This window comes from Labeo rohita, chromosome 3 (assembly GCF_022985175.1).
Source record: "Labeo rohita strain BAU-BD-2019 chromosome 3, IGBB_LRoh.1.0, whole genome shotgun sequence".
Taxonomy (NCBI): Eukaryota; Metazoa; Chordata; class Actinopteri; order Cypriniformes; family Cyprinidae; genus Labeo; species Labeo rohita.
Window position 1 is genome coordinate 21,571,444 of NC_066871.1, and position 254,785 is coordinate 21,826,228.

Consider the following 254,785-nt stretch of genomic DNA (forward strand, 5'->3'; position numbering starts at 1 on the left):
CGAATTAAAAAACGGGGACAATATGTTTGTTTAATTGTTGTGGATTCCATATTAATATCATAATTGATAATTACAGTGATGTTTGAAGATCTAACTTATACCATAGTTTTTTTTCATACAATACTACTAACTATTGCAAATAGCAAACATTTGAAAACAGTGGTATTATGGCTTTAGAAGAACACATTAAAAACAAAACAATAAATACAAAAAACATATGATAAATTAAACTATTTAAGAAATGCGTTATTTTCAAACGGTATTTAACATTTTCACAACTCTGAGTGCAATAATTACAGCTTTTCGAATTTTATGTTTATGCTTTTGTAAATGAATCTTTTCTATCCCTAATCAGGTTATTATTTTGATTTTAGACTAAGTTTGATCAGAACGTATGTGCTTGACATTTTTAGTGAAAACCTAGAACAACTGAGCATGTTTAGAAATATGTTTTCATAAAACATAAGTTTTAGTTAAATTGTCGTTAAAATTTGCACCTAATAATATGTTACCTTTGTAACACTGTTGACAGTCAATAAATCCACTCTTGACTCAGGTTTGCTAGTTGAACTAATATTAGGGGAAAGAGAGAGAAGATAACTTTTAGTGTTTCATCCTGCTTCTAGAGGAAATATCATCATACTGTGCAAATTATGTGAAAATGGGACAAACCATTCCTTTTTGAGAGGGGGTTTTCTAGTGTGTAACTTAGTTGACAATAGTTTTATATAATTGTTATATCAGAATAAACACTTATTTTTTGAATTGCACACCCAAATGTCTTGACATCCTAATCTAACTGAAGGCAAAACTATGAAATTAATTTATATTTGAGGTCATTTTCATACTAAAATGCAGAATAGAATGAGCAACTTTACAAAATCTGACAGCTGAATACCAGGGTTGTATGTAATATGAACATAATTTTTGAACAAAAGATATGAGTTTTTCAACATATAGTAGTGTGACTGGGAAAAATATAGCGTTGGGGCTTTATATTGATGAAAATATATTAAAAATATACTTCACGGACATGAGATGTACCCACAATTATAGAATGACCCACCTGTTCAAGACTGATAATGTCGCCCTAACTGAGAAATTCATTCAAAATACCTCCAAAACAGTAGCTTGACTACTTTAGTTTAACCACTTCAAATTATAATTAGCTTGCAACTTGGATTTTTCAAGGTAGCTTCTTCAACACTGATAACCAATAGCCAAGCAGAGTCTGTGCTTTCTAAGACCTTGGCATGAAAATAAGATCTTGCAACACTGAAGTGGAAAGGTTTTACCTTGTTCCTAGCAGAAAGCAGAAGTTAAGAATTCATGCCTCAGCAAATTCACTGAGAGCCCTGTATATATAATGCATTGTTCCCTATAATGCTAAAGCATATTTGTTTTTCCACAGAGCACTTGGTGCAGTCATTTAGCTAGAATGATTTGGACTGCAGGTTTTTTTTTTTAATCAGAGCTACATGCTCAATCCGTTCCTGCAAAATGAAATGAGGTTCTGGAAATGGAGCCTTGAGCTTACAGTCAGAATTCAACATGTTTTGCTTGATAAAAACAAGATTGTGTTTGTTAAGATAAACAGCAACATGCTCGACTAATGACGTCTTTGAAATGTATGAATTACATTGTACCTGTAAATAATCGAGTGCATGAAAAGACATGAAAATTAACCAAATGTGCCTGGAGGATACAGCCACTACTCGCTTAATTGATAGCAATGCAGCATAAATAATAAACAGACATAACATGCTGGAAATAAACACTGTTAGTTCTCTCACCGAGCTCATGCAAAACACTCAGCAGACATCTGTGAACTAACGAAAACCTTATAACTTATAAATAAATAAATACTCATGCTCTGAAATATATTGTTTACACTGCTCCGTTCAACCATTTTCTGTAAATATGCTTACATAAAGTGTAGCAACAAGCTACTCTTCCTTTCAAATCTTTTTCTAATCTTACAGTATCATTATATGGAAAAAAAAAACAGTTTTGAAGTTTATTCAAAATCATTTTTAGCAAAGATTCACATGGCAGCCATAAGAAAAATAACTAAAGTCTAGTGAAATCTTCAGTGCACTAGCCAGTTGAAGGATTTTTCATTTCAATTGTTGAAATGAACACTGAAACAATAAACTGCACATTTTAGTGGTCCCCTAATTTATATGCGTGCTATTGGGCCATAATTCAATCACAGGCAAGGTGAGTCCGGGCAAACTTAATAACGAAGATCTGACACTTCATAAGCCTGTCGTAGTGCTTGCACACAAGCCCAGACAGTAGCAGGCCTGCCTCACCCAAACAAGAAATTATGATGCCGTCATTGCAAATAAGAATCATCATCAGTCTCAGGCCCCCCGAAAACATCTCCCTTGTTTCCAAGTAGGGTTCTGGGGCAAGGATTTCAACCCAAACACCTGCTGTCTCGATTCAGGATGTGAAATTTATTTTACAATTCCTAAAGTTTCCACTGTTCTTTTTCTAACAGTTTGTTTTTTTAAAATCCAGATCAAAAGGGGATTCACAATCGTTGAGACAACAAATGAATTATCATTGCCATCAGCTGTCTATTAAACATACACAAACTTACACATAATAGGCAAAATCCACCAGCGAATTCAATGAACTGAAGCCGAACTCACATTAGCAAAGCTCTCAGAAACATGAATATTAATGGACATTACCACTCATTTTTTAACATAAATGTATGATTCAGGAAAGGAAAGGACATTCATGTTATATGCAAAATCCTGCATAGTAATATAACCTCTACAGGGAAACACAGCTTCAGCTTCAGCTTGAACACTTCCTTTGCCTGATGGGAATAAAGCAAAACAAAAAGCTCCAAATTCATCTATCACTAATTTAAACTGATCCAAAGCATGTCTGCAGATACACAACAGAATAAGAGCAGCAGACTGTCTTCTTTCAAATAACTTCTTAACACACAGATGTCCACAGCAGTCTAATATAAAGACTGCATTAAATCAAAATGTAATTTTGTGGCTTTTAGTCCATTTTTATTAGCTTTGTGGTCATTTGTATGCTAGTGCACTCAAAAACACTGACAATGTTTATGTTTTATAGATATACGCATCTAAAATGTGGTTTCTCATCTGGAAATATTGATGACTCATCCTGAACTCACTCATTTTGACCAATCAGATGTTCTCTAGAATGAGAATGGCCTGCCTCCTAATACCAACTCCAACCAACCAGCAAGTACCAAATCATATTCATGGCTGTGACGTAAACTACAGGTGACTGGCTATTTAAAAAAAATACTTGTCTCAGTGACTTTTTTTAAACAGGAAATAGAAACATTCTTCCTTTTAATGGGATTTAGAAGATGCAGTTATACTATAGCAGTGGTTCACAACTGGTTTTGTTTCAGGACTTTTAGGTTGGAAAAGTGAAGACCAAACACCAAAGTACTAGAATTGTTTATCGGACAAAAGTAAAATGTTGTCGAAAATCAAATACTGAAACTCATTAATATTAAAGTATTACCACGACTGGCATAAGTTCAATTATATGTTCCTTTTTAAAAGTTACACACTATTTATTTTTTTTTTTTTAAACTTTTAACTAGTAGGGGCGTGCCTAAATCTGAATACCATGTTTCGAAAGGAAATGACGTGTACAGTAATAAATACCAGATGGGAGGAAAAAGAAAATATATCAATGCATCTCTCGCATCATTCGCATACTCTATGTTATACTACGGAGCGACAGTACTTACCACACATTTTACAAGATTAGATGTTTGTCAGTGGTGCTCACGATCTGAAAAGCATTCGGCATCATCCTATTAGTCATCTCTCTTTACTCTGTTTATGTGGTAAGTGAAATTTAAGTACTTTGATGCAACAGGCTACTCGGTAGAACGTGTTATTCATTTTCCGTGCCTTTCTGAATACGGTTTCACGTTTCAGGCACTAGAATATATACAGTTGAGGTCAAAAGTTTACATACACCTAGCAGAAAAAATGTTAATTATTTTACCAAAATAAGAGGGATAATACAAAATGTATGTTATTTTTTATTTAGTACTGACCTGAATAAGATATTTCACATAAAAGATGCGATAGTAAAAAGACAGTAAACAGAAAATAATAGTTGAATTTATAAAAATGACCCCCATTCAAAAGTTTTCATACACTTGATTCTTAATACTGTGTTGTTACCTGAATGATTTTTTTTTTGTTTAGTGATAATTGTTCATGAGACAACTGAGGGACTCATATGCAACTATTACAGAAGGTTCAAACACTCACTGATGCTTCAGAAGGAAACACGATGCATAAAGAGCCGGGGGTGAAAACGTTTTAAATTTGGAGATCAGGGTAAATTTAACTTATTTTGTCTTCTGGGAAACATGTAAGTAGCTTCTGAAGGCCAAAAAAAAGATATTTATGCAAAATAAGAAAAAATGTACACATTCTGTTCAAAAGTTTTCACCCCCGGTCCTTAATCGTGTTTCCTTCTGAAGCACCAGTGATTCAGGTAACAACACAGTATTAAGAATCAAGGGGATGTAAACTTTTGAACAGGATCATTTTTATAAATTCAACTGTTATTTTCTCTTTTCTCCAATGTCTTCCGTCAAATATCTTATTCAGGTCAGTACTAAATAAAAAAATAACATGCATTTTGTACGATCCCTCTTATCTTGGAAAAATAATTAACATTTTGCAGATTCTGCCAGGTGTATGTAAACTTTTGACCTCAACTGTATATTGTATTGTATCATTTGCAGTTAGCTTATAGGGTCATAACTGCAGGCCACCAGTTGAGAAGCACTGCTGTAGAGTGCAGGTATCAGCATTGCTCCTAATGGGGCAGATTGACAGGCCCATCAGATAACTCTCAGCCTTTGTTCCTGCTGTCACAGGATGTTTATGGTGTTTTTGTCTTTTATCTCTTTTGCTCCTCATTTTTTTTTTCTTATCGGCACTAAATGAGGTGGAGCTTAAGTAAGCGAATCTGAGCAGAATGTCAGAAGCGATTTGCTTTGTGTCACCTTGATGAAACTGTTGTTTATGTGTATGTGTGAGTAGGCTACCATATTTCAGGTGTATGAAGTGCCTGTGCTCCGTGATGATGGAGAGCTACTGCCTTGATTTAGTGATTGCCAAACAAACCAAATGAGAGAGGGGAAAAGAGAGAGAGGGAGAGAATCAAACACACCTACTCAGAGCTACACTTGAGATTTCACAACAAGCTGCAATTTAGTCCAAAATTACAACACCTAGAAGTAACTTTAACCATTTCATTTTTCTTCCTTCTCATTTTAAAAACAGAAAGGTACAGATAATGACACATTCAAGGCCATGCAATGCGTTACAAGGGCATCCATCTCATTGTCCTCTTAGAGGTGCCCTGGTCATTACTGAAGATCATTTTTCGTCATTAAGTGGGAGGATCACCTTTATTTTACCCGTATGACTTCTGTAGCGATTAACGCTTGCTTTATTCCAGTCAGACGGAGAGAGTAATTACTCAACCTCTAGATAAAACACTGATGTCAGAGGTTCTCCATACATCTAACCGACACTCTCCAAAGCTGTAATGATTAGATAAGAGCGCATATGAGTCAAATATAAAGCATACGACCCCCACAACTTCCCAAGCACCGACATAAAAGACAAAATCTGCAGCTGCAGAAACACTACCCTTTCAGAGGGCAATTTAGCGCTCAGCCAAAGATCATCCCTTCATTTCACATGATAAAACGAAATATTTTGACTTGATTTGTACAGTGGTGTGACAGCCCACATCCCAAGATTCCCGAGGCTGGCGACACCACGGCCCTACAAGCGTGCGGTCAGGACTTGGAACAGCAGAGCAGCTGACATTTAAAGGACAGATAGCTGGAGGGGAGAGATGGTTTAGGTGTGGAGAAACAACACTTCTCCCATGAGTTTCCGCACTTCAGAGTCTACTTTTGACCGAGTTTATTGCTTCTTTTAGAGGGGCAAACCAATGAATTTTACTTTTGAATACAAATTAAGCATGCCTGAAAATCAGCACTAGCAGCGTGTCTACTGTCAGAACCTCTCTTGTCTTTTCCACCCATCTTCATTTTCTCAGGGGTCAGGCTACATGGAGTTTATTGCTTCTTTTAGAGGGGCAAACCAATGAATTTTACTTTTGAATATCCAAATTAAGCAATATCGCACTGAAAATCAGCACAAGAAAGGCATAGTTGACCAAAAAAATGAAAAATCTGTCATCATTCACAAAACAAGTTCATTTTAAAGTGAACTTAAAGTGAAAAATAAGATGGATAAGCCATGAACCAAACCAGTCAGCTATGAGGTAAATCACAGCATAACAAACTTTATTTTGAAGCATAAACGTATCGGAAAATCTGACAAAAAGGCGAAGGTTGAGGAAAAGATGAAGAATAGAACTACAATTCCATAAAGCACTGTAAATGACAAGATCTAATTAAAAACAACAGATAAATATAAAACTATTGGCTTAAACGTGTTAAGTGTATAGGGTACAACGGGGCTAAAGGCGGCCCAGAGTAAAAGGCGCGATTGATATTATTTTCCTCTAAACCACTAGATGGCAGATGAACTTGGTGTAGCACTTTCCAAAACATCGGCTTTTCAAAATGAACGTGCAAATTTGGCTAAACCTTAATGTGATCGCGGGCAGCAGAGCAAAGTTGATTCTGTGCTTACTTGATCTAATATTTGTTTTTTGTTTTTTTAAATGTTGTAGATTTAGGTAGCAAATGAGAATCGCTAAAATTGTTAAATATATTTTGAGACAAAGGTCTTCCTAATGATTTTCAGTTTTGTTTAAGATAATTAAAGCAACAGTTTTTAAATAACGAACGAATATGTAAAAGTATTGTTTTTTAATACTTCAATACTTTCAGGATCTTTACTTTTTAAAATGATTTTGTTTCTGTATTTTATAAAATATATTTTTTATATTAACATATTTTAATGACAGTACATTTACTGAACAAAAATGAATTATTTTATTTATCAAAATAAGCTGTAAATAGTACAAACTTTGCTAAAGTGATAGTTTTAGAAAAGTAGCAACTTAGACATAATAATTAAAAAAAAAAAACAGTGTGTGGGGTAAAAGACCCCCCCCTTGCCATAAGTAGCACAGGTATATTTGTAGTAATAGCCAACAATACATTGTACGGGTCAAAATTATCTATTTTTCTTTTATGCCAAAAGTCATTATGATATTAAGTAAAGATCATGTTCCATGAAGATATTTTGTAAATTTCCTACTGTAAATATATCAAAACTTAATTTTTGATTAGTAATATGCATTGCTAAGAACTTCATTTGGACAACTTTAAAAGCAATTTTCTAAATATTTAGATTTTTTGCACCCACAGATTACAGATTTTCAAATAGTTGTATCTGTATTTATTCAATCTCAATTCAACTTTGAAAAACTGACCCTTATGACCCTTACGGTTTTGTGGTCCAGGGTCATTTTCATCCCAAATTCATCCCAAAGTAACACTAATATACGGCTTCAACAAAAGCATATACCATCAATTAAACTCAAGTTCACAGTAGGCCTGTCTATTTTAAAGGTTTATAATTTAGCAATCAATTTCTCCTATGGAGATAATGAATGTGATTTTCATTTCTGGCGTTAGACTGTTGAACTCCGTAGAGTACAAAGATGAAACCCCATTGACTTTCACTCTATGGACAATGAAAGAGATACTTTTCAAAATATTCTTCGCATTTCAGAAAACAAAGCAAGTCATACAGATTTAAAATGAGAAGTAACTGACAACAGAATTTTCATTTTGAGTTAACTATCCCTTTAAAATCAAGGGTTTGGTTTTCAAAAATATGTTTTTTTATAAAGCACTTCCAAAAATGCCCAGTCATCAAGCAGTGTGTGTTGCCAGTCAACACACATACAACAGAAGAGAGGATGTAAGTAGAATGGAGTGATCACGCCAGATTTTTTAGCTCCACTCCAGTGTTTTTTTTTTCTAGCTCACACAAAACAATCTCACTTCCACTCCACAGCGCTCACATACTCTGGTCTGGAAAACCACAAACACAGACAATCTGACACATTCCAACAGTGAAAATGTAGGCCTAAATGTATCAGCACTTGTTGAACGCTACACAGCCAATCAGATCTGAAGGCCAGAGCTGTCCAATAAGGGATCTAAGCTAGCATAGACAACAGTTCAAACCCAAACTGTATGTGACCACAGCTGTCTCATGGGAAATGTAGTCTCATCAAAAACCAAAAAGAAAATGAGCTGACATTAATTGTACATTTCAGGAAGACCTTAGGGTGGGGTGGGGGGTGGAATAATAAAACCTAATGCATGTATCATTGTCATTGGTCATAGCACACATGCAATTCGATATATAAAAGGATATGTACATATGTTCAACCCAGTGACAAGACACATCAAGCTTTGTATAAAATCGCGCCTATCACTCTAGACCAGGGGTAGCGAACTCCGGTCCTGCAGAGTTCAGCTCCAACCCTAATAAAATCATTCCCTTCAAACCTTGATTAGCTTGTTCAGGTGTGTTTGATTAGGGTTAAAGCAAAACTTTAAGCAGGGCTGCGGCTCTCCAGGACCGACGTTCGCCACCCCTGCTCTAGACCATTTAACATCACACTCACATACACATTTCATAAATGCAATATATGCATCCATCCTTAAATGCATGGTCAGATTTCTTCTTTAAGCTACATACATTTTCAAAATATACAGTGATGGCAATGAATGAGCTTACCTGTTGCTTTAATAAAACTGGCCTCTACTCACGTTCTGCTGTAATGGCAATGCACTGACGCAAGCTTATTAGAGCATTAAATGCAAAGTCAAATCAAATGAACATTAACATTTAACATACAGTCCTTCTTTTTCCAACCATCTGTCTCCCTGAGGAAACAGAGCGTTCAGTAGTGGTTTTTTCCAAGGCCCTGAGTTCGAAATGACTTCATTTGTTCATCTGAACCACTGGCAGCCCATCTATTCGCAATGCTCGAATGGTTGCGTAATGTGATCAGCCCTCACGTCGTGCAAGTACTTAGTAAACAAGGGTAAATAAAATAAATAAAAAAGACGTTGACATCATTATGTATATTTGGGGCACACAAAGCTACTCTTTATTGCTGTAGTGTCAGACTAACCTTTGAAGTCTTGCGCACTATTAGCAAAAATTGTCTTGTGAGATCCAAGAACACCTTGGAAACCAAGTAAGCCCTTTGTTATTGTGTTTTGCTGATTAAACTTTAATACTTCAGTGTTCCTCATTTCCAAACGGTGGAATAGGCAAGAATAAAATGACAATCCCGCACTCGGGTCCTGACTAAAGCACAACACAACTGACGTAATGCACAGAGACCCCGACGCCATGGATGGACAGTCACTACCAATCAAATGACAATGAAGATCATCAACAGGTCTACATGTGGTTTTCACCTGAATAGTCAAAATGGGAAAAAAAAACAAAAAAAAAACCTTAGGGGTGCTAAACACTACGGCAGGCTAAACTAAGATATTTGGAAATATTTGGAGAGTCATACCTAAAGTTGCTCCATTTGCACATGAATACAGTGATCAAGTCTAAGCTAAATCAAATAAAGAGCAAACGAGTGCATTTCTTTTTCAAAGAGGAGGAATAATAAATCAGAGGTGTCCTACTGCAGTCCAGTAATCATGCTAAAGAAAATTCATGTGTAAATAATTGATTCAGTTGCAAATCCAATCAACCTAGTTTTGTCAAAATGAAAGCTAAATATCACCGTCTTGTGTTTTCCTCATCTGACATGCCATCCGAGGACCAAAACAAAGCAGAGGCTCCAGGGTTCTTGAAGAAGCGTTTAAATCCCATGGCCTGTTCATCATCCTGTGTGTCCGGCTGTATTCAACATCCAAGAGTTCATGTAATCCACAGTCTAAAATCCGTAGGAATTTTTTTTTTCTTTCCATCATTTTTCTTCCTTTTTTTTTGTTTTGTTTTTACCTTTTTACCCGAGCATACAAAAAGTCCCCTCCACCTAACCAAAATTATAAAAATGGAAGCCACTTGCAGGGAATAGAGTCACATAGAGAAACGTTTTTGGGTTGTGGGGAGGAGAAAAGTGACCACAACAATGTGCGTCACCGATTCCTTGATCCAGAGCATATCAATAAAAAAATATCTGAGTAAAAACCACACTGCTTTCTTCCAGCATTGACATCTTCAGTAGTTGTTACATTGAACTTCTTTGTAAAGAGACTCCATCATGCAGAGGACTGTTTTTTGTCCTTGTGTCCATATTTTCTTCAGCTCCTAATGCAAAAGGTAGGAGATGACATATTTCCACATTTGCCCTTTAATTAAATTTATAAACAAAAATTTAAATAAATGTGAATAAATAAATATATAAATAAATCTGAATAAATAAAAAATTAAAGAAACTGATAGATAGATCGGTAGATAGATAGATGTCTGACTACCTCGCATTAAGTTTGTTCACTCTCTAAAACGAATGCTTTGCTTGAGGTTAAATGAGGAACATTGTTCTCTCTCCTCAACACACAGAAACAAACAAACAAAATGACAAACGAACGAAAAACCTGAAAAAAGTATGTTAAATCCTAAAATCTTCCTTGTAATGTATCTGCATTAAAACACAACATGCCCTCTTTTGAGATGAAATCTCCTTTACGTTTTTTTTTTTTTTTTTTTTTTTTACTGTATCTCTTTATCTTTACAGTTCCTTTATATATACTTTTGGGTTTATCTTTTTTTTTTTCTTTTTAACTAACTTTTAAAAAACTCCCAGCATTCCAGCATATGGAAAGCTGTGCCTTTCGTCTCCTGACCTGATTGTTCAGGCAGCTGTTAGAAGTCCCCCTCTGACTAGTCATGCTCTAAGGGGCCAAACTGCTCTCAAGTCTCTCCGTCCAGTTTCTCTACAGTCCTGTTGGACGTTTACCACAAGCAATACAAAATGGTAACAGGTCACAAATGAAAACAGGGAGATAGAGAGAGAAAGACTTTGAGATGGAATGCCACATGTCAAACTGCTCCCTGAAAAAAACAGAGATCGAGTAGTGGGCCTTAGAAATAACTAACACTAGGTAAAGTTTCATCTATTTCTCCTGGAGCCTACAATTGTTATTTGGCTTGTACTTTCCTCGTTTTTTCCTTGTGCTGCCTCCGACTGACTCTCTCTTCTTCCTTCTTTCCAGGGGCTGGTGATTTTACCCTGTGGCTCTTTTGTGAGGGTTGTGAGAGTCCCCTGGTCTAAGCTGCCCATGCTGTTGCATTTTTTCACAGACGGGGGCGCTAGAGAGCTCGGCGGAAGCAGCGACGTGAGCGACAGGCTGCTCTGCGTCTCTGAGAGCTGCTGGCTGTCGCACGTCTGGTTAGAACCGCACCGTACCATCCCTACATCCTCGTCGGAGCCTTGCCGAGTTCTTCCTGCATTGATGTCCCTTTCACAACTGCTCTTGCTGCGCTGGTGCCCCCTCGTAGTTTGGAGGCTCTGGCCGGCCGGAGGGCTGGGTCTCAGGGTCTCCGTGGAGAGGCTGGCGCGATCGTCGAGGAGCGTGTCCAGCAGTGGCTGGGTGGTGGACACGATGAAACTGAGCCCTTCTTCCATGGTGGCTGGTAGGCTGCTCTCTGAGCTGCCCGTAGCCAGGGAGGAGTCACTGTGAGATGGATACTGAGGGCAGAGAGGTCGAGGTTTTAGGAATGAATTGATAACGACATGCAATGCGTAAGTTGTACATGTGTGTAAGATTAAACCTGTGTGGTGAGCAGCCTGGTGTTTGCTCCAGGAGAGCGTAGAGATGCCCATGAGGCTGGGGAAGTTAGCCGGAGCCCTCTTGGTTTGTGTCCCGGTCGGCCTCTCGGGGGTGCGGGGAGGGCTGCGGCAGCCGGGTGGAAGAATTCAGCAGGGAGACGGATGGGAGTGGTAGAGCGGCTCGAAGCTCCAGAAACCCCTGGGTACTCCTGATTGCCGCTGCTACAGGGAACTCCACCTGCACACAAATTCAGTTACTGAATTTGAACTGAATTTAAATGGAGGTAGGAGACAGGATGCAGATTTGAGTTGAGAAAAATAACACTCAAACATGTTGCTAACAAAAATCCTAAAAGTATACTTCGTTTTTGTATGCTTACGCTAGCGTACAGTTGAACACATAGCCTTTTAAGATATAGTCCATTTAACAGTGTATGCGAATGCAGGCGGTCGACACATGTACTCTATTTTTCTCTATAAGTTATGACCGATAGAATGTCTTTGTACTCTTTTAAACTAAAGTTGAGGCTCTCTTATAACCACCTTAAAAAAGTGCTTGTCGATCTGGGAATCTGTTATTGTTGCAGTCGCCACTATTTTGTTGTTGTTGTTCCTTTTCTTTTTCTACTGTAAATCCATGGTCCGGGCCAGTGTTGCCACCTTGTGGAACAACTGATTAGTGCAAAACCAATTCATGCATGTGTAGTCTCAAGTAGCCAAATGGCTAAGGCTCACCCAAGAGGCCATATGACTGACAGGTAAAGCAACCAATCACGTTTCACATTCCACGTCATGTTTAGGGACACTGAAATAACAGACCAGTGTGTAAAACTCTTTAATGTATTTTAAAGACGTTGTGCCATGAACTTTAAATATTTCACATACTTTTGAAAATCCAGCATTTAGTTGATCCTGATGGCAAACCGTCTTTTGGCATTAAAATTGTACTGTCAGGTTTTACTAAAGACGCGCAGTGATGAATTTATGGGAGAATTTATGGGACGCACAATTTATGGGAGGAGAGTATTAAAATGAATCACGTAATGCGATTTACTAACGTTTGTGCTTATCAAATTACTGCCATTATTTAACACCCAAAAAAGAACGTCTTAAACTATTTTGCATATGAAATGGCTGCAATTAGTGTTGCAAGGAGGAGGCATCACAGAGAACAGAGAGCGTGTGGTAGAAGGGGGAGGATTTTTTCCACATGTATTAATTTATTTGGAATGCCAGAAGAACACATTATCCGAACATATCGTTTGCCAAGCCATGTTATTATTTTTAATTTGCTTCTTGGAACCCTCAACTAAGAGTCACGCAATACCATGTTTATCAAACCTTCTAGCAAACCTTCATTTTTTTGGCTTCTGTTTTTTTTTCAACTTACTGTGGCTTCTTTATTATTTTTTTTCTTTATTTGCCACTACGCTAATTTGTGCTGCGCTTGGTATATTGCGTTGGTTGATATGTAAATGAGATGTTGCGTCTGTGTTACTTAGTAAATCACCTGCAGAAATTTTCCCTCCCATCGGCACTGTTTTGGAATTTGCCCAGTTTAGTAAAACTACCCTGTTGACAAAAACAACATATGCTGGTTAGGTAGGTTTTGATGCTGGGATGCTGGTTGTGCTGGTCCTTAGCTGGTTATGTACTGGTCCAGGACCAGCTTAAACCAGCTAGGGACCAGCAAAGAGCCAGCATAAACCAGCAAAGAACCAGCTAAAACCAGCATCCCAGCATCAAAACCTATAATTATAACATAAAACCTAACCTATAGCATATGCTGTTTTTTTCAACAGGGTAGCCCCTAATGTTTTCTTGCTTTGTATCATTCCTTTCCAGTATCATTCCTGCAGTACTGCAGAATTGCAGCATTACCTATGCTGTGCCGAGCAGGTGTGTTGTGATGTGAACCGGCTCCGTTCACTGCCGCCCCATCCTCTGCCCCAGAGCTGTGAACCCTAGAGGGTCGCCGTAACCTGCTGTGGCCTCTCCCTCCAGGATCTTCAGTATTTAGGTACTCATCACAGCCCCTTTCCTGAGGAGAAACATTAGCATGAGCTTCCAAGATCCTGGGGAGACTTTCAGGTCTCTTAAATGCTAACATCTTACTTTCATGGTAAACTAAACACTTTTAGGTTCCCTGACTTGAGGGTTTCCCTCTATAACCGTAAAAGAGATTAATGAACGATTAGGCTCTGCTGGATCATCTGAGCCATCTGCCTCACACATTGTCCTTTATCGTGTTTCTCTAACAAATAGCTAGAGATGTTTAAAGTCTGCTGAAGAATTACATCGGCTGAGCAGCAGAGCTACACGCCCCATGAGACTGCAGGATTTAGACTAACAGCTTATAGTTATTTGATTTCTTCAGTCTAATTAGTGCGAGTCTGTGGTCATTCCCACTGATTATATTTAATTAAAGGATCATCGTTTGGGATGTAAGGGATTATAGCAGTTTATATATCAGATAGAGGTAAATCATTTCCAGGGGGGCAGAGTTTTCATCTGTTACTGAGCATAAACCACTATTAAGTGCATGAAAATACATACGTTTCTCTTTGACAGCCAGCTTGGACAAAAATCATATAAATTGTGTTCTTTTGAACTTTCTATATATCAAAGCAAAAGAGTATTTTTTTCCAGAAAAATAATAAGCTGCAGTATTTTCAACCCTGATAATAATTTAACTTTGCCATCACAGTAATAAATTACATTTTAAAATATATTAAAATAGAAATCAGTTATTTTAAATATTAATATGTCACAATATTATTCTGTTTTGAATAAAATAAATTTAGCTTTGGTGAGTGACTTCTTTAAAAAACATTACAAAAAATCTTTCTGAGCCCAGATAATAAAATAGTAGCGTATAGTGTATACCTCGAAAAGACTGTTGTTGTTTATTTCTAATTTACTTACTTAAGACACTACTTAAGATAAAACAGCACAACATTTTAATATTAGCAATTAGTTATTGGCCACAGCATGAAAGTAATTATCAATAATCATCAATAATAAATACAGACATTAGCAAGAATCCTGATCAGTGCATGCTTTTGAATAGACTTGAACATTTCAAGATAATTGTGAGGGTGAAGCATTCAAAAAAAAATTTTCTGAGAGAAAGTTCACCTTGCCCTCTTTGGCAGCCATCTGGTACACGCTCTGCTCATCGAGGCTGAGGTCATCAGGCAGCGCTGGTGAGGATGACTTATCTGAGAGCTGCTCCGACCTCAGAGACGCCTGCTCCAGTTCAGCCATGTGGATCTGCTGTGGGCAAGAATTTATAGCACTGAGAATTGAGCAGGTTTTTAATCATTAGAATCCTTCCCCAGCATTTGAATTTCTGCAGACTTTTACTATATGCCACTCTGACAGCTTTGTGAAGTTTGCAGAGCGTTGAAGTGAGTTTGTGTGATAAAACTGTCAAAAGACACGTTGAATTGTTATGGACAGCATGGTTTATGTCTGACAACATGATGATGATTTTCCAAAGAAGAAATTTGGGTATTTCAAGAAGAGAGCTGTTTAGAGTCAAACAGAATGAGTGGGAGAGAAGAGCTTGCAAATCAGAGATGTATGGAGAGCAGAGACAGGGGAGTGGAAACAGACTGATGGACTGACATTGTTGGCAGCCTGGCAGAATGGCGAGATGACAGGTGTGGAGGTTACAGCTTGAATTACTTCTTTCCTGAACTACCCCTGTCCTGTCCGTCACTCTGATGGGACACAAGCATTGAGAGATTTTGTGTGTGTACATTAAATAATGTGCTGTAGTATCTATCTATCTATCTATCTATCTATCTATCTATCTATCTGTCTGTCTGTCTGTCTGTCTGTGTATTTGATAAAAATACAGTAAAAAACATTAACATTATGAAGTACTGTTATAATATAAATGAATTGTTTTCTATTGTAACATACGTTAAAATGTAATTTGTTCTTGTGATCAAAGCAGAGTTTTCAGCAGTTATTACTTTAGCCACAAGATCCTTCAGAAATCAGTCTAATATACTGACTTGGTGCTCAATTATGATTTTTCTTCTCAGGATTCTTTGATTTATCAAATGTAAACAACATCAACAACAACAAAAAACACTTAAAAAAATGTTTAATCATAAAATTCAGCAATAATCTATCTACCTATCCATCCGTAATTTATTCACCCTCATGTCATCCTAGATGATCATGTCTTTCTTTCTTTAGTTGAAAAGAAATAAAGGTTTTTGAGGAAAACATTCCAGGATTTTTATCCATAAAGTCGACTTGAATGAGGATCAATGGGTTGAAAGTCCAAATTGCAGTTTCAATGCAGTTTCAAAGGGTTCTACACAATCCCAGCTGAGGGTCTAAGGGTCTTATCTGGCGAAACAATTGGTCATTTTCTAAAAAAATTGAAATTTACATACTTTTTAACCACAAATGCTCATTGTGCACTAACTCTGCGATGCACGCTTTACATAAACACGTTGGAAAGGTCACACACAGTTAGTTCTTTGTCTGTGTACTCCAGTTCAAATCTCATTTTCTCCTCCAATTTCAAAATTGTCCGACATCATTTTTTGTAAAGGGCATTTGATTTTCTTTGTATGTTCGCTTTGTAAACACTGGGTTGGGACTTCCTTCTACATCATGTGTGACCTTTCCAAATGCATGAAGTTGAGCTAGTGCATGACGAACATTTGTTGTAAAAAGTATATAAATTTTAGTTCTTTTTAGGAAATTACGTTTCGCTAGATAAGACTCTTATTCCTTGGCTGGGATCGTGTAGAGCCTATTGAAGCTGCACTGAAACTGCAATTTGGATCTTCAACCCGTTGATCCCCATTTAAGTCCACTATATGGAGAAAAATCCTGGAATGTTTTCCTCAAAAACCTTAATTTCTGAACATTTTGGATGACATGCGGACGAGCAAATGATCAGAAATTTTTTTATTCTTAAAGTGAACTAATCGTTTAAAGGCATTCTCTATTCAATTGTGGAGATTTGGATGTAGGTTAGTTTTTAAGGTTAGAGTTGTTAAACTCGAGTGCATTTGCAAACACTGACGCAGCTTCAGTGTACCTCTTGCGGATGAGTCCTGCAGTCCTTGCAGACGGGTGGGGAGGAGTAATGATGGAAGACGGAGCCAGAGAGGTTGTCAATCATCAGCATCTCCCCTTCAAACGAATCTTTGATAAAGCAGAGATACACTGTCCAGCCACAAGTTCTCCTGGGATACAAACACATATCACCAGAGTTAATAAAACAGAGTTATTAACAATAACTCCCTAAAGTAAGTGCTATCGACTGGGATTCGGGGATCTGGGAACACTTTTCCAAAATCTATTATGAGGGAGGACACTAAGTCTGAGCAGTTCAGAACTATAATTCTAGGATAGTTCACCCAAAAATTAAAATTCTGTCAATAATTACTCACCCTCATGTCGTTCCAAACCCATAAGACCTTTGTTCATCTTCAGGACACAAGTTAAGATATTTTTGATGAAATCCGAGAGCTTTTTGAACCTGCATAGACAGCAACGTAATTGACACTTTCAAGGCCCAGAAAGGCAGTACACAGTGAAAAAACATTTGTTGAGTCAACTTAAAGGAGAAGTCCACTTCCAGAACAACAATTTACAAATAATTTACTCACCCCCTTGTAGTTTTTCACCATATCCTACCTTTTTGAGCGGAGTACACTGACAATGAACTTAGACGTGATTTCATAGTACGTAGCGTCGTGGATGCGCATCCCAGAGCAAGTGCTACATGAGCTTTTGTGCTTAAAAAGTATACAATTTTTTTTTTTTGAAGAAAAAAAAAATTACCAATCGTTCACTAGATAAGACCCTTCTTCCTTGGCTGGGATCGTTTAGAGCCCTTTGAAGCTGCATTTAAACTACAATTTGGAAGTTCAAATTCGGGGGCACAACTGAAGTCCATTATATGGAGAAAAATCCTGAAATGCTTTCCTCAAAAACCATCATTTCTTTATGATGAAGACAGAAACACATGATCTTGGATGACAAGGGGGTGAGTAGATTATTTGTAAATTGTTGTTCTGGAAGTGGACCTCTTTAAAATAATGTGTTACCCGGCTGCCGTAACATTTTAAGTTCAGTCAATAAAAAAAAGTTTAGTCAACCTGAAAATGTTAAGTTGTACTAAATTACAACTTAGATATTTAAGCTGATTCAACATGCCCAACTTTTAAGTTTAACAAACACATTTTTTTGTTTAGTCAACTCAAATATCACTTAGTACAACTTAACATTTCAAGTTGGTTAAACTCATCGAGTTGACTGAACTTAAAATTTTAAGGCAGCAGGGTAACAAAGGTTTTTTTTGTTTTTTTTTACAGTGTAAGGACATCATTAAAATAGTCCATGTGACATCAGTGGTTCAACCGTAATGTTATGAAGCTACGAGAATCCTTGTTGTGTGCAAAGTGAACAAAAACAACGACTTTATCCAACAATCTCTTTTCTTCCCTGTCCCATTTGAATGTGGTAATTGGGTTGCTGTCTATCCTTCAGGGACAAAAAGCTCTCGGATTTCATCAAAAATATCTTAACTTGTGTCCTGAAGATGAACAAAGGTCTTACGGGTTTGGAACGACATGAGGGTGAGTAATTAACAGAATTTTCATTTTTGGGCAAACCATCCTTTTAAACTATATCTAACAGGTATGCACAAAGTTTTGCACAATTATGGATGATACAACAAGTCGATAACATTATGGCTGATAAATAAGAAATGATAAAACTCAATTCACCATTTTAAATAAATACATTTATTGATGAGTAAATACTCTAATATAGTTCAATAACCGATATACTGTGCATGACAGAACATTTTGAGGTGGTCCTTGCACTAGAAAATAGATCATCCTACCCACCTGTGTGCTCACACACACACACACACACACACACATTAATGAGAGGGTAGGGTCAGAGAAAGGGTCTCCTTCACTGTCACAGGATTGGTCTTAATGACGGCGCCTTACAGCAACTGAGCTTCAAAGAGCAGCTGTGCAGAGGGGCAAACCTGCACACACACGTTTCACAGCCACACGCTCCACACACACTGTATCCGCTCAGCAAAATGCTTTGTGGAAAAAAATTCAAAGCGATACCAGTTGGAAAACATGTCTGAGGCACCTCAAAAAGTTTTTGAAATTTGGCTCAACTCGAGGGCTCTGAACACGTAAACAAAAACCTTTCGCCCGCATCAATCAACGTCTGTTTTAGCTTCCCTCATAAATGCCACATCACTCACTGCTAATATCAAGATAAATGTTGCGTAAGTATGAACAAAATACATTTCTGGGAGAAGAAACAAAGATCTGACCATTCAATATTCAATTTACCCAACAGAGCAATTTAGGAAGCAGTCAACTGAAGAATCAATCTAACACAATCATAATGTAATGTTATCTAATAACATTCATTTATTTCTCCAGGTAATTGAGCTCTTTGCGTCACCGCCAGCTTGTCGGAGCCAAGCGCTTTTGATTTCCTACACAAATAAACAATTAAGTTGAAATGACTAATTTGAGTTGAATGAAAATTGATCAGGCTGGCCTGCTTGCTAATTTGGAGTGCACTTGATTATTAGCAAGCAGCCTCTCATGTACAACAAACAGGACTAATAAAAGCGTTTATATTAAGAGCCTCAGCACTTCTAATGAGAGTTTGACTGCAAGACTTCACACTTAAGGCCTGACACCACCTCACAGGCTGTTATTATCCCCTGAAGATTAGCACCTAGCAGTGCCCAGTGTTACAGGATCACATACACCTCTCTAGTCCAGAGGTCTAAGTAACCAATTTATGATCCCAGCCATGACCCACAGCAATAATGGCCCGCTTGGATCTGGTTGCGTCCAATGCACAGGGCGATGCGGTCATGGCGAGAACAATCATTTTCAATAAGGCTCTGAGCACGAGTGCCACATTTATGGATGTTATAGTCTCACCTGCGCCGGCGTGGGTCATAATTCGTATCAGCCGGATGGAGCGGGGAAATGTTGTATAATTGGCAGGGATGTAGTTTTAATGACATTTCAACATATGGGAGTATCAGTGTCTCAGCATATGGCTACCTCAGCGCTCCTCAAATCGCAGGTCTCCATAAATCTAAGCGCAAGAGCGTGTACACCTCCAAACCATCTCATTTAATGAGCTTTCTGGCGGCTTCCCGGTGGCAAATCACTCAACACATGGCGCGAACAGGTGTGAATTGAAGGAAAAGCAGCATCTGCCAGTTTTGCACTTCTCTGAAGGTTGTGTTTTACAGGTAGATGAATCAACCAGAGACGCTCGTGAACTCGATACGAGGTGATACAAGGCATAGTCTGACTCTAGTCTGTTTGTCTCTTTCTCCTCTTGCTGACTACAACTGTGGTTTTGCACAATGCTGATCATGAGGAAAATGATGTGTTACTGGGGACCTAATCAGTACATGCTGTTTCCTCCCAGACCGACACATTATCGCACACTGAGTCTCATTCACTAGCTGCGTGTATGCACATATTTGTGCGTGAAAACTGTGTAGCACACACTTAAGTTCAAAAGAACAGCATTTATTATAAAGATATATTTTTGTAACAGTTGAACAACAAAAACAAAAGTCACTTTTTATTTATCTACCACCTATAATCCTTCAAGCTTACAGGGGGCATCGAATGCAAAATTTACCTTTACAAAGTGTTTGTATATGAATATATATGTACACATCCACCCTAAAATGATAAAAATCCATTCACTCCATCTCCAAGAAACCTAAATAGTTTCAGTTATCAAGCCGTTTGGATTTTTTGAGCAGTATGATGTCATATTGCTCATGCCCCGCCCACAAACGCTGACGGACTGTCCCGTATTAGCATATTCCCACTCTCAGCTAGCTGTACGCTGTCCGCCATTTTCTCTGCACTAAAGCAGCTGTAGCAACAACGTCTCATAAGCAATGCAGATGTTTTGTAGTTGGATATAAAAGTGAACATAAGAGTCTACATTTTCTTCTGACATCAGAGCCACTAGGGACACAATGGATTAGTTTTGTTTTTGATGGTAACGCGCCACCAAATACACAAAAAACAGAACAGAGGGGTGGAGTGAGCGGTAGCTCATTATCATTTAAAGAGACATGCACAGAAATGGGTTGCTGTAAACAGAGCTGTTTTTGACAAGGCAAAAAGGGTGTTGTTTTTATATGACAATTGAAGAATTTTAACCAAAGTATGTTGCAGACATTTTATGAAAAACAATCATACCAACGTATGGAAAATGGGCATCCAGTGGAGCTTTTAAAACATTTTTAAAGTCTTTGTCAAGTCAACAAGTGTGTCTTGACCAACCTGATCCTATGACGAAAACGTATCTGTGGGAATGTTTTTGCAAGATGCAAAGTACCGCCATGTAGCACAGCGCAACATATGGAACTGTAATCATAACTGTGTATGAAAACCATTACAAGTGCTTGCTGTTTTACCACCTCTAGAGTTCATTTCTGTTGGAAACCGCAGTGATGTGTACTTATTGGTAAGTATTTGTGTCTTGCGAAAATGTGTATGTTTTCGTCATGAGATCGGGTAGGTCTTGACAAACTTTGCTTTTTTCAGTTTGAGTTTCTTTGCATTTAATTAAATTTAATTTTATATATTTACATTTAAGTTCAAATTGCAGTTGACCATTCTGTTTGCTGCTTCAATTCAATTCTGAATCTGAATCAAACCACATACACAAAAATAACGAGGTGTAATGACATGAAAAAAGCCTACAGAAAGATGCACAAGCTCTGTTACCCATTTTTCATGTAAAAATTAAAAACGCATGCTCGACAGCACCATGTGACTCAGAAAATCACCTTACTTCTCTTGGCCATGGCATACAGTGTGAGGTGCTTTGAGGATGAGAAGAGCTGTTCAGCAGAAATGCTGCAGTCAGTGTGTCAGTGCGCAAGGCACAATTCAGAAGAGATGCCTAGAGTGGGAGGTGACTTCCCACTGCATTTAAAATATGTTCTGTTATAAATACACACTGAACTGCGCTTGAACTCGGGACGTAAACCTCTCTTACACAATCTGCTGCTCAGTTTTAGCAAGCTTTACCAGTGTAACAAATAACAGTGTGTTTAAACTGCCAAATCAGTTGCCATAGCCCCTTATATTTGGATAAATACAGCAAGAACAGTAAAAAATAAAGAACAATGCAAAATAAATACAAAAAATACAAATATTCAAAAACGCATACACAGCTTGATTCTTAATGTGTTGTTGCCTGAATGATCCACAGCTGTTTATTAATTCTTTTTTAAAAAGTTGTTCATGAGTCCCTTGTTTGTCCTGAACAGTTAAACTGCCTGCTGTTTTTCAGAAAAAATCCTTCAGGTCCCACAAATTCTTTGGTTTTTCAGCATTTTTGTGTATTTGAACCCTTCCCAACAATGACTGTATGATTTTAAGATCCATCTTTTCACATTGAGGACAACTGAGGGACTCATATGCAACTATTACAGAAGGTTCAAACACTCACTGATGCTCCAGAAGGAAACACGATGCATTAAGAGCCGGGAGGTGAAAACTTTTGGAATTTGAAGATCAGGGTAAATTTAACTTATTTTGTCTTCTGGGAAACATGTAAGTAAAAATATTATATTTATGCAAAATATGAAAAAATGCACACTTCATTCTGTTCAAACGTTTTCACCCCCCAGCTCTTAATGCATCGTTTAATGCATGCATTTTCCTATATAAAAACACAATTCATTTTGTGAAATCTCCTGCTGACCATCTGTAAATACAAAACTTAAGCAAAAATGAAGCTCATTAATGACACACTTGCTTTCCTCGTGTCTCTAACCTTCTTCCGTTCTGCTCTCTCTATCTTTCTCTCTGAGGAGATGAAATGCTTTCAGTCTGCTGACATGGCTTCTGCTTGAAGTCAAACTAGTTTTTCCAATTCCTGTTCTGCTGACTGTCATGCATACCTCTTTCCTGTCTCTGTGTCTCTCTTTGTCTCCCCCTCTCCATCTCGCAGCTCTGAGCCTGCAGGTAGTGATAAGGACTGAGCTCACTGCATAGAAAGCCGCTGCTGTCTAGTCTGTGGTGTTTGTGTGCGCCTTTGTGTTTGTGTGTGTGTTTGTCACTATCGAGTCGAGACCTAGAACAGGTACGGGACATCACTTCCTTCAGGCAGTGATCTGTCTCTTTGGACCTTAGTATTCAAATAAACTAACACTAGCAGAGGGGCTCAGCACATTTGCCTGCACTGCGACAGCTGAAGCGATGAGACATAAGGGTATCATAAAAGTCGTTTGAGAGTTTTGGAGACTTGTTTGGCTCCATTTGCGAGACTAAACTTATAAATATGGAAAAATTTGCTTGAAAGATTACCAACAGCTTCAAAGCAGCTGCTATCTTGGGTGATACAGCATTTTCCATGAATATGGTCACCCATATGGTGTCCAATACTGCTTTTCATCTAGAATCAAGCACCCAAACCCCCTTTTTTCTCTGAGCACAAGTAAACATGTTAGACATGACAAGCAGCTAATTTTTATCTAACCTCTCTTGCTATTCAAATAACTGTAATAAAAATGATCAAAATAACAAATTTTATATACCAAAAACATACATATTTAACCGTTTTCCACATTTTAAATATATGTTATGATATGATACCTACGGAAGTCCTTTTCTAACACTGAATAAAAATGTAAAAAAAGGAAATTGCGACTTTTTAATCTCACAATTGTTTTCTTAGAAGTGTGTGATGTAAACTCACAACTGTGAGCTATAAAGTCAAAACTGCAAACTCGCAATTCTGAGAAAATATCACTCATCTTTCCCCTCAGATTTCGACTTCATAACTCACAACTGTAAGTTGTGAGAGAAAACAAGTCAGAATTGCAAAATACAAAAACAATTTTGAGGAAAAAAAAATAGGAATTGTGTGAGAAAAAGTCACACTTACCTTTTATTGTTTTTTATTTAATGGTGGATACTGAATTCCATAGATATCCTCCCATAACAAAAAAGTTACATTTCTTAAAACTGTCTAGAAACAAAATGTCATAAAAAAAATAATGCAAAATGGTAGTAAGACAAGTAAATAATTTGATTCAATCCTCAGTTTTTACAAACTATGCTGTCAACAGCTCATCCTTCAAAAACAAAACAAACAAACAAACAAAAAAAAACAAGTGAAAGTAATAAACTTTTCTTGAATTAAATTAGAAGCACATTTTTCTTTAATAATATAATATTTAGCTAGCTAGTGTCTATATGAAAAAAATATATATTTTAATGTTTTCAGACAAAGTGATATTTGTCCCCTTCATTTTTATATTTTATTATAAGAAAACTACTTACATGTCAAACCTCATGAAAAATAATAGACAATATAACAGCTCATATAATATTTTAAGTAACACTTTACAATAAGGTGTCATTTGTTAAATGAATGTATTAACTAACATGAAAGTAACATTAAGATTAATAACTTCCTTTCACTGACCATTTGTTAAAAAAAGAAGAAAAAAACAATTCTTAAGTGTTTCAGACTCCAATTTGTATAAAATAAAAACACTGCAACAACAGTCTGAACTTTTTTCTTCAGAGTGTAAAATGAAATGTTATGATATGTAAAGGCAATATACACCTAAATGCATGAGCATGCACAAACGCTGACAATTAGGTACATAAACAAACCCAGGTTCACAACTGAATCTGTGTGCTTAACACTGCAATGAATTCAACCCTTCAATTAGCATTCCGTTTCTTTCTCTCTCTGTCCTCCTCCTCTCTTTTCCTCTTCTTTCGGCAGTTACATAATCTGCTGCAGAAGCTAAAAATGGACAGGTAAAGACAATTATAGCTCCACAATAGCTGCCTGACAGTGAGTCATCACGGCGTGCGTGCGTGTGTGTGTGTCTGTGCGAGTGCACCACAACATTTGTCAGTGTTCTGTTTTTAGCAGTTCAGTCATGCATGTGCAGAACTTTTTCTTTCCTGGTGGATTTGGCTCAACAGTTAATCATTTGATCCTTAACTTAATTACAAAAGGTGATTAATTGTAGTTTAGTGTGTTTGCGTATCTAAGAGAGCATTGCAGACCGACACAAAGTGTTGCCATGGCGACAGCACCCAAGCTGGGGCGAGTCCCGAGGCTCTATAATGAAAACGTCTCATTCTGTGGCTTCTCCTTCCTCCTTATTATGCCTCTTTTGCCCTTTTTAGCAGACCCAAATCATACTTCATGAGCAAAGGGCACTAACGTTTTTTTCCATGCATGAAGACAAATGATTGCTACAAAACACTACAGACACTATGCACACTTGTACAGAACATTTGAAAAATCATCCATTCATTCATCTATATAAGGCTAGGTATGATGGTACTGTTATACAACATGATGGTAGAAATGTGTCAGTTGCTAAAGATTCTGCTATAGGGGAGAATATGGTAGATGTGTCAGTGGTTAACCAGTGTCACCCCATTCATCTAAAGTAAATTTGGTCACTTGACCATATATATATTTGGGTAGTTGACAAATAGGCAGTAAAAATGTTTTTTGAGGAAATACAGTAAAAGATATTTTTGTTTTTTGATTTTTTAATGGAACTGTACCATAAATTTGTCCTATGGTGTGACAGCAAAAATTAAAAAAAAAAAAAAAAACTCTTAATAATATACAAATAGCATGAGAGAGATTTATCTTCATTGTAAGACACTTATTTTCATATAGTGTTATTTATTTAATACGAATTTATAATTAACAATAATTTCCTTATGACTTGTTGGACAATTTTAAGACGAACTTTGACAACAAGACAAAGCTGTCATCTGTTCAAAACTGCTGAAAATTAATTTTAAGAAGAGTGATATTTCTATCTCGCCTATTGGAATACTCAACTGTTATTTGTTGTTTTTTTTTTAAGAAATTTTGAGATAAAAACAAATCTGTGGTTCTTTTACGTGTGTCACACCATAGGACATTATGTCACACTAAAGGACAGAAATGGTAGTTATCAAAGTATTTCTATTTAATGTTGAACATGTCAAAGAAGAAAGAATATTTAATTTTGATGCAAACAATATCAACATGTTTTTTAAACAAAACTAAATCATTTTCATCAACAAAATTCAGTCTCTTAGTCAATCAGTATGTTACTGGAACTCTTCTAAATATGATATTCAAACTATATTCACTAAGGTGCGAATTTTTTTTAAAGTATATAGATACTCTTTTTAAGGCATAATTTTGATTCTGTATAATTTCTGCATCGCTCTCTTAGGATATCCTGTATCTGTTTGTATTTCCGTGTCCTTTCTCTTCCACTAATTTCTCTCCCTCAATTCTTTCTGTTTGAAAAACAAAGTATGAGATTTTATACTTATTTCCATGACACTTTATAACAAAACAAGTCTTCTGCAAAAACATCAGAAAATAGTTCAATTAATGTAATTACTGCATGTAATTAAACAAATCTTATTTAATTATTTAAAATGCTTTTTAAAGAGACTTTGTCCTCTGGTGTGACAGTGCAGGTGTCACACTGGAGGACATTATCTGTCACACCATAGGACGTTTCAGCTTTTTGCATCAATTAATCACCATGCTATTAAACTAACCTGTCATTAGTGGTTAGCAAGACACATTTGCATAATTTTCCATGATTTAGTATAACATACAGTTTTTAATTAAAAATATATATATAATTTACAGGTGTCACACTAAAGGACAACAAAATGTAAAACTTTTGTAGTGATTCCAAAAAAGTTAAATATTTGAACGTTTCTGAGATAAAAATTTACCAAGTGCACATGTCATGGGCTTCACAGGGGGCTTCAGTAACATGATCATGAATGGAGTCCTTCAACTAATTAAATTTTTTTGGAATTGGCCGATTTAAAATCAGGATATGGTGTCACACCAGAGGACATGGTTTTCAGAGACAAAATATATCTGGTTCCTACGCTTTCAGAAATGTATTGATGAAAAAATTATTGCCATTTACTAAAAAAGACACTTGTACAATTATGCCGGAGGTATTTATTAACATTTTTATGCTTTTCTTTTTAATTTTTAAAAGTTGTAATTTATTGAACGATGCTTGAGACAGTCACACCATAGGACAATTTTGACATTTGACTCAAAAATGTAATAAAAAAAAATAAAAATTCGAATAAAACTGCAGCTTTTATAACAACAGGTCCATGTAGGACAAAGAAATGTTTAATGATTTACTGCATTTTAAATAACGACAATATTAATTATATTAATTTTTATGGTTACACTTTATTTTAAGGTACAATTCTTGCCATTAACAAACCATTAATTATGACTTCTGCCTTAATAAACTCCTAATTTGCTGCTCATTAATAGTGATTAATAGTGTTTTATAAGTACTAATAAACGGCCGATACGCTAGTAATATGCATGTTAATAAGCAACTAGTTAATAGTGAGAACTGGTCCCTATACTAAAGTGTTACAGTTATTTTTAATATTTTTACCCAGGTGCTGGGTAGTTTTTCTTTAACTAAGGTTTTTCAAGTATGGAACGGGCCGAGATTGCAGTAGAGAGGTAACCAAAGCTTACAGGCAGCGTTTATTTGAGGTTATAAAGAATAAAAGATTCTGCACCAAATTTGACTTTTGATGGTTGAATAATTTTAAACATGAATGTTTAGAACCAATTAGATTTTTTTCCATTATTCATCAACTTTACATTCTCAGAATCACTCAAATGTGTATTAATAAACGTTCTCCAATAGTTTACTGATGCCTTTGTTGAATAGTTTTCAGAAAATGGTGTTCTCTGCAGCAAAATGTCTTGCAGGTCAAGGGAGTTGAATAATTTTGATTGCAACTGTATAATCATATAACAATCACAACCATATTGTGATACTGTATATACCATAAACACAATTTAAAATCACTCCTCACTACAGCCATTCATGCATGAATACATCCAACCAAATCACATATTCACCATTCCATTCCTCCATTACCAATCAGTTACTCTATCCCATTATGACCGCAATCATCAATTACATCAAGTATCCATCATTAATGTGTCCATCCATTCAGTCAAACCTTTTATTAATCACTAAATTCACCCGTCTTCAATCTAACCATGCATATCTACAATGCATCCATCATTCATGAGTCATCCATTTATCAACACAGTGACGATCTATCCTTCTTACTTTCAACCAAATGATTAATTCATCAATCCATTGCTCAATAACCCAACCTCTTATCTATTCATCCAACCATCGAACCGAATCATAATATTCATGAATGCATTCCTTCATCAATAATCTGTTTATCAGTCCATCCATCCATTCCCTGCCATCACTGTGCGTGTGGGTGTGTGTCGTACCTGGGCTGGTGAGTAGAGTTTCCTGGCGCTGTTGGGCTCATGGGCCCCTGGGTGTGTGTTTGGGGAGTGAGGTGGAACAGTAGAGCTGGGTCCAGCCCCCTGATGCCCCCCACTGCTCCTCTCCACTACAGACGCCCCTCCTCCGATGCAGCAGAGCGTTCCCTGGGCCAGCTCCAGCTCGATCTCCGCATCCATCTCTGCCTCCTCCTGGGCTTCTTTGTTGGAGTCGTCCAGGTGTTTCATCAGCACTGCCACCACCACATTGATGAGAACAAACTGGGCCGTGAGCACAAAGCTCACAAAGTACAGCGGGGAGATGAATTGTAGGCTGGGATTACAGGTGTATTCGGCCGGCGGGCATTCTCGAAGAGTGTCCTACAGGAGTGAAGAGAGTTACGATAAAGATTTTTAAACTTGTACAGCAGTTAGTTATGTTCAACTCATTTGACTGGACAAATCAGGTATTACGGCTGGGAAAATAAATTGGAGCATTGCAAATCGAGAAATGATTCTGCGATTTACGTGAATGCCTCGCGATTCTGTCTCTTATCGGTTCTGATCTTAATTTTTAACAGCAGGTGGCACTGCATGTTTTAGAAACAGCTGTACTCTGCTTGCTTCCAGTTCCTAACACACGCTTAAACCTAAAACAATCATTTATAAAGTTACAAGTGTATTCACAGTGGGCTGTTTACATTAATCTCATGGTAAAACAGCATTCTGAGCCGAGGTGCAAATACTTTTCTTTGTATGTGCGGTTAAAAAAAAACTAAGCTCAGAATCGATTCCAGAGAGAATCGGAAAATTGGAAAATCTCAGAAATGATCCACAAATCACAATGCATCTATTTATTGTTGTAGCCCTATCAAGTATACAGAATTTCAATACTTCTTTTAGAACTATTTTCACCGATGGAGCAAAATAGGTGGACTGCAGTGATCAACAATTTCTTAATAAGATTTTTTTTGTGTTATTTTCAAATAAAAAAAGTCTTAAAATACTGTTTTAACATGAATTTTATTGAAACAGTTTATTATATTTTATACTGGAAAACAAGACAAAAATACTGGTTAAATCATTCCTGCATTGTGTCTAAACAATAATTCAAAACTTTCATAACCAGCCTCTATGTCATGTTTTCCAGAGGTATAATTTTTTATATATATATATATATTTAAAAAGACACATTTATTTGGTGTTTAAACTTTAAATGTTTATGTTCAAATGGGGTAAGAAAAACTAATTTAGTTAAATTCACATATTCTTTATAAACAAATATAATATAAATATTACATATAATAAAATATATAATATACAATATAATACTATACTCTATTTAAGCTTGTTTCCATCATGGCATAAAAAAAAATAAAAAATAAATAAATAATGGTAATTGCTTGCAATTGCAAGTTTATATCTCTTTTTTATAGACACAAAAGTTGTAATTACCTTTTTTTTAATCCCAATTTCAAATATTTTCAAATAATATTTATTAAAAAATGCAGTAACACTTTACAAAAAAATATAATTTGTTAACATTAGTTAATACATTTATTACACTATATATTCATCTTTGTTAATTAATAAAAATATAGTGGTAACAGTTAACAATAAGGTTCATTGGTTACCATTAGTTACCATTACAATGCTTCAGCAGCATTTATTAATCTTTTACTAATGCATTATTAATATCACAAATTGTGTTTGTTAACATTAGTTAATGCACTGTGAACTAACATGAACAAACAATAAACGACTGTATTTTTATTAACTAACATTAACAAAGATTAATACATAGTGTAATAAATTAATTGTTCATTGTTGGTTCATGTTAGTTAATACATTAAAAAATGTTAACAAATGACACCTTATTATAAAGTGTTACCAATATAGTTGTTTACTGTTTGTTCATTTAAATTCACAGTGCATTAACTAATGTTAGCAAACACAACTTCCGATTTTAATAATGCATTAGTAAATGCTGAAATTAACATTAACTAAGATTAATAAATGCTGCTGACGCATTGTTAATTCTTAGTTCATGTTAACTAATGTAGTTAACTAATGTTATTGAAAGAACATTGGAAACACATTTACATTGTGTCTGAAATGTCAAACTTAATATGTACTTGTTTGAAAAACTGTTGTTTAACAGCACTTTCGCTGTGTGCTGAACACTTGACACCCATTTCTGAAAATAATACTAATTACATCAATCAAACAGTAGCCATTAGCTAATAAAACCATTTTCCATAGCCTTGACTTCCTAGAGGCAGGAGATAACCAGTACTTAGTGTGACTACTGTCTTCTCCTTCTTACTCTTATCATCTGCAGTTTGATTAGCATGAGCTATAGGAACAATAGGAACAAATCCCAGAATGCCAATTTCATTCTGATTTATTTTGATATAACATAAACTCTCTCTTTTTTTCTCCAAAGCTGCTGTGACTGAGAGGCAGATGGGTACACGTTCTGACAGTAATTTTGCTTGGCCACTCATGCGTGTGGTTGGGGTTTGGGGAGGCGGTGGCTTCTCTGCAGGTATGTAGGAACTTAGGTTGTAATTTACAGCTCTGATTATGGTGCTTTGGCTGCCAGGAAACCACTGCAAGCCTCCGTCAACCATAAAACTCATTGTGTGTGTGCTTAATGGGGGGAGCCTGTCTCCTTCCATCAAACACACCCTCTGGTGTGTGCGGGGCGGTACACATCGATATCGCGCCAATGTGTTCTCATTTATTCAGGTGCGCTTTACTACTGCGCCGAATATGCTGAGCTGGTAGTTCCTCCATCATGTACCTATCATATAAACGGCAGGTTGGAGGGAGAGAAGATGAAGCACGGCGGGTTGTCTTTACACAGGCTGATAAGAACTCATTCTTCAAAGACACATGTATTAGAGACAAGAACAACATAGGGAGGATGAGAGAAACAACAAAGCAAAAGGAGGGTTCAAGAAAAGTGCAAAAAATGGTGAGAACAGACTGTAACATTGTAGATTTATAAGCTGCTACCTCAAAGGACTCTTCACTGCAACCTATCCTGGTCTCTTTGGTCAAACATTAGAAATCATAAGCATCTAAGTATCGCAAGTGTCTAGTTGTCAGCTTTCTTTGTTGAATATTCTGTGCTTAAATGGAACTAATTATAGATGTCACTCACGATGGCTTTATAAAATGGCAATATTGTATCTAATACAAAACAACCAAGTCTTCACTTCATTTGGTTTTGTTTTGTGTGCTATAATGAATGCAGATCCAGCACTGGAATTTGTAATTTTTAATATTTTGCTGAGCAGTCGCTTCAGTTTTCTTCAGTCCCAGAAACTGACAACAGCAATGTTCTAGTCTTTTTTTTTATGGTGGAATAATAAAACAAAATGCACAGAAATGTATTCCTGTCACTGGTGCGCTGTAAGCCTAATGCAATTATGGCTCTGTTTATTGTGGTCTTGAATCCCTCATACTCAGATCTAAATCATATTTGGTTTTGAACTGCTGATCCATGCATTTATCCACTAATCTACAAAATCCCAGGAACAACAGTGGCAGATGTAGGGATAAAGATATCAAATTAAATATGTCAGCTCATTTGAGCTCTTGAAACAGGCAGCAAGAATGACTGTTCAGCCTATGATGGTTAAAATGAATAAAATTAACAAATGAACATGCGGAATTCATTAGCTAAGTATTCGCCATTTCTGGTCATCTGTGTACCTACACTAATGTTAAAAAGTTTGGAGTCAGTAAGATTTGTATTATTATTTATTTTAAATAAATGTATACTTTTATACTAAATGATTAGTCCACTTGTAGAATAAAAAATTCCTGATTATTTTCTCATCCCCATGTCATCCAAAATGTTCATGTCTTTCTGTCTTCAGTTGAAAAGAAGGAAAACATTTCTGGATTTTTCTTCATATAGTGGACTTCAATAGGATCAACGGGTTGAAGGTCCAAATTGCAGTTTCATTGCAGCTTTAAAGGGCTCTACATGATCCCATCTGAGGAATAAGGGTCTTATCTAGTGAAATGATCTGAACAAAAAAAAGAAGAAAAAAAAAAATGTATATACTTTTTAACCACAAATGCTCATCTTGCACTAGCTCTGCAATGTGCGCCCGCATCTTCACATCGAAAAGGTCACGCGTAGTTTTGTCTGTGTACAAAAAGGTAGGGTAGGGCGAAAGAAAAACTTATTTTCTCCTCCATATTCACAATTGCCCAACATTGTTGTTTTACCTTTTTTTTGTATTGGGGCGTTTGACTTTCTTTGTACACTTGCTTGTAAACACTAGGTTGGTACTTTCGCCTAGGTGTTCGTCTGGTGGTTTATTTTTTTAAGAAAACGACCAATCGTTTTGCTAGTCATGTAGAATCCTTTGAAGCTGCACTGAAACAGCAATTTATCCACCTTATTTTTTAATGCAGAAGTAAGCTGTTTTGTACAGCAAAAAATAGCTGGACGTGGATGAGACCAGAAGCCAGACACATTAAGGGCCAGTGCGAACCATCTTTTGCCATTAAAATTGTATTGTCAGGTTTTTCTAAAGATGTGCAATGATGAATTAGCGCTGAAAAGGCGTGGACAGAGCTGTTTTTGCACCAGACCTTGCTGAATATGCATTTGTAGGAGTTTCCCTTTCAGACGCAAAATTTATGAGAGGACAGTATCCAAATGAATCACGCAATGCATTTTACTAATGTCTGCACTTGTCAAATTACTGCCATTTGTGGCATTATTTAACGCCCCAAGAAAGCATCTCTTAAACTATTTTGCGCTTGAAATGGCTGCAATTATTGTTGCTGGAGGAGGCACCGCAGAGAACAGAGAGCGTATGGTAGAAGGGAGAGGATTTTTTTCCACATGTATTAATGTATTTGTAATGCCAGAAGAACACATTATCTGAACATATCGTATGCCGAGCCATGTTATTTTTAATTTGCTTCAGGAAATAAAAGACGACTTGGAACCCTCAACTAGGAGTCACGCAATAGCAAGTCTATCAAAACTTCTAGCAAACCTTAATTTTTTGGCCTCCAGTTCTTTTCAACATACTGTGGCTTCTTTATTTTTTTATTTTTGATTACACTACGCTAATCTGCACTGTGCTTGGTATACTGCGATGATATGTAAATGAGATGTTGTGTATGTGTTCCTTAATTTGTTCATTGTCAGTAAATCACCTGCAGATATTGCACTAATTTGCCCTGTTTCGTAAAACTGGCCCCAAATTTACAAATGGCCGTGCCTGCTCTTAGGGGTGATCCCCACTCGAGTCTATTATATGGTGAAAAATCCTGGAATGTTTTCCTCAAAAAACTTAATTTCTTTGCGACTGAAGAAAGACATGAACATCTTGGATGACATGGGGGTGAGTACATTATCAGGAAGTTTGTATTCTGAAAGTGAACTAATCTTTTAAGCAATGATACATTAAATTGATTAAAAGTGACAGTAAAGACATTCATAAAGCAGCATTTTTAAGCAGCACAACGCTGATATTAATAACCAATATTTCTAATAATCAGCATATTAGAATGATTTCTGAAGGATCATGTGACACTGAAGACTGGAGTAATGATGCTGAAAATTCAGCTTTGCCATCACAGGAATAAATTACATTTTAAAATATATAAAAAAAGAAAACATTTATTTTAAATTCTAATAATATTTTACAGAGTAACTGTTTTTTCTGTATTTTTTTAAACAAATGTAACTTTGGTAAACATAAGATTTCTTTTAAAACCTTTTTAAAATCTCCAAACTAAACAAATACAAGTTTACTAAATGCCCCCACCTGTTCATATAACAAAAGTGATGCTTCTATAGCTTTTTGTTCTGCTGTACCTTCATTATGCCGTTCCAGTTGTCACCAGTGGAGACCTGGAAGAGCGTGAGGAAAGCCATGCCGAAGTTCTCAAAGGTGGCGTGACGGCTCATGCCCTCACATGGGTAGTCCTCGTTGCACACTGTAGGGAACAGATAGAGCCATAGAGAGAGTTTGCATTATTGAATACTATATTTTGTGAATGTCTGTTATCACCTAAAAGTTTAGCCTCAATGCTACCTATGCAGTCATGCCAAATTCAGCTTTGTATTCAGAAGAATTGAACAGACAGAACACCAGTGAGGTAGAGAGAGAGAAAGGGCTTTGAAACGAAAATAAGCATCAAAAGGAGTAAAAAATGAGTAGTATGTGTTTACCCAGCTCTCCAAACAATTCCACCCCCAGTGCAGCATAAATGAAGAACAGCAGCATGAAGAGGAGGCCAAGGTTCCCCACCTGAAAGACACCAATTAAGACTGAAACCAGCGTACATGCACTCATCCTTGACACAAAATACAGGCACATGCTGTGATACATTTACACTGAATCACTTAGCAGACGCTTTTATCCAAAGCAAATGACAATTAAAAGCCAATCGGAGTACGACAATCTGCATTGAGCTAACGCTAGTGCACAAAATCGTGTAGTTTTGGACTAAATCTCTCCAACCTGAAATCTCTCTGCCCTGTATTCAGTGCAAAATTCATTTTATTTTCTTTTTTATAGGTCAAAGAAGACAGATCACAATTTTAAGTAAAACACATTTTCTCCCTCACATTAACCCTACAGTGCCTTAATAAAAAAAGCCATTTTCCCTCATGTTTAAACCTTATTAAATTGTTGTATTTATGCTTGAAACCAGAACAAAAAGCATAAATAAAAACCTAAATTCAAGATATATCTCACATTATTTTGTGCAATTTTGCTTCTCATGTACATACATCAAGTTATGAGAAAGATTATATACTTTTTTCTAAAAAAGAAAGGGTAAAAATGATTAAGAACACGATTTTTGCAGGGTTTCTAGGATAAAGCATTACCCCTAGTTTTAAAACAGATGGAAGAAGTGTCTGGAACAGACATAACAATAACAAAAAGCAATGTAATGTACATGTTAATGTCTCTGCCCCTGCAATTTGAGTCTCTCTGTAGACGCAGTCTGTACCTGCTCCCCTGCAGCAAAATGAAGCAGAACAAATTTGTGATTTAACAAAAGCTCATAAATGATGGATGGAACCAGTGGTCATGTCAGAGGTACAGCTCTGGGAACAGAATTAACCCTCTTAATGGAGGAAATGACCTGTCCTAATGTGGCCAGAGCACGTGGAGCATGCACGCTTGCAAGGCTCTCCACGTTAACGCTAACACACTAGCTTGTCAGGAACATCAGGGTGTGCCCACTACAGCACAGCCATCTCAAAACAAAACAAACAGATGAGATAAAAAACCGAAGGCGACAAAGAATATGGCACAGGCGCTAACAGCTAGTCTAAAGTGCTGGTAATTAGGAAAACAGTGTGAGAGAGCTATAAACGTGTAAAATAGTGAATAAAACAATCAGCTTAGATCGCATTAATGTAATGTGTATAGTTACATGATGCGGTTGGTTGTGACGTTTTATGTGGCGTGCCAGCGGGTATGATAAAACAACAGCTGAGCTTTATTACCATTTAATGCTAAGTAATGGCCTATCAAAGCTACAAACCAATGCTACAAAACGACAAAGACATTTTGGCTTCAAGATGTTAGGGGAAACATTATGACTTAACAGAACCACGATTTGTATATAAAAGCTTAAAAGTACTTCATTCTTTTTCATTTCGTTCCTAAAATGAGCATCTCTTGAGCATCTCTGGCAAATCTAGAATGAGCATATGATGTTCAAAAATGTAGTATTGGAAGTTTTTCACAAGCCTATGATGCACAAAATAATAGTTAGGCAGCTTGCAAAGTACTATGGTACAGTGATGGTCTCAGACGGTAAATTCACACCGTTTGATATGTATTGTGGTACTGATGATTACTATATTCATGTACCATATGTACTTTAAGGTCCTTGAAAGAATAGCATGGTACTATGTCCCAAAAAATTCTATAATTGTCAGTTAATACTAATACAGTTAAGGACACCACCAATTAATCACAAGTGAGTGTCAATTACTTTCAAATAACTATTATACTTTTGAGTTTTCTATTCAAAGAATCCTTAAAAACAGGATCAGAGATCCACTGTTTTCAATGCTGATAATAAATGGTTCTTAAGCAGCAAATCAGCATATCAGAATGATTTCTGAAGGATCATGTGACACTGAAGACTGGAGTACTGATGCTGAAAATTCAATTTTGCCATCACAGGAATAAATTACATTTTAAAAAATATACTAAATTACAGAAGTGTTAAATTATAATAATATTACACAATATTACTGTTTACTGTATTTTTTAATCAAATAAACACAGCCTTGGTAAGCATAAGAGACTTAAAAAAACTTTTGAAAATAGTGTGTATCTCTTGCGTAAGGTAATTGTACTGTGAAACCTAATCTATTATTTACTTATAATTTTTTAACATCATGTCAGCAGCAAGGCTGGCGAGAATAAAGTGATGTTATGATGAATTGCTTGTTGTATTCCTCATTTGTAAGTTGCTTTGGATGAAAGTGTCTGCTAAATAATGAATAAATGTAAATGGAATTATTAACAACATTAAAGATTAATACGATCACACTACAATAAGGTTCATTAGTTAACTTTAGTTAACTACATTAGTTAACATGAGCTAAGAATGAACAATACTTCTACAGCATTTATTAATCATATGTTAATTGAAGCATTTACCAGTGCATTAGTTAATGCACTGAACTAACATGAACAAGAAGTAACAATGAATGACTATTTTTATTTACTTACGTTAACAAAGATAAATACAAAACTCTAATAAATGTGTTGGCAACACGTTCTTACTCCCAACTCGTCACATTTTGACGCCTGGTCAGGACCCCTTGGCGTCACTTTTTGATGCTCAGGGTACCCTTTTAGCGTCACTTTTGGACGTGCAGGGTCCTCCATTGCTTTTAGTTGTTTGCATTACGTGTCACGTTTAATGGTTTGCATGCATTTGCAAAAATAGAAATCATTTTATATTCATTTATGCTTTCATAGATATTTTAGAGCACCTAACCCCACCCCTACCCTAAACTTACCCACTTCTGAACAATATCAAACACAATATGAAAGCAACAGGAAAATAAAAGTACAGTGACAGGTATAGATTGCAAAAACTGACCATAAGCAGGTTGTTTTTCATGTACGCGGGTTGAAGTGACTTTTTCCCAGGGGACCCCCCTCCAAATGCGATTGGGCTACTTTTGGGCTAGTTTTGAGTAGCAATTGGGTGCGTTTTGTTGTGAAAACCTGGCAACCCTGGCACACAGGATGAGCTGTACAACGGAGACGGCGATCATGACTACTCCTCTCAAAAATCAATTGTCTGCCTCGGAAGTTATTAAGTTATTAAAAAGGATATTAATACTTTTTAAATAAATTGTGACTAATTGTATCTGCCTGTTATATCCTGTGTTTTACATTAAAAAATGGTTAGGTTTAGAGGCAGGGGTTGGTTTACGTGCTCATAAATGTGTAAATAGCGAAATGTAAAAATAATTGTTTTGACTGTTTACACTGTTCACCAATAAATATGCAATAATGGCAAAATTATTACCCAATATGTAATTTAATCATGATGATAAAATTCCCAATGCCTTTCACATCAGCATATTGATGTTAAAGGTTTCTTATTTAAAGCAATGGAAGATCCAGCACGTCGAAAAATAAAACTAAAGTGGTACCCTGTGGTTTCTTAAGTGATCCTGACCAAGCGTCAATATGTGACGAGTTGGGAGTGAGAATGTTTTGGTATTGTTCATTGTTTGTTCATACATTAACTAATGTTAACAAATGACACCTTATTGTAAAGTGTTACCATTAATACAGTACATTCAGGTGATTCTTTTCCGAACACACCAGTTAAACATATCTCTGAGTAAAAACATAGTCTATTTACATTAAAAATCGTCCAGTAAAACATGCTTAGGCAAAGCTAAATCTATACGAGGATCACAAGAAGGTTAAATGATATAGGCTAAAGTATAAAAGCCAATCTGAAGCCTATGGGGAATGAGCAGTGTCTCTAAGAGAGTTGTAAAGGAAATGCACAGGAGTTTCTGGAAGGATGTACTAAATAAGAACTGTGTGTGTGGTGGGACTGAGTGCCTGAGTGGCTCTTTAATCAGCTACAGCGTTAATTACCTCACAGATGCCATGGGGATAAGACATTGGGCCCAGCAGTAATGAACAAGGGATCGATATCCACAGAGGAGTGACGCTTTACTCCACCCTGGAGATGTCTACCCAGCAGTTCTCTCCTCAAGCAGTCACCACTCCGTGACCATGAAAGAGTTGCGGATTGCTTTATGGAGAGTGTGTGTGAACTGCTTTCTTTTTCACGTTTTCACCTGTCATCTTTTTTTTTTTAAACTTGCGTCAGGGATAGTTCACCCAAAAATGAAAATTCTGTCATTAACTACTCACCCTCATGTCACTGCAAACCCTTAAGACCTTTGTTAACCTTCGAAAGCAAATTAAGATATTAATCTCAATAATGGCAGCAGATGGTCATTATTTTTGTTTTCATTGCACACAAAAAGCATTCTTGTAGCTTCATAAAATTACAGTTGAACCACCAATGTCTTTACTACCTTTCTGGATTTGGGAACATTTCAATTGCATTGTTGTTTATGCAGGGTCAGAAATCTTTCAGATTTCATCAAAAATATCTTAATTTGTGTTGTAAAGATGAACAAAGGTCTAACTGGTTTGGAACGACATCAGGGTGAGTAATTAATGACATAACTTTCATTTTTGGGTGAACTATCCCTTTAACTATTCCTCAAACTTACAAGGGGGATCAAAATGCTGGATCTTGCTACACTAGAGTTCCAAGGTTTTTTTTTTTTTATTATACTCATTCCTTTTTCATATGTCTTTTTTATTTGATTTTATGTTGTGCTTTAAAGGTGTGATATAAAAATAAAGTTTATTATTAATGTATCCCAGTTGAAAAAGCAATGAACAAGATGAATGTGCTTGTGCACGTCTGTGTATAAAAAAGCAGGTACTTTATTCTTGCTTTGGGGTTATTATCTGCCCTGAGCGAGTTTGCCGTTCTTATGAATCACCAAATTTCATGGGCCAATGAGCAGCCTGTTCTTGTTGTCGACACTGCTTGGATGACTTCCTCTTCTCAAGCCAAAATATGACTAAAAGTGGGTGGGGTGACAGCGCATTGCTTCATCAGAGGGGGTTGTAGTGGTATTATCACCTGTGGCAGGGCTTGAACTACCGTATCCAGCAGCGCTCTCATTCCCGTGGCCATCTTTAACAGCTTCAGCACTGTCAGAGAGAGCGAGAAAGAGAGAGAGAGAGTTGCAGAGAGTTCAACAAGACAGCTCAGTCTGTGTGCTTGTCTATGAGGCGTTGATCATTTCAGAAGAAGAAAAACAAAGAGGCCGATAACAGACAAGGATTTCGTCCCCCCTCCAACCTTGGTTTAATTCCAGACTAAACGGCTAATGAGGAGAGAAGGAAAAGGTCAGGGCTAAAATTAAACCCCTTGCACTGCCGCCCTCTCCCCGTACAGATGTAGAGTGATGGCACACTACCTCAGTGATGGCTGTGGACAACAGCAGGATTAAATACCAGATTAAACTCTAGACAAACAGATCAATCCTCAATAATACAGCACCACTGACCTGTGCAAAAGACCATTTTGGTATGATGGAGTCGATATTTCTAAGGCTCGTATTGGGTAATGAGGCGGACGTAAGACTCATTGGCTATTAGGGGCTTATCAACACACGGGCCACTGATCAGGTGTTAGAGGCAAATGGGGGGGAGAAAATTAGAGATTTGGGGAGACAAATAGAATTTGGCGCTGGAGATGAGTATTAAAACAACATTTCGTAACAATATTCTGTACATGAAGGCAGCTCATTTGTATTTCAGGCTGGCTGGTCGATTAAAAGATTAAACAGTGCACTGAGACGGGAAATAAAGCGGTCTGATTTGATCTGGAGTACAGTGCAGACAAAATAAATAGATTTTTGTCATTTATTAAGATAAAAGATAAGCATGCGGTGTGCTCATAGTGCGCATGTGGGGGATCAAGTTCAAATCTGGCTCGCAACATTTCGCAGGCTCATTCCTTTTCTCTTACTCCTCATCATTTCCTGTTCCTTTCGCACTTGCCACTCAATAAAAGTGATAAAGGGCTAAAAATAAATAAAAGAAAGATAAAAGTCAAGAGAGTAATGGCTGTGGTGTGTGACAATAACCGCTTGCGGAGATTACACCAGAATGGATGTGTGGCAGGAGCAATTCTAGGATTTCGGTCTTATCTGAACATGGGCTGATGTGAGTCAGAAAAATACTTCTTGCTTCAAGAGCAAGAGGTTCTGAGTTTAAACTTGCTACGCTGTAATTTGAATAAAGCAATCATACTGCATGTATTATATATACAGCTATATCAGTTTTCACCGACTACAGTGAAGGACTTCATATTCTTGTAAAATATAAAATACATATAATTTTATTATATATATGTTATATATATATATATATATATTTTAGAGTTTACAAGAATATGAAGAATATAACAGTCTAAATCTATATTAAAAATACTGAAAGATACATTATTTTTATTTTATATTTGAATTTTTGGTCCTGTGCATTAATTACTGTGCTATGGAAGCCTGTTTCTGCCACTCAATTAAATATAAAAAAGGTAATTGTAACTTTTTATCTCGTAATTTTAAGTTTACATCTCACAATTCTGACTTTTTTTCTCACAGTTGTGAATTTACATCTCGCTGCATGAACTGCATAATACAAACTTGCAATTCTGAGTATTTTCTTTTATTATTTTTGGTTTTTCAGCATAAAGTCAGAATTGTTTGATATAAACTCACAGTTGTGACATTTTTCCTCAGAATTGCATGATACATATTTATAGTTGCAAGTTAAAGTCAGTATTGCATGACATAAACTTGCAATTGCGAGTTTATATCTCACAATTCTGAGAAAAAAAAAAATCTAAATCGCAAGATAGACTCACATTTGCAAGAAAAAAGGCAGAATTGCGAGTTTATATCCCGCTATTCTGACTTTATAACTTGTAATTGTGAGTTTATATAATGCAATTCTGAGGGAAAAGTCATAACTGGGAGATAAAAACTCACAATTACCTTTTAATTCATTGGCAAAAACAGGTTTCCATAACATGCTATATATACCATGCCACACACACACACAGTTGAGGTCAAAAGTTTTCATACACCGTGCAAAACTTGTGAAATGTTTATTATTTTACCAAAATAAGAGGGATCATAAAAACACATTTTTTTAGTACTGACCTGAACGAGATATTTCACAAAAAAGACATTTATAGTCCACAAAAGAATATAAAAGTATGATTTTGAGATCCATCTTTTCACACTGAGGACAACTGAGGGACTCATGCAACTATTACAGAAGGTTCAAACACTCACTGATGCTCCAGAAGGAAAAACGATGCATTAAGAGCAGAGGGTGTAAACTTTTGAACAGAATGAAGATGTGTACATTTTTCTTATTTTGCCTACATCATATTTTTTTTTTTCATTTAGTACTGCCCTTTAGAAGCTACAAAAGATGCTTACATGTTCCCTAGAAGACAAAATAAGTTCAATTTACCCTGATTTTTAAATTTAAAAAGTTTTCACCCAGCTCTTAATGTATTGTTTTTTCTTGTGAAGCATCACTGAGCATTTGAACCTTCTGTAATAGTTGCATATGAGTCCCTCAGTTGTCCTCAGTGTAAAAAGACTGATCTCAAAATCATACGTTTTGTGTATGTAAGGTGTATATAAACTTTTGACCTCAACTGTATAAAACACAGGCTAGATAAAGGAAAAAATTACATAAACAGAATAAACCAGTTGGTCTAACTAATCGAAAAGACTTTGGTTGGTCAACCATCAAGACCCATTATTGCTGGTAAGGGTCTTGTTTTGTTTTGTTTTCAGCGAGCATCATATAATTACATACTATAAGGAGTCTGACAGTCATTTTGCATTTAGGGGTGCTGAAACTTCTAGCATCAGCTATGATGAGTGGTGCTAGCCAGTGGTCAGTGTCTGTGCTTCTATTACTAACCACGTGCGATGCGTAGGACCCTCATGATACGTATGATGGTGGGGTTGATGGGCAGAGCTGCGCTGATCTCGATCTCCTCCAATGTGATACCCATGACTGACAGCAGCACTATAGCCAAATCCAGCTGGTTCCACCTGCACACATACACAAGGGACAGATTTGCTCAGTTATGCAAAAATTCAACTTTCATGCACTTTGAATCCAACCTTTCCCTCTAGTTTCATTCCACTCTGGTCATTCATTCCTCCAGAGAGGTGGCTTGAAAGAAATTAACATTTGAAGCTCGGTCTGGTCAAACAGGTGGCTTGGGACCTGAATAGTTGCTGGGGACCACTTAATAACACCCAATTAGGGAGAATTAAGGACCCACTCCAGCATAGGTGACCTCATTCGCTAATGCAGGACGAGGGACGGCTCGTTTTTACACTACAGCACAAATCACAGTCGCCCACATCTGCGGTGTTGGAACCAGCCACGGCACACCTGTCTGCGCACACACCTCTGCCATCCGGCTCGTAATTGTGACCTAGTTAAGAGGCACGGAGAGCTCCGACAATAAATAATGGCTTGTTGAAAGCTTTCTGGTGTCAGACCTGAATATGCGTGAATAAAAAAGACAAAGTGCGCTGCGGTCTGAGCCTGGCTTTTTTTTTACTCTTTTAAATGGGTCAATACCATATATTCTAATAAAAGCTACAAAATGCCAGGATGTTTACACTCTGTGCTTGCTCAGTGTACCTTGATACATGTCAGTATTAGTTTATGACAAGCCAGAGGAACCGCTCTTGTAGTCAGCCTAATGATAAGTAGGAGTTCTATTAGGGAAACAAACACAGGAGAGAGATTTCATTAAACCCTTGAGACAAATAACCACGTTCGCTCTCGCTCTTCACTGTAGTCTGCTGCGCTTTGTTGTATTAACATCACGCAGTGCTAATTTCATTTCTATCTGCGCCATGAATGCAACAGCAGATGCAACATTTTTGCCAATAACACATCCTCCAGTGACTCTAGAGAACAAACTAAGGGGATTCGGTCAGGTGGAATCGACATCTAATGAATTCATCAAATCAATTAGCGATCGGAGAAGAGGAAACGTGAGGAGATGAAAGGTGAGAAGGGGAATGGAACTGAATACCTGTCTTTGAAGAAACGTCGGAAACCAAATGCGATGAGCTTCAGGACAGCCTCCAGCACAAAGGTGCTGGTGAAGAAATAATTACAGTACTTGAGTGCGATCTCCAGAGACTGGGGGGGAAGGAAACATACAGACGGAGAGGAAGCCAGAGAGACAGAGGAAGAGAACAAGAGAGGTGTGAATGTTTAAAAGACTTTCGCCTCGGGTTCATAGAGTCAGCCAAACCAGTCATTTTTACAGTAGCAATACAAAATATCAAGTATTCTGTGAATGTTCAGGTAATGCCTAATATATTGAGACAAGGTGCATGTGTTAACTCTAGTTTTAGCCTTCTCCAAGATGTCAAATCATCAGAGGGACTGGGAAATTGTTTAATTTTGAACAAAAAAGTGATATAAGGGCAAAATGATACAAAGATTCTGGATGTAAAAATAAAAATACAACATATTAGTAGGGATGTAACGATATCAAAATCTCACGATACGATAATATCACGATAAGAAGTCCACAATACGATATTATTGCGATATTTTTAAAAAAAGATGAATGAACACCAAAAAATTAACATTTTGTAAATCTTAAAGTTAAATTCTTCTAACAAATGCTCTTTGAGAGTTCAAAATTAAGAGCTCCAACCCACGTTCTTAACTAAGAAAACTTAGAACTCAGAAAACTCAGAAAAAAGTCTGTGAATTGACTTGTACCTAAACTTTAAAGAGGACTCAACCCTCTTTTTATTTGTGTTATACTGTCTCAGTCTGAATTACATTTACATTGGTGTTTTAGGAAACCAAACAAATTAGAATAAAATAATAACAACATTATTGTTATTTCTATGAGAGTAATAGCCATATATTGTATGAATTGTATTAATGAAAATTCATAGGTATATTATTTTTGCTTTACAGTACAGTAGGGAAATTACAATACTTCTTTCCAAATTTATACACTTGAAAGAGATATTTTGTTACCCATTTATTCACTGCACTTTTAAGCTTTTATTTTGACAGAAAATGCTGTAGAGCTTTTATTTTGACGGAAAAATCCAGCTTCAGTGAAATCAACCTTACAAAAATGCATCTCACTACAAATCTAGTGAAATGCTGTAATCATCTGCTGTGAAAATAAGGCCTAACTGGTGGCCATTGCATTCCCAAACACACACTAAACTCACAGTACATGCAATAAGCAACTATAAAAAACTGCTCTGACTGTGAACGGAGCCGTTTTGAGGCAAGGAAACACCGGATCATGAGCTGACTGCCTGAATGAAGCATGTTCTGCTTTCTGTTTTAGTTAATTTGACAGATACTGTACCAAAACATAATAGCCAAACACACTACTTTAAAGAGCATTTATGTTAGAATATTTTAAGAATCTACACTTCTTGCCTAGAAGACCTATATTGTTTCATACTGTCATGTGACCACGATAATATTGAGGCAGTTTTGCTATCACAATACCACGATATTGATAATATTGTTACATCCCTATATAATAACAAAAAATAAATAGATTATCTTACATGAGGCTGGCTGTAGTGCTCCAGTGACATAGTCACAACGTTTACACAGATGATGAAGGTGATGAAGATGTCCAGGTAGTGACTGGTGCACAGAGTGTGGATCATCAGTCGCACATGACTGTAACTGGCATAGTAGGGCAACTTCTGAGCCTCTGAGAGAAACGAACAGATCAGGTTAGAATGAGCACCTTTTGGCAGCAAATACATAAAGCTGAAGAGTGTAAATTCAGCAAATGGAATTCAAACAGGTTTCATTAAGACTACTTCATCGACATTTGGCCAATCAAATACATAGTCCCACCCCCAAACTCATTCCATTGGTTCAGCCAATTCTGTGATGCTCCAACAAAAAGAGAAATGCTTTGATAGAGCTACAGAGCCTCAGTGTTTACACATTTCTGAAAATCAACCTGCTGGTGGATTACTTGTGCAATTATCTCTGCACATTAGATTGGGAAAAGAGAATATTTTATCATTATCTAAAGTTTATGTATGTGATGAAAAGGCTACTCTCTGGTCCATAAACTAGATTTGTTTTCTGCAGAGGAAAGATGCATTACAGAACACACCTGTGCGGTCTCTCCATCTGGCTAATGTTATTATGAGATGTCTGGAGAATTAAACTGGTTGTTCAGCATATCATGTGCAAATCAAATCATCTCTTTTCATTTACAGTCACTGCGCTCCGTCGTTCCCCCTCCTTCCACCTTTCCCTTATGGACTTCATTCTCTTTTCCGGGGGTCAGTGATATTTTATTATTTATTTTTACAAAAGTCTTTTCCTATTTGTAATGTTTTAAATGTATTTTTTGCCCTGTTGATTCTGTCGTCCTGATTTATTGCAGGTAAAATAAGTATCTAAGTTAAAGGTATAGTTCATCCAAAGATGAAAATTACCCTATGATTTACTCACCCTCAAGCCATCCTAGGTGTATATGACTTTCTTCTTTCAGGCGAATACAACTGGAGTTGTATTAAAAAAATGATGTTTGATAACAAAGTTCGGGAGGAGCATGATCAGATAATCAACCGATTTGGCACAGGTGCAACTCGTCTAGCTAGCACAAGTCATATATAAGCACACAGCCGACTTACCTCCATCATTCGACTGTTTTTTCGGCATCCCCCCTCCACCCCAACTCCTCACTCTTAATCCATCCTCATCCTATACTTGGGACGGGGGGAGTTCTCTGGGTTCGGGCCATATTCCGGGCTCAGAGCCTTCCCCCAGGACAGCACGCCAAAATATACTTACTGTTTACTCAACCAGATTAGATGTGAGGGTGAACTCGTGAAATGCTATTTAAGTGAATGGTGGTAATAAAGTGCATCCGTAAATCATAAAAAGTACTCCACATCACTCTGAAGGGTTAATGAAGGTCTTCTGACATGAATTGTGCATTAGTACCCTGTTGAAAAACCAGCATATGCTGGTTAGGTATGTTCTGAAGCATGCTGGTTTGAGCTGGTTTAAGATGGTCGTGTGTTGGTCATGAGCTGGTTTAAACTGGTCATGTGCTTAAACCAGCACATGACCAGCTAAAAACCAGCTCAGGACTAGCTAAGGACCAGTTTAAATCAACTCAAACCAGCAGGCATGCTTCAAAACATACCTAACCATATCTTACACAAACTCATCGATTTGCTTCTGGGGGCCTTTATTAACCCCCAGAGCTGTGTGGAGCTCTTTTTATGATGGATGGATGCACTTTATTGGACTTCAAAAATCACCAGGCATTAACTGCCATTATAAAGCTTGGAAAAGCCTGGACATTTTTTTAATATAACTTTTATAATATTATTTTTGTCTGAAAGAAGAAAGTCATATACACCTAGGACGGCTTGAGCGTGAGTAAATCTTGGTGTAATTTTCATTTTTGGGTGAAGTACTGTATCCCTTTAATTCAGTTTAATAAGAGGGTTTTACCCAAACTAAAGACAGTATTAAATTGAACAAGAGGTGGTGTTATCCAACTTTATTACTCTTTTATTGGCCAGACCCATTTGAAACAGTTTCCACGGCACATGATTCCTGCCTCTCATCTCTTTTTCTCTTTCTTACTCCGTCTCTTTTTCTCCATGCGTCTCAGTCGCTTCTCCTCCCTCCTCTTGGCCTCCTCCACCTCCTGGTGCTGTCGGCACTTGTGGAAGTTCTCCACCACCACCCCAACAAACATGTTCAGCACAAAGAAACTGACGATCAGGAGAAAGGAGATGAAGTACAGCAGCATCCAGGGGTTGTTATTGGTTATGGGCTGATAAATGAAGAGACAGAACAGAATGGAAGAGTTAGGAACAAGATAAAAACTTGATTTAATGAAGAAAATGTGAATGGTGATTACTATAAGCATTTGCTATGGCGCTCTGGGTGTCCACAAGGGTGCTTCTTTGTGTTTTCTAAGGTGTCGTGGGTATTGATAGGAATGTTCATTGTCTGCCAAGTGAAAATCGATAGCCACTGTTTGTAAAGAAATGTAAGGACACCTCTCCTCAATAAGTTGCATTATTTCAGGTATCATTCATTTCCGTAGCACAAACCAGGCCGGATGGGTTATTCGTCAAGATCTGACTAGAACAATGAGGAACGATAATAACGGCACTTTTCTTCACAAGCGCTACTGAAAAACGACACACGAAAATGTTCAGAACAGGGAGCTGCCTAAAATTTATTTCAACAAGATAATCAACACAGCCTTGTGTAATGCAGACACTCATAAGCTTGAGGGAAATTGGTCAAATTATGGTAAAGTGAACTTAGGTGCAGCTTTTACTTGGTTGCTTAGCAGCAGCGTGGAGCGAAACAAAGACGCCAAAGTCTAAATTAGCTCATTGTAAAACACGGGATGAGAAAGCACACGGTACTCTGCACATTTCCATCTGCTTCCACACATAGTTTATATCCTGCAGTGGACTCTGGTGTGACAGAGATGATGCAGTGGGGAAATTACACATGCCATTTAATCCATGAGTTTTTTTTCCCGCCCTGTCTTTGACTCCCTAGAGATGCTGGGCTTCTCCAGCGTGAGAGGGTCTGGCTGCAGGCCTACACTTCATCATTATGTGCCGGTCCCTAACTGATGCAAGCTCACTGCTTTTTGAATCGAGGACTCTTGAAAGTCATTGTTTTTAGCTTCAGAGCCAAAAGCCTGTTAGTATTCATGAAGCTGATTGTGTGTATTCAGGATTAAATATTCACTGTTGAGTGCTTATTCCTTAAAGCTCTTTATTTTAGTTAAAAAAGAAAGTGACTTTTGTTTGGCTCTGACACATTTTAACACTTAATAAGTATGAAAATAACTAATTCAGAAAAGAAATTAAATTTTATACAAAGTTGTTAAAGCATACTTGGAGTATCTTAGATATAGGATGTAGTTTTTAATAAAAGTGGCTACTGTGAAATTTATTCATTTGTGACCCTGGACCACAAAACCAATCATAAGGGTCATTTTTTTTTTAATTTTGAGATTTATACATCATCTGAAAGCTGAATAAATAAGCTTACCATTAATGTATGGTTTGTTAGGATATGACAATATTTGGCCTATTTGAAAATCTTTGAGTTTTCGAATCTGAGGGTGCAAAAAATCTGAATATTGAGAAAATCACCTTTAAAGTTGTTCAAATGAAGTTCTTAGCAATGCATATTACTAATCAAAAATTAACTTTGATATATTTACGGTAGAAATTTTACAAAATATCTTCACAGAACAAGATCTTTACTTAATTTTCTAATGATTTTGTGCAATAAAAAGAAAAATCGATCATTTTGACCCATACAATGGGTTGGCTATTGCTACAAATATACCTGTGCTGGTTTTGTGGTCCAGGGTCAAATTTAGTAGATGCTTTTATCCAAAACAACTTGCAAATGTGGAATACAAGTGATTAATCAAACAGTTTTTCATATATTCAGTTTTCATTTAAATTTTAGTTTAAGCAATTTTATGTACTTTTATTTTTATTCGTTTTTTTTTTTTTTTGCTATTTGGCTTTAATTTTCATTACAGCTTATTTATTTCAGCTTTATTTCAAACCCTAGACTTCTGTATGTTATGAGTTGTGTGTTGCTATTTGTACATTTAAAAGTCTGTGTAAATGTGCCTGCTTTGGGTTAACATTGAGAGAACTATATGATAAACCAACTGATTGTTCACTGTGATACCAATATGCAAATCTAGCACAACATCCATATGACATTGAAAGCACACCATTTATATTCACCAGGTTAGTATTATCAGGATAAACACGTTAGATAAAGAGCATTACCTGCTGGTCCACTGCCACTGCGTCCAAACCATGATACATGATGTTGACCCAACCGTCCTTCGACGCCAGCACAAACAGGGACATCAGAGCCTGTAAAACATAAACACATGTTCATATGATCACATACAAGGACACGCAGAAGTATGGAGATGGGTGGAAAGACAAGTAGGACAAACAAAGATAGATGGAGGTTGAACAGACAAACAGGGTACAAGATCAGATAGACAACCATCTGTGATGTAAAGAACCATGAGGGGTAATTCTGATATAGATGCACACAAAAGCAAACAAAGCAACAAATTTGCTCAGTATGTGGTATTTTGTGAATCTGTCATGTAATTTGATAAGCCCAGTCAGAGAACAAACTAACCTGCCCCAAGTTGTCAAAGTTGTACTTGTGATGGACCCACTTATAATTGGCCAAGAGGCAGTCAGACTTGTTGGTGATGTTTTTGACATCCAGGCCCAAGCAGTAGTAGAACTTGCCTTTAAAAAGCTGTTGAGGCAAAAGAAATGGCACACACTTCATGTCACTCAACGCCACGCTACTCAAGCATCTCTTTATTAAAACTGTCAGAGCAGATGATATTTGAAAGAAAAAGGGTGTTATGAAAGAAGACCAGGACAGAATAAGAAAACATTCGCTATGAAGAACAGAGCAAGATGTGGCACTAAAGAGGAATAACAACTAATAATGAACACAAAATGAAGAAACAGAAAATGAAAAGAGAGAAGGGTATGATTGTGAGATTAAGCAGAAAAGCATAAAAAGACAAAAGCATCAGGATCCCCTGGGGCATCACTGATCTGTTTTTGTGAGGTGAAAGTGGCACAAAAAACAACTTTCAAAATACCCAAGGTAAGATAAAAGAAAGCTTTTTTTCTGCAGGTTATGGGTCCCTGGTTCAAAATCTAAATTATCTGAATTATATTTGCTTTTTAAATAATAGAAATTCTAAGATATAAACACTACAATTCAATTACTTATCATTTTTAACATTTTGCTCACCAGGGATGCATTTGTTTGACCTAAAATCAAAAATACAGTAAGAACCGTAATATTGTTAAATATTATTTCAATTAAAAAAAGGTTTCTATTTATATACACAATGCATTAACGATGCATTAAGATCTGGGGGTGCTTTTTTTATTCGAAGACAAGGGTAAATTTAACTTATTTTGTCTTCTGGGAAACATGTAAGTATCTTCTGTAGCTTCTAAAGGGCAGTACTAAATAAAAAAATTATATTTAGGCAAAATAAGAAAAATGTACACATATTCATTCTGTCCAAAAGTTTACACCCCCGCCTCTTAATGCATGGTTTTTCCTTCTGTAGCATCAGTGAGCGTTTGAACCTTCTGTAATAGTTGCATATGAGTCCCTCAGCTGTTATATGTTAAATATCTTATTCAGGTAAATCAAAAATAACATGCATTTTGTATAATCTCTTATTTTGGTTAAACAATTTACATTTTGCAGATTCTGCAAGGTGTATGTAAACCAACTCACCACAATTTTAAGAGATACAAAAATTTCTTTGTCAAAGACACTAATTTATTTTAAAAAGCTGCACTCAAACTCCAGTTCTGAAGCACCTGAGGCAGCACATGTTTCCTCAGTTTGAATGAACAAGATGTTTCAGAGAGCATCTTGTTCTTTACCTGGACTCCCAGGATGCCAAAGATGATGAAGAAGGCACAGCAGATGAGAACTATGTTTCCTATAGGCTTCAGAGAGGTGATCAAAGTCTCCACAACCAATTTGAGGCCAGGAGCTCGACTGATAACCCTGTCAAAAAGGGAAAAAAGCATTTACCATTTAGCACCTATAGAATTTTAAACCAAGCATATGTTGGCCGACATCAGATGATTTTTGGCTGTACCTGAGGGGGCGCAGTGTGCGCAGAAGCCTGAGAACCCTGAGCACCCCCAGGATCTTAGCCCCGCCCGCCATTGACACAACGATGTCAATCAAAGACACAAACACCAGGAAACCATCCAAAATGTTCCAGCTGCTGCGCAAATACGCCTGCTCTCCAAGATACAAACCCATAGACACCACCTAGAATAAACAAAGAAACAACATCTCAAATGGACAGCATAAAAAGTTCAAGCAGCTCTGTAATGTACATCTTTGTTATTCTGGCGTAACACCGTATGGACTTTGTTCTGGTTCTCTAATCCGATTCTAAATTTCATTTTGATCCCTACTTGTGTGATTTTTCTTATATCTTTGCTAGAATTGATTGAAACATGTATTGAAGTGGAGAAAAAGACAGAGTTTGTGATCTCCAGGCAAGCCAATCCAAGAGTTCTAATTGAAGCCCTAAAATAGTGCTTCCTGTAGAGCTGATTTTACAACTCAACTGAGCTAGGCACAATTTACATTTAAAATCCACCATTTTGTCAGCGGTGAGATGCAGATGTACTTAAGGGAACTGCTGATGGCTGTGAGATATGACTTGCAGATTTGACTGGAAAAACAGCAAAAAATATGAAACTAAAATGCAGAAAAAGTGACGAAAATACAAAATCAATTGAAGTGCCAAGGTGACCTGAGCCTTAGGCCTCCCAGGCAGGTTCTTGTGACACTAACAAGACGAGTGACAGGAAAGAAACACCGTACACGCGCACACGCGGCCTGACGTCAGCATTGGCTAAGGTCTAAAGAGTGAGAAGAGCAAAGAGAGCAAGAAAACAGAGACAGAGAGAATTATGTACTCTTACGAAATGAGATGCCGTACTGCGACACATATCTGCTCTTTCTTGGGATCAATTTGGCCTGTATTAGTCTGACAGTTTCTTTACAATACTGCCAAAGAAAGCCAATAATAAATCAGTGATGTATACCAGGCTAGTACAGTAATGTGACACTCACGCTAGCAATTTAAGGAGGTGCTTTTTGAGTGAGAGCAGATCTGCTTGCAGAACTCCTATTAGTAGAGTGTAGGTGGGTTGGGGACAGTAAAATCAGCCGCTGCCCCTCAGGCTATGTTATACCGGCAGGTATATTTTTGCTGTGGCTTGCAGAATCTGCCTCCCCAAGGATGAACTGTAATTGTTGACTTTCTGGTCCTCGAGAGAAAGGTGGAACCATTGTTTGACTTCTGTCTCTCACTGCACCAACGCTTTTAAAAATGTCCACCGTAAAGCATACGCTCCGCATCATCTTTTATTAACTGTGTATAGGTGGTTGACATGACATTTCAAACGACGACAAATGTATGAAATCTATCTAAAACATCTTATAAAATTAATAGAATTATTAATTTAAAAAAAAGAAAACTATCCATGACACTACATGGGAAAAGCAGTTTGAAAATGGGTGGATGTAAAATAAAATAAAATAAAATAAAAACTTGCAATTATACATAGGACAATCTGTTTGGAAAATGGATGGATGGAAAAATAAAATAAAATAAAATAAAATAAAATAAAATAAAATAAAATAAAATAACATAAAAACTTGCAATTATAGATAGGACAATCTGTTTGGAAAATGGATGGATGGAAAAATAAAATAAAATAAAAAATAAAATAAAGTACCAGTTTGTTCCACTTTCCAGTAATTGATTAAGTTACATAACTGATGACCTACAAGTGCCAAGTCTTTGCAGCTGAATAGACGGGCCAGTCTATACGACTGACTGCATGTGAAAGGGGATACTGGCTCTAATTAATATCATTACTTAATTGCTTGCCATGAGAGAGCCAGCAAATGTAATACCCCGCTCTCAAGAGATCCAGGGGAAAAAGTGTGTGAGAAAATGAGTGAGAAAGAAAGAAAGATGATGAAATGAGAGATGAATTAGAGATACACATACACACACTCTGTTTCATCTACTGGAAAATATTTAGCTAATTACCCATTCAGACGACCAGAGTCTTTAACAATGTCTCCAACAAATCTGTGTGCATGTAATTTTGTTCAATATCTATCAAAGTAATAATATAACGATGCATTATGCAATATTCTTTCAAACATAAAATTGAAAGTTTTGGGATATATAAAAAATAAAAAACATTTTCCACTCTTTGTAGGTCACTGAACAAATGAGCAAATTTGTGACAATGATCATGTGACTCATTGTACAGACGGTAAGTTGTTGTAGTTTTTGTTGAAGCACAAGAGGTACTTTGGAACATCTCAAATTATGCAGGATGAACATGATTGTCAGGTGTAAAAAATAAAATTTTTTTTATAGCTTTTGTTAAGGCAAATGTAAGACATGTACAGTACGTTCATTTTTTAATTCAACTGTGCACTCAGTTTTATGCTGACAATATCATTTGTAATGGAAAAATCGCAAAGATGCAAAATAGAAACATTTTCAGTGGTGGTTTTTTGAACTCCACTGTATGCTATATGTTTAACTAAATGGATTATACTGTACTCAATCCATTAAAGCATGCAAGAAGGAAAAGGTAGTATGTACAGTTAGTATCTACAAATGCTGTGAAAACAATTACTATACTGATCATTTTCTCTTGATTCGCCAACACAGATCAGAGGTATGGCAGAACACACAGGAAGAAAAAAATCTATACATGGGACACTTGAAATCAGCGTAATATATCATGCAGTGAATGTAAATATTTACCTTGAGTGTCATCTCCCCCACAAATATGGCTGTGAAAATGTAATTGGACACGGTGAGGAAAAGCCTCTCCTGCAGAACGAAAAGAAGGAGGTAGAGAGAAAAAGAGCTAAATTATAGAAAGTGTAAAAAGGGAAAAACTGAAATTTTTTCAGGGCTATGAAAATATCTGCTTGTGGTCAACACGGAAATCAGCGATAAATAAAACAATAGGTTAAACAACTGAATCAAAGGTTCATTGGCCTCAGTCTTACCAGGCTGCCCTGAAGGATCTTGGGTCTCTCCAGAGCCACAGTGATGCAGTTTGAGAAGATGAAGGCCAGCACCACATAGTCAAACAGCTTATGGGCTATAATGGACTGGCACAACAACCTGAACCTAAAGAGGAAGGTGGAGGTCAGGAATAGAGATATACAGAAACAAACTAAAAGAAAAAGCTCTGAAACCAAACCAAACCTTGCATAAAGAATAGACTCCTTTTAATAAAAAAATAAATAAAATAAATAAAATCTTACTACCCCTAAACTTTTGAACAGTAGTATACAATTCTCACTTCATCTGCCATCTTAAATGTATTTTTTCACAGAGCTTGTCTCAATGCATTCTGGCAGCTTGTTAGTTTTTGCAACTATTTGTCAAATATCTTAATTCTTCCACTGCGGTCCAAACTTTATCTGGATATTCAAAGACTAGACAGTTTGGAAAAAACAGACTGACAGGCAGAGGGTGGGAATAATCGGCTCCTATCTCGCTGACACAGATCAATATCCTAATCAAGCCACCCTCTAAAGAGCTGGCAGCCCATCAGTTCTATTGATCAGGCAGGGATAGCAGAATAACTGCTAGCCGAGTTACCGTCAGGAGAGAAGAAGAGATGCGCGGGCATCTTTCCCTCTGTGTTATTCAGAGATCAAATCAGTGGCACTATAGGAAACAACCTGTGACACAAGCTTGCCTTTATCTGCTTAATTTCAACCTGTTCTTGGGCGTGGAGCAACTACTCATCTGTTTTGTGCTATAATGAGGTCAGGCTCCATGAAAGACAACTTCCAGCTGCACTCTCAAATTTTGCTTAGACTGACAACATTTGACTCTTCCCTGACAAGCGCCATGAGTAATTTTCAAAGTGTAAAGGGACACGAAGGTGCATGATTGCCAGCAGGTTTTGCTTACGATGAGGTTGTGTGGGACGCAGCAGCACTAGTGCAAAAACATTACTGTAGACCAGATATTTCCAAATGTTTTGTCAGCCCTATGTTTGCATATGAATGTGTCTTAGAATTCACTCCTTTTTTTCAGAATGCATTGAGACTCCTTTTTCCCCCAAAAACCCAAACAGTCTCAATTATCAAGCTGTTTTGATTTTCTGAGCAGTGGTCCCGCCCATGACCGCTGACGGACTGTCCCGTATTCGCATATTTTCAGCCTCAGACGCAATGGATTAGTTTTGTTTTTGATGGTAACGCACCACCAAATACACAGAAAACGGAAGAGAGGGGTGGAGTGAGCAGTAGCTCATTATCATTTAAAGAGACATGCACTGAAATGCACTGCCGTGAACAGAGCTGTTTTTTACAAGGTTAAAAGGGTGCTGTTTTACAAGACCACTGAGGAATTTCAACCAAAGTATGTTGCAGACATTTCATGAAGACATGCTAATAGAGGTAGCTAAGATAGCTATCTTTTTATCTTCATGAAGACAGCTAATAAAAAACTAACAAAGCAAACCAAATAAAATGGCATTTACAAAATGCCATCTTTTTGTTATTACTGACCAGTTTTGCTGCAAAGTCTCTTTGACCACATAAAAGATAAATGCCATTTGATTGGCTGTGAACATAATCACCCAATAGGTCAACCACATATGGCAGCTAAGAAAACAAAACTATGTTTCAATTCGTCTGCTTTTTCTCAATAAAATGAACTAAGAACTTACAGTTAGCATATAACCTGTAAAACTGACTATACATTTTGTGTCAACAAGGTCAATAGATGAAACAGCTTCAAACAGCTCTTACTGTATACTGTACTATGTTCATGACTCTTATGTATTGACATAGAGGAGAAAGGGAAAAGACTTACTTGTTTTGGGGAGAGAAGAGGAAGACGGACCAGTCTTCCCTGGTCTCACACCAGTCTGGTCTGTACACCTCTATCATCTTCTGGATCCGGAAACATAGACTCTGCCAACAGAAAAGGACGTATTTTGTTAAAGATCTGTTGGAAAAATGAGGACCAAGATTAAAGGCCTGTTCACACCAAAGACGATAACTATAAAGATAACGATAAAGTTCTAAAAATCTTTCTTAATATTACAGAATACCAGGGTTCATGATAAAGTAACGATAAAGACAAGGAGAAACTACATTGTTGGAATCACTTTCACTTTTACTCTTTTCACTTCTACTTATGAACAATAAAAACACTGACACCCAATCTGAATCGATCCTGCTATAATGAACTCAAGAATTTAAAGCGGCAGAGTGTGCGCTTAGAATAAACAGATGATATCGCTGGTGTGGATGTTAATATAGTTATCATTCTTGGTCTGAATGGGCCTTAATTCTGCACTATTCAGGATGGAAGAACTTTCTTGGAAATGCGGTTGATAGTTAAAGCAGTTATGAAACGGAGCTTTCCAATGTTTCAGGTCCCTTTGGAGCTGCCACGTTACTCTTAATTGCTTACAAAACAAGAGAATCTGGCTGTAAAAAACAAGAGGCTGGCTGTAAATTAAAAACTGAAATCCTACTGCCATCTGTTAGCGTTCCTCCTCAATAGATAATAATTGGGCGATTTTCATTGTGTAGTTGATTGTATGTGCAATTGGCTCTGCTTCAAGAAGATTTACAATGTGTGCAGACACTGTTTTACAGGGGCCAATCTATCTTCTCACCAGAAAGATAATCCATAAAAATTACAATTTAAAAGCCAATTGTCATTTTGATCAAAACCAATTTGGTTCCAACACTTCCCATCCTTCCACTGAACACCAACGTCTAGAGCTACAAAAATGACAAAAGTCTTCTGAAGCCTTACAATACCATTTTGAAGTCTGAGGACTTTTTAAAGGGTTAGTTCAGCCAAAAATATAAATTCTGTCATCAATTTCTCACTCTCATGCCGTTCCAAACCTATAAGAGCTTTGTTCATCTTCAGACACAAATTAAGAAATTTTTATAAAATTCAAGCTTTTTGATTGCATAGACAGCAATGTAACTACCACGTTCAAGGCCCAGAAAGGAAGTAAGGACATTTTAGCTAAATGCCTACTTTTGTGTTCCACAGAAGAAAGTCAGCCATCTGAGTTTAAAACATAATCAAGATGGTAAAATGACCCTTTAAAAAATTTTTAGCGGACACTTACATAGTCCAGCTCATCATCCAGATCCTCCCTGTCCTTGCGTGTATTGACCTGAGGGTAGACTTCATTGATGATTTGTGGTTGGACTGATGGTGTCTTCCCATTACAGTCCTGGTGCTCTCCAACGCTTCCCAGACCCCCAGAGAAGCTCTTCTTGCGTTGCCGGGGATGCAGAGGAGGCAGGGCCGGTCCAGGCACCTGGAGCAGCTCAGGAAGCTCCAAAGAGAGAGCCCGCCGCTCTCTGCGGGGGATGAAGCGTCTAGAGAGCAGAGGTGGGTGCAGGGGAGGGGGCGGAGGAGACAGCAGGGACTCCTGCTCAGCGGGGCGAGAGTGAGGGCTACGGACCCTTAAACTGCCTCCGCCCCCCATCCCCAGGCATCTAGAGGATCGACCCAAGCTGTTCCAGCTCGACCTGCGACTCCATATTCCTGGTCGTGCGGGCCGTCCCCAGTTGTTGTACAGAGAGGCTCGTCCAGGACACTGAAACACATGCAAGCTAAAAGTCAATATATGAACATGAATTTAAACACACATCCATGTTTTATCCCAAACACACAATATAAGACTAAAATAACTAATTTGTTTTTGCTGCAACCATTGTATTTTTGCAAGCAACACTGTACCAGTTCTAATGCCACGGCAAAAGTTTGAGCAAAGCATGCTAACTTTTCAGAACACTATTTAGAGCAGTGGATTTATTTATTTATTTACAGTACGCTGCTGCCACACAGATCTAATAAACATGCGATTTCTAAAAGTATAAAATTAAATTTATTTGCATATCAAAACTTGGCATAACACATATTGTGCCTGTACTGTCCATAGGAAGCTGGTGTTTGGATTGCAGTGGTGGGATGATGCTGTACAGAAAAGTTTGCATTAATCTGCTGTGACTTCCATAACCTAAAACCCAAAACCATCCCATACAATGCACTGAAGTTTTGGTTGTTACATGATTTACATAACTCCTGGTGAATCTGACTAAAACAACAGACAGCGCTTACAAATAAACCATGCTTTCAACTCATTCTTAGCAAATTCCCCCCTCACCATCTCCAGCCCTCATAAAAAGCCAACCTCCTCACAAGGACTGTTATTATTTAAACCATTGTAAAAATAATTATGTAGTTTGTAAGTTGCTCTCAGCTCTTCGAGTGCCCTCTCAACGACCCTCTGTGTGTATGCTAATATAGTGCAAGCTAAACGAGTAGAGACGGCTCTCTAAGTGCTGAGTAAGTGTCTTATTAATGGTTCGCAAAATGCTAATACATGCAGAGCTGATGGATAATTATTGTGTTCTTTGTACTTTTTTGAGAGGGTTTGGATTGCTGGAGTGGTATGATATAGCTCTGGTGCCCTCTCGGTGAGTAAGACCCTGTAATGAATGGCAGGTTGACTGCAGCATGCACAATAGCTCACCAGCGTCGTCTGCTCCAGGCTAGCCCTGCCCAGTGAGCTAACGCTGCTCTTGCGGGAACCCAAGGCGAAGCTCAGCCTTTCAGACGGGTACAGGCCCCTGGCGTTGGGTGCAGGTGCCAAATCCAGATGCCCATTAGGGGTCAAAGTGGAGATCTTGGGATCTGCACAAACACACATGCCAAGACTGATTAGATCACAAACACATCCAAAAGACTCTAGCCATGAGAAATGCTGGCTGGCTTATCACAAGGCACAATAAGTCAAAAACAATTTGTTTGTGTCTCTGGTGCGGAATTAAGAAGTATATTCCACCAAGCCTATTAAAGTTTCAAGCTTGAGTGATTTCTGGTGTTTCTGAAGCGTCCTCTCATGCCAGGCGACACTGGTGGGAGAGTGTAAGTTAGTCTTCTGTCTGTGGAGAGCGTCAGTGTGTACATGCATTATTCATAACGTCATGTCTTCAGATCTCACAGCGCCATGAGTTTTTTCTGTTTTTGACCAGACGTTAATGAGGCATTTCAATGCATTGCACTTACTCAATTTTTTAAACTGTTTAGGATATTGCATTTTGGGTAGTGTGCTGTCAACAGTATATTCTGACAATGGGGCAGTAAGATTTTTAAAATGTTTTGTAAAGACGTCTCATGCTCACCAAGGTGTCATTTTTTAATTAAAGAGCAGATCATATGGGTTTCAGAAAAATATATTTTTTGCAGTTTGTAATGTAGCTATCCTTCAATGTAATCAGTCTCCAAAGTTGTTAATCAAAAAAAAGTACATGATAAATCTCTCAAAAGAAATTTTTATAGAATCTTTTTGCCCGCGAAACACAAACAGTCTGACATGCCCACAAACACTTCAGCTAGTGTGTTTACATCATGTCGAGAAGATGCTGTGTTCTGCGCTGTGAAAGCAAGTTTGTTTTGTTTACATTGCCGAAAGATGATGATGTGAAGAATCAGTGGTTAAAATTCATTTTTTCAATGATACCACAGCAATACAACTCGTACCACATACAAAGTTTAAACTTGCCACTGATCTAGTCGTGCTTGTGATGGAGTTTCCTGTTGAGCGACTGATACATTGATATGGTAATATCGATGCCATTTTGTAACCTTAAAGCATCTTTGTTTACAAGTAACCCTCTGGAGCAAAACATTAGTTATGGTAATGGGCGTTTCCTTTCTGGCACGCATTGTATACGGAAAGACCAATCACAACAGACTTGGCCAGCTGACCAATCAGAGCAGAGTAGCCTTATGGAAGGGAGAAGTTTGTAGACCTTGAGCTCCGAACTGCTTCAAACGAATCGTTTCGAAATCATTGAGAAATGACTCTATGTATAAATGTATATTCTGAAAAAAATTACTGTTTTCTGACCTTGGATACATTTAAACCTAGAGAGGATTCCAACACAGTATTAGGACACTTTAAAATACCATATGACTTGCTCTTAAAAAAATAAATAAAAAAAACAGAGTACTATTTTGAAAATGATTACAATTTTAAATGGCTGTTTTCTGTTGTAATACAGTATATTTTAAAATGTAATTTATTCCTGCAACGACAAAGCTGAATGTTCAGCATCATTATTCCAGTCTTCAGAGTCACATGAACCTTCAGAAATCTCTTTAATATGCTGATTTGGTGCTCAAGAAACATTTCTTATTATTAGCAATTTTAAAAACAGCTGTGCTTTTTATCCACCTTTTCTCGCCTGACTGAAGTGGTGCTTTATATTTCTGGTCTCTGGTGTTTCTAGTCCAATTAACATATTTTCCGAGCTGATAACATAACGTCAAACCTGTGCACATTTTTATACTTGGTTATATTGAAAAAGTTTCAATTCAGTTGTTTTTTACCCCATTTTAACATGGATTTCTATGGAGAGAGAAAAACGAAAGCACCCAAACAGAAGTTAAAATCCTTCATGACGGCGCTTATCGGTTACTCAGGAAAAAGGTGGATAATTTTGAGGAGATTATTGTGTGTTTTTTTTTTTTATGATTCTTTGATGAAAAAGAAGACCATTTATTTGTAATAAACTTATGCAACATTATAGAAGAAGAAGACAGATAGTTAAAAGCTAGTTAGAAGAATCTAGAGATTACGGTTTATAAAGTTTTGAATGTGGATATTTTTCACATTTTACACAAATGCATCGATTCGCTTTAGAAGGCCCTTTATAAACCCCCTCGAGCCATTAGGATAGATGGACACACTTTATGGACTTCAAAATCTCAACAGCCATACACTTCCGTTATAAAGCTTGGAAGAGCCAGGACATTTTTTAATATAACTCTGTATTCATCTGAAAGAAGAAAGTCATTTACACTTAGAGTAGGACGGGGCTCTACAGTGCGACCATTTCAGTCACATTTGCGAATCCTTTCATAAAGTGTGGAGAGAGTGTAAATAAGAGATTCATTGTGCAGTGTAGAGAGCTTCGTTGATTATAATGAAACTTTGTGAGACTGTGGCCGCCACCTACAGTTTTAGTTTAATTTTTAAAGTATCTTTTCAGTTATTTAAATCATTTAGTATTTATATATGCAAAATTTTATATTTAAAACATTAATCTCAATATGAATTTATGAATTTGATTGCACTCATGCCACCTCTGAGCCTCATTAAACATATGAAAATACACCTACAAATACACCTGAAAATACAAGCCACTTCTGTGTTCTGTGCCACCTCTTTAGTACAAATTAATTTTGTTACTACTGATTTCATTTGATTGGTAACTTATTCTTATTCTGTTATTTCAATTAGAACAATTAAAAAGTGTATAAAACATTTTTTTTTTTTACAATTTTGATTTAAAAGATGACATACTTTAAATAAAGTTATAAAAATGCCCTTACAAAGGTCAAAACAAAATTCTCATTTAATTCACTTTAAATATCAGATATCATTTTTGATCAGATTTTTTTGATTAGAAGGTGCTCCTAAAATTTTAAAGTTAGGAGCACAAGTGACAGATGACAGATGCCTAGCTTTAAATAATTAAAACTATTGACCCTTTTATTATTGACAAAACCTTTGTTTGTCATAACTTTCATTCAGATAATCTGAAAAGGAGCTCAGTTTCTGCTTAGAATAAAAAAAACTACAGTACTGCACAGAAGGTTAATGGAGAAACACAGCTGTGCTTTAAGAGCACTTCCTTAGTCCACAGATCAGTACCTGACAGCTGGAGTGAGTCCTTTTTCTCAGTTTCTTCTAAGTTACAAGAGGATCTGTCGTCATCAGAGTAGGAACGGTTAGCATCACCCTGAAGAAAACAAAAAAACAGTGACACAAGGTCAAAATGACACAAGACAGCTTGAGTTATGTTCGCAAGGCACTGAGATTCTCAAAGTCAGTTATAGACTGTATGCGGCTTTTACTTGTTTATAACCGAAATGTGTGAACACAGGATTGACAGTGTTATTGTAGCGCTGTGTGAGCCATAGACAAATAAAAGTTGAGGGACAGAATTTCTTTTGTAAAATAACTTAACAGCCCTGAGCATTTTTTAATTGATATGTCAATCTCACTGCCCACCCTTCGAAAGTTAATCGCATTTGCTCTAGTTCCCCACTCACCCGCACATAGTGCCTCAGATCTAGACCATAACCTGGAGGCCCACTTCTACATGCTCCCCGGAGAGATAACCTACTCCTGCAGTCTGCATACCTGCCCGTGAAGCCCTATTTATACAAGCATGCACATCGAAAATATATTCACCGGCAAGAACAACAAAAGCCTGTGGAAAAACGCCCCAGGACAGTGGCAAGTTATTAGAGCCACGTCATGTTCTTGCTGTCATTTTGTTGCTAAACACCAGCACAAATTTGACCCCGTTACCAAAAGCATCACAGCCATCACAGCCTGAATACGTTATTTTCACAATAACGTATTCAGATTAACTCAGTGAGCGTGAAATATTAATATTCAGCAGCTAAACCCGAAAGTTATCGGCCCTGTTATGTCAAAGATTGTTTTGTGCATCAACCAAAACACTCAATTACTTGAATACCCTAAGGTGTGTACCTTACCTCAGCCTGAAATCCTTCCACTAAGATAGCCACAAGCAGATTGAACAGAACATAGTTTCCAAAAGTCATGAGCGCAACGAAATACAGGGCCGCCAGGGGGGAGGTAGAGGCCATGCCGTTATACAAAACCATGTTCCAGTCCTCTTGAGTTAGGATCTGCACACAAAGACAAAAAATAAATATAACGTTAGATTAATTTTTCATGAAAGCAAATTAATTTGATAAATAAACTAACAAGCAAATGAATACATAAATAATAAAGCATTAAATGCTTTCTCTGATTTTATTTATTGTAATACCAATAACACCAATTAAAAAAAAAAAAAAAAAAATATATATATATATATATATATATTTTTTTTTTCTCCTTTTATTTTGTAGATATTATATGTATATTATTTGTATTTAATATTTTGGTTAATATAAGAAATTTATATATATATATATATATATATATATATATATAATATTTTATTAGATGTATTTTATTTTTAATTGTTATTTTGTTTAATATAAGAAAAATATAAATAATCATTTATATCTCATGCTTTCCCTGTTTTTAAGTATTATAATAAAAATGCCAATAAAATAAACAATTTTACTTTTTTTTTGTATTTTTTCACTTTTTATATTTTAGATATTATATGTTAATATTTTGGTTAATATAATAAAAATATAAATGAGCATTTGTGTCTTTACCTGTTTTTTTTTTATTGTAATAAAAAGGGCAATAAATGAATAATAGATGCTTTTTGTTTTTCTCTCTCTTTATACATATATATATACATTTTTTTGTAAAAAAGGGCCAATAAAATAGACAAAAAATCATAAATCATTAAACTGTTTTTTTTTAGCATTTCTCTCTCTCTATAGTTGATAGATAGATAGATACATAGATAGACAGATAGATGGTTATATATAAAGACATAACTATATTAGTAGCACTAATTTAGTAAAAACAAAAATACAATAAATACCAAAAAATTGGCCAATTTTTATATAATAATACCGTGTAGTAGTCTACACCTTTCAGCTCTACAGAGAATACCCAGGTGTGTGTGAGTGATTAAAATGTGTTTTCACCCAGTTCCCAGTTGCCCTGTGTTTGCCATCACCTGCAGCAGTGCTTTCATAAGTGAGATGAGTTTTGAGAGCGCTACACACCTGAAACACTGTGACAATGGCCCAAAGCAGGGAGTCAAAGTTTTTCCTGTCAGGTACGGTGTCCCCAGCCTCTGTCTTCAGGCTGAACTTGCAGCCAAATATGTGCATTCCCAGAATACTGCAGAAACAAACAGACAAACAAGCTCTGAACGTTACTCTCACGTTTAGATATTCAGATACCGTATGCTTCCGATCGACCTCAACAGGATGCGAGATGAATGAGTCTGTCAGAGATGAGGAGCCTATAAAAATGATATCAGTGCTGTGTGAGGAGACATATGTCCTGGTTGGACAGCAGCCAGAGATGAGACCAGTCACGCTAGAGAGATGGATCACAGAAAGCAGAATGTAGAATGCAACATACACAAACAGATTAAAATGAGACAGGGGTGATACTACAAAACATACAAACAGCGCTGGTGGCAACATGTTACTAATCACAGATTTTACGCAATCAGATAATAAAAATATGTAAGTTACAAATGAACAGCGCATACTTGTGGTGCAAAAGCTATGTAGGACTTGTTGTATGTTCTATTATAATGGGTACTATAGTTCTAGAGAGTGTGCATCATGCAAGGGTCCTATGAAATCCATTGTATTCTTTTTCCAAACTCCATTTTTTCGATTTTAATTCTTCTGGATTCTGTTTTAACGTTCAATTGAAAAAATATGATTCAAAAAGCATGTTCAATTAACTGAAATCATGAAGTATACACAATTTTACAGCAATTTATTAAAAGATAAACAAAAATTAATTTTTTTTAAGGTTTATTTTTTTCTTAATGGCACAATATGTCATTTTGTCATTCAAAACAAACAACGAAACAAATGTTTATACTTTTCTGAAAAATATATATATATTTAAAACAATGTTGTACCACATTACTTTTAGCAGTAACATCCCACAAAACTTAAAACAAACCACCCAGTGAAAGACAAACATTTTTCTTTCCTCATTCCTCATTCAGCAGTTCTCTATGCAGCAGAGCAATGATGAAGCCAATTAATAACTGGCACAAATATAGCTTCCAGTCTGTAATGCTGATTCATTCTCTCCATTCCCTTCCATCCATACGTCATCCCAGGCATCTGCTAACAGTTACGAAAGCCTGTTGACTGTACCCGCAGGCTGGGGACAACTCTATCCATTTAAGAGACATAAATCAGGGCATTGTTTTCAGATGAGGGGTTATAAATTGAGATGGTTGGTGAGGGGGGAAGGGGACACGCTGGAAGCTAAACGTGAGTGGGAAAGACGGATCGGCGGGATTGGTTTATGCACTCAATCCTGCAGCAGCCTCCATCTGTCTCGGTGCACTCTGCTGGAATTGCGGCGCTGCAGGGGGAAGGCGGGTGAGTCAGTGGGCACCAGGGGCCTGAGTGTTATTGTTCTGCCCTCCATCAATCTCACTCTGATCCTTATGGGCCTGTCACTTGCAGCTGAAGCTAAGGTGTACTCTGTGCAGCTGAGATGCTCAGCCATGCAGAGCCTGGTGTGATCCAGCTGCTGTCAGGTGTGGGGTTTTATAAACCATGGCTGCTTTGTGTGATAAAGTGTGTGGCTTTTATTACAAACAAGTGTGCGTTCGGGTACGGACAAAGACTATGAGTAAGGACACAGACGTGAAACACACATTGAGTTTCATTCAGTTACAATGAATGCAATAACGAAGACCAACCCACCTGAATATGAAGATAAAGAGCATTAGTAACATGCAGAAGGTGGCCACATTGTCCATGGTCTTCATAAGGACCACTAGCTGTCTGCGCAGAGCTGGCATGAACCGCACCAGCTTTATGACCCTCAATAGTCTGAATGTCCTCAGGACGGACAGACCCCCATCAGACTGGCCAATGATCTCACATACACTATACACAAACACACACAAAAAAAGTGATGATTAGAATGTAGCAAAAAATATACATCATATATGGGTGTTTCTTTTGTGTCCACAGGGTACACAATAGCCTATGTCAGAATAACCTTCACTTGAACATGGCATTACAACTCAAATTTTATCTTGCCTTCATCATTCATTTTTGCTACTCCAGTGCCTTTTACATATATTTTTAATGGCTTTAAAGGAGAAGTCCACTTCCAGAACAACAATTTACAAATAATTTACTCATCCCCTTGTCATCCAAGATGTTCATGTCTTTCTGTCTTCAGTCATAAAGAAATGATGGTTTTTGAGGAAAACATTTCAGGATTTTTCTTCATATAACGGACTTCAATTGTGCCCCCGATTTTGAGCTTCCAAAATGTAGTTTAAATGCAGCTTCAAAAGACTCTAAATGATCCCAGCCAAGGAAGAGGGGTCTTATCTAGCAAAACGATCATTTTTTTCAGAAAAAAAAAATTGTATACTTTTTAAGCACAAAAGCTCGCATAGCACAGGCTCTCGAATGTGCGTCCACAGGTCGTTTTTGAACGATTCGTTCATTTTGAATGAATCTTTAATGTGACTCGCAAAGAACGAGTCGTCTTGGGGAGTGATTCTTTCAGTCGCGCATGCGCAACATCCCATTAGGTTCTGTACTGGAATTAGTTCACCTGTTTCAAGTCTTCGGGTTTTTCGAGTCATTTGTTCATCTTATGGGGCTGTCAAGTGAAATGACTCGAAAAAAGATTTGTTCATTTGCTGAACGTGACTCAAAGGTCCAAGTCGGTAAAATGATCCGAACTTCCCATCACTACTACGAATCACGTCTAAGTTCATTGTCTGTGTGCTCCGGCTCAAAGAGGTAGAGTATGGCGAAAACTCCATCTTATTTTCTCGGAACTTCGGAATCGTCCGACACGTTGTACCTTTTTGTTCGTAAACAGCATTTGACTTGCACTTTCTTAGTCCTTGCACGTTCGCTTTGTAAACACTGGGTCTGTCGATCTGCCTACATTTGGCGTGACCTTTCGACCTGATTCAATAGTACGTAGTGTTGAGAACGTGCATACCAGAGCCTACGCTACACGAGTTTTTGTGCTTAAAAAGTATACACATTTTTATTTTCTGAAAAAAAATGACCTATCGTTTCACTAGATAAGACCCTTCTTCCTTGGCTGGGATCATTTAGAGACCTTTGAAGCCGCATTTAAACTACATTTTGGAAGTTCAAAATCGGGGGCACAATTGAAGTCCATTATATGACGAAAAATCCTGAAATGTTTTCCTCAAAAACCATAATTTCTTTACGACTGAAGACAGAAAGACATGAACATCTTGGATGACAAGGGGGTGAGTAAATTATTTGTGAATTGTTGTTCTGAAAGCGGACTTCTCCTTTAAGGCAGGGGTGCCTAACCCTGTTCCTGGAGATCTACCTGCAGAGTTTAGTTCCAACCCTGATCAAACACATCTGTCTCTAATTATCAAGTGCTCCTTCAGATTCTAATTAGTTGGTTCAGGTGTGTTTGATCAGGGTTGGAGCTGAAGCCTACAGGAAGGTAGATCTCCAGGAACAGGGTTGAGCACCCCTTATTTAAGGTATGGTCACATTAGTGATGTTTCATCACATTTTCACAGACAAAAACAGTACAGTTTAAAGGTCACCTTTACTCTTGTCCTAGACCTAGAACTTTAATCTTAAGCTACAAAATTATGATTATTATTATGCTTATAATGCTTAAACAAAAATAAATTATTTGAATATTTATTGTGTGAAAAGTATTGATACATTTTTTCCAAAAATTGACTTCCACCACTGTATAAAAAAAGCTAATTGCAAGTTTTATCTCACAATTCTGACATTTCTATACAACGCTGTGATACAAAATCACAATTGCGTCTTATAAAGTCAAAACTGTGAGATAAAAACTCTCAATTCTGAGAACAAACCTTTTTCCCCTCAGAATTTGACTTTATAACTTGCACTTGGGAGTTTATATCTCACAGTTTTGAGAAAATTGCTAGAAAAAAGTCAGAAGTGCAAGATACAACTTACATTTGCGAGAATTGAGAGAATTGCGAATCGAGAAAAAACTAGTTTTTCTCTCACTTTATTTTTTGACTTTATCTCTCGTAACTGTGAGTTTATATCATGCAATTCTGAGAAAAAAAGTTTAAAAAAATGTTTACATCTCACAATTCTGATTAAAAAAGTCAAAATGGAGAGTTTGTATCATGGAATTCTGATAAAAAGTAAGAATTGCAAGAAAAAAAGTCAGAATTGCATGTTTTTCCTCTTGCAATTCTGACTTCATAACGCACAATTGCAAGTTTGTATCTCTGAATTATGAGAAAAAAGTTAGAATTGCGAGTTTGTATTATGCAATTCTGAGAAATTAGTCAGAAATCAGCGAGAAAAAGTCAGAACTGAGACAAAAACTCACAATTGCCTTTTTTTTATTCAGTGGTGTCTCTTGTGGTGTCACTTGTTGTAGTTTCACTATACCAAAAAATCTTGCTCCTAAAAAATGTTTTTGCTAAAGTGTACTTGGTTTCCAAGGAGACAACTGTGTCAGTAAAAAGCATGCTTGAGGTGAAATGTAACGTGCAAAAAACAAGGTAAATATCAGTATATGCAAGAAGTGTGTATAACACCCATAATGATTTTTTCCCACACATTCTACAAACTATAAAAGCGAATACACGTACCTGATGATCACAATAATGCCATCAAAGATGTTGTAGGGATTTCTCAGATATTCAAAGAAGCCAAAAGCAGTAAGCTTGAGGATCATCTCCAGGGTGAACATACTGGTGAACACTATGTTACAAATCTCCAGGACATTAGTCAGTTCATCAGGCTGTAGACAGAGAAAGAGAGAGACAGTGAGGACAAGCGAGAGGTTGGAAAGGATGAAAGAAGAGGTAAATGTAGAGAGGTCATTTCAGATCACTGCATTGCTGTTCAAGAGAGTGTGTGCATTGTTGCATGGACAAGATCAGCTTTTGACAGCAGGCATGAGTTCCTCAGTGAGGCTGTGACCTCTCATATGATATAAAGGTCAGAGAAAACTGAGTTTAAACCTGAACAATTCCTTGTGGAACGTCACTTAGAAAAAGATCAGGGGTGATGCGAGTACACTGATACTGAATGTGAACTGTAAGTACTACATGTCTGCAGCATTCTCTGCTCAAGAACTGCCTACTTAGACAGAAATAAACTCATAACAGAATTGTATTTGAAATATTACTATTTTGCAACATTATATAAGATTAAGAGAGAAAATTCTAATTGACCTCAAACTTTTGTATGGTAGTGCAATATTTCTACTACAGTAAAATACAAGCTAACCTTGAATACAGTAGGTTCTCTTAACCCAACTTGGTACCACAGCTTTGTTCCCAGACTAATAATAACCTGTGCGCACATACATTGTGTAAAGCCAGCTATTCAGATTGTAGCTGGTGATTTAAGCCATTTTTGTGTGCACTAAGCATCAGACAGTCAGAGAACAGACTGTGGGTGGTCTATCGAAGGCTGAGACTAGTGTAAGATCTACTGCGCTTAGAAAGGGATCAACAGACCACCCTGATCTGCTTCAGTCCACGCTGTGTAATCTGACATCACATAAATCCATTACACCTTATCTCAGCTGATAACACTATGTATGTTCATGTGCACAAGCGAGAAGGTGGCCCGAATTCCAGGGGAGCGAAAGTGAAATCTGATTTGTGAACACTTCCTTCGTTCTCCCTTTTGTTCCTTCTCTCTCCATCCTTTTATTGATCGATATCTTTCCATTGACGAGTTAAAGCCGAGAAAACACAACTGAAGGACGAATGAAAACCAAACCACAGGCAGCTCCAGGGAGATGCCATTTAGAGAAATTGAATATTGACACAGCAATCAGGAGTAATAACGGCAAAACAATACGGTAAGAAAACACCAATAGCTTCTCCTCCCTCTTTCCTTTTTTATCACTCCTACTTTCTTTGTCCTCCTGCACAGGCTGTAGTGTGAACTGCTCTTAAATGAATCCATCAGCAGATCATCTCAATAACAAACCTATTTGTACAATACTTTAAAAAAGCTGTAAGTGATTTTTGGTAAACCATGAATAAACAACTGAATTACATCTTGAAAAATCACATCTAGACTGTATTTTCAGCCATCTGAGGACTTTTAGGCATTCACTGTCTGTCAGTCATTTTGAGTGTTTGTCGACATGGAGGGCACGATGTTGGAGACAGGGGGCTTATGTATTGTTTAAAGGTATGGTTCAAACAAAAATGAAAATTCTGTCATTACTCACCCTCATGTCGTTCCAAACCTTAGACCACTGATGTCACAGGAACTATTTTAACAATGTCCTTACTACCTTTCTGGGCCTTGAATGTGTCAGTTGTGTTGCTGCCAATACAGGGTCAGAAAGCTCTTGGATTTCATCAAGAATATCTTAATTTGTGTTTTAAAGACGAACAAAGATCTTAAGTGTTTGGAACAACATGAGGGTAAGTAACTAATGACAGAATTTTCATTTTTGGGTGAACTATCCCTTTAATGGTATCTCTGCATCCAAATTTGTCAACTTCTCTACTATATAGTGTGCAGAAGGCAGTAATTGAGTGTTGAGAATCCGAATACACAATATTCATGAAAAAGTAGGTGAGAAATACCCAGATGACCTGCTACTTCCAACAGGATATTACACCTATGCATATTTTATAGAACACACTTTATCAGCTTTTTTATCAGCTAAGATATTCAAGATGTTAAATGCAGTACATATTCGGACAGATTTCAGGAAGAGGCAACAAGTGCCAATTAACAAAAAATACCCACTGTGAAATTTCATTGGTTTAAAATACCACTCCTTCTGGAGCTGCACAATTAATTGTTAAAAGATCGCAATCTCGATTTAAACACCCACGTGATCTTCTTTCTAAATGACAACGATTCTTCTGTGTCTGTTAAACCTTTGACAAAGTCATATAAACAGTCTTTTCAACCACACCATATTATTTCTGTCTTAAAGTGAATCATATTATCACAGCGGTACTGAGATAAAAGTTATAGTTAGAATATATTAAACACGGATGTCTATGGTAGCGATTAAAATGGAGCAAATCACTTTCGAAAGTAATTTTTACTTCAAACTGATGCTTCAAATAACGTTTGTCAACGATTGTTGACAAGTGACTTGCATCACTGTCATTGAATTATTCATTCAAGAGATTCTTTCAAAAACGATTCACAGAAGAAAGAATTTGATACATGGTACACTAACTACATGGTAACAATTGTAATTTTTGGATGAATGATCACTGGGAAATCTCTACATTCAGGACCCTCATTATCAGCACTGGTGCTCTTCAGTGTTGCATTCTCTCTCCCTGTACACAATGACTGCACCTCTAAAAACTCCTTAGTCAAGCTCCTGAAGTTTGTAGACGACACGACAGTCATCTACAACCTCAACAACCTGGGGCTAGTTTGGTTCAGCTACCAAATCACATCATAAGACTACATCGGAAAGTCCAGGCTGCAGAAAAGATTACTGTTGCCCCCCTGTCCACCCACCAGGACCTGTACTCTGTACTCAGATAAAACCCTTACAGGCTTCACTCACCCTGGCCATAACCTCTTTGAACTTTTGCCATCTGGACATGGACTCAGAACAAAAGGCACTAGAAAATCTAGGCACAGGAACAGCTTCTTCCCACAGGCCATCTCCCTCTTGAACAGCTGATGCCCCTTAAGTCCTTGCTTAGTGCAATACTCCACTTTTAGTGGAATACTTCACAAATTCACTCTATTTGTTCATATTATCCACAGTCTTTATGAAGCACTAGAAGCTTAAAAATTCCTAGTACTGTATGTCCAAGCACTCTTGGCAATAAAGCACTTTCTGATTCTGATTAATTAATTTTTGTTATCCAATGCATTTGAAATAAAAATTACATACAATAATATGCAACATCTACAGACTAAGGGCCAACTTTACTTATAGCTTGCGCAAGCGCAAACCATCTTTTGGCGTTAAAGTTGTTCTACTAAAAGCGCACAGTGACGAATTACTGCTGAAGAGGCGTAGACACAGTTATTTTTGTGCCGGATCTTACTGAATATGCATTTGTAGAAGTTTCCCTTTCAGATCCAAAATTTACGGGAGGAGAGTATTCAAATGCATGTTTTACTAACATTGGTGCTCTTCATATTACTGGCATTTGCACTATTATTTAACGTTTAAAAAAAGTATGTCTTAAACTATTTTGTGCTTGAAATGGCTGGAAGTATTGTTGCTGGAGGAGGCACCGCATAGAACAGAGAGCGTGTGGTAAAAGGGAGAGGATTTTTTCCACATGTATTAATTTATTTGGAATGCCAGAACACCACATTATCTGAACATATCATTTGCCAAGCCATGTTATTTTTTATTTGCTTTAGGAGATAAAAGACGATTTGGAACCCTCAACTAGGAGTCACGCAATACCAGGTCAAACAAAACTTTTAGCAAACCTTCATTTTTTGGCCTCAAGTTCTTTTCTACATACCGTGGCTTCTTTATTTCTTTATTATTTATTTGCGACTACGCTAATTTGCACTGCGCTTGGTATATTGCGTTGGTTGATATGTAAATAATGGCTGTGTCCGAAAGCTCTAAAATACTGCCTTCGGAGCCAGCGTTCCAAGGCAGGAAGGCATCAAGGCACGTCCGATTTTCAAATTCTGCTTCACTTCCTGTCTCCAGAGGTACCTTCTTCTGATTTAATTTTGAAGGCAGCATAGATGTATCCTTCGCTGCCTTCAATTTCCCACAATCCTGTGCGTGTGCATCATATAGGCTAGCGTTTCTCAACGGGGGCGTTCGGACAGCATTGGGGGGCGCTGAAAGCAATATTTTTGAAAGGGCATTGAGCTGTTGCTGGGGGGGCGTTTGGTCAAGACGAGTTTACACCAAAGATGTATGAGCTGAAACTTGGAAAAGAAAACGGTCTGCCACATCCTTACGCTGTCTTTACTGGATACGTAAAAACGCACTTTCTATCTATTTTTCAACTTGTCGGTAGCGCAGGCGCGTGGAATCCCGCAGCAGAAATAGAATGCGGGATCCGCGGGAACTTTTTATTTGAATATATTTTAAAATGTGTTCTCTTCTCATGCTAAGCTACAGTATATTACTACAGCTTTCAGTGTCACATGATCTTTCAGAAATTATGCTGACTGTTGCTTAAGAAACATTTCTTATTATTATTATAGCTGGCACAACACACTGACAAAAAAGCAAGATTTGAAATTTAATTGACTATAACAAATCCAGTGTTTTCACTGGCCAACTTAGTTTTATTTTGTTAATATAAACAAATTTTGAGCCATGATCCAGCTTTGCTTGCGAAGACTGAGAAGCTCCATTTATAGCCAAACATGATTCCCTCACCTATTACCAATTTACCTGCTTGCTGTGTTTCAAAGCAGTTTATTTGGTTATTCTATAACCTTTTCACTTTTATTTTGCCTCTGTCCCAACTTTTTTGGAGTGGGATGCATACTTCAAATAAATAAATAAATAAATAAATAAACATTTTGTAAATAAATATGTTTACATTTACAAAATACATTTAAGTTGGTCAGTGAAAACTTTGAAATCTTTTCTTTGTACTCTTGTCAATTAAATAAAAGTTAAATAGAATTAGGGTTGTACTTAGTTTTTTTTAAAGTAAACTTTGAAATATTCTCACAAAATCTATGAAATATAGTAAAGTAGTAAATACAAAGTAAAGTAAAGTAAAGCGAGTAAATGTGGTATTTACTCACCAAAATAACAATGTCCACTGTGTCATTTTTATTTAGTCTTTTTACATTTGGGGCAACAAGATAGATCTACATCTCAACAACACTGAAGCTGTAGCAATGAAAACCACCAACATGCTTAAAAACTCTGTAAATGAATGTTATTACACTTATTTTAAAATAATTTACTAAAAAAAGTACTTCACTGTCTTTTTTGATCAATTCAATGCATTCTTGAAATAAAGTAATTTTCTAAAAATCATAATGACCCCATACATTTGAATTACTGTAAATATAATAATAGTCCTTATTATAAACACAAAATAATAATAATCAACTTTAATATTCAGTGAGGACAGTTAGACTGTGATTTATTTGATAGGGGGCGGTGAGGGACCTGGATAATGGGTAGGGGGGCGCTGGCCCAAAAAAGGTTGAGAACCACTGATATAGGCTATATAAATAAAGATATTCTGGTGAAATCAGACTTGTTATTTTATATAATAGATGAGATCTTGACCATGATAAACTTTATGAATCGTAATAGTGTAAAAAGCATAATAAATAATATTGTTTGTAATAACAGTATTTAATAAAAATGTTAAAAGGGTTCAAATGAGTAGTAAATAAGAATGATATTTACAATATACTACCAATAATAACGAAACAGTTACTAATAACAATGACCTGTTCTGCAATATTACTTGAATCAGTGCTTTTATTTTTCAGCTGCCATTCTCAGTCGTCTTCTCCGACGCACAGACCTTCGGTGGATTAATGACATCGAGGTCTTTATGTATTATTAAAGCATTTATACATAACTGTATAAGATCGTTTTTCTCCAAAATCTACAACTTAACCATTAGGTAACCTAGCAACAGCGTCACGTTCCGCTGCCTCTGAAGTCTGTCCGAAACTGTTCCCGGAGTTGCTTTCGCAGCCTTTGAAGTCATTGCCTGATAAGGCAGCGAGGCAGCAAATCAGCTGACTAGGCTTTCGGACGCAGCTGATATGTTGTGTCTGTGTTCTTTAATTCGCAAGTTTTTAGTAAATCACCTGCAGAAATTTCCACACCCATCAACGCTTTGAAATTGCGCTCTCGCGCTAATTTGCCCTGTTTAGTAAAACTGGCCCATAATCGGCGTTTTCAGCTTTCAGTTGCACAAGATGCACATTTTTCGCAACTTCCTCTTGCTGCTTCCTCAGACAACTCCACAATCCCTGCATCCTGCCACTCACCTCCCATATAGAATGTCTTTTCAGTTGATACACTTTCTGGGAATCAAACCCATGACCCTGCCATTGCTAGCGCCACGCTCAACTCTTAGAGCAACATGAATCTTTAAATGCATTTGTGCATGCAGGCCGAGCGCACTGACACTTGTTCGATCAACTGTTATTTGTGAGCACAAATACACACACGCTGCCCACACACACATGTAAATATTGTGATCTTTACCAGGCTGGTTGAGTCACAGCAGCTGATGTCATCACGCATGATCCGTTTAACCATATAAGCTTGACTGAAACGCAAACTCTCATGAGGAAAGTCCTGTTAAACAGATACCGTGTTTATATGTGCGCACGTGCACAGGGGCTCCTCTGTTTGCCTGCGTAGGCTGCATTTACATGATGTCTCACATGTTAAAAATGCTGCGTAATAGAAGCCAATGGTGACTCTCTTTTTCTCCCTCTCTATATCTGTCTCTCTCCGCTTGTTGATATTTTTAGAGCCCATAGAGATGAGAAAACAGGCCCCACTGCAGACAAGGCAGTAAAGACATGAGGGGGCGGAGGGGGAGAGACATACAGAGAGAGCAAGATAGAGAGAGTGTGCATGACTAGTAGTAGCTTTCTACATCTTCCAAAGATAATTAACTGCACTTTCATGGCAAGAAAAAATCCAACAAGACTCCAAAGGCCGTTCCACACGCTCTCATTACTTTGAATGGCAGGCCCTGTGAAGACTCTATCAGCACTGCAGAAAGAGCCGGCTATTACAGTAATATGTGACATGATGAGGTTGAACACTTCTTCAGAGTGGGTTCATTATGTGCACCGACTGCACTGCGGGTGAAATTACCTGGTTATGGTGCTCGATGCCCATGCTGATTGTATTGATGAGGATGGCGATCATAATCCCTCTGTTGAAGTACTTGCTTTCAACTATACCCCAAAGCTTCACTCTCATTTCATCCCAAATGTCTTTGCATTTCCCAAAACAGGTGCGTTTCCTCTTTGGCGTGTCCTCGGAGTCGTTGTCCCCCTTTTCGTCCAAGCGGTTCTCATCCCTGTCCGTCTCCTCCAGCGCACTCTCCTCTTCCTCCCCACTGGCCGAGTGCCCCGTCAGTTCCGCCCCCTCTTTGAGTGACAGAGCTGCAGCACACTGTGGACACTCCTCTGGGTTTGGGGTGACAGAGAGGGAGATGGCGTTCTCCAGAGGCTGGGAGCTGCTGTGGTCCAACTTGGTATCGTGGATACAGCAAGGTGCTGCGAGACAGACGAAAAATTCAACATTTTAGTTTGACATTTTCATATAATGCAATAAAATTTTTGGCTGCCAGTTTCTTGGACAACTGCCACGCTGCTGCTTGGGATTGAAATGTCATTGGACCATAAAAGCAAACACATGGATGGATTTGTTCTTGTTTTTACTGCAACTTGCTCTTTGCTTTTATAACTTGCTATTTGGTTTAGTGTCGGGGAAGCTACTTTCAAAATTTGACCAGGCTACAAGCTATTTTTTTATAACACAAAGGTTGCTAAATACACTGAAGCAACATAAAAGGTGTTCAAATTTAAGGACTTAAAAAAAATTCTGATGATATATTTCAGAATTTTAGAGCCATATTCTTTTGGAATTTGAATGCATTAACAGTGACATCACCAAACTTCAAATAAATTGATACTAAATCAAATAAAAAAATAGAATAAATCCTAATTTGCTGTATGTAATTTAAAAAAGCTGTGCAGTAATTTCTTTTTAACTGTTTATTTACATGAATTGTTACAAAAACCTTAACTTTCTAATATACATTTGAAGTCAAAAGTTTACATACACCTTGCAGAATCTTAATTATTTTATACAAAACGCATGTTATTTTTTATTTAGTACTGACCTGAATAAGATACTTCACATAAAAGATGTTTACATATAGTCCTCAAGAGAAAATAGTAGTTGAATTTATAAAAATGATCCTGTTCAAAAGTTTACATATGCTTGATTCTTAATACTGTGTTGTTACCTGAATGATCCTGTCAGGATTCTGGACTCTATGTTTTCCATCCAGCCTTAGTTCCTGTTTTCCAAATATGGTTTTGTTTTCTGGTCTTGTTTAGTTGATTTGTTAATTCACCACACACCCATTTCAGTTCTCCCCAATTACTTTGTTAGTATTTATAGTCCTGTGTTCTCCCTTTCTGGTTTGTCTGCTATTGTTAAGTGACATGTCCGTTTGTCTTCCTTTCGTGTACCTTGTGGATCTTATTAAAGCCATTATTGTGGATTACTGTGATCTTTGCCTTCCTTGGAATCCTGTGACAGATTCACAGCTTATTTTTTAGTGATAGTTGTTCATGAGTCCCTTGTTTGAGATTATGATGATTGAGATTCTCAGTGATGCTCCAGGAGGAAACACGATGCATTAAGAGCCTGGGTTGTAAACTTATGAATAGAATGAAGATGTGTACTTTTTTTTTGTTTGTCTTTTTTCATTTAGTACTGCCCTTTCAGAAGCTACAGAAGATACTCGCATGTTTCCCAGAAGACAAAATAGGTTAAATTTACCCTAATCTTCAAATTCCAAAAGTTTTTACCCCCCAGCTCTTAATGCATTGTGTTTCCTTCTGGAGCATCAGTGAGCGTTTGATCCTTCTGTAATAATCGCATATGAGTCCCTCAGTTGTCCTCAGTATAAAAAGATGGATCTCAAAATCATACAGTCATTGTTGGAAAGGGTTCAAATACACAAAAATGCTGCAGAAACAAAGAATTTGCAGGACCTGAAGGACTTTTTTGAAGAAAAGCGGGCAGTTTAACTGCTCAGGACAAACAAGGACAGGACAAACAGGACAAATGACCAACTATCACTTAACAAAAAAAAAAACAAAACACAGCTGTGGATCATTTAGGTAACAACACAGTAAGAATCAATCGTATGTAAACTTTTGAATGGGGTCATTTTTATATATTCAACTGTTATTTTCTTTTATAGACTATATGTAAACATCTTTTATGTTAATTATTTTATTCAGATCAGTAGTAAATAAAAAAAAATAACATGCATTTTGTATGATCCCTCTTATTTTGGTAAAATAATTAACGTTTTGCAGATTCTGCAAGGTGTATGTAAACTTTTGACCTCAACCGCATATATGTCAAGAAAGTGCAATTTAGTATTATTTGCTAATATTCTGAACACAGCTAAGCTAATGCCAGGCTAAAATAACCTCTCTTTTTTTGGTTAATTTTAAATATTTACTCCTCAACACTGTTCGACACAGCTTTTTTATGACCCAATGACCCATAGAATGGCCCTGTCATCTTTGCTAGCGAATATTTTCACTGAACAGCAACTTTTTGTCCTTTTTGTCAGACAAAATTATTGTATGACTTCCATTATTTTGCAATATAGTGCACAATAGCTGCATATTGACCACTTGCAATTGCAAACTTTTTGAAGCTTGAAGGCTCAATGTAACATTCAGTGTAAAATGACATTGATAAAATGACACATTGAGTAGCTTTCTATGACCCAATGTCATTCCTCTGTCACTAACTCTCTTGTTACTCACTCTGAGTAGAATGGCAGTGGTGTCTTTCGCTGCCATTCACATTAGCTCCTCCCCCTGTCGATCCTGCTCCTCCTCTGCCACGCCCCCTCCCTCCCCCAGGGGGAGGGGCTTTGCCACGGAGCATGTAGTAAAGGGCAGCTGAGCGGCGGCGGGCCTTGCGCAGGATGTGGCAGACCAGCTGGAAGAGCTCCTCGTAACAGTCTCCGGGCTCAGCGAGTGAAGCTAGCGTGCTGGAGGACAGGTAGCGAGCACGTTGCTCTTGCATCAGCTGGTGCTCTCGCTGTTTGGTCTCCGAAAACTGAGTGGCAATGACCACGAGGCACAGATTGATCATGAAGAAAGACCCAATCTGCAACACGAAGAAGCAGAAGAGAGAATTGAAAATCATCATTTACTCATCCTTACGTGGCTCTCAACCCCTATGACATTCCTTCTTTGCACCTTTTTATTTGAGCATTTTGTTGTCATTACTTTCTTATACACAATTCTTTTACCATAACTCTTGCACTACGTGTGAAGTCTCAGCTGCTTTAAATATCCAGATCTACATGACACCTAAAACCCATCTAAGCTCTCTAACGCAGCCTGTGCTGCAGTGTTTGGCATCAGCAGCGGCCATAGCTGTCTAGATGAGCTGCTATAAGCGGACCCTATGTTTGAAAAAGTCAGCAAACGCCCAAACAAGAGCCTGTTTTGTTGTGTGTGCGCCTGTATCGCTCTGGCTTTGATATGCTATAATTATCAGGCTCTTTCATAGGAGCAAAACCTCTAAATATCTCCCAGTCCTTGCAGAGAAGGGCTAGATCCCTCTGCCAACGTGAAACGGATTAGAATTGCGAGCCAATCATTTTAAAGAGCGAGAGTGAACCAGTTCCAGACTCAACAGAACAGAGAGCCTGCTCTTATTTTATTCGCCATTCATATCACTGGCATTTGTCAACACGCGAATGCACACAAAGCTCGCTCTTAGGTCTTATTAAAAGTACAGCCTGTTTCCTGCATATGTGAAGTAGGGATCAGAGAGGACGGATGAGTCGTGAGGAGGACAGAGGAGGTGGAGAAACGCACAGAAGTGTGTGTGGGGGGCAGCTGTGCAGGTGTGTCCTGCCTCCACATCTGCTGTCCTGATTTGGGAGTCTGATGTGTGACTGGACCGCTCCTAATCAACAGTCGGACCTCTGTTTTATGCAGATAGACAACTTCTTTCCTTGCAGTCACCTTTCCTCTCATCAATTCCTCTGCACTTAAAGAGATAGTTCACCCAAAAATGAAAATTCTGTCATAATTACTCACCCCATGTCGTTCCAAACTCGTAAGAACTTTGTTCATCTTAAGAACACAAATTAAGATATTTTTGATGAAGTCCGAGAGATTTCTGACTCTGCACAGACAGCGACGCAACTACCACGTTCAAGCAGTGTTGCCAGAATTGGGCTACTTAAACACTGCTTGCGGCAGGTTGTTTTTCATATCTGCGGGCTGAAGCGACCCCAATAACATAATATTCAACCCCTGGAATGCTAATTTTACCCAGGAACCCCACCAAAAATGTGTATTTTACCCTGCCCCCAAAACTCAATTATTACCGGGGGAACCCCCTCGAAACATGATTGGGCTATTTTTGAGTAGCAATTGTGCGGGTTTTGTTGATAAAACCTGGCAACCCTGCGTTTAAGGTCCACAAAGGTAGTAAGAACAGTTAAAATAGTCCATGTGACATCAGCGGTTCAACCGTAATGTAACGAAGCTATGAAAATACTTTTTGTGTGCGAAGAAAACAAAAATAATGACGAAACAATTTCTTCTTTCCATGTCAGTTTACGACACACGTTCACATCAGTACCACGTGGTATGAGGGTGAGTAATTAATGACAGTTTTCATTTTTGGGTGAACTAACCCTTCAAAGTTATAGTTCACCCAAAAATGACAATTTACTCACCCTCATACAGTTCGACTGACTTTCTTCTGTGGAACACGAATGTGAACTTTTGAAGAAAATTCACGGCATTCTTGAATATTATGAAAGAGGATCTCAAAATGACAAAATAAGCACCATAAAAGTGTGAAGAATAGATTAGAATTATTTCAGTATTCACTGAAAATCTAGAAATCGGCTCTAGTTCTCCTACAAAACAAAACAAAATAAATTAAAATAAAATAAACCACTGGCACTCTCTGAGAGATCATGATGTAAGTAACGATGTCTAATTTATGAATGGATCTTTGAAAAAAAAAAAAAAAAGATGGAAAAGCCGGTCTAAATGATTAATTCACATATCAATTTAATCTGGTTATTAACGTGGTTAATCAATTTCAATTACTCAATAATTGATACTTAACAGCCCACAAAACGAGAAGTTTAGCCATGAAGAACTTGAATTAATCTACTACTATAAATCCAAAATGGTGCCTTTACCACAGTAAGGACATGTCAGCACCATTATTATGCAGGTATATTACTTTAAAGAAGAAAAATGCTCATTAAAACATAAAAAAAGAAAGAAAGAAAGAAAGAAAGAAAGAACAGTTCAGACAACCAGATGGGACGAGGCAGAAGCAGAAAAGGAGAGGTCAAAGAGGTGCTGGTTAGTGAGTATACTTCAGTTCTGTTACAGTTGGATGAAAGATGACAGGTGATGATTTATACTCTCATTTAATACTGCTCTTACAATGGAAGGGTCTGGCTGCAGGCAGGGTGACCTTAAGACTGCCTGTCCAAAAAAAGAACAGTAGGCAGAACCGGTCAATTCATTATTGTGCCATCAGTGTGCAAATGCACGGAAAACTTTGCCAACAGATTTACATTTTAAATATTTACAAACAAAATAAAATAAAATAAAATTAAATTAAATAAAAAAGCATATCCATTGGTAAAACCCATAAACAGCTAGCCAAAAATATAACAAGATTTCTTCATTAATTTGTGCCGGTAAACAGACACAATGTTTTTAATCTAATTATTTGTGATCACTCTTCCCATTCGTACTGATCCATCAGAGAACAGTTGAAGAGGAAAAACTGGGCACAGAGAAGGCGAGCCTGAATTAATTGCTCCGATGTTCAATAGAAGTGAAAGGAAGTGAATAGAGGTGCATCGGCGGGGTGTGGGCTGTGTCGGCACACTATGGCCCTCTCTCTACAGGTAGCGATGGCTGGCTGTGTGGTTGCCAGGTTACAGACAGAGCAGGGCGTCAAAGAAGTAAATAAAAGTGCGGAGGGACACACTCGCATAAACCTGCACACATACATACAGTGAAAAGACACATCTTACTCCCCTTAAACACTGCAGATCACGTAGGGATTTGGCTGGTGTCTCCAGCTGTGAAGGGGGTGCCAGAGAGCATAAAGCACCAGCCATCAGCCAGTGTCTGTTGGGCTAGTTTGTTTGCCGTGTTCCACACGTCAGCTCTCATCGGGCTCACGTTGGCGGGAGTTTGTCCAATTCAGCCGTCGGAGAGAGTGAGAACTCTGATTGGATGCTCAGTTTAGCGAACGAGTCAGTGCCGGAGAATTAAAGCGAAAGTGACGAAAACGAGTAAGTAAATGAAGGCGGCACAAACAGAAGACTATTCTAATGTTACATGATCTCATGCAATCATTCCAACATGCAAATATTTTCACACAAAATGATGAGCGTTATCAACATAACTGATATTCAAAATGGTAAGCAAGAGCTCCTTTGTTTACGTTTGTATGTCTGCATATATCTTTGTTTCGGTTTATCCTTTTGAATGACGAAAATATACTATTGATAGCTGCTGATATAGACAGCTAATTCCTCTCACGCAGTCGGCTGTAGTGTGAAATCACATTTGATTGACTTAAGGAAAAATGACATAAGGGTGAGTAATTTTTGGGTGAACTACCCCTTTCATCCACACATGACAACCACAGATAAAAACTGGGGCTGCATGAAGAAAATGCTGCAAACCACCAGCATATTATGGCTTAATTCTGACCAAATTAGAGTTTTGTAATAAAGTGCTACAGGGACGACATATTTTTGTAGGCCAGCCCAGAAGCAAGCATCACCCTGGTTCCCTTGAGAAAAAGTTAATAGCTTTGTTTTGTTCATCAATGTGATCTTCACAAATTAGCACACTTTAATAAAAAATTCAATTAATTTTTATGAATTTAAGGCTGTGCACTGAAGTTTTTTCATGCACCTGTCAAGTTTGAGGAGTTTGGAAAGAAAATGCCAATTTCCAAAAGACACTGTTAAGTATTTCTTTATTAGCACTTCATCTATTTGTGTGAGTAGATTCTAATTACAATACATCTTTTTAAAGGCCGTTTTCTCAAAATAAGTTTTTTTTCTCCTACGCTGAGCTATAAATCTCCACTTCAGTATCACTTACACACACCAAACTTTACATTATTATTCCTGTTTATATCCTGAAGGTTTTTACAGAGGGATTTGTTCATATATAATTAGCTTGATTATATACAATATTTTATTGTATAAATGTATTGTTTTCTGTCTGTTCTAAGTATTTTCTGAATTATGGAGTGACAAAAATGACCCCAAATCGGTTCAAAAATGACCCAAATTTCCCTCTGTAAAAACTCTGTATTTGACTCTAATATGTCAAAAAAAATTCAAGAATTTTGAAACTGACTTCATCCAGTGTTCAGATTTTTGTACTAGAAATGTATGCAAATTAGCGCATATTTCATTAAATAATGCCTCATTTAACACCTAACATTTTAGAAAACTTGTAATCCAAAAAATGTTTGCAATTTACCTGGGTAAGGCAGGCGACAACTATTAGTTAACTTTTTACCCTTTTCACCTGCAGTGTCTCACCTCAAGACTAAATTCAACCATCCGAGGGAAAAAGCTAAAGGCACCAACTTTAACGTTGAAGTCACAATCATTGTTTTTTAAAAAACAAAAAACTAAAGACAACTCTCTCAATCCTCATTTAAAATCTACAAGAACAATTTGCATGAGTGAAAAGACTATATAAACACAACAAGGCTATGAAGCGGACTAGTGAGTAGACAAGTTTTCCTGGTTAGTGTGATGACATTGTCCCAGACAATGTATTGTATTCGGCAGCACTTTTGCAGCACTTTATTAATATTATAAAATGACCTTCTTAAATAGGGTTTGAATGGTATTTGCATGCATACCGAAGCATAAAAACTGTTTTTATGTTTATATGCCTTGTGCAGTTACCATACTCCAGGATTTTTACAACAACATCCACAGTTAAACTTTAAATACTGCGCAAGAACTGTATAAAATCATGAGGGCGATTACAAAGCAGAATCAACTGCGCTGCAACTATGAATTTGTGTCACTTCCTGTTTTTCTTAGGCAGCGCAATACTGATAATGACTAATGTGAATGATGTCTCAGTCCTGAGTCTCTTTAGACTTCGCTCAGTGTCGCTTTCCTCCAGTCGGCGTTCTGCTGGTGCATGCTGGGAAGGATCACATGACAGCTTCGCAGGGTGCATGTGTCGGGGTGGCAGGGTCTCTGTCAGGAAGTGTGAGACTGCAGAGATGGCGGCAGGGGTCCGCCAGTCTGATGGGCTCTAATTAACTGCTAATGCTTTCACTCCGCTGACCTACACAGGATTAGGCCCTGTCATTAGCTACCGACACACACACACATCCCTATACTTGCCATTTGTTGGGCGAAAATGGATTTCGGCGTCTCCAGCAGAGCCGTCGGTTGTCTAACACGTGTTTGAACGCAGGAAACGGGAAAGCAGGTAAAGAAAAGCGCAAACAGCTACAACAAATATCAGCAGGGCTTTCCACTATCTGACCTGCACATCTCATTCCTAAATCCATTCCCTTCCTCTTTTATTCCTTTAGTCTCCTGCTGTCTTTCACTCTCAGATCCTTTTCCTCCTTATCCTCAGGGCATTTCTTTCCGCTCTCTCTCTTCTTTAATCTTGGGAGGAGACATTATCCGAAGCACATCTCACTGCAGGGCTGTCTTGCTCGCTGCTGTTCCTACCATTCAACGAAGAGGGTCGGCACGGCGCGAGAACTGGCTCCATCACGGCGTCGTTAAACATGCAGCCGAAGCAAAGATAAATTCATTTTATAGTGTCCGGCTATTGATTCTTCACTATGTTGTTCATTGCCTAATTGATCTCTGCGGCTCTGTCGACTGCTAAATGTGCTGTTTAGCTAATATCTGCATCTTTGAAACCTTCAGGCCATCAACAGGAGTCCTGCAAAATCAGTTACGTTCAGTCTGTCAATAAAAGCTGGGTCCAGATGCATCTCTGAGGAATTAGAGTAGTGATTTTTTCAAGATTTTACACTTGCAATGCACCATATGGCAGGACTAATCAAACTGATAAATGTCAATTAGACATTACGTGGCCTTGCATTAAAACTACTGTATTAAGTTTGAGCTCACAGATGGCACTCTAAACACTAAATATGAGTCTCAATTTTTCACAAGACGACTGTTTTAGAAGAGAAAAGTGAACAATTAGTAGTAGCGATGCACAATATATTAATTCCACAGTGGTTATCAGCTGATATTAGTGATTTTTAGTGAACCTAAAAAATGAATATCATTCATCAGTCCATTCATAATTAGTAGGCCTTGTGCTACAAGTTTCATTGTTGTGATGTGTTAAGCTGTGTTTTTGTGTCCAGAGGAAAGACATGACCTTTTTGTTCTTACCAGCGAGACCAAACATCTAGTTTATCCTCTGGCCCTGTTAAAGGTCACCAAACTTCAGGTCCTCCCAGACTACATATGCCATATAAAACCACAAACTACAAGTTCTCAATAATTAGGACACATGCTTTATCTCTGAACACATGCACGGCAAGGTATAAAAACTTACGATGATGAGGAATATGAAGTAGATGAAGTTGTAGAAGGAATGAGCGTCCATGACGTAGTACATGATCTCCACCCAACCCTCCAGCGTGATCACCTGCACAGACCAGATCAGACCACATTAAATAAAGCTCTTTTTACACCTGGTAAACATCCATCTCAGATGATCCATCACAAGTTGTCAGTTGTGATCGGACTTTCAGGGGGAATCTCTGATTTTGTAACTACCCTTACGAAAAATAAGTTTATTCAAGTGTGCTATTAGTATACTTCTTTTAAACTTAAAAATAGGAAAGTATACTTTCAAAAAGTTGAAATATATTTGAGCAATATTATTATTGCATCTGAGAATCCCTGTTTTTATCGTTATATGGTAGGGGGCGCTATTACACATGTTCTGTACAGAATTTCCAAAACACAAGTGAAGAAGAAACCAAAACAACTGATGCTTCCACACATTTTTAACTCGTCATCAGAAATAAAACAGCACTAAAACTGTATTCAATTCAGTCTCTTTTCAGCTTTTTGTTCAAAATGTTGTTTATTTATTTATTTTTATTATTATTTATTAAACTTACCCATATTCAAGTATTGATAAAAAAAAAAAGAATGCATGAAGCTAGAATAAAATGTTTTTGTTTACAAGCAGGTACCAAGTTTCTTTTGATGTTTTGTATGTTCAGATATTCATTTAACAAAATATATACAAATTAGTACATAATAGTGACATAGTAGTGTACTTACAGTATGATGTAAAGTTTACTTAAAGAAAACTTATGGGTACACTTGCAGGATAAAACTACTAAACTAGTAGTTTACTGAGACTACACTTCAAAGTCTACTAAAAATGCTACAAGCATTTAATTAGTGAATTTAATTATACCTATAAGTTCACTTTTAGTATAGTTGCAATACAAACTTAATCATAAACTAGTTGTGTACTCAAAGTTTACTACTGTTATACTTAAAGCATACTTAAATGTATACTTTTATATACTAGAAATTTGGCCAATTTAGTCCCAAGGACTGTATTGCACTTACACTTACTACTAGTACACTGACATTTGTATATTTACTACATGAAGTATACTTAATCATATACTTGAAATTTACTCAAGGATACTTAATGAAATAAACTTGAAGTATAGTTCTTTTTGGTAAGGGTATATACAGTGCCCTCCACAGGTACTGGAACAGTAAAGACAAAATTGCATTTGTTTGCTGTGGAGTCAAGACATTTGCAAATATGATTAAAAGATGAATATGAGACAACACTACAGTATGTCACATTTTATTATTAGCTGTTTTAACACATACATGTTTTACCAAATAAAAAGGACAGCACTTTTTAGAGTTTATCCCACTATTTGATGTGAGCATGGCAGATATAAAAGACTAAAAGCTATTATTTTGTTGCAGATCCCTTGCGTGCAATCATAGCAGTGAGTCTGTGACACATGGACATCAGCAGACTCTTGGTCTCATCCTTTAAAATGCTTTTCCCAGCCTTTAATGCAGCACATTCCAACTGTTGCTTGTTTTGGGGAGTTTCTGCCTTTAGTCTTCTCTTCAGCCAGTGAAATTCATGTTTAATTCATGCATATTCTAAGACTTTACATTATTTTTGCCCTGATAAACTCCTTGACTGAACCGGCAGGGTGTTTCGGGTCACAGTCCTGATGTAATGTGAAGCACTTTCTGATGAGTCTGGTGGCATTTTCTTGAGTATTGGTAGCCATACATGGTTTTGTATAATTCCAAATTCACTCTGCTGCTGCCATCATACATTAAGTCATCATGAAAATTGAGAGCGCTTGTTCTAGAGACAGCCACGCATGCCATGAGACACCACCTCCACCATGCTTTACAGATGAGGTTATATGCTTAGGATCAACCTTTTAATATCTGAACAAATAATGCAACAGGACACAGTTGATCACTCAGAAAGACCTGTGAGGAAATACTTATGCTCCATTAGATAGTAGGATGAACTCTAAAAGTGCTGATCTTCTTAGCTGGTAAAACATTTACGTGTTGAAACACTCAATAATAAAATGTGACATTCTGTAGTTTTAAGGATATATACAGATGTCTTGACTCCACAGCAAACAGAGCAATTTTTTCTGTACTGTTCCAATACTTATGGAGGGCACTGTATGTGATGCCATCTAGAAAAACCCGTCGGATGTCACGCTGTGACATCTTCAGGAAATTCGAAAAATAGGTTGAGTGTCAATTTTTGAAGGTCAATTCGACGGTCAATTCGTAGTTTTTTATTAAATCATTATTTTATAACATCTTGTCTATCATCTCTGAAAATATCTTGGCAAAACTGTCTTTCTCTTATGTTAAGAACGTGCTTTTAAGAAGTGCTTTCTCTTATCACCACAAAAACAGTTAACCTATCAAAATAAACCATGTAACATATTTAATAAAGGTGTATCAAAGCACATTCCCCACCAGTCCACGCAAAGTTTTTAAAATTATTTTATTTTTTAATAACGTGAGATGGCGGAGCACAACAATGCAGTCTGAAGTACTGTAGCTGCTCACTTCAACGATCTCACTTGTCTCAATCTGCTCAATATTGGTGATGTCAGTGCCCGAAAAGATGTTATAATGGACTATTTTACATCCTTACATCCTTGACATGAAGGATTGGATGATGTTACTAAAAAGGAGGAGTTTGATGACAGTCTCTTATATGCACAGTACGTAAACAGTTGCGCTGCGCTCGCTTTTCTAAATGTAAACTGCAAGGTACACTATTTATGCTATCTAAACATACAAGGGATGATCAAAAGTTCAGAGAGTATGCCCATGATAAACTACAGAAAACAGACGTTAGTCTGTGTAATGATGCAGTACAGCGCTCCTGACTTGACAGACAGCTCTCGTTAAACGCGTTAAAGTGTCTCATTTTAAACCCATTTTTCTCAAAAATCCATTCCTGAAAATCATAGCTATCAGCCAACTTAAGGTAGCCATAACTTTGGTTATGTACAAGCTTTTGCTTGCGTTTAAGGACAAACTAAAAACAGTTTTGGGAAAGGCTTGAATCCAGCTTTCCATATAGTATCAAAACCTAAAAAAGGTAAAATTTTCACCATGTGTTGAGTTTTCCTAGATCGCATCACATATAAAATAAAATGTATATTTTTACAAGATTTAGAAACATTAAAGGGATAGTTCAGGTTCAGAAAGCTCTTGGATTTTATCAAAAATATCTTAATTTGTCTTCTGAAGATTAACAATAAATGAATAGTCTTATGGGTTTGGAACGACATGAGGGCGAGTAATTAATGAACAGTCTCTTTGAGAACAACATCACTCATTACAAATTTCACTTTTGTTAGATTCTTCAGCAATTATAATGAAATGTATACACACGTACAACAAACACAATTAAAGAAATATATCTAAAGTTCTCTATTCCTCTTCTTTTTTTTGGATTGTATTTCTTCTGTTGCTTGTGTATTAATCTAGCTCATGCTTTGGATAAACACTTTGCTCAATAAATTATGTATAATGGTTAATGCTTATTTGTAATGCTTAAATATGCAAATGTTTACAACTATTTGCCAATGGGTAAGAAAAAATCTAATTAATTCAAAGTGAACACAAGCTGATTTTTTTCTTACCTCATTTGCAAATAATTTCTTTAAACCTTTGTTTTACTACAGCGTATGATTGACAGGTGTGTAGGCGGCCCTTCACTGTTGTCCAAGATGCATCAGGATAGATTAGCATTTGCAACACACCACACATGCAATGTTGTCACATGCATTTTCAACTCCTTCTGAATATGCTTTGAGTGAACGGACCACAAAATGCTTCGGATCGCATTTACACCTGTAGTAAGGTGTAGAACTGTTTATGTATGATAGTATCACCTGAAACAGAATCGGATGCGTAATTATTATTATTATTATACATGTTATTTATAGGCGCCTTACAGGACACTCAAGGATACTGTACATCAGTAAAATAACCAATCATCAAATAATAGGGCAACACAGCCTACCTTCAAACTAACGTTACATAAAAGCCCACCTAAATAAATTATGTCTAGATTTAAAAACCACAAGACTTTGACTATTACAAATATCCACTGGTAGCAAATTCCACAGGTACGGACTCAGAGCAGCATAACCAAAATCTTGTGACCCCACTGAAGTTCTCCAAGTGCGTGGAAGTACAAGGGTGAGGGCAGAGGCAGATCGTAAGGAACGTGTAGGAGTATTTATACATACGAGATCAGATAAGTATGAGGGAGCCAAATTATAAAGTGCTTTGAAAGTTAAAAGCAAGATTTTAAAATGTACAACAAGAGAACAAAAGAAGACGGAGGAAAAGCAGTCGTAGGATTAGACGACAGATAAAGTTCGGTGTCATTCGCGTAACAGTGAAATTGAACCCCATATTTCGTAAATATAAAATCAAAATATAACAAATGCCACTTGACTCGATCTCATACCTGAAATATAACGATCCATGCGTAACCTATGTTGTCAAAATTGATTGCTCCTTTATGTGGGTTGGTGTGTCCTGTGTGACAGCGGGTGTAGTACTGGTTCCAGTTCACACAGAGTCCCATGCCGGAGGCACTGCCGTTGACCAGCGGCTCCGCGCTCAGGCCCAGGGCCTGACGGTGCAGCGCATCATCTTTATCTAGACAGCACTCCCGTCCGCCTTCTCTCCGAGCAGGCACGTCGCTGCAGGACATGATGCCGTTATCCTGAGCCAGCGAGCAGATGAAGGGCCGCTCGTCATCCTCCTCAGGCTGATAATATGGGGCGGGGAGGGTGATGCCAGATGTGCTGAGGACAAGACGAAAAGGACAAGTTGAAGTCAAGGTTTTTGAAAATTTAGTGTTAAAAGTGCACAAAATGAATGCGCATTAAAAGTAAATCCATCTATCATCTCTCTCTCTATCTGTCAATCTCTATCAATGATTTCTATGGGCTGCCAAATTTCTAGGGGGGAAATATATAAATAGAAATATAGGTAGACAGCGTTGCTGTCTATGCAGGGTCAGAAAGTTCTTGATTTAATCAAAAATATCTTAATTTGTGAAGATGAGCGAAGGTCTTACGGGTTTGGAACAACACAAGGGTAAGTAATTAATGACAGAATTTTCATTTTTGGGGGAAGAAAATATACACTACCATTCAAGTTTTTGAACAGTAAGTTTTTTTTTTAAGTCTCTTCTGCTCACCATGCCTGCATTTATTTGATCCTAAGTACAGCAAAACCAGTTTTTAAATTAAATTATTTTTACTATTTCCTGTGATCTGATTCCTGTGATCAAAGCTAAATTTTCAGCATCATTACTCCAGTCTTCAGTGTTGCACGATCCTTTAAAAATCATTCTAATATGCTGATTTGCTGTACAAGAAAAAATATATTATTATTATTATCAATATTTAAAATAGCTGAGTAGATTTTTTCAGGATTCCTTGATGAATAGAAAGATCCAAAAATCAACATTTATCTGAAATAAAAAGCTTTTGTAACAAACCTGAAAAATTCTATTCAGATGTTTTCAACATAATAATAATAATAATAATAATAATAATAATGATAAAAACATTTTGAGCAGAAAATCAGAATATTAGAATGATTTCTAAAGGACCATGTGACTGGAGTAATGATGCTAAAAATTACATTTGAAAATATATTAAAATAGAAAACAGTTATTTTAAATAGTAAAAATATTTCAAAATTTTACTGTTTTTGCTGTACTTTGGATCAAATAAATGCAGGCTTGGTGAGCAGAAGAGACTTTTTTAAAAAATATTACAAATCTTACTGAGATTTTTGAATGGTAGTGTATAAATCTAAGAAAAACAAAAAGTTAAATCTAATCTGTTTTTTTTTTTTTTTCAGTGGCAGAACTAGAATAATTTTCCATCTATGGATCTCAACTGGTGGATCGCCATTAAATATTAAAGTGTGTTCTTGCAGTATAGCTGAAACATCTCTAGGCAGACCTGAAGAGATTTGAGCTATAACCAGTGTGGATTTATTCTTTAACAGACCAGCTGAGCGTTTGTAGTGTGTGCGTACATGTGTGTAAAGCCCATTTCTCTGGGAGTGACCCATGGAGGGCACCCGGCCCCTTAATCACAGTGTTTTACTGCCCAGAAATAGCTGTTTCCATCAGCCACTCACCCTCTCATACACATAACAGGGTCACAATGACTATTTACACTCCCTTTACCCCCTCTCTCACTCCTTTTTTCTCTCTTTCCCCGTTTCCCTCACACATCCACATATGCGCAAATATGCACCAACATGCAATTCCATTTGTCCAGCTCTCACACACAAGCATAGCACATACAAGGCACAGTCACACTGACCAATCAATGCCTCTATTGCTTTGCGTCTAGACAGTTAATCTAAATACACACACACACACACACAGAGCTTCCATGACAGCCATGATGGAGGTATTGGGTGCCAAGAAAGGATTGGTTCATCATCCCCAGGGTGTAATTCTCCCCATTTGGACGAAGGACTCCTCCGCAGACTCGCAGCTCGATAAAGGCCAAGAATGTTTCTGCTGTCACGGAGGACGTTTTTCCTTTGCCCTTCAACAACACTCCAGCCAAAAGATCTGAACCATTCGATAGCAGTAATGAGCAATGGTATATCAGGCTACACCAGAAAAAGCAATTTGTCTAGGTAGACCACCGTGGTGACGCTCGTGCGAGGATATGCGCGTGCACATTTCCAACGCACAAAACTAATCAATGCCTGTGATATGGCAAATTGAGCCAATGCATCAAACCATCGTAGATTCCCCCGTGGGCTTTGTGCGGCACACACTGAGATCTCTCCTATAAAAGTTAGTCCGCATTTTCAACACGACAGTCAAGCCGGACGGCGTGGCACCGCTTTTCTTTAAGAGCTCAGCGGTACGGCGACAACTGGGGGGGTTGGGAGAGAAAGACAGAGAATCAGTAAGTCTGTCAGGGCTCTGCAAGGAGTGCTGGAGTGTGAATGATGTTTGTGCCAGTGCCAGGGCTCGGGCACAGCGTGGCAGCGCACTGAGAAGCACATCCCAGCGTGGCACACCGCTAACACCCCACTGTGGCACAAAATGCCATTCCACTGCCAATGAGACCGCTCTCGCACATGGAGATAATTGACCAATGACTGACAAGCTGTTTGTGGGTCGTCGCAGGTGGGTGGATGTTAAGGAATGCGGCATAAAACGGGCCCCGAGGAGAAGTGTGACTTTGAGGGTCGACTTTTTAAAGGGATTTCTTTTGCGCAAGTCAAATCTCAGCAGATGCCATGACAATGGCTCAATCTAAATTGTCTCTTTGGTTCCTATAGCGTAGTTAACATCAGCAGTCTTAAAGTGTGTCAAAAATTGATATGAAAATTCACCCTATTTTCTATTTTCTTAACATTAGTTAACTACGTTAGTTAACATGAACTAAGAATGAACAATACTTATACAGCATTTATTAAGTTAACGTTAATTTCAGGATTTATTAACGCATTATTAAAATCACAAGTTGTGTTTGTTAACATTAGTTAATGTACTGTGAACTAACATGAACAAACAATGAACGACTATACTATTAACTAACATTAACAAAGATTAATAAATACTGTAATAAACATAGTGTTCACTGTTAGTTCATCTTAGTTAATACATTAACTAATGTTAACAAATGGCACCTTATTGTAAAGTGTTACCCAGGTTATTGATCATATAAACAATTCATTCATGCATACCTTTTATTTTTTAATTATCATTATTTGATCTTAAACCATAAGATCTTCCGGTGAAAGCAACACCTTTTCTGATGATGTATGACGGATTTTTCCAATAATTTAGTTATATCTAATATTTTAGCTTATCTTGCATTCCCTTCAATAACCTGCAAGCTCTTTTTCATTTTTAAATGCAACGTCTCTGAATTAATTACCAATGAACAGAACCAAGTCTTGCTTAAATGTTCTCTTTTTAATTAAACATTGCACTCAGATATACCTCACAATACTGATCTGTAGATCTGTCTCTACTTTCATCACCACTTTAAAGGTACTGTCAGAATTTTTTACACTTTTCATTAGCTATGTTTTTATGAAAGCAAAATGAATTTGTGAAAAAGAAAAGAATGTAATGAATCCAAGCGAACAAAAGTATCACTTTTGAGGGAAAATTGGTGCAAACCAGAAACTGAAATGCAAAAAACTGCATCAATTATGATACAGAGCATGCAGACGAAATGCTCTTACAAGCTTTATGTTTCTGGATTCTTGGAACCGCCTTATCTATGGGAGCAACAGCACATCAGATAGTTCTCTGAAGTTATAGTATTTACCTAAAAAATAATGTAATCACATGACTTTTTAATGCATACAGTATGTATACCTCAGAATTTATTCTGTAAACATGTCTCTGTTGTAGTTATATGTGTCTTTTTACAGAATAAATAACATATCGACTTCAACTAGCGTATACATGTAGATGCACATTTTGATGTTTCAATCTATAATTTGTTTGTGCAATATTCAATAAGAAGCCAATCAGAATATGCTTGTGAATGATTTAGTGCGTTCAGGTTTGGTTAAAGTTATGGCTAAATGGCGAAACCCCAAACATTAAGACTTGTATGGCTTAATACAACGTTAATGATGTCTCTTACTGAAATATGTAGTAGAAAACCCATCAAAGATTTACGTTATGTAAAAAATTCACATTGTTTTATACATACTTTGGACTATGGGGGCGCCATTATTTTGATGACGCAAAATGGTTGCACTTGGTGAGATACTGGTGCTACCTTTTGCTAAGTTTAACACAACACAACTTATAAAATAAAACAATGATGCAATGGCAACAGCTCCTGAAAGAGCTTATAGGTGGCAATGGATGTAAGCATAGGCTTAAACCAAGTGCCATAGATTTTTCCCCACAAGGAACCTAAATGCCCCCGGATATCAAGTGATCAAGTGTATTGTCATGACAAGCATCAGCATGATTACATCCTGCCAGGATCGCATCTAGCATTTCTTGTCTCTGCCGTTTGTAGGCTCTTTCAATAGCTGTGGTCTACTAAAAGCCCCAAAGGCATCAGGACTAAAGTGGAAAGAACAGGACTTTAGGAAGTTTTATTCATCCATAGGCATCTTCCCATTCTTCTCGCCTCTTCTTATAGCTAGGAAGACTTATCTTCTCTCGTTGCCCTTTCACTGAAAAGTACAACCAAAAGCCGCACAATGTGGCACTCTATCAGTATTTTATTTTCCTAATAGTGTTGCGGTAAAAATAGCAACAGGTTATTCCAGCACACTGAGTGCAAACATTTAAAGTCATCAAAATAATGAGATATGATATATAATGATAGTCCAAAATATGTATAAAACGATGTAAAATTTCGTAAATAATGTAAATCTTTAAAGGGGTCATCGGATGCCCATTTTCCACAAGTTGATATGATTCTTTAGGGTCTTAATGAAAAGTCTATAATATACCTTGGTTAAAAATTCTCAATGGTTTTGTAAAAAAACACCCTTTTTACCTTGTCAAAACGAGCTCTGCAAAAATCATCCAACTCTGAGGGACTGTTCCTTTAAATGCTAATAACTGCAGAGGTTTATAAAAAAACCTTATACTCACTTCTGCTGTAGGTGAAGCTGGATCACGAATGATTTGTGCAAACATAGAGGCATTTATGTAGATCGGGAGGCGCATTCCCTTCACAAACAAACGTAATCCACTGCATCTTCAGTGGCTCAGATGTCGGGAGTAAATGACGACCACTATGTTCATTATTACATCCAGCAACACAACACCTCAATCGTTCAATCGGAGATATTCTTGTCTTACATTCCTTCTCCGGCATCGAAACAATGGAGGTCTGACTGTTACAGCTGATCTGAAGTAAGACGCTCATGTCAATCAACTATCGTGGGAGCGGCCTCTGTCTGCGTGACGCCACACCGACAGGCATCTGAGAACGGCTCGATTTGAAAAAGGGGATATGATTTTTACAGATTAATTAAAAACCACTGCATGGATTTTTATCTTTATAGGGTAGATGTGTACATACACTGCCAACACACATTAATGTTCAAACAACATGTAAAAGTGAACTTAGCATCCGCTGACCCCTTTAATGGGTTTTACTACTACTACAAATTTCAGTAAGAGGCATAATTTTTGTTATATTAAGCCATACAAGTCTTAATACCTGGGGTTCCCTTTAGATTGCTTATAGCAGGTTTAAAGATGTTTCTGTTTTGATATACTTCGAAGCAATGAATTCTGACAGTACTAAAGTTTCGATGTTCGTAGAGTGTTTGAGCAGCGAACTGTTGCTATGGTTACATTGTAATGGTTACGCAACGTTTGAAGCCAGCGAAAATACGTGTTCCGACTAACTTGTGATCTAACATTTGCAGATACTTAAATGTCTGCAAAAGCTAAAGAAATTTCTCATATAAAGAGTCCCCTTATATAATACGCTGAACTGAAACTGTGTAGTATATGTTCTTTCAAACCCCATAAAAAACATTTTGTTTTAAGTAATTCATCCCCCACCAAGGAAGGAGAGTGTACATTTTAAAACGACTGTAAGAGAATGTACGAAGCAGAAGAAAACCAGGCGTTCTCTCAAGAGACTTTATGATAGACTCTCCTTTCAAAACACTTCATCATCCTCCGACTACAGTGCCAGCCTGTAAATATACTCGCTGCAAGACAATAAACGACAATCAGACTTCGGCTGACGTTTAAACTGAGACATGCGCTTCTTTATCCCACACACACGCGTACAAACAAACGCACGGGGTGTCTCGCACACTGCCATGCACCGTGAGTCCTTTCAAATCCAATCACACAACAGAGAGAGGCAGGCAGACCACGGTTGGCACGGTAACCTCAGGCAGACACCCACTCATGAATATGGACGCCAATCTGAGTTTTAATCAACTGGAGCCATCGACTGGGTGGAACCACATTTGCATTTTTAGTGGCAGGTAGACAGTAAAAACAAGAAGATGAGAGGAGAAATTAAACAGAATGAAACACTACCAGTCAAAAGTTTCTGAACAGTAAGATTTTGAATGTTTTTTAGAAGTCAACAAGCCTACATTTATTTGATCCAAAATACAGCAAAAGCAGTAATATTGTGAAATATTTTTTATTATTTAAAATAACTGCTTTCTATTTGAAAAAATCCAAAAATGTAATTTATTCATGTGATCAAAGCATCATTACTCCAGTCTACAGTGTCATATGATCCTTCAGAAATCATTCTATTATGCTGATATTATTATCAATATTTAAAACAGTTGAGTACATTTTTAAAGATTATTTGATGAACAGAAAGATCCAAAGATCAGCATTTATTTGAAACAAAAATCTTTTGTAACATTATACATTATACCATTCAGAAGCTTGGAGTCAGTTAAGTTTTTTGTGGAAAAGAAATTGGGAAAAAAGTGATGATAAAGACATTTATAATGTTATAAAAGATTTCAATTTCAGATAAATGCTGTTCTTCTGAACTTTCTATTCATCAAAGAAACCTGAAGAAATACTTCTCAGCTGTTTTCAACATAATAATAATAATAAATGTTTTTTGAGCAGCAAATCGGAGTATCAGAATGATTTCTGAAAGATCATGTGACTGGAATAATGATGCTAAAAAATCAGCTTTGAAATTATAGGAATAAATTACATTTTTAAATATATTCAAATAGAAAAGAGTTATTTTAAATAGTAAAAATATTTCAAACTAAATGGATCAAATAAATGCAGGCTTGGTGAGCAGAAGAGACTTCTTTAAAAAACATTTAAAAACTTTTGACTGGTAGTGTACATGTGAGCAGATGAGTGACGGTAAGACCGGTCTGCATCTTAAAAATGTTAAATTGTGAGGACATACAGCAAGGACAGCAATGTATTGAATGAATAATTTGTATATTGGCCCCCAAAGTCCATCTGATCCCAAAATATCCATTGAGCACATCAAGTATCCCTTCTTCGAGAGAAAGGACATTTGAAATACAAGTCCAATCCAATGGTGGAGCATTTAGGCCCTCCGAAATGCATCTTCTAGAAGATCCGGCCTCCTAAATTCAATCTCTTTATCCTTGTAAACCTAAACCGTCATCCAAATATGCCCACAATTTGGATTCTGTGCTTTCTTCCTCAATTAAATCACAGTTGAAAACATTGAGTACATTCAGTACATCCAGTTTTTTCTCTCTCACTCCCTTAAGCCCAACGGCCCTCCTCTTTTGGTACTCACAGGGTGAAGTTCTCCTCTGGGTAACAGCGATTTCTTAATAGTCCAGCCCACAGCTGCACACCGATGATGCCAAAAATGAAGAAGACAAAGAAACACAGCAGGAGCACATTTCCCAGCATGGGCAGAGTGTCCAGCAGCAGGTTCACCAGGATACGCATACCTACAGAAACACAGAAAAATCATTATCGCACGAAAGAGTAATGTGCACTGAAATGTTCATTATTCCAGAAAAAAGTTTTACATATACTTTCATAAAATGTGCTAATTTCTTTCTACCTCTAAAACAGCTTAATACTTTCATTAAGTAAAACTTCCATTCATTTAAATCCCAGTGCATAAAATCAAAGTAATTTTCACTGGATTTCACAGTTTGACATTGCCATTCTATGGTTATTTTTAGGTCATCCAGTCACGTAGCCCTCATTTTATTTGCATTTGACAATTTGTGTCACTGTGACCGTCTACCCAGTGGCAACTCTTGAGAGCTTGTCTTCACAGAACTTCATTTGTGTGTTTACTTCCACACCAGTAGAATAGATGGTAAGTGAAAGTGTTAGTGTGTGTGTTAGTGAAGCACTGCTGGGATTGAATGAAGGGTGTGTGTCCATTCTGATTGGAGAACAGCAGTGTGTGATTACAGCAGTGTTTGCGGTTTGGGGAAACACAACGGGGAACTAACACAACGCTGATAGAACACATTAACACACCGAGTTGTCTGTGGTAACACACAAACATTATAAACGTCATGTGGACAGGTGAAGCAACTGGTGCTGTGAATATCTGGACCTCTGGAATCAAAGCAGAATTGTGTCCTGGGCCACTTACAGAGAAATGAAGCGAATCGCAGTTTAAAAAACAAAAACAAAACAAAAAGCAGGAGAGAAGAGTCTGATTTAAAGGAGACCTATTATGCAAAAATCATTTTTATAAGTTGTTTGAACACAGTGTGTGAAAACAACCAGCCTATAATGGTAAAAATCCACCCACTCAAAATCACAATAAATCATAAACAGTATCTCTGAACACACGATTCCAGATTTCTCCCTACACACACGTCATCGTAGGGTGAAATCACACACATTTGTGACGATCTCTGCTCAATTAGCATAAACACAGCTCTGAAGGAACCTCTGTAGGAAGCAGCAGTCCCACATTACTGGATATATACAATGTAAGCGCCAAAGAGGCAATACAAATGTCGTGTTTTGGGATGCACCAACCAACATAGGAGTCTCCATAGAATCCCTCCATCTGAGCCACTAAGGGCACTGTGGTTAAATTTAATTTTTAAAGGAAATGTCCCAGGAAGAAATCGGTTAAGTCCCCTATATGTTTAGGGATCAATACCAACACTTTGTGTGTGAACATCAGCTCCAGACAAAGTACATATCACGTGTTTGTTTTCCAAATTGCCTTTCTGAAAGAGCTGCTTGGCACTCCGTACGGCTAATGTTGCTAAAGCTACCATTGTTTTTGCCTTTTTTCGCTGATGCTCCCTTCATGTGCTACCATAATAATTGTAAAGGAATGTAGTGGTTAAAATTGCATATGAAAGCAAATTTTTTTTTTGTGCTCATAATCACAAATGGGATAGCAAGCGATGGCACTATAAGTCCAGCTATGTCGTTTTTTTTAATCGCGCCACGCTCCCCGTTTGTGTAAATTATAAACACGCATTTATTATGAACAGTACAATCAGATGACTGACTTTTAAATCAAGTATGTTTTCTGAGAGTTTCTGACATTTTTGGTGTGTGAGTGCATTTTGCTCTAGAAGCTCCGCCTTCTTCTGAAAAGGGGGCCAGGAGCCATGTGCATTTAAAGACAAACGCAAACAATATGTGTTTTGGCTTATACCCTAAAAGTGGCAGTTTTACATGCTACAAAAATTATCTGTTAGGTATTTTTTAGCTAAAACTTCACTTACACACTCTGGGGACATCAGAGACTTATTTTACATCTTGTAAAAAAGGGCATAATAGGTCACCTTTAAAATGTGTGATGCAAAGGTCGAATGAGAGCTTAGTTTGCAAGTGGGAGTTCCAAGTTTCTTTTTACTAGATATCACAGCACAATTTTCAATGCTTTTATGAAGACAAAAACCTCTCTTTCTTTCTCTATCTTTCTTTCTTATCTCTTATTCCATAGTTCATTGAAAGGTAAATTAGGTTGATTAGGTAAATTATAGCAGAATTTTCACATTCAGGGAACTTTGTAACAGACAAAGTTCCCCAGCTTTCTCCAAATGTGAAAATTCTGCCATAATATACCTAATTTATTAAAATTATAACTGATTTTTTTCTCTCATGGTCAGCCTTTTAATGAAATCATTCATCAAGGTACCTACATGTTTGGACCAATTCATTTCAATCTTTTTTTTGTGGCCATTCATTATTACATAATAAAGATTTTGAGGGTTCTTGACACTGAACTTACACAGAGCAATTCCTTTGCAATGAAGTTTTTCATATTATTTTAACAATATTTTCATAAATATGAAAAGGCACAATGCTGTTCAAAAGTTCATGTATTTTTTGTTAATGTGTTTAAGTATTTTTTTATTATATATATATATATATATTTAAATGTATTATTTATTTATTTATTTGTAAAGATTTATTTTTGCCTTTATTTTGATAGGACAGTGTAGAGGAGACAGGAAGCAACATGGGAGAGAGAGCGGGGGGGCGGGATCGCTCCTCAAGTTGGGAACCCGGGAAGCTCATAGCACAATGGTGCTTCACGCTTAGTCTTGCGTAGCCAGACCTTTAGACCGATGGCTAAAGGTCTGGGAACTTGTCCACTTTGAATGCCCAAGACTGCCCAAGAGGACATTTGATTGACAGGTAAAGCAACCAATCACGTTTCGTTTTGTGGCAGGTCATGTTTAGGGGTGTGGAAATGTCACCACAATAACAGACTGGTGTGTAAAACTCTTGGACATATTTTAAAGATTCTATGTTGCAAAATTGAAATATTTCACATACTGTACTAATACATACACATACTGATAAGCGCTAATTGTCACAGTTGTAAACACAACAGCTTTCTTCTTTGATGAGGGAGTTTGGCGTCATGGCATCTTTGTTTCCAGGTGAAACGTTAAAGAATGCGACACGTGTCTCCGCGATGACGACTTTGAAACTCCTGAAGTGTTTCCAGATAAGTGTGCCATATGCATCAGACGTTTAGCCAACGTTTTGTGGGCTGAGACTAGCGCGCTGCCCACAAGGCTATCGGTGCCAACATGGCCGTAAAAACAGTAATATCATGACATACTATTATACAATTTAAAATAACTTTTCATTTATTAAATATTATCTGTGCTGAAAACTTAATATTTCTTTGAAAACTGATACTTTTTTAAGGATTATCTGATGAATAAAAAGTTTTTTTTTTTAAAAAAACAGCATTAACTTAAAATAAGATCTAATCTGAAATAGAATTTCTGAATAGCAGTGTAATTTTCATGATTTTTTTGGCACTGGATTTTCACAATTCCCTGAAATTTCCAGGTTTTTGCATCAAAAAAAAAAGCATCCACATCTGCTCTTTTCCATCAAAAGCAGATGGTGATTTTACAGACATTTAGCTAAATATCCCATTCCCTTTTCCACAGAAGGAGAAAAAAAACTACAGGACATGAGAATGAGAAAATGATGACTGAATGTTTATTTTTAGTGAACTATCCCTTTAATAAAAGCTTGCATAAAACCTTGCCACAATTCGACATGCTACATGCACAGTTAAATGGATGCTAATTTGATTCTGTATGCCTACATGCATGAGGGAGAGCGTGTACCAGTGTGTATGCATTGGCATTGTGTGCGTCTTTGAAATCTGTTTTTTTCCCCTCACATGCGTATGAGTTCACACACAAAGACCTACATTCTACAAACACTTCCTGAAACCCTTCCCTTGAAAACTCACTATCTCTTCATCAAGACTTCGAGCAGCGGAATCAAATGCGAACTAATTCAGTTAGCATTCATATTTCATGCGCTACACCATTGCCATGGGCACTGAAATATTGATAGATCCTGGGCTTCTTATAGAAGCTTGAAGTAAGGCCACAACGTTTGGGAGGGGTCTGAACGTGAGACAGAGGAATATAAATTATGGCGTTTGTTCAAGGACAACTGTTTTCCTACCCAATTACAGGAGGGATTAATCTGGCTCTGCTAATGGTGGTGGCAGAAAAGTAATGGCTCTGAAATCCTCTTTGATTCATTCCAGCTTTGCTGTTCTGGAAGACCTGCACGCCAAATACAAAGCCACACAATGCACGCTACCGTGGGTTTGATAGGGCAGGGGTTGGAGCCGACACATGAGAGTGTGAGCTTTTGAGTCTGGGCATTAACACAAACAGAAACATCCGACACACAATGAGTAACACCTGAGGTTTGCAGATCACAGATTTTTGGGGGAAAGTGTGTGTGTGTGTGTGTGTGTGTTTACTCACTGGGTACTCGGTTGATGGCTTTGAGAGGTCTGAGTACACGCACTGTTCTGATGGCGGAGAAGTTGATGTTCTGGAGATCAAGGGAGTATTCAACCATCCTGAGAATAAGAAACAGAGAAAATGAGTGTCACAGTCACTGGGTACAGACAAACTCTGAGTGTTGCTTCTGTAGTTGAGAACAGCTCATTATAACAGAGTCAAGACCAGATTGAGTCCACATGTTCTTGAGTCCATAAGACCAAGACCATTAAAGAGCAGGTCATATGGGTTTTCAAAAAAAAGTCAAAATAGTGCATGATAAATAAAAATATTTTCTCTCAGAAGTAGAGTCGACTTAGAATCGCTTTAACGAGTCGTCGAATCTTTTGTCTGTTACTGATAAATGTCACTAGGCAGTACATTTGCATAATCTCCGCCTGCTCGCTAAACACAAACACTCTGACCTGCCCACAAACACTTTCACTAGTTAGTGTGTTCACATCATGTCAAGAAGACGCTGTGTTCTGCACTGTGAAAGCAAGTTTGTTTTGTTTTTATTGCAGAAAGATGATGATGTGAAGAATCAGTAGTTAAAATTATTTTTTTTCCCCATGATACCACAGCAATACAATTCAAACCTCTTGTTGTGTGTTCGTCATTTTACCGAGAACTGCTTCCTCGCAAAGTTCAACGCCATATTCGCTAAATACAACGTTTGTCCATGAAAGATAAGTCCAAACCTTCTTTTTATGGACCTGAAAGTGTCTCCAAACCACAACCTGTAAGTACGATTGATACGTTATGTATACATTTAGTGCTCAAAATCACAAGTTTTTTTGTGCTAATATGTAATGTATACATAGTGGAGCTTTAGGTTTCCAGGTAAACCACGATATTACTGTCTTACTGAAATGTTCTGAATGTGAACCCACTGTTTTCTAAGAATGTGTCGATTAATGTAGACTGTTCTTCTAATTCATTTAATAATAAAGAATGTAGACATATTTTGGTTTACAAACTGTATTGCTTTACCAGCAACCATAGTTTCTGCCACTCATTTCATTACTTACAATGGGTTGTAATCTGTAAATTTGTAGTACTTCATTTGTGTGTATTTTGGGTATTTCCTATTCAAAAAACTTTGTAACCATGACCATTTCTAACCTCTCTTTAGCTGCCCCGTTAAAAAAAAATTACTTAACCCAGTCAAAGGCGGTTCATTGGTCTCTTCCTTACCACCTAATGGAGACATGGTGTATCCTGATCAATATCGCATCGTTTTTGTGCATTTAGGTCACTGGTCCCCCGACTGACCCTGATTTCTGGCCTGAATTTGTTCTTAATTCATGCATTCTGCAACACTGACACAGTTATTTAAATAAACTGATCTATTACTGAACTGACTGGAGCTGAAAAATGACACTATTGTCTTGCTATAGCTGCTTTAAAACAGAATTTGGATTTGCCTAATTTTTAAAATTATCAAAAGTGACAGTTACATTTCTCACATTTTGAATGTTATTTGTATTTTGCTTTAAATTTGTATTTCAAATAAATGCTGTTCTCTAAACTTTCTATTTAAAAAATCTTGAAAAAATGTATCATAGTTTTCACAAAAATATTAATGGTTTACTCCACCACAAAATGAAAATTTTGTTATTAATCATTTACCTTCATGTTGTTCCAAACCCGTAAAAGCTTCGTTTGTCTTTGGCACACAATTTAAGATATTCTGGATGAAAACCAGGAAGCTTGTGACTGTCCAAATACCACTGTCAAGACCCAGAAAAGTATGAAAAACAGCGTATCCGGTGTACGCAGTTTGCATCCAGTGGATACGCTCCAAAATGACGCTACGCTGACACGGAGGAGACAAATTGTGGAATAAAAACTTTAGTTTTTTTCTTTGCGTACAAAGAGTATTCTCGTTGATCATAAAATTCAAACTGAACCACTGATGGCAGATGGGCTTTTTTGACGATGTCTTTCATACTTTACTGGGTCTTGACAGTGGTATTTACCTGGCAGTCAATGGGACAGTCACAAACCTCCCAGTTTTCATCCAAAATATCTTAAATTCTGTTCCGAAGACAAACAAATCTTTCACAGGTTTGGAAAGACATGGGAGTACTTGATGAATGATATAATTTTCATTTTGGGGTGGAGTAAGCATTTAAGTAGTACAACTATTTTTAACAATAATAATAAGAAGAAATGTTTCTTAAAAACAAATCAGCATATCAGAATGATTTCTGAAGGACCATGTGACACTAAAGACTGGAGTAATGATGCTGAAAATGCAACTTTGCATTACAGGAAAAAAATTGCAATTTAAAATGTACTCAAACAGAAAACTGTTATAAGAGTAAACATTATTACAGTGTATTGTAACAATGTCACAATTTTACAGTTTTTCCCATATTTTTGATCAAATAAATGCAACCTTGATGAAATATTTCAAAATCATTTTTTAAAGCCTGTAACGTATGCCACCACATTGTCAACTCATCCCATCTCCTTTGTTTTGTCCTGTGACTCATTAGTAATATAAAGGAGTTTGGTCTCACTTCCATCCTCAGCACCAGGTATGATCCATTGAAGGTGAGCAGCAGTTTAAAACAGCACCAAAAGAAACCTCCATTCATCACTCTGACACACACACACACAGGAAGAGAACATTCTAATGCAACCCAACCCAAGGCACAACGCTGTTCATCTTGATCCGACCATGTGTACTATGTCAGGAACTGAAGCCGTGGGGGTTCATCTCTCTCGTCTGTGTGAGAGCAGCTCTGTTTGGGATAGTTACCGACTGCTCTCCGCATCAAACGGCCCTGTGGGACAGTGTGTTTGAAAATAGAGGCCAGAGGGTTTCTTTTCCCAGACAGAACCAGACATTATCTGCTGTTGATCTCCCCTTTAATCTGCATGGTTCATCACAGCGAAACAAATCTAGATGTTGTTGTACTAACAAAAGGAGATACACTCTTAAAACGGACACACCTCCTGTGATGTCACCCGTCTCGTCAGCCTCCCTTTGACCTCCGTCTCCATGAGATGTTTTTCAATGGGAGGCATCTGTGCTGAGAGCTGAGTCACAGAACGGGACGAATGAGTCACAACGGCCACTGAGAATATAATGACAGCGCCTCATAGAAGCAGCAGCACGGGGAGTCACACATTCAACATGTCTACATAACTACACAGCGAGAAATACTCCACAGCTCTCCAGAGCCACTCCGCTGCCAAAACCCTGCCTACATACACGCAATTAAACCGTTTAGTAGCGTTTACGTTAACGAGAATGATCGGCGGGCCCATATGGAACCTGTAAACGCTGTTTCCGTGCTGATATTGCAATATAGATTTAAGCAGGTGGTTGTGTAATTGAACAGTTCAAACTGCAATGTTTTTGTTTGACTGGATAGGTGAAGTACTCATTTCATTAATTACAAAATTACTTATAAAAAGAGTATAATAAAGAGTTTTTATTGCATCAGCAATAATGGATATACCACTGTCAAAAAGAACAAAAATAACACTGCATGACATTAAAAATGAACTACCTATGTTTTTTGAGGAAAAAAATGTAGAAAATAATGATTGTTTTATTATTATGAATTATGTCAGGAATTTGAAAATTGACTTTGTTGAGAATTGTGAGTTGAAGCTGAACAGTGAATGAACACAGGTAAACTGAGCCCCATTATTAGTGGGTTAATTAACTCACCCAAATCGTCTCTAAAAGATTAACCAGATATATACAGAACATTAATCATAACAACTTGAATCTGCACAAAAACTTAAACTACAGCAAGTTCAATGCTGGCCAGAATGTGCACGTCACATGGTGAGTATGCTTTACAAGGAAAATAAATCACTAGTGCTGGGTTTTGACACAAATTTAATGATTCGATTAGATTCTGATTCAAAAGCTGAAGATTCGAAACAATCCGATTTCTGATTCGATTCTATGATAATTATTTTGGATATTTATCAGGTTTAGTACACGCCAAATTTTCTCAAGGAAAAAGAAATCTCTCAACTAAGAGTCAATTGGTTCTACATTAGTATGACATTGAAGGTTTAAGTGAACTGATTTGTATACAAACACTTGAATTATACTCAAAAAAGTTTTAATAATAAAAGTTACAACTGATACATAATTATATTTCTACTCCAATTTGTTTTTTTGAAATTTAAACAATTAAATGGTGGCTCTCGTAAAAACTTGACAGATTTATTCAAACATTAATTAATTTGAATGTAATGTTTTGCCACGATTTTATATATATTTCTTTAAATCAAGGAATCATGATTTTACACAGAAATATTACCAAATGTTAGAATTAGACACTTTGACAATATGCTAATGGTAACAGTAAAGAGAAAAGGACGATCCAAACACATGTCAGCACACGTGATTAACTGCTCACGTGTGACACACTCATTTCGCTATAGGCACCATTCACACAGAACGTGCTTTTGTGTTGACAAAGATGCGACGAGGGCAGTGGAATAGGAAAAAAAAAACATGCAAGAAGATGGGAGTGAACTTCTTTAAACTTGAGCACTGCATTTTTACAATGTCATTTTATGTAACAGTCAAAAGTGTCAATGTTTACATAGAAAAAACCGTAGAAAAGCAGCACAATCGAATAAAAACCTGTAAAGAACTACTACTGTATGTCTGATATTTAATGTTTGCATCATGGTGACAGGCTGAAAGCTGCTGTTCATTGTTTTTACAGAATTTTAATAATAGTCCACTGGTGTTATACCTTCAGTCATTTTGAATTTAAATTACCTTGACTTTTGAGATTTATTTTTTAAAGCATTTTTCTCGTATTATTTCTTAACATATAGTATGTATAAGACAAATTTGTACAAGATGCATCTTTTCTGCAAAGACATTTAACAAGTGATTTGTTTAACATTTACATCATGTTGCCAACATGTGTGGTTCACTTGGAATAGAATTTTCTTTAACTAGAGGGTTAATAAAGAATAAGTTACTTGAATAATGTTACAGTTACATTTTCAAGTTGACTAGTTAAAAATTGTAAAAAACTGAAAATCAGTCAAACGTTCTGAAAAAAATCAACATTTTAATTTTTTTGGTCTATTGCTAAGCCCTCGTTGAACCACTGATTAAGCGGTAACATGAGACAAAAACAGATTTCGGCAAGTTGTACTCTTTCTCTTTAACATACCTTCAAATGTACATTCTTGTTTATTTCATGTGTATTAAAGCGATCAGTTCACATGCGCTTCGCGCTGCTGCTTCTCTTGAACTGAGGTGCTACAGCGATCTGTCACTCCACATTAAACAGCGCCAAAACGGCATTTATGGTTTGAATACTTAAAAAAATGTGAAAAGAATTTAAAATCTGAGACTTTGTTTCATATCAAAAGTAACAAAGCACAAAGCTTATTGATCTTTATTGGATAGGAGATACGCTACAATGGTCCATTCATTAACTGAAAACAGGCTAAACTAATCAATTCTTGGGATTTGAGAATCAATATTGTTTCGTAAAATGAGAATTGAGAAATCAATATTTTTTACCCAGCCCTCTAAATTACTATATAAAGACTTACAGAATTACATTATTGTACTCAATATCATTTTTTAGAAGCTCAGGTTTATACAACAAGGGTTTTGAATATTTTTTTTTTTCCTGAAAGACTGAACATTGGGTTTCATTTAGCACTTTTTTACAATTAAAATAAAATTATTAGAAATCATTTAATTCCGAGTAAAGCTCCCTAAAATGAATCAACATGACATTACAAAATATTGACTCTATTTAAAGGACTAAAATAAAAAACAACTGTAAAAATGAACACTGAGGAGAAATTCTGACTTTTTTTTGTATCCTGTGTGCAACCCCCTGCGAGTAGAAGCAAAGAGCTAATTAAAATATTCAGTGGAGACTAAACATCTGGTTGCAAGTGCTGCATTTCGACAGGCAGGTGCAGACATGCTGTGCCTTGATTAGAAAAGTAACCAATCATTACGACTGTACCGATGAGACTGCATGTTAATAAAAGTTGAACAAAAGGCTTATGGGATATTCGTCAACCCCAGCGGCATGGATTTATCTAAATAAACTTGGCTTAAGGGAAAGAGTTAGTAATTCTGAGCTGGAAATGGGCCAGAAAGCAAGAGAGCGAGGACATGGACTGTGTTCCTTCGTGGTACTACCACAGAAGAATGATCGACTGCAGTGCTGTTGCAGAGCTTGACAATCCCATTATGTCAATTACTGTCTGACTGACAGCGGTGTCAGCACTCGAAAAGTAGTAGGACGCTGCCACACACGCACCACTGCGACTACTTGTGTGGCTCATGCATGTAAGTGGTTTAGTTAATGACAGACACACTCCCTAACAATAATACATTCCAGGCCATAATGTTTCATAATACTCATGCAAATCCCCATAAAAACAGGCAGAAGTTTTCTCTTAACAAATATAATGCATACACCATGTCATAGTCAAGAACGATGAGACAAGATTCCAGTGACAAGCAATATTTTTTGTCCACAGTAAAACTAAAAATGCAGCATGATACAAGAATATCACAACCAATCAGCATAAATCGGATTTTATGCGCATTGCCAATACAATGCATCTGTAGAATGCATACCTTGTATTTTCATGACTTCCAGGATGATTCACCAGATGGGATGCTTTTTTATCAATTGTCTTGTCAGACTAGAGGAGTTTATAATCCAATGTCTGATGTTTCAAAACTTCTACAATAATCTGATGTTTCGAAACGTACACAAAAAAAAGGTAATCCAAGACTTCAAAAGCCTTCACACTTCAAAGCCTTTATCCAACTGGCTATTTCATAAAGACAACATTTTTAAAAAATAGAGTACAAATAATAGGCTGCAAACCCACAATTAATCTCTCCTTGTACATATACATATATACATATATACATGAGGAGCAGCATTTTCATCCAATGAGAAATCGAAAACAAGTGAGTCACTTGTCACATAGGCTACGTTTACACTAGCGCGTTTTCATTTTAAAACGCCATTTTAATATGAAAACGATCCTCGTCTACACTGGCATTTAACTGCATTTCAGAAACAATCTCTGTCCACACTACACAAATGAAAACGCATGTCACATGACCATTAGTACAACCATAGATATGTGTAGGTAGATGCCCTATTATTTAGATGGCGGATGCGTCTATGTGTTTGAAGCGGTCGAATGGGGCATCTACCAATACATATCTATGGGTACCACAATGAGCATGATGTTATTGTTCACACGGTCGTCAACGATACGCTGAGCAATTTGTGGGCAGTCACACCATCATTTTCAAAAGTCTACGTTTTGGTCCGTTTACATTGAAACACAACCCCGGAGTTTTCAAACTAAAACAGGGTCAGCAGTGTTTTCAAAAGTCTCAGTTGTCAAGGGTCAAAAACGCCGGAGTAGTGTAAACGGCGTAACCGTAGCAAAAATTATGAGTTTTAAAACAAAAACGCACTAGTGTAAATGTAGCCTTAGTCTCTAGTTAGGTTACAGTTTAGAAGAAAAAGCAACAAAACATTTAAATTGGATCTAAAGGGTCAAACAAGCCCATAACATGTTCTGCGCGGACTGCAAGAAAATCTGTGGAATTTGTGGAATGGATTGAAATATGCAGGTATTAAAACACTTACTGGTAAGCGATTGCATTACTGTTACCTAAAATATTTAATATGCAAATATACGTGTGGAGGGGGATGTTAAAGAGTCAATTCACCCAAAAATTTAAATGATGTCATTAATTACTCATCTATATGTTGTTCCAAACCCGTAAGACCCCCAAGATCTTTGGAACACAAATTCAGTTATTTTTAATGAAATCTGAGAGTTTTCTGACCCTGCATAGACAGCAATGCAACTACCATGTTCAAAGGCCAGAAAAGTAGCAAGGGCATTGTTAAAATAGTCCATGTGACATCAGTGGTTCAACCGTAATTTAATGAAGCTACAAGAATACTTTTTGTGTTCAGCAATTTCTCCTCTTCTTTTCTGTGTCAGTCTTGAATATTCATTTTTGGGTGAACTATGCCTTGACCAGAAATGTCCTGCTGTTCGTATCTACTGCATGCAAACAGTGTACTACACTTAAGTTATTCTTAGCTTACACTTTTTAAATGTAATGATGATCTATAGTACAGTTACTATAGCATCAGTAAGTCTGGAAAAACCTGAGTTTAAGTGCCTTGCTCTGGGCTACCCTGCAGATCGCCCCATGAACTTGAGATTTTTGGGTCATCAGTCCTTAACTACTATACTACCCATCGCCTCCTTCAGAAACATGCTACAAGAAGAAACTCTCACAATAACAGTCTCAACAAGTGTGAACTGTTCAAAACTGAAAGCAGCTGCCCAGTCAGTCCATGACTAAACAGACAGAACTAGCATGAAGACCTTCTAAGACACCATAACATCACGTCTAATGATTTACTGAAAAACTAATTTGAGTGAGCTTTAGAGATAACTAAGTGAATATTTAAAAATTGCAATGGTAATTTATCCATAGAATCCATAAACTCATTTGCTGCTTTTTTTCTTTCTAAAAACCATTGGACAACATGCAAAAAATTGCGGGATATCATAGGCAGCAAAGAATAGATCTATCTCAGTAGATGTGGATGTTATGCCAACACTGGATTCAGAGAGGCCTTGATGCCTACCTCCATGAACCGCCTAAAATGCATTTTCAGACACAGCCTATGCCTATGTTAAGATACACACAGCTCACACTGCTTTTTTCTCTCTCACTAGATTTCTCTGCCTTCCTGCATGTCCATCATGAATTATTGAAAGGCTTCAGACCAGCATGGCTTCAAGAAAACTCCTAAGTTTGATGTGCGCTCGTCACTGACTCGTTCTCCCTCTCCCTCTTTCCTTTTCCTCAACCTCTTTCATTCTCTTTTTCCCTCTAGTATGTTCCTTTCTCTCTGAACACACAACCTATTTTCTCTCCATTACTGTTCAAACTTTTCTGGATACCTTCATAATGGCTTATAGTATGATACCAGTTAAACTGGTGCTTCTCAATTGCTGGGCCATTTTAGTGTTATTAAAGACCAAGCAAGTTTAAACCAATTACTTTTTTTTAATCAGCTGGATTTAGCTGGCTGTTTTGCTACTTCAACTGGTTTTAGCTGGTTTTCAGCCGTTTTTTTTTTTTTTTTTTTTTTTTTTAATAAATCATCTGGTTTTAGCTGTTTTTTTTTTTTGTTTTTTTTTTTTGCTAAATCAGCTCATCTAAAAATCAGCTAATCATTAAAAATCTAATCATGCTATAAATATGCTAGCAACATTCTAATCATGGTAAAAACATGCTAGCAACATGGTAAACACATGCTAAGCATGCTAGAAACATGATAATCATGCTAGCAATATGCTAAATCATGCTCGTAACATGTTAAATCCTGTTAGCAAAGTGCTAAATTATGCTAGTAATATGCTAAATCATCTTAACATCTATCTATCTATCTATCTATCTATCTATCTGATAGATGTTATTGCCTTCAAAACATTCAAACTTTAAAACTAGTTCAAGCTTTTAAAATGTTTTCAAACTTTTGGCCTGGCTTTTTTCAAGCCAACTTTAAAGTTTGTCATCAAACTTTACTCTATCTTTATATTTTTATAGTATTTATTTCATATTTTGTGTTTATTTTTAGATTTCCCATTTCAATTTTAGTTTAAGTATTAGTAATTTTGTGATGTCATGTTTTTTTTTCTATTAGTTAGTTTTACTTATTTATTTAATTATTTTACTCAGTTATTTAAGTTAGTGGTCAAGGAAATATTTCTAATTTACATTGAAGTTTAAGGTTTTCATCTAACATTTTTTATTTTAGATCATATTTTTTATTTTATTTTACTTCAGTTGCCAAAAATGACAGTTAATAGTTTTTGTCCCACAACAACAACAATGACCAAGACCAAAAATGTTCGGAAAAATGGTAAAATATAGAATAATAAATGCTACTAACTATATAATCATGTGTAGTTCAGTTATCAATTGATACCTATATATGCTTTGTTGATGTTAAAAGTCACATACCCAATCAAACTGCAATATTTTGGTGCAAATTAATCTGTGGTTTGGCAAAAACTTGCTAAATTAGGCTAGTTTCTACCATTTCAGTCTGTTTCTGACAGCTGAAATATAACATACAAGTTGAATGGACAACTTTTATGATGTGCTTACTGACTTTTGTGAGAAAGTGTAGCCAGGATTAACATTAAACAGAAAAAAAAGTCATTAAAAGTCACATGTTCGCTTCCCAGAGAACACATGTTGATAAAAAATGTATACTTTAAATGCACTGTAAGTTGCTTTGGATAAAAGCATCTACCAAATGCATAAATGTAAATATATAAGTAGTTCTTCTTCGAAAAATGAGTCTCTAGATCCCAGTGTTCTGTTCCACTCCATTGCGCTCCATCTAGCATCCTGTGCGAGCGGCCTTTTGCAATGAACTCAAATAATACATCGCAATGTCAAGCATGAGCTGCAAGCGCTGCTCCACAAACAAGTTCAGGTCGAGTACCTCAAGCTATGTGGCAATACCGTACATGATACACAAAATACAGTCATTAAACAAAATGGGTTCAATGACATTATTTGGAGCGATACTGCCAGAACAGCAATGCCCCTGACTGCATCAACTCATTCTGAACATCTCATTCAATTTCAATCTAATAGAAAAATATTTCTTTTCCTCTTTCATTTTGAATTTCCACAACATCTTTACTTATTCACGCCCGAGCTTGCTGAGGGAGGCAGAGCCTGCAGCGCTCCGTCCATCACTCAATAAACACCTGCTAATCACATACAGCAGCTGGCCTTCTCATTAGCATACATACATTATTCATTCATGCAAAGAGAGCTGATTAGAATACAGGATCAGAGAGGGGATTGGCCAGCTAAGTGAAGAACACTACACGTTGAGTTATTTTGTTTCAGAGTGAAGCCAATGAGACGGGTGTATAATCGGACAACATTGTAGCACTTTAAGTAGAGTTCTTCACAGCGTTCCTGATTACGAGCGAAATAAACGGCTCCATTTAGATGCATAAATGCAGGCTTCGGGTGAATACGCACACACATGCTCAGAGGCACAAGTACACACTTACACTCAAGGCAAATAGTCTGGCAGAAGTCAGACTGACCAGGTTGGATGATCCAAAAATATCAGCACAGCTTTTTTTCTTTTTTCTTTTTTTGTAGAATCAGTTGAAATGTCAGACTGGCGATTGAAATGTCATATAGAGTGAGAATACCTAAGAGAGCAGGATCTCTCCCCTCTACAAACACACTGACATTAACACAATTTACACAAACACACTTTAATGGCAAAAGGCTCCGACCCTCAAAGGCATGGATGCCTACAGGATGTCTTTAACAGAGGGACACGAGAAAGTGACTGCACAACTGAACTAGCCACATTTAGACAAATTAAAGCTTGTGTAAAGCAATATGTGTTCTGAGTTTGTCACACCACAGAAAAATGTGTTATTAACAACCCAGCCAAATTTGAATGATAAAAAAGGCCAAGTAAATAAAATAAGGTATCAAAATCTTGAAAAAATAAGCAGTATTCTTTTCTCTTAAACGCTGGGGGTGTGTCCGCTGTCAGCGCTGAAACCACACTCGTGGGAAAACTGTCGCCTCTCCCAACTGTCAAATACCTAGCTGTTTTGTAAATTATTGCGACCAGGTAATAAGTATTTACGTGACAAGGGCACAGCTAGCTAGCACACTGTAGGCTGTAGCAACTAATACTAATGACAGTAACTCGCAATTGAGCGGGTGAACCACTGATGCTAATGCACTCTTTTTATTATAGTGTTAGTGGAGGGCCCATGCTCAGTGGCTCCAGTGCGTCAGAGACATGATTTCAGGCCCACCAAAAAAAATCCTGAACACAAAAATGGTGAAAAACTGTTTAACGGTTGTGGTTAAACTCCACAATTCAGTGCTACATAGTTGGCAATCTTGGTAACGTGTTTTCAGCAATACATTTCTAACATTTATAATGTGTTTAGAAAAAACTTCTCTGAATGGTCTTTACACTGCCTTGTCCACACTACTACATTTTCATTTGAAAATGCATCTTTTTCTTTCCATTTTGACCTCCTGTCCACACCGAGATGGCAATTTTTGTTAATGAAAACAAAACTTTTTAAAAACGCTCTCCGAAGTGAATAACTTTGAAAACCCTGTTTTCACGTTGTAGTGTGGACTGTGGAAACAGAGGTATTTGAAAATGATGATGCATGTTTAGTCATATGATGCATATTGTACCAATAGATATCTATGTTTATACTGGTATTGTGCTTGTTTTGTGCCATTCACTTTAATATAGGGTTTTGCCGATAGACAATAGTATCATGTGTCGACGATAGTTGCCTGTTGCTGATGCCTTTGACAATAGCAAGATGATTATTATTATTAATATTATCACCTGTCAAAAAGAGGCTAGGTGCCAAACTTTAGCGATACAGCACAGACTTCTGGGATGCTAGTGTTGAGGGACAGTATCTAGATGTAATGTATCTAGATTAATGTAGACATAGCCATAGAAACATATGCAAATTCACACACACACATACATACAGTAAACCACACAGAAAGATTATCTTATCAATTTAATTTCCACCTGGAGGGATTAAACCTGCAGAGCGTCTCTCTGTATTAAACATTCTTATAGAACAACCCTCTACATTGCGAGTAAATCACTCGCATATGCGACTAAATCTTCGCTCTGGGCGACTAAATAATGTTTAATATTAGCCAATGGCTAATAAATTATCAGATTTTACTCGCCAATGTGCGAGTTGGACAATTTAGTATAAGTAGAAGTAGTATAAGTTTAGCACAGATGTATTTTCACTCGCTGAACACTGACTGAGCGCTTCAGAGTTTCACTTTCTGTCAAATGATCTGTGCTATCATTCAGTTCATCTGAATGGATGCGCAGCATACCGGTATTTGACATACTGTAAACTCTAGAGTGAAGGCGCACGACTTGCCGTCGCTTTGTCTTACACACACAAAGAGAGAGAGAGAGAGCAAGAGAGTCTTACATTCCATGTTGAATTGACGCACTACATGTAAACGATATTCTTTGTCGTATTTTCCTGTCAAGATAATGGAGTTCCTTTGGAATTCTTCAGCTTTTAAAGAAGAAGTCCACTTCCAGAACAAAGACTCACATATAATGTACTCACCCCCTTGTCATCCAAGATGTTCATGTCTTTCTTTCTTCAGTCGTAAAGAAATTATGTTTTTTGAGGAAAACAAGGATTTTCCTCCATATAATGGACTGGTATGGTGCCCCGAGTTTGAACATCCAAAATGCAGTTTAAATGCAGCTTCAAACAATCCCAAATGCGGTTGTAAATGATCCCAGCCGAGGAGGAAGGGTCTTATCTTGTGAAACAATCTGTTATTTTCATATAAAAAAAATACAATTTATTTAATCTCAAACGCTCATCTTGTCTTGCTCTGCCTGAACTCTGTGTATTCTGACTCAAGACAGTTAGGGTATGTCGAAAAACTCCAATTGTATTTTCTCTCTCAACTTCAAAAATCATTTCAAAATCATCCTACATCGCTGCAGAAGTACTGACACAGTATTTGCAAAGTGAACATGCAAAGGAGATCAAACACCCTTAATCAAAAAGATAAAACAGCCATATAGGATGATTTTGAAGTTGAGGGAGAACATGAGATGGGAGTTTTTCGACATACCCTAACTGTCATGAGCCAAAAAAAAAAAACAAAAAAACAATGTAGGCAGAGTAAGACAAGATGAGCATTTGACATTAAAAAATATATAAATTGTATTATTTTTGTGAAAATAACCAATCGTTTCACCAGATAAGACCCTTTTTCTTCGTCTGGGATCATTTACAATCACATTTGGAATCGTTGGAAGCTGCATTTAAACTGCAAACTTTTGTTCTGGAAGTGGACTTCTCCTTTAAGAACTGCCAGTTTCTCCAGTAGTAGGTGGGACTAATGAGCAAATGACAATCTCATTGGCTGGTGCTCACCTATTATCGTCCCTGTTCTGATTTCAGCAAATGAGTTTAAGCAAACGCATACAATCCGAATAATATTCGAGACACCAGCAGCTCCTTAGTGCATTTTATATTGTTCGTATTAGTAGAACCTGTATAATAATAATAATAATAATAATAATAATAATATTATATTATTAATAATAACAATTAATAATAATAATTATTATCTTATCAGTTTTATGGTTAGTTTTTCCCATTTTTACAGAAACACTGAATAATCAAAAAAGCACCACAACCAGTCCAAAGTTCAGTTAAAATGACTAACAATTTCCAAGGTGTCCATAGAGGGTTGTACAAGCAGTCTCTCCTGTACAGAGAGACACATAAACAAATACAAATTTACTAATCTTTTGTATAGATTTTAGATTTTGACAGATAAAATGATAGCTATAATGACAGAGTGATATAGAAATAGATAACCAAACGATAAAAAGAAACAAAGATAGATAGATAGATAGATAGATAGATAGATAGATAGATAGACGAACAGATGGCTTGATGGAAGTATACATACAGACAGATACATCTGCAGGCACGGACAGATGGATGAATAGACACGATGATAGATAAATACACAGGTAGATGTAGAGGGAATAGTCTTTACTTTTGTAATGAATATAGTCATTACTATATCTCAGGCCCCCCAGGTGAGTCTAGTATAACTTCAACAGAATAATTGAATTACAAATCAACCAAGCTCTGCCAAGCAGTGAGAGAACATGCCAATGTGATAGAGGGAGGGAAATAGAAAATAAAGCCAAAAATAAAAGAGAGAGAAAAAAGAAAATCACAGCATATGTGAGGTATTGTGGGGAGAGACATAAATAAACAGAAGCAAATCCTGAACAGAGGCTCAGATGGAAGACGAGAGAAAGCATGAGAGATAGAGAGAGAGAGAGAGAGAGAGAGAGAGAGAGAGAGATCTCGGCTGTTTCAGCGCACATCAATCAGAGTGTGTGTCTGTGAGAGTAATTAGCTACCTGCCGACGGGCAGCCTCTCTCTAATTGTTCACTGCTTTGCGGCAGCCTCTTTCTCCTGCTCTTCCTTCATCTCCCTCACTTTCATGTGCCGTCAGTCTTCAGAGTGTTAATGTGTGGGGTGTATATGTGTTTGTGTGTTTGTGTGTGCATCTTGTGAAATGAGACTGCAAAAATGATGACTCTTCTGTGGGTGTGGAAACGGAAGAGAGAAATGCACAGAGAGAGAGATAGTGACTAAAAAAGGCAGTAAGGCAATCTGAGCTTGTGAGAATAGAAACACAGAGACTGTGTGTGGAGGGGGGATAGGAAAATGGGGAGAAAGAGGCATGTAATCTGGGTGTGCATTTAGCGATAGCCTCACTGACTTCACCCACAACACAACAGAAGGATTAGCCAAGAGTCGGCTAGAAAATATTACACAAACACACAGACATCCCACCACACAGAAAACACACACACAGGGGAGGATTTGACGTAAAAAGGCTTCTAATCCAGTGTTTACCAACCAGGTGTGTGGGCACCCCAGGGGGTACTCAGAAACATTTTGATTTTACTTTGTTAAACATGTCTTTGTCGCCTGGAAGTCGCAGGTTCTCATTAAAACGGTGTCGTAGGCGCTCATGGGTGATATTTCATACTTGTTGGGCTCCGGCGGTTTTTAAATTCCACCATTCGAAGATTGCAAATGACTTTACGTTTGTTAAACGTCCCATATGGATTTCATTTGTAAATGAATTTGCCGTTAGGTCTTACTCCGCGAATATTTCTGTGTGATTGCCCCCAGAAGTGTCACAACTGTGAAAGACAAACAAGCGCAGGTGTCTTATTAAAGAGTGAGGAAGTAGCTTAGTCAGTCAGCTAGATCAGTCTTGACTGTTAAAAGTTTAAAAATAAAGTTAGTTTAAAAATGATTAGTCGACTAATTTAGTACTATGAGTGATAATTCTACATGACATCTAGTACAAGTTAAAAGCAATACAATTGTGGCTACATAACACCATTTTTTTTTTCTGAATAAGTTCCACAGCTGGAATATTGATGTAACAGCATATTCCCAATAAACTAATGCACAATATTGTTTTCCTGCTATTCTCTTGTGGAAATACTGAACTTGCTTTCCATTTATTTTTATCAATTTTTAATTCAGATTTATTCCAATCAATAACTCTCACTCATGTCCTTGATAACAGCAAACTAGAGTAATGAACTACAAAATACACACTACCGTTATAAATTTTGCAGTCAGTCTGATTTTTGTTTAAAAGATATTGCTGCTTTTATTCAGCAAGGATACATTAAATTGATCAAAAGTGGCAGTACAGACTTTCACTGCTACAAAATATTTCAAATAAAGGTTTTTTTTTTTAACTTTCATGAACTTCACGGTTTTCACAAACACATTAGGTATTGATATTAATTGATATTAATGTTTCTTAAGCACAAAATCAGCATATTAGACTGATTTTTGAATGGTTTCATGACAGAAATTTCAACTTTGCCTTTACAGAAACAAATTACATATTAAAATTTATTAAAATGGAAATAATATTATTTCACAATGTCACTATTTTGTTTTTGATACAATAAATGCAACCTTGATTACTATAATAGCATTTATTCTCATACTGAGAAACCAAAATATTGGTTTAACCAGGTTATGGTTTTATCAGGTTAAAGGGTTAGTTCACCCAAAAATGAGAATTCTGTCAGGAATTACTTACTAGGGCTGCCCTCGACTAAAGATTTTTCTGGTCGACTAGTAGTCGTTAATTTTAAGCATTAGTCGACTATTAGTCGCTCATTTATTAATAAACCATAAGTCATAATAATGAGCCTTTAATTGCCTACACCTGAGGTCCCCAACCACCGGGTCGCGACCCAATACCGGGCCGTGGAAGAATTTCTACTGGGTCGCGAGAACGTTCTGGGGAAAATTTGTATAGATATGATGCTCTGTTATTTATTGTGCGTAAGTGATTGTTCTAATTATTCTGTACTTTCGTTGTATGTGATTGATATGGAGTAACAATTTGATGATTTCATGTTAAATTAGTAAATAAAAGATCACTCTGATCTGTCATATAACCTATTAGGGCTTAAACGGACATGGTCAAGGGATATTCAACTTAAGTACAATGACCCTTCATGTCTCCCAGCTTTCCTCAGCAAAAATCAAGCATTTCTCTTACTGTTGCTGTCTCTAAGAGCTTTCAATCTGTCTGTGGTACATGAAGTGTCCAAGTGTGCTCCCCTATCAACAGTGAGTCCAATCTGAAGTTGACTCTCTCCTGACCTTCTTTCCATAGGCTTGAGCTCTGTATGCTGGAAACTGAACACAGCACAACATTGCAACACTAAAATGCCCCAAGATGTGTCTGAGCAGTTCAAGAGAACTGCTTACATCATCTGCAAGGTCTAAAGCACAGATATGATTTTATTTGTTTACATCCTAAGACATTAGACCAATTTTCATACACACCAGGTGGTCAAAACTGATCTGTGCTGGACTATGAGAAACAGATCAGCTCTGTGCCAACAGGTTGCATGGATTTTCATCCGCACTGCCGGAAATTGTTAGGTTTCCTCATAACTAAGTAAAAAAGTAGACATACAAGTTTGGAACAACATGAAGGGAAGTAAATGTAAACTATTTCTTTAGACGTTCCTCACAGTCATGCAGACTACCTTACTGTATTAGTTATAAGCTGTACGTCAACCCAAAGTGAGATAAAACAGCACTACTCAACTGAACCACACAGCGTGACGCAACACACTGGAGAGTGCAGAAAAAAGTTTTTTTTTAACCACGCAGTGAAAACCGATTCACTGGGTTGTGGCAATATCCACTTTACACTTTCCAGTCGGTCATAACTGACATTTTTCAGTTGCTGTTTGCTCTGAAGTCATGACAAATATGCTTAATAAAATTAGAACTGTGTGATAAATTAAACATGTCCATACTGTCTGCAGTTTTTAATGGTTCTCTTGCTCAGTAACATTCATTTGTGAATTGTAATAAATTCAATGTTTCTCTCAGTGCTTTCCTCCATCAATACCTTCCCTCGAGCGTTAGATGTACTTATTTATCTGAGTAAATACCAGCTAATTTAATCTACTTCGAAGCAATTTTGTAATTAGCTGTTTGTCTTGAGTTCAGAAGGTAAATAGTAGGAAGACACTGAGAAAATATTTGATAGCAGGTTTAAGCTGGTCATCCGGCTTTGCTAATGCTGGTGTTCAGCTGGTTTAACTGATCAGCCATCTGTTTTCCCAGAAAGCCCACAACACCCTTCTAAAAACATCAAAATACATTGGTATATAACTAGTTTGGCCAGGCTGGGAGCCCAGAAACACCTTAAGCTGCTTTAAATTGTATCAACAAACGCAAATTACCAAAAAAGTGGGAATTTATTGCAAATCACAAACCTACTCACAACAGTGTGTGTGCATGAAAAAGATGTTTTAGACCAGAAGGACAAGCATGGGAGAGACTAAAGCCTGTCATTACACCAAGCCACATTAACACCCATCATGCTATAATGAGTCTAATCTTTCACTCAGCAAATCCTGCCGGACCTGAAAAGAACCTGGGATGGAGCTGTTCACTTCTACAAACCCTGTACTACCCTCCAGTACTTGAACAGACATTTGGACGTCGAATTAAATTAGCATGCAAAAGTAGAGAGAAGAGATTAAAGTGTTCTATGAAGAGAGAGAGAAATTGTTGTGGGACGTGTTGCCCATGGCCAATTAAGGTAGTATATAATAAAAAATTAACAACCTGTATCACATTGCTGTGTTCCAATTTGTTCAGCCTCTTAACTAACGAGTGTTTGTTTCCTGTGAGCTAGTGAGGAAAGTCTGACAGAGACAGAGACTATGTGTGTTTATCTCGCTACAGCAGATCTGTCCTGTTGATCCAATGCTTCTTTCTGTTCTGAAGTCCTCCTCAAAAAACGTCCAGAGAGTTTGGTGAATTAATACTCTTACAGCAGTTCTAGCAGTTTTCACTTCACTTTTTAGAACTGGAAACTTGGAGATCTTGAAAGCAGCATTAAAACAACATTTGGGATGCCTGTATTTAACATAAGTGAGATCCAAAGGACTCTAGCTGAAGTCTTTTGTCTGGACATACAACAGAATATATTAAAAGCCCATCAAGGGCATTCTGGAGCTAAAAATGAAATGCACATCCTTCAGAGATCACAGTGTAAACATTTAGTCATATTCTACACAAGGCAATTTTCCAGAACAACGGAAATGAAATGTCCATTAATACAGGGCACAGAATGCAGACATCTCTACTGAGAAAAAAGATAAACTCACTCAGGGCCACTGCAGCCCCTGATTCACCTGCAGCTACAATGAATGGTGTGTCAGGAATGGTGTTGAAAGCAAACAGAAGTGCACTTACCCTGCCATGACGATGAAAAAGTCCAGTCTGTTCCAAGTATCGCCAAGATAACAGCGACGGCCAAAGATCCCCAGGGCCACCATCTTCACCACCATCTCCAGTGCAAAGAAAATATAGATAAATGCATCGAATGCCTAAAAGACAGAGAGGAGATATCATCAAAGACACATGTATAACACAGTGTATGTTTTAACAGGTGCTGTAAAATCAAAATCTATAGTTTTGTGGCTTTTAGTCCATATTTTGCTTTGATTGTTTTCAATATAATTTTCAATAAGTTGTAAAGCCAAGTTTAAAGGTGCATGCTAGTGGTTGAAATGGGTACAGTGGTCTAAATCCAAAATATTGTTTCTCCCGCCTTCTCCTCAGACTCAGCACTCACACAGGTTGCCAGATTGAGGACAAAAATGAACATGACTGTCAGTGGAAGGTGATGAAACTTACACTGTAAACTGATGAGTTGATTTATCTGCGTTTTAACCAGGGCTTACATACAGGTATACAGACACTTTAAAATGAAATTCCAGGACTTTGAAGGACTTTTCGAGCCCTACGTTTTTGATTTTAAAGGACTTCAATTAGAAGTCTCACTTATCGAACAATGTCTTCCATTTAAATAAATAAAAAGAAATTGATAAATAAAAATATACTAATAAAAAATAATGTGAAGCACATGCAAAGTATTACAAAGTATACTAGACTTTTACTACAGTAAAACCACTGTTAGTTATCTTAAGGGATTTGTATTTATACTTTCTTTTTCATAACTGTACTGCATTTATGGTTTGATGTTTTCTACTGTTTAAAAAAAAAAAAAAAAAGTCTAATTAGATTCATGAACCAACTCCGAGGTTCCGTTTTAAACCAAATGATTCGCAATCCACGCTCTGAAGTCCTGATCTGAATTTGATTTAGGGACTTCAAATCACGTATCGCATATCATTTGATTTGAATCATTCAATTCGCTAAATGATTCACAACCCTGTTCCGATCTAAATCAAATGATTCGCAATACGTGCTCCAAAGTCCCGACCTGAATCAAACGATTTGCGATATGCAAAGTTCCAATCTAAATCAAATGATTCACAACACACGATTTAGAAGTCCCGATCTGAAACGCGATATGTGATCCAATTTGGAGCACTTCGAAATAGTGAATCATTTTTCAACGCAATGGTTTAACTGATTCAGAGTTTCAAAAAGCTCCATTTCACCGTGAATGTTGCGTGAAAAGATATATGCTAATTGTATGCTAATTGACAAAAGTAAACACTTATTTCATAGATTTCAGTCTTTTCAGTAATTCAAGCACTTTTCAAGTACTTCTTCAGGAATATGGCTATTTTCAAGGGGTTTTCCAGGCCTTAAATTTCAAAAAGTCAAATTCAAGTACTTCAAGCACTTTAAGCACCTTGTATGAACCCTGTTTAATATGCCTGTGGTCATAAAAATTTTAGATGGATATTGAGGCATTTTAGGTCAGGCAGAATCTGTGATCTTTGACCCAGTTTGTTTACTTGCTTTAATGGCTTCAATATGCTGTGTTTACTGCAAACTGGCAACCCAGGCTGTTAAGTGGGTGGAATCACACAAACCAAAAAAAAAAAAAAAAAAAAAAAAACAACACACACACACACACACACACACACACACACATTACAACACACATTTTTAATAACTAACTGTAGCATTGCTGTGAACTTACTACTGCGAGTATGGGAACATGTTTTCCTGAATATCTGCAAACGCATTATGGTGTTTTTACACTTCAGTACAGTAAAAAAAAAAAAAAAAAAACCTTAATGACATACAGCACCTTAATGTTGTTCATGTTTAAATAAATTCTTGATAATAATAATAACAAATAACAACCAATAATTTTAATATATATATAGTGTCATTCAATAAAAAATTAACTAATTAATCGCACAATTTTCTGAAATTAATTGTGATTAATCCCACCTAACATTACAATTTTTAATTACACTTGCAATATTGCAATAATTTCCCATTCAATCTTCGAATTAATGTAGAAACAACATAAAGGAACTATATTTTTGATAACAACTGATGTCTATTCATTTTTCCTATTATTTAACCATTGACTATAGCCATTCAACATTACAGTATAATTGAGAGCTTTCAATTTAACATTCATTAGACTTGTAATTTAAGTGAATTTAAATCTTCACATAAACCCATTATAATAACTGTCATATAACTACCTGTGCCCTTCAGCAAGAAAATATAACCAAATTTAATAAAGTTATCAAACACTAAAATCTAAAATAAGATATTTAGATCTAATAAGATATTTAGAATTTAGAATCAGAATTTATTGATTTTATTTATCCTCTTTTTAAATTTTGTTCTTTGATTAACAGACAAGACAGCAGCTGGTTATAAGTATATTTTGTCTGCTGTTACTTTAAAAGCTGCCGGTGCTGAACTTGAAGTGCTTTAGTCGCCTTTTTGTAACTTCATGACTTAACTGCCGACATAACTACGACTAACTACATACTTGTAGTTTCATTTAAGTTTGAATATGATACAGCGCTTTAACATGCGCGCTACGAGCACAGCACAACGGCTGACAGGACAGGAAGATTTGTTTTTACTGACATATGACCAGACAACATCTCATCTGACCGCATTTTACTGATGTTCTACTGAATCTCAGTAGATTGTCACCGGTACTGTTTCTGCGCTCGTTTGACTCGCCCCTGGCACTGAGGTAACGTTGAAGCGTGCGTCTGAAAAGTCCCCTGCTTGATGTGCTCGCTATTACGTTCTGCGTCTAAATAAACACAATTCTTTAGTGGTTGTGGGTGGGGTGGCCAAATCTAGCCCCTGTGTTAATTGCTTTAATTTTTTTTTTTTTTTTTTGGAAAACATATCTATATAGATTAGGTTTTTCACTTGGATGATTGTGAAATGAACCTGAGTTATTGGAAATAAAATGGTAGTTTTGCATTGGGACATCATCATGACTTTTAAAACATGTTTTTCCTTCAGCTGCTTGTCAGACAACAAGCGGCAGACACATAATTCCTATGTAAATCTTGTGCTTTTCATGAAAAAGGATGGTCAAAAAAGTCACTGTTTCACAGATGAAATGACAGATGTGACAGAACAGACAGACAGACAGACAAACCTATTACCTAGATAATAGATAGATCATTATTTTAATTTGTAAGAAATTTCTAAGAATTTATGAGAAATTATTAGCAGTCTGTATGGAATCGGTTCTCTAGATCTGGTTCACAATCCATTAATTGCTCTGCCCAACTGTATGCTCTGCAAATATAACCTCTGAGCATTCAAATTTGCTCTGTGAAGGACATAGTAACTGAAATACTTAGCAATGTGTTGCACAGCGCCATTTTTTCTAATACACAGACTGCCAATGAGAGCTAATGAGATCCTGAGAGAAGTCAAAAGCTGAATGAGCCTGGAATGAAAGGGCTTTCAAGAACCCTAATATAAGTGAAGGACTGATTATGAAGTCCAGTCAGCACCCAAGCCTGTTCACCCTTACTTCACCTGACCCCGGACGACCCACGCAGATCTCATTTCCCAACCGACGCAGAGATGACTGACGACCAAAGCAGATGATCCATTTGACAGAAAGCGTTTCTTTCATAAACAATTGAGTCGCGCGAGTACACAGACTAAAAGAGGGCTGTTAATTAGCTCCTTACAAACACTCTCGATGCGTGATTGTCGCTGTCAAAGCCCTGCTGCGTTCTCATTACGACGGCACAGATAGTCAGGATTTCGAGCGACTGATTACACAGACCAGTCAAGCCGCGATCGCCCTCATCAATGGCTTTGTTTCTGCTCTCATGTTGGTCACTCGTTCAGTTTTTTAAGTTCAACCCCACAGGGATAATTATAACGATGTGAGAAGTGTAATTTTCTTGCACACGCATGCAGAAAATAGAGCGTCTGTTACGTTGTGCCCCTTAGTCTTAGTCACTTTGCATGTCCCCGGTTGCCAAGTAGAACTGATACAGGTTTTGCTTCACACTACAGCGTGTTTATGTGTGATACAGGGAGGAGGCAGCGATGCCAATTTGGACGAGCGCCCGCACAAGAAACGGAGAGTTTGAAACCGGCCCGTGTCGAGCAAAACAGCACTGGTTTAAGATCCCCTGTGGGACCAGAGGACGCAAACATCCTGGCGCCGAGAGGACGCTTCCTCTAAAGCTACCTTCTTCCACGTGCCATACCTGACATATGGCTCTCTATACGCGTCCGTACACACACAGCAAGCAGGAGAGAGACAGGCTTTCGTTCCTGCCCACACAGTTTTCATTTCAACCCCGTCTTTTTGTTTTGCAGTCAATCCAAAAAGCTAATGTGAAAAATATCGCATTGCAGTCCTTCTTAATTTGCATTTCTCTCTTCAAAACTCTTTTTACACAATGAAAGTACGGCTCTGAACAGCAAGAGCTCACTAAGGGAATACTGTCAGCCATCTTGACTGCTAAAACATTGAGTCATGGCTCTCGCTCCATTTCAGCTGCACCTATGAGAAGGTAAAGCTGACGTCTGATGCAGTAACGTAAGCCACTTTCACAGGTAAGCCTGAGATATGAGGTAAGCTCACAGTCAGCGTTATTTCCTAATTGGGCTATGCACTGTGGAAAGTGATTGGGAATTGCTATAAAACTCATTCAGTTTGGCAGAAAGCCTAGTCATTAGGAGAAGGTCTCAATAACTTATCATCTCTTGGACTAAAAGCCTATAAGATGACTTACGGTGCCTATATTGTTTCATCCTTAAAGGGATAGTTCACCCAAAAATGAAAATGACTCACCTTCATGTTGTTCCAAATCTGTTTGATTTACTTTCTTCTGATTTACTCCCACTGACTTTAAGTATATGTGCAAAAACAATCATTTTAACAGAAGAAAGTAAGGCATAAAGAGTTGGAAAGACATGAGAGTGTGAAAATGATGACAGAATTTTCATTTTTGGGTGAACTGTGCCTTTAAGCGGTAAGCTTTTCCATCAGATTAAAGTGGTCCGTGTCTTGATTATAGTAAACACAGGGCTTCTGAATCTAGATGCTGTTGCAGAATGTCTCAGGGTGGTGCACACACTGAGGACGATCACAAATGTAGACAGAAGTCAAACTCACCAACCTACAACCATCCCTTATGACACTGTTCAACACGAGGAGTGTATAAATTCATCTTATATTGATGCGTTGTGGGGGAATGAGCAGCTCACAAGAGCCCTGTTTTATTTATAAGATACAGAGAGAGTTTATATTGCATATGTCAATGAATATTCTGAAAGAAGTAGGGGGGAAATATTACTACTACTGTATTTCAACTGCTTTCTGAATGTGAAAGTCATAATTTTACTAGGGCTGGGCATTTTTACAAAACGATACTGATTCTTAAATCCCAAAAATTGATTAGTCTAGCCTGTGATCAGTTAATGAACAGAACATGGTAGCACACCTCCCATACAATAAATCGTAATAAGCTTTGTGCTTTGTTACTTTTGATATAAAACAAAATTTTAAATTCTGTTTCAGTACAGTATTCAAGCAATAAATGCCGTTTTGACGCTGTTTAATGTGGAGCGTCAGATCGCGGCAGTGCCTCAGTTCAAAAGAAACAGCAGCGCAAAGTGCACATGAACTGATCATCTTTCACATCAGTTTCAGCACAAAATAAACCTGAACGAACATCTGAGGGAATGTTAATAGAAAGAGTACAACTTACCGAAATCTGTATCCTGTCTCATGTAACCACTCAGTGTTTCAACCATGCAAATACATCAACATAACTCAGAAAAACATATTCGGTGACTATAAACTTGTTAGTCAGCTAGAAAAATTAACTCTAGAGATGAGCATTTGGCTAAATATATGCACCATATAAAATATTCCTTTTTTTTTACTGTTCCTCAATGTTTAATTTATGTTTGAACAAATCCATTCAAATCCATGTTTTTATGGATTTGCCACCATTTTAAATGTTTATATTTCAAAAAACAAACTGGAGTAGAAATATAATTATGTAATCGTAACCGGTGTTGGGTAAGTTACTTTAAAAAAGTAATTAATTACTAGTTACTAATTACATCTTCAACAGTATAATTATATTACTGTACTGTAATTAGATTACTAATTACTCTCTCCAAAATGTATTTAATTACTTAAATACTAATTACTACTTACTTTTTCAATCCTATATCGACCTTGACAAGTTAATGATACAAGGATAGACATGAAACTGCTCTTTTAATCCTTTCAAATAATAGATAACTACATTAATTATTCTGGTCACACTTTAGATTGGGGTCCAATTCTCACTATTAACTAATAACTATGACTTTTGCCTCAATATACTCCTAATTACTGCTTATTAATACTTAGTAAAGTAGTTAAGTTTAAGAATTGGGTAGGATAAAGGATTTAAAATAATGTCTTGCAGAATAAGACATTAATATGTGGTTTTTAAGTAATGATAAACAGCCAGTCTCCCAATAATATAATAAGTGAGAAGGGTACATAAAAACATGCATTTTAAGGTTAGACTTTATATTTTGTTGTTAAATCCACGTCACGTATCGTGTGAGGAAGGGGCGAACGAAGACAAAGGTCAAAGATAAAGTCTTTATTATATTCCACAAGTAAATCCAAAACAGGTAAATCCACAGCAGGAGGATAAAACCACGCATACATTGATGTGACCGGACGACAAACACTGAACTGAATGCAACTTAAAAAAACAGGTGATTACGATGAACATAATTAAGGCATAGGTGATACAAGGTTAACTAATGATGATTAAATGAGGGCAGGAAACAGGAACAGCCAAATATGGGCACAAGAGGGAGAAACCAACATAAACAGTCCACAGGGGTGTGACACCACAATTGTACTGTATATAAAAATTCTACAGTCTATACACAGTATTAAGTTCAATAACATAAGAAATAACCATAAATAAATTACAGAAAAAAGTAAGAGTAATTCCTTACTTTACTTTTTTAAGAGTAATTAAAGTAATTACAGTAACTAATTACTTAGTAACTAGTCACACCCAACACTGATTGTAACTTCATTATTAAAACACTTGAGTGTAATTTAAACATTTATATACAAATCAGTTCATTTTAACCTTCAATATTATAGTAATGTAGTACCAACTGACCGTCACGTATATTTTATAGCATTAGTTAAGAGATTTTTTTTTACTTGAGAAAATTTGGCATGTACTGTATCTCACATATATCCAAAATAATGGACACTGAGTCAAATCGCAAGCTTGTAAATAAGAATCGTGACATTTCTTTCGTAAAAATCGTCAAAACCCAGCCTCACCATTTACTGTTCATTTATTTAGTTTTATGTTGTTCCAAAACCAATATGAATGACTTTCTTCCATTGAAAACAAAAGAAAATATTTTGAAAAATTGTACTGGTTGCTCTTTTCCCTCCAATTACAATGAAGGGTTTTTAATAGGAGGAAAAAAAAAAAATAATAATAAAAGGTTCATACAACATGTGTTCCAAGTCCTTTGAAGCTAAATTTGAATGACACAGTAAGTCATTTAGTTAAATAAATAAATAAATAAAATTAACCAATTTATTGAAAACATCTGAATTGGTTCATGAATTTAGTAAAAGTAGACGTCAAGATTTTCAGTGAATAACGTACAGTAAAAGTAGATCTGTTCACTGCTTAAACTTATAAGACTTCAGCAGAAGACTAATAATGTAGTACACTGTCATATCAACCTACTTTTTATCATGTATGGTGTTTTGTGTCCTTATTAAAGCTTGAAAGGCTTAGACCCTGTTTACACTAATGCGTTTTACACTAGTGCGTTGAAAATAATCCTCGCCTACAGTGCCATTTTCACTGTGTTTCAGAAACAATCTCCATCCACACCACACAACCAAAAACACAAGTGAAATTACCATTCATAATCAGTATAATGTTATTGTTTACACGGTCATCAAGGATACGCAGAGTGAATGTGGTTAGCTATGCCATTCGTTTTGGTCTGTTTACACTAAAACGCTAGCCTAGTGGTTTCAAACTAAAATGGGGTCTGCAGCATTTTTAAAAGTCTCAATTTTCAATGGTCAAAAACACAAGAGTAGTGTAACTGTGGCAAAAGTTAAGCATTTAAGTGTAAACATAGCCTTAGCCTACCTTCATTGTAACTATCCAGCTGGTTTAAGCTGGAAGTAGCTGGTTTTAGCTGGTCTCCCAGCCTGACCACCTAAGGAAGTGGCCAAAACCCCTCTAAAACCAGCCTGCTGACCAGCTAAGACCAGGCTGGATAGCTGTTTTTTTGTTTTTTTTTTAAGCAGGGTACATGGAAAAGAACGACAATCACCAACTGCATCATTCAAAATATCTCCTATTGTGCTCCACAGAAGTAAGAAAGTCATACAGGTGGAACAACAGTGAGTGAGTAAATGAGGACATAGTTTTTAGGTGAGCTAATCCCTTAATGGACTGTGTTGATGTTTAAGCTGTGGCATGAAAGCCTAACTGGAGCAGTGCCATAGGCGATGATTTATCTAACACACAACGATCATGTACATTTTTATACGAGGTCTCTGAACAGACTCCCTGGACCCAGCCGTCACATCCAGGCAAGCTAATGAACACAGCAGGGCTCCTGGGACAGCGGATGCATGGAGAGTTTAGAGGACACATAAAAACGTCCCTAAAGCTCCCAAAAGATGACATAAGCAATTAAAGGCCATCCTCTGTCAACACAAACCCCCCGAGTTCTGTCTGCTTCGTCAACCTCTCAGAGTGAGAGAGAGCCTCATTAACCACAGAGCGTCGAAAGGGATGATGATAATAAATGAAGGGAAAGAAAGGAGGAAGTTGTGAGCTTGTGCTTGTCGTGAGACAAGATGGGACGGGAATCGGTATGATCCTTAAACTCTTTAACTCACATAAAAAATTGCATTTTGACAGGGCACATTAACAACATTCAGGGCTGGTCTGTTGCATCAGGATGATGTTTTATATATATATATATATATATATATATATATATATGTGTGTGTGTGTGTGTGTACTTGTTTTTGCTACATTGTGGGGACCAAATGTCCCCACAAGGATAGCAAAACCTGAAATTTTTGACATTGTGGGGACCGGCCTGCGGCCTGTGAGGGCTAGGTTTAGGGTTAGGGTTCGGTTAGGGGATAGACAATATCGTTTGGTCAGTATAAAATCTATAGAAGTCTATGGAAAGTCCCCACAATTCACAAAAACAAACGTGTGTGTGTGTGTGTGTGTGAAAAGAGAGAACTACAAATTTTCTGTTCCAAAACTTACTGAGGTTCCTATGAAGGCAGATTTTAGTTAGCTCCTGCAGGGATGGCTCTTTAAAAAGGTAACTTTGTAAATTTTAATTATGCTCAAAATATTTCAGTCTAATGTTTTGGGTGAAGAATGACAAAACATTTGCTCTATGACATTCACAGTGCTGCCTTAGTAAGTTGCTCACTATGTTTTGGAACAGTGCTAGTTTGTGTGTATGTGTGTCCACACTGACCTGTAGAATCTGACAGCGCTCTGAGGTGCAGTCGATGTTCTCGCAGGGCTGGTACATCCCCAGAGTGACGCAGTTCAGCAGGATCACCATGATACTGATGCGCTCGAACCACGTGAGGAAGCATATGTTAAGGATAATATTTATCAGCAGATAGGTAAATACAACAATACACAAAATTAGACTTTTAAATTTTTTTAATTAGGTTCTTGCCTGTGGGAAAACTGCTATCACGATGCTACAATATAACATCATAACATGCATACTGTGTGTTTGATGGTAGATTTATATCATCTAGAATGTCATCACAAATGATTTCTGAAGTATCATGTGACACTGACGACTAGAGTAATGGCTGCTGAAAATTCAGTTTGCCATTACAGAAATATAATATGACAAAATTAACGTGCAAGTGATACTTTTTCCAGTTTAACTGTGTTAAAAATATTCAATACAGTTATCACAGGGGAGGAGCTACCCCACTCACAACTGCTGCTTCTGTCTCTTTTTTCTTGACAAGAAATGTGTTTTAGACACAGAACGTCTTTATGACCACATCAGATGGTAGACTTTTTAGATGTGCACTCCAACTTAAGTTCAGCACAAGGCGCTAGTCAAACACACAGGTGATAAGACAGCTTCAGTAAAACATCAGTGAACTGTGGTCAGATGAGATGCTGTCAGGACATATGTCAGTAAATACAAATTTACCTGTCCTGTCAGCCATTATACTGTGCTTGCAGCATGCACGCTTCAACTGCAAGCACAAATGCGTTAGTTCGCAATTTATTCTGCATCATTTCATAATAAACTACAAGCATGCGTGTCAGATCCACGTCACGCTCAGCAGCGGCAGCTCTTAAAGTAATAGCAGCCAAATAAGCTAATAACCCAGGTGCTGTGATGTCTGTTAATCAAAAAACAAAAGAAAAAGAGGAATTCAATACCTTTTGAAGCTGAAGATTCATCTATATTTAATTTAGTATTCAGTGTTTGATAACTTTATTCAATTTCTGTATATTTCCTACTTGCTGAAGGGCACAGGTAAATAATAGGTTTATGTGAAGATTGTTTTAAGTTCACTTAAATTAGTTGTTATTTTTTTAAAGTCAAATAAACGTTCAGTTTAATAGCTCTACATTATACATTGTTTCTACATTATTTTAAAGACTGAATGTGAAATGATTGTAATATTAAAGTATATTTAATAAATTTACTGTTAGGTGGGATTAACTGTGATTAATCACAACTAATTTCTGAAAAAGTGTGATTAATTAGCAATTTTTTTAATTGATTGACAGCACTAATAATACTGTAAAATATATTAAAATAGAAAACATTTAATTTAAATTGTAAACTAATTTTACAAGATTAATGCCAAGTTCTGACATGAAACTCTCGATGGTGTGGGCTAATGGGTCGTTAACGCAAACTAAGGATATTTACAGCATTAACTTTGGCACAAGCTGACTGGTTCATGTTGCGTACACAGCCAAAGAGCTTGCTGCTTTACATTTAAATGGCTGGTTAGTATTCACTAGAGCAGTTTGCAATTCCTCTAAAACCCTCCACCTTGCCAGCGCCACCAGTATAGATCTGCTACGGGTTATTATATATGCTACTTGTGCAGCAGCAGTATGTCTTTAATACTCACAGCAGCGTACTGGCGTATGTATTAGCAGAGGCAAGATCCTGTACTGCACAAGCAGCAGCAGCAGCAGCAGCAGCAATAGTCTACAACAACAGCAATAACCAACAGCAGCAGCAATTCAGCAGCAAGGCAGATCTAATCCACCAAGACCAAATAAATCAACATTGTCACATCCATTACCATGCTAAAATCGTCCAAGAGTTGTCATGATAGATACTGTACAAATGCAGCCCTGGTGAACACAAGAGATTTTTTCCCCCAAAAAACTTTACAAAAATATCTTACTGACCCCAAAATTTTTAATAGTTGTCTAATTAAGCTACAGAACTGGTAGCAGAATAAGTTCCATGCTGTAGTTTAATACTTAGGGTTTTGGGTTTATTTATGTCACTGGTAAGTATTTATTGCTTCCTAAGCAAATTCAGAAACAAGATTAGCTTTTAAGATTTATTTTCCACTATTAGCCATGTTTGGGGTTGATTTATGACAACACTAATAATGATAAATCTTAAAAACAAATCTTGCTCCTGAATTTACTTTATAAGCATTAAATATTCACCAATCATCGCATAATGTAACACCTTGTTTATTGTGTGTATACAGTATATATTACTTTACATCGCAGGTGTAATTTATTATTTCACGCCAGTGTAATTGCAAATTAACAAACACTGCATTGTGTGAATTGGACCAATCAAAAGAAGACTCCACTCAATAAATACAATCTTCGCAGCGAAAGCACATCACAAAGAACCACAAAATACACTGAAAAGGCATTTGTCACCCCCTCCTCCCTCAGGCCTGTTAGCTGGAGTGAAATCTTCAGGCCTCTCCACTAAATCTCTACAAGCCTCATCTCTTCACCTTTATGGACCATTTCTTTTTCAATTTACTCTACTCCGTCTTTTCCTCCGGCTTGGTCAACCTTTTAGTGAGCTATTTTTTTCTGTTTGCACATAACGTCTGCCCCTCCTCGTTTAACTTCCTCATTCACTCCATCATGTTTCTCTCTTTCTCCCTCCCTCCTGTCTCTCATCTCCAACACTTGTCTTTTATTTCCTGTTTTCATGAAACATTTTCTAGTGTTTGAACTGCATTAGCCACAGGGCAAAAGTTGCTGCTGATTTCGCTTTGTGCTGGATCTAACAGCGCTATACATTCCTCAATTAATTAGGAACTACCAAAAACGCACTGTACCGGAAAGAGGCTTCTGGCACTGAGTAAAATGTGATTTATGGGCAATTCCTTCACTTTTTTTTTTCCTTCAACCTCATCCAAACTTTCAATGAGAAAAAAATCTACATTTCAATATGCATGTGCTATTAGACTAAGGGATTTGCTTCGGTGCTGGCCACATTCTGAACTTGCGTGTGTAATATTGTAAAAAGCCTCACAGGCTTGTGCTCCTGCTTTAATCATTAGAATGAAGGCCGCAACCCCCATAGGGCTAAAGCAAGCGCCCGCATCATGCTGCAAAGCGTTCACTATGGTTACTGCAGGAAATTGCTCCTTTCTTTTTTATATTATTGTTGATACCTCATCAGGTTCTAAGGCGAGCTTTCGGCAGAGGGAAAAAAGCACCCACAGAAACACTTAAATGACATTAAAGGGACAGGAGCACAGAATCAATCTCACAGTACACATCACAGAGAGAGAGAGACAGAAAAAGAAAGAGAGCGAGTCAAGGCCGATAGGTTGACAGAAACATGGCCCGTTTATTTAAAGACAGATGGAGGGAAGACTGAAGGGGTGTGAAATGAGACAATCACATGCACACAGGGAAAACATTTCACTCAAAGAAGTTATCGGGGGAAAACGTAGATGGTCACAGTAGGATCAGTGAGGAAGAGGATTTGCAGTCGATTTTCCTTCAGGACCTGATCTCACTTTGGATATCAAGTGGCAAGCAAACACAGCTCCAGCACTGTTTATCATATAAAAGAGAATAAAAATGTCCTTAAAAATCAAATCCTGGAATTTATTAAAGGGGTCATGAAATGCAGAATCAAAATGCTGTTGATATTTACACATATGAGAGGTTACTCTGCAATAAAAAAACATACTGTACGTCTCAGAACTCTGCAGTTTAAAATTTGAATTATTCTTTTCTACCCTTCTACCCAGATTTTAAAAATTGAGAAGTTAAAATTCTACTCAACATGCACCTTATACTAATCAATGAGTCTATCAATGATTAATTTCTGCATTTTTGGCCAAACTCCCATTATAATCAATAACACGATTTACACCGCTCAACAAGCCTCTTTTTTACGATGTTTTTCACTGCGTTAGTTATCATGAAAGAATTTGTGAGATTGCAGGAATCACATTACAATAAGGTGAACACAACATGACTATGTTCGGCTAGAGTGCAAGGCTGCAACTTGGATGCAACAGGAGTACACTTAAAAACAGTATAATTTTACTAGGGGTGTAACGATACACGTATTCGTATTGAACCACTCGGTACACATTTGTTGGACTAATAGTGTGTGAAATATAATATTCTCAGTACCACTATTTTGTTTCAAAACTAAATATTTCGCCAACATCTTGTCTTTCTCACCTCACTTGTCAGATTGACTCACTCTTCTCACGTGATAAATGAAATCTAACTCCTGCCACCGATCTGAGATGGAACTGTTGTTTGGCACATTGTATTATTACAAGTAAAAATCATACTTTATGATGTTAGATTTAATGAATAAAAAATGTGTAAAAAAAACAAGGAAATGTCTCTGGCATTTCTTTTTGCTGTATTGAAAACGTACTGAACCACAACACCACTGTGTCGTATTGAACCGAACTGTGAATTTTGTGAACCATTACACCCCTAAATGCTATAATGAACACTTTTTGAGATAATTAATCTTGGTGGCTGTTATTTTAAAACACAGTGAACGTTCCACAAGTAATGCTGATTTCATATGCAAAAATGTTAGCCAATCACTGCAGTGAGCATTTACACTGAACAAACACAGCAGACACATCCCTTCAAATCAGATGGCTGAATTCAGGGCTGAAAATGGCCATTTAAAACCAAATTATGTCTGTTTCGGCATAATTAATAATAATATTAATAAACAATGCTAAGAAAAAAAACATACTAAGATTATAAGTGAACCTTAGAAAATATTATGAAATAATAATAATTAAAAAAAATGCATTTAACATCCACTTTAAAATGACCATGAACTGTATTGGGCCAAAAATATGCAAAATGAGATTACTAAAATAAACTAAAGTTTAAAAAAAAGGAAAGAAAATAATCAACAGTACAAAAATGAAACAAATGAAAAAATAATACAAAAGTTATTTTCATTCTAAATTTTTAAACACGTTTTGTATTGTTAAATCGCAGTAGTATACGAAATGAACTGTGTGTGCTCTCTCCATGTTACCTGAACACACATAAATACTTTTATTTGTCTGCAAAAGTCACCCAAATCACATAAAACACATCATCTGGCTGTCAAATAAATGGGATATCTGTGTGCAGGTTTATTTCTGACAAATTAACAGGGATATCTAATGCAGGTAACATAGAAAGCATAAACGTTGCATGTTTACATATACTACCAACACTGACAATAAAAAAGCTAGTTATATGTCTGCAAAGTTGTCCTGTAAATTTATTTAAATATAAAAAAGAGAGTGAGTTTCAAAAATACAAAAGCTAGCTCATTTTTCAAATAGAATGTTATTTTACTGTTATCGAAACCCGTTCCTACCGCAATTCTAAGTTTTTTCCTCACAATTGCGAGTTTACATCTCACAATTCTTACTTTTTTTCTCAGAATTGCATAACACAAAACAATTCTGACTTATTTCCTCAGAATTGTGAGATGTAAACTCCCAATTCTGACTTTTTTTATTTCTCAGTTTATATCTCAGTTGTGACTTTTCTCAGTTCACAATTCTTACTTTATAACACAATTGTGAGTGTTCACAATTCTGAGAAAAAAGTGACAACTTCGAGATACAAAATCACAATTCTGACTTTTTTTTCTTAGAATTGCAAGTTTACATCTTGCAATTCTGACTTTATAACACACAATTGTGAGTTATTAAATTAGCATTGTGAGATACAAACTTGCAATTCTGAGAACACATCAGTCTTTTTTTCCTAGAATTGTGAAATATAAACTTGCAAATGTGAGTTATAAATTCCAATTCTGAGAAAAAATTCAGAATTTTGAGAAAAAGTCAGAATATATAGACTCGCAATTGTGAGTTTATATCCTGCTATTCAGAGAAAAAAAGTCATAGTGAGATAAAAAGTCACAATAACCTTTTTTTATGTTTTAATCAGTGGCAGCTTCTACACTATGTAGACAGATCACACAAAGCGACATAAATATTTGTTTTAAAAAAAATTAGGTTTGAAATAATTAGTTGGCTATATCAACATACATAAAATGTCAACAAATATTTCTGCTGTCAAATAATTTTTTGAATATGACCTCTTGTAAGACTCTGCAATACCACGATTTGACCAGTGTGGCGCTGCAGCGCAAGACCAATTACTCCAATAATCATTAGACTATTTTATTATCAAAATAATCATTTGATGCAGCCCTAATGGACAGTAAATATTCCCAATTCACTCAGCACTGGCCAGTATGACAATAGTTTCACATACCTTTGACAAGTATGCAAAGTGGCTCGATGATAAGATCTTGCATGATGTATGAGAAAGCTCTTATCAGGGGAAGAGGAGGTCAGAGTATCAACAGCCAATCACGCACACTTACAATCAGGCCTCCTGAGGCCCATCAGGAAAACGGCACAGCACCAATGCCAATACATATGCCATCAGAGCCACAGTGATTAAGCGTAGCACTGACAGAGAGAGAAAGATGAACGAGAGAGAGGAGGAGGAGCAGATGGATGATAAGCGTGATTAGTGACGAAACAAGTTCATTTTGAGAGCAGCTCCATCAGTTACAAGTGCTAGCTGATTAAGACAGCCACGGCTTGTGTTTAAGTCAACATAACACTGCAACAACTGAGGAGGAGGAGGATGAAGATGGGGCTGTAATTGGCACCCTGAAGTGAAAGAAACCAAGGCACATTGACATTGTTGGATGGACAGGGCACTTGGAGATAGAGGGGTGAGACACGATGAATCAGAATTAGAAGGGAGGAAGAGGTGTAGACTGATCATTTTGTGTTCATCATGGAAGTGTGACCTGTCCTCTTTAAGGGTTACTAGGGCTGCAGGGCACTACAATCACATTTAAGGAGAAACTGTCATCAAAGACGGAAGAAAAAATGGTAATGACAAGGACAGGATGAGACGGTAATGTGTAGCAGGGACGTTTTCTCACAGGAAGCAACTGGAAACAGCAAACATGCAAAATAAATAAATAAAACAAAGTGCAGTCACAAAAACATTGAAAATCAAAATAATAATAATAATAATAATAAATTAAAACAATGACAAAATTTTATGGAAACTAGTGCATTCACAAAATATATATCTATAAAAATATATATATATATATATATATATATATATATTATATATACAGTTGAGGTCGAAAGTTTACACACACCTTGCAGAATCTGCAAAATGTTAATTATTTTAGCAAAATAAGAGGAATCCTATAAAATGCATATTATTTTTTTATTAAATTTTTTATTTAGTACTGACCTGAATAAGATGTTTACATAAAATATGTTTACATATAGTCCACAAGAAAAAATAATAGTTCAGTTTATAAAAATGACCCCATTCATGTTTACCTACACTTGATTCTAAATACTGTGTTGTTAACTGAACAATCCACAGCTATTTTGTTTTGTTTTGTTTGTTTGTTTTTTGTTTAGTGATGGTTGGTCATGAGTCCCTGGTTTGTACTGAACAGTTAAGCTGCCCACTGTTCTTCAGAAAAATCCTTCATGTCCCACAAATTCTTTGGTTTTTCAGCATTTTTGTGTATTTGAACCCTTTCCAACAGTGTCTGTATGTTTTTGAGATCCATCTTTTCACACTGAGGACAACTGAGGGACTCATATGCAACTATTACAAAAGGTTCAAACACTCACTGATGCTCCAGAAGGAAACACGATGCATTAAGAGCCAGGGGGTGAATTTTTTTTTTTCTTATTTAAAGATCAGGGTAAATTTAACTTATTTTGTCTTCTGGGACACTTGGAAGTATCTTCTGTAGCTTCTGAAGGGCAGTACTACATGAAAAAAATATGATATTTGAGAAAAATAAGAACAACACATCTTCGTTCTGTTCAAAAGTTGTCCTCAGTGTGAAAAGAAGTGAATCTCAAAATCATACAGTCATTGTTGGAAAGGGTTCAAATACATAAAAAAAAAAACAATTAATTTGTGGGACCTGAAGGATTTCAATTTAACTGTTTGGGACAAACACAGTATTAAGAATCAAGTGTATGTAAACTTTTAAACGGGGGGGTCATTTTTATAAATTCAACTATTATTTACTTTTGTGGACTATATGTAAACATCTTTTATGAGAAATATCTTATTCAGGTCAGTACTAAATAAAAAAATAACATGTATTTTGTATGATCCCTCAGATTTTGGTAAAATAATTAACATTTTGCACATTCTGCAAGGTGTATGTAAACTTTTGACCTCAACTGTATATTTCCAAAATAACATGGTTTGCCAGTTCGCCATCAGAGAAGAGTCTCATTTCTTCTAATTTTGGAATTCCACCACATACCTGATGTGTCGTGATTTAATAATAAGTAAAAGGTAAAGGTAGGGATGGCCACTGTCAGTCTGAGGGTTGGAGATTTTGAGCGAAGTGAAAGAGACGCAGTTGATGAGGAGGAAGGGACCTATTTTGGGATATTCTTCTCCCCAAGAGACTTTAATAATGAGACCAGGACTCTAGGTCCCACCGAAGACACAATATTTGTCTCACACTGCAGAACAAACTCAGATTTGAATGCATCAGTAGTGCTGCGCAGAAGCATACTAAACCGATTTGACGGACAAGCTAGCGTGGTGTGAGTCGACAGTTAAAGCACATGCTGTAAACGTTTCCTCGCACACAGACAGGCTGCAGGTGTGACAAATGGCCTTGTGCGTAAGCTAATTCATCTACAAAAACAGCTCTGTCCATCTCATTTTCTCTCGAAAATTTCACCCTACAGAGGCAGAATTTTAAGGCATCCTGCAGCTGATGTGAAGACTGTTAAAAAACACAGGCAATTTAACTACAATGCCTCCTAAGACCTTTCATTTTAGACAAATTTAAAGACAGCATCACATGTAATCTTCATGAAAGAAGGCAATCCCAAAATGCATTGTGACCTGCCTAGCAGGAAAAAATGATCCATTATGGTTGTTTCAACCGTAATGTTACAAAGCTATGAGAATACTTTTTGTGTGCAAAGAAAACAAAAACACTGACTTTATTCGATAATTACTTCTCCTCCGTGTCCTGATGTCACATGGACTATTTTAACAATCTCCTCACTACCTTTCTGAGCCTTGAACATGTCAGTTGCGTTGCTGTCTATGCAGGGTGCAGGCAGTGCACACGGAGCTTCTTAAGAATATTTTCCACAACCTTGAGAAGAAAAGCATCATATTTCTTAAAAATGAATCACTGATTCATTGAATCACTTTGAATCAGTGAATCAAAGTCTCTTGAAAGGAAAAAAGGGGACTGCGTATTACAGATTCTCCCTCAAACTGTCATCATATGTCTTCTTTCTAACGTTCTCTCTCTGATGGAGACTTCTAAGGCGAGTTTGGCCGTCACCCAACGAACGCTCACGCTATGCAGAACCTCTATCGACTCGGACGACCTACAGCCACGCAGAGCTGTGCAAATAACCGAAGCCATTCCTCAGCTGACTGCCTCTGCGCTCGTTTAGCCGTTCCGCTTTAACCACGCAATTCTCAGTGGAAAAGGGAACAAATTCCAGAAGCACTCCCACCACCCTTCGTGCATTAGCATTAAGCGTGCGTATGTAAAGAGCTCGCAGGCAGTGTGCGTTTTGAAGGGAGAGTGTGCGACACTTGCTCTGGTTATTGGTGTTAAGAGATGTTATGAGGAGGATTAATAACGGCAGTTAACTAAAACCTTTCACCGTTATCTCACTATAAAAGCACGCACGTATGTCCCTTGAGTACACCACAGCTCTGAAACTGTGTGGATCTCCCTTGTGTACAATCGACAGAGCACCTCTGAACTCTGCCTGCATCACTGTCCTTAATTGTGTGGGTTCGTATGTGCACTTCTGGTATACTCTGTCTGTGTGCGATTGCGTGTTGCACTCTCGTTAGATGACCGTGTGGTGTGAAGTGTGAGTGTCCGTGTGAAACTCTGTCGACGAAGGCCATGGTGACTCATGGCTGCCTGTGGGAGCAGACTCATCTTCCAGTAAATTAAAAACTTGCTCCGTCTCTCAGATCCAAGATCAACTCTCCAAACCTAGCTGAATAATATTAACCATGATCGGCAAAACAGCAGAAACGGATATCCGACCAGTGTAGTGTGTATGACCGAAAAACAGATGTGTGGTAATGAGAAAAGCAGGTCACATGACTTGTCTTTCTGAGAAAATACAGTAATAGAATGGAATAAAACTATATGTGACCCTGGACCATAAAACCAGTCATAAGGGTCATTTTTTTTTAAATTGAGGTTTATACATCATCTGAAAGATTCATAAGATTTCCACTGATGTATAGTTTGTTAGGACAGGACAATATTTGACACAGATACAACTATTTGAAAATCTGGAATGAGGGTGCAAAAAAATCTAAATATTGAGAAAATCACCTTTAATATTGTCTAAATTAAGTTCTTAGTGATGCATATTAATCAAAATTAAGTTTTGATATATTTATGGTAGGAAATTTACAAAATATCTTCATGGAATATAATCTTTGCTTAATACTCTAGTGATTTTTGGCAGAAAAGAAAAAACAATTTTGACCCATACAATGTATTTTTGGCTATTGCTACAAATATACCCACGCTACTTATGACTGGTTTAGTGGTCCAGGGTCATATATAAGTATATTCCTCATTCTGTTTTATTCTCATTTTGAAACTGAACTATTATGATTAACTAGAAGTTAATCATCTCATTTTTTTTTCCATTACGACTAATCAATTTTTAAATAGCTTGCATAAAATCGTGAATTAGTCTAAGCTGAATACAGAAAATAAGTCTCATTACCCCTTGGCTTACTGCGAGTTGGTAAAAACTTGTTCTTAAGACGCTATTTTAAAGGAGAAGTTCACTTCCACAACAAAAATGTTCAGATAATTTACTCATCCCCTTGTCATCCAAGATGTTCGTGTCTTTCTTTCTTCAGTCGATAAGAAATTATGTTTCTTGAGAAAAAAAAAAAATCAGGAATTATCCCCATATAGTGGACTTCAATGGTGCCCATGAGTTTAAACTTCCAAAATGCAGTTTAAATGCAACTTCTAACAGCTCTAAACGATCCCAGCCGAGGATCCCAGCAAAACAATTGGTCATTTTCGAAACAAATTGACAATTTATATACTTTTTAACCTCGAACGCTCATCTTGTCTAGGTCTGCGTGAACCGGGTCAGTACGGTTAATACAGTTAGTGTATGTCGAAAAATCTCATTTTCTTTCCCAATTTCAAAATCACCTACATCGCTGCCAAAGTACCGACCCAGTGTTTACAAAGTGAACATGCAAAGAAGATCAAACACCTTTCACATAAAAAGGTAAAACATCAATGTAGGATGATTTTGACGTTGAAGAAGAAAATGAGATGGGAGTTTTTCGACATACTACAACTGTATTGACACGGATTACATAGAGTTTTCATGTGCGTCGCAGAGACAAGACAAGACGAGCATTTGAGGTTAAAAAGTATATAAATTGTGAATTTGTTTAAAAAAATGACCGATCGTTTCACTAGATAAGACCCTTCTTCCTCGGCTGGGATTGTTTAGAGCCATTTGAAGCTGCATTTAAACTGCATTTTGGAAGTTCAAACTAGTAGGCACCATTAAAGTCCACTATGTTTTCCCTTAAGAAACACAATTTCTTTATGACTGAAGAAAGAAAGACATGAACATCTTGGATGACAATGGGGGTGAGTACATTATCTGTAAATTTTTGTTCCGGAAGTGAACTTCTCCTTTAACATAGAGCCTAAGTTTATACAACTTGCCCCTGTTCCACTGAAGAATCTTCAAAGGCCCGAGGGTAAATACATTTTCAGTGAATTTTCATTAATGTGCTCTGGTTATACATTAACTTGAGTGTAAAAACAGCACTGAATCATGTAGTGAAGGCTCCAAAACTATTAGTCCAATCCAGTCTTCATTTTCACAGTCCACTTAATCATCTCTGTTCATTCCACCATTTTCCTCTCCATATTTTTCCTCATCTTTTTATCTGCTGGATTTTTTAGCTAACTGCAGCGCACACACTGCTCAAGAGCACAGTGTGTTGAGCCACCAGATAAAGCAGGCAGACGCTGGCTGGATGTCACTACTCAAAGTGAGACACATGTACATAGAGTAAACACTTCACTAAAAACCCTTGACCTCCTCAACAACCTCATCGAGTTAAGAAAGACTCTCTTGTCAAGAAACTCTTGTCATCATCCAGTGAATCTCAGCTGAATGCACACACTCTCTTGAACAGCTGAAGGCACATGAACCCTGGCGGAATGAGTAAAAATATTACACACCTTCACACAGCAACAACTGAATCACAAGGGGCTTTCGCACCACGTAGTTTTAAGAACTCAGTTCTAGAAAACTAGCCAGCATGGTGGTTCCTAGAGAACCAATTTCCCCCTCAGGCTGTTTCCTAGTTTCATTCGCACCAGCAGCAGGAACTCTGAAGCGGCCAACAACAACGTCTTTATTTGTGGCATTTACAAACGTCAACAACCGGTAAATGCAGGACGGCTTGAACGGAGCTGTTTTTGTTGGTTGTAGTGGGTTTCATTCACGATAACGGAGATGGAATGTAAACGCACAGTTTACACGATTGAAAGAGCATGGAAGTCTAACTAAATCTCCTGTGACAACTTGAATCAACTCAAAAGAAACAGTAAACCCTCATTCCTCTTGTAGAAAGCACATATTAAACAGACAGTTCATCGAAAGCTGAAAACTTACTTGTTCCAAACAGCTGATGGTAGCCATAATCTTCCATAGCATTTTTTCCATACTATGGAAGCAACCATTGGAAATACGTGACTCTATATACATTTCTGCAAAAATGAAAAAATGTACCTTTAATTATGAATCACCGCACTTTCCAGTTGAAATGAACACTAGAAGAACTTTTATTCCTTCCCTAGTGATAAATAAAAAAATTAAAGTGTATTTATTATTCGCTAAGTACACTACAAATACATTTATGTAATAAAAAACTTAATAAAAATGCAATTGTATTTTTAGTATACTAAACTGGTATATTTAAAGTCTGCTAAATTGGAACAATTTTGTACTTAATGCACTTTAATTGTGTGGAAGTAGTGCTGAAGTCCAACTAAAGACATACTTAAGTACATTTGATTGTGCTAAAGTGGATCTATTGCAAGTAGATTTTAGTACACTTGAAATATTTTGCATTAAAGACAGATTATTTAAAAATCATACAATCCTCATCAGTAGTGATATAAAAACATTTTAGGCTTAATATTAAAAAATGTGCATTGTACACAAGTATATATATATATATGTGTGTGTGTGTGTGTGGGTGTATACATCATCAGTAAGTCTAAAACGATATGTCAGTAAATATGTTAATAGACTTAAATTTTACTTAATATAAAATAGATGCATTTTAAATCAACTACTTTTTTACTAGGGTTTTTACACAAAGTATGATTTACACACAGAGTTTTGATTAATAAAGCTTAATTTTCACACAGTTACTTACAGAATATCAAAACAATTTTAACATCCTGCGTGATTTGGAAACTGATACTTTTGAAAGTTGTCGTCACATATACAGTTTCAAATGCGTGAGTTTTCTAATTCAGTAGGTTTGCTCGGTAGCTCACGCAATATGACGTTGCACTTGAGTGATGAAGAGCTCCGATACAAACCCCATGAATCTACACTTCGACAAAACAGCTCAAATCCACATAAGAAAGTTAAAATAGCATGGCTGCATCAACAAATGCATTTTTATACCACTTTTGCATATGCTAATACTATCGGCTAGGTTTAGGGTTGGGTTTGGTGTAAGGGATATTTCCAACATGAGAGAGCATTAACCTTTAGCGACACTCCTTGGATATTTGAATTCTGAAGTCGCAATATGTACCTCAAGCAGCGTAATAAAAACGCAGGAATACGTGGCTGTAAAAACACGCCACGGTCACTAATGAACTTGTGTTTTAGAGCCACTCTCTGGACATTTCACTTTGAAACTGACGTGAAACGTGAAGTAAGGTATGTAATTACAGTGTTGCAGAAATGTATGTAGATGCACGTATTTCCAATGAGCCATGGTTGTATGGCCGTCTATGGCTACCATCAACATTTGGGTTACCAACATACTTTTTTAATCACACTTTTTTGTGCTTAGCAGAAGAAAGAATCTCATACAGGTTTGAAGAAACTGGAGGATAAGTAAATGATGGCAGTTGTTTTAAATTTTCATGAACTTTCATAAAATTTTCATTTGTTTTAAATATTGAACTGAACAAAAACTCATAAAACACACCAGAGTGCTTTTAAATTTTACCACCCACTCACACCTCCAACAGGATTTCATTATGGTCATCTGATCACCTTAATCAGATATCAAGCAACATTAAGTATTAAACTGTGCAATGATTGCACACCTAATATTCCAAAATTACAAACATGAACACAACTGTATGAGGCTTTCCTTCATCATGATACCTTGATAACACACACACACACACACATACAAGCTACAAGCCTACAGCACTGTTCTGCAAAACCATGAGCATCACACTCAGGACCAAACATGTTTGGCTGGTTCTGTGGCAGTTGTTTTGTTCCATCTACATTTTAAATAGTACAAACTTCATTGTAATTTTATGAGGAGCCCAGAGCAATAATAAACAGCTGGTTCTCAGGCAAACAGAGCAAAGTGTGTTAAAGCTGTATTCATCTAACACTTTAATGCTTGAAAAGCTCAGCATTTTGTCACACCGGGACGTGAATACTGAACGTGACGCTTCCTATTAACCAAAAACAATCATCTTTAGACAGAGACAGGACAGGGCATGTAAGAATGTCTCAAAATCTATGTCTCAAAATCTACTTAGTTACCTAAGTAGACAACATTTGGGCAAGATGGGCTTCATTTACCAGGAACTTGAGTGCTCAGAAGTTACTATGAAAAATAACTGCAGGCTTTTGTGTTGTATTTTCAAAACAGTGCAAATTTAATATTATGATTGGTTACATTACAATTTAGCTCGTGACAACAGATATTTTTGTTGTTCTCCTAAAAGCTAAACATCCTTAAAACATGACAAATTTACTTAGGAAGCAAACTGCCTAAGATATTAAGACTTGTTTTTAGAAATAATATCTTAAGCTTATTTTCTAACCCCACTGGCAAGTTGTTGTTTTTTTTAACCTTACTAAATATTATTAGATTTATTTAAATCAACAAAAACATGAGCCAAAGGGGTAAGAAAAATGTTTAATCCAAGACATGTTCTCTGGAAAGACACACAAGATGCGTTCTTGCATTCAAAATCATCTAGACGACGCAACAATCATGAATGTCACAGCGGTGACGTAGTTACACAAATGCACACACACGCATACACTTGTCCTAAGGGGGGTACGGGTGGGCGAGAATAAAGTGAAAGAGAGGAAGGGAATGTGTCTGTCTCCCAGATGTTAAGCTGCACTGGACCCTGACAGTAGTCCGAGACAAGCCGGGCCCTGTTGCCACAGCAACAGGATCAGATGAGGTGCCTCCTCAGATACTGAGCTAAACACAGTGTCTCTCCTGTGAGGGGGAACAAAATGGGAGATGCAAAGAGCGCATGAGCGCTTTGATTATATGTGCGTGCCGCTCATGTGTCAGAAGAACTAAAGATCACGCCGCAGATCGGAGAGATGGACCGAGCTCGCATGAACCCCATTTCCATAGCAATGACATGACAATGAGGATCATAATAAGGTGATGTCATAAATACCAGGATGTAATGCATTAAAAAAAGGCATTCGGGATGCTCCCTTTCTGCTTTCATCACACTTTAGCACACACACACTCTCACCAGCTGGGTGCTAATTGATCCTCCAGTGTCCCAGAAGGCTTTGATCTATTGATCATGGTAGTGCTTTATCTGTGTGTATCAGAACGCTTAGCAGGGTTTGATCTTGGCCTGTTTTATGTTGGGAGAGTGTGCATTTGTGTGTGCGACCTCTCTGCTCAAGCTCTCCCGTGGCCTCAAACAGCTTCTCTTCTGTACTTAAGTGGGTTGTAGAGGCCGCCAAAAGTTTTCTAGCACCTCAAAAGACACGGTTTAGACTAGGGGTTTTGCAATATACCTGTATTGACAATAACCATGACATTTAAAAAATGAAATATGGTAGTAACAATAATTGTTATGATAAGAATGGTAATGTGTTCACTGAATGCAGATCAATCATGGTATTTTTTGCCTACGTTTTTTTTTCAATACTATAAAATAAGACATACTACACGTTTTGCATACTGTTTTTTGCATTCTATATAGTATGATATATAGATATGGTATAATATTAGGGCTGCAAAACAAATAATCGCAATTAAATGTATATATGTGTGTGTACTGTGTATATTATATATTTGATACAATGTTTTCTGAGATGTGAGCTCCAGGGCATCAGCGGCTTTTTTGTTGTAATAATATTTTATATAAAAAAGCAGCATTTAATAATAGTTTTTAGTATTACAAGTATAGAAACAGTATGTGTTCCTGATGGTGATTTAAGTTACATTATTCTGCCATTAGATGACAACAAGAGAAAAACTCAGCATTAAAGAATTTTTATATTGAAAGAGACTGAAAATGGGTTGTAAACAAGGAAGTTATTTTCACTTTCAACAACCCAGCCAACAAATGCACTGAGCAGCGACGTCATCGGAAATCACCCTTAACAGATGAAAGGATAGTATGAAAAAGATATCGCTTCCCTCAGCGCACATTCAAACTAATGTTTTACTTATCGAATGCTGTATCAGATGCAGATCACACTCGCGGACTGACCTCTCTCTCTCAATACTCAACTCTACATAATACAGTGAGCTTCATTACTTCTAAAGAGACGTTTTCAAATTAGTAATTAGAGGCTTGGGCTCAGCTGTTAAACTGTCAGCTTGAGATTTGAATCCGTGGTGGATGGAAGTAGTTCTGCACAAAAGAGGGTTTTTAAAGACACTCTGTTGTTGTTTCTTATGTATTTGCACACTTGTGTCATCAAACTGTTGTACAGATCTGGCCACTGAGAACTTGCTTTTTTCACATGGCAGCCTGCAATTCGCCATGCGTGATCACGGAGCTCCCTAAAGGCACTATTTTAGATTTTTTTAAAACACTGTTGTGCTTCACACAATATCCACCAGGTGGCGCAAGGAACAACATTCTGTAGTTAAACACCACGGCCATGGCTGTGTTAACCATTGGGATAGGCAGGGCTAAAGCCCTGGGGCCCGAGCAAGGAGGGGGCCCATGATTGGCTGTGGAGTAGATTGACAGGCCATGGTTTCACCAACTACTAAACATAATATTGTGAAAAGATTTAGGGTATCCAGAGAAATGTCAATCTGTGTAGGGCAAGGCAGGACACCTCAGGTGAATGTGACTGTGACCTTTGAGCCCTCAGATGGCACTGCATAAGAAACCGTCATGCTGCGGTGTTAAAAATAGCCACATGGGCTCAGGAGTACTTCGGAAAACTATCACTTAACAAATTCTGTAGCTGCATCAATAAATGCAACTTGAATTTCTGTTACTCTAGCAGAAAGCTATACATCAATTTTATGCAGTGATGCCATGTCTCAGATAGTCAAAAAGATGATGGAAATGTGTGCTGTGGTCAGACTAGTCCACGTTTCAGCTTGTTCCTTGAAAAATGGACGTTGAGATCTTAGTACCAAAGTCCAAAGGGACCATCCAGACTTTCTCCCTCGGCAAATGCAAACGCAAACGACTGTCATGGTATTGGGGTGCAGCAGAGCAAACGGCATTAGTAACTGGAAATTTGTGCAAAGGTACCGTTAAAATGGAGGCATGTATTGGGATTGTACAGACACATATACTGCCATCAAGATCATGTCTTTCATTGGAAGTTCATGATTGTCCAAGACAACGCAATGTCTCATTCAGGTCTCATGCTACAACAGCGTGATTTTGTAGACACAGACTGAATGTGTTAGATCTGTCTCCTATTGAAAATGTATGACTAGTCATGACAAGGAGAATCAGACAACGACGATCACAGACTGCTGAGCATCTGAAGTTTTTTTTCAAGCCAGATTGGACCACAATTTTGCTTACAAAACCCAAACAATTAAACATTAATTAAAAGGAAAGTTAATGTGGCACAGTGTTAAACATACCTCTGTCCCACCTTGTTTGGTGTGTGTTGCAGCCATGAAAATTAAATAGGTTAAGGTTAAAGAGAATGAACAGATTTCAATCAATTCAGAATCAATTCTTGATTGTATGGCATTTTACAAAACATCCCAACTTTTCTGGAATTGGGGTTGTATAAACGCAATATCACGCTCATAGCTTGTGCGATATGGCTGTTTATTCTTTCCCATTCATATGAGAGGACTGTCTATATACTGTCTCTTGTACATCTACACGTATTAATCTGGTAACACTTCAAATGCACGACACACAATGTAAAAATAAGTTGTTTGGCAGGAGATAGCCAGAAAGTGTCAGAGATGATAAGGAGTACAAGAGGGCGACTGATGAGGATGGAAGAGTGATTGAGAGCAAGTGACAGGTGGAAAGAGAGTAAAAACAACCAGAGAGAGAGAGTAAAAGTGACAAAGGAAACGGACGTCTGCATGGCGACACGCAAAACTTCACGACGACACCAGCCTCCCTCCGGCCATCTGTCGCTCTCTCCCTCCTTCTCAGTTTCTCCCTGTCTTCAAATATTTCCACATGTTTCCCTCATCGCTTCACTTTTGACCTTTCCTTTCACAATGTTTGCTCCTGGCACTGAAAGCGGAAGAGAACAAAGCGATGAAGGGAAGCCATGCAAACGCATAAAGCAAGCTTCCAGCTCACTCTATATTGGAATTAAGAGAGGAAACAAGTTTATCACACTTCCAAGGTGGAATGTGGCAAGAAATTGTTTTCAAACAGGACTCTTAAAGGTTTAATAGCACTAATCTGACTGACGTCACCGGTTGAGCCACCGGTGAACAAACCATTATTGAACAACAGCTAATTGACAAGCCTTATTATGGCTAATATGGTTACACAAGTTAATTATAAGTGCTCTAGACTAACTTTATCCTCTAACCCAAACAGAAAACTTTTTTGCAGTGTTAGAATTAAAACAAGCAGTGTAGCGTAATTTGGAAGTAATTCCTGTTTCTCCTACAATTTCTTTTTCGAAACTGCCTAATTTGAGAATGTGATATACTTTGGGATAATTATAGCTCACTTTTCTTTCTCTCGCTGCTTAGCATAATGAAATAACAGAGCTGGACAGCAGCTGAGACTGAATTTACAGTGGAAAAATGAGAAACGGTGTGGATGATAGTTTTCATGCGAGGTGGTGGAGGACATGGCAGTTAAGTGATTCAGAGAGCCCTGGAGCTCAAGACCTTCATTCATATTTCACACGGATCTAATGCAGAGACATGATCCATTTTACATAGAGAGTCCAAAGGAGCCGGATCAGATGACCTGAGTGAAGCAAAGCATAACAAGCCCGGGACCAAAGACTCTCGCTTTCTCCTGCTCTCACTTGGCATGTCAGAACATTATCCGTCACTTTGACGGACTGATAAGCTTTCCATCATGATCTATTTTTATCCATTGTTGTTCTCCTTTTCCAAAATATAATTATATATATACGCACAGAGTACATCATTCCATTCTGTTTTGTAGTTTTACTCTTGATATAACTAATGTTAATATACGCAAATTCATACTAACAATGCCCTGATGTTACAGGGGTAGTTCACTCAAACATGAAAATTCTGTTATTAATTTTTCACCCTCATGTCGTTCCAAACCCGCAAGACCTTCATTCATCTTTGGAACACAAATTAAGATTTTCTTGATAAAATCCGAGAGCTTTCTGACCCTGCATAGACAGCAATGTAACTGACATGTTCAGGGCCCAGAAAGGTAGTAAGGACATCATTAAAACAGTCCATGTGACAAAAACAAATGACGAAAAGTCATTACTTTTGTTTTCTTTGCACACAAAAAGTATTCTATGTTGCCATAAATCATGGAAACCAGTGTGTGTGTGTGTGCGTGTTTGATTTCGACATAAAAACATCACAAGTTCTGTTCTGGTCAATCATTTTTCAAACAATTCATCAAATGACATGATTTTCAGTTAACAGAACTGCTTTCACTCAGGATATGGAAAAGAAATCTTGGTGTGATCAAATAAAGATGACAGGGGACAGAAAAGTGGTGGAAAATAGAGACTGGACAACAAAGGGAAAGATTTATAAAATGCAAAGAAGAGGAAAAGGCAAGACGCTGTTCTCATCTTGACGTGGCTTGGCTCATTTGCTCATCATTATGTTTAATGAATGCCACTACAAGTGGGGTATAAATAACGCCTCTAACATGCGTCTCCGTCACCGATAATCAGACCCCGCGCCACTGCATTCATGAGCTGAAACTCAATCAAAACTCAATTCAAGCTCCAAATTTATTGACTATTCATCTGATTTTCAGCATCACCGAAAACACAGGCTATTTTCAACATCTAATGCCGGTACGTTCAGCGAGTTGCGAGTCAGTCCTGACGAAGTGCGAGAGCGACTAGTGCAGGTGTCACGGGAGAAGAAACAAACGCGGCGAAGGCCTCAAAGGCCACACAATAGAAGCTGGCGGGCAGGAGAAAGGGAGCTAATTGCATTATTAATAGGTAGAGTCTGGGGCATTTTGTGATGGTAATTTGCAGAGCGGAAGGCGGGGGTCTGTCACTCTTTGGGTGAATACCGGCGGTGGATGTGAAGAGCTGAATAGCTGCCGCTAATGAGCTGGCCACGCGGAAGGCGCAGCTCTGGCGTGACGGCCCATCAGCGGCTCCGTGATCTGTTGGTCTATATTTCATATGCCAGGATGAAAGAGACTGATTAACAGGCCACTGTCCCAATGATGCTATAATGAGAGTACAGTCTTAATGGCAATTTACATGCAATGCAATAGATGCATCTAGGATAAATACAGATCAGAGATGGTATTAGTATTGAGAGATACCAAGATCCACGGCTCTACTACTGAAGTAAACTTAGAGTTCACACAGAAATGAAAATTCTGTCATTAATTACTCACCCTCTAAACTTGTAAGACCTTTGTTCATCTTCAGAACACAAATTAAGATATTTCTGATGAAATCTGAGAGCTTTCTGACCCTGCATAGACAGCAACGCAACTGACACGTTAAAGACCCAGAAAGGTAGTAAGACATTGTTAAACAATATTGTTAAAATGTGTCCATTGTCCATGTGACATCAGTTACAAATGTTATAAAGCTACAAGAATACCTTTTGTGTGTAAAGAAAACAAAAATAACTTTTATTCAACAATTATTCAACAATTTCTTCTGTTCCATGTCAGTCTTTGACGCATATTCACGAGAGTACCACAACGCATTTCTGTTGAAATCAATAGAAACCGTTGAGGTCAAAAGTTTACACACACCTTGCAGAATCTGCAAAATGTTAATTATTTTACCAAAATAAGAGAGATCATACAAAATGCATTTTAGTTTTTTATTTAGTACTGACCTGAGTAAGATATTTCACATAAAAGACGTTTACATACATAGCCCACAAGAGAAAATAATAGTTGAATTTATAAAAATGACCCCATTCAAATGTTTACATACATTTGATTCTCAATACTGTTACCTGAATGATCCACAGCTGTTTTTTTTGTTTAGTGATGAACATGAGTCCCTTGTTTGTCCTGTACAGTTAAACTGCCTGCTGTTGTTCAGAAAAATCCTTCAGAACCCACAAATTCTTGTTTTTTTCCCAGCGTATTTGTGTATGTGTGTGTCAAATGTATGGAAACTTTTTTTCATTTTTTTATATATGTATAACATCTTTTATGTGAAATATCTTATTCAAATCAGTACTAAATAAAAAATAACATGCATTTTGTAGGATCCCTCTTATTTTGGTAAAATAATTACCATTCTGCAAAGTGTATGTAAACTTTTGACCTCAACTGTATCTAGATACCATAGATTTAAACGAGAAGTGCCGGAAACGGAATTTTACATGTCACAAAATTGTCTGTGACTTTGCCTGTGAAACAGCATTTTTTGTGGAAATTCTAAAAATAAATCAATCCAAAATGAATGTTTAACGGTATTAGTAGATGTGGAAGATTAGCCGATAGGGTGTTGATTCATTAAATGATAAGCTATTCTCCCACAAAGCAGTTTATTCAGCATAGTGAAGCTTCTTTTCCATTGACACCGCAGCGTGAACCGCAGCGTTGGCTTTTTTGCTAACCTTGGAGGCTTGCCTTAAAGCGGCTTTGATACAGATCTCACTGAAACTCAATAACGCATGCTGCAACATTTCATTAATGAAGATCTGTGTAGGTCAGTGCCTCCCAACCTTTTTGACTGAAAAGCCCCCCACCGTGCACAACAATATGTAAAGCCCTGACACTCCTATTTTCTGTAAATTAAATTGTAGGATTCCAGTTTCAAGAGCAAAATGTTCTGAATTAACTTTTCCAGTTGTTCATGATTTATTGGATAAAGATTAAGTATAATGTGTTTTTACTCACAATTTCTACCATAACTACACATAACTAAATGTATATTCCATAAAAATGCCCATGGAGAACTTAAGAATATAAATGTTTTCAATTAAATGTAAAATTTGGCTACCTCATATCTGCGCTTTTAAAAACTGTGGGGAAAAAAAAGAAAACTGAATTACCGAGGGATGAATTGATAAAAAAAGGTCTTTATTTTTAGTTGTTTTAGCTTAATTTAATGCTTGTTTTGTTTTTTGATTTAAATAAAGTCCTCTTGAGACCCTAGTGGGCCCTGGTCCCCTGGTTGAGAACCACTGGTCTACAGCAGGTGAAACACTTTGAACCCGTTATTGGATAAAGAAAGAGGTAAGGCAGATGCAGACGCCAAACACCTGGAACAGGAAGAGAGCAAGAGCAACTCTAGAATCTAGACTGGGTGGGGAGTTGATTTACGGTAGCTAAGGTATTCTGGGTGGATTTTTCCATACTGTTATGTGATTGTAACAATATTTTGCATGCTTGCTAGGTGGTTTCTTACAGGTTCAAGTCAAAAGAGCTCACAGCTATGTCTCTGTGATATTCTGGTCTCTAGATATAGCCTTCTAGAAGTCATTTTTTTCCAATGGATTTCGCTTGTTTTATGGCTTACCGGGTCCAGTCGCTTAAAAAAAGTAATAAAACACCTCTCCTCAAAAAGACACACATTTTGAGATGTCATTTCATGTCTGTAATATGTCCGTAACAAACGGGGCAGATTACACGCTGCAGATCAGTATTCTCGGCACTTTAAACCGAAAGTATTTTAGCACAGAAAAAATTACAAACTTCACCTTTAAATTTCCCTTGAGATTAATTAGATTCTCATTTGACATGTTCTACTAAGGATGTCGTACCCATGAGAGACAACGCTACCGTATCCTGTTCTCCATGAGATTGATGTGAGCATGGCTCATTTGAGAGCAGCCTCTATAAAACGAGATTAAAGGAATGAGATGGAGACAGCTTGTTGAGATGTAACATTTGACCCAATAATAAGTGTTTACTGAGGCAGCTGCATTATTTCAGCTTTATGCAGTAAGAGAGGTCAGAACGTCAGGACATCAAAGCTCAGGAAGGTACATAAAAACATTACTGTTCCGCAGCTGAGACGATGCTAATAGCTAATGCTAGCGTTTGGCTGCCTCTGTGGAAACAAAAGCCACTGGTAACCACGTACTTAAATATTAATATGTCCACTGCGCAAAAGACGGAAGGAGGGAGTAAAACCTAATTCGGATGGGATTAGTTTTGATAAGTTACATAATTCCATTTCTGGCCAAATCTGCCACTTCAGTGATTTTCCAGACTGCACAATCTTCCCTCAGTGTTCCAAGTCCAGCTTAACGTCTCTTTAACTACTATTGTTTCTCAAGTTTTAAAGTGGACATCAGGAAATCACAAGACATGCTGTACTTATTTACTCATCAACTTATTCAGAGAGACAACACTTGCTAATGGATTTTGCAACATTATTCTCTCGAAGAAAGAAAAAAAAAACAGCCTAAAGAGCAAGACAAAAAACTTTGCCAAGTATTCATGTCATCCATTCTGTGATTGCAATGCATAAATGTTTAAAATCACCTCATCAGTTCGATGTTATATATATATATATTTTTATTTACAGTTTTGTTTGTTTGCTGTGGTTCTTGCTTTGAATTTAATCTTTTAAATTTACTCAATATTTTGTGAAAAATAATAAAAACTTGTTTAACTGTAACAGACCAAACTTCATCTAATTTTTTCCCCCAAACATTTTGGGAGAACAGTTTTTATATTCTGACTATTTTAGACTTGTTCTGGTGGGAATAGTTGCAATATTTATTGCAATTAGGAGTGGGCGATATGGCAAAAATACTGTATCACAATTTTTTCCAGAAATATCACGACTCACAATTTTATCACGATTCTTTGTCATGTTGATCTTACTATTTTGCAAGTTGACTGAGAAGTACGGCCTAACTAGTTTCCCTTTTTTAATACCAAAGCATTTCAAGATAACAAAAAAGAATGGCAGATATTTAGGCCAAAGTGATGAAAATCTTTGTCATTATTTTATTTTTGTTATTAAAAAAAAAAAAAAAAAAAAAGATACACATTACAAACAACAAACTCTATTTTCAGGTACAGTAGGTGTATTTAGCAGTAGCATTCAAGAAATTGAATTAACTAATAAAAGTGAAACACTAGATACTTATATGTTATATACATACTTTTTACACTGATTCTTGTTAAAGCAACTGTATTTGAGTTTTTCAGTCAAGAGCAGCGAGTGATTTTTCTTTTTGTGTTTTGTTTTATTAACATTGAAAGAATAGTTCACACAAAAATGAAAATTCTGTCATCTGTCTGTCAATTCTGTCATAGTGTTTTGTTTTTATACTATTATTTACTCACTCTCAGGTTGTTTTAAACCTGAATGAGTTTCTTTTTTCTGTTGAACTATTGTTATCTATTTGATAATTTCTATTATTAAATTCAGTGGGGACTAGCTGCTGTTTGGTTACCCACATTCTTCAAAATATCTTTTTTGCGTTTAGCACAAGAAAGAAATTAATACAGGTTTGGGACAACATGTAAGTGAGTAAATAATAACAAAATGATAATTTTTGGGTGAACTATCACTTTAATGACAAGCGGCAGCATGCTGTCCCTTTAAAAGCTGCACGCATCTAACAGGCACACATCCGTTTTTCTCTTAATTATTTACGTTCACTTCAGACATAAGCAACTGTTTTTACTTGTAAACCCTGTGTTTTGACAGTATTAGCGCAATCAGATGCAATACATAACTTAGTTAGTAATTAGTTGCTATTTGACAGGATTTTAGTGTGCGCATGCTTCAAATGTACGCGCACTGGAACAGCACACATATGAAACGTTTAACCGGCAAGGCTTTTAAACAAATAATGCACGTTTGGGTGCAGTGTCTTGTGAGTGTAACTCTACTGCTGAGTTAACACTGATGTGAATGTATGTTGCGTTGTACAGAATATTGTGATGGAGATGCCAGAACGGCAGCTGATAGAATAGCACGATACTACGATATTTCTCCAAAAGCAGATTGTGGAGACATTTTTATCATCCACGATCAAAAATCGTCATATCGCAGATGTTTTATGTTAAAATAAGAAATTTTATTTTTAAAACTACGCTTTTTTCCTGGAAGACCTATCGCTTCGTATCATCATGTGACCATGAAATTGATAATACTGTTGCATCCCTAACGGTTACTAAGCATTTACGTCTTGAAAATGAATGAAGCCTCAATGAACCATTGGTTTTATCTGTATCCTATTTGGTCTATTTTGGAGTTCTGCTTCGCTGGCTCAAACACAAACTCAAAGTCAATCCATAAACGTACATCTCTCTTTCTCTTGACCTTTCTCATCTTTCCTACACCAATCCATTGTTTTCCTCTCTCTGAGAATGAATCCGTCTTTTCTATCCACTATCATCTCACGTATCCACCACATTACCCTCCTTACGATAAATATTTGTCACGTTCATGTTCCTCCTGGAATGAGTTACTTTAATCCCCCGTCTCCTATTTTGTCTCCATCTCTGTTGCTAATTTAGCGGCTGTAAGGAGAGCAGAGAGGCAGAGAGCTTACTTCACTAATGGCAGCATTCTACCAGTCACGTCAAGCCCAGCTGGAGATCCAATGTTCCTGTCTTTTTTAATTACCATCTAACTGACTTTCAACAGTGCGATCCCTCAGTCCTTCTCTCTCTCCCTCCCGTTCTTTTGTGTCGCACACACACAATGAACTCCTCCGCTATGCATTAAACCTCCTGTGAACTTCGCTGAGGACAATCTACATGGAGAATATGTCTGAAAAATGAGGAGGAACACTTATTATTAAACTTACTAGCTTGCTCATGAATATTAATTATGTTCTGTCTTGTTAATATTCAATAAGCCCTGTAGTCTTACCTGATTTTGCTTGTTGTAAATGGGCGCTAGGTCCTTAAAGCAATAAGCCTGGAGAGGCCATGTGTTACAGTGATTTTACCATGCTTAAGGGGGATTCTTAGGGACGACACGAAGCGGAGTGATGAATTGTGAGTTATATGTTGCACTGGTATGTGTAGCAATAGCCAACAACACATTGTAAGGGTCAAAATAATCAATTTTAATTTATGCCAAAAATCATTAGCATATTAAGAAAAGATCAAGTTCCATGAAAAAATTTTGTAAATAACATACCGTAAATCTCGAAATTTAATTCTTGATTAGTAATATGCATTGCTAAGAACTTAATTTGGACAGATTTAAAGGCAGTTTTCTCAATATTTTGATTTTTTTGCACCCTTAGATTCCAGATTTTCTAATAGTTAAAAAGTATATATATATATATATATATATATATATAAAAGTAAATAGCTTCTAAAGTAAAAGCATCACATGACTCCAGTCTCTTTCTTTTATTTGGTATTACAGAAGGGTATGGTATGAGATTATATGCATGAGGCAGTCTACCACTCTGCCATAAGAGGGTAAAATAATATTACGGTGGGAGCAGTAAATAACCATGTGCAGTAAAACACTGTGAGCAGTGATGGAGAACTCTGACTCTTAACTGGATTTGTATTCTCAGAATGTTGGTCTCACTCCTTTTAACATTACATGCCCATTCAGCTCTTAGCAATCACCCCTTTCATTACTGCCATTACAGCAGCCCAGCAGTTATAGTCTTAATTTAATGTGCTCGTTAATACCTCTAATGCATTTAATTCCTTCAGCAGCGTCACAGTAGCACAGTCAGAAAGAAGAAAATCATTTTTTTTTAAAAAAGTGAAAAAATGGCAGTGCTCTTCTAGGGGAAATGTTCTTCTTGAAACCACTTATGACTGACATTTTGTACATTTTTACAACACAATTTCAATAATTTCATAAATCTTTTTTTTTACATTCCAGGGACTGCAGATAGTCTTTGTCTAACTATGTACATTTACCTATAGTATTTATTTCTGTCTAATAAACTAATAAAAAATTCATTGTTTTATCAACGAGTTCTGTAAAGGAACTATCCAAATCAGATAACAAAATTTTGATATACTGACAAATTGAGGACAGCCTCTTGTCGAGGAGCATTCCAGTGGGACTTAAATAAGTGATGGAGGGATATACAAAAGATTTTAAAATAAATATGTTGCTTAAAAAGATTAATTTGGAAGCAAGGGTTTACAGATAACAATGCAAGTGGGAGAAGCTTTATGTCATCCAGAATCAACACTGTTCACGTACTGGAGTGTAAAATTAAGTTCATTTACAATTAACCAGTTTAATATGGAGAGGCGCTGAAAAGTAGACCTTCGTTTATGTTTTTTGATCTACGCTGTACATAACATGAGAACAGTTAGCTGTTTAGGACTCTGGTTTTAGCCCAACACACCTTGCTGAAGCACAAGATGATATTAATGTTCTGCTTGAGCAGATGAAAATTGTAACTTAATGAGTATGACAACCACAAAATGAACGCTGAGTAATAAAATACATTTCCAAATTCCATTGCCTGTCCTCTCAGGATACCAATTGTTACAAGTACCCCAGGCACATTGTTCTACAATTTTTTTTTAGAATAAACGCTATCAAACTGATGAGAGCATTGGATTTTGCAATGTTTCTCTATGGTGCTAAAACCTAAAGATGTCCAAGTTCCAATTCTCCTGCAACTGATACTCAATTGCCATTGGCTCAGCTGTGTTCAAGAGGAGGGGTTTACAGATAAGGTCAATTGTCCAGCCATGACTTTCTGTTCCTCAGGATTATAAATATGAGGAACACACAGGCCAAATTCCCTTAATCATCCATCACATGGAGTAAAACCAAAGAATATAGTTCTGATGTGCAGAACAAGAATGTTGAGCTTCACAATATAGAAAGTGGTTGTACGAAAATAGTAAGAAAATTTCCAATATCAGGGCAATAATTAAGAAGTTCCAATCAACTTAAGATGTTACAAATCTGCCTGGAAAAGGGATGCGTGTCTATATCCTCCTAATGCACACTGAGGAGGAGAGTCTGAGTGGCCAAAGACTCTTCAAGGATCACAGCTGGAGAACTGCAGAGATTCGTTGAGTCTTGGGGTTTGAAAAGCCTAAAAAAAATATCAAACAGCGCCTACATCAACATATGTTGTTCGAAAGGGTTTCAAGAAAAATCCTCCCTGCTCATCCAAAAACAAACTCCAGCATATTCTCTGGTTTCTATGGTCAGATGAAACTACAAAAAGAGCTTTTTGGCAGCGAACCCACCAGATGGGTTTGGTGCAAACAGGGATAAAAAAATACCCCATGCCCACGGTTAAATATACTGCTGGATCTTTAATGTTGTGGGTCTATTTTATTGCCAGAGGTCCTGGATGTCTTGTTCAGATACATGGCATCATGGATTCTATCAAACACCAACAGACAAAAAATCTAAACCTGACTGCCTCCGCTAGAAATCTTATAATGGGCCTTGGCTGGATCTTCCATGAGGACAATGATCCAAAACAAACATCAAAATCAACACAAAAATGTGTCACTGAGCACAAAATGAAGCTTCTGCCATAGATATCCCAGTTCCCTGTCATGAACCCTACAGAAAATGAGTGGGGTGAACTGAAGAGAACAGCTAAGAAAGGATCTGGAGAGATTGTGTATGAATGAATGGTCTGTGATCTCTTTTCAGGTGTTCTTCAAACTAATTAGGCATTGTAGGTGAAAACTCAGAGCTGTTATCTTGGGAAACGGATGTTGCAATAATTGGGTGCCAATAATTGTGGCCAACATGAAGAAATAAAAACATTTACTTCATAATGAGATTTCTCCCTTACTTTCCATTTTTTTTTACTTCAGTGATAGGATAGGTTAGAATTTGAAAAGATGAAAGATCAAAAGGATAAACAATGCAGATTTATTTTCACAGCCACCTTCGTTCATATTTACCAAGGGTGTCAATACTAATGGAAGCCAGGAATCAAGCAAATAAGAAAAAATGGGTTTTCATTTTTAAATCAATTGCCGATCACATCAAAATGCTTGCAATGTATGAGCATCTGCCAATGTAGAACATTCCAAATCACTCACTTATGAGCATCGAGGACAGTTAAGTTGATGTCTTAAAAGACAGCTGCCCATGTAGGCGTTGATGCAGCGCACTAGGTCTTGGAACTGAGCTACTGTATGATGTTGAAGCAGGTCTGTCATTATTGCTAATCACTAATTGTTGCTTAGACTACATGTTCATCTAGACAAAAGCTTTGAGTAAATGTTGACTTCATTACAATGAAGCCACCAAACGCTTGACAATAAGCTTGACAATAACAACTTCTTTACTCTGTTCCCTCCCTCCATCTGTTCTCGTGTACAATCTGAAATCTCGAACACGAGCCTCTCTCCGCTTCCCGCTGTTCCAGCCTCCCCTCTCTATTGGCTGAGCTTGTTTGCAGGGCCGCAATGTTGAGAGCAAATCCAGGTCCCGTGTCAGAATGGATGACAGCGGACAAGCTGAAGTCTGAGCCTGGGGGACAGCAGCAGTCTGGAGGCAAAGGTGTGACATTTTGACAAGACGCTTTTGTCACACTAAGTCAGTCGGTGACTCAGGGCCAAGGCCATCTCCGCAAGGAGCCATCTCTTCACACAACGCCGTCCGGGAAGAGTTCAGCCCCATCGTCCCATTAGAGCACCTGCTGTCTGATTCACCAGAGGTTTGATCTATCTAAAAGCGTTTGCTTTAGCATTCAATTTTTTGGTGTCACCCTGTTTTCTTTCGGGGATTTTTGTAGCCGTTTAAAACATCACTGTCACATGTGGTTACACAATCTGACAGCTCATCAGATAGTACAGCTCTGAAACAAGAAATCCTAAGCGAGAGAACAAACACACACGGTTGTTTGTCTGTCACAGTGGAGACTTTCAGTTGACTTCTATTGATTTCTATTGTGTTGGTTTTGATAATATTATTGCTTTTAATGTCAATATATTTCAACTTTTTATTAAAATATATTAAAACATTTTTTACATTTGTAACATTCATTCCTATCATGGCAATGTTGAATTATGTTGAAAACAGTTGTGCTGCCAATTATTTTTGTGGAAACTGTGATACATATTTTTTTAAGGATTCTTGATGAATAGAAGGTTCAACGAACAGCATTTATTTTAAACACGAACCTGTCTTCAACAATTAACAGCCTGTAAAAAGACTAGAGGGCATGCACAAACCCATCATGAAAAAAGTCATGGCCACACAGAGACAAAAATATTTATGCATGAAGTTGGCCTGGTCTGCATGTGAGTGGCCGTTTTAAGCGCTCACCTATGTTTCCCCTTCATCCTGGTTTGCACACATTAGCATGGCGCTGCTGAAGCTCGCTGGCGGCGCATTACTTCAGCTTTAGGCACCCAGCGGGCTGCCCACACTGACGCTGATGGGTATTGGCAGCCCCTGGCCACTGAGAGAGGTGCTGTAGTCCAACCGCCAGCAGGGGGTGGTGTGTAGAACGCGCAATCGCACTTCCGCAGAAAGTCACACACAAGCAGATGTACAAACACACCTGGGTCTGCCAGATGCTCAGCTTAACCCTCTGCCATTATTCAATTTGCTACAGACCTCTATTGGCTGAGCTCTGAGGGCCGTAATGCCAGAGGGGAGAGAGACATGCTGAAATTAGCCTCTCTGAAAACGTATAATCCATTCCCACTGAAAAAAGTAACACTTGGGTCAAGCCACAATAACAACAATGTGATAAACAACACTACAGTCTACAGCAGCCATTGTCTGGCTGGTCCTTATAGTCTCCTGTTTGTGACAGGTTTCTTGAATTAAAGGAGAAGTTCACTTCCAGAACAAAAATTCACAGATAATGTACTCACCCCCATGTCATCCAAGATGTTCATGTCTTTCTTTCTTTAGTCAATAAGAAATTGTGTTTTTTGAGGAAAACATTCAGGATTTCTCTCCATATAGTGTACTTTTATGGTCCCCGCGAGTTTGAACTTGCAAAATGCAGTTTAAATGAAGCTTTGAAGCTTTAAATGATTCCAGCCAAGGAAAAATGGTCTTATCTAGCAAAACGACCTGTCATTTTGTAAACAAATTGACAACTTATATATTTTTAACCTCGTCTCAACCTCGTTTAAATGCTCGTCTTGTCTAGCTCTGCCTGAAAAATTCCAATCTCATTTTTTCCTCCAACTTCAAAATCGTCCTACATCGCTGCAGAAGTACTGACCCAGCGTTTACAAAGTGAACATGCAAAGAAGATCAAACATCCTTTATAAAAAAAGGTAAAACAGTGATATAGGACGATTTTGAAGTTGGAGAAGACAATGAGACGGGAGTTTTTCGACCTACCCTTACTGTCTTGAACCAGAATACATAGAGCTCACGCAGAGCTAGAAAAGACGAGCATTTAAGGTTAAAAAAGTATAAAAATGTTAATTTTTTTTTTAGACATCTTGGATGACAAGGGGGTAAGTAAATTATCTGTGAATTTTTGTTCTGAAAGTGAACTTCTCCTTTAAGATATCTGGAACAATCTCTACATGCTATCACATCCTACGCATACTAAATTAAAATGAGCATGTCCCTAATCATAGTTCACTGAAAATGCACCAGAAAAAGTGCAATATTAGTGCACCCTGGGCATACTATTTTCAAAGTGAACATCCAAGGTAATCCAGCCATGGGTAACATAGCTCACAACCACTTACACAATGGAAGAGGGGAAGATTTTGATGCTTCTCTTTTGCCTGCTTGTGCTGTATTGAGGAATGCAAGTTGCCACTATTTACTTTTTCTTACTGTCAGCTGACTGTGACGGTCTGCTACAGAGCTCTCTGCTAGGCTTACAGGCATTTTTTTTTTACAACAGAAGTGCTATTTTTTCCTTTGGACAAGCGCTCATCTCCACAAAGTAGTTTGTATTACATATATTGTTTCAAAACTTAGTGCACCCGGTAGTATTCTAAAAGAGATGAAATCTTAAAAGTGACTCATTTCTAATACTCTACATACAAAATCCCATTCAGCACACAAACAAACCTCACAGGCGATTCACTTACAAACAATAGCTCGTAATAAAATGTAACAGTCGGGTTCCGGAAGTAAGATTTCCAAGAATTCTTGTTTACAGTAATAATAACTACGTAAAGAACTATAATATTTAAAAAGGTTGCGTAACGCCAATTAGGTGGCAATATGCACTATGAATATAATTTGCCGTTGAAAAAAATGAAGAAAAGGTCTACCTGACCTCATGATGAAAACACCTGTGGGAACTTTTTCGCAAGACGCAAAATACATAAAAATAAGTACATATTACTGCAGTTTCCAACAGAAATGAACACTAGAGGCAGCACAACAACGAGCATTTGCAATCATTTTTGTACACAGTTATGATTACTAGGGGTGGGAGAAAAAATCCATTCGCATTTGACTTGCGATTCAGTGATTTCAAAAATCATTTTTCTAGTTAATATAATAATAATAGCTTAGCCTAATAACATGATGTTGTCGGAACAAAACAGCAACAGCAATGGAGGAAGAAAAACAAATACACCCTGCCCCATTTTTAACCAGAGCAAATAATTATTGATCTTTTGTTTTTATAGGAAGTAGGGATGTGCCCCAATCTGTATTTGCAAAGACAGCGAACAACGCCTTCTACGCAGCCACTAAAGGGACATGGTTAGCTGCCTTCTAGCCGTAGCCTGTTACAGTACATTGCATAAAATTTCACTTACCACATAAACAGAGTAAGGAGAGATGACTGATAGGATGACGTCAAATGATTTACAGATCCTGTGCACCACTGACAAACATCTAATGTAGTAAAATATGTGGTAAGTACTGTTTCTTCAAGTATACACAGAGTATGTACTATCGCAAATCTCGAAAGTGAAAGTAAACAGCGAGCATATTAATAAAAGCATCAAAAAAGCATCAAAATATTCCTATATTTTCCTCCCATCTCATCTTATTCCCTTTACGGTATTGGGATTCGGGCACATTCCTAATGGAAAGTGTAAAATATTTTTTATTTATTAGGAAGATAATAGTTATTAGGAAACACTGATTTCTTGAGTTAGGGCTACCCATACACAATAGACTTGTGAGATTTGCATCAAAATGCTGGTGCATCTGATGTCCACTCTGCACAAAAATGTGATGAAAAACTGTGAATCATGATTAAAAATCGAAAAAAATGTGAATCGATTTTTAATATAATCGTGACCCCAAGAATCGTTATGAATCGAATTGTCAGGTACCTAAAGATTCCGACCCCTTTTCAGACGTCACAAGCTTGCTCGGTAGCTCAGGTGGCAAAGAATTTGACTTACGATGCAGAATCCTTGGATACGAATCCTGTGAAAAACATGACTTATGATAAAAGAGCTAAAAGATGAGAGATTGAAAAACAAGCTAAAATGGCATGCTTGCAATTGCATTTTTACATCACATTCACTTTTGTTTATACTATCGGGTTAGTTTATGTGTAGTGCAAATGGTATGTTATTTTAAAACATCACAGAGCATTAGAGTTATAGCACCACTCAATGGACATTTCAAATCAGAACTGCAGTTATGTGTACAAAACCAATATGATACATAAAATGTATCATGTATGTTCATCTGTTCCTGTTTTTCTTTTAGCCCCACAGTTGGAAACTGCAGCGACATGTACTTAATGATACATATTTCGCATCTAGCAAAAACGTTCCCACAGGCATGTTTTTGTCATGAGACCAGGTTGGAGAAAGTAGTATGGGGCACTGCTTGGTGATTTGTGGATTCAGATATTATGGCCACATTCACACTGATTTTTTTGGATTGACAACTGCATTTACTTACAGGTGTGAGTCTCGAAATGTTTCGTTCACACAGCAGCTTACAGTCGCTTTTCAAATACTCTGTATGAACGTGCAATGGGAGTCAAGCCCGTGTTCCAAGCCCGTGTGGCGACGTCCATAAAACTGTAAGTATTATCACTTTTTGACATGACAAGAGTCCAATTGTGCAGTGAGTTCATCCATCAAATCATCATTAACCGACAGCAGCTTTTAAATTTGGGTAGAGAGCGGAGCATTTGAGCACAAAACTGACAGGAGGGAGCGGCTCCAGTGGAGACTTTCAGATGACACGCAGCTCATTTTAAATTAAAGCATGCCGCACACGGTAAAGAATATGAAGAGTTTTTTATACATTTGATTACTTTATATAATGTATGTAGCATTTTTTATTATTTATTTGTTCTACTGTATTTTTTTTGTCTATTGCTTGTAATTAGTTTCTTATTCTTTTTTTTTAAGTTCTGACTGTTTACTTGTCTTCAGTGAGCTTGAGTTTTAGGTTTCAGGTTTTTTTTTTAATTTAGGCTAGGTTATTGTGATACTGACACTGGTGAAAAGAATTATGAAATTGTGAAAAATGTTGATATCATAAAGACCTTGTTTAGAGCAAAAATAAAATTACTGTGAAATAAAATTACTCGTATTGTGATATAAGATTTTGGTAATATCGCCCACCCCTAGTATTAAAAGAATTATAATTTACATTTTTCTACATTTACCTACTTTTCTGTGTCAGCCTTTACATCAGGAGCAACAAAAAACAACATTTCATTGTAACAAAATTGGCCAATAGTTACTTTACTTGTAACATATTACACCAACATTGACTGACACAGCAGTTTTTATAAACACATTAACTTAAAGTTAATAATACATTAAAAAATGCATGCATCTTTATCATAGTGCTTATAATGTTGGTTGAAACAATGAAATCCATCCGCAACCAAGAGCAAGGAAGGATCTGCCACTGAGCCTCTGGAGCTGCACATCTGCAGTCTATCACTTAGACATGACAGACTCATATAAGCCAGTCATGAGCGCACCACCCCCACATCTGTCCTCCACAGCCCCACAGATGGCTAAATTACAGCCTACAAAACAAACGTGGACCTAAAATGTGAAAAATCAATTATTTTGAAGTATATAGGCTTTTAGGAAATAAGAAACCACTAGGGTCCATCTATTTGTCTGATCTGTGAGACTATACGAGTTATTGGATAACTTCTAAGTAATAGCGTTCAATTTTCTCCATTATGTTACCTAATAATCAGAAGGGTGTTAACATCATTTTTCTCAATGCTTATGGCTACTGCCCGTTTAGGTAGCATCTTTAAGAGTGGGTTATTGAAATTGGCTGAAATAGATCAGTTCCACACTAGCCATTAACAGAGACAGACGTAGCCCACAGCAGCCCTGCCGAGAGTTTGACAGAGTTAGAAAGACTTAGACGCATTAACGGAACAAAAGGACATCATTTAGTCTGACCACTAGCCCAGCACGAGATAATTGTACACTGTGAAAGAGGTCCGGGAGGGTCTGTTCTCAGAGGCTACTGATACATGTTTTGTACAGTAAGCCAATACTGTGTTAAATTAGCCCAATCCTGCTACTTCCTCGCTTTTAATACCGCCCAGAGGACTCTTCTGCCAAGTTCAGTGCCAATACTGCTGAACTCAGCCACCACGAGAGCAGATACTCCAGAAAGAAACCGATACCACTGACACAAACGTGTCAAATGACGGATGAGTTAATAAGAAAGCGCTGAAACAAATCTACTGCAACTAACCACAGAAAAGAAAAAAATATCTCTCGCCTTTAAACTGTCTAGTACAATTTAACTGCTAGTAATTAAGATTAAAAAATAAAATGAAAAAGCATTAATAATAACAGCTAGGATGGGTGTATGTGTGTGTGTATTTATGGGCAGGGGCATGGGGCTGTGCTTCTGATGTCAGGTAAGCTGAGCGTGAGGACAGCCAGCAATGAGTCACACTCACAGCAGGGTCAAAAACAGACAAGTACGTGCATATGCATGAATGTGTGTGTGTGGAAGAGAAAGAGGGAATTTTAAATGCACCTGACTCTGAATATTGAGAACTTCAATTCTGCCACAGGTTTGTCAGAAAACAAATATAAACAAAGCACTTCTGACATTACTGACACTGTGCTGCACAAAGAATAAACTAAAAAATAAACAAAATCACAAAAATCAGAATTTAGACACATAGAATAACTTGTTGAACGGAATATCAAATCCAATTATTATTATTCAAGTGATATTTCACTTAAAAATGAAAATTTGAAAAATTATTTACTTACCTCAAGCCATCCCAGGTGTATATTACTTCTTTCAGGCGAATAGAATCAGAGTTATAGTAAAAAACGTCCTTGCTCTTCTAAGTTTTACAATGGCAGTGGATGGGTGTCGAGATTTTGAAGCCCAAAATAGCACCTCCATCCATCATGAAAAGTGCTCCATGCAGCTATAGAAAAGGTTAATAAAGGCCTTCTGAAGCAAATCAAAGCATTTGTGTAAGAATAATATCCAGATTTAAAACACTTACAAACCATAATTTCTAGCTTCTTCTATAACTGTCGCACGTGCGTTTACGAGAGAGTGGAGCTCCAGTGGATGATGTAGGACATAGGTGTGGTGCAAGCTCCGGTGAGAATATGCTAGTCTTATGAGAACCAAATTTTGTTTCAAGCAAAGGAACAATATTTGTGCCTTGTAATTGAAATCATCCAACATTTCTCTTTACAAATCCTTGTTTTGTAATTCATGAGTAGGGTTGGGTATCGTTTGAATTTCATCGCTTCAGATTCCAAATCTGCTTATCGATTCCGATTCTTATAGATTCCTAGTTTTGATTTCAATAAGATCCAATTAAAAAATGTAAGTCAAACATTTAGATGTCTAACATATTTATTCAAGTGTTCTGTTGCAGCAAAGAGCAGCAGCCTACAGAACACTTAGGCCTACAAAAGGAACTTTTGCCTATGGTTTTAACAAAAACGACCACAGCACAAACAACTAGACTCATATAGATTTTGTACAATTAATTGGTAAAGGCAAGTAAATGATCAGTAATAAAATAGGAACAAAAAAATCAATTAGCAATAGTATAAATCAATACAACTGAACAAATTTCTGGTTCAGAAAGTTACAAAACACTAGATTCTCTTCATAAATAAAATATATTAATCCTTGTTAAAGTCAGATATTCATTCAAGATTAGTGAATGCTTTTCTTTTGCTCTTTGATTAACAGGCAGAATGTTTATTATGCTGCTGTCTCTTTAACATCTGACGCACATGGATCTAAAAATACTGTTACACAGGTGTTTTTTTTTAATTAGTTCCGGCCCGGAACAAGCTTTTTTTGCAGTGGAAATGCACAGAGCGATTCGAAAACAAAGTTCCTGCACTTAAACCGTTTAAACATTACAATGCGAACACAGGAGTTGTTAAGTGAAATCAAAATGCATGTGTCTTATCGAATACCCGGTTCTTGGAAATTTTAAACCGGTCCTAAATGGAATACCCAACCCTATTCGTGACCGGTGTTTTGTTTTGCTCTTTTCTCTGTGCGTCCGTCACTTCTCACCAAAGCTTACGTTATGACTACATCCTATGTCATCAGCTTGAACACCACTCTCTCGTGAACGCATGCACAACAGTTAGCGGAAGCTAGAGATTACAGTTTATGAAGTTTTAAATATAGACATTTTTCTTACACTAACACATAAATTCACTTCAGAAGGCCTTTTTTAACCCCTGGAGTCATGTGGAGTATTTTTTATGATGGATGGATGCACTTTATTGGACTTCAAAAAAATAACATCCATTCACTGCCATTATAAAGCTTGGAAGAGCCAGGACATTTTTTTTATAAAACTCTGACTGTACTCATATGAAAGAAAAAAGTCATATACTGTACAGTACTGGATCATTTTGCGTGAACTATACCTTTAATATTACTTCTAGTATTATTATTATCATCATTATTATAAATACCTTCAAATAAATACTAATTTTATCTTTTTAACAGTTTTATTTTTTATTGATGTGATTTGGATTTATAAATAAATAGTGTTAATGTAAACTCTAATATAAATATTACAGTGCTGGCTGTTTGTTGATAGTGTATGATAGCTGGTCTTTCATATCTAACACATCACTTTTAGAGAGAGGAGTTTGACTCCTCATTTCACAAGTCCACCACACGCCACTGATCTATGTACCAGGGCAAATCGAATGAACGTCTGGTGTTTGTTTAAAAAAGGTGAAATGGATTGAGGTCTGTGAGAGGCTGTTGTTGTGGTCCGTGATAACATCGTCTAAACTGTGCTCGGATCTCTGTGGACTTCTGTCTGCTTCCTTAATTTGTCTGGGAAATTGGCCAAAAGGAATCATCCTGATGAACTGGAGCTCTGTGGCACTTCATGCTTTAAAAGTAAATTGAAGCGAATTGCGCCGTCAATTCGCATTTGGAGAAAAAGCAAGAACAGTATATAGTCAACAACAGGTTTATATGAGAGTACGGTCAATGCTTAGAGGAATCTTACAATTATGTGAGTCACGTACAGTATGCTTATTCCTATAGTCAAAGTAATGGCAAGGGAATAACAACAGATGCCTGAGCATATCTCTATGACATCTCAGCCATGTGTTCGAGCGTGTAAGTGTGAAATGCCTGGATGGTGTGCATGTATGTACAACCAACAACCACTGATGCATTTTCCATTCAGAGGATTCAATCACGTCACCTGATCATCTTCTATAACCCTTTATACAAGACAAACATCACATCTGAAAGACTGACCACTGTCAAACCTAAGGATCACCAGAAAATCTGAAAGTCTGTCTTGAAGAAATAGTTCACCCAAAAATGAATGTGTCACAATTTACTTAACAAGCAGTATTTCTTTTATGGAAAGAATTTACAATAAATGGCTTCAACCTTCAAAAATGGTGTAAAAGCATCATAAAAGTCTTGTGCACTTTATTCCTGAAAAGTTCAAGAGTTAACATTAGGAAGAAAATCATAAAGGCTGAGTAAAATACGACAATGTTCATTATTGTTCAAACTATTTGTTCACAGCTACAACTACCCAAAAAGCTGAATCCAAAGATCAAATATAAATCACCTCACCTGAGCTAATTCACTCAGCAAAATATGCCCACTGTAATTTACATCATTATAACGAACACCATTATATTGTAATGAACTGACAGCTTGAATGAACCCTTATGAAACTGTTTGGACAAGGGCGGCATAATTGCAATTACAAATCTTCATTTACTTGTCATTCAACAGACGCTTGTTATTTAAAGTACACTGCAGGACACTGATTGCAGGTACAGTCCCTTTGGAGCAACCTGGGGTTAAATACCTTGCTCGAGAGCTACAGCACATGGGGAGAGAGCAGGAGTCAACAACCACTGTCCAAAAAACTGTACTGTATCTTGATTCAAACAGCTTCCCAGGTAGAAACAAGTGAGATTATACAGAATCAAGACAAAGGTCATGACCTGGATTAGCATCTTTATGTGCTGTGCGCAGAATACCAAAACATATTTCTCGCTCTCCGCTCCACACTGACAGCTCTGAGACATTAATCTGGATACTGTAGAAATGTCTGCGGATTTTCTCCTTCTGATTATTCCTCTGACATTAAGAGAACTGGATGTCACTGGAAACAGTAGGTCGACTGATGAATATCTTGACTACTGTTCTCCACAGGTCTAAGACGACAGACGCAACTAAAAGCTGTGGATTAGAAGCCCATTATGTTTTTTTTCTGTTTGCTGCGTTCCAAGAAGCCAGGGCCCTTGATGTCCATCTAACAAGCCCTGTTTAACCTGCCTGCAATTTCCTGCAAACACTCACTGACACTTTATTATATGCCTCACTGCACATATGTGCATCTCACGAAAACTGTGAAAAACACATTTTATACAGTACCTCCAAAACTAACTAACCAGCTGACAGAAAAGGAAATTTCTATTTCAAATAAAAGATTGATCTAAAGAATCCCAAAAAAGGACCTAAATATTTACACAAATGTTAAAGCACAACTGTTTTTAACATTGATAAAAAAAAAGAACTGTTCCTTAAACAAATAACCATATTAGAATGATTTCTGAAAGATGTCACTGAAAGATGAAACTATAATAACGACCGCTGAAAATAAAATTTTCCACCTCTAATTTCCAAAAAAAAAGAAATCTAAATAAAAAGTATAATAATAATAATAATAATAATAACACCAACAGCAATAATATATAACAGTAATTACTGTTATAGAAATTATAATTTAATTTTAACCCAACAAACCTTATATTTAAATATTATTATTTAATTTTTTTTTTTTTATATATATACAGTGCCATTCAAAAGTTTGGGAACAGTAAAAGTTTTCATGTTTTTTAAATAAGTTTCTTATGCTCATCACGGCTACATTTATTTGATCAAAAATACAGAAAGAAAAAAGGAATCTTGTACAATAGTATTTCAATGTAAAACTATTTTATTTGACATATGGTGCAAGAGCATCTCGGGTGTCCCGAGATCGAAAACTGCCTCGTGGACCTTTTCCAATCCCACCCCTCTCCTCTCTCTTTCTCCCAATTACTTCCTGTCGTATCTCCACTGTCCTGTTGTTGAAAAATCTAAAAAATAAATAAATAAATAATAATAAAACAATTTTCTATGTGATTATATTTTAAAATGTAATTTATTCCTGTGATGTAAAGCTGAATTTTCAGCATCATTACTCCAGTCTTCAGTGTCACACGATCCTTCAGAAATCATTTTAATATGCTGATTTTTTGTTATTATCATCAGTGTTGAAAACAGTTGTGCTGCCTAAAATTTTTGGAACCTGCATTTTTTAGGATTCTTTGATGAATAAAACATTTAAAAAGAACATCATGTATTTAAAATGGAAATATTTTGTAATAATATAATCTACAGTTCAAAAATTTGGGGTCAGTATGTTTTTCTTTATTTCTTTGAAAGAAATGAATACTTTTTCTTCAGCAAGGATGTGTTAAATGAATAAAAAGTGATAGTAAAGACTTATATTGTTAGAAAAGATTCTATTTTGAATTTTAAATTGCAGTAATATTTCACAATATTGCAGTTTTGACCAAATAAATGCAGCCTTGATAATCTTACTGATCCCAAACTTTTGAACAGCAGTGTACATTATTTTATTATACACTGTACATGTCAATTCCCATTGATAACAATGGAAATTAAAAGTAAAAAAAGATGCATTCAAGTTACAAAAATCTGGAGGGAAAATGAATTTTGGACCATTAAAAAGGCAGAATATGTGTGAAGGAGAGTATGTGCATGCAGTTATTTATTCATGCACATATATCACATGCATTTTTATGAATAAATGCATAACTCAGTGTGTATCTGCGCGTACTGTACATGCGCCCTGTGTGCCGTCAGCACCATTACTGTAGCGCAGGAGGAGGTCTGGTCCAGTCGCTTTGACAGTGACAAAGCACTGCCATTTCAGCCAGCTCCCATGGTTCACTGATTGTTCTCTTACTCCTCCTATCTCTCTCTATCTGTGTGTGATGAGCAGATCGGTGGCTTGGCTCCACTAGAGGTGAAAGGTCACTGAGTAGGGCAAACACAGACATTGTTCATCTCTCTTCATTCTTTTCCTCTGGGAGTAAATACTGTATTTTAAACTGTTCTCTTCACACAGCCTCTTCCCTTCCATTTGCCTTTGTCTGTTGTTCATTCTCCTTCCTCTATCTGTCACAGCTTCATGCTGTTCCGGGCACAGCCTATAACAGCCCCTGCCAACAGCACAGTTAGAGACTCAGCGGTCCTCCTACCTGTTTATTGACAGACAGCAGTCATGACCTCCTTCAGATACACATACACACAGCAAAGCAGACTGTACTGTCTCTTTTCCACACATATACTATCTGATTCAGAGGCAGGCCACAGTAAGTTTAATGGAAATGTTATTTGTTTGTGAGAGAAAACGCGAATGAGGCCGAGCTAAATGCCAGTTGACCTGATACACTCCAATGTGAAACTAGAAAACAGCATTAGCCGCAAGCAACCCTTCTTTTCAGAATAACAACAGCATAATTCCTCTTAAAGCGTTACATTGTGTCCTAACCAGACCCGACGTGATGCCATGACATTAGAGAAAAGTTATCTTTCCAATGTTAATTAGAGTTTTGATACACAAGCAGCAACAGGGGATTCAATTTTAGATACGGTTTCCATTTCTGCAATGTCACGGCTGGAAAAAGAACATACAAACTATGACAAGATAATCTTAGGTTCTGATTATGTGGTTTATTTAATGTTAAAAGACTTTCATGTGAGTTTAAATATTATTTTGTGAGTCCTTGATAGCCGTACTGAAAGCGACAATGAATATTTTACCTCAGATCTTGCAAATTAAAGTGAATAAAAACATTCAGTCTATGTGAACAAACCAGTGTGTTTCAAGGTAAAGACTGCATTAGTCACTCAGCATTTAATGTTAAAAAGGCTTATTGTCAAGTAAAACTGTCAAGTATAATATAATCAAGTATTCAAAATCATAATTGTTGACACTCATTACTATAATGCCAAACAAATCCAAAACAATTTTCCTTCAAAATACTCTTGATACCAAAAAGACAAAATCCACTACTAATACTAACCACTAGTGCCATCTTATATTACATTTTTTACTTGCTCAGGTTTAAATATTCAAATCACATATTTGCTTACACTCACAAATTCTCTGCCAAGATAAAATGTGGACAATCGGTTTCTGGGGAAAACAAAAAAACAATTTCATAAAGGCAAGCTGGAGTACCCTGTTTAAAAAATAGCTTAGACCTGCAGGAATTTCTGCGCTAGTTCAGGTTGGTTCTATCGCTTTTATGCAGAGACTAAGACAGATTAGTTAGTGCTGGTTGACTGAGGAAGTTTAGCTGGCAGCTGTTACCTGGTGAAGACACCAGCAAACCAGCACCCCATGTTGGTTGAATATCTAAAACATAACAAATGCTGGCCATGCTACAACTAAACTTTATTTCTCATGATGCCCTAATGTCAAAACATTTTGTTTTGAAGAGAAACAAGCCCTTATAGCCAACAGTCTTTTTAAAAGACTTGCAACGCATGATACATTGGTTTCATTATCAGTTATTAGCCAAAATGAGAGATTTTTTTAAAAATCTCTTTTAAGATTACCTTTTTAAACATACAATGCACATTTAAAGTTAATCTTTAAAAATAGTATTAAAGTTTAACAGATCTCCAAATTAATATCTATTTTTTATGCTTTACATACAGTTGAGGTCAAAAGTCTACATACACTTTGCAGAATCTGCAAAATGTTAATTATTTGACCAAAATAAATGAGATTATACAAAATGCATGTTATTTTTTATTTAGCACTGACCTGGGTAAGGTATTTCACATAAAAGATGTTTCCATATAGTCCACAACAGAAAATAATAGTAAAATGTATAAAAATGACTCCATTGTTTGTCCTGAACGGTTAAACTGCAGAAAAATCCTTCAGGTCCCACAAATTCTCTGGTTTTTCAGCATTTTTGTGTATTTAAACCCTTTCCAACAATGACTATAATTTTGAGGTCCATCTTTTCACATTGAGGGCAACTGAGGGAGTCATATGCAACTATTACAGAAGGTTCAAACACTCACTGATGTTTCAGAAGGAAGCACATGCATTAAGAGCTGAGGGGTGAAAACGTTTTAAATTTGAAGATCAGGGTAAATTTAACTCATTTTGTCTTCTGGGAAACATGTAAGTATCTTCTGTAGCTTCTGAAGGGCAGTACTAAATAAAAAAAAAAAAAAAGATATTTAGGCAAAATAAGAAAAATATACACATCTTCATTCTGTTCAAAAGTTTTCACCCCCAGCTCTTAATGCATCATTTTTTCTTGTGGAGCATCAGTGAGTGTTTGAACCTTCTGTAATAGTTGCATATGAGTCCCTCAGTTGCCCTCAGTGTGAAAAGATGGATCTCAAAATCATGCAGTCATTGTTGGAAAGTGTTCAAAAACACGAAAATGCTGAAAAGCCAAAGAATTTGTGGGACCTGAAGGATTTTTCTGAAGAACAAAAGACTGTTCAATTGTTCAGGACAAACAAAGGACTCATGAACAACTATTATTATAACTGTTATTTTCTCTTGTGGACTATGTGTAAATGTCTTTTATGTGAAATACCTTATTCACGTCAGTACTAAATTAAGAATATGCATTTTGTATGATCCCTCTTATTTTGATAAAATAATTAACATTTTTGCAGATTCTGCAAGGTGTACGTAAACTTTTGACTTCAACAGTAACTGTCGTGTGCAATGGTGTTCTGAAATGTGGAGACAACGTTACTTAAAAAAACAATACATAATATATATAAGATTGGTGAACCTATGTTCAGCTATTTTACGTAACAGTTAACTTTCAGTCACCAAATCTTGGTAAATATTGGTCACAGACACAGAAATTTACTTTAAATTTTTCCAAGCTGATTACTCACTAAAAACTCCCACTGATCATGTTTCCAGGCCATTTCAGGTTTTATTTTGATGCAACAAAGTGGTTATATCTAAATGTGGGAAAAACATTTTTAAATGTTTTTTAAATTAGTCTTCCCATTACACCATTATATTTTTCATTCAGACTGATTTGCGACTGACATGCATAAACCATGAACCAATCACAGCCGAACATAACCAGTCATATCCAATCATATCGTGATGGAGGCATTGCCTCCTCTCACGTGACTTTCCCCCATTCATCCTCAGTTATCCCCCACCAAAATCACTGCATGCTTTAGGGGGTCTGTTAAAACTCAATGGGCTCAGGGGAGGCGAGAGAGGTGCAGACTCCTGCTGTAACTTTACCGCCTGGTGCTGCTGTTGGACAATATTTCTTTAGAAAAAAAGTGTTTTGTACACTTTTTAATGTTATATTTTGCATTCACTCTCTCTAAGACAGGCTGTAGAAATACCCACATCTGAACACAGATGGAGAGAGAACCATTTAAACCTGATGGGATCACAGATACCCACCCAGCATGACGAATAAACACATCTCAGGCTGGGAATTCAAGAATATCAGTCTTGCTACGAACTGAGACAATGACACGCAACCGTATCATGGCAATACGGTCAAGAAAGAGGCGTTGTGAAACATCTGATGCCAATAATCCACAAGAGCCACGAAGATACACCTACATGACAGAAGTGCAAGCATGTCCGAGAAAGTGTGTGCAGGCATTTAGAGGTGCTGTTTGAGGGAAAACAATCTGTTCAAACAACTGTTCAACACAGTGCCCTGAGACCACAGTCTTGAAAGCTTTTAGAGCAGTCACAGATGGACCAGGAAACTAATCTACTGCTATTGTGTGTGCGTCTATTTGTGTTGAAGACAAATCCGGTTTCAGAAAGTACGAACCTTGGGTCAATGTCAGTAGCATAAAAGACATTTGTTAGCGCAGAACACCATTTAAAATCTCCAATTTGAGCTCAGAGAAGGCAGAGGGCAAATCGCACATCCCATCACGAACAGAAACAAGCGCATAAAACACTCTCTAGCTACGCCAGCAAAAAAACGAACACCTGAAAAACTGAATTTCACATCAAGCGGTCCGAGAAATGTCTGTGAAATTAAAAACATGCACCTAGATCTTGAGCATTTGTTGCTGTTTCTCATGTACATCACCCACACGGCTGTTACTCCAACACACCTCAGTTGTCTGACACCTTTACTGTATCAAATAAAATTTTACAACACCATCTGTTTTGCAGACAGGAGACGAATACGAGCAACAGCATTTTAGTGACATCGATGAAGATAAAGCACTCATTTTTTGAACTCTAATCCAAAACCTGATATGAGATTTAGCATATTTGCCTGGAAGCGGCATCATATATATATATATATATATATATATATATATATATATAGATAGATAGATAGATAGATAGATAGATAGATAGATAGATATAAAGCTCACTTTAAAAGGTCAAAGCTCCTCTATGAAAAAAATTAAGATTCTGTCATCATGTACTCACCTTCGAATGACTGTCTGAGTCTGAGGCATAATAAAATTTGATTACTGTGGTGTGGTTTGACTCTAAAAGTTCTGTCTACTTCTCACACAATACTATCATAACACTCTGCTGTATGCACCACTTTTATGGTCCTTTTTGAAGGTTGAAAGCTTTTCCCATTCTTTGCAACAATGCAAAAATATATATCTTTTGTGTTCCACAGAAAAAATGAAGTCATACAAGTTTGAAACAACATTTGTTTTTGGTTGAACTATTTCTCTGAGATAAAAGGTTCAGGGTTCTGTTGGATTTCTGCACTCGGGTCAGATGTCTGAACATAGCTGTACCGCCCAAAGTCCATCTGATTTGAAATCAGAGTGCTGTACAATCACTCAACATATACTGACTCTAACGCTCCATTATCCAGAACTCTGGATCTGCAGTTGGACTGGATTTACTGCACAGTGTCAGATTCAAACACGCAAATGGCGTTGAAGTGGAGGGTGGGGAGGAGAGCGATAGACAGCGAGAGATGGTAGTCCTCAGTAATTACTTTAACATGCTGTGACATAAATCACACACCAGAGAGTTCTTATTGAGTGCCTGGTGAGGAAAGAGACAGAGGTGATGGAGGAAAAAGATCGAAAGAAAGGCCTAGACAGAAAGAGATCTGACTGGTCTTAAAGGGACAGCTCACCCAAAAATTACCATTCAGAAAATTATATATTTATTAGTGCCAATAGTCTTGTGGGCAGCGTGCTGACATAAATCGCTGTTGTGTTTTGAGTTTGAATCCTGGCTCGGGACCTTTCACAACCTAAAATCAGCCCTGTTCAAAGCAAGCTGTTCTATTGCATGTTCCTTTAAATGCTAATGAGCTCTGCTCACCCGCCCCTCTCTTCTGTGGGGTAACGAGCTGGTCTGTTTACTTTAACCGCATTTAGCTGTGTTTAGCCGCCGAACTTGCTGAACAGCACAATATTAAGAAAGAGGCATAAAAACCCTTATACTCACTTCTGCTGTAGGTAAAGCTGAATCAGGAATGATTCGCGCAAACACAGACGCATTTATGTAGATCGCCGGGTGCATTTCCTACCAAAACGAAAGTAACGTTAATCCTCTGCGTCTTCAGCAGCTCAGATGTCAGGAGTAAAATTAAGACTGCTATGATCATTATTACATCCAACAACAGAAAACCTCAATTGGAGACATTCTTGTCTTCCCCTGCACAGGACTAGACACAATGGCGGCCAGAGTCGGACTGTTCACAACTCAGTCAGGGCGGGTCTAAGGTAAGACGGTCATGTCAATCCACTATCATGGGAGCGGCCTTTGTCGGTGTGACGTCACACCAACAAAAAGTTGAGAATGGCTTGATTTAAAAAAGGGGATATTTCTTATTAACATGACAAAAATTCCATTGGGTGGATTTTTATCATAATAGGGTGGTTGTGTACACACACTGCCAACACACATTTATGTTCAAACAACATGTTGACCCCTTTAAAAGTTTGAAGTCAGTAAAATCTCACATTTTTGAAAGAAATTAATAATTTATTTTATCCATTAAATTAGTCAAAAGTGACAGTAGAGATTTTGCATTATTTTTCAGTCTTTACATGTTTTTTTCATTAAACTTGATATTTATCCTGAAATAAAATATCACAGTTTCCACAAAAATGCTAAGCGGCACAACTGTTTTCTACACTGATAATACGAAATGTTTCTTGAGCAGCAAATCAGCATATTATGAGATTTCAGAAGGATCATGTAACACTGAAGACTCGAGTAATGGCTGCTGAAAATTCATTTTTGGCGTCACAGGAAAAAATTACATTTTAAAATATATTAAAACAGAAAGCAGTTATTTTTTGTTAAATTATAATAGTTCACAATATTATGCATTTTACTATACTTTTGTATCAAATAAATGCATGGTTTGTGAGCATAAGAGACTTATTTTAAAAGCTTTTTACCAACCTCAAAACTTTTTAACAGTAGCGTATAAGTGAAAAATGAAAAGGAGAAGTTCATTTCCAAAATGAAAATTTCCTGATAATTTATTCACCCTTATGTCATCCAAGATGTTTATGTCTTTCTTTTTTCAGTCACAAAGAAATGAAAGTTTTTGAGGAACATTCCAGGATTTTTCTCCATATAGTGGACTTCAGTGGGGATGAGTGAGTTAAAGATTCAAATGGCAGTTTCAGTGCAGCTTCAAGGGGCTCTACACGATCCCAGCTGAGGAATAAGGGTCTTATCTAGTGAAACAATTGGTCATTTTCTTCAAAAATAAAAAATGTATATACTTTTTAACCACAAATGTTCGTCTTGCACTAGCTCTGCAATGCACATGCGTATCTTCACGCATTGCATAATCACGTTGGAAAGATCACACGCGGTTAGTTCTTCTTCTGTGTACCTTTAGTTCAAAAAGGTCGGTCGAAAAACCACATCTTCTCCTCCAACTTCAAAATCATCCAACAATGATGTTTCACTGTTATTTGTAAAAAGGATTTGACTTTCTTTGCACGTTCACTTTGTAAACACTGGGACGGTACTTACACCTACGTCACACGTGTGTGATTACGTAATGGATGAAGTCAAGCTAGTGCAAGATGAGCATTTGTGGTTAAAAAGTATAAATTTGTATTTGTCTTATAGAATGACTGATCGTTTTGCTAGATAAGACCTTTCTTCCTCAGCTGGGATCATGCTCTTTGAAGCTGCACTGAAACTGCAATTGGAATCTTCAACCCGTTGTTCCCCATTGAAGTCCACTATATGGACTTAAAAAAATTTTAAATACAGTGCACAAGTGGCATGGGTCTTATTTTCGGGCACATAGCCTTTGCTCATGCTGAACAACTATTGCATAGCAAAGATTTCTATTTCTAAACACGTTCTGAACATCAAAAGGCTCAATAAAGACTGAATTGTCATTATTGGCATGTACTATCCCTTTAAGATCTATCAACCTCTGAAAAAAGCCTATGGGGAGAGACGAAGAGTTAAAAGAGGATTCAGAAACATGAGAGATGCAGACAGAGGCAAGTTGAGAAGGTGAGCGAGCATCATTCTTGCCTGTGTGATGAGCTGTCATAGCAACACAGACCGGTCAGGACTGAAGATTAGTATTAACCTCGTGTTCCCAAACCCTCTTCAGGACACACGGGGGCTGAATTAGACAGTCTGGCACAGACAAAGTGATGTGTGAGGAGGGATCGAGGTCTATTAGCTACACCTTTATTACAGAGAGAGAGAAATCAAGGTTCTTGGTAATCTAGAGAGCGACATCCTGAAGCAATCAAGCCACTGTTCAAATACTACATATTAAAACGAAGAATGGTAATTATTTCATCATCCTATCATACCATACAGCCAAGACCTTTTGTATAAAGAACAAAGTGAAAAACAGAGAGGCATCTGAGTCCAGAGATTTTATTGACAAAGGCCTCCAAAAGAGGAAGACTAAAAGAAGCAACGAGGATATAGATTGAAAACCGATACTAAATGGTTTCGGAAGTGTTGACAGATTTTAATTTTCCCTCTCGTATTGGGAGTCAAAGGTTTGGAATATCATTATTCCATTAGGGCACTGCGATGACGGGCATTGTCATGCTTGGTGTGGTGCGGGAGGGGATCGATGTCTAGGGGGCATTGCAATGAGCCAATTGAAAGGGCTGAATGTTTTCTTCTAGATTCATGGGTCGACAGAAAGCTTGGTCTAAGACTGGCAAATGTTATTTTGTAAATGCATACACAGAAACACTGGTGAACATTTGCAAAATGGGCAGTTTAAAGCTGAGGGACGATCAATCATTTTTATCTTATTTTGCTTTTCCATTAAAATTCTACTGAAATAGTTCACCCACAAAAAATATAACTACATTTTAACCCTAACACTAATGTCACAATTTATTGGCTTTAATTCATTTCCTCTCAAACACAAAAGGAGACATTTGTCCATGCAAGTATAATTTAGCAACCACAGTTTTCAAGCTGCAAAAACGACTAAAAATCAACTATAAAAGCTCTGCAAAACCTGATCTCATGATATGTTATATTTATTGTTATACAAGCCATACAGTTGCTCTGCATGAAGAACAGACTAAAATTTAAACCAAATGATTCACTAGCTGCATTTCCATTACCCTTCAAATTGCACCGCAACTGACACTGAGAATTGAAAATGCGCCCAATGGAAACACGTCAATTTTACAAAAACTCCCAATTTATCACAAAAAATGGTTTTATGTCCACATGCATAAGGTGGATTTTAGGCAAGTAAAAAAGAAATATTTCACAAAACTGCAATGGAAAAAGCTTTTTTCGCATTTACAAAACAAGAGAAAACAACAAACGGTGCTAATTATACACTCACAATGTGATATAATATTACCAAAAAATTATAATCCTACCCATCAACTTAATAATGAAATCCCAGATAGCCACACAATTGAAATATAAATATAAATAAATAAATACATAAATTACTGTAGAGTACACCGTAAATTCGAAAACATTTAGCCTAAATGTTTAATATCAATAAACAGTGCTCATAAATGGCTGCTGAGATAGTATTCTCAATTGAAATGAGTTGGGGCTTGGACCCGGAAACAGCATTCGTTGGTGCGCATTACGTCATCACTTAACAAGCCCATGAAGGGCTTTTCTTGCCATTAATGCTTGGATAACCACTCTAGTCAACAGTAGCTCTGTTTTCATTACAGATTTGCACAAAACTTTTGTGATGTTTTATGAAAGTCAATAAAAAGCTTTTGCGAAATGATGCTGTTTCCATTAACCGATGTTATGCAACTAAAGCGTAATTTATCTCGCAATAAGTCATGGCAACGAATGTTGGTAAGTTAACGTATATCGCATCCATCACGCTAGCGATTATTTTTAATGGAAGGAGACATAGGCATGTGTCTTTAGCAAACCAGCACAGAGAGACGCTTCTGAAACATGCCGCAATGCTGCTGGTATAAATACAAGCATTCACTAGAATGGCCACGAAAAAAAAAAAAAACTTTTTTGCAATGTATGGGAGTTTTTGCAAAATAAGCCAAGTTTCCATTACAGATTTACTCAAAACTTTTTCAATATTTTATAAAAATCGATTAAAAAGCTATTGCAAATTGACGGCATTTCCGTTAACCGATGTTATGCGCCTAAGGGCGTAATTTTTTTCCTCTTGCGATAAGTCATGGCAGCAATGTTGGTAGGTTTACATACAGTATATTGCATCCATTATTTTTAATCAAAGGAGACCTATGCATGTATCTTTAGTAAAGCAGTGCGGAAAGCTGCTTCTGAAACGTACCGCGGTGCAGCTGGTATAAACACAAGCATTGATCACTTTTGAAATTTACATATGTTAAAAAAACTAACTAATTAACTAACTAACAAAAACATTAAAATGTTGCAAATCTGATTTTCTTACTTTCTTGTAACTTCATTTATATTTATACAATACCATGGGGTCAGTCATATTTTCTTTTTTTTTTTTTTTAATAATTAATACTGCTTTTCAGAAAGGATGCAAATTAAACTGTAAATTGCTATATAATGTTACTACTTTTACTCATCTATCCTGATGAGCATAAGAGACTTCTTTTAAAAAACATTTAATAATCTAACCAACCCCAAACTTTTGAACAGAAGTGAACCTTCCTTATAAATTCTCATTTTGTGTTCCACCGAAACAAAACAGATTTAAAGGGTTACTCCGCCCCACAATGAAAATTTTGTCATTAATCACTTACCCCCATGTCCTTCCAAACCCGTAAAAGTGTTGTTCCCATAGACAGCTCCCATAGACAGCAATGTAATTAACACGATCAACGTCCAGAAGCATAGCAAGGAGATTGGTAAAAAAACCCATGTGACATCAGGGGTTCTACCGTAATTTTACGAAGCTACGAGGGTACTTTTTATATGGAAAGAAAACAAAAATTATGACTTTACTCAACAATTCGTCTCCTTCGCGTCACCCTAGTACCATTCCCTGAACACAAATGGTGTACGCTGTTTTGTGTCAGCTGCGCCACGCAGATACGTTTTCTACATTACATTTATTTGCTCTTTGATTTGAACGAAAACAACGTATTCATGTGTTGCGGCTGACACAGAACAGCATATGCTGTTTGCTTTCAGGGGATACTCTCCAGAATGGCACTATGATAATGCAGAGGAGATGAATTGTTGAATAAAGTCGTTATTTTTGTTTTCTTTTTTGAAAAGTATTCTCGTAGCTTTGTAAAATTACAGTTGAACCCCCTGATGTCACATGGATTATTTTACCTATCTCCTTGCTAAACGTTTCTGGACGTTGATCGTGTTAATTACATTGCTGTCTATGGGAGCTGTCAGAATGCATCAAGAATATCTTAATTTGTTTTCCCGAAGACAAAAAAGCTTTTACAGGTTTGGAACGACATGGGGGTGAGTGATTAATGATAAAACTTTCATTTTGGGGTGGAGTGAACTTTAAAGTGACATCAGGGTAAGTGAAAGAAAGAAAGAACAAAAGGTAATAAAAAAGGTTTCATTTTACAAGTGAACTTTTAAAACCAAACTTGCATATTGCTAGTTCATATAAAGTGCTAGCGAATCAAAATAGATCAAAAGTTCTATTGTTAAAAGAGTTCAATTCTTCTGTATATTTCACTAGTCGCACCGAATGTAAATCAGTACATAATTGACTGTAAGAAGCCCCGCAGTTACACTGTACCTCAAATGCAAACAAAGTGACAGCAAACACTCTGTGACTTCATATCTAAAACACTAAATCACCAATTAAAGTGTTTTGACAAGGGCAACAATGTGCAAAAACTATTAAAAAGATAATGATTCATTTTGCCAACATATTAAATATGCAGGGAAAGGAGGGGGGGAGATAATTTCCTCTCTTTCCTCCCTTATCTAATCTCTCTTATTACTAAATAATTAGCAAATTGCCCCTTGGGCTTGATAAAGAGTACTCCACTTTAATTTCAATATTTCTGAAATGTAAACCATATGATATCAATAAAGCCATTGGTTTCCCAGAAGCGTGAAGTGCGTTTGTGGCTCTCCAGCACTGCGTATTCACGGCCCAAATGTGCTCTGTTCTTTAAAGCATGTCAAATTAATCTCAGGACACTTTTGACCATTAATAAAGTCATCAAAGAATCACTTCATCCATCTCTCTCACTACCTACATGTAATAAAATCATAACAAGTTACTGAGACATCCCATTAAGGCACTGAAATAAATTTAGCATGCCATGTAGAGATGTGCAAGCGCTAATGTCTTCTCAGAAAGTGCCTCTGTTTGCAGATTTCACTAGCTGGCTAGCAGCTGGAGTCAACAGTGTTCGAATGTGCTCGTCTTGTGAGCGGTGCTGATTAGCGCCCTGTGGCTGTTCAAGCAATGGGAGATTTGGGCCTCTGTCGGGAGAAGAAGACCTGTGCCCATCGTGTATAAAAGGCTTTCTCTGAGCCCAGCCAAATGAGAGTGTCAGCCAAACCAACGCAGAGACGTGAAATTCGATTTAAGACACTTTCCAAAAGAGTCTGGGTCCCCAAGGCAGCCACGGCTAGCTGGCAGAAATGCACAAAAAGGAAAGAAAAATCAACTTTCAAACTTCAAACGACAGAGAAAACTCAGCCCTGCTTCTCGAACTGCACCAAGAATACATTATCGATGCACTTTAAACTCCTACCTATGTAAGTTGTTCATTAATATTTGAACATGCTAATTCATTATTTAACTGCACAAATTCTTGACTTTCCAGTTGCATTTTCACATGTTGACATTGCAATTCAATGTCACTGTCACTGTCACTGGCGACAACTCGTGAAAGTCTCGTCGTTGTCAACGACATGCACAACGCCAATCCGCTTACGTCAAGCTGTCACTCGCAGTGTGTTTGGATCAGCTTGTCACTGCGATCTCACAGCACTTAATCACTGCCTTGCTGACTAAACAGCAGTAGGAAGCTGGATTAAGTCAACTGGCCATTGTGTCAATTAGATACCTTTCCTCCAAGTCAACTCATGTGCGATAGCCATTGTTAGAAGTCACACTCTACTCACGACCCCGGCTAAGAAAGGATATGGGCTCGACACCATCCGAATGCACCAGCTGCGTGGGCAGGTGGTCTGCTTGAGGCAGAAGAAAACCACTGGCGCCAACTCGGGAAACGGTACGACCAAAGTGCTGAGGTCGCTGCCCGCATCATCGCACGGCCCCACCTCTTCGATGATGTCATCCCCCTGAGAGGGGCCGAAGTCCTCGCACAGCCCCGCCCCCACCTGGCTCACACCAAGCGGTACGGGACACTCCTCGGTCGTCATGGCGACGGAGCGGCAGCCTGAGGGAAGGAGACGAAAAAGAGACATTAGTATACAGTTTTTGTTCCCCCCCTCTATACAGATATTAAAAAAGACCCATTATAGTAAATAATACCTTTTTTCACTAAACAAGAGTTATAAAAAAAAAACTAATAACAGAAGCTGATGCTCTGATATGAATCACAGCAACAGGTATATTGGGAAAAAAATAATGTATACATTGAACAGCACTGCTGAAGTCATAAAGGACGTTTACTGCATACTGGTAGCATTATTAGTAATGCCTTAGTGACATTTAATATGTACATATATTTTCTTCATATTTTATTTCTGAAGAAAAGATAGTAATTTGCAACGCAAGTGTTTTGAACTTTTTCAGCGTATTTAGTTGTGGGTCAGGCTGGGTGACAAAATGATTTTTAATCAAAAACCAACAAAAAAAACCCCACAATATTGATAATTAATAGTACACGGTTTTTCATTATTCACAGTGTCGTTGCAAGTTCAGAGGTCACAAATTGGAAATGGTTTAGATTTAAAAAACTGTTATAGACCAGAATAATGTTTATTGTAGAATGTGTAGGTGATGTGCAAATGAAGACGGGAAACAAAGCAAACCTTTTCTAGCACTTGAGAAGATATCATCCTATTATGAATATACAAATCCAAAGCCCAAGACTGCTAGATCTAGCATCCAAACTCATAAACAAGGCTCTTCTAGTAATCTTACAATGAATCCCATTCAGCAATTGCTCATATCTGACTTTTCAATGCCTTAAAAAGAGCACAATTTCAGTACCGAATAATACGTTTTTTTTTTTCTGTCTCTCATTTTTATATCTTCTATTGTCGTCTTCTGCCTCTACTAGTGTTGCTAAATGAAAAGCCTTTTGGACCAGTCCTATTAAGTGACTATTAGGTGACACATACATTTTTCAGCCTGGTGCTCATAAGAGCACCTGGAGATTGGGTGTCGTCCTCACACTGCACATTGTAACCTACTAAATATATACTATTAAAAAAAAAATTAATAATAGTTATAAAATAATATTACTGCACTTTAGTTATTTTTTTAAATAAAATAATAAAGTGTAGAAAATAAAAATGGAGTAGTAAATAAAAATAAAAATAAAAATAAATAGTAAACAAAAAATGCTAATATTTGCACTGCTCCTTGTAAGTCACATTTTCTCATTTATATTGTTAAGCAAAATATTTTTTATTATTATTACACATTTTAATTATGTAGCACATAAAAATTACTACAACAGTATGGCATTATCAGTATGCAATATATGAAAGCCCATTTCCGCCACTGAATAAAAAAGGTAATTGCGACTTTTTATCTCACAATTCTGACTTTTTCTTTCTCACAATTTCGAGTTTACATCTCGCAAGTCTGACTTTTTTTTCTCAGAATTCAGATTTAAACTTGCAATTCTGACATTTTTCTTGCAATTGCGAGTTTGCATCTCACAATTCTGACTTTTTTCTCAGAATAATGAGATACAAACTCGCAATTGCAAGTTATAAAGTCCAAAAAAAGACTGATGTGTTCACAGAATTGCGAGTTTATATCTCACAATTCGGACTTTATTTCTCAGAATTGCGACTTTACATCTAGGAATTCTGACTTTGTAACTCAAAATTGTGAGTTTATATCATGCAATTGTGACTGTATTTCTCAGAATTGTGAGTTTATACCACACAATTATGACGTTATTTCTCAGAATTCCAACTTTATAACTCGTAATTGTGAGTTTATATCTCACAATTCTGAGAAAAAAAGTCAGAATTGCAAGTTTGTATCATGCAATTCTAAGAAAAAAGTCAGAAATGTGAGGTAACAATTCGCAATAACCATTTTTTTTTTTAATTCAGTGGCGGAAACAGGCTTTCATAGCAATATCTATAGTATGTATGTTTATATTTTCTGTTTGCCTTACAGGGATAGTTTACCCAAAAATGAAAATTACCCTATGATTTACACACCCTCAAGCCATCCTAGGTGTATGTGACTTTCTTCTTTCAGACAAATACGATCAGAGTTATATTTAAAAAAAAAATGTCCTGGCTCTTCCAAGCTTTATAATGGCAGTGAATGGCTGTTGAGATTTTAAAGCAAAATAAAATGCATCCATCCATCATAAAAAGTGCTTTACACAGCTCTATGCCATTAATAAAGGCCTTCAGAAGCAAATCAATGCATTTGTGTAAGAAAAATATCCATATTTAAAACTTTATAGACCATAATCTCTAGCTTCTGCTAACTGTTGTACCAGCGCACATGAAAGAGTGGTGTTACAGCACATGACATAAAACGAGGATTTGTATTTAAAAAAAAAAAAGATTTTCATGATGGATGGAAGCACTTTATTGGACTTCAAAATCTCAACAGCCATTCACTGCCATTATAAAGCTTGGATAAGCCAGGACATTTTTAATATAACTTTGACTGTATTCGTCTAAAAGAAGAAAGCCATATACCCCTAGGATGGCTTGAGGGTGAATAAATCACGGGGTAATGTTCATTTTTGGGTGAACTTTCCATTTAAGGTGTAAATTTTGTGGTCATTTAGGCTGTAGAGAGATTAGATTGAATAAAAACAAAAACAAAACCTTTCAGAACCAGATCAAACCTGTTGCAATTTATATAGTATTAAAAACAGTGTCATGCATCATGCAAAAAATAGTAACAATAAAACTGCACTTCATATTAAACTACCCTGTTGAGTTTACGTGTAAACAAATTATGTTTATTAATTCCTTAGGTCTGACTAATTTTTCCCTCCACATTAATAGAATAAATGAAAAAAACAGAACAAAATGAAAAAAAAAGATCAATTCCAAAGTTAAGTTCCAAAAGTTGCTATTAAACACATTTTATTCTAAATGAAGGTAAAAATGTGCTTGGCTTGACAGCTGCAGAAGCAAACTGTTGCTCAAATCTCAAAGCATATTAAATGTCTGGCTTGAAAGGTTCATACATTATTAATAAATAAAAGTCTCTCCATGGAGAAAATTGAGAATTTTTACTCCGGCAACCCTACTGATGTGCTCTATAAGCTTAGATATACTGAAATACCAGCAACACGGAAACAGCTAACTTTCGATTTGCTCATTGTGCTGGTGCCATGTTCATGTGCCAGCGCTGAGCTGCTCTGTCATCTGCTCTGCTTTCATGAGGACTGAAATAAAAACAACTCCAAATCCGTAATGAATGCAGCAGCATATTGCGCTACGTCGCCGTTCATTCACTCACTGCACACGGTGACTCATAAAGCAGGAGATATAAGCATGGATGAGTTTCCGCAGCGTTGGTCGCATCCCTCACCTGACCGTGATTCTCAGTGAAGTCCTGCAGTACTCCATGAGCTTCCATTAGCCCCGCTCACTTCAATTAAATCTAACAAGCCACTTTCCTTTTGTCCTGGAACACAAAATCTACCTACTGTCAGTGTTGCTGTGGTGATGAGCTGAATCTAATTTGCAGTTTCTCCCTTTTTTCCCCTCTCCCCGAGTAGATGCCGAGGTGCCAACATCTAAAAAGCCTCCATTTGCAGCCATTATGACTGTAAATACAGCTAAACAGAAGAAATTCAACTGCAGCCAATGAGAGAAAGGAGAAAGGATGAGCGGATAACATGACTGCAGTGTACTATTTTTCAAAACTGTTAGTCTATCTCGCATTAATTCTTCCTGTCAAATCCCACTTCACTAATTTGCTTCATTTTGAGTTTCTCATCATCTCCTCAAAAGTTTCATAGTGTCTTAATCTCTTTCCTCTCCTGCTCCTGCCTCCCTCTCGTCTCACTCTTGCAGGGAGAGCGCTGTGGTAAGCCTCTCTCTTGTGTGTTAACGCTAAAACACATTAGCACTCCTAATGGGAGAATAGACACACTTTCACATTCAACACTAAGAACTGCAGGAAGCCCTTGAGAGCTCGTGCTGACGCTTCAGTTTAAATCAGCTGCACGCTAAAACACCTTTCACTTAAGCACACATTTACCTTACAGTTAAACATTTACAAATGATCACGAGGGAATAAAATATTACTCTGCAATATTGCTAGCAAGACAGAAATAGGACTATTAGTCTGATTTACGAAATCAAAAATGTAATGAAACATGCAGAATATGCTGTATAAAATGAATATTCCTATTTATTTTCTGATATTTATATTTATTCTTCAGGTTTTGTTGAGTCACATTGGACTTCGCATATCTCTGGGACTGAACATTACAGGGCCTTAAAAATGAAGACTATAAATGAAAAGTTTATTAAGAACTAGAATCTTTAATACTTTTTCAGCTACATGCACACAAACTTTGGAAAAAGAATATTTATGGCACTCAGACAGGTATATAAAAAAAAAGAAAAAAAGTTATCAGCTAAAAAGCAAAGTGAATCACATTAGGTTTTTGACCACTGAAAATGTGTACAATTTAACAATTTACTCCTAGAGTCATATTGAAACTGAGGTATCTCTGGAACTGAAACATACAGGGCCTTAAATGTGAAGATGTTAACAGGAAAGTTTATTAACACCCAAAATCTAAAAGGACATTAAGATATCTTTAACACTTCTTAAGTTACCGGCATGCAAACTTTGGAGAAAAAAACTGAAAAGTACTTTTTTTTTATTGTTGCATATACAGCAACAAATATTGCTGAAGTCAATAGATTTTACTAACAGACAAATCAATCTCCATGTAAAAATAACATAATGATGCCGCAATCTTTCTAAAATAATTTTACTCTGTAATTTGGCTCCAAATCTCAAGTAAAAGTTTCCATTCTACAAAATAGTAGATTACTTAGTAAATATACATTTGTGACATTTAATATTTTGGCTTTTATCACTATAAATGTTTATCTTTCTTAGAAAAAAACATTGACAATTAAAAATTGAGCCGGGCACCTCTGGTGGAGTTGACACGGAATGACCTGTAGTTAGTTAATTTAATATTAATTTATAAATATTGTATACATTTATGTTTAATTATAAATTCAAGGTATGTGTATAATAAAATAGAAATTATACCATCTATACAGTTTACAATCTTAAATATTTTTATATAATCAAAAATGATTTTTTTTTTAATTGACAGGAACTGATATGGTCTTCTGATATATCCTGCATCTCTGTTGAATCGTGAACTATGTCTGAAACTCATGTGCAATACATAGATGCTTTTGTATGCTGTACCCATACACATCATAACATTTTTGACCAAAGTCAGTGCCATCACTAACACCCCGAGTTAAGCAGGAATGGGTAAGAAGAAAAGATTGCAAAATAGAAAATGGGGTGAGAGAGGGTGTGAGCAAGAGAGAAAGTAAAAGCTGTAGCTTGAGCGAAATGGCCAAAGAGTCTTTTGATAGTTTCACCAGATGAACACGCATATACTAAAAGCTCTTTAAATCCCCTCAGACCAGGGTGCATGTGCCTTTTTATCACTGTTCTCCCTGGATAGCACTTACATAGCAAAAGCTACAACAAGGCCGCAGCGTCTTACTGGCTTTCTCCATCTCTTTATTTGCCTCTCATGTCTGAATTTCTCTTCTCTATAACAGCGATTCATTCTATCAACAAATTAACTGTCCTTGAGTTTCAAGAGCTGATTTTGTAAAGTTATTAAACAACATTTTATCCTTTCAGATATTCAACATATGCACAACAAGTGAAACTGTAAAAGGCATAAAAAAAAATCTGAAACACAGCTGAGAGGAGATATAAAAAATGAGCATATGGATACACAACAGGTGTGTGAGATTCACAGATACTAGTGCGAAAGTGAGAGATTAAAGGGATAGTTCACCCAAAAGTGAAAATTTTAATGGTAGCAAAGACATTGTTAACAGCAGTAAGGACATTGCTAAAATTGTCCATGTGACAGTGGTTTAAACTTAATTTTATTAAGCTAGGAGAATACTCTTTGTCCATGTCAGTCTTCGATGCACGTTCAGTCTTCAACATGCATTTGTGGAAGAGAAGAAAAGAGAAGAAAAGAGAAAAAAAATTATTTTTGCTTTCTTGTAGCTTCATAAAATTACAGTTGAACCACTGATGTGAAATGATTGAAATGACATGAGGATGAGCAATTAATGACAATTTTCATTTTTGGTTGAACTATTCCTTTAAGAGTCTATACGTCAACAGTGCAGGCAGCAGTGTCTCTAATACTGAAACTGAAAGTTTATTTGCTTTAAGAACAGCAAAACTACCACCTCCATACTGAGCAATACAATTTAGCTGTTTAGTTGCAAAGTCAATCACTGAGCAGAGATGGCAAAAAAAAAATTCCGCACGAAAATGGTTTTACACACATACAGTGCTGCTTGAAAGTTTGTGAACCCTTTAGAATTTTCTGTATTTCTACATAAATATGACCAAAAAGTCAATCAGATTTTCACACAAATTTTGAAAATTGCCAAAGACAACCCAATTAAACAAATTAGATGAAAATATATACTTTGTCATTTATTTATTATAAAAAATTATCCAGCGTTAAATATTTATGAGTTGCAAAATTATGTAAATCTCTAGGATTAGCAGTTAATTCGAAGGTGACATTAGAGTCAGTGTAGAGTCTTCTATTCAGAAATGTTTTCACTCAATATGATGACAATTAGGTGTAAGTTTATGCCCTGTTTTATTTGAAGAACAGGGATCTATTAAAGTCTGATCATGTTTGTGAAAGTGAATCATGGCACAAACAAAGGAGATCTCTGAGGACCACAGAAAAATAGTTGTTGTCGCTTATCAGGCTGGAAAAGGTTACAAAACCATCTCTAAAAAATTTGAACTTAGTGTAAAAATTTGGACAGATTGTGTAAAAATGGAGGAAATTCTAGACCACAGTTACCCTCCCCAGAAGTGGTCAACCAACAAAGATCACTGCAAAGCAAGACGTATAATAGTGTCTGAGGTTGCAAAGAACCCCAGGATAACTTCTAAGCAACTAAAGGCCTTTCTTACATTGGTTAATGTTGAAGTTCATGAGTCCATCATCAGAAGAACAATGAACAACCATGGTGTGCATGGCAGGGCTGCAAGGAGAAAGCTATAACTCTCCAAAAAACACTGCTGTCTGTCTGCAGTTTGATAAAGATCATGTGGACAAGTCAGAAGGCTATTGGAGAATGCTGTGTGGATAGATGAGACCAAAATATACTTTTGGTTTAAATAAAAAGTGTTATGTTTGGAGAAAGAAAAACATTGCCTTCCAGCATAAGAAGATCCTTATCCCATCTGTGAAACATGGTGGGGGTAGGTAGTATCATGGTTTGGGGCTGTTTTACTGCATCTGGGCCAGGACGACTTGCCATCATTGATGGAACAATAAATTCTGAATTGTACCAGCAAATTTTGAAAGGAAAATGTCAGGACATCTGTCCATGAATTAAAAATCTAAAGAGAAAGTGGGTCATGCAGCAAGACAACGACTGCAAGTGCACAAGTCGTACTACCAAAAAATGGTACAAAGGTAATGTTTTGGAACTGCCAAGTCAAAATCCAGACCTTCATTTAATTAAAATGTTGTGGAAAGACCTGAAGCAAGCAGTTCTTAAGAGGAAACCCACCAACATCACAAGTGTTCAAGTGTTTCTGTTTAAAGAACGGGCTAAAATTCCTACAAGTCGTTGTGCAGGACTGATCAGCAGTTACAAAAAACGTTACCTGCAGTTATTGCTTCAAAAAGGGGTCACAACAGATACTGAAAGCACTTCGTAAATATTTAAGCAGCACTGTATGTGTGTGCATGGAAATGAGACACAATTTTAGCAATCATTATAACTGATTATAACTGTATGACTATTACATGGATGTCACACACAGGCTTGCTTTGTATTTTCTTGTCATCCTGTCCTTAATAAATGAACAATGCAAGCAGGTTTCCAGACCCATAAACACACATCTTCACGGACTGTATTAAACTCTGCACAATTAATTACAATAGCAAAGTGCATAAAACAGCAAAATAATGTGTACTCTCTAAAACGTAACTGCTGCTTTATTGTGATTAAGAGGTTAGTCAGTACCTGACTGTGCTGACAGCTACATTTGGCCAGTCTTGGGTTTTCGCATGCTCAAAACTGCCATTGTGAGGTTGTTGGCTGCCTTACAATTCAATTTGGAGCTTCAAAAGTTGCTTCGCAATAAGACTTACTCTGTCATTTTGTCTCCGGCCGTGTGCTAAGCAGATTAAATTGGCCAGCGTCATATGTTAACTGTCATTTTAAGCTTTTTTAAGAATAACAGTTACTTTTATATACTTTCACCACAATTCTTGAGAGACTGAGAGAAAGAAATAAGAACAACAATGCATACATTGGCTCACATAGTTAATGTTTCATTAGCTCTTGCACCCAAATAATTCAAAATGATGAATAAGTAATACAGGTGAAATGCAAGTGAATGCAGTATTGACTGCTGGAGCATGAGCAAGTTTTGTGCTCTGGTCGTCCTGTCAGTTTGCTTAGGATTAAAGCCACACTCTCTGCTTAGTGTGTTTGCAGAAGTAACCAGCATCTTCTATAATTGAGCACTAAACATTGCATGCTTTTGATTATCAGTGCATGAATGCAGCAGAGAAATGCGAGTGCCTTCACAGGGTGCCAGAAAAGTCTGTCAGAAATTCTTGGTAGAATTACAGTGTGACATCAATTTATGTTTATATACTCCGTCTACAGTTAGAGCCCAGTAGGGAGCCGAGCCCTGAGCACAAACACAGGCACGCTAAGCTTTCTTCAACCCTGATAATTACAACGTCAGTCATATTTCAACCAAACCCAAATGCATGCGACAGCAGTCACAGGCCAACACCATCAGCAAATGCTGGCTTATTAGGCCATATTTCACGAAACAAATATGCCTGAGGCATCTTCACAAATATCAAAGATGCCTGTGGTTCTCAAGAATCTCGAGTCTGATCTCGAGCGTGATTGTTCCGCACATCTAATCCTGTCCTTTCTCACACCGTGCCCGGATCGCACTAGACCCCTCTCAAGCAGTCTCTCAACGTTCCTGTCCTCTCCCTCCCCATTTCCTCAGAGATGGCCCCTGTAATGAGCTAAGTCACATCGGGGCTGCGGAGAATGGATGCCAGTGGATTAGCGATTTGTTACCCCAATCTGTTGGGGTAACTCAGTTGCATTGCTATGCCAGGCTTGCACAACGTTGTTTAGGGGCATTAGCATCAGAGAGCTCACCATTCAAAGATTCTGAGTTGAAACTAAGTCCAGGAGTGTTAATGTGAATTTATTAGATAATACCGAAAGAGACAGGCTCATTTAAATGGGGCCCAGCGGAGGTATGGCTTATTCAATTCAGTGGGCTGCCATGAAATGACTGCAGCTTAAATAACAGGCCTCATTTAAACACACACGTCAGAAAGAAACAAAGCATCTTAGTAATGTTTTCAGCCTGATTTAAACCTTTTCTTAAAGCAGCTCTGCTGGCAGCCAGTTCACAAGCTTTAAGATATTCACTAATACAAAAATATATATATTTTAAATTCTAAAATGCATTAAATAACTAATGCGATAAAATAAAAACACGTATGCAGTGTTTTATTGCTACGTATACTAATATGACGTACTGTATATAATGTGATTTATATATTAATATACAGCTGAGGTCAGACGTTTACATCCCCTTGATTCTTAATACTGTGTTGTTACCTGAATGATCCACAGCTGTGTTTTTTTGTTTAGTAATAGTTGTTCATGAGTCCCTTGTTTGTCCTGAACAGTAAAACTGCCTGCTGTTCTTTAGAAAAATCCTTCACATTCCACAAATTCTTTGGTTTTTCAGAAGTTTTGTGTATTTGAACCCTTTCCAACAACGGTATGATTTTGAGATCCATATTTTCACACTGAGGTCAGCTGAGGGACTCACTGATGCTCCAGAAGGAAACATGATGCATTAAGAATCGGGGGGGTGAAATCTTTATGAATCTGAAGATGAGGGTAAATTTAACTTATTTTGTCTTCTGGGAAACATCTTCTTCGTAAGTATCTTGTGTAGCCTCTGAGGGGCAGTACTAAATGAAAAAATATGATATTTAGGCAAAATAAGAAAAATGTACACATTTCCATTTTGTTCAAAAGTTTTCGCCCCCCGGCTCATAATGCATTGTTTTTTTCTATCTGAAGCATCAGTGAGCGTTTGAACCTTGTGTAATAGTTGCATATGTAGCATCTGGACCAATCAGACACACAGTTATTTGTTTCATTTAACAAATAATCTTTAAAACCAACAAACCACATGTTGGAGTTCTGGAGACAACCCCCAAAAGCAACTAACACCCCAAAAGGGCTCAGTTGCCAGGGTGACCATCTGATGACCATCCTGGAGGTGTAGCCTTCAGAGACCTTAAAGGCATCACACGAGTGATCTCTCTTCTCTGCTAAATCTTCAGATTGATGCCCGTGTGAGGGACTCCTGAGGGAATCCTGAGCCGGCGCGGGGCGTGCCTGGTGAACCCGGCAGCACCAACATATAGAGCTGTGGCTCTCGACCACAAAGAGTCAGACTAATAACACTGGCATTCATCTTCACTCAACCCTGGAATTCATCCTCATGGAAATGTCGGTCAGTCTGCGGTTCTTTTATAACCTAAGAGGATGAGGAGGATGAGCTAGAACTCTTCAGGACTTCCCTAAGCTTGCGCCAGGCCTTGCTGCCTTGTCTTTCCATTCCCCAAAGATCACAGAATTTCAGGTGGGTCTCTCTCTCAGCTTTTGGTTCTTCCTCACTTTCCGCATGGGAAGAAACTCCCAGTCACCATCGAGTCAGAACATCTTTGGAGTTCATCACTCTTTAGAGCTGGAAGAACGTGATCGCGATTCCTAAACCACCACTGCTCCAAACCATCAAGACTTTCACCCGAGACTGCATTTGGATGCTTGTTCAACGACCAAGGCAATGCAAGTATTGTACATTTAACTAAACTAAACAGAAGTTTAGTATAAGCTGTAGACAGCACTGATGGTTTCACTCAGGTGGTTAACTGACTCTTTTCATCGCTTTATTTTCTTGTCTCTCTAATGGCTTCTCACTGACCCTTCCCCCATGTATGAGTGATTGTATGTTGTTTGTTTAGATTAGTTATGTGTTAGTCCTTAGCTAATAAAACTCTTGTGCACAAATTACTTGAGTTTTGATTCTGATTCTGCCTTGTAAATTAATGTCCCTTTACGATACCGATTTAAGCTACACGCACTAATGCGATAGTACTTTAAGAAAGTTATTTCCTGTGGCCAAGGAAATATCATTTCTTAGAGCTGATATGAAATTATACTGAATGTTCGCTGGACGAACAGATTAGTTGATGGAAAATTAATTCTGCTACAGTTACTACTGGCAACTGATATAAATAATTGTAATTAATCATAATTAACTGTAATTATTTATATACATTTCTCTTTTGAGCTAATTCGCAACACATATGAGTCCCTCAGTTGTCTTCAGTGTGACTCAAAATCATGGAGTCATTGTTGGAAAGGGTTCAAATACACAAAAATGCTGAAAAACCAAAGATTATGTGGGACCTGAAGGATTTTTTTGAAGAACAGCAGGCAGTTTAACTGTTCAGGACAAACAAGGGACTCATGAACAACTATCACTAAACAAAAAAACACAGCTGTGGATCATTCAGGTAACACAGTAGTTAGAATCAAGGGGATGTAAATCTGTCTTATTTTGGTAAAATAATTAACATTTTGCAGATTTTGAAAGGGGGGTGTAACTTTTGCACTCAACTCTATTATCTGGAATAACTAATTCTGATCGTATTTGTATTATGACCTTTAGGTAGCATTTTTGACTGTTGTAGCTATGTTCTTGACATAAGAAAATATATTTAAACTCAAATCAATTATTAATTATTTTACCCTAGCAACCACCTATAACACCCTAGAAACCACACAGCAACCACCTAGCAACTGCATGTCTGGATCACACTGTCAGGTTTATGTTAAGGTCATGATCAGGTTATATTTTACTAAATCCATAATCCATGTGTATAGTGAGAGGCTTAATGTTGACAAAAACAGAAGAACAGTTAGTTTTTTTTAGAGGTTGTTTAATTACCACTATGATGTTTTTCTTTGTAAGTGATCTTAGAGTAGTTTTTTTGTTTTAAAAGGGACGTTTGATGTAAAATTCACTTTCACATGGTGTTTACATATAAAAGCAGTTTAGCAATGTGTGTACGCATACACCCTACAATGATAGAAATCCATTCACTCCTTTTTTTAATCCACAAAAAACAATTATCAATCCGTTTTGATTTTTTGAGCAGTATGATGTAATACTGCGTAGGCCCCGCCCACCTGTCCCGCATTAGCATGTATATACCCTCAGCCAGTTGTATGCTCCATTATCTTTTCTAATAGCTGTAGTGACAACAATGTCTCGTAAGCAATGCAGGTGTTTTGTAGTTCGATGTTGAAGTGAATGTAAGAGTCTTCATTTTCTCCCAACATCAGAGCCACTGAGGACGCAGTGGATTAGTTTAGTTTTTGATGGTAACGTGCCACCAAATACACAAAAAAACAGAGGGGAGGGGTGGAGTGAGCAGTAGCTCATTATCATTTAAAGAGACATGCAACAAAACAGGTCGCTGTGAACAGAGCTGTTTTTGACAAGGTAAAAAGGGTGTTAAAGAATTTTAAAAAAGCATGTTGCAGACATTTCATGAAGACCCTAAAGAATCATACCAACTTGTGGAAAATGGACATCCTATGTCCTCTTTAAACATCTTACTTTAACTCAAAGGCCAAAGTACATTTTTCATACACTGCTCTAGATTGAAAACTAATGTATCAAAATTGAGTAATGCAGACATTATTCCTCCAGACCAGTCACATATTGAGTGCAGCTCGGAATCCTCTTTAAACGTCCTAATATGACTCATTCATTGACACTGGATTTATTCAATAGAAGCTATTTTAAATTTCCACCCTGGTTTGTTGCTTGCAGGCCCTGCAGTGATATAATAGAGAGTGGTATGTGTGAGTGTATTCAAATGCCTATAATGCTGATTCTGGTACTATGATGGTTACAATTGACACACCTGGCTGTCAGGATAACGGCTTTTTTATACCTGTCAGTATATGTACACTAATCCTGCCCCCAAGAGGCCTGTCGGCATGGCGCTCGCTGTGATTGACAAGTGGCTGGCACTGAGGCTGGCTCAGGCAGTATTAGCCAGCAGAGCGGTTTCAGAAAAAGAATCTATCCACCTCCGTAAAGTACAGCAGATGATACTAAAAAGATACTGAAGAGAGACAACATGGCAATCGTCACAATGTTATGAAAACCATAATGTTATGAAGCTACGAGAATACTTTTTGTGCTCCTGAGTCATGAACGCATGTCAAAAACTGACACGGAGGAAAACAAATTGTTAAATAAAGTGGTTCTTTTTGTTTTCTTTGCACACAAAAAGTATTCTTGTAGCTTCGTAACATCACGGTTGAACCACTGATGTCACATGGACTAATTTAACGATGTCCTTACTATCTTTCTGGGCCTTGAATGTGTCAGTTTTATTACTGTTTATACAGGGTCAGAAAGCACTTGGATTTCATCAAAAAAATATCTTAATTTGTGTTCTGAAGATGAGCGGAGGTCTTACGGGTTTGGATCGACGTGAGGGTGAATAATTAATGACATTATGATGAATAACATGATTATAGTAAACGTGCAAAACTTATAAGCAGACCACGTGTCCGGCATTCATCACCAGAGAAGTCAGTAATAAAATTAGTACAGTTTTTAATGAAACATGCATGGATGAATCATTCGTAAGATCAATAACATGCACTTAGAAAATAAATATGATGAACTTCCATTTTATACAGACTTTAAAGATTAGCAGTGCTTGTTTTTGCACTTTTGCCAGACAGCTGGATAAGCGCCACACAAAGCTTGAACTATAAAGAGTAACACCAATATACAAACAGAATACAAACAGCTACTCATACACAGAAAAAAGAAATGCGACAATATATGGCAGTTTCGCTTGTATTTGAAAGCAGGTGTAAGAAAGAATTTACCAAAGAAACTTTAAGCTGCTGTTTTGCAAAACTCAATGTGACATTCAAGACATCAAGAACAATGTGACATTAAAATCGTGATGAGAGTGTTGAATAGGAGTCTGGGATCTGTCACGACAAAGACTGCTTGTGTGTCAGCAATCTGCTATGAAGAAAACCTGATGCAAAATGCACAGACAATGCATGCTTAGCGTGTTACATGTGCAGACAGCCAAAGAGAGTATGCTTTTATGCCTCCGCGCTAGCATATGCGCGTCAGTTCTTACGCGTGAAAAAGAAGGCGAGAGAAGACGACAGTGCAAATGAGAGGGAAAGAATCAGAGGATGGAAAATGAGCTTTCAATTGACTCATTTCAATAGACCGTCTAGGCTTCTGAGAGAGAAAGAACGAGGAGAACAGGAAAGGAAGATAAAAGTGAGAGGGCCAACGACAATATAAAGGAGTTTTTAAAGCTCTTTTAGTTGCGGAGAACACAATGTGCCAGAGTTCTCCCTCAGTACAAAAACCTGAACAGTCCACATCACAAAGCAGCTTAATGTCAGAGTCGGGAACCGCCAAAGGAACCGAATGACAGACTCGCACAAACTGAAATGGACTGGAATGAAGTGTGTACATTAGTGTTTAATTTGTGCTTTCTGAACAAATGACTTACATACAAATTTAACACCTTTAGATTACCATGAATGCAAAACAAATCCCCCATCGCCACCTACTGGCTTTAAAAAGTAACCTATTGAACGAATCTGTGTTTGAATCTGAATGAAGCTTTTAGCTGAATAGATTCAAAAGATTCAGGTGACTGAATGAATCAAAACCTGATGTATAGCAGGTTAGCACAGCTCAAACTTTCCACAACAGCTAAGAAAAAAATGAAGGCATTATTTCCGTCCCTCATCTTCCATCTGCCCCTACCCAAGAAGAACACGCTGCATCTTCCTAATGACCTGATTTACATAAACATGCATATAATCGGGCAGCGAGAGAAGAGGATGCGTGTGTACTTAACAGAAAGGGGGGGTGACTGCGGCAGATACGCTCGCACGTGCTGTTCGGTTGCAGGAGAGCAGCTTCTGACTGCTTGTGTGATTCAGTTGTGGCGCTTCACATTTTCCCTCCCGTCTTCCCACCTCTAACTGCTCTTTTCCTTTCACCTTCCCTTTCCTCTCATTCTCAATTAACCATCCTGCCACATTTAGAGCAAAATCAATCCATTCTGGCTTCCCTGTCTGCTCTCCTCCCAACCTGTTCAGCATCTTTCTACCACAGTAAGCGCTGCGGAGAGGGAAGCTGCATTATTTTGCCTGGAGCGAAGTCTGTGTTTTCTCTTGCTTTAATCGCTCCGATGTGCTCTATCACAAGCACAACACCTGCTAAATGCGCATAATGCAACTGAACGACAAAAAGAAAGCCGAACACATTGTTAAGCAGAGACACAATAAAGATGAATAGTGTAACAAATGTATTGCTCAACATTTAGTTAGGGACAGTTCACCCAAAAATTAAAATTATGTTTTTAATTATTCTCCCTCTTGTCATTTCAAACCCAGAGCTCTACAGTGCGACCATCTACTGTGTGCGACTATGAAAAAATATTTAGGAGCTCCAGTGCGACTGACCCCATCAGCATATTTGTGTTTGTGTTTGACATATCCTTTCATAAACAAAGTGCAGAGAGTGTAAATAAGAGATTGATTGTGGAGTGTAGAGAGCTTCATTGATCATGATGAACTAAGATGAGTGACAGCTTTTAATGATTTTTAAGGGAGTTTGTAAATGTGATATTGATTTAATACAACAGTTAAACAAGAAGTTAATATTAAGTGTCTTACATCGTCTGACTATAACATTATTTAAAAATAACTTTATTCAGTGATGTCCTTACTGTCTTTCTGGGCCCTAAATGTGGTAGTTGTGTTGCTGTCTGTGCAGGGTCAGAAAGCGCTCAGATTTGATAAAAAATATCTTAATTTGTCTTCTGAAGATGAACGAACATCTAACAGGTTTTGAACAACATAAAAATGAATAATTAATGACAGAATTTTCATTTTTGAGTGAACTATCCCTTTAAGAAACAGAATCCTCTCATGTTGTTCCTAATCTGTTTGACTGTTTTTTGTCCAAATAGTGAAATTCAGCAGGTTCCAAAAAACATTTTTTGTTTCACAGGAAGTTTAGAACAACATGAAGGATTTCGTAACCAAATTGATGTAAAAATGTAAATTTGGCATGAAGAAGATGAGTAGGGTTTTTCACCTGTGTACATGGAGCAAGTGAGAAGCAGGAAATGGAAACCCCGGATGAGATCTGGAGCGGGGTGATTGCTGATTTCTTTGTGCGAGGAGGGGAAATTGCTGTCGCTCCACTCGCACACTCTGCTTCCCACTTCTAATCTCTTATATTAATATTTACATCCACGTCATTATCTTCGCCTCTTCAACCTGACTCTGCACGCTCTCCCTACCCATACTTTCCTCTCCTTCCTTCTTCACTTCCTGATGTCCCTGCATCGCTGTGCTGCGTCAGCGGTTTGCTCTTCTCCTCCAGTGCTGTGAAATTGGCTTTGAATAAGGATTTGGAAACGAAGCATTCTCTCGTGAAAAGGACAGGACTGAAAGATGAAGGATGGTGCCATGCAGAAGAGACAAGCACACATGCAGAGGGGGAGATGAAAAGAAGGTCCAGAGAAGGAAAACAAGATTTCCTCTCTTCCATCTCTATTCAGTAAATGAAACGCTGTTGACTGGCTGTGTTTATAGGTCGTTCGTCAACTGCTGGAACTTTCATGTTCCAGAGGTTTTAATAAAAGGCTATTTACAATTAGATGTTTCCAAGAAACAGATTTTTAATCTTATATGAAGAAAAAATAATAGTAATAGTAGATATTATATTATTATAGTAATAGTAATATTAGTAGATAAAAATAGTAATATTGTGAAATATTATTGGAATTTTAAATTTAATTTAAAAAATGGTTTTCTATTTAATATACTTTAAAATATAATTTATTTCTGTGATATAAAGCTGAATTTTCAGCATCATTACTCCAGTCCTCAGTGTCACATGATGCTTCAGAAATCATTCTAATATGCTGATTTATTATAAATGTTGGTAACTTTTTTATTTTTTGGAATCTGTGATACTTTTTTCAGGATTATTTCAGCACACAAAAAGCACAGCATTTACTTAAAACAGAAATATTTTGTATACTGTAAACTACTGTTCAAAAAAAAAATTCTTAATACTTTTATTCAGCAAGGATGTGTTAAATCAATATTAAGTGACAGTAAAAATTGTTAGAAAAAGAATTTTATTCTGAATAAATGCTGTTCTTTTTAACTTTTTATTCATAAAAAAATAACTGAAAAAGCATCACAAGTTCCAAAAAAATATAAAGCATCACAACTGTTTCCAACATTGCTAATAAATCAGCATATTAGAATGATTTCTGAAGGATCATGTGACACTGAAGACTAGAGTAATGATGCAAAAATGCAAAAAAAAAATCAGCTGAAAATAAATGATATTTAAGTACATTAAAATACAAAACAGTATTTGAAATCGCAATAATATTTCAAAATTTTCAAAATTTTTGAACAAATAATGCAGCCTTGATCAGCGCAAAAGACTTCTATAAAAAACCTATGTATAAACCTATATATATAATGTAAAAACTATAACTTTCTTCCATTTGTAACACCATTTTGCAACAACAACCAACATTTCTGAAATTTATAAAGTTACACCAAACATTAGTACACTTGGTTACCAAGGATACAACAGCCTGACATGAAATGAGACGTGACTTGAAGAAACTAAGAAAAAAAGTTACACATGAGAACAGAATAAAACGACTGTGAGTCATTTTCAATCAAGCAATTGTTAATGTCAAATTCTGAAAAAAGTGTGAAAACTCCACTGAACTGTGTTTTAAGACTACATAAAATGCTAGCCATGAACTTTATCAAGACAAAGAGAAAGCCTTTTTACTCCAAGAAAGGTTATGGAGATGCCAGATTTATTCACCACAGTTCAGAGAAGAAAAAAAACTTTGATAAAACACTATTTTACAGCACACAAATGAAACAAACTAGCGAGAAACGTGTGCATTAAGAGAATTTCTAAAACCCAAGCCCAAAAGTGCCCTTAGTTGAAGAAACACTTATAAAGAAAAGAAAATGTCAAGTTTTGGTCATCCGCTTCTAAAATAAACATCTTGAGTGGATACGTACACTGAGTTCTGCTTAAACAGGCATATGCGCTGACAGGCTCTCAGGTGAAAAGTTAAATGAAATAATAAAAGGGTGAACAAGCTCAGCGCCTGTGACTCCTGACACCGCCGCTCGAGAGCACAATGGCCTCTGCGGAGGAAAAAGAGAGGCTGCTAAAGACAGAAAGGGAAGGAAGGAGGAGGTGAAGGCGAGAGGGTGGGAAAGGGACACAAAGACCTTCTTTGTTCCCTGCTCATGCTCTCTTTTGTGGAGGCAAAGAATGGCTGCAATCCACTGGGTGCTGTCAGTCCCTTAAGCTCTCCGGATAAAGAGAGAGAGGAAGCCATTCCTTCACATATCACCCAATAAACACACATCCGATATGAACACACACACCGTTGCACTGATTAGTAAATCACTGCTGACTTTAGGAAAGCCGATTCCTCAAAGGTAATAAAAAAGACAGAAGTACCGCAACAGAAATCACACGGTGTCCAGTCCAGTCGGCCAATTAGGAGGGTGTTGCCGTGGCAACCAGGTGTTGGTGCGGCCCGTGGGAAGAAACCAGCAGGTGATTGGAGTGGACAAGATCGTAAGACCAGCAAACTCACAGCGGGAAATAGCGCAGTTATGTATTGTTAGGTTTACAGTTACAGCGGTTGGTTTAATATGAACTGGGACTATTTAGGGGACAGTCAATATCAGTAGGACACGATTTAATGAAACGGCTTACAGGGACATTGTTGGTGTGGTCTGAAATTTTGATGGGATTTATTTTGGTCTGGTGGGTATATCTGTGTAGCAGACCCATTCAGAACGGGTAGCCATTTCAAGAGGAGAGTGGAAGATTTGGCTAAGACGATTTTGCAGGGAATCATACGAGGGGTAAAGGAGAAAAAATTGCATTTTGTTTTGATGAATACTGAAATGTTTTTCGCATAGACATAAAGATGCATTGCATTAGAAGTCAAAATCATAGTGGTAGCTCTAAGTAGCTCAGATGTAGGAATGAAGGAAAAGGGACAATAAACAGATCCGCTGACAGGTACATTCCTGGATGGAGCGGTGAGTGAATAGACCACAGGCGGCACTTTCCGGTCAAGCAATTGTATAACAAAATCGCTCATAATGCGAGCGTTTCCTGCCTTGCACGCAGTAAATCAGACTTTCACACACATTTTATATAGTGAAAGCATATGTGGCAAGAACAGACATAATGTGTTCAGGAACCCAGTTTCCTATAACCTTGATTTTTGTTCCTCCACGGATGACTGATTCAGTAGGTCAGGCAGATCAAATTTATAAGCTCATTTTATTACAAAGTCATCCTGAAACCACTTCATATTAATTACCTTTGAATTAGTACGACAGCGCTACACATTCATACGCCTTCCTCGTTCCTTAAAGGTGAAGTGTGTAATTTTGAAACCATTAGCGGCACCGAATGAAATTGCAAAAATAATGACTGTTTTCGAACTGCTTTCCCAAACACTTTTTCTGTCTGCCTTTGTGCAGTCAAAACATGCAGTCCTGCTCCAAATTTATGTATAGGATTCAAAATGAAATTTGTGCCTAGCGTTGTGACAATATTAGTACACTTATTGCTCATTGCTGGTGCCTGGTGAGTGCTCATTTTGGGCTTTGCTTACGCTACTAGTTCAGCCAGATGCTGAGACTTCTGATCGCTCAAGCAACCTCAAACATGATTTAATTGCTGGAGGTTCCTGGGTCTCTACTATTGGTAAGAATGCACAACATATAGACCTTATGTAGCTCTGCATCTTTTCAGCACTGGTGAAGAGTTAATTCATCCAAAAATGTAAATTCTGTCATTAATTACTCACCCTCATGTCGTTCCAAAACCATAAGACTTCGTTCGTTCATCTTCAGAACACAAATCAAGATATTTTTGATGAAATCCGAGAGTTTTCTGACCCTGCATAGAATAGACAGCGATGCCATTACTATGTTCAAGGCCCAGAAAGGTAGTAAAGACATTGTTAAAATAGTCCATGAGACATTGGGGTTCAACTTCAATTTTATGAAGCTACGAGAATACTTTTTGTGCGCAAAGAAAACAATTACGAATTTATTCAACAATTTCTTCTCTTCCATGTCAGTCTTTGATGGCATTCACGAGAGTACTGCGTCGCATGCGTGTGTTGCTGCTGACACAGTAGCCAGCGTTCTGACAGTAGCTGAAGCACTGATATCACATGGACTATTTTAACAATGTCCAACTTTTCTGGGCCTTGAATGTGTCAGTTGTTCTGCTGTCTACACAGGATCAAAAAGCACTAGAATTTCATCAAAAAAGAAGAACTAACCTATTCAAATCTTCCTGGTCTACTGACATTTGTTATCACATACGCTTCAAACATTACAATGCTCATGATAACTTTCATTAACTCTACAATAAGTAACTCTGCATTAGAGGCTGACATTTTTTCGGGAATCCCGCGGGTCACGGGATTCCCACGGGAATCCCGCGGGATGGGAAACAAAATCACTAATAATCACGGGATTGGGACGGGACAGGAAAAAATGTCAGCGGGAATGGGCGGGACCGGGAATCGTAACGCTACGAAACCCAACTTTACAGACAAATATACCTTTTATATAAATAAACTATAAACGATATATTGTAATTTTGAACTTAATTCTAGTTGACCTGTCTCTTTATTCTCTCCTTCTGTATGCTTTGGTGTGGCTGGTTAAGCAAGTGAGTTCATGACGGACAAATCGTTAACGACTTGTAATACAGCAGGACATCCAAATGCTCACCTATCATTCATCGACCATATGGCTTTTCATCTGGAAGATGTATGTAGTAGCAAGTTTACATGGCCGCTCAATCTAATGTTAACCTAGAAAAATGTGCGCTATTGAAGTGTCAGTGCGAGTGTGGAAGCCGAATAGTAGCGCGGTACTGCATGACAGAGGTGCCGGTGTGGTCACTTGCTTTTAAAATACCGTCATTTTTGGTCATACAGATAAGAGTGATAGGCATCTTTCGAATTTGTAAAGACTCAACGTTTATTTGTGTGCACTCAGAAAAACAAAGAAACGTTGCGCTTTTGTAAACTAATTAAAGCAAAAAGGACGCGCTTTCTACCGCCTGTCTCTGTGAACTTGAGCGCGTCACTTCGAAACTCTGTGTATACTTGCTTTAGAGACAAGAAAAATATATCTGTAGAGTGAAATGTCTACTTTCAAATTGACCAATTCAAATAGGAAACGTGTGTCTGCATGAATGATTTACGTGAAATTTAATGTGTGTGCAATGCACACTGTGCATTTGTTTAAGATGGCTTTCAGTTCAATAATAATAATAATAATAATAATAAACAAAATTTTGCATTTTTATTCAACTAATGTAAAAAAAAAAAAAAAGTTACGGGCATACTGTGATCTGTACTGTATTCTTTACTGTAACTGGCAGATTCTAGCCAAATAATAATAATAATAATAATAATAATAATAATACGGGAGTGGGAGGGAATGGGAGTCATTCTTCCGGGATTGGGACGGGACGGGATTTTTTCCCAGTTTTTTCGTGGGATTGGGATGGGATGGGATTTTTTTTTGTGGGAGTGGGACGGGAGAGATTTGAAAATCCACTCCCGTGTCACCCTCTACTCTGCATCACCAGCTACTTTCTCTTCAACAGTGATGCTGTAGAGCAGGCATGGGCAAACTCTGTCCTGCAGAATTTTGCTCCAACCCTGATACAACTCACCTGCCTGTAGCCTTCTAGTAATCCTGAAGACACTGATTAGTGTGCTCAGGTGTGTTTGATCAGGGTTGGAGCTGAACTCTGCAGGGACACCAGCCCTCCAGAACCGAGTTTGCCCGTGCCTGCTATCCACCTTATTTTTCAATGTGGAAGTAAGCAGTTTTCTGGTAATGTGTTAGACGTCTGGTTCATAATCCGCCATAGGGAAATAACGAGAAGAATATCGAAGTGCAGTAAACAGTAAAACAGTTTGCACTACAAAACAGTGTGTTCATAATTAAGATAATACATTAAAATAATATGGTAAGACACACCAGTTTGCAATATCATGCAGCAAAACAAGCTTTTTGTGCAGCTAAAAATAGCTGGAAGTGGATGAGACCGGAAGCCAGACACAAAAAAATTTACAAATGGCTGCACCCACTCTTATAAGAAAAATGGATAGAGTTCCCGCAAAAATGGAAATTCAAAGACAGAATTTTAAAGACAGCTGTACAATTGTTTCTCAGACGCATAAGGTCTGTATTTGTACCTATAAGATATCAACTGATTTTGGATAATTAATTGTAATATCTTCTCCATTATTTTTACATTTAAGGTGGGAATTAACTACATGACTTTTACCCAGATTAGCAGTCTGGACAATCTGAGAGAGCTAGTTTGCAGATTTAGGGGTTAAAGGGGTCGTACATGGGACGCGAAGCATGGTGTTGTGTCGCATTGTACCTAGGAGAATTCAACAGGTTTTCCAATCTGTACAGTTTAAGACAACAGTCAAAAATAGTTAATCTAACTGAGTTTACCAGTACAGTATTTGACAAAACAGAGCAAACAGAAAGAGAAAGCATGATCTATAACTCTCTATATAAAGCATACAGACTTTATTCAAGCCACAAAAAGACAAACGTTTTGCTGAAATATCTGCAATACACAATCTTCCACCCTAGGATGAAGTCATTAAGGACTTTAAGCAACAACTGCAAATGGAAAAGCAACGAGGTTAAACAAGACGGGCGCAACGTGGCATTCAGTCATTTATTGAAGCACAAATGAGGAGGATTGCTCAACTGCAGACATATCTTTATACAAACGATAAAATCATTAAAATTTTAAAGTTTAACATATCACATAAATAAAATAAAGACTATGGGCCAGTTTTACTAAACAGGCCAGATTTACAAAACAATGCAGATGGGAGAGGAAATTTCTGTGGGTGATTTACTAACAATGCGCAAATTAAAAACCACAGACGCAACATTTAACATTTACTCATCAACCAACGGAATATACCAAGCGCAGTGCAAATTAGCGCAGTCGCAAATAAAGAATAAAGAAGCCACAGTACATTTGAAAAAAAAAAACAGAGGCCAAAAAATGATGGTTTGCTAGAAGTTTTTATTGACCTGGTATTGCGTGACTCCTAGTTGAGGGTTTCAAGTCGTCTTTTATTTCCCGAAGCAAATTAAAAATAACATGTATTAATAAATTAATACATGTGGAAAAAAATCCTCTCCCTTCTACCACACGCTCTAATGGAGTTAAATAATGGCGCAAATGCCAGTAATTTGACAAGTGCAAACGTTAGTAAAACATGTTGTGTGACTCATTTGAATACTCTCCTCCCACATATTCTGCGTCTGAAAGGGAAACTCCTACAAACACATATTCAATCAGTGGCTGTTACCAAAGTCCCTATTATGTACATTAAAAATAATTTGGGACAAATATAATGTGATTTAATGGAAAACTATGTGAGTGGCACACAGTGGTGTGGCAGGTTTTTGAACAGCGTCCTGTGTCGCCATGGACAGCCACCAAGTGGTGTCACCAGTGTGCACTCATAGAAAACAATGTGTTCGAACTGAAAAGGGGGTCATGAACTAAGAAACAAAAATTCCCTTGGTCTTTTGACATATAAGAGGTCATTGTACTATAAAAAACAACCTGTAAGTATCAGAACTCAAAACTTTTTTGTTAGGCTTAAACCAAAACAACAGCTTTTGGAATGTTCTACTTTATGATGTAATAGGTACAAAATCGCCGGCTCTGTAGAAGAATATGGACATCACTGTCTGTTTAGCCCCGCCCACTGATTCATGCATAGTGTTTACCAGAGAGGTGAACGTGCAGGTCACACAAACCAAACGATAAAGATGGCTCTGAAAACAACAGGACACTCTGCAGTGCCAATTTGTGTCTTTGCTTTCCATTTTTGTTCTGATCCCAAGGTCAGGAAAGAATGGATGAACTTTATTTTTAATGACGTTCGAGAGCGCTGTTAACCAATCATAGCAGTGAGCATTTACTTTTAAGTCTACAATCCACCACACATATTCAAAGAGCATTCTGTTGACGGGTGATAATAGCCTATTACTTCTAAATTATGTTTTTTGATGTAAAAATCTTAATAGCACTATAAGTGGACTTCAGAGTACAAAATAAAAAAAAGGCAGTTCATGACCCCTTTAAGGATGTGGCATGGTGTGGTACTGCGCCTCAGGCTATGAATCTGTCCAGTCGGAAAAACAAATATTTTGATATTTTAAGCCAATTTTAATACAGATATTGCTTGCATTTATCATAAATCTAGCAACAAGGCACATATTTCTGCATGAGTTTGTTGTGTTAGGAACTTAAAAGGCTGTTAAGCTGTCGTTTAGTGTATGATAGCCAGTGTTTTAAAATGTATTTGGATTTTAAAAGTCTTGTAGTATCTTCCATTCCAGACTACCTTTGCTGTCATCTAACATTCACTGAAAGTAAATCTTAAGTAAAATTTAGCAAATCTCAAAATAAATATCTATTTTTCACACTTGATATTTTAATGTTGTGATGCCTAACTCAATTGTACCACTGAAAATTGATATTAGGTTTTAGTGTTTTATTTTTAATTTAGACAAAGACAAAGCACTATACAGAATGTAATGTTAGACAAAGCACTATATACAATATCAGTACTGCCTATTTATCTGTTGTGGCCATAACATTAAGGGAGAAGTCCACTTCCAGAACAAAAATTGACAGATAATGTACTCACCCCTTTGTCATCCAAGATGTTCATGTCTTTCTTTCTTCAGTCGTAAAGAAATCATGTTTTTTGAAGAAAACATTTCAGCATTTTTCTTCATATAATGGATTTCTATGGTGCCCCGAGTTTGAACTTCCAAAATGCAGTTTAAATGCGGCTTCAACTATCCCAGATGTGGTTGTAAATAATCCCAGCCGAGGAAAAAGGGTCTTATCTAGCGAAACGATCGGTTATTTTCATAAAAATAATACAATTTATATACTTTTTTAATGTCTAATGCTCATCTTGTCACGCTCTACCTGAACTGTTTTTCCCGGTTCATGACAGTTAGGGTATGTCGAAAAATTCCCATCTCATGTTCTCCCTCCACTTCAAAATCGCTATATATCGCTGTTCTACCTTTTTTGTTAAGGGTGTTTGATCTTCTCTGCATGCTCCCTTTGCAAAGACTGGGTCGGTGCTTCTGCAGTGATGTAGGATGATTTTGAAATAATTTTTTAAGTTGAGGGAGAAAATACGTTTTTTGAGAGCTTCTCGACATACCCTAACTGTCTTGAACCAGAATACACAGAGTTCAGGGAAAGCAAGACAAAACGAGCATTTGAGATTAAGAGGTATTAAAATCTTATTTTTTAAAATGAAAATAACCGATCGTTTCGCTGGATAAGACCCTTCTTCCTTGGAAGTTCAAAATTGGGGCACCATAGCAATCCATTATATGAAGAAAAAACCTGAAACGTTTTCTTCAAAAAACATAATTTCTTTACAGCTGAAGAAAGAAAAACTTGAACATCTTGTATGACAAGGGGGTGAGTACATTATCTATAAATTTTTGTTCTGGAAGTGGATTCTCCTTTAATTAACAACCTATTGGTCAGATTTTGAATATCTGGCATCCCTAGCTCTGCTCAACTTTTATGTCCGAAACTGCTGATTCTCAGTGAAAGTGAATGATATCCCAGTCACTTTGTCACTCCAAATCTCAGTGTGAACGCCCCATTACTTCCAGCTGTCTCTGCAAATTAAGCTGGGAAAGGAGAAACTATTTTAACACTGATAAAAATCACAGAGAATTAATAGTCTCTCCCTCGTCTCAGCAGTAAGCTAGAACCTCAGCATTGCAGCGCAGGCCCGGGATGAGGGGAACAGTCATGTTTGGCGCTGCAGTAAGCCTTTCAGCTGTCCAGACAATTAGGCTACAAACAGCGAGCAGATTAATGAAGGAACATTGCAGGACGGCTTTGGCTGATGGCCGCCTCTCCCTGAAACTTCTGAGTCAGGGGCCTGGAGATGGGAGGCTAGCAGAGATGCCAGGCGAAAGCTGTATTTGTCAGCATTTACATCCCTGCCTGAGGATCTGACTAATCTCTGTTTCTTCTATCCAGCCACTTCCTCTTACAGAAGCCAAACTGCTAAACTGTTGCCTAAATGGCCATTATTCAGCAGTTCACACTGATCTATAGACTCTACAATGGTCCTTTGTTTAAATGTTCTACCTCACTTGCTCTCACATCTATTTTTTCAAGCTCAACAGTTTTTGTAGTTCCTTTAGGAGTTTAAAAGGCATAATAATTCTCATTTAACGGTCAGATGGAGATGGGATGCCATCACTGATATCCTGGAAACGTTCTGTCATCAAAAGCATGGGTTTCCATCAAATGTTCTTCCAGTCTTCTTAGAAAGCTCTACGACAAATGCCCACACACACACTGATTCATGCAAGCACCCTACACCCACACACTAGAAAGTGTAAGACAGAGAATTGCGCTGGATCTAAAAAACTGCTTGTGGCAAATACGCATCGACTTGCATTTAAGCATTTTACGTTGCAGTAAAACCTTGAAGTCCTTTGGGACTCCGCAAAGTGTGCTGGTTCAGATCCTCAATGACATTATCCAACATGTTTATCTGCCTTTGAGGCATTGTAATGTGCGCACACCACAACAGGTGATGCAGTGGGGAAATGAGGAAGTGTTTTAATCTAAAGGACGCGATCTGAACTAGCAAATCACATGCAGTCTGTGAGGTTGCTGTAGTTCAGCAGTCTGTGTGTGAACGGTGGCTGTTTATTCAGTGATACATCAATATCTCACACCGCTCTTGGCAGGACTGTGCACTGGCCTTCTGCCTACTATGCAAATCTCAGATATTGATTTGTGTCAACCAAGAGTACTCTGATACAGGACATCATCTGCGAGTTTTATACGTGGATTAAATTCATGTATTGAAATTTATTTGTACCATGCTACATAGTACAAAAACACCCTGTGTAAGCAAATGTCAGGTCAGAGGAACAGTTTACCCCAAAATGAAAAAACTGTGAACATTTAATCCTCATGTTGTTCGAAAACTCTATTGTCATAAGTGCTCTATTCCATATGGAACTGAATGTGGACAAAAAGTGAAAAAGTAAAATAAGTATGAGAGGACTGTCTTGTCTAAAGCTATACAACAGATTTGTGTGAGGAATTTTTCACACTGTTGAATGATCTAAGAATTCTCAATAGCTCTGTGTGTAACGTGTGTGTGTGTGTTGATTCAAGATGAGTTAGATTTTCTTTCTTTTCTTTTTTTGAATAAGAATTTAAAGAAATGCTAATTCATGTATTTTGAATTATTTACACTGTTAAAGAGTTGGATTCTTATGCTAAACATGGCTCAAAAAAAAGTACACTCCTTCAGGGTTCCTATAAGTTTTGGAAAGGTTTTTTTGAGTATGGCCCTGTATGACATCATAAAGGGCAGAATTCCGTGTATGGGCACTACTTGCAAGAGCAAGAGCATGCCCATCAACATGCTTCATTTGTTAATTCATTATCCGTAGGTTTTAGTCAATAAAGCAGCCTCAAGGAGCTTGACTGTTTTTGGAGAGCGTTACAGCTGTATCTGTCTTTTATAAATCTGTTAAAACTAAGGACTCTTTGGAGTAAGTGTTTTTTGTCCGCTATTTTCAATTTTAGTCTTAGTCCCATGTTAAATGTCCTTGTTAGTTTTTATCATATTTAGTCAACCTTATCCTATTTTATTTTAGTCAAGTTTTATTCAAGTCTCAGCATTTTAGTCAAGTTTTAGACTAAATCTTACCTCATCTAATGTACTGATAATGTACTGATAGGCTATTTATTATATAAATTAATATCAAAGACTTATGCACACTCTCTGTCTACATTATGAAAACTGGTAAAACAAACAAAAAATATTATAACTGTAAAATTCCTAATAGTAATTCTAGAGCTTGTGTGCATGGTTGCCAGATTGCAAAAAATAAGCAAACCACCGGGCAGAAAATGTATCTTTGTAACAGAGAAGCCCTGATCTGATATCTGATAACTCTTCATATCTGGAAACCGCACACATGAAAGCTCGCATAGTAGAGGTGTGTACAGCAGTCAGCAATAATATTCTGTCTCCTTTTTGAATGAAAATACACTAAGTGATTTTGATTAAGTTTTTATTTTTGAATTCATTTTAGTCTTGTCTTTAATCATCAATGAAATTGCATAATGATATAGTCATAGCTATCGTTTACTGACCTTATCGCCATCTCATCTTCATCTCGTTTATTCATGGGAAAAAAGTGTCAACAAACATTTTTTGTCATATTTTCATTAACGAAATTAACACTACTTTGGAGATATGAAGGATGCAATACTACTCTTTACACCAGTAGTTCCCAACCATGTGAAGGCCCCACAACATTGCACATTTTCCATGGCTCCCCAATTAACACACACCTAATTCAAATCATCAGTTCATTAGAAGAGACTCCAAGACCTGAAATGGGTGTGTCAGACAAAGAAGAGATGCAAAATATGCAGTGTTAGGGGGTCTCCAGGAATGTGGTTGTTCTTTATCTGTGTACTTCGGTTAAAAACTTCATCTCATTTTCTCCTCCAACTTTAAAATCATCCTACATCTTTGTTTTACCATTTTTGTAAAGGGCATTTGACTTCTCGCATGTTTGCTTTGTAAACACTGGGACGGTGCTTCCACCTAAGTCGCGTGTGACCTCTCCAACATCACCTAATAAAGGCACATGCACATCACATGGCAGAGCTAATGCTAATACTGGCCAAGCATTTGTGGTTAAAAATGTATACATCTAACTTTTTTTAAAAAAAAATGGCTGATCGTTTCGCTAGACAAGACCCTTATTCCTCAGCTGGGATTGTGTAGAGCCCTTTGAAGCTGCATTGAAACTGTAATTTGGACCCTCAAACTGTTGATCCCCTTTGAAGTCCACTATATGGAGAAAAATCCTGGAATGCTTTCCTCAAAAACCTTCATTTCTTTAGACTGAAGAAAGAAAGACATGAACATCTTGGATGGCATGGGGGTGAGTAAATTATCAGGAAATTTTTATTCTGGAAGTGAACTCTTTTAACTGATTTTGTATATGAGACAAGACTGTTGGGTTTCAGATAGACAATTTTGGGTACTGGGCAAAACAGATCTGGATTCAGTATTCCTGCCTTGGAGGTCCCATCTAATACTACAACAGCTCAAATCTTTTTCGCATATATTCAAATAAAGTGCAGACAATGACATCAAAAGCACAGTTTCTCTCAGATCTCACAACTGTGTCAAGTGAGAAAGAGACATACTGTATGGCTTTGCACACAAAACATAAGGGCCACTTTTATAATGCTTTTTGTCCTTTTTAGAGATTGACTGCATCCATTCTCTTTTACTTTATTGTCTTGAAAAGAGCAATGTAAATGTTCAGCATTCTTGTTTCATGGCAGAAAGTCATACAAATCTGGAACATGAGAGATTAAAACTAAACTACTCTTAAATCTCTTTTAAACAAGCATAAACTTGCACACCAACACAAACATGAATTTAAGCTCATTCACAAAGACAAACACTCAGACATAGACTCCCAGTCAAGTCGTCTTAGGCTTTCACATGAGTACATGAGAAATGCCAGAGCCCAGGGGGGTTAGCAACACGTAATGACTAACATGAAACAAATGACTCCATGTCTGAGCATAAATCACAGGGCAAACAATAATGTGCATATTAAACTGAAAAACTGTCAGGCAAAATGGCATCATTAAAATTTAGCAGCAGTATTGAACATGTTTGCCTTCAAGAATGAAATCTTTCTACCTTATGATTACATGGGGATTCAATGCTTAAATATTAAGAGACTAACTAATAACTATTCTATTCGCGGTTCTGCTGATGTTTGTATGTGCTACCATACCTTCACCTCACCATCACCCAAAATGCACTTGCCTCCTCCTGATGCCCTATGTTCTATACTCACTTCTAGTCTTTTCTTCACACATTTTTCACCACTTCTCTTTTCCTATTTCTCCATCCTCTTTGTCCTGGAATCCTCCCTGCTGTTACTTCAAGAGACTTGTGCCCTTACAGGCACAATGAAATATCACAAAGCTTCTTCCCTCCCTTGTGCACATGTACCCGAGAGAGCTGCATCCGCATACACATGACCATGGGGTTTGACCTGAGCTTCCAGCAACAGATCATCATTACAGGGCCTTTAGCTAAAGCCTAGAGTCACAGACAGCTCTCTGTCTACAGATACAGAGATATAAGAGGCGTGAGCTGAATTAAAAGGAGCAGCTACATGTATCAAAGGCAGAAGCCCACCTGCTCATCTTCAAAGGCTTTCTCTTTTACCCCATCCCTCTCTCGCTCTGTTACATCCTAAACAGTTTCCATAGTTTCCTTACACACCTCATGTCTCCCTCGTGTTCTCTCAACCTCTAACTGTTGTATTTTTTGTATTTTCCTTTGTTTTCTGGCAAGGGAGGCAGTATCTTCTCAACAAACTGGATGAGAAAAATATTCGTAGTACAAAAACAAAACAACACAAATGTTACAAAACATGATATAAAGAGAGTTTTAATTACTTGTTTTCTAGAGTAAAACTGTCCCACAGCGACACCAGCAGGTAAAGTTACAGCGGGAGTCTGTGTGTCTCTCGCCTCCCCTCAGCCCATTGAGTTTTAACAGACCCCCTAAAGCAGGGGTGCCCAACCCTGTTCCTGGAGGTCGACTTTCCTGCAGAGTTTAGTTCCAACCCTAATCAAACACACCTGTCTGTAATTATCAAGTGCTCCTTCAGATCCTAATTAGCTGGTTCAGGTGTGTTTGGTCAGGGTTAAAGCTGAACTCTGCAGGAAAGTCGATCTCCAGGACCAGGGTTGAGCACCCCTGCCCTAAAGCTTGCAGTGAGTTTGGAGAGGGGTAATTGAGAATGAATGGGGAAAGTCACATGAGAGGAGGCAATGCCTCCATCACGATATGATTGGCTGTGATTGGTTCATGTGATAAAACCCACCTCTTGCGAACATCAGTTCATAAATATAATACTTAATAGTTTAAATAAAATACATTGTTTAAATTGTTACTGCCTTGAGTTATTATTTTGTAATAAATGTAAAACAGTTGAAAACACTAAACTGCCAAAATTTACTTGAGATAAATAGAATAGCCTATTAATTAATTACATAGTAAATGTGAAAATACAGTATAGATTTTTACTCTGGTAGTGTATATAATGTTTATTTAAGCAAGAAAATGTGACTGGGACATGAATTTACATTTAATATAAATAAAAAAATAAACAGAAGCAAAAAAAGAAAAAAAGAAAAAGAATAGCCTATTAATTACATTGTAAATGTGAAAATACAATATAGATTTTTATTCTGGTAGTGTATATAATGTTTATTTAACCAAAAGAAAATGTGACAGGGACTTGAATTTACATTTAATAAAAAATAAATAAATAAATAAATAGAAGCATATAAAAAACAAAGTACATTCCAGTAAAAAAAAAAAAAAAGGTAAATAAAATGGCAAATAAAACAAAAATAGTAAAAGGATTCAATTAAATACTCTGGACAACAAAACCAGTCATAAGGGTCCATTTCTTTAATATAAGCTATATAGAATTGAATTTTATTTATTTTAACATGCTTTCCATTGATGTATGGTCTGTTAGAATAGGAAAATATTTGGCTGAGATATGACTATTTGAAAATCAAAAATCAAAATACTGAGAAAATTACCTTTAAAGTTGTCCAAATTAAGTTCTTAGCAATGCATATTACTAATCAAAAAGTTTTGATATATATTTATGGTAGGAAAATTACAAAATATTTATGGAACATGATCTTTACTTAATATCCTAATGATATTTGGCATAAAAGAAAAAAACTAAAATTTTTATGAATACAATGTATTGTTGACTGTTGCTACAAATATACCCGTGCTACTTAAAGGAGAAGTCCACTTCCAGAACAAAAATGTACAGATAATGTACTCTCCCCCTTCTCCCCCGAGATGTTCATGTCAGGAATTATCTCCATATAGTGGACTTCTGGTGCCAGCGAGTTTGAACTTCCAAAATGCAGTTTAAATGCAAAAAAGCAAAACAATCGGTTATTTTCTAAAATAAATGTACAAACAGAACCGGAATACACCGAGTTCACGCAGAGCTAGACAAGACGAGCGTTTGAGGTTAGAAAGTATATAAATCGTACATTTTTTAAGAAAACAACTGATTGTTTCGCTAGATAAGACCCTTCTTCCTCGGCTGGGATCATTTAACGTCCTGCATTTTGGACGTTCAAACTCGTGGCCACCATAGAAGTCCACTATATGGAGAGACTATATGGATATCCAGAAATGTTTTCTTCAAAAAACATGAACATCTTGGATGACAAGGGGGTGGATACATTATGTGTAAATTTTTGTTCTGGGAGTGAACTAATCTTTTAAGACTGGTTTTGTGGTCCAGGGTCACATATGCAATATACAAAAATATTATATGATATTATAATGTATATAAATGTAAATTAAACTGAAACAAAAATATAAAAGTAATTGTGCATGTAAATAATCAGTTTAGTATCGATTCCGTGCATTCCCATGCAAAAGCATAACACTAACACAGGTATTCGCCTCCCAACGAAGCAAAGGATACATGAACAAGCGACTCAGAGCTGAGACACCACCTCCCAGTCTCCTGACTATGGCATGACTCATGCTCTTCTTTCTCGCTCCATAACAATCTCTGATTTCCCTTTTCTAGTAAGCAAAAGACTGCAGGCCTCACAAAACAACAATCAGATAAGAATTGGTGTAAAAATAGACTTGCTCATTGGAGTGCGTTCATTATTCTATAGTGTATGTACCCTTTAATTTTCTCATTCAGCGCTGACAAGTGACACCATCAGCAACACGAGTCACTGAATGTCTAATCTAAGGGCTTAGAGATGCTGCCAACCTATTGTGATGAATGAGAACGCTTAGAAAAACCAACCAGAGCGCTTCAAAACCGTTCAAACAGTGTCGGATACTTGATCCGAATTGGTCAATCGTGGTGTTCTGCTGTCAAATGTTTTATATAATAGCTGCTGTAGTTTTATTTATTTATTTATTTATTTTACAGTTGTCCCTGGCAACTGATTTTCTACATAGATGTGTTGTGTTGCACTCCTTCTTTCCTCACATATTAAAATAATTCCAGCTTAAATCAATATTTAATGTTCATGTCTCTACAGAAATGTTGTTCCATCATTGTGCGAAGCCCACACAAGCAGATTAGCTGCAGCTCCGGTCCTGTATGGTCTCAGGAAACATCAGTCTGTGATTTGTCCAAGGTGTTTTCACTAACAGGCAAACTCTCAAATTCTCTAAAGATCTGTTTATCAGCCTGCAAGACTATAAAGGGCTGGAAAAATAAGCTCCGGATGGGAACAATTTCTCATGCAGCACAGAGAGTGTGAGGAACGGGATGTCACCTCAGACGTTTAAACAAAAACTGTGAAATTAAATTTAATTAATCAAACTTCAAGCTAACAGATTCAAGGCTGCATCTGTTTACCTTTTGATCACACAGATGCAATTGAACAATGAAAATTTCTAAATGAACGTTTTCTGTCACTTAAGCTTATTCATGTTAGTCATGTTTTTGTCAAATTAACAGGAAGATAAAGGAAATGTTTTTTTACTCTCCCTCATGTCCCTCATTTTCAAGCAAGATTCTCAGCAAATAAATAAATAAATAAAATAAGAATAAAGTTCTAAAGTTTTTAAACGTTTACGTTTTTATGATATATTTTATAAGTTATATATTCTATATATCTTAAAATATGTTTAAAAAAGCAAAAATTCCAAAGCATTTATTAATTTAAGTTTATGTTCATTTTAACATTTATGAATACACTAAAATAAAAAATGTAAATAAATGTTACAAAAAATGAAATAAAAAAATAAAATAAAAAAATATTTAATCAATCTGACTTCAACATTTATGAATATATTCAAATAAAAAACGTGGAAATAAATGTAAAAAATATTTTAATAAAAACTAAAATACAAATAAATATTTCACTGATCTTAGTTTGGCATAGTTCAACATTTATGAACACATTACATTTAAAAAAATGTGTAAATGAATGTTTAAAATGAAATAAACTAAAATGCAAAAATATTTAATTAATCTTAGTTTATGTTGATTTCAACATTTATGAATACATTATAATAAAAATGTGTAAATAAACAAAAAAAAATAAATAATACTAAATTTAAAAATATTTAATAACCTTAGTTTATGTTGATTTTAACATTTACAAATACGATAAAAAAGGTGTGTATAAAACTTCTTAAAATAATAAAATAATAAAATAGTAAAAAGTAAAAATACTTTATTAATCTTACTTTATGCTGATTTCAACATTAACAAATACATTAAAATAAAAATATATATGTAACTACATTTTGAAAGATAATTAAACAAAATAAATGGAAAAAATAAAATACAAATAAAATAAAAATGTTGTAAAAAATTGCATACTGATATACTGATATCAATATTATACTGATTTCAACATTCACGAATACATTACATTAAATATGTACAACAAAATAAATAAATAAATAAATAATTTAATAAAAAAAACTAAAATGCAAAAATATTTCATTAAAATGAAACAACTAAACTATTCAATTCTCAAGATTTTACGATTTTTAATGCTTATGGTGCATTTTACAGCTTGTCAGCCCCTGGCCCCATCTATGTTCACTTCATAAAACAGATCAGCATAAACATTCTTCAAAATGTTTCTTTTCATGCTCCATGGGAGAAAAAAAAGGTTTGCACGGTTTTGGAAGACATGAGGATGGGTAAACGATGACAGAATTTATCTGTGGGCGCACTTTATAGTGTTAATTAAGCTTACAAACGAAATGAAAGTTCTGCTTGTTTTATTAGCTATCAAATGTTTAAATGAGACTGAAATGCGTCATGCTTATTGAAGTGAGGTGATTCATTCATCTTCATGCAGCATTTCTCTCATGATGCAGTTCAGATGAACAGGTGCTGTGTTGTCTCTGATGAATCGATTTAGATTGAGCTTTGAAGATGGATTGATCTAACCCTCTGATCTCTTGCATCAGGCCTCTTGTGTACAAACAGCCCTAAACACTAAAGAAACGCACGCTTATATCTGTCAGCGCTAAATCCAAGAGGCCTTTTGGGAAAGAGGAGAATGTGGAAGAGAAAGAGACCGTATAGAAGTTGTGGGTGCCAGCATCTCAGCTCAAAACCAACTTTAGGATGAAGTGGGCGTAGCACGTTAACAAAGCGGAGGTACATCCACCTCTTCAAGGTGATCTCATTGTTTTACACTGGCCTCTCAGCCGGCACTGCTTCTTTAACATCCCACTGAGTTTTACGGACACCCCTCTCCCGGCGCATTTGGTACGGTCCAGACACCCACACAGCGCTGAGGCTCTCCAGTGGGACTGGGCTGTTGTTGAGCGATGCGGGGGGTGCAGTCGGAGGGGGGGTCTAGTCTTCTGCTGAGTAAATATTGACGCTGAAGCCTGATGTGGAAGCAGGGCTGTGTGAAAGAAGGGAAAGAACACTGGGGACTTCACACGTCGATGTTGCGACAGTGTTATGTTGCATTACGTCACAGTACAACAATGTTAAGCTACCCTACATCACGAGGAGGCGTTCATACAGGACGTGGTGCTGCGTTAAAAAAGCACAATGAAATAGAACAGAACAGGTTATTAAATTAACTGAATAAATGCTGATTAATCATGAAAAGTAGCTCTTGTGGCAGCACAGGCTCATTTTTTCTGTTTGTGTGCTTTCTGTGGTAACACTTTTTCAATAAGGTTTCATTTGTTAACATTAAACACAATGAAAAAATACTTTGAATGCATTTATAGAAAGTGTTAATTTCAACATTTACATTGTTCAAATCAAAAGCTACATCTGTTTATATTATTTAATGGTCCTATACTTGCATGAACTAGCAATGAATGTTTATTAACTTATTTAAAAATACTGTAACAAATGTATTGCCCATAGATGTTAATGTTAGTTAATGCATTAATGGGACAATGGTACTTGCAACTATTTGAAAATCTGAAATCTGAGGGTGAAAAAATATCAAAATATTGAGAAAATCACTTTTAAAGTTGTCCAAATTAAGTTCTTATCAATGCATATTACTAATCAAAAATTAAGTTTTGATATTTTTACGGTAGGAAATTTATAAAATATCTTCACTGAACATGAACTTTACTTAATATCCTTATGATTTTTGGCATAATTTTGACCCATACAATGTATTATTGGCTATTGCTACAAATATACCTGTGCATTTAAAAAAATGTGTAACTGAATGTTTAAAATTAAATAAACTAAAATGCAAAAATATTTAATTAATCTTAGTTTATGTTGATTTCAACATTTATGAATACATTATAATAAAAAAATGTGTAAATAAACAAAAAAAACCATTAAATAATACTAAATGTAAAAATATTTAATAATCTTAGTTTATGTTGATTTTAACATTTACAAATACAATAAAATAAAAAAGGTGTGTATAAAGCTTTTTAAAATAATTCAATAAAAAATAAAATAGCAAAACGCAAAAATATTTTATTAATCTTACTTTATGCTGATTTCAATATTAACAAATACATTAAAATAAAAATATATATCTAACTACATTTTGAAAGATAATTAAGCAAAATAAATGGAAAAAATATATTTTATTTAATGCTACTTACGACTGGTTTTGTGGTCCCGGGGGACATATACATGTTATAAATGCAATGGTAAATAGGGTCCTATGAAATCCATTTTATTTTTTCCCAGATTTAGGTTTTTTTTTTTTCCAAATTCCATTTTTTTCCCGTTTTAATTTTTCGAAACTGTTTTAATAGTTAAATTCAGCAACATTCATCAAAAAGCATGTCTAATTAATTGAAATCATGAAACTCGCACAATTTAACAACAATTTATTAAAAATTTAAAGGGGTCATCGGATGCAAAACTCACTATTACATGTTGTTTGAACATAAATGTGTGTTGGCAGTCTGTGTACACAACCACCCTATTATGATAAAAAAAAATCTTTGTAATCTTTATAAGAAATATCCCCTTTTTCAAATCAAGCCATTCTCAGCTTTTTGTTAGTGTGACGTCACACCGACAGAGACTGCTCCCACGACAACTGATTGACATGACCGTCGTACCTTAGACCTGCTCTGACCTAGCTGTTAAAACAGTCTGAATAATTAAAACAGCCCGACTCCGATCACAAGGGAAGACAAGAATATCTCAGATTGAGCGACTGAGGCGTTCTGTAGTTGGATGTAAAAATGAACATAGCAGTCCTCATTTACTCCCGACATCTGAGCCGCTGAAGATTAATGTTACTTTCGTTTTAGAAGGACATGCGCTCAGTGACCTACATTATGGCATCTGTGTTTGCGCGAATCATTCGTGATCCAGCTTCACCTACAGCAGTAGTGAGTATAGCGGGTTTTTATGCATCTTTGCAAATTGCCTTTCTTAATAATGTGCTAGGTGGCAAGTTTAGTGGCTAAATGCGGCTAACGTAAACAGAACAGCTCGCCACCCCACAGAAGAGAGGGGCGGGGTGAGCAGAGCTCATTAGCATTTAAAGGAATATGCAATAGAATGGGCTGATTTCTGCAGAGATGATTTTGACAAGGTAAAAAGGGTGTTTTTACACTACCACTGAGAAATTTATCCAAAGTATGTTTTAGACTTCTCATTAAGACCCTAAAGAATCATATCAGCTTGTGGAAAATGGGCATCCGATGACCCCTTTAACAAAAAAAAAAAAAAAAAACATTTTTAAGGCCCTATGAAGTACCTTTTACTTTTTTCCCCTCAGAGTTTTATTTTTACCAAATTCTGTGTTTTCCATTAATTTTCTGGATTCCATTTTAATTAATCAAAAGCATCTCTAAGTAACTGATTTAAAAAAAATAATAATTAATTAATTATTATTTTCAGATTTACTCTGTTGAGGGTTTTTTTTTATATATTTTTCTGGTAAATAAATTTTAGAAAATAATTTTTCTTGTTAATATTCCTTAAAAATAATGATTTTATTATCAATAGTAGTACTATCATTACATTAAGTAATATATTTCTGTTACAGTTTCTTCAAGTTAAATCGAACTTTTATTTTGACGGGTTGCTGTGAAGACCTTTAAGTTTCTGTTTGTATATGATTTGACGAAAGAAACAGTAAAATGCTCATGAAATGACTTTTAGGGTGCGTTCACACTTGTAGTTCTATTCATTTGGTTTATTTGGTCCGGACCAAAAAGGAAATTATACATTTGGTCCTGGTCCACTTAGCGTTCACACTGGCATTTTTGACAGCAAACCTAAAGATGCCAAACCTAAAGGCATAGTGATACATTCACAACCTGACTGGTCGAGCTGAATGATGTATATTTCGTGACGGAACTCACCGAACACCCCAAACAAAAGGAAAAGGTGCGTTCGACTTAAAGCGGCACTGCGGGTGTATGACATCAAAGGTTCCATTCACTGATTGGTCTGCTGAGCGCCGCTTTAAGTCGAATACACCTAATGCCCTCTGCTAGACTACGCATGTATATGATTTTATTTTCACCACCTGCAAACTCACAAAGAGCTCATAAAAGGCACTTTACCTCCTCGTTGTTCCACGTTTGCCCTCTGCTCATTTTGTTTTGGATACGCCACTTGTTCCCTTCATGAAATCATGTTGCATAGCATCACATCTTTTCATTACTTCCTGTTTTTGGTTAGTTTAGAAGTATTTGGTCCTTGTTGCATTCATATTTAATTTGAACTGCACCAGAGTTTGTTTGGAAGTGGACCGAGACCGATAAAATGACTTGGTCCGCACCAGGGTTCGCATGGCAGCGTTCATACTTACTCAAACTGCACTAACAGACAAATTGCACAAGAGTTCGTTTAAATCAAACCAGACATGACAAGTGTGAACACACCCTTACAGCAGTTCTAGAGATTATGATTATGTTTTAATGTACTCATATATTAAGTCTGCACAGAAAACACTACATGCATCACGAGTTCTTCAGTATGCGTGTAGTAAATGAAACCACACGAGTACGCCATTCATCCACACAGAGACATGCAAAAAATGCACAATTCATATTTAAATAGTATTTTTGCAGCTTAATTTTCATTAACACTAGTCCATATTGCATATAGATTCTGCCCGTGTTTTTCACATCGCAGAAATATGTAAATTATTTCAGTGTAACACCCAATATACACTGCAAATGTGCAACAAAGCTAGAACACTCCTATTATAATACTGATGTATAAAACACCATAAGTGTAATGAGATGTATAAAAGAATAAAGTAATTCAGAAACCATTATTCCAGACATATAACATAATATTACACTTGTCTAACACAAAATGTAGTAAACTGAACAATAGTTAAATATACATATTGAATATGCAATGATACAGTCTAAATATATTTTAAAAAATAACAAATGAAGAATATTTACTCAAATATCATAATAAATGAGTAAAAATTATGATTAGTAAGACTCATGCAGCCCTACCGTCTAGCACATTTACATCGAAAAACAAATACGAAATCGCACAGAGGGATGCAGGAACACGTCCTGTGTAAACGGTCCCTATTACTGCGTGACCAAGGGAACTAGAGAGAGAGTAACTGAGACAAAGAAATGAGGTGGAAAGAGGCGGGGTGAATGTTTCCCTTGTATTCATGGGTGCCTTCTCCCTAAGGGGACTGTAAAAATAGCAATACTTAACATGGTCTATTTAACCATGAATGCCCTGAGATGAAGGCATATTAGACAGTTTCCCTAATCACTTGTGGCGATTCACACGACTAACTGCGCCCTGTGGGTGTCTCTTCTCTCACAAAGACGAGGGGAGGTGGGTGAACTCTGCATTGTTTCTTCACAAGACCCCGCTGGATCTCGCCGGGGATGCTGTTAGATGCTGACGTTAGTCCAAGACAAAAACCTGCTTTCGTGTCGACTCTGAGAGCCACTGGCATCTCATTAGTGTAAAATCTTGGAAGAAAGGGTTATGATGAAGTTGCCGTCACTTAGACTAAACAGAATGTTCTCAAAATGAAAAAGTGTAATTTATATCCGAAAAACCACGGTTGGGAGACTGTACAGCCACGGTTACATCTGGCACAACATCAAGAGGACAAATTAGGTACATCAGAGACCACAAAGGCCTCTTCATATGATACAAAGTCTCATTGCAAATGCAAGACATTGGCCCCAACATTAGAAAAAGAGCGAAAAAAGAATTTGTTCTAAACAAATCTTTCTATAAAACACGAACACACACATTGTTTTACTTTCCCTCTCTCTCACTCTCAGGACAGCTGAGCTGGATGCTCCCCAGCTGAGTGGGGACAGATGGTAAGTGTTGGCAGGGAGAGTTAGACACTGAGAAACTGAAGCAGTCGAGGCAGAATGGGGTAAACCGTATCCCTCAATGATAAACCTTCAATATGCACACATTTCATAGCCTAATCCCTTGGAGAGATAGATGACCTAATCGTTTCAGAGCTGTCACAATGTTTTCACATAATGTTGGCTAACAGTGTGAACGGATTTGGTTTTTCACCAAACAAGACAAACATATACAGTACAAAAGTGGGATGTCAAACTGAAATCACTAAGAATGAAAAAGAAAAGCAGCAGAGCCAGATAACACTCCGTCAATCTGGCTATCACATCATTTTTCCAATTGATGTGAATAGAGTTTCCTTCACTAATACTCAGCCCTACATCACTACTGAATCTTCAGCTTAAAACACACAACACAACCAGTGTAGCCCGATTCTCAAACAAATTATCGTTATGAGTAGGGTTGGGTATCGTTGGGTATCCGATTCCGATTCTGCTTATTTCGATTCCTACGTGAAACTTATAGATTTCAAACATACTTATTATGTCTTTTTACAAAGTGTTCCGTTGCAGCTGAATAACATGAGCAACAATGAGCATGTGGGTTCTACACCAGAATGCCAGCTTCTGCTTCAGCAGCACCACACGCATGCGTTGTTGTACTCTTGTAAACACGCATCAAAGACTGACATGGAAGAGAAGAAACTGTTGAATAAAGTCATTATTTTTGTTTTCTTTGCGCACAAAAAATATTCTCATAGCTTCATAAGATTACAGTTGAACCACTGATGTCACATGGACTATTTTAACAGTGTCCTTACTACCTTTCTCAGTCTTGAAAGTCAGTTGTGCTGCTGCCTATGGGTCAGACAGCTCTTGCATTTCATCAAAAATACCTTCATTTGTGTTACGGAAAATGAGAGAAGGCCATACGATTTTGGAACGACATAAGGGTGAGTAATTAATGACAGAATTTTCATTTCTGGGTAAACTGACCCTTCAAAATAGCACAAGTTTTCACTGTTTTTGCACACAATGTAGATAAGGTTCAACATGTCACATGTCAACAGTGTGCACTCAATCCACCATGACCAAAAATGATGAAATATCAAGAGGTGGCTCTCTGCCAAAGAGCTTTACTGTGACCACAAATGTTCGCCTTGCGCTAGCTTGACTTCACACATTATGTGATCATTTCGGAAAAGGTCACACGTGACGTAGATGGAAGTACCAACTCAGTGTTTACAAAGTGAACGTGCAAAGTCAAACGCCCTTTTCAAAAAAAAGGTAAAACAACGATTTTGAAGATGGAGGACAAAATGAGTTGGAGTTTTTCGCCCTACTATACTTTTATGAACCGAAGTACACAGACGAAGAACTAACCACGCGTGACCTTTCCGACATGATTATATAATGTGTTAAGTCACAGACACGCATCTCAGAGCTTGTGCAAGACAGGTGTTTGTGGTTATTTTTTTAAATAACTGTTTGTTTCGCTAGACAAGACCCCTGTTCCTTGCCTGGGATGGTGCAGAGTCCTTTGAAGCTGCACTGAAACTGCAATTTGGAGAAAAATGTAGAACAATCCTGGAATTTTTTTCCTCAAATTTCTTTTTGACTGAAGAAAAAAAGACATGAACATCTTGGATGTCATGGGGGTGAGTAAATTATCAAGAAATTTTTATTCTGGAAGTGAACTTATCTTTTAAATTTATCACCTGAGAACACGATGACCTGAGCATCATACCAAGCTGAATTACCTAATTTAGGGTGACCATATGTTAGTTTGCAAAAAAGAAAAACCAAAACTCTAAATATTTCATTTCCATACCTAAAATGTATATTTTACAGTCACCCTTGTGCAGATTAATCATAAACACAGCTAAAAGGCTTCCTGCCAGTGGCCATCTCAGAACTTAACATTTTGCACAGTTTTATCACAGGTAGAATGCAAAATGTTTCAATACAAGCATTTTAGTCTAATGTAATTTATGTAATATTTCAAACATTTAACCACTGGGAGAAAATCAACCCTTTGCAACAGTTTAAACTGAGCCAAATTCTGTGCAAAAAACGCAGATTTGGCAACCCTGCATCCAACACGAGCTGCAGGAATCAAATTTAACTGATCATGGGTCAATACAAGAGTAAGGAGAGATGACTGACAAATCATGCTGGAGGAATGGCCCGAAATTCAGCGGGAGCAGGATCAAGAAAACAATCCTGCATAGGGGTTTAATACAAAAACGCACAAATGGTGACTGTAGAAAGCAAACCTTTTGGGTAATTTAGAAAAAATCCCTGACGGACACATTTTTTTAGGTTCAAAAAGAGGGAAAAAGAGGATGTATGGTTACCCTACCTAATTACCCAAATTTAATTACAGAAAATGTAGGTAAAAATCATTCCACTAATATGAGAGCATCACTATTCAATTCCTAGACACCACTGTATCTGTTTCAAAGTGACTGCACATTTACCTGATCTGCAGTATCAGAAATGTAAAGTAAGCATTTTCAAACTCATACAGATAAGCAAAGATTCAAACTTTGTGTTTTTATATTGCTTATTTATATGTATATCTCTTTGATCTTTAACTGCAACACCTGCTGAACTCCTCAAAGCATTAAAATACTTCTTTAGGTATAGTCATGCATAATAAAACATGTTAAAGACGGAAGTATGTTTCTGTATGTGCTTAGTGTGTTTAGGTTCAGAACTACTACATTTCAGTGATATGCTTTTCATTGATTTAGCAAAAACAGTTTTTTCCCCTAATGTTCAAAATCAGTGGGCTTTCAAACCTCTAGAAGTAGCTCAACATGATCGATAACAGTTTTTCAGACAGGGTGTGTGATTTAGAATCTCCAATAGCTCCGATGTTTATGATGTTACAGTTTTAACAAAAGATTGGTTTCATAAATACAGAGATAAACAGCGAAAACATTTTGTAAGTTATCCAATATGACCCCATCTCTCGGTTGGCTACGCTAATGCCTGCATGCATTAAGAGGCTATGCCTTATCGACCAGCACACATGGGACATAACTGAATTAAAGAGAGAAAGGAGTAAACAAAAGGGGGTGAAAGAGTGAAAGAGAGCTTGTGTGCAGAGAGACAGAGCAGAAACTGAATACAAGTTTTTTGATTCGCTTCATAAAGACCCACATGCATTCCCGCAGTCTAGCTTTCAATCCCATCGGAATGACGCATAGGAGAAAAATTCCTCTAGGGGGAATGTCTGTGAGCCTGCAGAGGACAATAAAGCGTAATTTCTTTACATTCATCACAGTCAGTCGAAGCCGCAGGGGAAACGCAGAACTCCTTATACTGCGTATCATGAGAAACCGAAGCCACCAAAACAAACAGCCATGGAAAACAAACAAATGCCCTTGTAATCCCTCCCACACATACACATATGTGTACACACATGCTCAGAGCCCCTCTACGCATCAGCGTCTCCACACGTGTCTCTAATTGAATCTGGATTACAATAGCTGAGATTGATTTGGAAAACAGAGCATGAAGACGCCAGCCGCAATTAAATTACCAATGCATAGAGCGGGGTCGCTGCACCGACCACAATCAACATGAGCAGACCTGTTGGGCTCATAAAGCAGGTGAGCAGGACGACGGGCGTTTTCTCCCCCCTCAGAGGCCCATTAACAGGGTGAAATTAAAGAGGGGGGATCTAATTAACCCCAGCCAGGAGGGATTACAGCTGCTGGTCAGCAAGTTCAGCGGAGTGGATCACTCAGAGCACTTCACATTTCTGTCCTGTTCCTCTGTCAGTGTTTCTGGGTATTTGGCTCTGCCTTCCTATAAAGCTTAGATTTGCTCTGCACATACGCAGCAATAAGAGTTTATAGCACTAAGGGCTAGACGAGGAGAGAAAAAACGAGAGATTGACAACAGCCAGGGGCATCACATTGTTATAAAAAAAAAATGGTCAGGGACATGAAATGGTAACAGCGCATTTAGGGCTGTCACAACATCAGATTTTTTTACCGCATGATTATTGTGGCCAAAAGAATTCACAATAATGATATTATTACTTTGTCTCTTTTTTTTTGGTCCAATGAATGACACCCAAAATACGCATGTAGGGAGGTGCGGGCAAAGTTTGTAACCACAATTGTACAAATGCATCCAACATATAACAGCAATTCCTGCAAACTTCCAAATTAGCAAGCAAACTCTCTTGTCATCTCTGACAGTAGCTACACACTTCATCACTGTCGTCTTCTTTCCGTTTTTTGATGAGTGGCAACAGGAGTACAAGAGTGCAATACTGCCCTACTAAAGGGGGTCGCACTCGGAACAAGAAGCGCAGCACAGGGCCGCACCGCATCCTGTTGTTTCGTATCTTTAAAATGGGAACACACTGTTTTCACCAGCAGCTCCCAGCCATAATTCAGGACATTTTTCATTAAGTCATATTATATTTGTCCCAAATTATTGTTAAAGGGATAGTTCACCCAAAAATGAAAATTCTGTCATTTATTACTCACTTTCATTTTGTTTCAAACCTGTAGGTCCTTCGTTCATCCTCGTAACACAAATTAAGATATTTTTTGATAAAGCAGCATTGAAGACTGACACGGAACAGAAGGAATTGTTGATTAAAGTCACAATTTTTTGTCATTGCTACTTTGGCCCTCATCAAAAATATCTTAATTTGTGTTTCAAAGATGAACGAAGGTCTTACGGGTTTGGAACAACATAAGTAATTAATAACAGAATATTCATTTTTGGGTGAACTATCACTTTAATGTGAACTAAGCAAAACATTTGCCTTTCTATGATTTGAATAAAATCTGTATACTTCATATAGAGAGCTATAATAATATATGGCACATCTCTTTCCATTTGCTCCGATTTGTCAAACACCAAAATCCACTTTATCCACTGATGTGAACTTTTGCCTGTTTGTTGATTAGATCGACTATTTTGAACTGCTGTCTTGAACTGAACACGACACGTCCATTGTGTAATACCTGTGAGTTAACTTAAAAAAAAAAAAAAAAGTCAGAATTGCGAGTTCACATCAGAACTGTGCAATTCTGACTTTTTTTTATAAACTCACAATTTGCGAGAAAGTCAGACCTGCGATATAAAAGCTTGAGTTTCTGAGAAAATCAATTCTGAGTCAATTCAAAGTAAAGTCACAATTGCGAGATATAAACTTGCACAATTTTCAGAGATGTCAGAATTTTTAGTTAATATCACGCAAATTGCTTTTCTGAGAAATTCTGAGAAAAAAAGGTCAGAACTGCAGGTTTATATCTTTCAATTCTAACCTTATAACTCACAATTGCGAGTTAATATCTAAGAAAAAGGTCAGAATTGTGAGATAAAAACTCTAGCTTTTTTATTTTTTATTCAGTGGCTTCCATACAGGTGTACTTATTACATACTGTTTTTTTTTTTAATTGTGTGTTTGGGACATGAATTGAATCCCTACAACTTCCACTGTTACAGGACCATTATAAAATCACTATTTGGGGTTTTTCATAAAAGGCAATGAAGCTGAGTGTATCTTGCATGTTTCTGTGAGAATATTTACAATGCTGAGGACAACCAAAAAAAAAAAAAAACTGTTTTGGATCACTGCTCCTTATTATAGACACAAACAAAAGGTCCAGTGTAACAAATTGGGGATTCTGCCTCTATTACATGCATTCCTAACACAAGCCATTTTATGAAGTGGTGGAGACACAATCATCCATGGCAAAAAGTGGTGGAGAAGTAAAATGGTAAATAAAATTTATGACTACTCAACAATGAGATGTATTGCTAGTAAATATAAGATCTCATTTATTTTTTTAAATCAATGGGCTTTTAACGGCCTGCTATAAATGAACATTCAGCAAAGGAAAGGTTGTATATATAAACTACACGATTAAATAAACGATTACCAATGTATGACTACAAGTCATTTAGAATGCTGACAACTCACATGATTTTCCACACAACACTAAAAAATACTGCTACATGTGGGCAGAGACAAATCATATAGAACAGAGAAATCACTCACAGTAACATTAATGTCTCCTCCATCTTGCCTACACTCACTACAGCATGTCACAGGAGACAGATCACGCATGATCCACTGTCTGCGCTGCCATTGGTAGTCACAACATCACATCACTTCTCATTTGCATAACCTACAAACTCTCTTACTCATGCCACTCGTCATCATCATCTGACGCAAATCATCAACTCTAATTGAAAATGACTTCTGCTCACTTTTTAAGTAATTTTCAGCAATTAATACCGACCATTTTGAGCCCTGTTGCAATAACCACAGTTTTCTCCCAAAACACCTGCTATGTGGAGCTACAATGTTTTAATTTTTAAGTTTAAACAAAATAATTTGCAAAAAATAAAAAAAAGCAGACTGGTACAATTGATTGGCCAGAGGGCAGCAAGGGATAAAGTGCCCTCCAGTTGGATAAAGGTAGATGATGTCAGTGTTCTGACTGTTCTCACTGAGGTCCTTTAGCAGCACCTGCAGCTGCTCTGTATGCAGACTGCGCTGCCTACTTTCCAGAGTAAACAGCTGGTGGCCATGAGGAATATTTCACATTTGCTGCTTCCTAATTCGATCAATTAGGAGCAGTTAAGAAAAAGAAGGGTGTGATTTGGTTCACAGATTTTGCAGCTAAACACAGCACTAATCCCCAACCATCACAGCAGAGAAAGACAGACTGCTTTCCAGACTGTGCTTTACATTCAAAACTAAGATTACAACTGCATTTTTTTATATGGCAAGTAAACTGCAAATAGATAAAGGTGGCAATTTTTACAAGTGCAGTAAATAAATACAAAACATATTTTTACAACTATAGTACATTAAAGGAGAAGTCCACTTGCAGAACAACAATTTACAAATAATTTACTAACCCCTCTGTCATCCAAGATGTTCATGTCTTTCTGTCTTCAGTTGTAAAGAAATTATGGTTTTTGAGGAAAACATTTCAGGATTTTTCTTCATATAAAGGACTTCAATTGTGTCCCCGATTTTGAGCTTCCAAAATGTTGTTTAAATGCAGCTTCAAAAGGCTCTAAACGATCCCAGCCGAGGAAGAAGGGTCTTACTAGCGAAACGATCGGTCATTTTTTTTTAAAAATAAAAATTTGTATACTTTTTAAGCACAAAAGCTCGTGTAGCACAGGCTCTGGGATGCGCGTTCGAGACACTACCTATTATTGAATCACATCGAAAGGTCACGCGGATCTACAGACCCAGTGTTTACAAAACGAACGTGCAAAGACTAACAAAGTGCAAGTAAGTCAAACGCTGTTTAAACACAAAAAGCTACAATGATGTCGGACAATGCAGAAGAAAATAAGATGGAGTTTTTCACCATTCTCTACCTTTTTGAGCCAGAGTACACGGACGATGAACTTAGACGTGATTCGTAGTAGTGATGGGAAGTTTGGATCATTTTACCGACTCAGACACAGAAAAATGAACAAATCTTTTTTCAAGTCATTTCGTTCATTTTAGCAAAATATAATTAAAATTGTTACGTGTTACTTCCCTAACACATCTACTGCTTACACAAATGTTGACCACACTACAAACGAGACAAAACTATAATGCTATAAGAAACAGAAAAGATTAATTCATTGTTAACCTGGGTCTTTAGTCTATGATTAGCTCACCTCACTTCTTATCTGACAAGTTTTCGGGTTTGAGTCATTCGTTCATCACGTGACAGCCCCAAAAGATAAACGAACGACTTGAAAAACCCGAAGACTCGAAACAGGTAAACTAATTCCAGTACAGAACCTAACAGGGTGTTGCGCATGCGCGACTGAACGAATCACTCCCCGAGACGACTCGTTCTTGCCGAGTCACATTAAAGATCCATTCAAAATGAACGAATCATTCAAGAACGTGCATCCCAGAGCCTGTGCTACACAAGCTTTTGTGCTTAAAAAGTCTACAAATTTTTAATTTTGAAAAAAATGACAGATCGTTTTGCTAGATAAGACCCTTCTTCCTCGGCTGGGATCGTTTAGAGCCTTTTGAAGCCGCATTTAAACTACATTTTGGAAGTTCAAAATCGGGGGCACAATTGAAGTCCATTATATGAAAAAAAATCCTGAAATGTTTTCCTCAAAAACCATAATTTCTTTACGACTGAAGACAGAAAGACATGAACATCTTGGATGAAAAGGGGGTAAGTAAATTATTTGTAAATTGTTGCTCTGGAAGTGGACTTCTCCTTTAACACATACAGTACAAAAATAACACTACATATTTATAATACTATGTGTTAATGTACATTACTGTTGTTTTTGACAAGTGTTATATTCCACAAGGTTGCAGTAAAAATAGTAATATTGTAAAATATTTGTACAATTTAAAATAACCATTTATAATACATATTAAAATGTTATTTTATGATTTATTCCTGTGTCACATGATCCTTGTAATATGCTGATATTACAACATTACATCATTGTAATATGCTGATAGCTGTTCTGGTTAATATGTCTGTGAAAATTGTAACATTTCTTTTAGGATTCTTTGATGAATAGAAATAAATTATATAAAATATCACTTTTATAGTTTTTTGGGAGAGTTTAATGATCCAACCATGATAAATATTATTACATACATTAAATAATCAATTTTAAAATAATATGGATTGATTATGCTCTTCTCCTTCTCTCTCATATTAAAAAAAAATATTCTTCATAATACAGTGTCAACCCTGCAACAGTAATGCACATTACATATTCTTCAGATCTCTATTGCCTTTAAAATGCTCAAAAAAAAACAAAAACAAAACACACACACACAAACAAAATAAATCTGTCTGGACTTGATTTCACAGCTTCCATAATGCGGCTCACTCACCCAAAGGCAGTGCTGAATTTCCAGCAGGTGTGAGCACAGACAGACAGCAGCACTGATAGTGTGGCCACGCTGGAGGACACATGCACATATACACATGCTGACAACTCAACAACAAACACAACCAGCATTACCAGCCATGACCATCTAATGAGTTCTAAAGATCCTTGGGAATTTCACTCAGTTATTAAGACCCTCAGCAACATGGCGCAGGAGCAGTGCTGAAACAGTGCTTTTATGAATTTACTGTCGCTGGGGAATTCAGACTCCAATGTGCCAGGCGTAGCAGCCCACTGACCAGAAATGTGGTATTAATCCATCTTAAGCACTAGACATCTCTTCCAGGTAATACAGAGTGTGTTTTGTGTAATAACAACAACTATGAGGGAATTCTGCAGTGGGTAGGAGATCAGGGGTGGCTGAACTCCAGAGTAGTGATTTGTCCACAGTCACTTTCTCTGAGAGAGCTGAAGAGCACCTGACTGAAGTAAAAGACCCTGCAGTGAGCACACACGTGTGTAGATTTGTGTGCAGCAAGGGCAGACTTTACAAACTGAAGAGCACTCAAGCAGGTCCTCCTCATTCCCTCCCTCTTGTCTTGCCTCTGACAGTCCTTATTGGCTGTTAGATTATCACACACTCTTTTGTTCTCTCGTATATGGTATCAGCCGCCTGCTCTGCAAACTCTAAGCCGCCCTACATGTTCAACAACCCATTTCACCATCCGTTTCTCACGCATTCTACCCATTCTTCCATGATCCACGCGTGCATAAATACTACAGCTTAACACATGGCATATGTGACCCTAGACCACAAAACCACTCATATGGGTACATTTTTTGAAATTGAGATTTATACATCACCTGAAAGCTGAAAAAATAAGCTTTCCATTGATGTATGGTTAGTTATGATAAGACTTTGGCCGAGATTTTGATTGGCCTATTTGAAAATCTGGAATCTGAGGGTGCAAAAAAATCTAAATACTGAGAAAATCGCCTTTAAAGTCCAAATGAAGTTCTTAGCAATGCATATTATTAATCAGTAATTAAGTTTTGATACATTTACAGTAGGAAATTTACAAAATATCCTTATGGAACATGATCTTAATATCCTAATGATTTTTGTTAAAAAAGAAAATCGATAATTTTGACCTATACAACATATTTTTGGCTATTGCTATAAATATACCCGTGCTACTTAAGACTGGTTTTGTGGTCCAGGGTCACATATATTTAGTATATTATTATCACTGAATAAAATGTAATTCCAGGACTCAGTATGGTTGGGATACAGCTTTAGTAATGAGTAATCTGGCTTTATGTATATAACCAAATCGCCATGATTTTACACAAAAATGATAGCTAAAGTGCAATAGCACCGCAAGCGTACCCAGATTTGTTGTAATCTGAATGTCAAAAATCTGAATGAAATATTACTGCAATATTAATTTAAAGGCCAATGACAATTTGGAAACGAGATAATGTTTCTACTAAGCTACTAACTGTTTTCCACATAGTACAGAATAAGGCTTTTTTGTAGGTACACCCCAAAAATAGTGACTGATTCAGAGCCATCAACTTTGTGACAGCCACAATTCAATATATGACAGCCACTATCAAACAACAAATTGTTAAATTTACTGGAAATAAACTGGCAGCTGCTGCTGACAGAACTTTACCATCCAAAAAAAAAAAAAAAAGTGACAATGTCACAAGCACTACAGGAGACAATTTGATGATTGTATACCTAACAGACCCTTACTGTATATAATTAAACATAGTGACTAATATAAACACCAACCTATTTGTTTGTTACTGTAAAAAGTACAGGTTTTATAGTGGAAGGGTCACATGACTAGTTCATAAAAACTGGCCTCTCCAGCAACTGAGAGCTAAACAAAACAAAAAAGTACATGCAAAAGTGTAAAACTTTAAATTAAACCAAACAAATGTGATTGTTAATGCAAAAACTGAGAATGCCCCTTTAATAAGGCAAAGACTTCTAAGAGCAATACTCCAACAATATTTGAATACCATGTTAACAAAAAATGTAAAATGCTACAGTAAAATCTGGTAACTGTTTAATGGTAAGTTACCTTATATTGTATTTCTACTGTTAAAAAAGTACTGTCAAAAGTAAAAAGTAGGATATGAATGACTTTAATTACACGTTAAAACGGGATTTTCGGGCGAAACCATTACTATTAAATAAGAAAATGTTTACAGTATAGCATTTGTGACAACGCGGTTGTGAAATAGAGCTTACGTCACAACAGACGAGATGTCAATATCACCAGACATGATGTAGCTTGGTAAATGTTTTGTCTCTAAGCAGATCATATTTGCTAATGTTCGTTTGACAGGTGGCCAAAGGTCAGTGATGGGCACGATGTGAGCCAAAGCACTGTTGCTCACTAAAACAGTTTTTAAAGGTGTTACAAAAGACATAGAATTATTCAGAACGTTCCTGCTGTTACACTTGCGTCAACAACATAAACCGGTGTCTCCGCAGTCTCTCCACAAAGCTAATCTAACTTGTGAGATTAGCACAGCGTGAGATTTTTTTTCCATTCTAACTGTTGCGCTGAAATGCGACTGTCCGTCTTATAACGCACCTCAGAGTCAGATACACACAACGCTGATAATTAAACGCCAGAGTCTTGCTGTTTTGTTTGAGCAGGGACTTTTTTAATCTTACAAGTCTCTGTAAGACCATAGAAAAGCACGTCTGCAACCACACAGGGGTCCTCGCATGGTATTCTTGACTTTAATCGATCCAACATTTTTGCGGGTTCTCTATTCTAATTAGAAGCAACAGCGCTCAGCCTTACTTCTGCAACGGAACTGAGACAAAATGTGCCACAATGGTTCCCAACGAACAGTATTTCACCCGAAAACAAAACTCTAGCAGTGCCAGAGATATTAAACATGAGCAAAAGACCGTGTATATATAATAAAGGGATGGAGACATGAAACATTAACTGCAATAAGGAGTTGCCTTACCTCCTCTGACATCAAAATTGCGTGCCGCAGGGCACTAAAAAAAGAGCGACGTTGATTTTCCAAAAAGATCCTGTACGAAAAAAGCGTCTAATCAAATTGAGGCAAAATTCCAGCTTGTAGCTCTGTGACAAGAAAATGTCATTCTCAGTTCTTGCATTACATAACCTCTGCTTAACCGTGCACAAAATGACTTGTCTTCAGCCAATTACATTACGAGCCAAAACTCAGTGCTAACTCTGAGTCTTTTGCGTATCTTGACAATCGATTTGTTCATTTAGACCAAGAAATTAAATCTGTACTCCCACATCGTGAAAATCCAAGTCACCGCTGTTATCCGTTGATGTTCTTTCCATTTTTTCCGATGGTGTCTACTCCTCAAGTTTGACACGAGAATGCAACCGATGTGTCTGGAAGGGAAATGGGATTCAGCAGTCTGACCGTATGTATTCCCTCCGTCTGCTATTTTAACTTACTGGTCCGAAATTGGATTTTCTTTCCCAAAGGTGCAGAAATCTTGCCAAATTCTTTTCCACACTGCGCATATATTCCCAGAGAAAAAAGCAAAACCGGTTTCGTCGCGAGGTTTGGTGGAAGGGAGCGAGTTGCATCGCTTTCCTTCAGTGTTCTCGCTTCAATTGCTCGGGGATGCTTCTCATTTATCTGCCGGCTCAATAATCCACATAAAACGCTGAATGGCCTTAATTCCAAACATTATGGGTCGAAACTCAGATTTTATTATTAAACTATCAACTTCGGTTCCCCCGCAGCGTGATCACAGTGCTCCAGCAGGTGAATTCGCATTGCCTCACGCTCGCTGAACTGCGGAGAAGAACTCCAACTGAGCGACGCGGATGTGAGCGCGTACTGACGCGCCTGACGCTGGCGAGTTCAGAGTCCCTTTCACCTGCGTCTCACGAGATGGGGCACGTTCGGCGCACACACATGAATGATTTGCTTTCGAGCAGTGTGTACCGGCAACTCCCCTTTTCTCCTGTGCCACTGCCATGTCTACAGGAGAAAATGAGCGAAAACACTATTACCACAAAACTGTGTGCCGGCGTGCGGGGGATACGCGTTCGACGAATCTTAAAACGCGCAGTGAAGTGTTGTGGCACGCTGTTGTGACATTATTGCGTGCTATAACATGCTATTTGCACGTGCGCTGAGCGCAGGTAGCTCAGAAAATGGGTTCTTATCCATTTTTATTATTTATGTAACGCGTTCGAGTCTTTGGAATGAAAAACCGCGTGTTGTTCGTTATGTCCAATGTGTGCTTTTGTTTTTAGAAAGAAATTGCGAAAGTCGACTCGATCATCAAAATGAATTCGAGAAAACAATCAGTAGTAATATTAACAGCCGTTCTGAGGAACATAATTTTGCCAGTATTGGGTTAAACATACTTTTATCTTATATGCAGTGCACAAACACGTTGATTTATTTGACTAGATTTTCCTTTATACAGCAATGCAATGCAAATGCATCTGGCTTATTTTAAGAAAAGACTGCTTAATACTGCATTAAGCATTTATACAGCATAAGTAAGGGTTATGAATGTTTTAAATATGAAATGAGCAAAGTTTTAAAAAATAAATTAATTCATTTTTTAAAAAAACAAAGTTTAAGGCTGTGATGCTGCATATTCAGCTTGGCTATGTAAAGACTACTTTAGATAAATTTCATACTTCCCTCCATTAGTTTAATCAGCAAGATTTGCCTACTTTGCACAAGCTGTTGCTACTACTTCAGCACCACGGACAGAGAGCAAGTGGCGCTGTCCGTGGTGCTGCACGCATGCAACACATTTCTGATGCCTGGGTACGCGTGATAAACCGCTAGCAGCTGATATGTGGTTACAAGCTTTAAGATACACCTTAACTGCAAAGAAATCATTTTAACCATTTACATCAAAGCAGTGTATAATTGAGCATGCAGTCCCGATCCTCATTGCAGTAAATAAACCATGCTTTTGATATAAAAATACATGTCTGGTTTGCACAATTAAACAAGGAGGCGTCACACAGCAGCTCTTGATTCTGTTACACACAGCACCACGGATTAAGCTGATCCTTTCAAAACCACCGCTGCCGTTCTTTATAAATACATTCCAGAATGACCACACAAGCGAGGAATATTGACAGGAGAGCCAGTGGTAAGCTCTACGGACTAATTCAAGCGACAAGGCGAGATCTCTCTAGACGGCCTTACCTTCGGGACACTAGAAGTAATTTCTGCTAAATCTTGAAAGACGTAATCAACCATGACCTGGAGGTGCACGCTTGGAGTCACACACCGAAGAGTGATTACTGGATCTACGGTGAGGGCAAAGCATGACCAGGCCTCAGTAGATTCAGCCCTGCACACATTACACAAAGGACAGGGGCATCTATTAGCGTACAAAAGCACTAAAATGTTAAGTGTGTAACCACAAAAAAGCAGAAATGCAAAAACTTTTTTGTAAACTGGTAGAAATATTAAACATGCAAAATTTAGAAATTTCACCTTCACCTTCATCTCAGCTCCTATCTATATATTTATTTTTTAACCATTTTAATTAAGATTGGTCACATAAATAATTTTAAGATGTATTTTGAGTTCCCTGGATGCTTGCAGAGGCCCTCTAGTGGGCCCCTGAGAACCACAGCCTTGAAGTATACATATTAAGAGCAGTTAAAGAATTTTGACGGATTTAAATAATGGCATGCATCCCTTCAGGAAAAATAAAGATTAAATTAAGCTGGATTTGACTGTGGATTTTGGTATTATTATTCACTTATTTCAAGAATGAAAATAAGCTATAGTTTCTTAGTTCCTTATGTGGCCTTGCAAAAGCCAGCCTTTCAAGGTTCACTGGACTTGCAGTTCTCTAAAATAGTAAAACAGGTAAAAATAGGTAAAAAGGCTCTGCTTGTCGTCGGCTAGGCAACCCCCTCCGCTAAACAGGGTACCAGCACTAGAGCCAAGCCATAAGCCTTCATGAAATATTCACAGCAAAGGGGCGTCTACAGCTGTTCTCTTTTTGTTCAGAGAACAAACCAAACAATGCGTCTATTTTTGGGTTCTATTCCCACTCTCTGTACTGTCTTTAATTGTCCATCATCACAGACAGTATAAGCCAGAGCTCACACATCTACCAACCCACTATCAAATGGTGCTACCTAGAATTCCTGCCAAAAGTACATGTTCAAATGCCACAGTCAGCTGATCCCCATCGCCCTAATGCAAAAGAAGAGTAACCATAGCACAGATGCTGTTGCCAGAAAGAGACTGGAGCACTCCTACATCCTGCTAAAAATGGGGAGTAATCACATTACACAACTGTAGTCAATGCATATAGCACTAGGTGTTATTCAATACACTGTCACAAATAACAGAAACACTATACAGCAAGGCTGTCATTCATTATAATCATTCATTATTATTAGTTCCGGAGTAGCTAACATATTTCATGTGATATGAAAAATGAACAATACTTCTACAGCATTTATTAACTTTAGTAAACGTTGATTTCTACATATACCTATACATTTGTAACATCACAAGCTTAAATGTGATTTTATACAACAGTTCAATAAATAAGAAGTTGATATTGTGTTATATTTTAAACACAATATGTATTTTTGCTCAATTTTGCAGAGAACATATTATCTTTGAATCCACAGCAGAATTGTTGCACGTCTCCAAACAAACAGTGATGTTTAGTTTCTGAATGAATCCACGTTTTGAACGAATTGTCCATTCATAAAGAGAGCCATTTACTTAATTCCTGAATGAATCAGAATCAAATCGAATGAGTAAATGACTCAAAGACATTTACCGCCACCTGCTGGCAGCTTTAGTTTCTTATTTAGAGTATAATTTCTTTAAAAAGTAAACAAGTAAATAAATAAATAAACATTAAAGGGGGTGGTTCACCCAAAAATGTTAAATTCTATCATCATTTACTCACCCTCATGTCGTTTCAAACCTTTCTTTTGTGGAATATAAAAGAAGGACTTTTGAAGACTGTTGGTAACAAAGCTGTTTTGGTTAACAATGACTTTCATTGTATGAACAAAAAATACGTTTTGAAATTTAGATGTTCCTCAAATTATCTTCTTTTATGTTCCATAGTTTACGTTAGGCCGTTGCAGCCAAAATGTTTATGTGTAATAAATTGTGTTTTGAATCAAATAAAGTATTTCTTTCTAAAGCAACAGCTTGTAATGTCTACTTGATACTTTCTCAGTTAACACAAATATAGATTTAAATAATCTTTTGTGGGTATTTTCACAGTCAAGTTAATTTAATTTTACACGTCATGTAATTAATTAGATTAAACATTTTAATCGACTGATAGCCCTAGTAAATTTACATTAAATTGTTATGAGCATTAAATAATGAACAATAGCATATGCGCCCTACAATTCAAAAGTTTCTGAAAAAAAGTCTCATGTTCACCAAGGCTGCATTTATTTGATACAGTAAAAACAGCAGTATTATGAAATATTATTACAACACTTTTCTTATTTTGATTTATTTCAAAATGCAATGTTTTTCTCTGATGGCAAAGGTGTTTCAGCAGACATTATTTCACATTGCATTTTCTTGTTTAACAAATAGAAAATTAAAAAGGAAAAAAAAAACTACAACATTATAAATGTCTTTACTATGGAAGCCCATTTTTTGCCATTGCATAAAGAATAAAAAAAAAAAACTTTTTTTCACAACTGTGACTTTTTTTCTCGCAATTGCGTGATACAAACTCAAAATACAATATGAAGCTAGAATTGTGAGATATAAACTCACATTTGTGAGTTAAGTCAAAGTTGCTGATATAACCTTGCATTTCTGACTTTTCTTTCGAAATTGAGTTTATATCACGTAATTCTGACTTTTTTCTTAGATTTGTGAGTTTATATCTCACAATTCTGACTTAACTTGCAATTACGAGTTATAAAGTCATAATTACGAGATATAAACTCGCAATTCTGAGAAAAAAGAAGTTTATATCTTACAATTCTGGGCAAAAAAAGTCGAAATTGCAAGATAAAAAGTCACAATCACCTTTTTTTCAACATTTTATTCACTGGCAGAAATAGGCTTCCATACTTTACTGTCACTTTTGATCAATTTAATGCATCTTGTCTGAATAAAAGTAGAAATTTCTTTCCAAAACTTACTGACCTAATAGTAACACTTTACAATAAGATTCCATTAGATAATGTTAATGTAGTAACTAACATGAACAAACAATGAACAATACATTACATTATTTATTAAACTTTGTTAATGTTAACCAATTAAAAAATAGTTGTTCATTATTCGTTCATGTTAATTCACAGTGCATAAACTAATGTTAACAAGTACAACCTTCAATTATAATAATGCATTAGTAAATGCTGATATTAACAACTAAGAATTAATAAACGCTGCAGAAGTATTGTTTGTTCTTAGTTTGTTAACTAATGTAGTTAACTAATGAACTTTATTGTAAAGTGCTACCATCTAGACTAATAAATGTAAAAATAATCATTTTTAGTTCTTGAAACCAAAAGCATTAACTCATTTTACAAATAGGACCTTAGTGTAAATTGTTACGCACATAAAACCCAAGTCTAAGTAATATCAGCAAACAAGGTCACAGTCATATTTAAACAAATTCAATGTATGCAAAAGACCCCTAATCTGTCTAAACAATTATTCATATTTAGTGACATTCTCAGTAATTCCAGCAAGTGAATCAGCAAATTAATAAATGAATGCTTTCCCTTCTCAATCTTCATAGATGTTTTGCATGTGTTCTTATAAATCTGGCTCTGAAAATATCTGCCTTACTGAAATCTGGCTATAATCCAACCCCATTATAAAATGGACTTCACAGATGTCGCAGCCTGCAAAACCTCATTTAAAAAAGTATATAAGGGTGAGCTATATCTGTCTATTTTCAAACTTAGTAATAATAAAGTTAAATATGAGATCAATGTCGTGTACGTTTTCCCGACACGCTCCCCAGTGCATCACATTAATCGTCCAATCAAAGTTGGTCTCAACTGACAGCATTTAAAACTCCATTGAGATGACAAATTACTTCCTCCATCTCTCGACAGACATACACAAACAAAACCAAGTGGAGGAATGTGAAATCTGGCAGGCCACCAACACACTAGTAGATTTTGCAATTCACGCAAGTCGAACAAGCCCAGCTTGCGTTTCTCCTCCTGCAGAGATATTGAGGCGAGTGCTGATTGGTGTTCATTCCCCTAAACAGACAGTATCTTCCCACCTGCTGTCCTACCGTTCCCTGCCCCGCACACATCCCATCGGACTCGGAGGGAAAGTAAACAGAGAGTAGTTTGTTCTTCCATTACGGCCGTAATTCTATTATGGCTATTTACGGTATCGATTCTCCAGTGGAGTAGAGAGGAACGAGTCACCCAGGCTGTACAGGAGGGCCACCGAGGAGAGGCGGAATAAAAAGTCAGCCGTCGCTAACCCCAAGTGACACAAATTACCCTGAGTGACATGAGCATTCTCTAAACTCAGTGGGGAACGATGATGTGGCATTGATTAGAATTATTCAAATGTCACTCCTGTCTTCTGAAGGGTAGAATGTGAGATGGCAATGTGATTTTTCACAGCGCTTCGTCTTTTTGAAGATGAGACAACAAAATTAGCAGCACTCTTCTCTTCCTGTCCAAACCTGCCCTGTAGTCACAAAGTGCTTCAGGGAAATACAGCAGGTTGCCAACTCTTCTGCTTTCATCCCGGTTGTTACTAAAACTTGTTTTATAATCAGAATTAGAATGACAAAGTGGCAGTTGTAGAGCCACTGCCTTAGGCAGTTCAGCACAGTAGGCAGAGAAAGTAAGAGAGACTGCATTACGCATTCAGGAAAGGACAGAAAGGTTATGAGACAGCATCACCCGGACTCCCTGAAGATGAAAAAAGACCCCCGTGAGAAGTTTCGAGATGGATCGCTACAAACGCGCTCACACACGCAGATAATGCGAAGTCTCCCACATGCACATAAACACATTTACACTTTAAGGGGACTTTGTGGCACCTGGGTGGCCTGACAGAGATGACAAGGTGCTTATCAGCTTGAACCGGGTGAGTCAAAAGGGACCAGAGCGAGAAGGCGACAAGATGAGAGAAAAAAGAAAAGGAGAGAGCAGAGGAAAGTGAGAGACACTGTGTGATAGACAGAGAGGGTGTGTGTGAAAGAGAGAAAGAGAGAGAGAGAGTCTGGAGTTACCCACCACTGCTCTCAAGGGCGAGAAGTCCCTCATGCACACTACTGATAAAATGAAACCTTGACAACACAAAGTGCAGATACATTTGGTGTAAAATACGTTTTTTAAATGTGCCGATTTCAAGCGTCAAGAGGTACCGAAGTGCCCTGTAAAACCATGTGTGGACTGTGAACAACACTGGAAGGTAAATGCATAAAAATAATGGCAATATACTGCATAATGTAAACCATTTATTCTGAGCTCTAACCCATGTAGAATCTTATTATGGCAGTAGCTTTCAACCGGTGAGTCGTGTCAAAGATCTATTCTGATAGAGTTGAGGAGAAAAGGAAAAACACAATGATAAACGTAAATCATAAAATGCATAAAAATGGCCATAAAATTGTGTAAATAGACTTATTAGCCTCAATAGGAAGGAGAACACACTCTCCATATCTTCTGTTGATGTTAAAGGGGATGTCTAATACAATTTCATGCATTCTGACTTATTTACACTGTTAAAGAGTTGGATTCTCATGCTAAACATGACTGAAGTTTAAAGGGGTCATCGGATGCCCATTTTCCACAAGTTGATATGATTCTTTAGGGTCTTATTGAAAAGTCTATAATATATTTTGTCTAAAATTTCTCAATGGTATTGTAAAACACCCTTTTTACCTTGTCAAAATGAGCTCTGCAAAAATTAACCCATTCTGATGGATTGTTCCTTTAAATGCAAATGAGCTCTGCTCGCCCCGCCCCCTCTTCTCTCTATGAAGTGACGAGCCTGTTTACTTTAGCCGCATTTAGTGGCTCAAATGTCGGGAGTAAATGATGACCACTATGTTCATTATTACATCCAGCAAAACAACACCTCAATCGCTCAATCGGAGATATTCTTGTCTAACTCACATCCCTGCTCCGGCATCGAAAACAATGGCGGTCGGACTGTTACAGCTGATTTAGGGTCTGGGGAATATTAGTTTTACAGATTAATTAAAAACCACTGCATGGATTTTTATCATTATAGGGTAGATTTATACATATACTGCCAACACACATTAATGTTCAAACAACATGTAAAAGTGAACTTTGCATCCAATGACCCCTTTAAAAAACAAGTTGGATATCTCTGCCAAAGACACTCCTTTTAAGTTTCATAAAGCTTTTTTCAAATATGGCCCTGTATGACATCATAAAGGGTAGAATTCTTTGTATGGACACTTCTCCTGAAAGAGTGCATGCACATATCAACTACAATCCCCATCAACATGCTTCATTCGGGTTAAGTCTGGAATAAACTACACAACTTTTAAAATCTGAACAGATTTTTAAAACACTAAGGCATCATACACTTACTGACTTTGTAAACCGTGAGAGAGGAAAACCAACCATCATATGATTTTGAAGATGTTCCGATCACAAACTCACACAGACATGTGTGCCTTATTGCTAGGAGATGCAAGACAAATGAGTTTGATTTTATGTGTTCTAAAATCAGCTGAAAATATCAAATATCCTCCAACTGGGTGGAATCAAAATCTGAAGCTAAAAAAATCGGAATCTGTGACCATCATACACTACGCGATACTAAATCTGTCAACTTGAATCTGCAGACTGGGTCTGACTTTCTGCAACTAGCGTTGACTTCTCCAGACTATAAAGCGGCAGAAAATCAGAGCAAAAATCAATTCTGGATCGAATATATATGTCTGAATCTGACTTTTAGCCTTTTAACCACCTGTTTTCAAGGATGCTCGCCAAAAACAGTATTCTGACATAACTGTCCATTCAAGCACAAGACAAAGCAGAAAAAAACTCCATTTGGGGCTCAAGCTTTACCTGAGATATGGCTCTATGTGCACACTGTGCACACTTGAATGTTCAAATTGGCGAAGTATACGCAGGCCTAAGAAGTGATGCGGATTAGAACTTTAAACTGCAGAGAATCACAATGCCGGCTCAATGTTGTGATGTCTGTCAGCCATTGGCACAACCCTAGCTCGAATGTTTAAATACAAGAGCTTTCTGACCCTGCAATGCAACTACCATGTTCATGGCCCAGAAAGGTAATTAGGACATCGTTGAAATAGTCCATGTGACAGGTTTAAACCTTAATTATATGAAGCTACGAGAATACTTTTTGTGCACAAAGAAACCAAAAATAACTTTAATCATTTCTTCTCTTCCGTGTTCTCTTCACCACCATTTTCGAGAGTACCATGACACATGCACGTAGTGCTGCTGATGCAAGAGCCGGCATTCTGACGTGAATACCGGATGCACTGTGCCTTGTTTACAAGCAAAATAAGATGCACACTGTGCATAAAACATGTCTTTATAAACATGTCTGAAGATTTCCACAGAGAGGATGACTTGCAATTTGCCCAGCCTTACTTATTTGAATCGGAACAGAGATTAGATGAACTAGCAGAGACGTAGAACATCAGAACGGCAGCTCCTGCATCCAGCAGCACCACATGCATGTGTCGTGGTACTCCTGTGAACGCGACGTGAAGTTGAAGACTGAAACGAAAGAGAAGAAACTGTTGAATAAAGATGTTATTGTTTTCTTTGCGGACAAAAAGTATTTTCATAGCTTCAAAAATTAAGGATGAACCACTGATGGACTATTTCATCAATGTCCTATCTTTCTGGACTTTGAATGTGGTAAATGCATTACTGTCAATTCAGGGTCAGAAAGCTTTCAGATTTTGTCAAAAAAATCTTAATTTGTGTTCTGAAGATGAACGGAGGTCTTACAAGTTTGGAACGACATAAGGGTGAGTAATTCATGACAGAATTTTTATTTTTGGGTGAACTATCCCTTGATGCACAAATCCTCAAATACCATGCAAACAAAATCAATGCAGGTTAAAAGCAAACATGGACCAGAAAACATTAAAAATGAGTTCACTATTAGAATAAGCTTGCTTTGCATTGACTAGAATGGGTTTTAAGCCGTATCTGACAGCATGAAATAAAAATTGAAGAGAGATTTAGAAATCAAAATTGTTGTTTTTTCTTTTTTTTTCCCCATTTAGCATGCATCATGCTTATAATTTAGAAAATCACTGGATATATGCAGTTTATATAATATTAATAATGTTTGATGTTTGAATGTAAAAGAACATTTTGTTTGTACCAGACGACTTGGCACTGTACTGGATCATCACTTGATCCCCTGAAGCAACACCACTTGAGATTAATGTGGAATAAACAATGAGATTATTGATCCATAACCGCAATCAAGCAGAATTATAACACCACGACTCTCTAATACAGTCTTTGTGATATTTTGCAACTAGCTACATATAACTAATTCCCATTATACCTTTCAGCATTTTTAATCTGCAACAGGGAAACGTTGCAAAGTATATGAAAACAATATGAAATAGTTAAGGTAGCTTATGTAATTATTTTAGTATTATTGTCTTAAAGACAATAAATGACTCAATAGAACACTGGGTTCCATGTAAACACAGCATTGTGTTCTCATGAGTATTCTCATGAGTCGCTCTGCCTTCAGGCCTCTCTCTCTCTCTCTCTCTCTCTCTCTCTAAAGCACAAAGCTATATAAACAGACTTTCATTACCTTTCATTATCTGTCTGGGTCAATGAGCAGCTGCGGTCTGATGCACTAGTACCCAATAAAAATGGTACTGAATGAGACCACCAGGACCCCTCCAACTGACTCATGCTGACATATTGTTACATATTACGTTAACACTAGCCTCCCGATTGATCCGCCATAAAGAGAAATTAAAACTAAAGATCTAAAGCCAGATAGAGACAACTTAAATGCTCATGTGCACAGATTAACAAACTAAGTTGTGCATTAGAATTACTGAATTAGAGGTTCTGCTATCCGATGTCCTTTATTCAGACAATGCAAGGTACTTGAGTACAAGCATAAAGAGCTTTGAAATTAAAAGACATCTCACTTTTAAAAAGACATCCATTATACAATATAAAGCTTTGTTGCATCGGCATGCTCATTTTAACTCACCAGCGCTCAATTTGGAGTGTAATGGATTAGTTGGAATGCCAGCAGGAGACATTAAAACAAGCTTTAGTTGTTGTAGGTCTAATCTCATTGCATATTAATATTAAAGGCTATTGGGATCCTTGGCCAAGTATCCTATAGAGAGGAAATGATTTAATCACAGACTGCTGTTCTACACAGAGTCTCACACTGCGCATATATGAGTGTGACATTGAAAGCGAGTGCAGAAGGGGAATAGTAAGGGCTGGTTTGAGAGAGCTGAAGGTCACATCAGAAGAGGAGCTCCGTGCACAGCTGCAGGGGTTATCGCACTGAGAGTGAGAGTGGCAGCGGGGAGCACGTCTTTACACATTTAAAGCCACCTCAATGGCACCAGGAGGGATGAAGGTCAGTGGGGCCGAAAACGCATAAACATGCACATAGAAATGGAACAGACACGCAAATAAACACGTAGGTACATTTAAAGGTAGCAGACGCAATCGCATCCATACAAAAAGAGGATTTACAACATAAAACTATTTGGAGGTGTCATATATAAACCCAGAACACATGTGATAAGCAAGATTACACCTAATGCTGTGATGACATTGATTATCTCTGTTATGAGAGCATTAACAACTTCTGTTCTCTGGATACAAAAAATAACATCTGATACAATGAATCATCTCAGTTCAGATCAGAAACTATTTTCACTATTTTCTTTCTTGAGAATATTATCATGTATGTATAAATTCATCAAAAAATACCTCTAAAACTTTCCCATTTTATGCACTCACAAACTGAGGTTACACTACAAATAATTATTATCCATCATTTTGATGGACTGGGTTGTAAATTTTCCTTCATGCTGCACTTTTATCTGTCAGTAAAATATTGAAATGCTTGCTATTTACAGTGTCATTGTCACAAGAACTGCTGTGACAAGAGCTCTTTTATACTTACCTAGTTCTGTGTTGTGGGGTTTTTGACTTCACAGTAGACAAGATACCTAATTTATCACTGTGAGTGTTAGTAATTTTAACAGAAAAACAACAAAAATGCTATTGTACAACCTCTAACAGGTTTCAGTAATCTGCACGTCACCTTATCATATACTGTTGATAATTAACAAACACTCAACTACTGTTTAAAAGTTTGGGTCAGTATCAGTTAGGACAGTTCACATTTATTAAATGATGACAAATTAAATAAAAAAGTGCTGGTGATTTATAATGTTACAAAAGATTTTGTTATTTCAAATGAATGATATTCTTTTAATTTTTAAATCATCAAAGAATTTCTACAAATATATTAAACAACAAAACTGTTTTCAGTATTCATAATAAGAAGATATATTTATTAAGCACCAAATCAGCCTATGTGACCCTGGACCAAAAAACCAGTCATAAGTGTCAATTTTTCAAAATTGAGCTTTATACATCATCTGAAAGCTGAATAAATAAGCTTTCCATCGATGTATGTTTTGTTAGGATAGAACAATATTTGATACAACTATTTCAGTATATGGAATCTGAGGGTGCACAAAAATCAAAATATTGAGAAAATCGCCTTTAAATTTTTCCAAATTAAGTTCTTTGCAATGCATATTACTAATCAAAAATTAAGTTTTGATATATTTACAGTAGGAAATTTACAAAATATCTTCATGGAACATGATCTTTACTTAATTTCCTAATGATTTTTGGCATAAAAGAAAAATCAATAATTTTGACCCATACAATGTATTTTTGGCTATTGCTACAAATATACCCCAGCAGCTTAAGACTGGTTTTGTGGTCCAGGGTCACATATTAGACTGATTTCTGAAGGAACATGTGACCCTGAAGACTACAGACATTTTAAAATATATTAAAATATATATTTAAAAAAAAATAACAATTGCAACATTTCACAATGTTGCAGGGTTTTTTGTTTTTTGTTTTTTTTTTTGACTGCATTTCAGTCAAACAAATGCAGGCTTGGTGAGCATTTCAAAAACATTAAAAATCCCTAAACTTTTGAACAGTATTGTATTTTCAAAGACAATACTAATTCTAACCTAAAAACTAAGAATTTGTAAAGAACATTCATGTTATTTATAAGGCAACATAGTATATGGGTTGTTGACATGACACGGCATTTTCACTGTGACACAAAATAAAAATGAATATAAATAGGATCTACTGCTATAAAAACTGCTTAGTTATTAGATTTTTTACGTACTCAAGGAGAGAGGACACGGAAGCATAGAGAGAAGAGAGGGATCCACACAGAAGGGAGGAGATCCTAAGAGAAAGATGCAGAAAGTAAAAAGAATCAAAATGATGCCTTAAGAAGTACTTTATAAAAATGTAATCACATCACATTCAGTCACGATAATGAATATCGTGACTGAATAGTGATTGAATGACCAGGGTTGCTAGGCTTACAACAAAAACTGCGCAATTGGTACTCAAAATAGCCCAATCGTGTTTTGGTGGGGGTCCCCAGTAAAAACTGCATTCCAAGGGGTAAAATATGTGTTTTTGGTGAGATTCCCTGGTGAAATTTGAATTCCAGAGGATAAATATCACATTATTGGGGTCGCTTAAACCCGTGGCAACAGTGTTAAAGTAGCACAATTCCGTGGGAAAACTGCAGACTTGGCAACACTGTGAATGACTGAATTTTGTTGATGATTTTTTTGTTTGTTTGTTAAAAAATTGTTGATACTGTTTGCATTAAAATTAAAATTTCTTTCTCCTTTGACGTGTTCAAAGTTAAATAAAATACTTTAATGTAATACTTCACACTTTCTCTTTAAAGCATTAACTACCATTTCCTTCCCTTAGTGTCGCACTCATAAAAGAACTACAGATATGTTTTCATCTCAAAATATCATTAAAAAACAGTTGAGTATTGCATTAGTGGAGATGTAATCATCAATCATCTTAAAATGGTACAATTTTCTGCAGTTTTGAAAGGATGACAGCAAAGTTTGTCTCATAGTCAGAGTTTGTCTAGAAAATATTCAACAAGTCATGGGGAAAACATAATGTCATAATAATTTAATATTAAATAAATAATAGTGTCTAGCAATGAAGATAAATCTTTCCCAAGCTATTTGTATTAAAAATGTTTTCATTTTTGCTATGTCACACCATAGGCCACATTTATAGCACAGTTCAGTAAAAATGATCAAAAAAACAGAGCTTAAAAAAGGTACATAAATGTTTTTTTTTTTTTTTTTTTTTTTTTCAAAAATGGTGTTTTCCAAAAAAAAATCCTGCATATTACCCATATCCATTACACTTGTAAAATGTTTTCATGTAAAATGTGCTTTTTTATGAATTTTCTGAAAAATACAGTTGTGGGAACATTAACTTAATTAGTAAATAGTTAATTTATATGAAGCATTTTATAGTGTGTCAAAATGGCGAAATGCGTCACTGTTTTTAAAGCGAGCCATAAAAGCCATATGTGAGCATGATACAAGCTCACACACACCAGTCTAATCCACACTTACACAGTCTCCTGTGTTCCTAATCAAAACACGCTCATAATCAGTCGAAACACAGCAGCAGCAGTCTGATAAGCACCAAGAAATCACTGTGCAGCCTGATACATACAATCATACAGTATAATAAATGCTCAGCAGACTTATATACAGCAACACACAGCAAAGCAGCAGCAGTCCAATACATATTTATCTCCAACAAAGCAGCATTAGGCTGATACAGCCAGGCAGAGGCATTCCGACTGCAGTTTGTGCATGAGGAACACTGAGGCCCACACGCATATCAATGTGGTCGATCACTCTGGTGCAGAAATCTGAAGTCACGCTGTCTAAATATAGAGCTAGGGTTTATGTAAGTCTAGGTGAATAACTCCTTTCCACAGATTCCTTCTCGCGCACCCGCCCTCTCTCTTTCTCTCGCTGTCTCTCTCTCCCTCGAATCACATCTCAATAACCTACAGTTGTTAAAAATACAATCAAACAGTTCTGCAAAGAAAGTACGATACAGATTTCAGTCCTATCTGAATAGTATGTAAACACATACACACACTATCGCCGACATTGTCTTTGGCTTTGATAAACAGGAAGTTTTACATCGTTTCTCGCAACATTCACTGGTACACTCACTCCTGTGCTGTGTAATCTCCTCTATATTCAGCGATGTGGGAAATTGCTCTTAGTGAGGGTGGGTGATAGGGTGTAATATCTGTAATGACATACTGTGGCAGCACTGCTGTCAAACATATTAACCTGATTACACTCACACTAGCCCCATCAAACCGAAATGGCAAAATCTCTGCCATCTGTTGAATGATAAGGCAGGAGCACGTACCGTTGAAGGGAAGTATGAGTGCTGCTTGAATATATGAAATATTCAGACTTCATTACCCCCTTAAATATAATCGTTCATGTGAGATAATAACTCTCTGCTCTGCTAATGTTACATTTCCACGTCCGCAGCTACTTTGTGAAAATGTGATTATTTCCTCAAGTGTTTGAGTGGTCAGCTTTGAAGAGGTCCAGCTGATGAGAGTAATTAAATACTGCTAATCAAGTCTTAATGAGAAAGATTAGGCAGGTGCACTGGGAAAAAATGATGTAGGATTTATATAGAAACAAACAGAAATTGCTAGGAAATTGTTTAAAGAGCAGGTCATATGGGTTTTTGAAAAATATCTTTTTTGCAGTTTCAACTCAGAGTCAACTCAGAATCGCCTTAAAGGAGAAGTCCACTTCCAGAACAAAGATTTACAGATAATGTACTCACCACCTTGTCATCCAAGATGTTCATGTCTTTCTTTCTTTAGTCGTACAGAAATTATTTTTTGAGGAAAACATTTAAGGATTTTTCTCCATATAGTGGACTTCTATGGTGCCCTGAGTTTGAACTTCCAAAATGCAGTTTAAATGCGGCTTCAAATGATCCGATCCCAGCCGAGGGAGAAGGGTCTTATCCAGAAAAACATTAAACATAAACATAAAAATAATGCAATTTAAATACTTTTTAATGTCAAGCGCTCGTCTTGTCTTACTTTGCTTAACTCTGTTTTTTTTTCCGGTTCATGACAGTTAAACAGTTTGTATTTTAATCAAACAACAAAAGAGAGAAAATCTCTCACTTCTCTTGACTAGATCACTTTTGCAACTTTAATAAGAAGAAATACATATTTAATTTTGGTCATACCACCCAC

The 254,785-nt window shown here is 37.0% G+C and overlaps 1 protein-coding gene across 1 annotated transcript; it reads right to left on the bottom strand.

The window, feature by feature from the left end:
* Window positions 1-9,985: 9,985 nt before the first annotated feature.
* Window positions 9,986-239,250, bottom strand: cacna1ia (calcium voltage-gated channel subunit alpha1 Ia). Its single transcript, XM_051106068.1, is given in 38 exon segments — window positions 9,986-11,709; window positions 11,793-12,028; window positions 13,672-13,831; window positions 14,929-15,066; window positions 16,862-16,975; window positions 16,977-17,009; window positions 28,174-28,548; window positions 34,025-34,146; window positions 34,382-34,460; window positions 39,385-39,455; window positions 42,255-42,388; window positions 43,393-43,502; window positions 44,918-45,069; window positions 46,980-47,172; window positions 49,184-49,273; window positions 49,554-49,679; window positions 50,846-50,972; window positions 51,067-51,245; window positions 53,785-53,853; window positions 54,036-54,159; window positions 55,864-55,964; window positions 57,149-57,625; window positions 58,565-58,725; window positions 61,754-61,841; window positions 62,608-62,763; window positions 63,772-63,889; window positions 65,458-65,643; window positions 68,367-68,518; window positions 75,533-75,939; window positions 78,244-78,592; window positions 85,069-85,161; window positions 89,542-89,884; window positions 97,346-97,505; window positions 101,808-101,905; window positions 121,312-121,445; window positions 130,864-130,975; window positions 185,500-185,755; window positions 238,403-239,250. Coding segments are annotated over 37 exon segments (6,585 nt in total). The 5' UTR covers window positions 185,739-185,755; window positions 238,403-239,250; the 3' UTR covers window positions 9,986-11,130.
* Between the last annotated feature and the right edge of the window lie 15,535 nt (window positions 239,251-254,785).